General features: G+C 22.1%; 64 protein-coding genes across 64 annotated transcripts; 35 read left to right on the top strand and 29 right to left on the bottom strand.

Moving 5' to 3' along the window:
• Positions 1-533: 533 nt before the first annotated feature.
• Positions 534-1634, bottom strand: PBANKA_1234800 (40S ribosomal protein S9, putative; the record flags this gene model as incomplete). The annotated part of the gene is made up of 3 exons (XM_034566427.1): positions 534-972; positions 1110-1177; positions 1572-1634. The coding sequence occupies 3 exons, from the start codon at positions 1632-1634 to the stop codon at positions 534-536; spliced, it is 570 nt and encodes a 189-aa protein (XP_034423025.1).
• A 1465-nt stretch (positions 1635-3099) lies between these two features.
• PBANKA_1234700 (conserved protein, unknown function) lies at positions 3100-4440 on the top strand (the record flags this gene model as incomplete). The annotated part of the gene is made up of 1 exon (XM_034566426.1): positions 3100-4440. One exon carries the CDS (start codon positions 3100-3102, stop codon positions 4438-4440), a length of 1341 nt encoding a protein of 446 aa, XP_034423024.1.
• A 3353-nt stretch (positions 4441-7793) lies between these two features.
• On the top strand, positions 7794-10304 carry PBANKA_1234600 (EELM2 domain-containing protein, putative; the record flags this gene model as incomplete). The annotated part of the gene is made up of 2 exons (XM_034566425.1): positions 7794-9552; positions 9685-10304. 2 exons carry the CDS (start codon positions 7794-7796, stop codon positions 10302-10304), a joined length of 2379 nt encoding a protein of 792 aa, XP_034423023.1.
• A 1558-nt stretch (positions 10305-11862) lies between these two features.
• On the bottom strand, positions 11863-14173 carry PBANKA_1234500 (FoP domain-containing protein, putative; the record flags this gene model as incomplete). Its single annotated transcript, XM_034566424.1, has 3 exons — positions 11863-11997; positions 12140-12471; positions 14065-14173. 3 exons carry the CDS (start codon positions 14171-14173, stop codon positions 11863-11865), a joined length of 576 nt encoding a protein of 191 aa, XP_034423022.1.
• A 1756-nt stretch (positions 14174-15929) lies between these two features.
• Positions 15930-17819, bottom strand: PBANKA_1234400 (zinc finger protein, putative; the record flags this gene model as incomplete). Its single annotated transcript, XM_034566423.1, has 1 exon — positions 15930-17819. The coding sequence occupies one exon, from the start codon at positions 17817-17819 to the stop codon at positions 15930-15932; it is 1890 nt and encodes a 629-aa protein (XP_034423021.1).
• A 2907-nt stretch (positions 17820-20726) lies between these two features.
• PBANKA_1234300 (CCR4 domain-containing protein 1, putative) lies at positions 20727-26121 on the top strand (the record flags this gene model as incomplete). The annotated part of the gene is made up of 2 exons (XM_034566422.1): positions 20727-24983; positions 25102-26121. The coding sequence occupies 2 exons, from the start codon at positions 20727-20729 to the stop codon at positions 26119-26121; spliced, it is 5277 nt and encodes a 1758-aa protein (XP_034423020.1).
• Positions 26122-28235: 2114 nt separating this feature from the next.
• Positions 28236-28739, top strand: PBANKA_1234200 (40S ribosomal protein S24, putative; the record flags this gene model as incomplete). Its single annotated transcript, XM_034566421.1, has 2 exons — positions 28236-28589; positions 28692-28739. The coding sequence occupies 2 exons, from the start codon at positions 28236-28238 to the stop codon at positions 28737-28739; spliced, it is 402 nt and encodes a 133-aa protein (XP_034423019.1).
• Positions 28740-29522: 783 nt separating this feature from the next.
• PBANKA_1234100 (protoheme IX farnesyltransferase, putative) lies at positions 29523-31184 on the bottom strand (the record flags this gene model as incomplete). The annotated part of the gene is made up of 1 exon (XM_034566420.1): positions 29523-31184. One exon carries the CDS (start codon positions 31182-31184, stop codon positions 29523-29525), a length of 1662 nt encoding a protein of 553 aa, XP_034423018.1.
• Positions 31185-33568: 2384 nt separating this feature from the next.
• On the top strand, positions 33569-34811 carry PBANKA_1234000 (V-type proton ATPase 16 kDa proteolipid subunit, putative; the record flags this gene model as incomplete). Its single annotated transcript, XM_034566418.1, has 5 exons — positions 33569-33638; positions 33930-34088; positions 34302-34381; positions 34499-34619; positions 34744-34811. 5 exons carry the CDS (start codon positions 33569-33571, stop codon positions 34809-34811), a joined length of 498 nt encoding a protein of 165 aa, XP_034423017.1.
• Positions 34812-35315: 504 nt separating this feature from the next.
• On the bottom strand, positions 35316-35690 carry PBANKA_1233900 (50S ribosomal protein L14, mitochondrial, putative; the record flags this gene model as incomplete). The annotated part of the gene is made up of 1 exon (XM_034566417.1): positions 35316-35690. The coding sequence occupies one exon, from the start codon at positions 35688-35690 to the stop codon at positions 35316-35318; it is 375 nt and encodes a 124-aa protein (XP_034423016.1).
• A 944-nt stretch (positions 35691-36634) lies between these two features.
• PBANKA_1233800 (histone RNA hairpin-binding protein, putative) lies at positions 36635-37534 on the bottom strand (the record flags this gene model as incomplete). Its single annotated transcript, XM_034566416.1, has 1 exon — positions 36635-37534. The coding sequence occupies one exon, from the start codon at positions 37532-37534 to the stop codon at positions 36635-36637; it is 900 nt and encodes a 299-aa protein (XP_034423015.1).
• Positions 37535-39656: 2122 nt separating this feature from the next.
• Positions 39657-40751, top strand: PBANKA_1233700 (conserved protein, unknown function; the record flags this gene model as incomplete). The annotated part of the gene is made up of 4 exons (XM_034566415.1): positions 39657-39684; positions 39818-40097; positions 40264-40317; positions 40478-40751. 4 exons carry the CDS (start codon positions 39657-39659, stop codon positions 40749-40751), a joined length of 636 nt encoding a protein of 211 aa, XP_034423014.1.
• Positions 40752-41548: 797 nt separating this feature from the next.
• On the top strand, positions 41549-42766 carry PBANKA_1233600 (secreted ookinete protein, putative; the record flags this gene model as incomplete). The annotated part of the gene is made up of 7 exons (XM_034566414.1): positions 41549-41824; positions 41919-41934; positions 42019-42105; positions 42248-42261; positions 42369-42431; positions 42527-42662; positions 42741-42766. 7 exons carry the CDS (start codon positions 41549-41551, stop codon positions 42764-42766), a joined length of 618 nt encoding a protein of 205 aa, XP_034423013.1.
• A 2062-nt stretch (positions 42767-44828) lies between these two features.
• PBANKA_1233500 (mRNA-binding protein PUF1) lies at positions 44829-48919 on the top strand (the record flags this gene model as incomplete). The annotated part of the gene is made up of 5 exons (XM_034566413.1): positions 44829-46554; positions 46713-46876; positions 46992-47249; positions 47421-47657; positions 47753-48919. The coding sequence occupies 5 exons, from the start codon at positions 44829-44831 to the stop codon at positions 48917-48919; spliced, it is 3552 nt and encodes a 1183-aa protein (XP_034423012.1).
• A 1923-nt stretch (positions 48920-50842) lies between these two features.
• PBANKA_1233400 (WD repeat-containing protein 26, putative) lies at positions 50843-54142 on the bottom strand (the record flags this gene model as incomplete). The annotated part of the gene is made up of 1 exon (XM_034566412.1): positions 50843-54142. One exon carries the CDS (start codon positions 54140-54142, stop codon positions 50843-50845), a length of 3300 nt encoding a protein of 1099 aa, XP_034423011.1.
• A 2834-nt stretch (positions 54143-56976) lies between these two features.
• On the top strand, positions 56977-59793 carry PBANKA_1233300 (ATP-dependent RNA helicase DDX23, putative; the record flags this gene model as incomplete). The annotated part of the gene is made up of 1 exon (XM_034566411.1): positions 56977-59793. The coding sequence occupies one exon, from the start codon at positions 56977-56979 to the stop codon at positions 59791-59793; it is 2817 nt and encodes a 938-aa protein (XP_034423010.1).
• A 1318-nt stretch (positions 59794-61111) lies between these two features.
• On the top strand, positions 61112-61768 carry PBANKA_1233200 (cyclin; the record flags this gene model as incomplete). Its single annotated transcript, XM_034566410.1, has 1 exon — positions 61112-61768. One exon carries the CDS (start codon positions 61112-61114, stop codon positions 61766-61768), a length of 657 nt encoding a protein of 218 aa, XP_034423009.1.
• A 953-nt stretch (positions 61769-62721) lies between these two features.
• Positions 62722-63927, top strand: PBANKA_1233100 (proteasome subunit beta type-1, putative; the record flags this gene model as incomplete). Its single annotated transcript, XM_034566409.1, has 4 exons — positions 62722-62840; positions 63096-63203; positions 63290-63359; positions 63496-63927. 4 exons carry the CDS (start codon positions 62722-62724, stop codon positions 63925-63927), a joined length of 729 nt encoding a protein of 242 aa, XP_034423008.1.
• A 1023-nt stretch (positions 63928-64950) lies between these two features.
• Positions 64951-65346, top strand: PBANKA_1233000 (SWIB/MDM2 domain-containing protein, putative; the record flags this gene model as incomplete). The annotated part of the gene is made up of 1 exon (XM_034566407.1): positions 64951-65346. The coding sequence occupies one exon, from the start codon at positions 64951-64953 to the stop codon at positions 65344-65346; it is 396 nt and encodes a 131-aa protein (XP_034423007.1).
• An 869-nt stretch (positions 65347-66215) lies between these two features.
• PBANKA_1232900 (protein AMR2, putative) lies at positions 66216-69789 on the bottom strand (the record flags this gene model as incomplete). The annotated part of the gene is made up of 2 exons (XM_034566406.1): positions 66216-66431; positions 66538-69789. The coding sequence occupies 2 exons, from the start codon at positions 69787-69789 to the stop codon at positions 66216-66218; spliced, it is 3468 nt and encodes a 1155-aa protein (XP_034423006.1).
• A 946-nt stretch (positions 69790-70735) lies between these two features.
• On the bottom strand, positions 70736-72420 carry PBANKA_1232800 (NOSIP domain-containing protein, putative; the record flags this gene model as incomplete). Its single annotated transcript, XM_034566405.1, has 6 exons — positions 70736-70791; positions 70949-71042; positions 71179-71260; positions 71398-71603; positions 71745-72043; positions 72351-72420. The coding sequence occupies 6 exons, from the start codon at positions 72418-72420 to the stop codon at positions 70736-70738; spliced, it is 807 nt and encodes a 268-aa protein (XP_034423005.1).
• Positions 72421-73393: 973 nt separating this feature from the next.
• Positions 73394-75183, top strand: PBANKA_1232700 (zinc finger protein, putative; the record flags this gene model as incomplete). Its single annotated transcript, XM_034566404.1, has 2 exons — positions 73394-73716; positions 73818-75183. 2 exons carry the CDS (start codon positions 73394-73396, stop codon positions 75181-75183), a joined length of 1689 nt encoding a protein of 562 aa, XP_034423004.1.
• Positions 75184-76358: 1175 nt separating this feature from the next.
• Positions 76359-77123, top strand: PBANKA_1232600 (apicortin, putative; the record flags this gene model as incomplete). The annotated part of the gene is made up of 1 exon (XM_034566403.1): positions 76359-77123. One exon carries the CDS (start codon positions 76359-76361, stop codon positions 77121-77123), a length of 765 nt encoding a protein of 254 aa, XP_034423003.1.
• Positions 77124-77560: 437 nt separating this feature from the next.
• PBANKA_1232500 (eukaryotic translation initiation factor 3 subunit B, putative) lies at positions 77561-79711 on the bottom strand (the record flags this gene model as incomplete). Its single annotated transcript, XM_034566402.1, has 1 exon — positions 77561-79711. One exon carries the CDS (start codon positions 79709-79711, stop codon positions 77561-77563), a length of 2151 nt encoding a protein of 716 aa, XP_034423002.1.
• Positions 79712-82514: 2803 nt separating this feature from the next.
• Positions 82515-83435, top strand: PBANKA_1232400 (F-actin-capping protein subunit beta; the record flags this gene model as incomplete). Its single annotated transcript, XM_034566401.1, has 1 exon — positions 82515-83435. The coding sequence occupies one exon, from the start codon at positions 82515-82517 to the stop codon at positions 83433-83435; it is 921 nt and encodes a 306-aa protein (XP_034423001.1).
• A 922-nt stretch (positions 83436-84357) lies between these two features.
• Positions 84358-86646, top strand: PBANKA_1232300 (UTP--glucose-1-phosphate uridylyltransferase, putative; the record flags this gene model as incomplete). Its single annotated transcript, XM_034566400.1, has 1 exon — positions 84358-86646. One exon carries the CDS (start codon positions 84358-84360, stop codon positions 86644-86646), a length of 2289 nt encoding a protein of 762 aa, XP_034423000.1.
• Positions 86647-87380: 734 nt separating this feature from the next.
• PBANKA_1232200 (FACT complex subunit SPT16) lies at positions 87381-90915 on the bottom strand (the record flags this gene model as incomplete). Its single annotated transcript, XM_034566399.1, has 3 exons — positions 87381-87463; positions 87600-87738; positions 87847-90915. 3 exons carry the CDS (start codon positions 90913-90915, stop codon positions 87381-87383), a joined length of 3291 nt encoding a protein of 1096 aa, XP_034422999.1.
• A 3709-nt stretch (positions 90916-94624) lies between these two features.
• On the top strand, positions 94625-95765 carry PBANKA_1232100 (serine/arginine-rich splicing factor 1, putative; the record flags this gene model as incomplete). Its single annotated transcript, XM_034566398.1, has 2 exons — positions 94625-94960; positions 95154-95765. The coding sequence occupies 2 exons, from the start codon at positions 94625-94627 to the stop codon at positions 95763-95765; spliced, it is 948 nt and encodes a 315-aa protein (XP_034422998.1).
• Positions 95766-97451: 1686 nt separating this feature from the next.
• On the top strand, positions 97452-99365 carry PBANKA_1232000 (conserved Plasmodium protein, unknown function; the record flags this gene model as incomplete). The annotated part of the gene is made up of 1 exon (XM_034566395.1): positions 97452-99365. The coding sequence occupies one exon, from the start codon at positions 97452-97454 to the stop codon at positions 99363-99365; it is 1914 nt and encodes a 637-aa protein (XP_034422997.1).
• A 1046-nt stretch (positions 99366-100411) lies between these two features.
• Positions 100412-101818, top strand: PBANKA_1231900 (conserved protein, unknown function; the record flags this gene model as incomplete). Its single annotated transcript, XM_034566394.1, has 1 exon — positions 100412-101818. One exon carries the CDS (start codon positions 100412-100414, stop codon positions 101816-101818), a length of 1407 nt encoding a protein of 468 aa, XP_034422996.1.
• Positions 101819-103157: 1339 nt separating this feature from the next.
• PBANKA_1231800 (60S ribosomal protein L12, putative) lies at positions 103158-103947 on the top strand (the record flags this gene model as incomplete). Its single annotated transcript, XM_034566393.1, has 2 exons — positions 103158-103194; positions 103487-103947. 2 exons carry the CDS (start codon positions 103158-103160, stop codon positions 103945-103947), a joined length of 498 nt encoding a protein of 165 aa, XP_034422995.1.
• A 1531-nt stretch (positions 103948-105478) lies between these two features.
• On the top strand, positions 105479-106413 carry PBANKA_1231700 (60S ribosomal protein L2, putative; the record flags this gene model as incomplete). Its single annotated transcript, XM_034566392.1, has 2 exons — positions 105479-105497; positions 105650-106413. 2 exons carry the CDS (start codon positions 105479-105481, stop codon positions 106411-106413), a joined length of 783 nt encoding a protein of 260 aa, XP_034422994.1.
• Positions 106414-110821: 4408 nt separating this feature from the next.
• On the top strand, positions 110822-116818 carry PBANKA_1231600 (AP2 domain transcription factor AP2-O2; the record flags this gene model as incomplete). Its single annotated transcript, XM_034566391.1, has 1 exon — positions 110822-116818. The coding sequence occupies one exon, from the start codon at positions 110822-110824 to the stop codon at positions 116816-116818; it is 5997 nt and encodes a 1998-aa protein (XP_034422993.1).
• A 1610-nt stretch (positions 116819-118428) lies between these two features.
• PBANKA_1231500 (ubiquitin carboxyl-terminal hydrolase 2, putative) lies at positions 118429-122331 on the bottom strand (the record flags this gene model as incomplete). The annotated part of the gene is made up of 3 exons (XM_034566390.1): positions 118429-121554; positions 121654-122062; positions 122210-122331. The coding sequence occupies 3 exons, from the start codon at positions 122329-122331 to the stop codon at positions 118429-118431; spliced, it is 3657 nt and encodes a 1218-aa protein (XP_034422992.1).
• Positions 122332-123948: 1617 nt separating this feature from the next.
• Positions 123949-127926, top strand: PBANKA_1231400 (sporozoite surface antigen MB2, putative; the record flags this gene model as incomplete). Its single annotated transcript, XM_034566389.1, has 1 exon — positions 123949-127926. The coding sequence occupies one exon, from the start codon at positions 123949-123951 to the stop codon at positions 127924-127926; it is 3978 nt and encodes a 1325-aa protein (XP_034422991.1).
• Positions 127927-128580: 654 nt separating this feature from the next.
• PBANKA_1231300 (major facilitator superfamily domain-containing protein, putative) lies at positions 128581-130639 on the bottom strand (the record flags this gene model as incomplete). The annotated part of the gene is made up of 6 exons (XM_034566388.1): positions 128581-128713; positions 128797-129656; positions 129824-129884; positions 130021-130124; positions 130355-130425; positions 130540-130639. 6 exons carry the CDS (start codon positions 130637-130639, stop codon positions 128581-128583), a joined length of 1329 nt encoding a protein of 442 aa, XP_034422990.1.
• Positions 130640-132190: 1551 nt separating this feature from the next.
• On the top strand, positions 132191-133126 carry PBANKA_1231200 (phosducin-like protein 1, putative; the record flags this gene model as incomplete). Its single annotated transcript, XM_034566387.1, has 1 exon — positions 132191-133126. One exon carries the CDS (start codon positions 132191-132193, stop codon positions 133124-133126), a length of 936 nt encoding a protein of 311 aa, XP_034422989.1.
• A 238-nt stretch (positions 133127-133364) lies between these two features.
• On the bottom strand, positions 133365-134963 carry PBANKA_1231100 (tRNA pseudouridine synthase, putative; the record flags this gene model as incomplete). Its single annotated transcript, XM_034566386.1, has 1 exon — positions 133365-134963. One exon carries the CDS (start codon positions 134961-134963, stop codon positions 133365-133367), a length of 1599 nt encoding a protein of 532 aa, XP_034422988.1.
• A 1504-nt stretch (positions 134964-136467) lies between these two features.
• On the top strand, positions 136468-137191 carry PBANKA_1231000 (40S ribosomal protein S11, putative; the record flags this gene model as incomplete). The annotated part of the gene is made up of 3 exons (XM_034566384.1): positions 136468-136639; positions 136808-136985; positions 137086-137191. The coding sequence occupies 3 exons, from the start codon at positions 136468-136470 to the stop codon at positions 137189-137191; spliced, it is 456 nt and encodes a 151-aa protein (XP_034422987.1).
• Positions 137192-138037: 846 nt separating this feature from the next.
• On the bottom strand, positions 138038-140888 carry PBANKA_1230900 (RAP protein, putative; the record flags this gene model as incomplete). Its single annotated transcript, XM_034566383.1, has 2 exons — positions 138038-138136; positions 138288-140888. The coding sequence occupies 2 exons, from the start codon at positions 140886-140888 to the stop codon at positions 138038-138040; spliced, it is 2700 nt and encodes an 899-aa protein (XP_034422986.1).
• A 539-nt stretch (positions 140889-141427) lies between these two features.
• On the bottom strand, positions 141428-142597 carry PBANKA_1230800 (pyridoxal kinase, putative; the record flags this gene model as incomplete). The annotated part of the gene is made up of 3 exons (XM_034566382.1): positions 141428-141498; positions 141590-141635; positions 141719-142597. The coding sequence occupies 3 exons, from the start codon at positions 142595-142597 to the stop codon at positions 141428-141430; spliced, it is 996 nt and encodes a 331-aa protein (XP_034422985.1).
• Positions 142598-144341: 1744 nt separating this feature from the next.
• Positions 144342-148496, top strand: PBANKA_1230700 (protein phosphatase, putative; the record flags this gene model as incomplete). Its single annotated transcript, XM_034566381.1, has 1 exon — positions 144342-148496. One exon carries the CDS (start codon positions 144342-144344, stop codon positions 148494-148496), a length of 4155 nt encoding a protein of 1384 aa, XP_034422984.1.
• An 822-nt stretch (positions 148497-149318) lies between these two features.
• Positions 149319-152794, top strand: PBANKA_1230600 (conserved oligomeric Golgi complex subunit 4, putative; the record flags this gene model as incomplete). The annotated part of the gene is made up of 3 exons (XM_034566380.1): positions 149319-150052; positions 150180-152349; positions 152477-152794. The coding sequence occupies 3 exons, from the start codon at positions 149319-149321 to the stop codon at positions 152792-152794; spliced, it is 3222 nt and encodes a 1073-aa protein (XP_034422983.1).
• A 204-nt stretch (positions 152795-152998) lies between these two features.
• On the bottom strand, positions 152999-154311 carry PBANKA_1230500 (RNA and export factor binding protein, putative; the record flags this gene model as incomplete). Its single annotated transcript, XM_034566379.1, has 7 exons — positions 152999-153093; positions 153248-153311; positions 153452-153520; positions 153653-153748; positions 153875-153943; positions 154108-154163; positions 154284-154311. The coding sequence occupies 7 exons, from the start codon at positions 154309-154311 to the stop codon at positions 152999-153001; spliced, it is 477 nt and encodes a 158-aa protein (XP_034422982.1).
• A 558-nt stretch (positions 154312-154869) lies between these two features.
• On the top strand, positions 154870-162304 carry PBANKA_1230300 (zinc finger protein, putative; the record flags this gene model as incomplete). The annotated part of the gene is made up of 8 exons (XM_034566378.1): positions 154870-154927; positions 155049-155197; positions 155339-155453; positions 155596-155708; positions 155813-157780; positions 157877-161852; positions 161934-162153; positions 162247-162304. 8 exons carry the CDS (start codon positions 154870-154872, stop codon positions 162302-162304), a joined length of 6657 nt encoding a protein of 2218 aa, XP_034422981.1.
• A 665-nt stretch (positions 162305-162969) lies between these two features.
• PBANKA_1230200 (cdc2-related protein kinase 5) lies at positions 162970-165108 on the bottom strand (the record flags this gene model as incomplete). Its single annotated transcript, XM_034566377.1, has 1 exon — positions 162970-165108. One exon carries the CDS (start codon positions 165106-165108, stop codon positions 162970-162972), a length of 2139 nt encoding a protein of 712 aa, XP_034422980.1.
• A 3531-nt stretch (positions 165109-168639) lies between these two features.
• Positions 168640-177797, top strand: PBANKA_1230100 (ribonuclease, putative; the record flags this gene model as incomplete). Its single annotated transcript, XM_034566376.1, has 9 exons — positions 168640-172419; positions 172572-176498; positions 176628-176705; positions 176856-176907; positions 177007-177071; positions 177189-177245; positions 177328-177375; positions 177492-177551; positions 177711-177797. The coding sequence occupies 9 exons, from the start codon at positions 168640-168642 to the stop codon at positions 177795-177797; spliced, it is 8154 nt and encodes a 2717-aa protein (XP_034422979.1).
• Positions 177798-178433: 636 nt separating this feature from the next.
• On the top strand, positions 178434-180473 carry PBANKA_1230000 (GPI-anchored wall transfer protein 1, putative; the record flags this gene model as incomplete). The annotated part of the gene is made up of 1 exon (XM_034566375.1): positions 178434-180473. One exon carries the CDS (start codon positions 178434-178436, stop codon positions 180471-180473), a length of 2040 nt encoding a protein of 679 aa, XP_034422978.1.
• A 421-nt stretch (positions 180474-180894) lies between these two features.
• Positions 180895-183190, bottom strand: PBANKA_1229900 (conserved protein, unknown function; the record flags this gene model as incomplete). Its single annotated transcript, XM_034566373.1, has 9 exons — positions 180895-180939; positions 181052-181219; positions 181419-181590; positions 181718-181800; positions 181922-182063; positions 182174-182343; positions 182477-182507; positions 182638-182864; positions 182990-183190. The coding sequence occupies 9 exons, from the start codon at positions 183188-183190 to the stop codon at positions 180895-180897; spliced, it is 1239 nt and encodes a 412-aa protein (XP_034422977.1).
• A 1134-nt stretch (positions 183191-184324) lies between these two features.
• Positions 184325-185515, top strand: PBANKA_1229800 (enoyl-acyl carrier reductase; the record flags this gene model as incomplete). The annotated part of the gene is made up of 1 exon (XM_034566372.1): positions 184325-185515. One exon carries the CDS (start codon positions 184325-184327, stop codon positions 185513-185515), a length of 1191 nt encoding a protein of 396 aa, XP_034422976.1.
• A 354-nt stretch (positions 185516-185869) lies between these two features.
• Positions 185870-186313, bottom strand: PBANKA_1229700 (conserved Plasmodium protein, unknown function; the record flags this gene model as incomplete). The annotated part of the gene is made up of 1 exon (XM_034566371.1): positions 185870-186313. One exon carries the CDS (start codon positions 186311-186313, stop codon positions 185870-185872), a length of 444 nt encoding a protein of 147 aa, XP_034422975.1.
• A 716-nt stretch (positions 186314-187029) lies between these two features.
• PBANKA_1229600 (conserved Plasmodium protein, unknown function) lies at positions 187030-190835 on the bottom strand (the record flags this gene model as incomplete). The annotated part of the gene is made up of 3 exons (XM_034566370.1): positions 187030-189525; positions 189655-190658; positions 190757-190835. The coding sequence occupies 3 exons, from the start codon at positions 190833-190835 to the stop codon at positions 187030-187032; spliced, it is 3579 nt and encodes a 1192-aa protein (XP_034422974.1).
• Positions 190836-192017: 1182 nt separating this feature from the next.
• On the top strand, positions 192018-193145 carry PBANKA_1229500 (endonuclease III-like protein 1, putative; the record flags this gene model as incomplete). The annotated part of the gene is made up of 1 exon (XM_034566369.1): positions 192018-193145. The coding sequence occupies one exon, from the start codon at positions 192018-192020 to the stop codon at positions 193143-193145; it is 1128 nt and encodes a 375-aa protein (XP_034422973.1).
• An 880-nt stretch (positions 193146-194025) lies between these two features.
• On the bottom strand, positions 194026-195615 carry PBANKA_1229400 (conserved Plasmodium protein, unknown function; the record flags this gene model as incomplete). The annotated part of the gene is made up of 2 exons (XM_034566368.1): positions 194026-194083; positions 194174-195615. 2 exons carry the CDS (start codon positions 195613-195615, stop codon positions 194026-194028), a joined length of 1500 nt encoding a protein of 499 aa, XP_034422972.1.
• A 1497-nt stretch (positions 195616-197112) lies between these two features.
• On the top strand, positions 197113-198816 carry PBANKA_1229300 (conserved Plasmodium protein, unknown function; the record flags this gene model as incomplete). Its single annotated transcript, XM_034566367.1, has 1 exon — positions 197113-198816. One exon carries the CDS (start codon positions 197113-197115, stop codon positions 198814-198816), a length of 1704 nt encoding a protein of 567 aa, XP_034422971.1.
• Positions 198817-200557: 1741 nt separating this feature from the next.
• Positions 200558-201604, top strand: PBANKA_1229200 (60S ribosomal protein L19, putative; the record flags this gene model as incomplete). The annotated part of the gene is made up of 3 exons (XM_034566366.1): positions 200558-200560; positions 200932-201037; positions 201171-201604. The coding sequence occupies 3 exons, from the start codon at positions 200558-200560 to the stop codon at positions 201602-201604; spliced, it is 543 nt and encodes a 180-aa protein (XP_034422970.1).
• Positions 201605-202384: 780 nt separating this feature from the next.
• PBANKA_1229100 (pre-mRNA-splicing factor CWF7, putative) lies at positions 202385-203188 on the bottom strand (the record flags this gene model as incomplete). Its single annotated transcript, XM_034566365.1, has 1 exon — positions 202385-203188. One exon carries the CDS (start codon positions 203186-203188, stop codon positions 202385-202387), a length of 804 nt encoding a protein of 267 aa, XP_034422969.1.
• Positions 203189-204761: 1573 nt separating this feature from the next.
• On the bottom strand, positions 204762-208324 carry PBANKA_1229000 (Plasmodium exported protein (PHIST), unknown function; the record flags this gene model as incomplete). Its single annotated transcript, XM_034566364.1, has 2 exons — positions 204762-207977; positions 208121-208324. The coding sequence occupies 2 exons, from the start codon at positions 208322-208324 to the stop codon at positions 204762-204764; spliced, it is 3420 nt and encodes a 1139-aa protein (XP_034422968.1).
• A 2694-nt stretch (positions 208325-211018) lies between these two features.
• PBANKA_1228900 (von Willebrand factor A domain-related protein) lies at positions 211019-211930 on the bottom strand (the record flags this gene model as incomplete). The annotated part of the gene is made up of 1 exon (XM_034566362.1): positions 211019-211930. One exon carries the CDS (start codon positions 211928-211930, stop codon positions 211019-211021), a length of 912 nt encoding a protein of 303 aa, XP_034422967.1.
• A 1596-nt stretch (positions 211931-213526) lies between these two features.
• Positions 213527-215866, bottom strand: PBANKA_1228800 (protein kinase, putative; the record flags this gene model as incomplete). Its single annotated transcript, XM_034566361.1, has 5 exons — positions 213527-213717; positions 213834-213935; positions 214161-214278; positions 214395-214609; positions 214783-215866. The coding sequence occupies 5 exons, from the start codon at positions 215864-215866 to the stop codon at positions 213527-213529; spliced, it is 1710 nt and encodes a 569-aa protein (XP_034422966.1).
• A 2004-nt stretch (positions 215867-217870) lies between these two features.
• On the bottom strand, positions 217871-219574 carry PBANKA_1228700 (nucleolar protein 10, putative; the record flags this gene model as incomplete). Its single annotated transcript, XM_034566360.1, has 1 exon — positions 217871-219574. One exon carries the CDS (start codon positions 219572-219574, stop codon positions 217871-217873), a length of 1704 nt encoding a protein of 567 aa, XP_034422965.1.
• Positions 219575-220740: 1166 nt separating this feature from the next.
• On the bottom strand, positions 220741-221115 carry PBANKA_1228600 (conserved protein, unknown function; the record flags this gene model as incomplete). The annotated part of the gene is made up of 1 exon (XM_034566359.1): positions 220741-221115. The coding sequence occupies one exon, from the start codon at positions 221113-221115 to the stop codon at positions 220741-220743; it is 375 nt and encodes a 124-aa protein (XP_034422964.1).
• A 2385-nt stretch (positions 221116-223500) lies between these two features.
• Positions 223501-228080, top strand: PBANKA_1228500 (sentrin-specific protease 2, putative; the record flags this gene model as incomplete). The annotated part of the gene is made up of 3 exons (XM_034566358.1): positions 223501-224500; positions 224646-227781; positions 227954-228080. The coding sequence occupies 3 exons, from the start codon at positions 223501-223503 to the stop codon at positions 228078-228080; spliced, it is 4263 nt and encodes a 1420-aa protein (XP_034422963.1).
• An 816-nt stretch (positions 228081-228896) lies between these two features.
• Positions 228897-231341, bottom strand: PBANKA_1228400 (mannose-6-phosphate isomerase, putative; the record flags this gene model as incomplete). Its single annotated transcript, XM_034566357.1, has 1 exon — positions 228897-231341. One exon carries the CDS (start codon positions 231339-231341, stop codon positions 228897-228899), a length of 2445 nt encoding a protein of 814 aa, XP_034422962.1.
• Positions 231342-232276: the final 935 nt, after the last annotated feature.

Genomic DNA, 232276 nt, shown 5'->3' with positions numbered 1-232276 from the left:
CCTTTAACATAAATTTAATGATTTGACAAAATTTGTCATAAATATCTACACATGTATATAATATACATCAATATGTGAAACTAAGAATAGTGATTTGTTTTTTTTTTAATATAATTTTTCTCTTATTTATTACTTATAATTAAAAATTTTTTTATTATTCACTGCAAAATTATGTTAATTAAAAAATAAATAAACATGTATACGTATAGGTTTGGATGCACACAAAGTATCGATAAATGTTGTATTTAATATAACAAGCCCAAACGTTGGCAAACTAATGATTATATAGACATATATCTATATATACAAATTACGATCAATTCATTGATTTAAATTTCACTTTTCACATATATGATACTGAAATAGTGCATTATCACAAATACGTGGATAATACATACAAGGAACAGCATAATAACAAAATAATATACACATGATATTTCACACGTTTTTTTCATAATATATATATATATATATATATATATATATATATATATATATATACATATGCGTATGTGTGTGTGCAAATATGCTTATTAATTATCATCTCCATCAGCCTTTTCTTTTTGATTTCTTAATGTTCTTCTCTTAACTCTACCTGGCCTCGATCCACCAAATGGTGAAGCGGTTGCAAAATCGATGTGTTTTTCAGAATCTATACGAACTAAAAATGATGGGATATCGACCATTTGTTTACCAACTCGAATATGTCGTTGTCTTATTAATACCCTAGCATGATGTACAGATTTTGCTAATCCTAATTTAAATACTTTTGTTTGCAATCTTCTTTCTAATAATTTAGGTAATGTTAATCCTAAAACATAATCTAGCTTTTCTTCATTTTCACCAAGTAATCCTTGGCGTACCATTCTTCTTAATAAGGCTTCACCTTGAAATATTCTTTTGGGACTTTTTTCATCTAATGTTAATAAATATCGTGCTGCAGATCTGATTTTTGCTAACAAATATTGTACTCTGCATATTAAAAAACAGGGGAAATAAATTAAAACATTGTGGAAGCAAAATATAGTAATATAATCAAAATTAAAGCAATATAACGTGCACCGAGCGGGTCGACACATATATATTATTGGGGTATGCAAAATTATTACCTCCATATTTCTCTCTTGTTTTTTAAACCATATTCCCCAATTAATTTTAACTCTTGATCTAAACGTTCCTATAAATCGAAAAAAAATAAAATAAAAACAATTTAGAGTTTTAAAATATTAATAAAAATTGTATATTCTCATTTGGCATATATAAACCTATATTTTATTTTTTGTAATTTTATATCGTTAATGTGTTATAGATTTTATAAAAAGTTGATAATAAAATATGTGGGTATCAAAGGGAAACCCAACAATAATTAGGAAAGTATTTATACAACTACATAGCTAGATATATGAATATAACGAGTGTAACGAAAATGGGCAGAATATAACCATCCCTTTCCTTAGTTAGCTCGCTCTTTACTTCATATTTTGTTGTTCGTATTTTTTAGTTTTATTTCAGTTATTTCAACTATTTCAGTTTTATTTTTTTTTCATTTTTTTTCCATTTTTTTTGTTTACCTTTTCAAAGGGACGCTTTGGATTCCTTGCAGTTTTTGAATAGTTTCTATAGCTTTTTGGCATTTTTATTTAATTTCTTAAAATCGTTTAAATATTTTTTTAAATTTTAAATATAAAAAAATATGTTTTTTAAACAGTTATTTTTTCCCTATTTTATTATTATTATTTTTATTTTTATTATTTATTTTTATTTTTTTAATATTGTATATAAATTATTAATGATTTTTTTTTGAATGTTTCTTATTGAAAATTGGAATATAATATGTTCCTTTTTTTTGTGCTTAAAAATATAGCATATAATTTTATAATATTGAAGTGCTAACATAGAATGTATTTTACATATTATATAATACCTATAATAAAAATTGTATTATGTATGTATATATACATATATATAATATCAACATTTGAAATATCTTAATCATAAAAAACAAGTTTTTTTATTATAACGGGAAAAATGGTGCCATATATTTTTATAATAATTGTTTCAAAAATAAGAAAAAAGTTTAATTATTTTTATGCGTATATAAAGAGGAAAAACTAGGAAAAAACATTATAGAGGAATAACCATAATATTATATATATGTTTTATATGCATTATATCATTTGATATCAAAAATGTAATTATATATATAAATATATATGCGTAATAATATGCTCGTTAGGTGAAAAAAATAATCCAGGGGGGAGGGCCATATCCTATAATACCATAGTGCGTAACTCAATGTAGCAAAATGGAAGCAAATAATATATACAAAATAAATAAACAAATAATATAATAAGAAATAAGCACAGATAATTGCCCCCAATAAAACAGGGTTTATTGTATATTTTATTATTTTATAAATATAACTGGAAAATACAAATTTGTTAATTATTTGTGAAAAAAAAATTATTACAAAATAAATTTAATTAAAAAAATAAACAAAAAAAATGTTATAGTTTTCTTATTTTCTTATTTTTTTTCTAAATAAATATTTTTCTGAAATTAAGCCAATTTTTCCTCCCTTTTGCTCACTCTAAATATATGTTGTGTAATTCGCTATAATTTCTTTCTTGCTTATGTCATAAAAAAATGTGAAAAAAATATAAGGTATATTTATGCATATAAAATAATGGCTAAATAAATATTTATATATTTGTTTTTATTTTAATCTATTATTTTTTTTTTTTAAACCAAATGTTCATTCAATCGCATTCACCCCTTAATCCTTTTGCATACGACTAAATTGTGCAATATCATTTTAAAAAGGAATAAAAATACTATGAATAGGAAATGATCTAGGTATATAAATTAAGATAGGGAATGCTCACATAAATAATTCTTTAAAATATATTTGATAATCTTATAAAGTAAAAAAAAATCAATAAGCTTCATAAAATTAGCTAATTGTTGATGGACAATGAACAAATTGTGAAAAGAAAAATTATCTTAAACAAATAAATAAGCAAGCAACATATTTATAATACATATTTGAAACAATATTTTAGACAAAAGTAAATAAAACGAAAAAAAGAGAATGTTGCTATGATTTTATATTTGTATAAAAGTTTTTTTTTTTTTTTTTTTTTTTTTTTTGGGTGTAATATAAAACTAACAAAAAGCTTGTCCCATAATAAGTATAATCAAAAAATACAACCACTCATACAAAATGGAAAAAGAACAAATAATATATATGAAATACCCCGTAAAAGAAATAAATTCACAATACAAAATAAATTATTATTTATAAAAAATGAAAAAATTAAAAGCACATTTCATAAACTTTTAAATAATAAAAATTATGTCATTACAAAATTATTTAATGTATTTTTTTCAAAAAATTATAATTATCAATTTATTGAAAATGAAAATCCTGAATTAGAAGATATTCCATCGACCTGGTTAATAATTCCTAGTAATAAATTCAATACATTTTTAGACAGTTATATATTTAATATAATTCAATCAGAAAAAACATTTTCTATTACAAATAATATTGATAATAACAAACCCAATGTTCATAAATATTCTGAGAATAATGAACATATTAACAATAAGCCAAAAACAAATGTGTTGGCTCCTGAAACACACACAAAAATAGAAAGATATATTACCAGCCAATTAATAAAATTAGCAAGTGAAATTTTAAACATAGAAACTCAGATAAAAAAAATAGAAAAAGAAAAACTTGAAAATAAAAATAATAGTAACAATATTAAGGAATATATTAAGTGGAATTTTTATTTAAGCAAAAAAGATAAACCACTAAAATGTTTTGTTTATGTTGATGTTCCTGATGGTACAGTAATGGTTAAACCGCGGGAAATGAAGGAAAATTATTTCTTAATTTCTATAAATGCATTGAATGATATAAAAAGAAATAATCAAGATATATTAAAAAATATTTTTTTTAAAAAATTTAATATAACCTTTGATCATATTTATAATAATTGTAGCTTTTTAACACTTATTGTAAATAAAATTATTAACAAGCAATATATTATTGATACAATTACATTAACATCATTATTATCATCATTTTATTTAACACGAGATTTTTTTTATCAAGTTTTTTTGCAATTATTGAGTAGTGAAATAATATGGAATCCTTATGTATATAATATATGGTGTAATATATATCATACTACTTTACCACTTAAATTGTTTATGATTAAACAAGCATATTCTTATTCCAACATATTATTTAATTATATAACTCAATATGTTCGATCAAGATTAATTAAATTAGAAACAAAATTAATTAATAATTCTTTAAAAAAAAAAATATTAATGGATACAATCAAAGATAATATTTACGACAAAAAGCTGTATACTATAGCAACAGATAGTTGTGATAGATATGAAAATGAATTTTATTATATTTAACAGGACATGTGTTTGGTCGTTATGTAACTTGCATATATATATATATGTACAACATTATACACTCCTTTATATTTTATTTTTATGGCCTTTTCGATATTTTTTTGCAAATAATATTTTTATAATCTTCTTTTTTTTCGTTTTTTAAATGTCTATTTTTAGTATCTTCCCATTTATTACTACATGGGTCATTATTTTATTATTTTTTTTTATTTTTTTTTTATTATTTTTATTTTTTTATTTTTATTTTTTACTAATTCTTTGAGTACACCTTGTTTATGTACATTATGGTATACATAAGGAAACCTCTTTTTTCTTTTTGGTAAATTTAAAAAATAATTTATTATGTAAATTGAGAATCTAAATAAATATATTAAATAATATGGGTATAGTGGGTATTTTTCCTACACATTTATAAGTTAGGTTATATGAATAAACAACCTAATTGGATTGTCCTATAATATATTATTTAAATAGACAAAAAATATATAAATATTTAAAGGTCTTATTCCATAAATTATTTAATATATATAACTAATAAATTCATATTAATACAAATAAGTTTGTATATTTATACATATTACCAAATGTGTATATTTTTTGGTTGCAGCTATTAAAATTCATATTTTTAAAAAACTTAATAATAATATTACTTTATATCTTAACAGCTTCATGACTCATTAGTTTTTTTATTATTTAGTTTTTATTTCTTAAGCTTCCAAATACAGTGAATTTATTTATAACAACTTATACTATATATATTAGCAAAAGGACAAACTTTATAATTAATATAAAATGTATACACATTTTTAGTTTTTTTTTCAATTGTTACTATAGTACATTATCATGTATTTTAAGAATTATTTTTTCCATTATGCAAATACTTTTTTTTTATAGTTTTCTATTTTTTCATAGTTATATTCTTTTAATGCTTAATCTATTTTCTCGACATATATTTATAATATCGGATTACCTCATCTATTTTTTTTTCTTTCTATCTTTTTTTACATTTCTTATAAATATGAATGTTTATTACATACATGTGTGTAAAAAAAAAAAATTAATCATATTTTTCTTTTTTTTTTCTTTTACTAATATAGCACGACCTTTTCATATTTGTTCATTTAATATGGTTAGTTATTTGCTTGGTTTATATACATGTATTCTCAAAAGGACTTAATATAATATATATATGTAAATAAATAAATAAATAAATAAATAAATAAATATACATATATTTGACATGCTATATGCTCATATTATTATATGCGTGTGTTTTTAATACACCCTATGCATATATTATAGCTTGTGTTCAAATGGTATTTCATATTGGGTATAGTAAATACATATAATATGTATATATGGATTTTCTAAACATTTAAAAATATATCACAATGTGCATATTATTTCTAATGCATATATATCAAGTGCATATAACTCTTATAGAGCTTGTGATTTTCTCCTTTCTTTTTCTTTTCTAAATGTTTAACTTATTTTTTTTTTAACATATTTATTAATTTATTAGTTATTTTCTTTCTATAATGAACAAGTGAATTTTATTCTATTATTTTGTGTTTTTCTTTTATGCTTCTTTGTATTATGGGCAACCGAAATACAAGAACGATAATGCATATTCATGTTAGCATTCATTCACCCAGTTCTCTATTTATTTTATATACAATGTATTATTATTTACTACTTTTTATTATGTAATTAAATGTTTTATCCTCATCAAATTTTTGATGTATATCACGTGTATGTATATATATATTTCCTATGATTTTAACCGATGAATTTGTATATATAATATGCCTATACGTATAACCCTTTATTATATGTATTTATACTATTTTTATGATTCGAAATACTTGCCTAGTTTTTATTTTATTTAAACTTGTGCATGTTATAAAATTTTACATTGATTAAATTTTATAGTAAACCACTAACACTATAAATAGAAAAATATCTTTTAATATTTAGTATATAGATATGGTTATATATATAATATATTTATTTATTAAAATGCTTTCAGTAGGTTCACTATAAAATATATTAATGTATGTCACTCTCTATTTTTTTTTTTTTTTTTTTACGCACCCCTTTCCCCCCAAACAATTTTATCTTTACTATTGCGATAACTATATTATTAGCATAAAAAATATACAAGTATATACAAGGTAATTTTAATTATTCATATTTTATTTTTTGTATATAGTTATTTTCAATTATTTATATAATACCAATTATATAATTCTATATGTCACTTTAATTTTAATATATTATATATATATATATACTATTATATATATACATATTACTATTTTCCTCTATTGGATATAAAAAAAAATATTTCTACATACATATATGTATATAGACAGCTATACACAAAGATAAAAAAATTATATAGCATCAGTATATAGCTAATTTTATATATTTTTATATTGTTTATATATTATTTTAATAAATTTCGTTTACATATTTTTTTAACATTTCAATTATTTTAATAGTTTTAGTTATATTATAGGCACTTTAACTATTTCAACCACACCAATTATTTCAATTATTTCTTTTTATTTTTTTTTATTATACTATATTTTGTATCTATATTTTTTAAATCATTCAATACCATTTTTATGTATATTCAAGTATAATCAATTATTAGAGAATACTACTTTTCAGATTGTTTTTTTTTTTAATATTTACTATTTATTTTTGGGTCTGCATTTTTAGCTTTCTCTCCTTTGTTTTATTTTCCCCTACATTATTTTTATTTTATTACTTATTTTTCCAATTTGTTCAAAAAAAATTATAATGTTTTTTTATGTATCACATAAAAGAAAGGGGATAAAACAATTTATGTTATAATAACATCCGTTATTTTTCCCAAAGGACATATATATATTTTTTTTTGGAACCGAGCATGAATTAAAAGGAGAGAAAAAAAAAAATAGCTAAAAAAAAAAAAAAATCAAGCCAAATTATATCAAAACAAAAAAAGTACAAAAGGAAAACATATAAATAATAATTTTCCAAATTTAAAAATGATAATTCCGTTGATTTGGATATATTCATAAAACTTGAAAGACAGATTTTTTTCAAAAAAAAAAAAAATATATTTTGATGATTTATTAAAAAATAAGTAAATTTATAACGTTAAAAAAAATTACTATATAGTGGCTATCATTCAAACAGGTATTAATAAAATTCGAAAAGTTCGGCTACAAATAATTGAAAATATTTTCTTAAAAAATAAATAGACAAAAAAATTATAAGTAATCAGAACAATTTATGCAAAATAAATAATTCTTATAATAATAATTGAAACGGAAAACAAAAAAAAAAGGAAGAAATAAAAAATGACTGTACATCAAAAACATAAGGGAATGCTTATTTCTGATGAAGAGACAATAAATTCACATTTGTATAATAATTTTTTAAATAAATTTAATAACTCCATTCTTGATACTAATAATAATAACAATAATAATATATTAAATGACTACAAACAAAATAGCCATATAAATAATAACATGGAGGATTATGAAAATCTTGAATATATAAAAAGATTAAAGGAACAAAAAAAAATTAGAGATAATGCATATAAAAAAGTGGCAAATGATATTGAATTGAGAAAATTAATAGAGAGAGCTCAAATGAAGCATTCGAATTTTAATATTTCAAGTATTGGCTCAAATAATCTCAATAATCAATATCACAGGACTGATATGTTTAATCACAATAAACAAAATGGAGATATAAACAATAACATGGATAATGATGGTAATCATGATATTCATTTATTAAAAGGTGGACAAAATAGTAAAATAACTAAAGAATTTTTCAAAAATTATGAAGAAAATATTTCGAAAGGAAAAGAAAATGATCCAAATAATCAAGACATATATAATACAACATATATAAACAATACCAATATAAAAGGTGGAAGATTATTACGCAATATAAATAAAAATAAAAATATAAATAATACTAATCATAATATATCAGAAATTGTAAACCCAATTGTTGATCAACATAGACAATTCATATCATCTCAAGAAAATAAAGGAATGAAAAAAAAAAATTCTGAAAAAATATCTTTAGAAAAAGAAATTTTAAATAGATACACTAATAATAATCGAAATAATAATCACATTCAAACAAATAACATGGGCCGTTATAATACAAGAAATAATAATGAACAAGATCATATATATTATAACAATCAAGATGAAGAAGAAAATGATATACCAAACGAATGTAACATGCATCAAAATGAATCTAATATAAGAAATCGTTTGAAAAACCTTACAAAAAATAATATAAAAATACAACCACGAAATTACCTTAAAACTCAAGGAAAAAATAATGAATATATTAACAATTCAAAAATAAAATATAGCAAAGAAAATAACTATGATGACTATGAAGAAGACTATAATAATAATCCCAATGAAAATAGCCAATGTAATGATATAGTTAGAGATAATAATAATGTAACAAATAAAAATAGTGATATATATAATACTAGAAGATATAATAATACTAGAAGATATAATAATTATCATGAAGAATATATTAATTATGAAAAAAATGAAAATCGAAGAAGACAGATAAACTATGATGCACAATTTATAAATGCAAATATTATTAGAAATAAAAATGGTGAACTAGTCGAAAATGATATACAACAAATGGCTAGTGTACCTGTGAAAAATAGAAACGATAATGAACTTGTTGAAAATTCACAATCTAATCCAAAGACAAAAGAAAATAAAACTAAAAAAACAAAAAAAACCCTTACCAAAAATAATACTAATTCTACAAATATACCTAAAAATAAAAATAATGCAATCAAAAATGTTAATATAATAAATTCGAAAAATTCAAATATTTTACAAAATAATGAAAGAAAAGCTTACATCTCTGATAATAATGAATATTCATCAAACCCAAAACATAAAGTTACGGCTATTTCAAATGCCCAAAATAATACCAATAAAGGTGGAAATTATTCAAATAATGAAAATTATTATTCCAATAATTATGGTGCAAATACCAGAAGTACTAATATTAATCGTTTTAATGAAAGATATCCAGACCAAGATGCTGATACAGGTATGTTCATATGTTTTCTTTACCTTTTTATTATGTTTGTCTATTAACATTTTTGTACTATTATTATCTTTCCTACATCACATCATTATTTTCCCCATTATAATTCTGACTTTTTTTGTTATCATTTTTTAGAACAAAAAAAGCGAAAAAAAAGAGTCACAGAAGAGGGATCGAAAGAGAGCAACAAAATAAATGTAGGAGAGAGCTACCAAGTATCTAAATTGCCAAGTTTTTTTTTGTGTCGGTCAGAATTCATGTACAAAAGTTATGAATCAGTTGAAGAAACAAGTCCAGAACCATGTGTGTCATGTTCAGGATTACCATGCCATTGTAAAGTTGGTGGAGCGATATTAGTATATTCACCCCTTATGTTAGAAAGAATAAAAGAACAATGTATGAAAAATAGAGGCTATCACAAATGTATAAAAAATGAAATTGAATTATCATCTTATATACAAGAATGCGCAAAAAGCTGGAAATCAAATGTTGATGAATGGGTCCCATTTTCACCTGAATATGCATATAAATTATTACATTACGCTAATTATGATCCACATAAAGCTATAAGTATTATGAAGTCTTCAGAATTTTCATTTAAAAAAATTATGGATCCCCCAACTAGGAAATATCAAAATAAATGGAAACCTAAAGATAAAAGAGAAAATATATCCAAAAACCCATTCCCATCTCCCTTAACCATAAGAACATATTTGTCTAAACGACATCACAATAGTGGATATCACCTTCGATGATGATATTTAAAAAAAAAAAAACACACATACTAGTAAATAGCTATACATATAATTCATATGTATATAATATGGCCCAGTAAGTAAATTCATTTCTAGATAAAATACGTGGTATAATTGATACATATTTTTACAAACTTGCAAGTTTTTTCAAAAAATAATTAAATTGCAAAAAAATCAAATTATTAAAAAATTCATGGCAAGAGACGAAGGGAAAAAAAACAAATTTAATTTTATATATTATAAAAAAGTATGAATATGCCAAATTAAGGTAAACTAACATTTACTCTAGTATATAATTTTTCAAAATATATTACATATATATAAGTATATATATGCCCATTCAGTTTTACTCTTTTCATTTTATGCTTATTTATATATTTTTTTTTTTTTTTTTTTTTTTTTTTTCGTCTCCATTTGATTTATAACAACTTTTAAAATTAACATATCCTTGCACTTTTTGCAATGTAAATATCTTGATAAATTAACTTTCTCAATTATATATATTTTTACCACTTTATAATATACTTGTACCTACTATTGCAGAAAAATTAAGCATATCTTTTATACATTAAATATAATCTTAAAAGTTATATTTTAGGCGTTTTTATCATTTCAATGATTCTACACAAAATGAACAGAAAAATTTATGTTAATAAGTTTTTAATCTTTTATACTTTAAAAAAAAAAAGGAAGAAATAATAACATAAAAAACTACAAATAATTTATGTTATATATTACATTTAGCACAATATTTTAACAAAAAATTATGCACCTTTTTAAATGCTTTTTATTTTGAAAAAAGTGAAAAATAACATAAATTAAAGAAAATATTAAAAGATAAAGATAATATATATATATATATATATATATATATATATTATACATATTTACATGTGTGCAAAAACTTATGTATTATGTGGAGAATGTTTCTGTTTTATATTGTCTAAAGCAATATTAATTTATTATTTCTGATTTGTTCATATTTTTTGATCATTTTATTTTTGGCTAGCTATATATTAGCTTGATTTGGCTATAATATATATATATATATATATATATATGTTAATTAATTATTGTATGTTCAAATTGTTATTATCAGAATAAAATAGCTATATAAACATGAAATGATATCAAAATATAGCTGTGAAACCTGAATTTTTTTTAGTGCTTTCCTTTTTTTAGTAACAAGTATATATATTTTTTTCTTTCGGTATTGTTTTAATATATTTTGGAATATTTCATTAATAAACATACTACTCACATTTGAATTAAAATAATAGAATATGTGTATTGTTAGTAACATATTTGACTTTTGTTTATAATGTTTGAAGGTTTGAAATAAAAATTAAAAAATTACTATATATAGTATGGGAAATTTTAAACATATATAATATAGATATTTTTTATGATTTAAAAAAAGTATATATATAAAAAAAAATATACAATATATTTTAATCTTAATTTGCTGTATTAGCAATATATTGTTTATCTACATCTAGTACTACATTTTGTTGTTTTCTTAATCCTTATACTTCTTGATACAGTATTCGTAATTTATTTATTCACCCATTTTATTAAATCCTTCATTCATATTAACTTGTAAAGCTCCATTATTTTTAAAGTATGAATCCAAATCATTATCCAATCTGGTTTTTACATTACTGGATCCCATGTAGTTATCTAATTCATCATCCTGTACAAATTTTTAAAAATAAGAAAATATCATATATATAAGCTCATAAACACTTATATAATAATACTCGCACAAATATCGTTAAATTTTGTATATTCAATTATTAGTATGTATATTTTTTTTGAAGGGATAATATTCTTACCAAATCCTTGGATGTTAACTTTCCAATTTTATCGTGTAAATTTTGTGTTTTTTTAAAAAAGTTATTTCTTTTTTTTCCACCTCTAAAATATCTTCCCTTTCTGAAAGTATTTCCACGTGATTTTTTCAAAAATGTTTCACGACCAGGATTACCATATGGTCTGTCATAAAATTTATTTCCAATTCTTCTTTTATTTTTAAAAAAAAATGGATTATTTCCTCTTTTAAAATTGTTTCTATTCATCATTGATAAATTGCCACGGCCGTATTGTTTATATATATGTTTTCTGACATCTAATATTTTTTTCTGAGGAGTAAATTTAAATGATTTTCCTGTAAATAAAATTTTGATCGATAATATTTAAATCGTTGTTATATATATTATATGTATAATAAATGAAAACGAATTATTAATACAAAAAAATGGTATTTAAAAACAAGTAATTTTCATTGTCATTTAAGATGCTCTGAATATATTTTGGTAGTTAAGTAAAGAATTATATCTTTTAATAATATATATATGTATAATTTTTGTAGGATAAAATAGAAATATTGTCACTATGTAAGTATATTTCATGTTTAAGAATGATAAATTTGCTCCTTAAAAATATGTAGGCTTCTTATTTTTTTTTTTATTGTTCTGAACTGCTTTAATTATTTGTATACATATAATTAATATTTTCCCATTGAAATATCTTATATCAAGCAATTTATTATATATATATATGCAATACGTGTATACTTATGAAAATGTATTTATAATAACACCAAACTTCAAATAACAACAAAAACTGATTTAATATTTTTTAATGATCCTAAATATAATATAACTCTTTTCGAATATCTGCCATTTATTTTATTCATATGTATACCACCAATATGTATTTAAATATATATTAATGTAAAAATAATAATTTACAATTCTCCATTTATCATATTCTTCTTAAGCATCCAAAATACCATATATACATATATACTAGTCATATGTCACTCTTTCGATTTTCATAAAATACATATACAAATATACACAGCGCGAATATGAATAACTATATAAAAACAAAATGAAAACCGCACACTCTTCTATTTTTCTTCACATTTCTTCTGCTTTGTCAAAAACATCACGCTGCTGTTTCAAATTATGAAATAATTATCAAAGTACATAAAAATGACGAAAAAAAATTTTACAAAAAAATACTAAAAAAAATTGTTTTATGTATATACTTCACCCATGATACTTTAACATTTATAAAGCGCGAGGATCCATATTATAAAAGCTTTACATATTTCAGCTTTCTTCATTTTCACAAAATTTACAAATAATTATAAAAAAACGTTTCCTATATATATGTATAAAATCGTATTTTTCTGAGATAAAATATTTGCACCTGAAATTTTCAACTATTCTGGCATTTATATATTTACAATAATATATAAACAGCAATTGTTATTTTATCAGCATACATATATATAGGTACGTGGCAAATAATATATATATGTGTCATTTATGATTACATATTCACATAAGCATATTATTTTTTATATTGTATAATTTATATTACAAACACAAAAAAAACAAATTCTTTATCAAATTTTTAATATAAATTTATGGATTTAAATTATTATATATCTTCATACAAATACAATATTTATAATTATTATAAAATTCTCCATATTCTTAATATATCCTTTTATATATTTATTTCTTTATAAAATAATAGTGTTCTTATTTTTTTTTATACACAAACATATATAAAAGTATAATTAAATTAAGCTCTTTATACACCCCTTATAGGTATATATTTGATGCTATAATTAATTCAATACAAATATTCTACCATTTTTATAATTCAAATTACCATATGTATAATATTAACAAATCATATTTAAAAATTATTTTATATATTTTTTTTTTTTTTTTTCACACACCTCGAGTTGGTTGATAAGAAAATTTTGTAAATCCTGTTTTGCGAGATTTTGATATTCCATCCTTTCTTCCAATTTTATCTTTTCTATCGATTTTTGTAATTTTTGCCATTTTTATTGATTATATATGTTTAAATTAAACTAAATAAATTTGTCCAGTTTATAAGGATAAAAAAAATAATATATATTTACTATATATTTTCTGCTGGAAATCTTGACTTGAAAATATATTTTTTTATTTAATATATAATATTTTTTTTATATTTTTTCGTGTAAATATATTTAATAGTTATTTAAATATCACTATTATGCATACTCCGCATATTCAATACTCAAGTATAACTTGTTCGCGCTTAAGTATATACAATAAGGTTTGATATTTTGAAAATATATTTTTCTTTTTTGTAATATATAAAAATAAAATGATATATAAATTAATTTTGTTATATAAAACTTTATGCTCTCAATTACATATATGTGTGAAGGGATGTATATATATTGGCAAGTATGTTATATATATGTTTGTAAATATTTATTAACATATATTTATATTCAAATAAAATACAACGAAACATTAAACTTGATATGTATAATAAAATAAATATATATTAAAACAGTTTATATTTCGAAGTAACGGTTATAAACATATTTTGCATTCTCGTAAATAAGAAAAAAAAAAAATATATATATATATACAAAGTTATAATTGTATAATATATATAAAAGGTTTGTACTTAAATACTTATATATAAATTATTTGTATAAAATAGCATTATACTTATTTTATAAATTATTATAAATAAAATATAAATAAAATGCAAATAATACAATAAAATAAATTATGAAAATAAAAATATATTTTTAAATATTTGTTTTTATTTTTTGCTGATAAATGTATTTATTTAGCACAATTTACTGCCAAGATATAAAATAATAAAATTTTCTTGTATTATATAAGTTATATGTATTTATATATTATATTATTTATAGATATATATATAAATATTTATTTATTTATAAATTTTGCGTATATATATTAATAATGCATATCTTTATTTTATTAGCTTGAAATTGTTATGATATAATATGCACGCAATTTATAAAAAGCCCAATGAAATGAAAATGCCATAGCAGGAATGTCACCATACCATTACAAAAAAATAAAAAATGAAAAATAAAAAATATAATATAAAAATGTGAAAAATTACGCTAAACTTTTCTCCATTTTAGTATTATTATTTTATAATTTTATTAATTTTCTTTGCCTTTTTTAAAGTCTCATATTTATTTGAAAAAGCATATTATTCAGGCTATGGAATATATATATTATAAAATACAAGCCCATAAATGTACACACAATAATATGCTCTTAATATATTGTTCTTTGTTTTTTAAATAATTATACTAAACGAATTAAGTACCTGTATGGACTGATATTCCCTATATACAATATTGCCAATAAAAAATTTTATTTTTTATTTAACATATGTTATATCATGTCATAATGATGGCGTACAAATATATAAATAAAATGGACGCATTTTTAAATACCTTCAAAAAAGTAAATTTTTCTTTTTTAAAATTATATGTTCTATGCATGCCAATATACATACATATATTTTGACAATAAAATAATGTGAATATTACATTATTTGTATAGAAAAAAAAGTAAAAAATGTACTAAAAAAAATATAAATATATATATATATATATAAACATATACATAGTAATGGCTAAATAAATAGCAAACTAAATGAAGCTACAGTTTGAGTACCAAAAGGAAGAGGTATGCGTATAGTTTTTAAGATTCCATATTTCCAATCCCTTTTTCGTAATTCAATTAAAATGAAATGCATATGTCTGGTATATTATTTAAACATGTACATTCTCTGAAACTCAGAAATAAGTAATTCAAAAAAGAGTTTTGTTATTTTTGAAAATCCATACAAATCTTCCATAACGTATGGACAATATACTCTATGATTTTCTATCAAATTAAATAATCGTATAGCATATATTTTATTTGTAATTTTTTCTCGTTTTTCCTGTTCTTTAGTTATTTTTTGTTTTTTTATTTGATTATCATCTAAGTTTTCCTGAATAAATTCTTTTAATATATAATAATTAGATTTTCCCTTTAAAAAATATTTATCATCATCTGTGTATTTGCATAGCTTTAGCATTGCTTCATTTAAGGAGCTTGCTTGTTCAATTTTATTTTCATTTTTTTCATCATCATTATCTTTTATTTCAATATTATTTTTTCCATTTTCACCTTCTAATCCATTATCATTACTCTTATATTCCTTTAAATTATCATTTGTTTTTTTTGAAAGAAATATTCCTTTCAATGTAGATTTAAAGGAAAATGATTCTTTATGTTTTATTTCATTCTCATTCTTGTTTTCTTTCTCTTCACTGACATTTTCCTTCTCATTAATGGGTTCTATTTTTTCTGCATCTACCACAATTTTATTCTCATTTTTGCTGATATCTATTGACTTATCTTTATCTTCTTTATTAACATTCTTATATAGTTGCTTTTCTATTTCGTCGTATATTATTTCCCCTTCTTCATCAAAATGCCCATTTACTATAGTTAGTATTTTATCCAAAATTATATTTGTCGCTTTTTCATTTTTGTCTTGATTCATTGATTTATTATTTGATGGATCAGATAAAAAATAATCCATATCATTCGAATCAACTTCTATGAATAAATTGTATTTTTTATCATTTAGTGAAAAATATGAATAGTCAGAAATATTTACTTCTCTATAACAGTATTTGCATGAAATAATTTGTTCTTTAGAATTATTTTTAATTTCATCTTTACATGTCCATCCTAATAATGAAATAACTTTAAATAAATTAATATCATCATATTCATATTTTCTTAAATAATGCATAATTTTAATATAAGCATTTATGTCTTCTTTTTCATTTTCTAGTTCTGGAGCTGCGCTTGTATCAGACAATATATTTATAAAATTATTCACATTAAATAAATTGAAATTTAAATTTTTAATATAATCTGAATCTACTATATATTTTTCCATATCTTTATAATTTTTTTTTATATAATCAATAGATTTTTGAATAATATTTTCATTCTTTAAAAAAATTGGAATAAAGTTATTTTTAAAAAAATCCAGATATGAATTAAAAATTGTAAACTTTTTCTTTGTTTTATCATTCTGTACATGCTTTTTAATAACTAGTATTATATCGTTAATTGTTTTTTTTATATTTATCATAGGTATATATAATAAAGATCGTTTAAGAATTTCACAATTATTTTTATATTCGCTAAGTAATTCTACTCGATCTAATGAATTACTGTCAAGTTTAAAAAATGATAAATCTATTAATTTATTTTTCCATAGACAATTATCAGTATGCAATAAACATAAATCATTTATTCTGGTATACATAGAATATGTTCCTTTTTCATATATATATTTACATTGGCATATTTCGCATTCTATAGTAGATTCATTTTTGCATACAAAACCATTTCTAGCTAATATTAGCGAACATAAATGTACAGGCTTATTTATCCATTTATTATATGTATTTAATCTATTTATATATGATTTCTCATTATTTATATATTCTTTAACATCTTTTATATGATCATCTTTTTCATCATTTAAAAATCGATTTTCTACACTGATTAATTCTTCTTTTTCATTTTCACCCTTTATTAATTTTATCTTTTTATCAGCATTTTCAATTTGATCTCCTGAACTGTTCATTTTTCTCTTTACACTATGGCTAGCTTTTTTATCAAGAAAAAAAAAAACATATATATATGTGTGTGTAAAAATGTGAAGGGATTACAAAAAAGGAATGCAAATCATTTTGATTATATTATTTTTTTTATAAAAAATGCAAACTTTCGCATATCTCTATGATAAGAATCTATATATATTATATAAATAAAGAAATTAAAGAATACGTATTTTCGGGAAATATATTAATGTTCATTTTAAGCTCGTTATGTATACCAATATACAATATAGCCAAAATAGCTAACTAAAATTTGGCTAATTGTAACTAAAAATGTGATTGTGCGTATTTTCGTAATTTACCTACAAAGTCAATAAAATCCTTATATATAAAATACTTCTAAAAATGCACATTATTTACTATATGAATTTCTTATTTTTTTCTGTTTTCACCCGTTTAATACACTAAAAATATATCAATATAAAATACGTATAGATATATTTTTTTTTTATTTGCTGGGTGAATATAAAAAAGGTACTCTTTAATATGAAATGGTATGAAACTATGCTATGAAATAAAAAAGTACATAAATTTTTTCATTTTTTTTTGTATATGATAATAAAAAATAAGCCAAAATATGCAGTCCCAAATAAATGCTTAAAAAAAAACCAATTCTATCTGGTTAAAATTATTTCTTTTTTTTTGGAAAATAAAGGGGTGAAAAAAATATGCAATGCTTAGTTAAAAAACGAGGGATTGTCTAACTTTAACAATATAAAAATAAATTTAAGCCATTTGAAAACTACTACTTATACCAATTTTTTTATATATTTATTATTTTTTTATTTATATAATTAGAAATATGTATAGGAAGAGGGAAAGGAAAATTATATGGGAACCTAACCCATCTACGCGATTATTATCCACTTCCTGACGAAATTGAACATATTAAACAATGAATGCATATCAATAGTTTTACTCGAAAAGTGGAAATATGTTGCGTATAATTAAATGCTTATATATACAATTTTGATATTTCCTTTACAATTTGAACCCCAAACACAATTTTACCAAAAAGAAAAACATAATAGTAATAATAATGATGTTTAGATAATACTAAAGTAAATAAGTATAAAACATACAATTTTATCCGGATTATCTATAAGTAAATGTGTATATAATAGTAATAATATGTCTCTTTTCCTTTCTTTCATATATATGAAATCGATGTAAATGATAAGAAAATTATAATTTATAAATAGTTCGATACATATAACATATACCACGAATTTTTCTAAATTACTCTATCTTTTTGGAAACATATTCATGCATATTGGCATGATTGTGTCATTAACATATTTGCGTACATATAAATTTAAAAAAATGGGTATATTTCATGCAAATGTAAGCATTTTCGCCTATAGAAACGTATATATGTATATTATCTATATTATATGTGTAGAGATTGATGATATTGGGAAATATAGAATAAAATAAAATACCATTCTTTGCAATGATCCCACATTTAGTCATATATTAAAAAAATAGCTAACAAAATACTCAAAATTAAAACGAAAAATATTATTATTTCTTCACATTATGCTTATTTTTCCACATAATGCATATATGTATAATATTTATTTATGAACTTCCATTTAAGTAATGTGTAAATATGCTTAAATTCCCACAAAAAACTAAAATAGCACATTAAATATAGTACCTCATATATAAAGATAATTTCTTTCTATTAGAATTGTAATTATGTGCAAAATATATATTGATAATATTTTTTTTTCCGGAAAATTTCTGAATTGTTAATAAAATTATGAACAGTACATGCACTCTTTCCAATTGATATATTATACAAAAATATGCCAAGTTTATTATTCAGATATACATATTTTTTTACGGGATATATACAAAGTATTACAAATATAATTATTCTTATTAGATATACTTTGTATTTAAAATATTTATTTTAATATTATTAATAATATATATGCTAATTTTAATAATAATGGAAAAAATGAATAGCACTAATATTATGAACATTTGGGGAAAAAATGCCTTTTAATTTTATTGATTATTTTTAAAAGCGTATTTTTTGTATTAAATACATATTAGTTATTAATGGTTTTCATTGATCCTTATTAAGAAATAGTATATATTATATATATGTTTGCTCACTTATTTAGTATTATTCGTTTTTCATTTATTCACATTTATATTGTTATCAAGTGTGCATGACAAATTTAATTTCCCTTTTTCTCCTTTTTTTTATATTTTTTTAATCTTCTCTGATAATATTGTTAACCGTGTTTTGATATTTTTAATTTAATTGTGTATTATATATATTTGTATATTATCAAAAATTATTTTTGCATACATATATATAATTCGATTAGCTTTTGCAAATTAACTTTACAATCAATAATAAGTAGTTATATATATGAAAATTTTGTGTTTGCAATTTACTTTATATATGTATGCAGCTTATATTCAGTGTATCCTTATACGCATAGTTGTTTAACCCCATCATCACTAAAAAAAAAGACGAAATATGGGGATAAATACAAAATCGAGGATACATTACATATTTGTTTTTATTTTGCAATAGGGCGACAAATAGACTATTGAGATTTCTTTTACAATAAACAAAAATAGTTTATTGTGTAATAAGATATGCTAATCTAATGGTGGACTTACTTTATGCTACGTTATTCGTGCTTTTGTTGTGATATATTGTTTTTTTTTCAATTTTTTTTAATATAAAGAAATTTAAAAATAAAAATATAATTTTTCATTTTTAAAATAATAGAAAATTTATGTGGAAAACATAAATATGTAAACAGACACATGTTTAGAAATTGTATTTGTTTAGACCTAAACATTTCCATTTAACTATTTTTTTTTTATTCTTTTTCAAAAATATAATGGAGAATTTCTCTAAAAAATTTTTCCCTTCTTTATATAAAAGAAATAAAGGTAATGAAAACCAATTGAATAACAATAATAATAATATATCAAATGATATCGAAGAAAATTATAATACAAATGAAAAATATAATTTGCCACGTCAAGGAATTGGGACAACAGAATTAGTAAGTACAGATGCTTCTGAGTTTCAAAAAAATAATCAAGATGTTAATGAACATAGTTTGATTGATTTGTCGGATAATTGCAAAATGGAAAAACATATGGCTACTTTGGAAAATTTGAAAAGCAAAAATAGAGAAAATAAAGAAAATAACAATAATGGGGATATTAACAAAGATTTATCTAAAAGCGATATAAAAAGTGGTGATCACTTAATTAACGACTCTAAATATCGAAAAGATAAAATTTCCGAAGTAAATTTAAAATATGATGAAAAAGAAGCAGAAGAAAACGATAAACAAAACTTGAATTTTCGTGATAAAAATAAAAAAGATACAGAATCACAACGCAATCAAGAAAACAAAAAAAATAATATCAATGAAGGTAAATATGATGAAGGATATGAACAAATGGAGAATGAAAAAAAAAAAATAAATAAGGAAAAAATAAAAAATATGGATAAAGATACAAATGATGATAATTCAAAAACTTGTATTATGGATGACAGAAATATTAGCATAAATGGGGAATGTATTGAGAATATGAATAATTCAAAAAATAACAATATTAGAAAAACACCCAAAAAAATAAAAATGAAAAAAATTGAAATAAATCAAAATAAAAAAGAAATAGGTTTCACTAAACAAGATGAAATATATCAAATAAAAGAAATCAAAAAAGAAAATGACACAAATACCTATAGCCCAATAAATAACGATATAAACAATAGCATTATTCTAAATGCAAATGATAAAATAATAAGAAATGAAAATAACATAGGAAATAAATCTGTTAATATTTCTATAAATACAAAAAATAAAAACATAATTTTCAACAATAATAATAATGATAATACAAATATTCAATTAATTCAAAATAAACATAATTTGACATATTATTATTCAGGAAATAATAATCAGAACTCCTATATGACGGAAATTAATAATTCTAAAAAACATTTTAGTGAATTTGAAAGTAATACATATAAATTATGTAACGCTACTATTGATACAAATGAATGTAATAATGCCAAAATAAAACTTCAAACTATATATCCATCTAATAATATAAATAAAAATTTAGCGAATGATAATATGCTAAAACATGAAGGAATAAAAGAAACATTTATTAGTAATATAAATTATAATAATTTTCCAAATCACACAAATATAAATATTATAGATACTATTGAAAATACTCCAACCATTTTAACAACAGATAACAATAATCATAATTATAATCAAAACTATTATACAAATATGTTTAATGATTTAAATTATGTATCAAGATTAAATAATAACTATATATCGCAAAATAGTAATGATGAAAATTTATTAAATGAACCAGATTCTTATAATAATTTCCCTTTCATGAATACAAAAATAAGAAGTTTAGGAAATAATGCATTATCAAATGGGCACATAAATAATAATATTAAAAACCGATATAATTGCATTACTGATAATAATAGTAACAATAGCAGCAATAGTAATAGTAAAAATAGTGCGAACATTATGAATGAATTTTTTGTATATAATAATATAAATAATGTATATAAAGAGCCAGTTTCAAATAATAACAATATTTCGAATGCTAATACTTCACATTACTCTGGTCAGAATTTTGAACATTTTTCAATGGGAATGAATTTAGATGAAAACAATATGCATGCATCTGGTGCTTTAGCTAACTCTTATACATATGTGAATCCATTTAATGGTGATAATGTATTTACTTGTAAAAATATGGATAATTTTATTAATTCTAACATCTCGATGTTTAATGGAAATATAACTGATAACATGTCAACAAACATATATATGAATCAAACCAACTTAAATTTTTCCCATTTTAATGAAAAAGAAATAAACTCAAATCAACAAGCAAATGATGATTTTATAAATGATATAAATTATAATGATTATGATATATATTCTGTATCATCAAATTATACTCAAAATAATAATTCTTATTCTATTCATGGAATAAATAATATTTCAAACAATTCAAGGAAATCATTTTTTCCTAACTATAATGGAAATTTTAACAATGATCGAAATTCATTTTTAAATAAAAACACAACTACTAATTTTGTTTTTAATAATATAAAAAGAAATGATAATATAAATGATATTTTTGATGAAAAAAATAAACTTTTAGATGTTTTAAATTCAGCAAAATCAAGTATTATTATAGAAAATGATATAATCAATAATAATGAGTTTACCTCTTCATTTGAAAAATCAAATCATGGCATAGAAATCAATGAAAATAATTCAGAAAAAACAAAATCAGGATTTATATTTGATAAGAAAAAAGATCATTCCAAAAAAAAGACATGTACAGTTAAGATTAAAAAGGTTAATGCGGTAAATTTGGGGGGGCAATATGGGCTTAGTTCAAATGGGGAAACTTCAAAAGATGGAAAAAGTGAAAAAAACGAAAAAGATGGCGAAAGAGATTGCAACAAAACGAATAAAGCTAACATTTTCGACGTTGCTAAAAAGAAAAAATATATTGCTGAAATAATTCGATGTGAATTAATATGGGGCCCATCAAAAAATAAAGAACCCATAACTCCAGTAGAAAATTGTGAGTTACATCCAGTAGTTATTATAAAAGATGAGCTAGGAAATTTATATGATGATGATGAAATTAATGAAAATAATCCAATTGGAAAAACAGTTAATATATTTTACAGATGGAGTAGAGGTCCACCAAGAACAGTATGTTTTTTTCATTCTCAAAAAATAGCGCATATACAATGTACATTAACATTTCGTTGTTTTTGCTCATATAATTGTTTTATGAAAGGATTTGAACATGTACATAAATATTACAAAAGTAATGGTTCTATAAATATACCATCTCATTTTAATTTACACACATATGGGGTGTCATGTTCTTCATTTAATTGGGAAAATTATGATGAAAATATAGAATTTGATGAAATTCATTATAAGGGTCTTATTAATTCAGGTTTAATAAATATATCTGGAAAAGAAACTTGGAAAGTTATTCACAATGAACGGAATTATATTCCTTGTATAAAAGATGTTGGGCATCAAATAATGTTAGAAACGATGATTCTTGACAAAAGGGGTATTACATCTAGTTCTAAAAGTAATTCTTCAGATAGTTGTGAAGATAACGATTTAGAAAATTCTGATCAAGAAAAATCATATACAAAATTCAATATTGATAAACATAAAATACATGAAAATTTTGATACAAAATTTGTTCAAAATCCCAAAACTCAAATATGTACCAATCAAAGTAATGAAATTGAAAATATACAAAATAATGATAACAAAAAATTAAACAATTTTAAAACAAATTTTATAGATAATTTTAACATTATAAAAGAACAAACCAATATAGATAAGGAAAATCAAACTAGCATTTCTCAAAATAATATAACACAAATTAATAAGATATATGAAACAAATAATACTGATCCTAATATTTCAAATGTTGATGATTTTCAAGTTAGTAGTACACTTGATACTATTGAAGCTACTATAGCGGAACCATATTCTTCAACTCGTTTTTCTATTCCTTTGATGTGTATAAATGAATCAAAAAAAAACAAACTAAGAAATATAAATTCAGATGAAATTATAGAACCAAAGTTTAGTGAAAAGGAAGGTATTGAAGAAAAAATATTAGATTCTGATGAAAATAAAACACTAGGTTTAACTACACAAAATGAACTAACCAATAAAAATAAGAAAGATCAAATTATGAACAAAAAAAAAAAAAAAGGAACAAATAAAAAAATTTATGTACTAGATGATAAAGTATGGGATAGTATAAATGATCCAAATATATATCACAAAATAATAACTGGATGTTGCATACCTAATATTCAAATAATGCAAAATAACAATAATGTAACATCTTTTAAAACTTTAAATTCGTCAAACACTTCTGATAATCAGTTTACAGTTATGACTTGGAACATATTAGCTGAAATTTATGGAACTTCTGAAGCATTTGCTCATTGTGATCCATATATGCTTTCATGGTCTTATAGAAAGACAAAAATTATTCAAGAAATTCTTAATTATCGTCCAGACATTATATGCTTGCAGGTAAAAACTTGGCATTGATAAGTTTGTAACGTCTCTGTCGTTTCTGCCATTTTTTCCACTTTTGTTCATTTTTTCCCATTTTCATTATCACTTCCATTTCCCCCACCTTCCTCCTCAGGAAATACAAAACGAGCATTTCCTCGAATTTTTCAAACCGTGTCTGAGTCAGTACGAATATCAAGGTGTTTATAAACAAAAAACAAAAGAAATTTTCACATCCCCTTCTGGGAAACATAAAGGGGGTAAATATACTATAGATGGGTGTGCAATATTTTTTAACAAGAAAAAATTCAAATTTGTTGAAATATATGCATTAGAATTTAGTAAGCTAATAAAAGAAGGATCAGTAATTTCACTTCCAAAAGAAGTTCAAAAAAATCCAGCATTGTCAAAAGGATTATTAAAAGATAATATAGCATTGGTATTATTACTTGAACATGTGGAAAATAACAAAATATATGACTCTGAAAAATGGGAAAAAAATAATAATCCACGTTTTGAAAATAGAAAAAATAAGAAAAAAGTGGTAATAGTAGCAAACACACACATCATTGCCAATCCAGAAGCAACATATGTCAAAATATGGCAAACACAAATATTAGTAAAAGTTATAGAATATTTAAAAATAAATTTTATACAAAAATATGAAATTATTCCAAGTATTATTATATGTGGAGATTTTAATAGTACCCCAAACAGTGCAGTATATCAATTATTATATAAAAAAAAATGTTTTCCAACTCACCACGATATAAACTCAGATGAACATGGATTATTAGAATATCTTCCTATGTCACATAATTTAAATCTTAAATCTGCATATGCTATTTCAAATTTTTTATCACAAACAATAAATACAGAAGAATCTATAAATAATATTATTATTAACAATACAATTGATTTGGATAAATTTGAACCCCCATTTACAAATTATACTTCTAATTTTATAGGATGTTTAGATTATATTTTTTATAATGATGAAGATTTAAATATTATTTCGACTGTAAATATACCAGATGAAAATCAACTAATACAAGAATCTCAAATATATCATTTATCTAGTTCTGCATTACCAAGCCCAATAAGATCATCTGATCATTTCCCATTAATTGCAAAATTTGAATTTAAATTTTTCTAATATTACCCCGAAAGACTTATATCCAGATAGAATAAAATATTTCTTACTTTCTATATCTTTATTATATTTAACGGATGATTTTTTGCATATTACGCAATAAAATTACCATTTTAGTAAAAAAAAACTTTATTAGCTAGCCATTTTTATGATACATACAAAATTATTCATTATACGCACTTCATCATGTTGTTTATTTTCCATCCACCTATTTATATTTATATTCTTTTTCATTTTTTTTGTCGTTATAATTAAATATATATTGTTTATAAATTCGCAGCAATCAGTGGGCTATATCGTGTACATATTGTATGCATGGATATTCAAAGCATGCCAACGTGTTTTTTTAAATGTTTATAATTTTTTTTGCATATATATTTTTAATTGCTTTCCTCTTTGCATGATATACATTTTTTTTTTCTCCTTATTTTTTCTTAAAATTTTTAATAAATTAAGGCACATTTTTTACCCAACAATATTTGCCGTTTCGTAGCATGCTATTTTTATCCTATTTATGCATATACATATGTATGCTAATATACGGTGAAATAAAATGTATTTTTCTTTTTTTTGTTTGTTTTTTTGTTATATATTCATAATTTATTTGTAACATGTGAAATTTTTATTTTATCATGATTTCCCCTTTTAGTTTTCATCACTTATATATATATAACATCTTTTTTTATAAATTATATAAACACAATTTTAAAGATATTATTTTATTTTACTTAAAACTCACTATAAAAATGTCTTTCTTTTTAAAACATTATATACTATCATTTCCTATTCAAATAATTGTATTTTTTTTTTAAGTTGCATATATAAATATAATACAGATTTTTATAAAAAATAGAAATACCATATTTTATCACATCCCAATCAAAACATTACACGTTTATGCATTTGAAAGGCAACACTTCCCAAAGTAAAACATAAACACCTTTAAGAGTTCACTTTTTTTTAATATTTAGTCTAAAAATGTTTACAAATTAAATATTTTTTTGCAAAAATTATATTATACACAAAATTGTTTTATTCTTAGTTACTTATGAAATTAGTATAAAAATGGAAAAATGAATAAATCAACAAATACACGTTTTTTTTTAATAGTTCAAATAATATACAATTATATTTTATATTTTCATAATTTTACAAAACAAAAATATATCTTTTTATCACTTTATTTATTTAATATGCTTTTTACATTTTTTACGTTTTTTGCATTTTATATATATTTTTTTTTAAATCATCCCCCTCCCTTTCTATATACACCTTGCTCACCTTATATATACAACATTCTTGTATGCAATTTTAATCCTTATAATTAATTTTGAAAAAACAACCCCTAAAACATATTTATGAAGTTAATTGATAAATTATGAAAAAGAAACCAAAGATATGAAAGAAAAAGAAAAAAAAAATTCATTTATTTATACAATTGTAAAGATATTTCATATTTCTCAAATTTTAAGTTTAAAAAATTCGGAAAAAAAATAAGTGCATATTTAATAATAAAATAATCTATTCAAATGAACGTAGCAATTTTATGATATTATATAATTCTATAACTATATATGCATATATATATTCTCAAATGGGAATAAAGTATTTTAAATAAATTATTATGCTTATATTCTTAATAAATATGTTTAATATTATAACGTGGAAAAAAAAACGGGGTGAAAGAAAACGTTAATTAAAGTTAGCTTATTTTATTGTTAAATCCATTTTAGTTTGTCATAATTTGTTATTTTTTTTATGTCCCCAAATATATTATACAAATTTACAGGTATTTAAGCAAAAGGCAAGTGGTATTACAAATATAAAATTTTATCTAATATATTTTACCGGCGTAAATAATTTATATATAATAATATATTATATATGCATTTATATTTTTCGGTTTATAATATTTATTTAATATATGTATTAAATTAAAAAAAAATAAAATAGTTAAAAATAATAAAAAATAAGAGAAATTACCAAAATAACGAAACAAAAAAATATATAGTTCCATACTGTGAATTATTATAAAATTATGTAAATATATTTACATTCCATTACTTAAAAAGAAGAAAAAAACTTAACTTTTTAATAAAAGAAATATTTATATAAAAATGGCAGACCAATTTACAGTTCGAGTAAAAAAATATATGAGCAATCCCTTGTTAAGAAGAAAACAATTCGCATTAGAAATTTTACATCCAAATAAAGGGACAATATCAAAAAAAGATGTTAAAGAACGATTGGCAAAAATGTACAAATTAAACAATGTAAATACAATTGTATTATTCGGATTTAAAGCTTTATTTGGAGGCGGAAGAACTAAAGGGTTCGGATTAATTTACAATAGTGTTGACGCTGTTAAAAAGTTTGAAAAGAAATACAGGCAAATACGAGAAGGCTTAATAACAAAGGAAAACAAGCCAGGAAGAAGAGCAGCCAAGGAATTGAAAAACAGAAGAAAAAAGGTATCCCCAACTTATTTGGCTATATCTATATATTTATATATATATCTATCTATATATATAACATGCATTATTAACATTTTTCTTTTATTTTTCTGCTTTTAGGTCCGAGGTACAGCAAAGACAAAAGTTTCTGGAGGAAAGAAAAAATAAACAAATAAATAATATATATTGCTTTTACACCTCTGTTATTTTCGGAAATTTCACAAATTTACAATTTCATATATATATTATTTTTTTTATCAATTACAAAAGTCCATGATTTATATATATGTTTATTTTCTTTTATTCTAATTTAAATATCTCTTTTTTATTACTTAACAATATATTTTAAGCCCTTTGATGGGAACTCTCATAAAGTTTAAACAAAGAAAATATATAGAGAATTAAAATGAGTAAATAAATAAACAAGTAAATATATGCGACCCCATTTTTCATTGTCCGAATGTTATAAAAAATGCTCGCAGCATTTGCAAATGCGATAAATTATTATTATATATTTTCCATTTCTTCATACTAAAATTATACAGGGTATAATATGTATGATATTGTATATATTTATACTTTATTGATATTTACCATCCATGTGGCATTTTGCTTTCAATGGTAAACAATTTTTATGAAAAACAAATTATATTAATATAGAAAAAATAAAAAATAAATAAATAAATAAATAAATAAATAAATAAAATAAACAAAAAAAATAAAATACAAAAACATGGTATATACTTATTTACAAAGTAAAAAATATTATACAAAAAGAAATGCAAAACGAAAAAATAGAGTCAATAGTGATGGTATTATTATTATTCAAACGGAAAGAATGCTTAAATGATATAAACCGTGATAATTATAAGCAAAACACATACTACGCTAAAATATAAAGTTTTAATTAATATGGTTTTATGAGTTCATTTTTCTGTTTGTATTCGCATACTATGAAAAGACTACACAAAATTTTAAAAGTCTTTTCTTAAACTTGGTGATTGGATGTTCTGAATGGTTAATGTTATCTTGGGGAATTTTATCGATTTGTTTTTCATTGGTTAATATATCCCTTTTTGTATCTACACTAGTTTTTTTGTCAGGTATTTGAGTGTGATATGAAGATAAAGCTAATAATAAAATAATATGCCATAACGAATGCTTAAAAAATGATCGAAATCCCTTTTTAGAGGGTTTTTGAAAAATTTGTTGAAATTTGTAATAAATAAATATATTTGGTATTAAGGATGATAAAATATACATATAAGATGTATATCCACAAAAAAAAAATAAAAAGGGAAGACAAGACAATAAAATTAAATAAGGTCTACATAATCGTGCTGTATATAATCCATTTTGATTATCCTTAAGAGGGAACATTTTATATTTCCCTTTTAAATAATCTTCTTTATATAAATATGCTAATGAATAAAAATGTGGAAATTGCCATAAAAGTTGAATTGAAAATAAAATCCAAGCTTCAGGTATAAATAGATTTTGTTCTATTGCTGCACATCCCATTAGCATAGGTATCGACCCAACTATAGATCCAACATGTGTATTATATGGTGTTTTTCGCTTTAATGGTGTATATAAACATGTATATAATAAAATATTAAATAAGCCTAAAAATGATGTCAAAGGATTATTAAAATAATATAATAATGAACACCCAATTGCAGCAGTTGAACATCCAAATATCTTTGCATGCGCTAATGATATATTTTTATTAATGCATGCTAATGGTCTTTTATTTGTTCTATTCATTAATTTGTCAATATCTTTTTCTATAATTTGATTAAATGTATTAGCACTGCTACTACATAAAAATATTCCACATGACAATGACAAAAGTTCAGATATATTATTTCCACCTAGCATGAAATATCCAAATGTGCTATTTATTGTTACCCATAAAGTTAATTTTGATTTTGATAAATCTAAATAATTCTGTATTTTTAATTTCACTAAATCAATGTTAGACTTTTTTTTTCTTTTTTCATCATCTTCTATTTCGTACCATTTTTTGTTCATATTAGAATTTTCTATTAAACTTTGTGACATCATTTTTCCAACAGAATTTATTTTATTCATATTAATTTTCTCATTCATTAGTACATAATTTTGATACGTCTCATTTTTTACTTTATCAGAATGAATAAACGATGTATATGAATTTTTATTTACATTTGGTATTAATTGTATGCTACAATTTAGGGGTATATCCAAACCCCTCTTTTCATTTTCTTCACCACATTTATTTTCATTTTCTATTTTTTTTTTTTTTTTTTCACAAAAAGTGTAATCATTTTGTGTAGCTATATTAATCGAATGGGCTCTCTTTCCATTTAACACAAATTTATTAAAACGCAATAACCCTTCTTCTATAATACTACTATTTATGATATTTTCATTTTGATTGACCTTACATTCTACAAATTTTCTCAGGGTATTTTTGTTTTTAATGTTATTATAAATATAGTATATTGGGTATTGTAAGTTGTAAACCCTTTCACTTCCTTTTGCTTTCACAAAACTATTATGCCATCCTATTTTACTATGCTTATTCCGCACATACATTACAAACTTATTTTTTTTTTCATTTATAGGCATTCTTTTCTCATTTTTATATAATTCTTATCTCGTTAATATATCCTCCTTTTTTTGTATATATAATATATCCATATAAACACATGTTCATATAAATTCGTAATTATATATACATATATTAACGCCAATAGCCTTATATCGTACACTTTTTTCGTTCATTTTTTATACAAACCAATTTTTATGTACATTTCGTAGTATTAGTAAGATAAATAATTGGGAATTTTTTGTAATAATGAAAAAGTCCATAAAATATATAAATATATATATATATATATGTATGGCTAAATTTTTTTGCTATTCCTGTGCAATACTAAAAATGTAAATACACTGCAATAGGCGAATGCCTTAAAGGGATATAACATGTGGGGCGTAATTTTGCATGAAACAATAAAATAATTATATAAATACATATAGTTCACGTTTTTATTTTTTTTCAACACTTGTTATGAATTTAAGAATTAGCAAACGAGAAATATTAATTGCGTATTTTTCCATAAAATATGCCAATTCAGAAAAAAATGCACACATTTCGAAAAAATGAAGTATAATTTTTTAGAGATATTGATATATCACTTTGTAATTATTTCTTTGCAATTTTTCTTGTTTTACAAGACTTGCTATAAAATATTTTTTCTTCCATTTCTCTCCTACAACCTTATATATCCAATAAAACCCACGTTTTACAGGTATATAAATTTTTAAAATAAAAGGAGAAATTTATTTTCCATAAATAAAATAAACGGTTAAGAAATGTTGATAGGGAAATACTTACATACCACACTATGCACAAGCATACAAATTAAATGATGATATGGTAAAGGGGAATGGTGAGTAATGTTTATGAAAAAAATATAAACATAAAGTTTGTATTTATAAGAGCCACATATTGTTCTTTTATAATTATTTGTGTAATTTATATAATGTATTGGGAATTATAGTAAATTTGTTTGACACTGTAAAATTACTATTTCCCATTATTACTTTCAATTGGGTACATAATTGTAATTGGAACTAGCGATAGTTATATATTTTTTTTTAATTGGATATTGTCTATTTTGTATACGAAATAGCTTTATTTTTTTTTTTATTAACAAAATAAAAAATATATTGCATATTTATATACAGCTTGTTGAGTATTCCTTATTTTATGATAATATAGCTTTTGCTTTATCACTGTCATATTAGCGTAAATTAATAAATTATTTTACATAAGAATATTTTTAGTAATACGAATTTAATAATAGTAAAAAATAAGTAATAAATAAATTGGAAATAAATACTCGTAAGAACAAAGAAATTGAGAGCTGTATATATGCGCACTAAAATAATAATTTTTTTGACTTAGCCTATAGCCAGCTAGCGAAAAAGAAAAAAAAAATAATTAAAGTTTTTTTTTTCCATTAAATATTATGCCTCACACAAATGTACATTATACTAAAATATAGATAATATGTATTTATGTGTGTACATGGTAAAGCATTGTAAACAGTTTGACTTTATTTAAATACACACCCCTTTCACTCTTTATTTTCCAAACATGCCAATGCATAAATGATATATCATAATATAGCATATGTAATATGCTACAAGTTCACAATATAAGTAATTCAAAAGTATATGAAATGCTATTACTGTAAATTATAAGCAATATGTCCTTATACCTCTACCGCCAATATAATATATACTACATACATGTAATATAATTATTGTCAAAACATATGATTATCTGTTTATTATCTTTTCCCCTATGCCCTTGACTTTTTGTGTTGCCCATCGTTCATAACATAAAATTTTTATTTATAAATCGCTTTTAAATAAGATTCAAAATAAAAATTAAAACAAAAAATGCTTGAATAGTTTTCCCATGTATATTTCATTTTCCCTTTCCCAATGCAAAGATTTTACATATCCATAATAACTATTAAATGAAAAAAATTTACTTTTTTTTTTTTTATATTCATCTGATAATAATAAAAAATAAAAAAATAAAAAATATATATAAAAAATTAATGCATGCGAACGAATTTTTTTTCCCCCAATCTTTGCTATATAACATACTAATGATATCATAATTTAAATATATATGCATATATAATATTTTTATCTTACTGAATTATATTTAATATTTTCATTTTTTATATTTATATTTTTCATATTTCCATATTTTCATATTTCCGCACTTATATACGCAAGCATATTTTTTAATATATATATTTTTTTTATGTAAAATCTATGCTATATATATTATAAATATTATCAGAAAGTTCTCATATTTTGCAATATATATTTTTAGGAAAATAGTTATAATAGTTATTATAAATTTTAAAATAATACCACGCACAATATATAAAAATAATCTTATTTAATTTGATTTTTTTGTTTTCAAAATGCGAACATGTGATCCAAATTCAGCCTTTTTTGGGTTTATGGGGATTGCAGCATCCTCTATTTTTTCAAGTAATATATTTTCCCAATTACTTTGCATGTGCATATATATTTAAGTTTCATTTCATATATCAATACTTATATTGTTATATTTACTTATGTATATATCATTCATAAATCATTAGTATGCTATTTGTATATGTATATGCAAAAATCTTTATGATAATTTATTTGTGTATTGTTATTATTCCAGTATAAGTGTGCATTCTTAATATCCGCATATGTATGTGTATATTATGCTTCTGTATATATCGTATGTTATTTATTGTCGTTGCTTATTCTTTCTTCTTTTTCTAATCACAGATTTGGGAGCAGCATTTGGTACTGCTAAAAGTGGAGTAGGAGTTTGTAGTGTCGGTGTAATGAGGCCAGATTTAATCATGAAATCAATTTTGCCAGTTGTTATGGCCGGAGTTCTTGGTATTTATGGAATTATTATGTCTATTATTATCTCAGGAAAAAGTTAGTTTAATATATATGAAAAATGAAATGATTAAGCATATTGATAAATATCTTATTATATAAGTTTTTCATTCGACTTAAATATATTTTATATAATTACTGTATTTTATGTTAACATTAAACAACGATGAAAATAAATTAAAACTTATATTTTTATTTCATACTCTCTATACTTTCCTTTCACAATATGCATATTTTCATTTCCCTTTATAGTGTCACCTGCTGCTAGCTATTCAAGTTTTTTAGGATACACACATTTAGCATCTGGTTTAATAGTCGGATTAAGCTCATTGGTACATAAATGACGAAAAATGAAACAAAATCAAGAAGCTTATTTATTTCATATGCCATATATATATATATACATCCATATACATACTTATTCGTCCATTTTTATATTTCAAATATAGGCTGCTGGTTTGGCTATTGGTATTGTTGGTGATGCTGGTGTAAGAGCAAATGCACAACAAAACCGATTATTTATTGGAATGATTTTAATCTTAGTTTTCTCTGAAACTTTGGCATTATATGGTAATTTTTTTTTAACTAAAAACGAATATTATGAGTTTTTCTTATAAAGGTATTAGATAATTTATATAATATTTGTATACAAATAAAACATATATTTCTCTATTTTTTTATCATAATTGTTTAGGTTTAATTATTGGCATTTATATTTCCTTATCAGACGCAAGCAACCTATGTACGTCTTACACCAATTAGTGTAGGTGTATATGCATATATGTGTGTATATATATATATTTACTTATTTTCGTAATTATATTTTTTTTTAAAAACAAAATCGAGAATATAAACTTAACCTAAAGATAATACGCTGATAGAATTACTATATAACTAAAATGAACAAAGAAAGCTAAATAAAAGTATTTACTTCGAATTATATATAATTTTTTAATATTTTTGCAATGCTTTAAATTTATGTTGCTAAAAAAATGCAATAAAAATGACATCCAAATATGTACTATATATCCAGTTTATGCTTACTAAAATGTAACACAAAAAATGAAATAACGACAAAACAATATTAAACGATATTGTTTGTAATCGTCGAAATTAGATATATATATATGTGCATAAGAAAAAAAAAATAATAAAATAAACTATTTTACAAAATAGTGGTAAATATATATGCACACGCCTAAATACTCTTATATGTAAGGATGTAGCACATTAATTTTTTTCGAAACAAAAAATTTTGAGTATACTTTAAAAAATGTATCTCGCCAAATTTCTGCAATTATGCCTCGTTTCCATAGCAACTGGTCCTTTTATTTTTGTGGCTTTTAATTTATTTTTTGATATCATAACAAAAGCATTATCATCAAATTTTATATAACTACCATCTTTTCTTTTCGTTTCTTTTTTTCTTCTAACAATAATTCCTTTGGGCGTTTTTTCTGAAATACCGCATTCAGAAGTTTTATCACGTATTGATACTCTAATTCGATCTCCTATTTTTCCAGTACCCCATTTATTTTTCCCAATTCCAATTATGCATGCCTTTATAACACCGCTGTTATCTGCACACCTAACAATAGATTGCCTCCAAAGGCCACATAAAGCATTTGTCAATTGTATCATTAATCAAGATCTTAATTCACACACACATGAACAAGCATGCGTATATCCAATATATACATATATTACATGTGTTATAACTTTTTATTTTGGAATTCAAAGTAATAATAATCAAAACCCCACTGTTCTCTTATTTATAGCATTAAAAATAATATATACAAAATAAAAATAATATACCTCTTACTTTTTTTTTTTTAATTCTTTAATTAGGTAAAAATGTTTTTACATGATATGTGAAAATACAATAATTATTAAAAGAATATTTTCTTGATTTTATTTTATCAATTAAATTATTCAATTTTTAACAAATATATTACTATATATATATATGCACGAGTAAAAAAATATTTTTTTTAGTAGGTGGCTAATTATACATATTTGATCAAATGTGAATAACTACCACTTTATTATATAGAAGGTAAATAAATAAAATTCTACAAATAATTTTAATATAAAATATACAAGATATAACAAAAAAATTCAAACAGTAAAAACTGTATATTTACACATGAGTATCATTTCTTGTTAATCGAAATAGTATTTATTAGGCTGTTTTACTCAAAAAATTATTACATATTTTTTTCACTTTTTTTTTCTTTTAATTTATAAGCATTTTATATGAAATCATGATCTACAAAATAAGGCCAACCATCACTAAGAAATGAACATATTTATCATAAAAATGTACAAAAAAAAAAAAATAATAATGTATAATAAACTATGCAGTAATACGAATAATCGTTATTACATTTATGTAGAATTAATAAAATTAATTTTTGTGCCCATTTATGGTATGCTTATTTACAAAAGCACAAAAAAAAACATATGTACACCCAATATTATGCCTATGATTATGCATGATTAAGGGTGTACATAAATTTATAATGCACACACACAAAAAAACAAAAAGTGGTAACTCTTCCAGACTGGATATATATATTTAGAGACTAAAAATGTCTTTTCCCCTTTCTATAGTTACTACTTTTTTTTGTATTTGTAGAATGTAAATATTTCAATGCTTGCATTTCTTGCTTATTCATATATTCTTTTAGAATATCTTGACTAGTTTTAATTTCGCCATTTTCATTGCCACCATTTTCATAACTGTCATTGCATTTTTTATTTAGCTTTACGATGATAGTTTGTTGCTCCTTTGTCTCCTTTTTACAATTTAAATTGGGATCCCTTTCCATAAGATATAAACTATTATATGCGTCAAATAAATGTGCGTATTTTGGGGTATATTTTTGTTGTAATGAATATAGACACTTTTCTAAATAATTTTGCTTAATAATTATTAACTGGTCATTTAATATAGTTCCACTAAAATTTTGAGGGAGAAAAAAAAACGGCTTTTCTATTATTTTACTCTTTGGACAAATATGTGTATTGTTATTTTGTTCAGGAATTAATAAAATATTGTTCACTATAATTTCTGAACATTGCTCATTTTTTTTTTTTAAATTATTAATTTCCACCTGACTTAGTTCTAGTAATTTTAATTCTGATAAATATTTATTTCTATCTACAATTGATAAGTTACATATATGTTTATAAACATATTCAGGCATGTTTCCCCATGCGTGTATTTGTTTTCTCCATTTTTTTATTTCTTTATTCCATTGTGATACACTTAATTGTTTATTAATTCGAGGTGTTTCCGGATGCCAATCATTTTTTAGATTTGGGTTTCTCTTATTTTTTGGTATAGCTTTTATGTAGCGTTCATATGATATTAAACGCTTTGTTAAATTTATATTTTTAAGTCTTTGGTTAATTTGGGATTGCTTCAATTCATTGTTTGAAAATTTATTATGGAATTTTTGGAAACTTGATGCATCATTCATTTCATGATATTACAATATAACCATCCCCAAAAATTAAAAAAAAAATTAAAATGAATTTATAAGATAGTATATAAAACCCTTTTGGTGGTTATTCAACTTAATGGGATTATATTTTCTTACGCATGCTTCATCTATATAGATTTGTATGTTATTACAGAGTAACAAAAAATAATAAATAAAACTAACCAAATATTTTATTATTATTTTTGTTTTTCCTTAAAATATCAAAAATTTTATTTTCGATTTTTATGATTTTAAAAACTTTCATTGTGTGAAATAAATATATGCTCATATATCTTGGTCATTTTTTTTTCTTTCACACAAAATTTTATATTTTACCATTTCGATATGTTGAAAAAAATATACTTATAAATTAACCCTTCTTATTTCAAACTCATCGTGAAAGTTGAAAGTGAATTTTTTATAGAGTTTAAGAATAAGTTTTATTTTCAAAATGAAAAATCAACTAATCTTTTAACAAATTAAATATATTTTAAGAGATCGAGAATTGTTTGAGCGATTATGGTTTTTTTCATGATTTTTACAATTTTATCTTTTGTTTTTAAATATATTTTTGAAATTCCTAAAAAAATATCCATATACCATACCGAACAAGTTTATAAAAACAAAAAGAATGCTTTTTTTTTTTTTTTTTAAATATCTACAGCCTATATCGTCAGTGATAACTCTCAATCGTAAATAACTACTCTTTATATTATTTACTTTATGTGTGCATCCTTGGAGTTATTTAATCTTAGGTTTTTATAATTATTTGTTTTAACTTTGATATTATTTCAGTAATATTTCCCGTGTGTATAAAAATTACCGGTTTTGAAAAGTAAAACGGATGAGGAAATAAAAAATAATTTATATCTCTCTCTATTTATCTAGGATTATAATGTTGTTTTTTCTATATAAGCTTTTAATAACAGTATTTGTGACGAGAACCAAAAAGATATATTTGTCGAAATATTTATATATATGTATAATAAATAGACGCATTAGTAGCATATTCCTTTTATATGGATCCTATATAGCTTTTACTAAATGCGTATGAAAAAAAAATTAAATTTCATTATACGATATACTACAAAAAAAGAGGAAATTGTTATATAAATGGATAAATTTATTATTATTTTGGCCATTTATTTGGCATGTAAATATGTATTTATATACTTATATATAATCAGTTATTCCAATCATTTTCAAATTAAATTACGATTTTTAATCATAAACCAATTGTTTCTTTACTTTTGGAAACACATTACGGAAATTATTGCACACATAAATGCATTTTGCGTGTTAATAATATCATTATTAGTATCTACAACATAGTTAGATTGTTGTTATAATTATATATATTTTTTTTATTTCACATTAACAAGCAATAAAATAAAACGACATTATGCTTTATTTGGTTGATTAAAACAGTAAATAGCTTTTTTGAAAAAAAAAAAAAGACAATTTTTTTTTATAACTTACACACCATTTTTATTAGCAGTAATAAATAGCTAAAAATGATAAAATTTTCGAACGTGATAAATATTATAAAAATCGAAAAAAAAATCCTATTTATTATTTTATATTTTCCTTTGTTGATTTTTATTTAATATTTCTGGAAAGGATGAATTTTAAAAACATATTAAGGGTAAATGAAATAACAAAACAAAAAAATCAAATTAAGCACTTTAGAAAAATTTGTTTATTTTTTTTTAATATAATATGTTTCATATTTTTTGAGAAAATCCATTTGTTATCCTTTATTCTTAAAAAGCTTAAAACCATCGCCCCATAGTATATGTATAAGTTTGAAATGTAAAAAAGTTTTTCCACATATTTTTGTTCTAACCAATTAATTTCATTTTTTGTTCTTCATCCTGTCTTTGAGTGGTTCAAAATATCTTATTTTTGTCTATTTTTTATTTAAATAATTTTTTTATCATAAGTTTTATTCTTCAACAATTTGGATATTTTTTTATATTTTATTTTTTACACATTTTTCCCAATTTTCTTTATCCTTTAATTTTTATAAATAATTTCGCATGCTTATTTGGCTTATTTTATTCACATTTCAACCATTAAAATATTAATTCATTTCATCGTCCATTTTTTGCTATTAATAATGGATTCTACAAGTTCTAAACATAGCGGTAAGGACGAATAAAAACAAACATACGAGCGAAGAATATAATATCTCATACTTATCCTCAATGATGCTACATATATATACATATTTTTTTGTATTTTCCTTTTTATGTTCCTATTCCATAATAAATCCTAAAGACGGTTTAATGGAGGATCAAGATATGCTATCTCGTGAATTATCATCAAACGGATCGATAAAGTTTAATTTCAAAAGCCTATCCCATATTTCAAGTAATATAAGCGTCACAAAAAATCCAAATGATACTGAAGATGCCCTTCTTACACAAACAAAAATGCAAACACCAGAAACAAGCCATGGAAGTTTTGATATAAATGAAGACAAGGAAATTAGCTACAAAAGGTTCATACAAAATGCCCGTGATGAATATTCTGTTCAACAAATGGAGAAATTTTTAAAGTAATGCGTAAAAGATACCCAAAAATTAATAAAAAAAAATAAAACAAAATTATTAGCCAATTGTATATACATATATCGTTTCTCTGTTTTCCCTTATACGCGTAAATACAATACTTGTTTTTTTTAATTCTTTAGACACATTTATTTTTTTACCATTTTTTAACAGGCATGGGATTGCAGATAATGGGATGAGAATGATGACAACAAAAACAAGCTCATGGTTGGTTACTTAACAGACTTTATTATTACATATTCATATATTTTTTATATATGAATAAAACATTTATATATCTTAATTTTGTATGAATACATAAAATATGATACGATAGTATATATTTGTAAATATGCTAATAATTTTATTTTCATTTTTAAATTTCTAGGTTATATGATTATTATAAAACAACTAAAACTCCTATTCCTTGTGATATAAAAGAGCTTACTCCCAACACGACAATCGATTATTATTATTATACTACTCCATTTCATACACAAATAGGAGACATTAATTTAACTATGATGCATAGTCAAGTTAACTTTGAGGATGGCACATGCACGCCTGCTGACCGAGTCTTCAAAATGCATAAAGTCACTCCTGAAATGTCTAAACAAGCTTTGATAAAATCTTTAAAGTATAAATATGAATCTATGAGTTAGGTTTGAATTTAAAGACTCCAAATGAAGGAATATTAAAAAAGAAGGGAGTCAATTTAAATAATAACAATACTAATATTGTGGTGATGATCTATAACTTTGATTTTTTTTTTTTTTATCTATTTTTTTGATTTTATATTTACTTTAAATTATTTATGTATTCTTTTACTTTTTCTATTTTTATTTTTCGATATTTTCAATAATTTTGTATTTTGAACTATATGTAAATATAAAATTTTCTATATGAATAACTATCGTTTTTTACAACGCCATTTTCCGCATGGTTTTCCATTTCCTTATTTTAATATAAAGTGATTTTTTCTTTATGTGTAAATCATGGAAAGTTAAGCCAATTTATTAAAAATTTGAAACTGGTTGAATATTATGTGTCTTATTTGGATTTATTTTTTTCAAAAAAATATGTTATGCAGTTAGGAAAATATAGATATATATTATGTCAATTATTTTATTTTCTTTTTTGTGGTAATATTTATAAAATTTTATATTATTTCCATTTTATCAAACTTAGGAGAAATAAATATATATATAATATGGCATAGTTAAGTGTATGTACACCTCCTTTTTCTGCATTTTATTTATTTCATTGTTTTATACTGTAAAAATATATAATAATAAAATAAAGGTATATATATGTCTCTATAATATTTATTATTATTTTGTTTGTTTCTTTGTACAAATGTTCTATTAGTGTATTTTTTTTATTTTGTTTGGAATTTTTAATTATTCTTAATTTCACGTAATATACGTAATATTTAGTATCGCATCAATTATTTTAAAAAATGAACAAATTATTTTTTTTCTTTTGTTTTTTTTTGAACATATTTTTTTATAAAGCATGTTGTGAGAAAACGGCGCTGTTGCCTTTTTCGGATATTCTGTCAACTGTGTCAGATATAGCAGATGCTGTTTCACCGAAAGGGGAGGATGACGTCGAGCCAATTTCAGAACCGATTGCCCGAATTAATTTAAAAATTGTTCCTTCAAAAAAACTAAATATCAGTAAGAATGATATGGTGTTTTTATTATCAGAACTTAAACAAGAGATTAGGAGACAAGTAAAGAAAAATATGCACATATTATGTATATGTTTATGTATAATTGCTGATACCAATTTTCGAACCTACATAATTGTTTACTCTTTTTTTGTAGGTCAATATACTAGAAGGTGGAAGACAAAGAATTCACGAAAATATACTTTTATAATTTTTTTTGAAAAAATACACATATTCATATATTTTTGTTACAACAGAAGAATTAGAAGAAAAGGAAAGAATTCGACGAAGATCTTCATCCTTATGGTCAACTAATAATTCTTCAGTTTATGTTCCCGAAGAAGGTAATACACTATAAAATGTTTTGTAAGATAAATATTTTGTTGCCTTCTGCTTTTTATTATGTATTTTTTTCCTTATATCTATTCATTTATTTTTATCGCCTTTAAACACATATTTTTTTAAATGCTTTCTAAAAAATTTTAGGAGATAATAAACAGGTTTATGAAAATTAAAATGGCAATAAAATATACTTTTTATTTTTTTGATTATAAAGAAAAAATTTACACATATACATTTATATAATAATTTACAATATGTTTTATAGATCGAAAACATTGATGATACAGAAAAGGAGGAAATAGAAAATTTGTTGGACTCTTTAAATAAGGCAAGTTATATATAGATTTCCAAATTATATATTTTTATAAGTTAAATTGAGACAATACATATATGCACATGAATATATGTATTTAACTTGTTTAGATTGGAAATGATGAAAATGAGAAAAACTTGGATAATATTTCTTTTGACATAAAAATTAACAAAGACGAAAAATTAGAGGATAACCAAGAAGACATTATAAATTCTTCGAGACTTAAACAAGCATCTTTCAGGAATGGTATAAAATAAAAAAATTTTATAATTTTTTTTTATTCACTTTTTACTTTTAATTTGTCTTTTATTTTTTTTTAACTAGGCCCTATAACACCTCGATCACCGTAAAAACGGGATGTCCGCTATAGTAAGTTTTTTCTTACACATTTATTCCTCTATTTTATGTTTATTTAAAGAGCTTATAAATATAATAGTACATTTTAATTATATTATTTATAATGTTTTTTTCCTTTTTTTTTCATTTATTCATTCAAGTTGTAGACCATTTTTGAAGGTGTACATATATGTTAACTATAAATAGGACATTATTTATTTCATTTATATTTTTAAATATTTTAATATTCATGCATTTTTTTATTTAATTTTTTTTTATGTGGCATGAATTTTAACATTTTTATTCATTGAATATCATTTAATTTTGTTATTTAAAATGATTATATACCACATAAATGAAAACAAAATTGAATAATAAAATATTTATGGTTTAAATTTTTCCTTTTTTTAAACAACATTTGTATTTTTTTCCTACATGTATTAAATAAATTGGGTATATATAAACACATAACAATACATACACTTATCGTATATTCTTTTAATAATAATAATTTTTCAAAGTGGTAAAATCTTTATCATTAACAGTTTGTCTTTATTTTTTTTTAATTTTCGAATTGGATTAATATAGGAAATTTTATATAACTGTATATATATTTTATATTAAATATTTTGTATACAATTTTTGGAACCATATAAACTTCACTGTTTAGTTATCTATATAATTTTGCACACATATATGTCAACGCATTTATTTGAGAAAGCCATTATATATATATGAAATAATGTTTTTATTTATATATTTTTTTTTCTATTTTAAGCTAATTGTCTATATCATAAATATATATTTTACAAAGTTATGCAAATTGGATATTCAATAAGCACGCATATTATATTTATTATTTTGTTTTCTATATATATATGTGTGTATTAAGATACTATATATTATGACTACAGTAATAAATAAAGCGAACTCGTTTTTTGGAATAAAAAAAAAACTAGCTTTATTTAAAACTGTATAAAAATTCTTAACAGTCATGCTACATATTATTATAATTATGTAAAAATATAATCGATCTATTATTCTATTTAAGCATACATGTGTGTGTGCATACGTGTACAAACTTATTTGTGTATGTATATGCACGTATTGTTTTATGTCCTTAATAATGTAGATATGTATATAAAAATATTTGAATATTTATGTATATTTGGGTAATTATCTGTGTATGTATACTTACACTTTCACGTCGTTTTTTATAAATAATAATTATAGAATAAATGCGATATGGAAAATAGAGTTATTAAATAATTTTTTTAATTTATTTGACGTAAAAAACAAAAAAAAATAGAAAATAAAAATGGGAAAATAAAAAATAATATAAAGCTTAAAATATAGACAATTAAAAAATAATAGAATAGGACAGTAATATATACACACCTGCATAATATATATGAATACATACATACTAGTTTGTTAATTGATATTATTCATATTTTTTGTTTTAAGGCCATTTCGAAATATTTATATTTGTTATTAATACTTTAATTTCACAAAACTTTTTTATTATTCTGCATTTTTTTTAATATTTGATTTTTTACAAAATATATTTTATACTACTTTTTTTTGTGTGTGTGGGTTTTTATATAATATATGTAGATCATATAGAACATATATTATATATATTTTTTTTATATTATTTTTTTGTACCATCATATATCAAAATTATTATTAGAACATATTTTTACTCAAGTCTTTTTAGCTTTTATTTTTTATGTTATATATATAGGATTTTTTTTAATATAATATGAACAAAACACATTGAAAATTCGTAAATATCAATGCTTAGCATTACGCACATATATAGAAGTGTTTGAGTTTTTTATGTGTATTTAAATTTTTAGACAATAAATAATTATACAATCCAATATGTTTTTTTATCTTTATCATTTATAAAAATGTTTTTGCAACAATTTTTTTTATGTAACTAAACTATTTTTTGCTTTTATTTTTTTAATTAATCCGAATATAAAAATATACCTTCCCATTCCCTATTCACCAAAAACCAAAAAAGGAAAAAAAACGAAAGAAATAAAGAAACGAATAAGTTCGGATAAAATGGAAAATAAAAATGAGAAGCGAGAAACATCACCAGAATTGTCATCAGATAATTTAGTTTGTGAAAATGAACTAGAGAATAAAACTGACAAAGATATTAATGATACAATAAATTTCGAAAATACCGAAAAAATGAAAAATATACATGATGTGAATAAGGAAATCTTTAAGAGTAGTAACTTTGAGAGCAATACCGAGAGTTGTAATAGCAGTGAAGATAAATGCAATAATAAAGACACTTCAAATTCAATGAATAAAAATAAGAAAATACCTGATGATGATTCTTTAGCGAAGACAGATGAAATAAGTAATAAAAAAAAAAAAACTAAAAATACACCGATAAATAAAATACCTGATTCAAATATAAATACAAAAATTATGAATCCAATAGATATAATACCACCGAATTATAGAGTAGCATTACCCAACATATCAAATTATACACAACTATATCAAATAAATATTCCATATGTGAATACACATAGCATGAATTACAATCTACAAAATTACATGAGCAGTTCATATAAAAAATATAATAATAAATATATATTAAATAAAGATTTTATAAATAATAATATGACACCAATAGTACATTGCCCACCAAATGGTGTAAATACAATGGACGCAATGAGTACGATAAATTATAGTAAGAATAATTTATCCAATTATTTTGATTCCGCTGATAGAATAAATGATAATAATTCTACACACATGCAAGGAACTTTAAACAATATATATTCAAATTACAACGATCCAAATATGTTTTTAAATAATGAAAATTATATTATACCTTGCAAATACACTAATTATTGTTGTCCCACATATATGCCTCCTTGCACAGTTGTTAACTACATGAATGATTTACAAAATAATAAACCATATCATCAAGATAATACATTATATGATTCCAATAATAGATTAAATAATAATATTAACATTATAAATAGTAATATAATAAATAGTAGAATTGGAAAAGAATCGATGGGAGCAAATTTTGTAAATGTGGAAAATAATCGAAACTGTGATAATGAGACAAATACTATTGCGGTAGAGAACTGTAATAATATTGGATTAATAAATTACGAAGAAAATTGGTTATATCCAAACTTTAACAGATTTATATTTGCTCCAAAATTGCAATTTAATAAAGAGACATATCAATTTCCTGGAATGGGTAACGAACCCAATTGTATAAATATGGGCGATAGTAATATAATATTAGAAAAAAAAAAGGAAATGGAATATAACAACACAAACGTACCAAAACAGATGAATAATAATAGCTCTATGAATTGTGGCACAAATGTTGAAAACAATGAAAACATGATTCGAAATATAGACAATATAAATACGATAAATAAAATGCCAGATAATATATTAAACAAATATAATAATGTGATTAATTATAATGATAATATAAACACTGGTAGTATATATAATATAAGAAGAAGTAACGAAATGTACAATTACTTAAATAATATATGTAATAAAACTTATAATATTAGAATGTATCCAATAAATGATAATAGCCAAAATCCTATAAATAATTATCAACAAAATATGGCTTATTATAATATTATTAATTCGAATTTTTACACATCTCATCAAAAAAATTACTTTTGTAATCAGTTTATGAATAATTACCCTGGTGTCCCATTACCATGCGTTGACATTTATAATGCGGAAAGCATTGGCTATTCTGTTAACCAATCGCATAGCTATTTGGGTATACAGCTATCCAAAAAAAAAAAAAATTAAAATAATAAAAAAAAAACACTAATTTCGCTTGTTTGCAACTAAATCGCACACATTTTTTCTTGTAGACAAATCAATATATGCCCACAATTTTTTCATATAAATTATTTTCTATTTTTTTTCACACAGCTAACGAACCAATGATAGGCGAAAAAATTAGAAAAAAAAAAGAATATAAACATGCACACAAAGATTTTAATGATAAAACTTTGATTAGCAAAAAAAGTAATATTAGTAATGATGACTATCTCGATTTAACTGCTATATCTGGAAACGTATACAAAATAGCCAAGGTACTGTTTGTTCTATTTTTTTGTTTGTGCGTATTTAATGATTTATTTTATTTCAATTCATTTAACAATACCCATCCTTATTCTCCATTTTACTTTATTTTTCAATTTTTTGAAGGATCAATCCAAATGTAGAACACTTCAAAAAATTCTCGATAAAAAAAATCAAAGTTGTATCGATGAAATATATAACGAAGCTTTAGAGCATATAATAGAATTAATGATGGACCCTTTTGGAAATTACCTTTGTCAAAAATTAATAGAAGTTTGCACACCTGAACAAATAGAGAAAATTATTGATAAATCATCTGATGAATTAATAAATGCCTCCATAAGTGTTCATGGAACCCGAACTGTTCAGAAGCTCATAGAGATGGTAAATACTTTTCATTTCTTTTTTATAAAACCTTTTGAATACATGATAAAAAATTCTTCTTTTGTAATTCAGTTAGCATATATTACACTATTTCTTAGTTTATCTATTTTGTATTTTTTCTTTAAATATTTCATTGTTATTTCTCTTTACATTATCTTCACATATTTACAGATAAAAACACCGTCCCAAATAAGAAAAATAACCAATTCACTAAAAAATTCGATAATAATATTAATAAAAGATATAAATGGAAATCATGTTGTCCAAAAATGTTTAGGTACTTTATCCAGCATTCAATGCAATTTTATTTATGACGAGATTTTAAAAAACTTCGTAGAAGTATCAACACATAGGCATGGGTGCTGCGTAATTCAACGATGTATTGATTCTGCGAATGAGGCTCAAAAGGTATGATAATATAAGTTATGCCAATATTAGTATTTCAACTTTTTATCACTTCCAAAATATTTATGTTTAATACTTTATACTTTTTGGCATAACAGGAACTTCTTATAAATAAAATATCAAGTAACAGTCTTGAGTTAGTACAGGATGCATTTGGGAATTATGTAGTACAATATATATTAAATATGGGAAATGAAAAAGTTAATTTTGAAATAATAGAAAAATTATTAAAAGATATTGAAAAGCATGCTGTTCAAAAATTTTCATCAAATGTTATAGAAAAATGTTTAATAATCGGAACTACTAAATGTAGAAAAATTATGATAAATGGACTACTAAAAAAAGGAAAAAATGTTTTAAAAAATGTTATTTTAGACAAATATGGTAATTATGTAATACAAAGAGCTTTATCTGTTGCGCCCGAACCCGAATTAACAAAACTTGTAGAAGGAATCAAGCCATATATAAAAGAGTTGCGTAATATAAACTCAGGTAAAAGAATTGCTTGGAAACTTGCAAAAAAACACCCAGTATTAAATATAGATATTAGTAATAATTATAAATCCGGTAATTCTAGTAAGTATTCAGATTCTAAATATAATATTCACCAAATGAAAAACGACAATAATTTGACACAAAATATTCATGAATATAATAGTGAGTCGATAAGTTGTTCAGAAAATTACCCAAATAATATTAATGAGAATCATATAAATAAGTATTATAATAAAAAAAAATGCAAAAATAAAAATAATTCATTAAATATTAAAAAACAGTATAGCAAACATAAAAAATGTATAATATCAGAACAAAGTGATACATCAAAAGAAATTACCCAAAAAGATGATCTTAATTATTATAAAAAAAATATATTAGAAAGTTATCAAAATAGTGAAAGTACTACAAATAATTGTGGGTATAATTATGAATATATTATTCCTGATGGCCGTGCAAATATTTTTCATGAAACCGAATATGATAAACTTGGAAGAACAAAGGAAAAATATAATAGTACCGAAAATATAAGTGAGTGCAACACTCAAGACATAGATAAACATAGTGAACAATCTATTACACAAATGGAATTGCAAAATGTAAAATATCGAAATAATATTGACATTGACGATATAGACTCAATGGATAAAAATAATTGTGAACAAAATAGAAAAAACACAAAAATGGGAGAGTTTAATTTTCAACATTATGATTACAATGAAGTTAACAAAAAAAAAAAAAAAAAAAAAAAAATGAGCAATTCAGGGTAAAAAATAAAAATTATAATGGAAAAAAAAACAAGCAGAATTTTCGAGGAAAATATGAGATTTAAAATAATAATTTAATGAGCATATGTCAAGATGATGATAATGTTATGGACACACCGAATTTTATAAATGAGTAATAACACAGAAAAGTGAAATAACAGAGAAGTAAATACCAATGGCGATAATAGAAGATATATTTGTAACGACGATGATTTATTAAATAAGATAAAAAAATAATAATAATAATAGTAGCGAAAATGCAGATGATAATAATAGCGTAAACCAATACAAATCTAAAAACAATGGGCAACTTGAAGAAGAGACAACAAATATAGATAAAGAAATCATAAATTAAATAATAAAATTAAGATTAATGTACAAAATAAAAACACGAAATAAACAATAATACGCATGCACAATATCATAGCTATATTCCCAAAGAATTTGAAGCTTTTTATCCAATGAGATATATATACCACGAATGAAAATAAAAAATATAAAGTAATATCGCCAAAATGAGATATAAAAATAGTAGGAGGAAAAATAAGCATAGAAAAATACTTTACCAAAAATATAAAACAATTATGAAAGCTTACTATCGAAAAAAAGTAATAGCTTTAGAAGAATTAATAAAAGCATGCTAATACATTTATTCTGATTTTGTACTGAATGGATAATAGAATAAGATAGATGAATAAATTTCAAAGAATTATTATATTTTGTTACATGGTCAGAACAGAGCAAATAATTTATTTCACGACACTGTGTTTGCTTTTCTTTTTTTTCGTTTCTATTTTATTATTTTTTAAGAATCTTTTAAAGTTTTTTTATGTAAACATGTGTTATGAAACATTCACACCGTTGGACATTTTTTTTATTGTGTCACATTATTTGATTATTTTTGTAGCTACTTTTTTCAGGTATCAAATTTGTTAGAGTAATTATTATGCATTATATATGTTATTTTTTTTGAAAAAATAAAAATATTGCTCTGTATTTCAATCTTTATTATTAAACCAATTTATTTATATGCATTATACTGATATGCGCGTGTATTTTTTGGTGAGGATATGAACAATTTGCTAAAATTGGATAAAATTATGAGCATGGTTATGAATTAACTTTTTTTTTTTTAAAGACAATATTTTGAATCTTAATTTTTTAATACTATGTGCAATAGTTTTCTGTAACATATATGTATATTCATATCACTATGAATAATATAAAAATGTTATGTTATTTTTATCTAAATATTTAGTATTACATTTTCGTAAAATTAGAATAAATATCAAACGGGCTTATTAAAATGTTCCGTATAATGTTGTAATGCTTTTTTGATAATTTATAATATTCATTAAAGTGCATATGCCTATTTTAAGGATAGTTATTTTGCATTTTTTTTTAACTAGCCAAAAACAGCTATCCATAATTTTTTTTGTTTTGGCTAGTTAAAAAAAAAAATATAAATATAACTAATGTAGAAAATTCCAAAATGAAAAAAAACAATACGAATTTTATAATTCATGTATTTATATATATTTTATTAACCATAGGTGTGTGTATATTTTTTTAGTAATTAATCTGATATAATATTTTATTCTATTTTTCTTAAGGACTTAAAGAAAATATGTTATCCTTATTTTGTTTCCCATTATTATAATTCCAAAAATAAGTCTACACAGAAATGTGCAAACGCTCTATTATTTTTAATTATAAAAGCATAGTTTATCCCTAATTTAGGGAAAGTTACCCCAAGATGGTTTAAAAAAAAAAAAATAACAATAATTAATTAAATGAATAAAACGGATTTAATTTATGTGAATTCATGGTTCCATAACCATTCAAATAAAAATAGTGCGAAATTTACGATAGAATGCAACGATAAGAATGGGTATAAATGTATGCTAATTTGAGAAATGCCTAAACTTAAAACATATGAGAGTCATTTGGTGAAAGAATTTGAACATCCATACCACTTAACTTGGCTAGTTCCCTCAAAAACGGATGGTGAAAAATATTTTTTTTTGATTTTTTTTTTTCCTTTTCGGCATTTCTTCTTTTTTCTCGTTCCATATATATATGTTTTTTAGATTTATTAATTTTTGGATGTGTGTTCCAAATCATTATAGTGTGATCATCAGAAGCGGATATCATATATGGAAATTTAGAGAAAGCAATAGGCCATATTGCTATGTTTACATTTGACGCATGCCCATTAATAACGTCTAATAAGTATCCTTTTGTTCTATGCCATATATATATTAGACTATCTTCACTCCCACTAATAACATAAGCTTCATTCTTTCCACCAAAAGTAGAATGAAGAATAAATCGTCCTTGCTTATGCCCTCTATAACTTTGAATAACATATCTATATTTAATATCCCACAATTTGATAATAGGCTTTTGATCTGCTATATTAACTAACACGTGATTATACAAGTTCGAAGCACATAAAGATGTTATAGTATCATTTTCAGGTAAAATATATAATTCCTTTTTCATATTAAAATCGATAATTCTAACATTTTTATCTGCTGGGACAACGATTAAATATTTTTCATTTTTCGTAAAAACAAAATTTTGTATTCTTGTACTAAATGACCAAGCATATAAAATCGAAAAACTTTTTAATTCTATATTTACTTTAGTGCAATATATTTTTTTATCAAATGCAGATGATATAATAGTAGAATTATTTTTTGTCCAACATACAGATGTTATAGGTCCACTATGCATAGTTAGACATAATTTTTTTTTATTACTTTTAGGGCTCCAAATAATTATATTAGAATCGTTAGAACCAGAAGCTAAATATTTGTTATTATAACTCCAACAAATGTAACTAACTCCATCTAAATGCCCATTCCATTCTCTTAATTTATTAAATGGATATGTTCCTTTCCACAAAAATATACTTTTATCCTTACTTGATGATGCAATATATTTCCCATCTGATGATACGCTAACATACCATACTTCATCTGTATGTCCTTGTAAAACTTTAATGCAATAATAAGGAAGTTTTATTTTTTTACATTCATGATTTTTTAGTAAAGATAAATGAGTACAAGCAGTTATATTATTATTTTTATGTATATATTTTTTATTATAATTATTTAGTAAATTCATTTTATTATTTTTTAAATTTCCCTTTTGTTCTAACCCTATGAAACTTGAAATTTCTTTAGTTTCACTATACAAAATTGCATTATTATCATTTTGACATATTTTAACATTATTATCAGCAAATTTTATGCAATCACATTGTATTTTTTTAATTTCACAATTACAATTATATTTTTTATTTAATACAAGTATTTGATTTTCGTTGAAATTTGTTTCTTCTTTTTCTATTTCATCAATATTATTTGATAAAGAATGATTTATTAAATTTTCTGATATTGAATTATTAGCATATTGTGTAGATATTGTATTTTTTTCGATATCTTTGTTTCCATCATCTTTTTCATCTTTTTCTATATTTGCCCCGATTTCATTTTTTAGTTTTAGAATTTCAAGAGTCGGTGCATTACTAGTTATGTTCAAATATCTATCTTGGATTTTTTCTGGGGAATCAGTAATATTAGTGCTCATATAATTAATTGAATTACTTTCTACACCTTGGGAATATTCTATAGAATAATTTATATTATTATGTTGATCATTTTGCATATCCGCATTTGTTTTTAATTTTTCTATATTACTAATATTTAATGTACTTATACATAAAGACGATTCATTATTTGTGTAATTATATTGTGATGGTTTTTTTTCATAAGAATTACTATTTTCATAATATTTATCTCTAAAATTATTATTATATAAATTGTTTTTTTGATTTTCATTATCCTTAAAAATTTTATCGTCTATTCTATTTTCTTGTTCTTTTCCATTTTTATGATGATTAAATCTGGTATTACTTAAACGTGATTTACTCAAAATTCGATTATATTGGATATCTTTAGTTAATTTTAAATCTGAAAAATTATTATGAAATAAACAATTATCAACTTGATATTTAAGAGATTGATGTAATAGAATGGCTAGTCGCCTAGGGGGAATTAATATATGCTCAGGCAATAATCTATTAATTTTTTCAAACAATATTTTTCGTGAATTTCGAAGTTTTATATTATCATTTATAGAATGAATTTGAGTAGTATTAATATCAATTGTGTTATTTGCATTTTCAAAATTTTGAAACATAAAAAATGTTGTACATTCATGTAACCTTTTATATGTATCTTCATCAAAACATGATTTTCTCAATTTATTTCTTAAACATCTTAAAGCAGCAAAATATTTCCCTTGGTATAAATATTCAATAAAGCATTGTTCATATATTAAAAATTTAATTGCTTTCATTAATTTTTTATTTATATTTAATTTTTTTAAATTATTTATACTATTTCCCCAATTGCCTTTTAATATATTTTTGTGTAAATCTTTTATTAATGGTTGTTCTAATTCTATTCCACTTTCTGATTCTAAAATTTTTGCCGATTTTTTATAACCCATATTTTTAATTGCTTGGATTAACAAAAGTACCACATCTTTTTTTAATAACCCTTCCCATAAATATTCAGTATTGTAACTTTGTGTTTCAAATTCTACTTCTTTTTTTTCAATGCTGCTACTATAATTGCTTTCGCAACTTGTATTGTAATTGTTATAATTATTTTTAGAATTTTTTTTTAATTTTTTTTTTCTCTCACTTTTTTTCTCTGATTTTCCCATTTTTGGCAACTTTTTCATTCTATACATATCTTCATTATTGTTAAAATTGTTTTTTGTTGGTTTTGTAGAATTTTTATTTTTAATATATTCGTTTTCAATATTTTTTAAACATTTATGTCCAAAATTTGGTGATTCACAAAGATGGTTAAAATTAAAGTTGTTTTCATTTTTATCACAAATTAAATGATTTTTGTCAATATCCATGTTATCATTTTTTTTTATATTTTCAATGTTTTCTGTTTTGTAACATTTTTTTTGCATTATTTTATTTATACTTAAAAATCTATTGTCTCGATTTTTGGTTTCATTTATTTTTTCATTTTTGCATAAACTCTTCACAAATAGCGAAGATGTAGTAAGTTCATCACTTTGAATACTTACTAATGATTTCAACATATTACACTGTTTTAATTTTTTTGTAATATCATGGCTTATTTCCTCATCGCTTTTCCTTTTATTTCGCTTAAAAGTGCTTGTTAAATTCATAACGTTTTATGGGGATTTGTACTGTATTTTATTGTCGCAATAAAAATAGAAAAAATTGGAAAAAAGTGAACATACAAAACAGTTTCCTCAATTAACATACTGCTATCCATTTTACGTCTTTTGTTTTGATAAATCAAAACTGTGTAAAATGATTGTATATCTAGCCTAATTCAAGGGTTTACATAAAAATAAAATGAAATAAAAAAAAATATAAAGGAACAAAAAAATGATGATAAAATTGAATTAGCATAAGTTAAAGGAATCAGAAAATAAACAAAAGGTATGTAGAAAAAAAAAAAAAGTAAATAATAAAAGTAAAAACAATAGGATAAAAAAATATGTAAAAAATAAAACAATGAAATGAGAACTATGAAAAAAATAAAAACATAAATTATTAGGTTTGTGGAAAAAAGTATATAGAATGAGAAATATCAGGCATATGTGGGTTTATGCTTATATCTACCCAATGAACAAATAAAATTTATTTCTCAATTCGAATCAATTTAATTTATTATAATTTCATATATATTTGTTTTGTTTTTTTTATCTAGCATATAGCATTATTTGACTAATTTATTTTTATATTATTTTGCATGATATTCTATTTTTTTTTTCTTAATATCACTTTCTTATATGCATGTTATATCTTCAATCTTATAACTTGCATATTTTATATATATATTTATTCTAACAAGGTCCCGTATATATACACACACATATTATTATACATAATATATGCTATTTTTTATATACACATGAATAATTATTTGAGGCAAACATGCTGACCATATAAGGAATATATGGCCTTTTACTTTTCATAAGCTCCCATTAAATTAATTGAATTAAAAAAAAAAAAAAAGGACAAAAAAAAATAATATATCACGCAATTTATCTATTCTTCAATAGATATTACATTATCTCCAAATAAAAAAAATATATATATATATATAACAAATATGTGATAAAATAAAGGAATGTAGGTCGTGTGACCAAATGAAATAAAAACATGTGGACGTGGACCAGCATATTCGAATAAAAAACAAAAAATTCAACAATAAAAAATATATTAAATAAATAAAAGCCTTATTAAAATCGAAAATATTGCAAAATTTTTATTTTCTTTTTCCTTGACATGCTATATTTTCATGCATCCTCTAATTAATTTTTTAATGTGCATATACCAATTAAAAAAAAATCTACATATACACATGATGTCTCAATTATAATATTATATTTTTTTACATTTTATTTTCAATTGTGATTTTATAAAATTAAATATTTGATTATTGTTATGAACATATCATTTTTCTCTTAATTTTTCACTTTAAAAGGTATAAAAAAAATTGAAAAACGAGGAAAGATAAATATAAATATACATTTTTTTCTTTATAAGGGAATGGTAAACAAAGGAAAAAGGTGTATATATTACATAAATGAAAATATGTTAATCAAAAAGTTTATTAATATTTACTTTTTTTTTTCAGTTAACAATTTATTTAATTTTTTTATTCGCCCTATTTGTCCATGTCTTTTTATTATCTTAAATAGTTCACATACATGTTTATAAGAGTACATATTTAATTTGTGGGCACATTTTTATATTGGCACTTTCTTGGGAATAAAAACACAACCTTTAAGTAACCTATATATTTTTTTAAAATTCATATTCAACGGATGCTACTTATGGTTTTTACATTCATATTATTATGCAGTTTTTGTTAATTTTGTAACCAAATTTTAAATGATTTGGTGTTATATCTTTCATAGTATATTTTTAATCAGACATAAATGATAGTTAGAAATATATACATAATCTTTCTATCGCATAAAGGCTTGTTCATTTAATCTGAATATTATGTTCAGATAAAATAATAACTTATATGTATGGCCATGTAAAATAACTTATATGTATGGCCAGGTAAAATAATAACTTATATGCATGGTCAGGTAAAATAATAACTTATATGTATGGCCATGTAAAATAACTTATATGTATGACCATGTAAAATAATAACTTATATGTATGACCATGTAAAATAATAACTTATATGTATGACCATGTAAAATAATAACTTATATGTATGACCATTTTTCGAAATTTACAAGATTGAAAGTTCTTACTATTATATAATACAATATACAGTTTTGATTTATTGCTTTGCATTTTTTTCTTCTTTTTTTTTATTTAAAATATTCCTAACGAGCCATTTAGCATTGTTGAAAGCATTCCATACGTTGAAATATATTTAATTTTTCTTTTAATCATGAATAACCATTGGGGTTTTCTATTTATTTTAATAATTTAGCGTTAATTTTGTACATTACGATTGCTCCCCTTTATTTAAAATATACATATATTTAATTTATTTTTCCCTCAATTCATTTTTATTTTAAATTTATTGGAAAATGGCAATACTTTGTTTGGGCAATTTTTTATCGTAGCAATCTTCATATTCAAGTTGAAGTATTTTTTTTTTTATAAAGCAATATAATAAAAAAATTACATCCAAAAGATGAGGAAGTATGCTATGTCATCATATGGATATAAAAAAAAGGATACATATGTATATAATTAAATAATTTTTGTATTGTTATTATATCACTTTAATTTCTTCCTTTTTTTATAGTCAATTTTGATATTTCAGTTTGATAAAGCTTATTTTTTCATTAAAAAATGCCATTTTATTTCCCTTCATTTATACATTCGGAAATAGGCAAATAAACGAGAGTATATGCATACATGTATATACGTGCGAATGTGTATATGTATAATAGCTAGCCATGCTCATATATTATGGTCAATAATACTAATATTAACAAAAATGTAAAAGAAAATGTTCTTCTTTAAAAGGAACAAGAGTAATGTCCCAGAGGAAGAAAACGAAAAAGAAAATGAGAACGAAAATAAAGATAAAACAAATGATGTCGTAGTTAATAACCCTTTTCAAAATATTCAAAAAGGTAGCTTGGAAGAAAAAAAAGAAAGTAACAATGAAATTTTAAGTGATGAAGAAAACCTGAACAATTCAGGTAAAAATGATAACAAGGAAGAAAAAACATCTTTCCCCAATAATGAAAACAATAGTCGTAGTACCGAACAGGAACAAAAAGAGAAACCAACAACACATAAAGAAGAAAATAATAAAGGCTTGGCAAAGGAGCGAATTTATCAAAATTTGCATATAAGCGGTTTGAAAAAAAAAACGATAAATCTGTATAATTCTTCGAGTTCAGACGACGATTCTGAAGATAGTGATAAAAAAATAGTACTTAATAAATCCCAAAATAAAAATAGTAATTTAAATAAAAGAGGTAAATATAATAACAAGAAAGAGAAAGGTAACAAAATAAATGACGACAAAAAAAATAAAAGCGAGAATAAACGGATTTTTGCAAACATATCGTCTAATAAAGAAAAACTTGTGTTTTTAACAAAAAAAGAAAGAAATGAAAATAAAAAAAAATTAGAAAATCAAAATGAAACTATAAAAAACAGCGAAGATATTTATTCAGACGAACATGATGATAATTATAAGCAAAATAAAAAAAGCGATGATATTCGCAATGATAGAAAAAAACAAAAAAAAAGAAATAGAGAGCATTCTCAAAGTAATGAAGATAAAAAAATATCAAGTAATGATAATATACACGAGTTAAATAAACAGGAGTTATCTAAAAAAGAGGAAAATAAAAAATTATATCAAATAACTTATGAAAAAACACAATCATCCTTGGCAGAACTAAATATGCTACATATTGATGACATTGAAAGAGAAAAATTTAGAGAAAGAGAATTAGAAATAATAAAACAACAATATTTAGGATTAAATAAACATAAAAAAAAAATGCAAAAACCATCTGAAAAATTTCGAAATATATTTAATTTTGAATGGGATAAATCTGAAGATACATCGAGAAATGACAGTAACCCATTATATCAAAATAGATTAGAACCTCAATTATTATTTGGGAGAGGATATATAGCAGGTATAGATGTAAGAGAGCAGAGAAAAAAACATAATTTTTATGATAAGCTTGTTCAAAATAGAATCCAATTATGTATGAAGAAAAAGAAAGAATATGAAGAATCTGGAGAAAAAAAATGGGGAAAAAATGAATCGGATAAAGAATATAATGAAAATGAGGATAACATAATTGGAAGTAATCTCACAAATTATGTGTCAAACTTAGAAAACAATGGATTAAATAGAAATCAATTTATTTACGAACCTAAAATTAATAATATAATAAAAGATACAGATAATAAGCATTGGAGTGAAAAAAAAAGAGAAGATATGACAGATAGAGATTGGAGAATATTTAGAGAAGATAATGAAATATATATAAAAGGTGGTGTTGTACCACCCCCTATAAGAAAATGGGAAGAATCAAATTTAAGTTCAGATTTATTAAAGGCAATAAAAAAAGCAAAATATGAAAAACCTACACCTATACAAATGCAAGCAATACCTATTGCATTAGAAATGAGAGACTTAATTGGAATTGCTGAAACAGGATCTGGAAAAACAGCAGCATTTGTTTTACCTATGTTATCATATGTTAAACAATTACCTCCACTAACATATGAAACTTCACAAGATGGACCATATGCTTTAATAATTGCTCCTTCAAGAGAATTAGCTATACAAATATATGAAGAAACTAATAAGTTTGCATCTTATTGCTCATGTAGAACTGTAGCAGTTGTTGGTGGAAGAAATGCTGAGGCACAAGCATTTGAATTGAGGCGAGGAGTAGAAATTGTAATTGGAACACCTGGTAGATTACAAGATTGTTTAGAAAAAGCATATACTGTATTAAATCAATGTAATTATGTTATTATTGATGAAGCAGATAGAATGATGGATATGGGTTTTGAAGATGCTGTTCATTTTATTTTAGATAATATACCAACTAGTAATTTAAAATCAGAAGATGATGCTTTAGCTTTACAAGAAGAAATGATGGCTAAAGCTGGGCATCGATTATACAGATTAACTCAAATGTTTTCAGCTACTATGCCACCATCTGTTGAAAGATTATCAAGAAAGTATTTAAGAGCACCTGCCTATATATCTATAGGAGATCCAGGTGCTGGAAAAAGATCAATTGAACAAAAATTAGAATTTATTACTGAAGGAAAGAAAAAACAAAAATTACAAGAATTATTGGAAATTTATGAACCACCTATTATTGTATTTGTTAATCAAAAAAAAGTTGCAGATATTATTGCTAAATCTATTAGTAAAATGAAATTTAAAGCTATAGCATTACATGGTGGAAAAGTACAAGAAATGCGAGAAGAAGCATTAAATGCTTTTAAAAATGGAGAATTTGATATTTTAGTAGCAACAGATGTAGCTGGTAGAGGTATTGATGTACATGGAGTTAAATTAGTTATTAATTTTGATCTTCCAAAAGATATTGCATCATATACACACAGAATTGGAAGAACAGGAAGAGCTGGAATGAAAGGATTAGCTATTTCATTTGTTACTGAACAAGATACTCATATATTTTACGATTTACGTCAATTTTTGATATCATCAAATAATATTGTACCTCTTGAATTGGCTAACAATCCTGCTTCACAAGTAAAACCTGGAACAGTTATGCAAACTTCAAAGAAGCAAATTTTGTACAAAAATTGATATAATATGACAAAATAAAGGGGGATTACAAATCTAAAAACGAGTATATGGGAAAAAATTCCTAGTTAAACTAATATATTATATTTGTTTTAATCATATAAAGTTTTTCATTTTAATAACATAGTTCATATTTTTATTATCCCGATGAAATTATTACAAATGTTCAAGTAAAAAACATGCACATCCTGTAATTACCATATCTTAGAAAAATGTTCAAACCTATGATTTTGGCTTCTTTCGCTTTTTTTATTTATTTCCTATATAATTTGTTTCCTCCTAATTTAGCTAATAATTAATTCGATTTTTTAATTTAATCAAAGCAAAAATAAAAATACATATATACATGGATATAATTTCCCATTTAAACTTTTAGGTGGGTACAAGTTGTATCCTCCTTTTTTATAATTTTGTTTACCATTTATCGGTTGATTTTTTTTTTCCAAATATGAATTTTATCGTATTATACTCATAAATATTACCAATGATGATGATATTTTATCCTATTGCTCATCGAATTTGTTACTCATTTTACTATCGTTATTTTTTTATATTTTTTTTTCATGTTCAATATTGAACTCACAACTTTTAAGTGTTAATTTATTTATCCTTGTATTTATTTTCTTTCACATTGGATAGACAAACCCCTGTTTGTCTGCGCACACACACATGTATAACCTACACAAGAGTAGCTAAGCAATTGTACAAATCACATATAGGAATATATATGCTAATATATGTATACAATGAAAAAATGAATATATTATAAATATGTTTACTTTTTATTTTTATAGAATCTACAAAATTTATTTCTATTTTATTTAGCTATACAAATAGCCATTTTATTTTTTTTTTTTTTTTATTTATTTATTTTTTATATTTTTTTTATTTATTTTTTTTATATTTTTTTGTAAAAATAATAATATAATCATAATTTTAGTGAAACAAAATATATTAAGAATAACGGTCAGATATTAAAAATATTTATTCGTCTATATATTAAATATGCTCGCTAATTTTATCATGCTTAATTTATTTAGTTGATTATTTTATTTTATTTTATTTTGTTTTTTACCTTACATGATCATGTAAAATTTCATACTAGCTAATTTTTGTGAAAAGCTTTATATTTCAGTTTATAGTGTCTTTCATTTCATTGATATCCATAAAAATATATAGTCACATGCTAAGCGCATGAAATAGACATAAACAAATAAATATATGCATATAGAGACTTAATAATTAAGTGTAGACAATCGACTTTTTCTATATTAATTTGAAAGCGCACATAAATTAATCCACGACATGAAAATTTTGAAAAATGGATTATGATATCGAAATAAATCCTCCAAGGACACATAAAGATTACATAATGTATATACCAATTGTTTTAGGGGAAATGATAAAAATGAGCAAAGGAGATGGAAAAATAACAACTTTTCATGCTTCACAAGTACCAGATATATCAATAAAAAATTATGTTGAACGAATTGGGAAATATATAGGTTGTAGTAATGAATGTTTTGTTTTACTTATGATTTATTTAGATCGAATTATAAAAATACATAAAGATATTACATTGTCATTATTATGTATACATAGATTAATAATAACAGCAGCTATGATATCTGCAAAATTTTTTGACGATTTATATTATTCAAATGCTTTTTATGCAAAAGTTGGAGGAATTACAACAAAAGAATTAAATAAATTAGAAGCTCACTTTTTAAATTTGTTGGATTATAAATTATATGTATCATCCCATGAATATAACTTTTATAGAAAATATATTTCAATAGCTGTTCAAAAATTTTTAAACAGAAAACAAAGCAAACCAATTTCAGTCGTTAAAACTTATAACCTATTTAATTATTCTTCTCCTAACATAAATAATAGCATGTTTCTTAAAAATAAGGATAAAAATACTACAGCATCTACTCATATTATGGAAAAAGATAAAAATAAAAAGGAAAGATAAAACGTTTTTGCAAAAGCAATACTTCATCCCCAAAGCTCTTATCATTTTTTAATATACCTTTTATCATTTTTTATATTATTTTTTTACTTTTTTTATGGTGTTTTGTATATGTGCGCAAAAATATATAAACCAACACCACAAATATGTGTGTAAATAAAAACTAAAGAACTTACAACGCAAATATGTGTATATACCAACAAACAATTTTCTGAAAAAAGCTGTTTATGTTTATAAAAGTAGCAGATGTGATTATTCAAATACAGGAAATGGAATATCCATATAAAAAAAAAAAATTTACCAAATAAAATACAAAATGACCTAAGTTTCCAATATTAAATAGGATGCTATGGTATATTATGCTTATTGCTTCTATATAATTAGGTGTTATAAAAATAAACAATAAAGTATGTGATAAAATATATCAAATAAAAGAATGAATAAATCGTTAAAAATGGGAAAGAAAAAAAAAAAATATAGTACATTTTCTTCAAAAGTTAGGAAAATATAATAATGCTATATTTTATATATTATGTGTGCAATTATATGTTTGTTTTTTTTATTATTATAAACAAGTTAAATGTTTTATTTTTCCTAAAAAGTGAAAGAAAAAAAATGCATAATATATAGTATTATGCATATAGTTTTAGGAGTAATATATGGATGCAGTAAATACGCATAATATATTTGTGCATATAAAACGGGAATTTTCTCAAAAGAAAAAACTAAAAATAAAAAAATGTAAAATTTTAGTATGGTTTATACATATAATTAAATTCATGTAATAATAACATGTATTTTTGATATTACCTATTACTTATTATTTATATATATAACACTTTTTTGTTGTTCTTAACCTTTTTTTATAATTGATTATAAAATAAGAGAAACACAATATTACTGTTTATAAATACGGTATATCCTTCTATAATATTAGTCATTATTTTTGTAAAAAAATGGAAATTTTACAATTAAATAGTAATATAGTTGAAAAAAAAAAAACAGAAGAAAATGAAGCCGCAATAGAGCATGCCCGACCTTCTAAAAGATGGAATCCATACATTGACAATGGGGGGTAAGAAACAAAAAAAAAATGAAATAGTTATAGTAAATATATTTTACAAAAAACACCAAAGGAATGAATATTTTAGGAAATACATACGAAAATCTTTGTGTTACAAACATAATTATTTTTTCAAACTTTTTAAAAGATTTTGTGTATATATTATCCTTATTTGTTCATATTTTATTATTTATCCTCTTCAATTTTATAAATAGTAGTTGAACATATATAGTATATAATGCAAAACACCATTTTTTTTTTTGACAGAACTGTTATTGGGTTAACAGGAAACAATTATGTAATTTTGGCTGGAGATACACGCTTATCATTGTCTTATTCAATATACACAAGAAATTGTCCCAAAATATCAAAAATGTAAAAAAATACATACGTCTATAATACTGTTCATAATATAGCATTTAAAATGTTGTGCAAATATGTATATATTTTTTTTTTTACAGAACTGATAAGTGTATTATTGGATCATCTGGAATGCAATCAGACATAAAAACCCTTCATTCATTATTACAGGTTTGATATTAAAAGAATAAAATAAAAATATTAATGTGTTTGTGGGTATATCAGTATATAGGTTTTACTTAAAATATTTTTATTGTATAATTATTACTGTTGTAATTTAATTATTTTTTTCTCCAAAATTTTACAGAAAAAAATTCAATTATTTTATTTAGAACATTCACATTATCCTAGTATTCATGTAATTGCAAAATTATTATGTGTAACATTATATAGTCGACGATTTTTTCCTTACTATACTTTTAACATATTAGCTGGAATAGATGAAAATGGCAAAGGTGTATTATATAGTTATGATGCCATTGGTTCATATTATCAATCAACACATGCATGTACAGGTAGTGGGTCATCTCTTATCTTACCCATATTAGATAATAGGGTTGAACAAAAAAATCAATTAATTAAAAATATGGATTTTAATTTACGAGATGATATTAATTTTGTTAAAGACGCTATGACATCTGCAACCGAAAGAGACATATATACAGGTGATAAAGCAGAAATTTATATTATTGATAATTTGGGAATAAATACTACATTATTAGACTTAAAACAAGATTAATATTAATTATGTGCATATAAAAAATAGTATATTCCATTTATTTTTATATTTTTATGAACATATATGCAAAAAAGAAAACTTAATTCAGATAACTATAAATCTAGAGATTGGATGGAAATAAGCAAGTAAAGAAATGAGATCCATACTTTCGTGGGCTATATATATTTTCCATCTTTTCCAACTAGTTCATATTAATATAAAATGACATAATATAATTAACAATATTATGGGTATGCTAACTTTAAATTATCAAAACATATTTCTGCCATTTTATATAAATATGTTTATATATTCATATTGTAATATATTTATACTTTACCTTTAAGTTATATATGCAAAAATATATATTCATTTTTTTTTTTTTTAATACCACATAAATATGTTATAAAAATAATAAATCGTAAATGTTTAAATGTATAATAAAACAGACTTAATAATAATGCAAGTTTAAAAGATTTTTTAAAAAAATAAAAGTTGTGGGACAAAACAAACAAATTTTACAAGGGAAGTCACACACTTATTCCATTCCTATTTATTTATATGAATAATGTGAAGATATCACGTATATATAATAATTAAAAGTGTTAGTGTGAAAAAAAAAAAAAGTCAAAAATATATTTAATATATATGTGTGTTAAAATAGTTTACTAATTGATATATATGAAAAAACGGGGTATACCTTTCTAAAAATTTATTTATTTTACTTTTTTCTCATAAGCTTGATATATACATTCAAGTTTTGCGTATACTCAATGGGTAATAAAATTGATATTCCCCTCCAAAAAAATATTATATATGTGTAGGAATATATTACTATTTTTCATTATTATTCATTTATTTATTCATTTTTTAAAGTATTTTTTTCTATTTTTTGTTGACATATAAACAGCAAAACATTTATATATATTATTTGAAAGAATTACGATAAAAATAATATATTCACAAAAAAAAAGTTACTTATATCCCTGCACACACTACGTATATATATATATATTATAGAAAATTATTTAAAAATATACAAAAATGAATACAATTAGAGCAAAATTATTTAATTCAAAAAATAAGATTGTTGGATATGAGTCATTTTCACCATTAAATAAATTTATGACAAAATATAATTATAGTACTATTGATAAAAATAACGAAATTGTAAAAGAAAAAAAACCTAATGGTTTACAAATTGAATGTGAAATTAAAAGTCCTTTAAAAGAGTTTTTAAATACAAACACAGCCTCACGAGTTTTTGTTTTGAAATATGCATGGAAATATATTAAGGACAATAATTTACAAAACCCAGATATGAAAAGAAAAATTATTCCTGATAAAAAATTAAAACAAGTTTTAGAAAAAGATGAAGTTGATATGCTCGAAATTCCAAAGTTGCTTTTCAAACATGTTATATCATATCGAAAGGAATGAAAGACATTTAAAAAATGATAAAATAGAAAAAAATAAAATCATATTATAAAAATTGAAATCTTGACAAATAAAAAAATATTTATATAGGACTAATATTACCGTTACATTTCATTTTTTGTTTATGTTTAAAGAAAATATTATTTTTTTTTATTTTAACATTTATAAAAATAATTTTTTTTAGATCATTTTTGTTTTTTATAATTTTTATGAAAACTATGAGAATAGACAAACACATACATGTTGTTTCAAAATTATAAATACATATATATAATTATTTTTTATAAACAACTATTTTATCGAATAATAAAGAAGACTATGAAGGAATAAATCAATATATATTTCTGTTGGTGTGTTGTATACTTATCCATTTTTTTTGAGTTTATTTTTTTTCGAATATAATAATTTTGTAAATAAATTTAAAACTGCTAAAATTATAAAATAAAAAAAAACGAGCCAAACTCAAATAGCGATTATATTAATTGACATTTTTTTTTATCTGTTTTATTAAAATTATTTATCTTTATTATTTTGAATGCGAACAAATTAGGCAAAGCTACGGTATCCTCGGCAGGATAGCCAGTGTTTACGTTTGTCCTTTAAAACAAAAAAATTAAAAATAAAATAGAAAAATAAAATAACAAATAAAAATAAACATTAAACAGTAGCAAACTGGGAAATGACGATAAATGGGTAAGCGCGACGAGGAATTAATTGTTGTCGACATTGTCAAAGTTGGAAATTTTTTTGCATATATGAAATTTTCATTTTCGGTGTGTATATAATATGTAGATATATACGAAAAGAAATAGGCATTAATATATATTATCCTAAGTTTATATAAAAATAAATTTCCCCCAAAATATTGAAAGTTATATTTTATTATAATTAATTTTTGCTAAAATTCGTTTAACAAAATTAATTGTGGTCAATGCACTAAAAATAAATGTATGTTCAGTAATTGAAATTGAAACAACAACAAATCCAAGAGCTCTCAGCAATCTTTTCTTAAACAGTGTGTTTGGATTATACACGATTGATCCCCCTCTTTGAATGAAATGACTGGGGCCATCGATTTCTATGGCAACCTGTGAAAAAAATAAAAAAAAAAAAAAAAAATAAAAAAATAAAAAAAAATAAAAAAAATAAAAAAATAAAAAAAACAATAATGAGCAAATAAATGATTAATGCTACCATAGTGTGAGGAATGTATGCGTCCACTAAAATCGAATCCAAAATAAAATATTCGTTGTAATGAAAAACATTAAGGTACTTAAGATCGGCTGAAATCTTTTTATGCACAGAAGAAGAAACGTGGTGCTTTTCCTCTTTTCTCTGATTTCTAGCCAATTGTTTTTTCCATATATTGAGAGTATTAATAGATATTTTAAAATATTTTTCAAAAATATTATAAAGGGATTGTTTGATAGTTGTAATTGTTTTCTCATTTTTTACATTTTTTACATTTTTTACATTTTGTATATTTTGTATATTTTGTACATTTTGTATATTTTGTATATTTTGTATATTTTTCTTATTTAACAAATAAATGGCATAGGAAAAAGCTACTTGATATAATTGTGACTGGTGTAATTGTGAAATAAAATATTGGATTTTATTATAATTTTTTCTTTTTCCATATTTGATAAATCTTTTATTACATTCATTCAATCCATCGTCAAATATTTTTTTAGAAAATATATTTAAAATAGATAAACTCCATAATATATTAGCAATAGATTGAATCTCACATCTTGTCCATTTAATTATTTTATTACTTAAATCATATTCAAAGTTTTCTACTAATTTAAGCACAATAGTACTTTTATTAGTTTTGTTATAAATAGCATCATTTTTTTGTAGATTCAATGATTTTAAAAATACAGAATAGTCGATTTCATCTTTATCATTTTTGTGTTCCATATTTTCATTGCTATTTATATAGTTATTTGGATTGGCGTGTTTTTCATTTTCAGTTGGTAAAACATAATTAGTAATAGAGTTCGAAATTTCTTCTTTATCTAACTTAAAAGGTACAATAACATTTTCATTTTGATTAAAAATATCTAAATTTACATTTATTCCATATTGTTTTCCATCCATTTCTGTTTTCAAATAATTTGAATAACGACTTTCTACATCTGATTTTAATGGGAATACATAATTATTTTCAATAATATGAACATAAGGTTTTAAATCTATTTCAATATTTGAATTTTGTAATTTATTTTTTGTTAATATAGTATACATAGAACTTGATTCTTTTTCATATTTTATTTTATTATCTTCTTCAATATAGTAGTTTCTATTATCATTTTGAGAATCTACATTTATTGATATATATTTGTAATGTTTAAGATTATGATTAAAATATGAATCATTATAAATCCCTAATCCTATATTTGCACAGGACCAGAATATATTTGCCCAAATTCTCATATTCATTTTTTCGCTTTCATTTTGTATTTTTTTTAACGAATAAATTAAAAAATTTTCAAAAAGCAAAAAAAAAACATATTTTTTATCATCACTTAATTTGTTATATAAATTTGATGTATCATCATTATCAATTTCTTCAATAATTAAATTGTCTACATAAATATTATCTTGATTTTGAGGTATTTTATTAAAATACGAAAAAGTGAATGTCAAATTATTTTCATTTTTTTTAAAGTCATTATCAAATTGAGTTCCTTCTTTATGTATTGTCAAATAATCTTTCTTTATCCCATATTTTTCAAAATGTCTATTTTTAATAGTGTTAATTATTTTTTGATTTATTGTGTCAGTAGCAAAAATAGACAAACTATATAAAATGGTTGCAATGTCTTTCATAAATAATTTCTCAAATATCTTTAAAGCATAGTTATATAATATAATTAGCAAATCAAAGTTTGCATATTTTGAAACAGCAACTGACCATATAATATTACTAAATTCTTGAGCTTTAAATTTATTTTCATCTATATATTTTTTTATACAATTAAATAATAATATAAATTCCTTTTTATTTTGAATAAGTTTATTTTTGGATGCACTAAAAGACCATACAATAATTGATATTTCTTGTGCTTTGAAATTTTGAATATTTTCATAAAATTGTTTTTTTATATTATTCCATATATATATATCATCATTTAATATAATAGTAGATGCCCATGCAATATTCGCTATATGCTTAGGTACTATAGATTTATTATTAACCAGTTTATTTTTCAATAAGCAATATAAATTTTTATATGTATCTATGTTACATAAAGAAGAATGATTATTATAACTTATATTTGAAAATGTTTTTTCTTTTATAATTGAATTGTTAGTAGCTAGGTTTTCAGTTTTTTCTTTTGTAATTAAATTGTTAGTAGCTAAGTTTTCAGTTTTTTCTTTTGTAATTGAATTGTTAGTAACTAAGTTTTCAGTTTTTTCGTCGCCCTTTTCATCCATTACATTTGAATAATTTTCAAATAAACTGAATGTTATTGGATCAAAAAAACCATCCATTTCATTGTTATCTTTTGTATTTTCTTTGAGCAAATAATTTTTATTTTTAATATGCTTTGCAATTCGATGGTAAGCTGTTACGATGTTTACTTCATTAAGAATTGTGTTTTTTGAATTATTTGATTGTCCATTTAATATATTACTTGTTATTTTATTATCCTCATATTTTGCAAGAACATTTAATAACTCTTCTACAGATAATGTATTTATTAGTTCTTTATTTATTTTGAAATTTAAATAATGTGTATTTTCATTTTTTTCTTTTTTATTTTTAATAGATGTAAAAAATGAGGAATGATATTTATGTGTGTCGTTCCCATTATTTATTATATCATATTTTTCTACATCAAAATTATTTATTTCATTTTTATTATTCCATGATGTAAATTTATAATTTTTTTTTTTATTATTCTTTGTATTATTATTTATTTGTATTGAATTGGTTGTAAATTTATTGTCATTATTTTGTTCTAAATCTTGTTTTTCAGTTTCATTTAATTGATTATTTTCTTTTAATGTGCTTTCTTCTTTTTTTTCATTATTATTAATTTGTTGTGATACAAAAATAGATGAATAAAAACTATCATGACATTTCTTTTTTTTTTCTAATTTTCTCCAACTTTTTTTATTATTATAATAATGGTGTGTTAAAATCGGGATCTCTATAAAAAGCATATTTTTTTTCACCTTGGTTTTTACAAAATGATTTCTTTTCGATTTATTATTCTCATTATATTTATTATATGATATAGAATTTTGTTTATTTTGTAAAAGAATATAATTAGTTTTTTTTGACTTTATTTCTAAACAAGGTTCATAATAATTTTCCCACAATCCACTCCATTTTGTTTTTCTATATGTCTTTACTTTTGAAATAAATAAGCTCAACAACAATAATATTATATATTTGCAATATACCCCTTTGAATTTTATCAATCGAAACATATCCTCTCTTTCTTTTTTTTCACCATGGAAATATTTTATATTTTAAATCATTTCATTTTTATTTACTATTTTTTTTTTGTTTTTTTTTATGAAAGCAGAGGAATGAAGAAACAACAAAAAAAAAAATTATTCATTTATTTATTTCGCTATAAATACTACATTTCAAAATATAAAAAATTATAAAAAGTTTTGAAAAATGTAGTTATAAACTAGGAAAAACTAAACAATTTTATATTTTTTGCATATTTATTATATTTACTATTTTATATATTACATGTATGCATGTTTGTAAAATATTGCTAAAACAATTCAACATATATCAATGGCTTGTCAGGAAAAACTCGTGAAAAAAAAACGATAATTTATTAAACTATACATTATATTAATATATAATTAAAATTTGGCAATCTTGTTATATATTTATTTTATCAGTCTTTATAGAAATAGAAAATTAACAAAATGATAAATACTAAGCTCAGAGAGATTATGCTAAGAAAAATATGAAAATCTCCAAATTACACACAAAGATTAAAAAAATTATAAATATATATCACAATATTTATAGCTAAAAAATGAACTAATAATAAAATGAAATGTGTAACCATATATAAACTTTTTTTTTTTATTTAAAAGAGGATTTGTTGTGATATTGTCACTTTATTATATTCCTTCCTACTATTTATTTCATTTATATATTTTATGAAAAAATTTAAAGAAAATTATTTCGGCTGTTTTTATTTAAAAATATATAATTTTTACAACGAATGCTTGAATATCATTAAAAATATTTAAATTGTAATAATCCCAAAGGTGGAATTTTGTCAAAAATCAAACAAAAAAAATAAAAGTAAAATAAATGGAGAAAAAATAAAAGTAACATCCTATGAAAATAATGAAAACAAATAAAACTGTTTTGTATTTTTTTTCTTTTTTGCATTTTGTTTGGTTAAAGAAGAACTTCACGGTACACACTGTTTTGAACATCATTGTGCATGCAAAAAGCTGAAAAAAAAATAATAAAAGTTTAAATTATGTTGTAGATAGTATGTGCATATTATTGATCATTCATTTTCCCATTTCTAGGGTTCATTCTCGTTGGGTTTTTCAAAAACATACACAAATATATAAATATACAAACTGATAAAACACAATATAATACCTGTTCCTCCTGGTTGTAAGTTTATAAAATCACCATCACCAACTTGTATTTCTAGTGAATTTTTTTTTCCATAAATGAATTTTTCAAAAATAGACTATATAAAAAAAAGGGTAAATACGCAAATTAATTTCAAAGAATATACATATATTAAAATTTTCATTATAGATAGTTTTATTATATTTAATAAAAATATGATATTTGTATATTAGTGCATTTATTTTAATATCTACTTTTAAAATTATTTGCCCTGTTTTTTTTATGAGAACTGCTTTATTATGATCTATATTCTTTTTCGAAAATGAACAAACCCAACTATCAAAATAAAAAAAATTATGATAACATTTTTATATGTACATAAGTAAGACGTGCCAACATTTCGAGATATTCAAATTTATTCAATATTATCTTATTTTATCATATAGAAATAAAAATATAATAAAAAAACTTACTTTCCATTTATGGTGTCATTTTTATCAGCAACCTCAGGATTAATAGTAACTAATTCACTCATTTTTATAGGTTTCCCACTAATTGGGCATATTAATTTACTGGATGGTGGTTTTAATTTTTTATCAATATCTTTTTTTATTTTTGCATTACCAGCTATCCAAAAGTTATTAGATATGTCTACACTTGTTTTCCTTTCATCCGTTTTCTTCAAATAAATAAAAAATTAAAATAAAAACAATAAGTTTATTTATTTATTTAAATACTTCACGTAGAGTTTTTTTTTCTCTAACTATGTTTCCCATAATTTTAACTAGCCATGTGTGTATTATCATATTTTCAATTATACCTTAACATGCTCATGAACATTTTCAAGATCATCCAAAAATTTGATTTTTTCCTTTTCTCTTATATGAAGTGCTTCCTCTCTTTTTTTTCGGTCCATATCTTTAATATAATTTTCATATTCCTTTTTTTTTTTAGAATATTCTTTTTTTTGTGCTAAAAAATTATTAACTATGCACATTTTACAAAATATATGACCGTAAGGGGTACTAACAGGAATTTCGGAATTTCTCAAACAAATCCAACATTGCTCGAACTTTCGCATAGAGTCTTTTCCTAACCTCTCTTTGAGAGTTCCAACATCTTAAAAAAAAGAAATTGTGACAATAAAATAAAGCACCATGGTTAATTATCTTTTCTATTTTGTAGAGCACATACGTCTATAACTATATATGCCACTATGTATATAGTGTCATGTAAAACTACATACATAGTGATATATATAAAACTAAATATATAGTGATATATATATATGTAAGCATTGCTCACATTGTAGATATTATGAACATGTATGAATTATTTTTCTATCCATACTTGTTCTACTATATATATTTCTCTACATTTTTGGAGGAGGGTTTCTATATTCAGTTTCTTTTTAATTTGTTCATACCTTTGACCTTTTTCCTTTCATGATATGTAAATATAGGATTTGCTGTGTTATTTTTGCTATGTCTCGTCATCCTATAATTTCCACGTTTATATGAAAAACTCAATTGTATAGTTTTGAAATGCCTTTGATTAATGGAATAAACAATGCAACATGAAGGAGAAGAATTTATTTATTTTACATTTTATTTATCTGTTTATTATTTATTCATTATTATTATATTTTTTATTTATTTGTTTTATTTATGATTTATTATTTCTATTTTCCATTATTTTTGCGCAAAATAATTATATTCCTATTAAACGTACATATTATAAACGCATGCAATATATGCTATATTTATGTGCATAGATAAAAATTTCAAAGCGAAATTCCATGCAACCCCTAAATAAAGAATTAATATAATTTTTGTATTTTTAAAAATATATTATAAAGAGATCTTCATATATTTTTTCGTTTTTTTAATTTATTCTAAAAATATTATACTTTTACCTATTTAAGACGAATAATATACCTTAAAAAAAAATAGCTATATTGTAAAATGTGGCAATAATAATGTGTTTTTTTTTTTTGTTCAGGCAGATTTTTACTAAAATTTTTAGCTAATTTTAACTAGCTATTTATATCATATAAAAGTATACATAAGACTTGTTCTTTTACTATTACACAATTTCAAGTTATTTTGATATTTGTGAAAATATACACAATATTGTAAAACAATTTTTACGATTATATTTGCATTTAATTACACAGTGAAGAAATAATTTTTTTATATTAATTTATGCGTTTTTTTTTCGTTACTTTTTTTGTATTCTGTTTGCATTTTTAAGTAAAAAAAATATTATCATCACTATGGGCATTTTATTTGTGTATGCTTAGTAACAGAATGTAAATTATTAAGAATAAAAAATGAATCACATAAAATTGTAATGGCACTTTTAAAATAGTCAGAAAAACAAATATATTTACTTAGTATATATATTTATTTAGATTTTTTTACTAACCAAATTTGCCTATTAAATGAAGAATTCAGTTTTATGGTAAAAATGATTTACAATCCGTTAGGAACAGACATAAACATTTTGGACAATAATTTAACACAAATTTTTAGGGATTCAGAAGAATGGCTAACACTAGAATATTTTTTGCAAATGAATGCCAGAACTTCTCGAGTAAAATTAGTGCAAGCATGGCATATTTCCCCAATCGAAGTAATAAACAAATTTAAAAAAAGAAATTTCGAGAGACTTGTTTTAAAAAGTTTTATCGATACCTCATCAATGGATATGAATAATAGCATCCAAGATGTTTGTATACGAGGTTTTTCCATTTCAAAGAAGGGACTAAAATTATCCATTGGAAATTTTAAGTGAGTTTTCCTATGAATAATTTCGTAAATATATATATCCAAACGTATGTGTGTGTATATATGCATGGATAATTTCATGTCTGTTTATTTTATTGATATAGCTTACCCGGATTTCCATTGGTTTCACTTAATAAGGATAATCTTCATAGCAATTCATATGAGCTTACATATGAACATAATGCATCCAATGAAGATAAAAAATCGTTAAAAAAAAAAATTATGGAACACAGTGAAAATATTTTGCTATCAGGAGAAAGAGGAATATTTGAATTTTTTGTGTGTGATGTTGGAGTTGGATTATCACTTTCTGTTAATGAAAATGAAATTAATTCGTATGATAGAGATATATTACCTATAGAATATGATAGTATATTTATCAAGAAAAATGGAAAAAAAAATAATAATAATTGTGGAAATAATGGAAAGAATGGAGGTGTAAATTTAATTGATTCTTTAACTATTCATTATAAAAATAAGGAAAACAATAATAATGAAAAGGAAATAAATTTAGCCTTAGGTGGTGATATAATGCCAACCTATGGTGTTTTACCATATTATACATTTAATCATGAATATATAATTTATGACAGTTCTCAACTTCTTCCTCGTTATTTAATACAATTTGAATGTGACCCTAGTGCTGAAGAACTTTTTTCGATTCCTTTATGTGATTATTGTGGCAATGCACCTTCTTTATATTATTGTGAATCGGATGAAGTAAAATTATGTGAAAAATGCGATGATATTATTCACTCTCAAAATAAACTTGTTAAAAAACACATACGAAAAACATTAAATGAAGCCCAGTCAAATTTTGGAAATTGTAAAATCCATTTACAAAATGAAGTTAATATGTTTTGTACAGTGTGTCATATTCCTATATGTAATTTATGTATGTGTAGTCATGCACACAAAGATTTATCAAATGTAAGTTTTTTCAATTTTAATAATAATAGTGATACTATTATTTCATTAAAAATGGCATATAATGCTATTATGCAACGTAGTAGTAAACCATCTAATTTTATTAAAGAAAGAAAAAAAAATTTAAATAATTTGCTTGAAAAAATTGATAAATTGCATGAACAAGTTAGCTTAAATATGAATGAAACAGAAAAAAATGTATATAATGTTCTTGAAGATTTAGTAAAACAGTTGCATACAACAACTGATAAAAAAATGTCTTCAATATTAAGTGAGGAATACGAATTAAAAAGACAATTTAATGAAATAATGTGGAATGAAAACTTTTTATATTATTTGCAAACAATTTTACCACCAGCTGATTTTATGAACGCTTGGTTAAAACATTGCCAGTACAGGGAAGAAATCGAAAAAAATTCTGAACATTCAGAAAAAATTAATTCATTAATATTTCCAGATATTCGAATAAAAGGAAATATAAATGTCATAACTGAAGAATCTATTAATCACGAAAATATATTTCACTCCTCTGCTAATTTATAAAAGTCATTGTGAACAGTAAAATAGTTGGGAAAAATATAAAAAACAAAAAAATATTTTTATTATTTTTTATTTCAATTATTCCTACGAAACTAATTATCCATTTATGGGGCCATTTTTATATGAAAATCTTAAATATTTTTTCGTCTCTATTTGTTTTATATGTGTGTGATATTATTTAGACATTGTTTTGTTTTAGTTCTGTTTCAAGTTTTTATTTAAAATTTGTTTGCCATTACATGTATGTGCACACAATTGATGAAACTCAAGACTGAAGAGGAATATACTAATATATATGTGCATTTATTTTTTCGTTTTATTATTAATTATTCTCTAATTTAAAACAAAAAATGTTTATAACATCCCATTTTGCTATATTCGAGTATCTTTTCCTTAAAGAATTAAATATAGAACGAATAAATAGTATCATTTAACAAATATAGGTGTTTTAAAATTTTATTTTGTATATATTTATGCAATTATGTACACATTCATATAATAATTTAACAAATGTTATAAAATATCTATGTGCGGTCCTTGTCAAAAAATGTATTTTTTTTTAACTGATAAAAAGAAAAATATATATAAAGAATAAGTATATTTGGAAAAATATACAATTATGTTTTTTTCTTACAATAATAAAATTCCATTAATACATTCACACACTTATTCATTTGTTTAATTATTTTCAATGAGATTTATCTCCACCTTTTGTTCTCACATATTTCCCCTTAAAAATATTCAGCATTTTATTAAGTCTATAAAAATATAGGAAAAATATATATGCATTTATTTTAAACAAAATTTAATTCCAGTACATTATTTTTCCCTATGAAAAAAATACACTATTATATTGTTTATACCTTTTTAACAAAAAAAATAAAAAGAAATAAGCAATTATATTGTTTTTAACAAATAAGGTGTAATAATAATTTTCAGGTTATTTCTTTTCGAAATAAAAGCATTATAAGTGGTAATATATAAAAATGGGGAAATATATATATTTGACTTGTGTTTAATTATTTTTACTGTTTTGTTATTTTACGATTTTATTAATTATTTAATTTGGATTTTAGCAAAAAAAGACAATATAGTGTAAAATACATATAATAGCCTTTATATAAATTTGATATATTCTGTCAAGTTTTTATATTCTCGTCTGAGTTAGACGGTTCAATATGAATAAAATTTTATTCCCTGAAATATTTCCAGATATCGAAGAAAATAAATTTGTTCCAATTCAAAAATATTTTTCAAGCCCAAAAGATATATTCTTAACTGATTTTATAAATAATAATGAAGATAATAGTCTCAAAAGTATTAACAATAATATGCTACATGAAAAAAAAAGAAACAAACAATATAAAAGTGTATTTGAACGTTTAACAGACCAAAACTTTTATACAGGAACTCATAAAAAAAAATTCGAGGCATTGGTAAAATGTAAATTGAATGAACAGGATATGGATAATTATTTGTCTATAAATTTAGAAATGCATACAAATATAAAAAATGAAAACATGATTTCTCAATATTCTTTTTCTTCTATTGGAATAAATCAATTCGAAAATGGAAAGAAAAAAAAAAAAAAAGAAAAAAATTTAGTAGTTACCCCAGGAATACTTGGTATACAAAAATATGGAATTCAAATTGCTCGCCCCAAAAGTATTTGGCTATATCGAAATGGAGATAAACATCATAATGGCTTACTTTTCTTTATTAAGTCCCATATAAATAATTTTAAATTGTTATTGTTCGAAATTACAAAAGTATTAAATCCTATCATTGGGCCCATACGGAAAATATATGATCAAAATTTTAGACTCATAAAAAATATACAACAACTCAACGATGGTTCCAAATATTTATGCACCTCAGGCGACCCACCAGCATCCATAGACCATCTTGGAAAGTTCAAATCCAAGTGGGTTATACAAGGGTAGCATATTATAGTTTAAGGAAAAGTAGTGAAATTGTCAAAATATCCCACAAAATCATTTAGAAAGAGATGATAAATAAATATGAACTCCTTTTTAGATGCATGCCCGATTGTCCATATATTTTGCAACAAAATGAAGTGTATATGGTATTTCCCAATCTGAACCATATTCTACATTCCTTGGGGAACACACTGATATTTATTTTAAAAATTAAAAATATTTCTTGTATTAAAGTTTTTTGTTATGTGCGTAGTAGTTTACATTAGCGTCATTACGTGTAAAGAAATATAAAAAGTTAAAAAAAAAATAAAAAATAAAAAAGGACACTAATAAATGATGCAAAAAAAGAGAAGCAGCATAGAAACTTCTCAAAACTCAGTAAAATGTACATCATTTCTATCCAAACATACACAAATATAAATGAATATATAAGAGAAAATCTATGCGAAGATTTCTTGTTTAACAGAAAGGACATGTTCAATAACAACTGTTTTTTCTTCCCACTCAAATTGGCTTTCAAATGTTTCCCAATTTCTCCTGAACAATTCATACTCTTTAAAGGATTGGAATAATCTTGTGATTTTCTCCAATTTTTCATTAAATGAATTTTCAACATTTTGCCTTTCTGAAATTAATTGGTTCTTTTTAGAATTTCTAATTTTTTCATCTATAACATCGAATTTTTTAGAATAATCTTTTAGATTATTTTTTATATCAATTTTCAATTTATCACTAAATAATGATTTTGGATGAGGTCGAAAGAAAAATTGATAAAATGATGGTTTTTTAACAGTCATTAAACATCTACCTTGAAATGTCCATACATAAAAACCTGTTTCACTATTTTCTTCTTTATAGTTAGAACTTGATATACCAGATAAATTCGAAACAGATGTAACAAGGTATCTACCACAATTGCTCCATGCAACAGAATTTACTAATAAATGTTCATCTTTATGTATAACTTCAACTTGATCGTTTGAATTTAAAAAACAGAAATATAGCATTCCTTCTGATAATAATGATGCTAATATAAAAAAGGTTCCTTGTGGTGACCATTTCATAAAATTCATTTGGTTATTTATATCAAATGTACTAGTCCATTTAACATTTCTAGTAGTACCTTTATTTAATATTTTATAAAATCTTATTTGTTGTCTACTTGTAGCTTCATCTCTTACTATTAATGCAAACCTATTACTATTTGATTCTTCCCAATGAAATTGTTTAGTTTTTACTCCTTCAATTTGTATATTATCTACAGGTATATTTTTTTCTCGCATTCTGAAAATTTCTAATTGTGTGTATTCTTTTTTTCCTTTTTTTCCAATTTTTTTTACAATAGTTGTTTTAAGACATAAATAATCTCCTTTGCTTTGCCAATGAATAGATGCCTGACTAACATCATAAATTTTTCGAGATACTAGTTCTTTTCTAGATGGAATTTCTACTAATATTAAAGTCCCTGGTGTGTTATTTGTTTCAGGTATCCAAATTGCAACTATATTATCTACAGGAGACCAATCAAATTCTTTAACCATCGAATATTTTAATGGGGTTCTTTTTTTCTCATGATCTTCTAATAATAACATAGATGGTAATTCATATATATATACCTCTTTTTGTTTTCCTATACATGCAATATATTTATCATCAGGGCCCCATAAAAAATGAGGAAATATTTTTTCTCGTGGACTATATTCAGGTGTAATAAAAGATCGAAGCAATTTTCCTGTTATTACTCTCCATATACAAATAGATTTTTCATTTCTTAATGAAGCAGGAGTACCATCCCAAGTTAGTACATAATTTTCATTTGGTGAAAAACTTATATCTTTGACACTTTTATGCTGTAATCTTATTAATTTTTCAAAATTATCTCCACCCCATAATGCTATACCTGGGTTATGAAAACTGACTAAGTATGATCCTTGATTACTCCATTGAACGCTTGAAAATGGGGCATTTTTTTTAAAGGTAGTATAAATTAATTGTGGTTCTTTTTCTAAGGGATCTAACCAATGAACTTCAAAATGACTATCGTACCTAACAATAAATTGCTCTCGGCATTTTTCATCATATAACCACCATCTTATTTTTTCTCTTGTGAATCCAACAACATTTATAGGCATTACGCGTTCATCTCTATTTATTATATTTTCTATATCATCCATTTTTGATGCTGTTAATAAATGTTTTGCATCCAATTTTAATTTATTTAATACTTTTACTGCTTCATTTGCTTGAAAACTGTCATGAAATGTAACAAAACATATTCCTTTTGTTTTTTTTTCGTCATCTACAGGCATATAGATTTTTATATTCATTATTGAAGAGTCACTTATTTTAGCACTTAAATGCCTTATAAATAATTTCTTTAAAACTTCTGCTAATCTACTATGTTTTTCTTCTTCTACTTTTGGTATACCCAATATTGTAACTATTTTAGGGAACTTTGTTTCGAGGGTAATCAAGGCTTCTTTTCCTGCATATTTTTTATTTAACAAAGTTTCATTCCCATCATCACTATCATCTGATAAAAAATCGACAAGCTCCTTGTCGCTTAATTCACTTTCTTCAACCTTAACCATTATTCATAAATATTAGGGTATACAGTTGCATACATATACGAATATAAATTTGTGTGTATATTATACTTGTTTGTTCTAAAACTATGCAATTAACTCTTGGATTTTGTTCATGTAAATTTATTTACCAATTTCCTTAGTAACGGCGTATATATCGTTTTGTTTTGGCGTTGTTGTATATTTCACGTGTTTAATTTTAATTCAATTCACTATATTTTTGTTTTTATTCTTTTTATTATATTCTTTCGCTATATGAATAAAGCTATATTTTATTTTCACGAAGATTTTAATTTATCTGAACATGGTAAAAAAAAAAAAATAACCAAAATAAAAACTGATAAGTCATAAAAAATTAGGATAATAGTAGATAAAAAATACTAAAAATTTATGAGCAAAATAGAAAAATAATTAAAAAGAAATAACAAATATATTTATCACACAACATGCATTATTTGTATGATAAAGTTGTATTTATTGGGACTGTTTTTTTTAAATGCTTTATAGCATATGTGATAAGTTTTCCCAAATAATGAATATAAAAATACAATTATAAGTATATAATAATAAAAAATATATTTATATATATTTACAGTTGTTCGCTTTACCTGTTCGTGAAGTTATATATGCTTAATTTTCTTCCTTTGTTTAAATTCCCTAATTCCACACTTGTATTTTTTTTCTATTTTTCCTCGATGTTTCTTTAAGTTATTTGCTTAATTTTATAAATATTATTTGTTACTATTTTTTACTATTTTTTACTATTTTTTACTACGTATATGCATACATTAAAGTTATTGTTTTATCGCTGTTATATTCTATTATTTATTTTTTTGGTTATTTATGATATATTTACTTTTATTTTCAACATACCTACGTATACTTTATCATTATTACTAATATATCAGCAAAGTCATAGCTATTTTTTTTTGTTTTTAGGGTTTATATTGTTTTATATTTTTTTGGGGGAAGGTAGGAAAAAAGTTTGCTTTGTATTTAATATATAACGTATTGTGCACGAATGTATGCATATATTATATTACGCATATATAATACAATATAATATTTTACATATATTTTTATTTATGGTCCCAATTTATGAATAATACTATATTTTCATGCATTTCATGTTTTATTAAATATGTTTCGATAAGCGTTATATATATAATAAATATTAAATAAAATATTTAATTATTTGTTGCCAGCTTAAAATTTATTTTTTCAAGTTTATATATATGAAAATATATAGATATAAAATTTCACTGTTGCCACGTTTTTTTTCATAATGTAGATTGAATATAATATTAAAAAAAATAATTGTAATTAGTATGAAGAATGAGGCTGAGGTTATGCTTTTTAAATGATGCAAGTTTTATGTATTTACATGTATATATTAATATATGTACATTTCTATTATTATTAACCAAAATATATAGTTTACACATGATCATGTTATAAATAAAAAAAAATATTTATAGCAGTCGCAATGGAAATAATTGTAAACGGAATAAAAAGATTATAAGTTTTCTCTAAATTATTTATTTATGTCAGTTTTGTAGGCTTATATTTTGAAATTTTTTATTTTTGCATATAATATACAAAACAGAATAACCATTTATATACCTCTATATATAATACCATGTATGCAACGAATTGTTATATATTTGAATAGGAAATGGCTACATGTAAATATACAAACAACTATAGTTTTTTAAAAATACAAAATATATATTAAAACAATTATATGTGTATAATGTTTATAAAGGTCAGGATTTTCGTTTTCCCCTGGAATTTACAATAAAAAATCCATGTCTTCCCCTTTCTATATGCAAAAAAAATTATATTCTGAATGTTTTTATTTAGTATAACATATATCATAGAGTATATAGTTTTAATAAAAAAAAAATATATGGTCATTGAGCATTTAAAAATTATGTTTTGGGGGATAATTATAATTTTGTCCTTTTGCATTTTACCACATTTAAGAATTAGTATTAACATTATTAAATTTTTTTATACAATTAAAAATATTTTTAATGAGATTAAATGGTCTTATAATAGACATATGATTTGAGGTATTAACTACTTTTTGTATTATAAGTACATGCAATATATACATATATATTCAATGCTCATTATTCCTTACCCTTCAAAATGTTTCAATGTGATAAATAAATATTTTTTTATAATTAACAAAATTAAAAGTTTGCATACATATAACCATGAAATTTCTTGGGGAAATAAATACAAGTAGTATAATCACATAAAACTGATATAAAAATAGTATAAACATATAGAAAAAAAAACATCCAAAATGTATGCTCATATGTGTAACTAACCCATTAATGCGGCATTATAATGTCATTTTCAGAGCATTCCAACTTACCATGCAACAATCAGGAAATTAGATGATTTGTAAGTGTGCATATTTTTGGGGGGAATTAAACTAAATAAATAATTTTATTCTTAATGTTTATATGTTCAATATTTAAAAATTGTGCAAACAAGAAATACTTTCAATAAAAATTGTAAAAAATAAAAAATATAAATGCTCATATATTACGTAATACATACTTTATATGCTTAGTAATAAATGGATAAATTGAGTGATATAATGGTAAAGACAACAAATGTATATTTTGAAAAAAAAAAAAAAAACATATTGATGGCCATATTAAAGTGTATACCTATATTTCTGTATATGAAATAAAAATAATTTATTTAAAAATAGCTATATTTTTTACCACATAAATACTAATTATTAGCGTAAAACTGTAATAAATAAATAACCATATAAAAAAACTAAATTATGGAAGACATAAAAAATAATGAAGATAAAATCGATGCAGTATTAAGCATATGCAATATTTTACCTGCCCGACTCTTTGAAGAAACAATAAAAATATTATCAAAAATAGACAAAAATTTAACAAATAATATATTAATAAATAAGGAAGGGCCAATTAAAATTCAATTTGATAATAAAGAAAAAAAATATTTTTTAGGTAATATGTTTAATAAGGAAAAAGATTCATATAGATCTCCATATACAAATTTATATTACCCAGAAAATTTTCCAAATAGTTATATACCATCTGAACCTTTAAGGGGTTTAGAAATATTATATAATGAAGTATTTGCTAGGTATCGAAAAGCTTATTATATAAATGGTTTATCATCTGTTTATTTGTGGCCTAATCCGATAGAAGATGGATTTGTTGCTTGTTTTATGATAAAAAAAAAAGAAAATTATAGTAATAATACATATATGGATTGGGAAGGTACACATTTAATACAAGTAAATATAACTCACTCAATTATACATTATCAAATATCTACAACTTTAAATATTTCTATAGTTCAAAAAAATGAAACTATATTATCTGCTTCTGTTAATAAAGTTTTAGAAAATCCCAAAAAAATATCAGATATAAATTTAATAAAAGATAAATTTTTTCATATAGAAAATATGGGAAAAATAATTGAGGGTATTGAAAACTCTCTCAGAAAAAGCATCGAATATATATACCTATCTAAAATTAATGAAAATTTAAATTCCCTTAGATATAATGATTTATTATATAATAACAAAAATTATCATAAAATAAAGAACTTAGAAACTATTTCAGATGACATAAAATTTTCAAAAGGTAATATACAAAATGAGTTAAAGTCTAAATTAAAAAAAAAATATATGAATGGTGGAACAGAATATATGCTTAATACTTAGGAATGCGATTTTAGGGGCCAATACAATTAGCTCTTTCGAATTTACCTCAATTTATGTGCTTACATATTCATGCAACATTAAAATTTTTTTTTTCTTTCATAAACTATGCGAACTTAATTATGCATATAATTTGTTTGTAATCTACTAGTTAAAGAAGTCATTTAAAAGCATTCATAAAATCTGGAAATTATTTCATAATAACGAAAAAATATAAATAATAAAATACGAACAAAATTTAATTTAAATATCATCATTATTACACATATATGCATACAAGGGAAAACAATATTAAAATAAATAAATAAATTTCGGTCTAGTAGCCTTAAAAAATCAAAATACTTTTATAAGCATATGTCTATATTATTTTGAATTTTTATGAAAACATGCCTTAGTATCCTTTTTTATACAATTTATTGATATGTCTATTTTTATGGTATTATTTTTTATCTGTTTAAAAAAAAATATGCTACACATTTTGGCTGTTTTTTTTTAATGTATAGATCAAAAAAAAATGTTAATCGTTAAAATGGCTTGTTTGGTGCACTACACAAATATAATATATTTAACATAATTGATATATTTCATTTATAGGCTTTTAGTGTAAGGATCAAACACATATATATAATAAATGATATGTTTTCCAACATAATAAAATATAGGAAATATATATTTTCTAATGTAATAGGTATATACACTTATATATGTACGATGATCTTGTTCGCTTAAATTTTTTTTTTTTCACCACGTATATGCGCTAAACACAACTTAGTATTTCGTTAGTTATATATTATGCACACGCATGCAATCACAAACTATATTTTTATGTTGTTTATTCTTATAATAACAAAAAAAGACAAAAAAATAATATTATAGTACTTTATGCATTTTATTTTTATTCGTATAAAGGGAATATCCTTATGTAATGGGAAAATTTGATGAATTAATAAAAAAAATCGATAATTCCGATGCCAAAAAATATATTGAATATTTAATTAAAGCAGATCAAACTGATCTTATAAACCATGACGGCTTAAATAAAGAAAATATTTTTGATATCATTAAACAAATTAAAGAATTTGAAAAAGAATATCCTGGTGGATTAATTAAATATGTAGAAAAAGCAAAAAATCTTTTTAAACAATTACAAAATGAAGCTGATCAATATGCAAATTATATAATAGAGCATCCAAATAATATAGTAAAAATAAAATTCCATTTGAAAGACTTATTATTTCAAGATAATGCAAGTAATAAATTATTAGGTATATATTCTTCCCAAAAGTGTGAATTAAGTAATTATGAAAAAAATTTAAAGGAATTTGAATTGCCTCATTTTAACAATAATGGACATGTTATTGATATAAAGAATAAATCTAAATATTTGGATAAAAATGTGACTTTACCAATAAATCTATCATTATTAGAAAATAATAATATTTCTGATACAATCTGCGAAAATAAATGGATATTAAATAATACATTTGATTTCAATAGGGATAATTTTAAAAAAGGAAAAAAGCATTATAAAGAGCTTAAAGAAATATGCCCCCCAAAATGCAAGACAAAATATGAAAATAATGAAATAGAGAGGGATAATATAGAATTGAATATTTCATCTATTGAAAATTTTCTTTATTATGAAAAAATAGGATTAGAATATATTGATAAAGTTTGTTTTATTTTATTAGCAGGAGGACTAGGAGAAAGGTTAAATTATAATGATATAAAATTAAAATTATTAACTAGTGTAATATCCGAAAAAAGCTATATTGAATATTATTGTAATTATTTAAAAAGTTTTCAAGATTTTATTAAAAAAAATAAAAATAAAGAAATGGATATACCCTTTATAATTATGTTATCTGACGATACTTATGAAAGTACAATAAATTTTTTAGAAGATAACAATTACTTTTCTTTAAAAAAAAAACAAATATATTTATTAAAACAAAGAAATGTTTTATGCTTTAAAAATAATAAATCCCATTTAGATTATATATATAAAAATAATACTTTTTATTTGTCCAAAAAGCCGCATGGACATGGGGATATACATACATTAATTAAAAAACATATACAATTAGATGATTTTATTCAAAAGGGATATAACTATTTATATTTTTTTCAGGACACAAATGCTTTAGCAATAAAGGTTTTGTTTGCTTGTTTAGGTGTATCTATAGAAAAGCAATTGCATATAAATTTTTTAGCTATATCCCGAAAGCCTGGTGAAGAAATAGGAACAATATGTAAATTAACAAATTGTGGAAAAACTATAGATGTTGTAAATATAGAATACAATATTTTTGAATCAATACTAAAAAACATATCAAAAAAAGATGTTGTTGATGAAGATGGATGTTCATTATACTCAGGTAATACTAATTCCTTAATATTTGAAATACGAAAATATAATGAAATATTAAAAAAAACAAATGGAATAGTACCAGAATATGTCAATCCAAAATATTCTGATGATACTAAACAACATTTTGTAAGTCCAGTACGAATCGAATGTATGATGCAGGATTTTGTATATTTGTATTTTTCTCAAAATTCTAGCCAAACAGAAGGAAAAGAAGAGAAGCATGAAAAGAACAAAAATGACCAAAAAAATAAAAATGAATGTGATAATAGTAATAAAGTGGGTGTAACTGAGTTAAACCGATTTTTGTGTTTTTCAGCAGTAAAAAATAACAGAATTAATGCAAAAAAAAAAATTCAAAATAATATACATCCAGAATGTATATATAGTGCAGAAGCTGATTTATATTATAGCAATTGTGCTTTTATAGAATTAGCATGTATATATAATAAAAAAAATAACAATTTAGAAAAAATAGGAATTCAATTTTTGAATGGAACCCCATATATTATGCCACCCAAAGTATTAATTGAACCACAGTTTGCTTTTACATTAACTCAGCTAATAAGCAAAATAAAAGGGAACATAACTATAAAGAATAATTCTACTTTATGGATAAAATCCGATGCAATTATTACAAATTTATATTTAGATGGTGCGTTAATTATTGAAAACACTAATAAAGAACCAAATAATAGTCCTATTATATTAGAAGAAAATTTGTATATAAAAAATCAAGGATTCCAAATAGTAGAGCACCTTGAAAAATCAAAAAATATTTCTGAAAATTCAGATATAAGGGATTATAAACTAGTGAAAAGGGCTGTTCTTGTGATAAGCAGTTGAATTAGAGATAATCCCCTTTGTACCCTATGATTGTTATATGTATATGCATAATAGCGAAAAAAAAAATATGAATGTGCAGGTAAATAATATCTCATCTTGATGTACATACACTCCTAATTGTTTTTAGCTAGCTGCACATACGTATTTCCATTTGTTTTATATTTTTATTTCATTATAATTTTTAAGTAAAATATTCAATCAGTTGGGTGAGTATATTTATAATATACAAGGAAATATATACATCCCTGCGTTCATTTCATATATAACATCATTTTGCCATTTGAAATATTTGTTCAAAATGAAAATGAAAGAAAAAAAATAAAGAAATAAAAGTAACATGATTAAAAAAAGGAAAAGTAATAAGAAAATGCTCTCTCTGTTTTGAAAAAATGGACATAAATGTGGATGAATTATAGACGTACGTATGTGTACATTTGCAAAAATTTTGTTTGGCATTTGTAAAAAAGGCCAAAAGACGTATAAAATGATATATATATAAATAAATGTACATATATATGTTTATTTTCTTACTCTAATAAAATATAATTAATATGTATGCTAAAAAAAAGCGAGTTGCAAATAATAATAAGATTATTTCTATATTTATATTTGAACTTCAATTGGGTGTGTAATAATATGCTTATTATGATAAACAGAATGAAATAAAAATAAAGTGTTATGAAAATAGCCAAAAATTAATAATTGAAAAAAAAAAATATAAATGATTTGTAAAATTAATTTTTTTTCCTCTTTCTTTTATTGTATCCTTCACTATCATCACCATCGTCACTTTGATATGCAAATCGTTTTTTGTCGTCTAAGAAATAGAAAATAATAAAGAAAAAAAAATACATGATACATGTGGAGATACTATTTATGTTTTCAATAAACAGGAATTAAAATTAGTAGCCAAAGTAAAATCATCTCATTTTACTGTATATATTGGGGTTTACCTTTTTTAGCTCTTTCCTCAAGCTCGTCCCAAGATAATCCTTCATCATCTGAGTCTTCTTCAACTTCTTCATCCCCATCACTTTCTGTGGCTAAACTTTCTTCTTCACTGTCTTCATATTCACTGTCTTCTTCTGCACTCTGAAAAATAAAAAAAGAAGTAAAGGGAATGTAAATATGCAAAAAAATTAGAAAAATAACAAAATTAGAGAACATGATGATAAAGTTAAAAGATAGAGATTGACTTACCATTTCTGATTCATCAACTTCATATTCGTCGTCCTCATCTTCATCTTCAGCAGACTGTTCTTCTTCATCATCATCTTCTCCTAAAAATCCATCAAATCCCTTGGAATTAACAAAAGATTCAATATCTGCAAGAATAGTTTTGAGTATATTTCCCCATTGAAGATTATTTTTTCCTTCATAATATACTATGTCAATAGTAGTTAGCCATTTTTTAATTGTGTCTATATATTCGACAGGTATAACATCAATTCTTTTTACAGGCTTAGTATAATCCTTAAAAACAAAAATCATATCAAAGTTTCTTAAACCATGATGTACTCTTTCTAGAGATGCAATTTCAATATCTTCTACAGATAATATAAAAGGTGGCCATTCAATTAAATGATTAATAGTATTGGCAGTAACAAATATTTCAACATTACTTTTGTTTGGAACACCTGAAAATGTTAATTCTGGATATGGTATTTCGAATTCGATTTTTGATATATCTTGCATTTGTTGTACAAAATTTTTAAAAATAAGATTTAATTTATTTTTTTGCTCTCTTTCTTTCATTTCATCATGCATTTCATCAGGGTCATATACATTTCGAGCTTTAGCTCGATCAAGATCATCTATTTGTGTTCCTACTTCACAATAAAACTGAACATCTAACGTTTTTTTTTTTCCTACCATAATATATCTTTTTAAATGAAAATGAATTAATATAATTAATTGTCCATCACATGGTTGATAGAAAGCATGTTTAATATCATCAAATAAAATATCAATATATTCTGTTGTTCCTCTTGAATTTGCAGAATATCTTAAACCGTTAGTATGTAATTCTAAAGTTCCTAAAATTTTTCTACCAGTAAATATATTAGGTCGTGTCATTAAATCTCGTAACACTATTCTTCTACCAGTTTTATTTAAAGCTAATTTTTCATTTGAAGTTTTAGAATCATTTACATCTGCTTCTACTTCTTTTTGTTTCACTTGCTTGATTAATTCTTTAACTTGCTTAACAAGTATCTGTAAATGTTTCTCATCGCTTGATTTAAATATTAATTCTTTAATATACATTTCTTTTTCATTTAATTTTGGAAAAGAATTAAATTCACCTTTTTGTGATCCCTGATTTCCTGGAACTTGAAAATTTATTCTTAAAACAAATATATCATTATTATCTTCATAATTCGAACTTAAATTTTTAATTGTAGATACATGAAAAGGTATATGGGCACCATTTACGGGTAATAGAATTGATTCATGTTTATTGTCTACATGAATTATGTTAGATCTTAAATCCCGAGGAAGTAAATCTGCATCATTATATGATTTGATATCTTCTAATTTTTTAATATTTTTTTTATTTAGATCTTTATATTCATTAGTACCTTCTGAAAATCTGTTTTTAATTTCTTCGATTTTTTTATTTTTTAATTCATTTTGTCTTTTATTTAATTCTTCAATTTCTTGTTCATTATTATGAGCCAATGAATTTTTATTTCGTCGTCTTAATCTGTCTGATACTATAACACTAGATGCATTGTTTAATATACTTGCAGATATTCCAATTTTTTTTTTATTTTCATTATCTTCGTTTTTCTTTTTTTCTTTTTTTACTTTTTCGGATTTTTTATTTCTATCATCATCATCACTTTCATTATAATCACTACCTTCTCTTTTTACATTTTTTGATTCTTTTATATTTTTTTTTTTATTGTCTTCGCTATTTTCTTCTTCATTTTCACTTCCACTATCTTCTAATTCATATGATATAGTATTTATTTCTTTACTTATTGCATCTGTAAGAATAGTTATTTCATCTTTATCATTAACAAAAACTGTATCACTGATCCATGTTGAGAAAACATTTTTAGAATCTGGCATCTGCACATTTTCGAACCCAACAGAAATGTTATAAGATGTATTTTTTTCAATCGTAGCATTCGAATTATTTACTGTGATTAAAAATTCCTTTTCCATAAATTCAAAGCCTATAACATGACCCAAACATTTTATAAAATAATTTTCTAAATTTATATTTCCAATTGTTTGATAGTTTCGTTTATTATCTTTAATATATTGCATTGCCTTTTTATATACATCTGAAAAAGATGTATTATATTTTAAACAATCGTTAATTATGTATTTTTGTATAGAAAACGTAAAATTATAAAGTTCTTTATGATATTCTTTAGCATTTAATAATAAGGTTCTATTTATATTTGCACACAATTCTTTATATTTGACACCTATACCTATAACTATAGTACCATCATTTTGTGATAAATAATTATTATCATTAGTATTTTTGAAATTTAACAAAAAATTATTACCACTTTGTACACTACTATATATAACATCTATATCATCTATATCTGCTTTTAATTTATCCTTTATCTTAACAACACATTTTTTATTTTCATTAAATTTTAAAACTTTTTCTTTTATTTTATTATGACTTTCATATTCTTCACTATCCAATGAATTTTCAATGGTAGTTATCAAAACATTTTTCATTATAATGCTAGCTATATCGCTAGCTGATTTTTGTAATTTTACATCTGATTTAGATCTAAGATTTAACAAACTTTTTATATTATTATTTACATCTATTTCAGTTTTATTCAAATTTTTAATAAAATCATAGCATGCTTCAAAAAAACTTCCAGTAGAATCTTTATCTTTTAAAATTAATAGTTCTTTATCATTAAACATATTTATTTCATTTTTTATTTTTTCAAAATTTTCACTATTATCATTATTATTTCTTTCTAAAATTGTTATATTATTCATTTTATCTAATAATGGTTGTAAAAATTTTTTTTTTTTATCACTTGTGAGTATTATTAGTTTTTCATTTTTTTTACAAAATAAAAAAAACGTTTCTGTTAGTTGGTATCCTAAAAGCCACATCTGAAATTGTTCTTGAATCGTTGCATTATCATCTTTGCTAGATTTACCCGATAAAATACAGAATGCATTACTATTTTCAAAATCCTTATTATTAATATTTTTCCAATATGTAAACATGAAGTTTATCTTTTCTTTGGCGTTATCTACATCTAATCCTTCACTCATTTTTGCTAGCTTGTTTTTACAAAGTTCAAAAATTATATGCACACTTATGGCTAGTATATATATAAACCCCTTTTATATCCTTATGAGGCTTTATAGCATATATGTAACGTAGTTTTTATATATGTGCATATACTATTATATATTTATATTTTCAGAACACGCATATATTTATACATCAACTCCTTGCCAATATTTCCAATAAATTTTACTAAAAGTTTAGGATGAAAAAAAATATACACACATATTATGCATACTTTCAAATAGCAATTTTTAGCATTATTGGTTGTGTATTTTTTTTTTTTTAAATAAAATAAAATGCTTATTATTATACTGTTTTTTTCTTCTTTTTCAAAAATTGGCATTTATCCTTTGTATCGTCTTTATTTTTATTTTGTTATTTTAATATTTATTATTTTTTAATTTTCAATTTTTTAATTTATATTTGCGAGCTTATGCAAGTAAAGTATTTTCTCTTTTCATTATATGTCTCGATATATATCAAAACATTTTCATAACTTTATAAATATTCGCAAAAATAAGAATAAAAAAAATACACTAATAAGGATTGCATATAAAAAGATAAAATATGATAACGTGGGTTTATTACATTATAATATTTTGTAATTTGGTCAGAGCTTGTTAATAATTATTTTAATTTAGGAAAATAAATGCATTTACCTATTTTTCTCATATATAAAATTTTTAATAAATAAGTATATATAATGCATTTATGTGTGAATAAAATACGAGAGTAAAAAAAAATTATATATAAGATATGATAAAATAAAACACCTTTTATTGTGCAATTTAGTAAGTTTGATGCCTTTATTTTTACCATATTTTTTAATATATAATTTAATGCGTTTATTCACTTTGTTAAGTGTATTTATTTCTTTCTCTGAACCTACTTATAATATATTCTATATGGAGAAAAAATTGAGAAAAAAAGAGGATAAAAACATAGGTGTGAAATATTTAATAGAATAAAAAAAAATAATATAAAGAATTTCCATCAATATATATTGTACATATATGTGTATGCGTATTATTTATATATAAATAAATGGTGCTCTAATATTTTTTTTTACCTATCTTAGAGCCTGGATTTATTTAAAAAAAAAATATATATTTATTTCTTTCTTTCAATTAACACTATTTTTTTTTTATGTCTTTGATGAAATATATATTCTCTTAAATGAGACATTATTTTTGTATAAACATATTATTTTTTATAAGTGTATTTCTTTTTTATTGGCTTATAGGAACAATATATTTAGTTCATGAAAAAATAATATAAATTAATTGAATTTTTTGATACCTCTTTTTAAAAAAAACAAAAACAAAGTATATATAAATATGTTATATAAATTTTTATATAATAAAAAAAATATGGATAGGTTTGTTAATCTTGTAAGTTTTATTGTATTACCATCATTTAAAACTTTTACACGCACATGCGATAATAAAATGGCAAAACCATGTTATAGTAGTGAAATTAAAAAATAATGTTGATGACATTTTTTATTATTAATATTTGAATAAGTTAGTAAAATACTATCATAATATAAAAGACTCTCAATTCAACAAATGGATATTTTTATTTTTATCCATCTATTGGCATTTATATATATACTTAGCTATCCCCCTCACTAAGTTGACTATATACACATTTATTTGTTCATTTTCGAGAAAATAATAATTTGCATATATGCATATTTCAAAAAAATGACTTAATATTCTGTTTAAATGTATTTTAGCATGCGCAAAAAAAGTTAAAAAAAAAAATTCCAAATACATTCATACACGTCATATGTATATCTACAGTCATGGCTCTATATAGATCCACAATAATAATGCCCTTAAAAAATATATAAAAATAGGAATTGTTTAATAGCTATTTTTTTTTTTTTTTATTAAATATTAGTTAAAAATACATGTACGTTCATATAATAAATACAAATTTTTCAAAAAATAAAAAATTGGTATAATAAATATTCATATAGTAAATACAACTATATGCACTTTTTGAGAGTAATGCTAAAATTATTTTAGAATATTAATAATATTGATAAATACGTGGATAAAAAAAATTATAACGATTTATTTCTGTCAATATGCATATAGGATTAAACACGAAAATATGCATTTTTTTCATATTTTTAATAAATATACACTTCCTAAAATTGGGATGTATACAAATCACGCCAACCCCACAAAAAATTCAACCAATAATACTACAAATAATTATAGCTGTTTACATAGTTCTTATTATATCTTTATTTTAATATTTTTAACCTTTTAAATGCTCTGTTTATTTCCTATATATATGTGTTATAAGGAATACCAAAGTATTGGTTGGATAAAAAAAAATATAGCAAAATAATAAAATAATAAAAATAGGTCTTAAATAATATATACACTAAAATAAGTTGACAACAAATATGTATTACATAATTGTTATGTGTGATACAGTATAATTGTATTTACTTTTGTAAGGTATATATTTTTATTGGTATAATTTATCTGTGCATTTATATATAGGGTAATAATTAAGGTATATTTTTGTTTTGAAAAAAATTTTGAGAATCGTATTTTGGGGTATAAAAAATAAGAAAACATTATTATAATTAAAAAAAATATATAAAATATGGAATTAAGTAAAAAAATAAATTATAAAAATTAGCATATATTATACTAATTTTTATATGTAATACAAAAACAAAAAATAAAATTTAATTCTATTTTTTTATTTCTACCATTTTCAGAAATATATAATATGGTATTGATATATTTGTAATTTGTATGGGAATTGTATATACATACAATCTACATATACTTGTAATTCCCAAAACAAATATATTATAAATATATCTTCTATAATACGTATAAAATAAAATTATAAAATGCGTATTGTGATTATATATATAATATATATTATTGTATCCGGCATATGTATATACAATTAAACAATATAATATTACATAATATAATTTTTTCTCTTAATTTTATTTTTTTTAATTACATATTTGTTTAAATATCATAATTATAAAAAAAAATAATATCATACTTTTTATTTGATTAAGAAATATTGCGAGTATATTTTTATAATTAATTTTTTTTATAAATAGTTACAAAAAAAAAATAAGGCTAAAAAAATATTGAAGTTTCAAAATTAGTATGAAATTAAGAATTAGGCATTCATTAAAACATCAGAAAAAAAATAGAGACAATAAATAAAGAATAACGCAAAATATTTAAGTATATATATTTTCGAATAAATAATAAAACATTCAACACGCTAATATAGTTACATATAAATGTATATTATATATTTGATAGTTGTCGGTATTTATTTTTAATGAGATTGCGTTAAAACAATCAGAAAATTTATACCAAATAATAATATAGCACAAATATATATTATTTCTATTTACGTTTGCTAATCTTAAAAACATAATATCAAAACTCAAATGTTATGATATATACTCAACCTAACAAAGAAATATAATTCAAGCAAACTTGTTTCTGCTCATACTAGATATACCATTTAGCTATAATAAGTTAAATAAATTAAAAAAAAAAAAAAAAAAATATATATATATATATATATAATAGAATTAAAAAATTAATGTGACCATACGCTACAGCATTAACAAGACTGTGACGAATAAATAGAACATTAGTTTTACAAATAATTAATAATATTAAAATGGTTATACGTGATAGCGTTTCAAGAATATACGTTGGTAATTTACCATCACATGTTACATCTAGAGATGTAGAAAATGAATTTAGAAAATTTGGTACAATATTAAAATGTGATGTTAAAAAAACAGTATCAGGTGCTGCATTTGCATTTATAGAATTCGAAGATGCACGAGATGCAGCAGATGCAATTAAAGAAAAAGATGGATGTGATTTTGGTGGAAATAAATTACGAGTTGAAGTCCCATTTAATGCTAGAGACAATGGAAAATATAACTCAAGAGGTAGAGGAATGATGGGAAGAGGCTCAAAATCAAGAAGAGGCCGATATGTTGTGGAGGTAATAAATATATCCATATTTATGATAATATTAATTTAAAAATATATTATATATTGTTATTGTTTTATTGTAAATTTCTATAAATCTTAATCAATTATTGTGCTGTATAATTTTACATATAAAATTTAAAAGTGTTATATACATATATTTACTCAATATTATGAATCTAATTTAATTTTTCTTCGTTTTTTAGGTTTCTGGATTACCCCTTTCAGGTAGTTGGCAAGATTTAAAAGATCATCTTAGAGAAGCAGGGGAATGTGGCCATGCAGATGTTTTTAAAAATGGTACAGGTGAAGTTTCCTTTTTTCATAAAGAAGATATGCTTGAAGCTATTGAAAAATTTAACGGATCAACATTTAGATCACATGAAGGAGAAAAAGCAAAAATAACAATACGCCAAAAAAAAACATCATGGCGACGAGATGATGGATATGGTAGATATAATGATAGAAATAGAAGCTATTCAAGCCGAAGTTATTCAAGAAGTGATAAGAGATCCTATTCAAGAAGCAGAAGCTACAGTAGCAGGAGCTATAGTAGAAGCAGAAGTAGAAGTAGAAGCAGAAGCCGAAGCAGAAGTCGTAGCCGAAGTAGAAGCAGAACATCTAGTAGTAGAAGTAGAAGTATGGATAGAAGAAGAGATGCATATGAAAAAAAAAGAAGCTACTCTAGAAGCTCGTCTTATCAAGATAGAAGGAGAAATAATAGATCCATATCAAAATCGGGATCTAGATCTATTTCCAGATCGGGTTCGCGATCTGCTTCAAGATCTTCATCATGGTCTAATAAAAGAAGACATTAGATGCATTGTAAGCATATTTGTACAAACGTAGTACATAAATATATATAGAAATATTTATATATTTACTTATTTGTCTGTGAAGCATATTGAGAAAGGGTATATTATCATTGACAATGCCATATGTAGAGAAATAATAGGCAGATATTTAAAAGTACATCCATACTTATATACATATATATATATATATATATATGTTTACGTGAACCAACCGTTAGAGTATCCATTTATACACAAATTGAGGGAAAATAAATTATATTTCTTTTTCTTTTCATTTATTATTATATATTAAGATAATATAATATCTTTTATTATTTTTTTATTTTCTCCCATATTTCAACATACTTTATCCAGAAAGTAGTTTATACAACGTTATGCATATGGTCCCAAAATTCATCATATTATTTTATCTGCATGATTATATTTATTTTTTAATTCATCTATATATACGTTAAATTATATGACATTGCATTGTTATATATGTATAGATAGACATTATTATTGACATATTGTTATGTATATATATTTATATATAATATATATATTTTATAAAATGTTTTTATAATTTTTTTTTTAAATAAATACTTATAAATAAAAATAATTACCAAATATTTATGTAAATTTTTTAAAATAAATATAATTTTAATTATATGTCAAAACTTTATTTCATGCATATATATAATGACCCATATATTTGTATGTCTTGATAAAAATAATATAACACAATGAAATATAAAAATGAGGGTATTCAATATTTTTCCCTGTACAAATTATTATCGTAATGATAGAAATACAATAAGTAGTAGTTTGTATTTAAAGGTTTTTTTTTTCATATTTACAATAATAGATTTTAAAAAATAAGCATTATATCATGTTTTTCTATTATTTACAAGGGTTACATAACAAATGGTTGGTATTATTTTTTATCAGTGTATATATATAATATGCCAATCATTTCAATATAGTAAGGCTTATATAATATTTTTTTATATTATGTTTAGTCAATAAAGTTGGAGGCATTAATTCCATTTACTTTTGTGTGTAATATATTTTAATTACACATCCTTTTTTTATTTATTTGTTCTAGTTAAATACATGTTTCCATATACTAACAGTATAATATATTTCATTTGATTCACAGCTTGTTAACTTATTTTGAATTTAATGTATGCATCTCATGTTCATTGATATGAAAATATTTATAATATGTAAACAACTTATAGTTTTCCACAACCAATACAATTTACCTTGCCTGTCAATGTAAATATAAGATTTTTTTTCTTTTTTATATGATTGTTCATAAAAAAATAGACATTTTATACTTTATAAAAAAATATAAATAAATCACCATTATTTAGCTAAATTGTTTATTTTTAAAAAGAATAAAAATTGTTTGACAATGTAAAAACAATGTTGAAAATAGCTAATTGTTTATGCAAGTATTAATTTTTATTTTTTTTTTGTGAAATTATTTTTTTTTGTTATGCCGTTATTTTTACTATATATACACTTTAGAGAATATATATATATATTATAATATGTAGATTATTAATTTTCTTAAATAAATAAATTGCAATAATTTATAGTGTGTAATAAAATTAGAAGAGTGTTCATTGTTACATAATCCTCTAATTATATATTATTTACTTAGACATATATATGCGCGTATATATTTTTTTATCTTTTACAATGCAATATTTAAAAGGGAAAACCATCGCTACCTTAAAATATGATGACAATTCCAGTGAAAAAAATAATGAAAAACAAAAAAAGTCAAGTTCATACTTTAAAATGCTACACACAATTGGAGAAAAATCTAGCTTAAATGATTTGTCTTATAATGACAAAAAAAAAGAAAAAAAAAAATTAAAAGCTAAGACATCGAATAATAGCCAAAAAAATATTGTGAACGAAAATTCTTTTAATGAAGCAACCTTGAATAAAATAAAAAATGAATATGATGGCATGAATGATCGCATTTCGAAGAGCAAACTTTCTGGAAAATTATGGAGTCAGGATTCTGATGATGATTCAAATAGTTCGATTTATGAATTAGAAGAAGAAAATAAAAAGAAGAAAAATAATAAGGAAATCATGGAAAATAATTTAGAAGATAATACAGCGAGCGAAGATAACGAGTATGTGGGAAATCAGTCAAACAGTAGTGTGTATAGTAGTGAAAATAGGTCAGACACAAAAAATGATAAGAATAAAAGCAAAGATACCGAAATCAAAGAAGAAAACACAACTGTACTAGGTATAGAAAAAAAAGAAAGCATTAACAAAAAAGGGGGATCAGTTTTTGAAAGACTATATACAAGTAATAAATTCGATTATAACAAGAAAAGATCTTTGAATTCAAAGTTAAAAAAACAGTTTACTGAAAATATATATTCAATAATGGAAAAAGACAAAGGTGGAAATAAACCTAAAAAGTCATTTAGTATACGACTCGATAAAAATGTAACATATTCTTCATTTATGCCATATAATAAAGCAAGAAAGGAAAATTTGGAAAAAAAATTAAATATAATGAGAGCAAAATCGCAAGTTTTAAAAATTGCTGAAATGTATATGGGTAATGATAAATTAAAATCATTGAAAATGATAGAAAAGGGGAATACGCAATCATTTGATAAGAGTAAAAAAAAAATAGGTTTAAAAAAAATGCAAACATCTGATCCGTTTTTTTTATTACATAAAAACTTAGAAGAAAACAACATCCAATTGAAGAAAGTTGCTAGTGATGGTCCAAATGATCCAAAAGCACAATCAATTAAAGATGATAAATTTAATAATATAAAAAGTAAGGTACAAAATAAAGCAAACGTAAACAAATTTAATTACGATAAATATATTAAGTTAAGAAAATATGTAAGTTTCAAAAATAAGACAAAGATGATATTAGCAAAAAAATCACCCAAAGATAATCTTCAAGGATTTAGATTATTTGACAATATGATTGGAATAAATAACTTTGGGAAATTATATTTTTGGAATGGATATAAATGGAAAAATATAAATATATTTTATGAACATTTTATATCAGCATGTACTAATAAGAATGGACAAATAATATGTATAAATAACAATTATAAACCTGGATATTTATTAATGAATAAATCATTTAAAAAAATAGACACATGTATAGAAGAATTTTTTTTTAAAATAGCAATTAGTAATAAAAATAAAATATGGGGTATAAATTTAAGAGGGGATTTACAGAAATGGAATTTATATCAATGGATTGTTATAAAAAAAGCATATGGTATTTCTAAATTAAAATCGTTAGCATTTGATAGAAATAATAAGCTTTGGGTATTAGACCAAAGAAATTATTTTTATATTTATGATACAGAATATAAAAACTGGATGCTTAGAAATGTGAATGGAGCTAATATTAAAGATTTCGATTTTAATGAAGATAATTTATTAATTGCTGTAACAAATGATGGAGTTATTAAAATTTTCAAAAACCATCATTGGATAAAATATGGTATATTGGGTGAAATGAAAATAGCTAGTCTTCATTTTTTACGAAATGCAAAGCGCCCTCAAATAATGGAAGGCATAAAACCTAAGGAAGATGGTGTAACTAAATAGGGGAAATGAAATGGGAGCATAAGTATGATAAAGGATTGTGCATTTAACACAAAGAAGTTTATTGTATATACATATTTGTATATTTATTTTTTGTCTTGGTTGGTATGAGAAATCGAGGAGGAACAAATTTTGTTTCAAACTGAAGCGGTGAATTATTGAAAAAATTTATCTTTTTCTTAACTACTATTAATTTAGCTAGTTTGTATTTTTATAAAATTATATTTTTCTTAAATCGGGAAAAGTACAAATTCATATCCATGTATGTGCCTTTTTCATGTTGATACGTTCATCTTAAAAAAAATGTAAAAAAAAAATTTTTAAATAAAAAAAATAATTGGTAGTATCTACATAGATTCAAGAAGTTTCTGAGTCACCCATTTTTTTTTGCTTTATTATACGTACAAATATATGTATTTTTGTTTTTTCACATTTTTATCAATTTTTCTTATTTCATTTAGCATGTAGATAATTCTATATATTTGCTTATGCATTCATTAGTTTGGTATTTTTCAAAGTACATTGTAAATCATTACTTTTAAACATATTTATAATGTTATATTATTTTGCATGATATGTTTTACATTTTTTTCATTTAAGCAGATTTAAATTAATTCCTGATAACTTTTTGAGGGGGTAGAGATATATGCATAAAATATAGGCTTTAAATTTGTTTGCAATTTAAAATCATTTGAATTGACAATTTTATTTATTTGAATTTCTTTTAAATTGCATCATATCTATCCCCATCCAAGTTAGTGCTTAAATATGATTAAATCGGTTATAGAATGTGATAATATATATCAGTATAAAATTTGACAATTACAACAATAAAATTGACGATGCTGAAAATGGATAAGTCGATAATAAGTGAATGAATAAAGGAGAAGAAGATATAGTTAATAGGTAGTAGGTTTATAAAAAAAAATTAAAAAAAAAATAGTAATAAAGGCATGATATAAAATTGAAGTTTAAGATGCCATTTGGCCGTTTCGTAATTTCCACATTTTCATATTTATTAGTTTGTTCATTTTTTTGTCTAGTGAAAAATGAATACGATTTCATCGATGCTAGTCCAAAAATTAACCCCAAGTGTGAATTTAAAAAGAATAAGTTCTCCACATTTGTTGAAACATTTTGAAAATGTGTGTGAGCATATATTTGATATATGGAAATATAAAATAGTAAAATCAGGGGGTAAAAAAAAGTATCATAACGATTTGATGAAAATAAAAAAAAATGTGAGAGTTAGAATAGAGTTAAGTAAATATAATAGAACAAGAAATAACATTTTTGATAAAATAAGTCAGAATGAAATATTTAAACAAGTATATAAACTTATGGACAAAGCGATGGTTTTACTACCTGAGTTTAGCCCTCAAGATATACTTCGCTTACTATATGGAATGTTAAAAATAAAAATATTTGATAAAAATAAAAAACGACGAAAAAAAGTATTAAAATATCTAGAATATTATATATTAGAACAGAATATATTAAAAAATAAGTGTGATAATGTGGATATTTTTTGGAAAAATATAAATATAAATGATATGGTAATGCTATTTAAGCTTTTTGTTTTGAATGATTGTTATTCTTATAATTTGTTAAAACTTTTAATTGAAAATATTTTAAAAAATATAGATCTTATGATACCATCCGATTTGGTACTTTTTTTAAATTCGTATCATATATATTTAAAAAAAAAAAAAAAAATTAATAGGTATAATTTAAGAGAAATAAAAATACAAAATGACTATTTACAACAAATATATAAAAATATTATAAATAATTTAAACTTAACAAATAAGGAAGTATCACAATTTGTCTTGTTTTCATCAATTGACAAAAATGGTATAATATTAAATAATAAAATTGAAATATATACCAAATTAATGGATCATATAGAAAAAACAATATATATATACTCACCTAAACAAATAAGAAGTTTCCTATTTTATTTTTTTACAATACATAATAGGATGTTGAAAAGAAATAAAATTAACAATAGTGATGAATATAATATGGATAAATTTGTATCTTTTGTGCAATGTCTATTCAAACAATATAACAAAAGAAGTATAGATATAAAAATAGAAGACGAATTACACATTTTAAATACTTCACTAGGAAATTATTATTATGACTATAAAAGTTTAGAGAATATAATATTTAATATAAAAAATAATATTTCCCATTTAAGTAACAATAAAAATATTATAAAATTTATTAATTTAATTTTAAAGTTTAAAAATGTAAATAAAAGTCATTTCATACAAAATGATGAAATACAATTTGTTAATTGTATGCTCAACCAAGTTATAATAGATTGCACAAATTTTATTCAATTTAAATATAAATATATTCCTTGGAAATTTAGACATATTTTTATAAAACATAACATTTATAAGCTTCTTAATGGCGATGCCAAAAGGGGAGCTAAGCAGTTAACTTAGAAAATGGAAATTCATAAAAATGGAGTATATCCCATTCTATATTTTTTTTTATTTTATATTTATATGCTTTTATTTTTCGAAAGTATAAAAGTTGCCTTTACTCATTTGAATGTTACACATATGCATGTATACTATTTTGCATATAACTTTTCAAATAATTTTGTGAATTATATATATGCATATAATTTTTTTTTTTTTGTCTTTCTTTTTTTACAAAAATAAGGTTAATCATTAGACGATTTCAGTGCTTACATTTGACAATATTATTTTATTTTGATTAATTTTGTTTTGATTTGCTTTGCTTTACATTTTGAATGAAGGCAAAACATATCAAATGCTCAAAACTAAGTTTGTTATATTTACAAACACATGCTTCAATTTGAGCGGAAAAAGGAGAAAGTTTAAATGGAGCAGATATTATATATAAATTGTTTTCCTTTTTGATGGTTGCACAAAATGTAAAAAAATATCCATGTTGGATTATCACACATATTTATTGCAATGGTCAATTTGGAAGTAAGAATCAACATATATATATTTGCACTAATTTGAGAATTTCTACATTTTTATATTAAAATTTTATAAAAATAAAAATAATATATTTCCTAATAAATTCTCAAATTAATAAAATAAAAAATGCAAATATAATTAGTTCATGCATAAATCTGTAATACTTTATTTTTTTTTTGCTAATATTATATAAAAAAAAATAAATCATGAAAAAACGATAAAAATTAAGGATTTAAATTTATTCAAAAAAAAAACTTACTATATATATAATTTGTATATATATATATATATATATAATCATCAACATATATTTTAGAGTTAGCCTTGATAAAAATATTATTATTTTATTTTACTTTATTTCTTTCCCTTTTGCACCTTAATTATCATATACAAATATTATATACATTATAAATAATATGCTATGCAAACAAACATACCCTCATAAAATAATAAGTAGCATCTTCTATTAACCTTGAAATGGAATATTATATAAGTGAAAAATATTTTAACATGTAAAAAAATAGGTAATAATATATTTTATGTATAACTATATACGTTAAAACCAAATATGCCTATACAAAAAATAAAATTTTTATTAACCCTTTCGAAATAGTATGCATAATAAGTTTTTTTTTTATTTGGCTTTTAAAAAATTATACTTAAATTTTTAAGCAATTTTCAATTCTTCATAATAATAAAATAGAAAAAAGAAAAATTCAATATTATTATTTTTAACATTTATTTTATTTTTTTGTTATTTTCCACAAAAAATATATAACTTTTTAAAAAATTTCTTTAATTTTTTACAATAATAAAAAAATAAACAAAAATGGCCAAAAGACCAGATCCAAATGAAATAAGATATGGTAATATAAATATACTTATTCATCATTATTTTTGTATCCTTATTATTCATCATTATTTTTATACCATTATTATTCATCATTACTTTTGTATCCTTATTATTCATCATTATTTTTATATTTTATTTAATATTCGAATGCATAAAAAGGGGGGGAGGAAGTATAACATGTCCTCTTGTGTGGAATGAAATATACATGATCAAATATTTTATTTCGAAAATAGCAACGCAAATGCTGTATAAAAATGTTAGTACATTTTCACTAATTTTTTTTTTTTTTTCCTTTTATATAATAGTTTATATCCGACAAGTCGGAGGAGAAGTTGGAGCTTCATCCGTTTTATCTCCCAAATTAGGTCCATTAGGTTTATCTCCAAAAAAGATTGGTGATGATATAGCTAAAGAAACACAATCGTGGAAAGGATTAAAGATATGTGTTAAATTAACTATTCAAAACAGGCAAGCAAAAATAGAAGTTGTGCCAACATCTGCTTCTATGGTTTTAAAAGAATTAAATGAAGCCCCTAGAGATCGAAAAAAAGTCAAAAATATAAAACACAATGGTAATTTAAAAATCGAACAAGTTTATTCTATTGCAAGGGCTATGAAAGAAAAATCAAGAGCAAAAGAATTTAGAGGAACTGTAAAAGAAATATTAGGTACTTGCAATTCAATAGGATGTACTGTAGATGGAAAAAAACCAACCACCATTCAAGAAATGATAGATAATGGAGATATTGATGTCCCTGACAATTAAACTTTCAATAACATCATTTAAAGAAATCCAACATTAATGGGACAAAATTGGAAAAAAAAAAAAAAAAAAAAACATATTTGGATAACTATCCTTTTATCTATATATACAAAATGAAAAGAAAAACTATAGAAACACTAATATGTTATAAATATTCTCTAATATATACACATGCACAATTTCGTCATTTTTGTTCATGAACTTATGTATTTTTTCCCATCTTATAATTAAAAACTTATCCATAATAATTGAACCTTTTTAACTATTAAAAATATTTTTTCACAATAAAAAAAAAATAAACATTTGCCTTTTTTAAATACTGAGGTAAAGTACTACCTACGTCACTAAGTTTGTATTCATGTCGAAAAGAATAACCAACAAATAAAGCCGCAAATAAAGCACAAATGAAACTATTTTTATCTGTTCGTTTTATATTTTTTATAAAGCCTTGTGGCAAACTTAGACTATTATATTATTGTATGGAAAAAAAAAAACAACATAGCTACCCATAAATTGCAATGATTTTCTATTATAATTGAGTTATAAAATAAAGATTTTGAAAAAGCAAAATCATTGGTAATATTTATTTATGCCTTTTCAATTTTTAGTATACAAATATGTTTTAATTAAGGGGTAGTAAAACAACTTGATTTTTTTCTATATTATACACATTCTACATGTATATACGTGCTTTTTATTTTATAAATTGGATACAAATATATGGATTATAATTTTTAGTAAAACTGTCCTCACAAAAATGCCGATAAAATTAACAATAGATTGACGTAGCTTAGAATGGATAATAAATATGGAAATTAAAAAAATATATTAAATAATTTATATATATAATTGAGAATAATTGTGCTAATATTTTTATTATTTTTATTTTTTTTCATTTTAATTGACTAAAGATTTATATATTTAATTTTTTATTCCAATTTTATAGATTAATTATATATACAATATTAAGTTTATTTTATATATTATGCTATTTTTTAAGTAGGTAATATGTAACCTCTTAAATCACTTCATATTAAAAAAAAATGTTAGCAAATAAAAAGATGCAGGTTTCAAATGCTGCGAGCATTTTATATATGTATTAATAGTACCTATATACAAAAATAATATTTATACGAATTATTTATATGGATATATATGAAGTGCTTTTTTAAGCGCGCTTAAAATGGTTATATATTATGTATACCAAACATTATGCATATCAAATATTATGCATAATACACTACTAAAACTGGTATCCCGATTTTTATGGCCCTACTTAAAAAAAAAATAAAAAATATATACGTGGTTAACAATAAATAATAACAAAGCGAAAAATAGGAAAAAACTAATTATAAAAATAAAATTTTTTAATTTAAAATAAAATACAAAATTGATTTTAATAAAATAAACGTTAAGCAGAAAAAGAAGAGAATTTATTTTATTCTCTTTTCGGAAAATAAATGAGTTAAGTCACATTAAATTTTTGCAATTTTGTAAAATTATATTAAAAACATAAAAAAAAAGTTTTATTATAATGGGAAGAGTTATAAGAGGTAATTTAAAAAAAAAAAAAAATAGTGTTAGTTTATTTTTCACTATTTTTTATTTGTACTATGTTTACCTCATTTTATATTATATAAATCGTTGAATGATATTCTACAAATAAATTTTAACATATATTTTTTTTTTAAATTTTTTTTTTCAGGACAAAGAAAAGGAAGAGGCTCGATTTTCAAGTCTCACAGTCACCATAGAAAAGGTGCAGCCAAATTACGTCACTTAGATTTTTGTGAAAAAAAAGGATATATAAAGGGATTAGTAAAAGATATTATTCATGACCCAGGTAGAGGAGCACCTTTAGCAAAAATATTATTTAAAAAAACTGAAAAATATGGAAAAAAAGAAGAATTAATGGTAGCTGCTGAGGGAATGTTTACAGGGCAATATATATCATGTGGAACTAAAGCACCTTTATCTGTAGGGAATGTATTGCCTATTGGTAAAATGCCAGAAGGTACTTTAATATGTAATTTAGAACATATGGCAGGAAATAGAGGAACTTTAGTTAAGGCATCTGGATGTTATGCTACTGTAGTAGGACAATCTGAAGATGGAAAAAAAACAAAAATAAGATTACCATCAGGGGCAAAAAAAACAATTGATTCAAGAGCAAGAGCTATGGTTGGTGTTGTTGGTGCTGGAGGTCGTATTGATAAACCAATCTTAAAAGCAGGTGTTGCTCATCATAAATATAGAGTTAAAAGAAATTGCTGGCCTAAAGTTAGAGGTGTTGCTATGAACCCAGTAGACCATCCTCATGGTGGTGGTAACCATCAACATATTGGTCATCCATCAACTGTTTCTAGAAGTGCTCCTGCTGGACAAAAAGTTGGTTTAATAGCTGCTAGAAGAACTGGTTTATTAAGAGGCGCAAAAAAAACAAAATTAGTTGGTAAATCAGAAAATTAGTATAATATATATATGCATTTTGCTTGCCCATTGACTATAAAGAAATAAAGTGACATGACAAAATAAAAAGAAAAAAAAATTATAAACACATACATGCGTAATGTTATTACCAAGTTTTATGATTTCATAACAGTTTCAATGAACAATTTCCTCCGCATATGAGAATCAAAAATACCATACATATGGGCATATTGTATACATATATTCAAAACATTCGATATATTTCATAGACCCATTTTTGGAATACGTTTTGTTAAAGGAATAAAAAATATATACATGCTATTATTTACATTTATTTTTATTGATGTATATAAAATTTTGGTCGAATCCAGGGGCATATTTATATGCTAATTTTTTCTGATTTATATTATATTAGAGCTAGCTGTATATAGTGCATAATGCACATTTTTTCGACATAAGCATAATAAATAATCATATAATTTTTTTTCTTAATATTCAATTTATGTACATGTATAGTTATAAATAAAGGAATAACAATAAATTTTAAAATAATTCAATATTTTATTTAAATATATATAACTTTGCATATTATGTAGTATGCATATAACTTATAAAAGAATAACTATTTTCTGACTAAAAAGGGAACTACCCAAACTATAGTACTAATAGAATATAATTATTACTATTATATTTCCTTAAAAAAAATATAGAGAAGAAAATTTTATTACAATTTTGACGAGGAAACATACATAAAAATTAAAAACATAAATACTATTTTTTTTTAATTATATTTCCTTTTTGTATCTCTCTAATAACTTTATGAAAAAATGAAAACGTGCAATTGCTTCCTTAAAATAATATTAATTATGATGAACCACAAAATTTTCCAACATTCTCCTGTCCAAAAATATGCATATGAATGGCCATATTTTTTATTTTATTTTATCCTGTATATATATATAGTTAGCTAGCTTGGATATTTTGACGAAATGAATATGAACACTTCACAAGCATATTCAGCAATTGAAGTTTATGTTTATGCAGTAAAATTGTATTACACACACTATTTACGTTTAATTAAATTTCTTTGTTTTTTGAAAATGTTTCATTTTGTATATATAGATTAAAATTTGAAATTATATTGAGCCTTGAAATGCCTTGCTGGCCATATAAATATATGCCCATTTTTTTTTATCATATAGCGACTATACGTTATTTTATTCTAAGAATTTAGATATTTTTGTTTGGTTTATTTATTAGCACGTTTTATCATTTTTTATTTTTTTCGTCCTTTTGTGGAAAATCCCACAAAACGTTAAAAGGGACGATATTTTTGATATTATCCAATAAATGGAAATAATAAAAATATAGGTGTATGTACACGTATTATATGTACATAAGCAATGTGTATGCATATTCTCCTTTTTTTTCTTATATATGCACATCGGTTGAATTATTAAAAATTTTCCAATTTTATAAGCCATTAAAAAAATATCCTGTATCTTTTTTTAAAACGAACAATATCTTATGCACATCTGTGTCCATATAATATATCCATATTGTGAAAAAAAAAAAAAATAAAATAATTCGAATGTTATCTGTTTAATTATGCATCTATTATATATTCCTTAATTGTATACTACAAAGATCTTATTAATAAGTGGCTTTATTCAAAGAAAATTTATTTCTTGTTATTTTCTTATAAAGATAGATTATATATACATAAATATGTGTGAACGTGTTAAAAATATATTTTCCTTTAAAATAAGAACGTCTCAAAAGATTGGTAACACATGTGCAACTTATATATAAGATTTCATATTTTATAATTTTGTTTTTTTTTTCATTCCATTTTAACGCATGCACACGAAAGCAAAGGTGCTTTTTTAAAGTATCAAAGTTTTATATTATTTTTTTTCGTGAATTTCAATATTATAACAAGTGGAACATTATATTGTGTATGTAAACATATGTATATTGCGCTTAAACAAAAAAAATTAACTTTTGTATGTAAGAAATTTATATCATATCTTCTTATTTTATCAATTTTATATAAAAATAAGAAAGAGTGAGTAATTATCCTAATTTCTTTACTTTTTGTGTATGCATTTTTTTCTAGGTTTTGCGTAGTAACAAATGTGTATTATTACATAAATTCTTTTCGTTCTTTATTTTGTGTGTTTTTCTTAACAAGTTTGATAATATATTATAATGTTATAAAATTTATGGAAAGAATATATATGGAAAAAAAAGAAGGAAAAATAAAAAAGGCACGCATGTAATTAAGACAGTAAGATATTAAGAAATTTATGTATATACAAATTTAATTTATATGTATATTTTTATCTTTTCGATTAAAATTTTTTTAATATTTTTTTAGTATAAATTTTTAGAATAATAATATTGCTTGACAATGACAGATGCTATACAATTATAAACTACTCATTGACTAGTAAACATATCCATGACCACATAGTTATATTTCCCCATTTACACAATATTATATATATTATTTTTGCGTGTGTATATATTTATTACATGTTAAAATTATTGTAAAATAGTTAAAAAAATAAATAAAACCCAAAATAGTACAAAAAATATATATAATAAAAATACACACAAAATCGTATGTTCCTTCTTTACACAACATATATTTATTGGATGCATGCATATGCATATGTACCTTTATTTTATAATATTTATATTTTTTTCCAAGATAAATGTGTGAATACATGAAATATATGGAATAAAATTTATGAAGATAATATATATTTTTATTTGTTTCAATGTGGATTATTTTCTAATTACCTACAATAACTCTCTTATCAAATATATCTATATTTACAATTTTCCACATTTGAGATATAAGCTTGATAAATTGCCACATAAAAAAATGTTTATTTATATAGCTAAAATCTTATATATGTATTTTTTTTTCTTAACTGTTCATATAAAAAGCCAAGTTTATAAAAAAAAATTATTTATAATTTATGTGCAGTCATACACCATTTTGTACATAGATATATCTTTTTCTATACAAATATATGCATATTTATATTTCTCAATTTAAAAATAATCATATATAAATATATTTACACAATGTATGCACAAGTATTTATATGTATATAACAGGATATTCTTATATACATAATTTATTTTTATATGTAGTGATAACAAAAGGCTAATTGATGTAAAATAAAGTACTATATTTCATATTTATGCATAAATGAAAACAAAAAATACATTCACAAATCAATGATTAAATTTGCTGTTTATTATTCTATAAATACAAAACGTACATTTGTAATAAATTTTACCAATTCATATGTTTATATTGTATTGATTCACAGACAAGTGGAAACTACTAAAGTATTCTTTGCATTTAATTTACAAAATTATTCCATTTTTTTTTTTTTCATGAGCTACATTAAGTTTCGTGGATCTTTATTCGAATATAAGAAGATTTAGACATCAAATTTAGTGTATATATTATATTATATTATATTAATATATGTATATTATATATATATTGATTTATTTACAAAAGTAATATATATGATTATACATATTTATAACAATGCTGTTATTATATTTTTATTATTTATTGTAATTATACATTGTTCAATAATAACATTTTTTTTGTGATATAAAAATTTAAAAAAATACATAATTAGGGTTTTTCTGGAATGATAGATCAACCAGATGAAAAATTATAAAATGGAGAAAATTATATAAAATTATATAATTTTTTTTTTGTGATAAACTAATTTGTATTTTGGAATAATACTTTATATAAGCATCGTGATCATTTTTTATTTAACGTGAACTGTTCATATGGTTTTAATAAATTCCCATGTGTATGTTATTATATAAGAAGAATGTTATAATTTATGTTTTTTAGTATCCACTTTTTTTTGGGGGTTATTCTTATATTTATCAAATGTGCGTATTTTATTATTAAGAATATATGTACATTAATTAATATATCCTTTGTATTTTAGTTTTCACTAATTTGTATTTATGCATTTCTATGAGAATGAGTTAATATATATATACTACATACATACATACATGTATACATATAATAATGAGATATATAATTAAGAATTTCCTGTTTTAAAATTTTTTATAAAGGTAAAATAAAGATAAAAAAAAAGTCTTTTTACGATATTGCATATATTTGTAAATTTATATTTTGTTTTTTGGATCAATATATTTTTATTGTCCTTACAAAAATAGCAATAAGTAACAATAAAAAAAAAAAGACAATTTAAATATGCATGTTTGCTTAATTATAATAAAAAATTATATTTTTTAAAATTAATTTTATTTCTATATGTTTGAATAAATTTATTACTACTATTGTAATAATACAATTTATATATTTTCTTAGTTTTTTTATTTATCTTTATTATTTATTTTATTGTTTCATAAATTAAAAAATAACATGAAGCCTGAAGATGAAAACTTTGATAATATTGGCGAAGACGCCTATATGCACACAATTAGGCAAATTAATATATTGCCGAATAAATCCATTATGAACAATTCTAATGATAAAGGTATCAAAATTGGAATTAATCAAAAGGATTATGATTTATATATTAGTCAATTAAAGAAAGCAAATCCGAACGAGCTATTCCAGGCACCTATTAATACATATTCATATGATATAGCTAGTGATAAAGGTGATATCGATGGAATGGATACTAGTAATATTAATAATAATACAAATGATATTAACAATAATAAAAATAGAAATGATAGAAGCGACGAAAAGGACAGAGCAAATGAAATGGATAACTCTTTGAGGAAAGCAAAAACAAATGTAGATAATAAAATAAATGATTTTGAATGTTATAATAATATGCGTGTAAATAATGTAGAATATAATGATATTTGCAATAATACAACAAATAATATAAAAAATAGTATAAAATTAAATGTAGATTTTTTAATAAAATGCAATGATAGTAATGATACGGCAATTTCTACTTCTACATCATGTACAAATACAAAGCTTTTAAGGCATAATAGTGATATTAGTAATTTAAATGGTGAAAATAATATTTATAGTAATATAGATGATAATAAATTGGATAGTAACTCTACTAAAATAATTTTGATTAATAATGATAATAAAATAAAAGAAGTTTGTAATGAAAATTATATATGTAATAAAGAAAATTCAATTTCTGAAAGTTTTAATAATACTAATATGGATAATGCATCTAATAGTAGTAGTACTGTAATTTGTTTTAACAATTCAAAATTAAATTATAATTTTGAAAACCCAAAGTGCATTAGTTATAATAAAGATAACTATAAAAATTGTAATATTGATAAAGAATACAATAATAATAGTGTTAATAATTTTTCAAATAAATTAAAAAAATCTAAAAAAAATAATAACTCACTAATAAATAATGGTATTATTAATTATGACAAAAAAGAAAAAAATAAAAATACAAAATTAATAAATGAAAATGTGGGAAATACAAATAATTTAAATAAATTTGAATTTAATGAAAATACATATGATTTATTAAATAATACAGAATTAGCAAATAAATTAAATAAATTTTGTAATAAAGTACAGAAAAAAAAAATAGCTAGGAATCATAATTTTGATGGCGATCAAAGTGACAGCATAATAAATATAGAATGTGATTTAAATAAGGAAAATAAAGAAATAATAAAAAAAAACGGAGTACAATCAATGCTTATGCATATAAAAAATATTAACAAAATATCTTCAAATAATTTAGAGCAACCTAAAGATCAACATTTAGAACAAACAGATACAAATTGTTTAGATAGCAATAATAACCTTTCAGATAATGATGAAAAAAAAAAAAAAAAACGAAAAAGAATCAACGACAATTTATCATTAAATAATATTAAAAAACAAATTAATTCTATAAATGCTTATAAAAATTATATTTATAATAATGAAACAATAGAAGAAGATATAAGTCACAAGCAAATGATAGTACAAAACTTTTTTAATCAAAATGAGGTAGAGATGTTAAATTCGGAAAATATAATTAATAACCCAATCCGAGTGTCAGATAATGAACTAATTCATAAAAAATGTAATGCCAACGATAATGGGGATCTATTATATGGGGTAAAAAAAATGCCCACTTCAGAAAAAAATAGCATTTCAGAAAAAAATAGCATTTCAGAAAAAAATAGCATTTCAGAAAAAAATAACATTTTAGAAAAAAATAACATTTCAGAAAAAAATAACATTTTAGAAAAAAATAACATTTCAGAAAAAAATAACATTTCAGAAAAAAATAACATTTCAGAAAAAAATAATAAAAATGCAATGATTCATAATATGCCTCCTCAAATAATTCAATCTACTATATATCAAAAAAATAACAATATTGATAACTACGAAATTTCAAATCAACATGGCCTTAATAATAGAAATTGTATATATGAAAAAGAATCTGAATATGATAATAATATTGTTGACGAATCTAAAACGGTTATTAATGAGATTGAAAATGACATTAGCGTATCTAAAGATAGTATTAGAACAAATCATGTAAATACAGAAGAACCTACAGCATCTATTTATAATGATAGAACATCTTGTCCCCCTCCCAATATACCTAACGAATCATATTCAAAAAGGCCCCAACGAAATGCAGCAAAAAAATGTATAAATTTATGGTCTGAAGAGTTAAGAAAAAAATCCGAAAAATTTTATGGATTACATGATAAAGGTAAAAATGGGGGAGGAGATTCAAAAAAGGAAGATAAAATATTAAAAAAAAAAGAAAAAGAAAAAAAAGAAGGGGTATATTTAAATAAAATAGTTTGGGAAAATAATGAGGATGAGATTGATGAAGAAAAAGATGATAAACAAAAAAAAAAAAATAAAAAAAATAAAAAATATAACAATAATAATGAAAATGTGTCAGAAATCGAACAAAGGAATGAAGAAATACCTATATTATTTAATAGAAATATGGATGAAAGGGAAATGTTTAAATATTTAGATATTTTAAGACATTTACCTAGTAAAAAAGGTGGTGCCCAATATAAACTACATAAAGCTATATTAACTGAAGAAATGGTTAAAAGAGCTAAGAAATTCCCATTAGTTCAAGGTGTTTATTTTGATAGGTACCAACAAAGATGGAGTGTTAATTGGAATGAAGATGGCAAAAGAGTTGCAAAATATTTTCCTATTAAATTATTTGGATTTGATTATGCTCGTAGATTAGCTATATATTGTAAAAATTATCAGAAAATTCCAGAAGAAGCTTTAATTTTTGAACAAGCATATCGAGCCAAACATCAAAATAATAAATCAAAATTCGAAAATCGAGAAAATTGTAAAATTGGCGAAATTGAAAATAATAAAGGATATAATATTAAAAAAAATAATAAAAGAAATATAAAAAAAAGAAATATTATAGATAAATCAAATTCAGAAGATGAAACGTTGAATAGTCAAAATATTACTAAAAAGAGACATATTACAAATCAAAATGATAAAAACAATGATACAAATTTTATGCATGGAAGTGCAAATATATGGGAAAATTCAATTAATAGTGTTTCAGATAATATTCAAGACGCCTCAAAGAAATTCATGAGTAATAATAGCGAATATTATTATAGTAGTGATAATAATAGTGATATTAGGAAATATAATTCATTTGTTGATCAAAATAATAATTTATTCTCCGATTCTATAAGCGGCTCTATTAGAAGTAATTCACATTCTGAAGAATTAGTTGCTGGAAATATTTTAAGCAATTTGCAAACACGTGACAATATAGATATTTTTAAAATTGACAAAATGAATAGTACAAATGTGAATACCATTAAGAATTATGATTTACAAAATTCTATAGGTGATGGGAATCAAATATTAAATTTATTAAAAAATAAATATTTAAATAATAGTGCAATAAATGAGAAAAATAAAAGAGCGTTTACAATTAGCGAATCAAACGTTGATCATGATAATAATGATAGTAATAGTAAAACGAATATGGTTGAATGGGAAAATGATGGAAATTACCAAGTTAATGTCTTGAGTGAGTTAGATAAAGGAGGAATAGAAAAAATTCAAAAAAAAAAAAAAAAAGATGTTTCTCATAAAACTCAAAATGATATCCCTAAAGATAATTCACGAATTAAAAAGGAATTATATTATTTAGAAAATAAAAATATAAATTTATTAAATGCTATAAATAAAGATAATATTAATACTATTCAAAATAATACTATTAAAGATGCCATTTTCCAAAAGACAAACCAATTAGGGCCTAAACACAGTTTGAGTATCAAATTAAATAGTATTAATAATGATGTAGAACATGAAAAAAATGGAGAAAAAACAAATAACATAAAAAAAAATTTAAAAAAAAATATAACATGTACTTCTACAGGCACATCATTAAAATCATCTGCTTCTTATATATCATCTGCTTCTTCATGCTATAAAAATTTAGAACAATTTTCATCAAATAATGGTTATTCTGATTTTAAAGAAAGTCATATTATACATAATAGTAATGATTATTTAGCAGAGGAAAAGGATTCAGGAATTTCGAACAAATGGATAGAAAAATATGAACTGGGAAATGTATTAGGAAATTCTAGAAATGTAGGAATTCGAAAGGAAAGCTTTTCATCTTCTACTGGAATTAATGAAAATCGATTTTTAATATCAAAAGACAACCAAAATTCGAAACCGATTTTGAAGTCAATTGCAAGCCAAAATAAAGAAGAAACGACAATAGTTAATGACGAAAAAAATATATTGGGAACAATATTTAATCACGATTATGATAAAGGTATAGAGAATATTGAAACTGACCATAATAAAATTGATGATATTAAAAATATAAATAAATATAAAGATATAATTAACAATTTAGGTGGATTTCAAAATATTGATAAAGTAGTAAATATAAATGGTTGTAATAATAGCGTTCATAACACAAATGAAGAAAATGGCGATGATATAAACTCAAGAATTGTTGGTGTACATTACGATAGAAAACAATATCGATGGAAAGCAACTTGGTACACATCAAATGGAAGAAGATGTGCAAAATATTATCCTATAAAACAATATGGATATTTAGAAGCAAAAAAAATGGCTATAGAATGTAGAAAAGTATATAACTTATATAAAAAAATAAAAAAAAATCCTGAAAATAATACGGATACTAATGATATTGATTTTGAAACTACAATATTTCCAAAAGAATATTATATAAGTTTATTTGAAAATGATGAAAAAAAAGATGGTTATTATATGGATAATAAAAAAGGGAAAAAAATAAAAACAAAAAAAGATAATATTAATATCCCAATTCCTAGTAACAATTCACCTCGAAACAATAATAGCTTCAATACTCTTATTTCTAGTAATAATAGTAATAACCATAATAATATTGGACTTTCATTTTCTAATTCTAATAATGAATGTTATTATTTTTGTGAAAATAATTCGAATAATAATTGTAATGATGTTATTAATTCTACCAATTCCACAACCAACAACTATTGCAATAATGTTTTGACTTTTCATGATAATTCAAAACAAAAGAAATACTGTAATGATATGCTTAACAAAATTGGCAATATAAAATCTGGAGAATATACCAATTTATATGACCATATTAATAATGATAATAATAATAATTCACATAAGTTTAATACAATATTAACTGATTTTAATGATTATAATACAAATAAAAAGAAAAACGAAAATGATTTAAACAAAATTACGTGCTTTCCAATCGGAGCTAAAACTAATGGAAATTATTTGTTTAGAAATATTTCAGAAATAAGTAAACTAAAAAAACAAAATAATCAGAATGATAAAAATTTGGGATATATATGTGATAAAGAATCGGACAGTATATGTCATAGTACATTTAAAAATGAAATAGACGAAGAAGAAAGGGAAGAAAAAGAAGAAAAAGAAGAAAAAGAAGAAAACAAAGAAATTGATATAAATGAAAATAATTTGAATAGTTCTTTAAAATACTCATCACCTTCTCTATTATCTTTATATTATTTATCAGAAAATATTTTGAAATTTCAAAAAGGAACAATTAAATATATTTTACAAGATTTACGAGACAATTGTTTATCAAATTTAGCATATGATATACAAAACATAACATTTCAAGAGTATTATATGGCTATTCACTATTTAAATAGATATGTAAACGATTCGACATGTTATGACGACATATTTTTTCTTTTAAAAGTTTTAGCACAAAATTTAGAGATTAAAAAAATACCAAGTTTATATAATGAAGAAAAACAAAAAGAGCTATTAAACTCATTAACAGTTATAACAAAAAAATTGAAAAATAATTATTCTTATTATACACATAATACCTTTAAAAATACAAATGAGCTTGACAAATTTTCATCTTTAATATTTCAATAATTTTAACTTACGTTTTTAATCACTTTTCGTATCCACTTTTGCATGTGCAAAAGCAATAAAAATAAAAAATAATAATAATTAAACAACTATTAGGCACTAAGATATGAGCATATATCACTCCCCATGAAATTTCACAAAATCGTACAAGAGCGTACAACCATGGAATTATACACTAATGCAACTATTTGATAATAATTATACAAAAACTTTCACATAACATTTCCTTCCGTTAATCCACAATGATAATTTTTTCCTTCAATATGTTTTTTAATAATACATTTATAGTTATATATATGATATATTTTATTTATATATGTTCATTTATTATTAAGAAAAATATTAATTGTTAATATAAAAATTGACATAGTAGCTATTTTTTTTTTTTTTGCACACAAATAGCCATTTTTGTAATATTAGCTGTATGTACATTATTCTCATATTCTTTTATTATTATATTACCATTATTATATTGCCATTATTATATTGCCATTATTATATTGCCATTATTATATTGCCATTATTATCATCATTATTATATATGTATGTACATATTGTCAATAATAAAAGATGATATATATGTATTGTTATATGAGCATATTCATTTTTTTCTATTTGTTTTTTTTGTACATAAGCTTATTTATTTATATCTGTCTATATGTGTAATGGTACCATATTTGAGGGCTTTATTTTTTACACTATGCTTTTCATTTATATGCTTCATTTTTACAAATAAATTTCTATATTTTCAGTTTTTATTTTTAATATATATATTTACATGTTTTTTTCTTTTATATTTGATGAAAATGTTTTTAATAGCATAACTAGTTTGAAAATGTTTTAGGACTAATTTCTATGTAGTTATAATAATAAAAAATACCAATAGCAATATCGACATTTAATGACAATGTGTGACAATGAATACAAACAAAATGACAATGGCACGACAAATAAAGGCTTATAAATAAAATTTCTAGTAATAAAAAACGAAATTATGAAATCGAACAAATTCATACATAAATATGAATGGAATAATTTCTATGGTTATTGATTTTTATGAACTAATTGAATAATTATTATAATAGAGGGTGACAAATTCGGAAAATTTGATATATATAAATAATATTATATATATTGTGATAAAATTAATAAGCATAATATATATGTGTTTATTTTTATGGGCATTCAAACATACATATATATCTATGTCTATATATCTTTGATGGGATATGTAGGGTTCCTATGATTATTGCTTTACAACATATGGGTGCATATATAAATTTCGTACACACATATGTTTCTTAAAATATAACGTTTTTTTTATTTGGGTTTCGTGAAAATCATACTAATTAATTAAAATATTAAAAAATTGTAACAAAAATGCAGCAGTATAGGAAAGGCATATAATTCGGTCAATATGCATATAATGGTCTTCAAAATGGAATAAGTGTATGCCCACTCTTGACGAGTAAATATGTGGGTATATATGTCACATTATTAATAATGAAATAAGCTGAAACGGTTTAATCAGGTATATATATATATATATATGTGTTTGCCAATAACCTGATATTTATTTCATTTATTAGAATTATGTCTAAGCTAAAATAAATTTAATTATAGTAACTTGCATTTGCCATTCGAATAGCCTCTTCTTCTGCTATGTTTCTATGCTGAGCTATATCGGTAAACTTTTCATTTTTATATGTATGAAGTTGATAAAATAAAAGGTATGCATTTTTTGTGTTAATTTGAGATTCATCAATTGTTGTAACATATGTATCATTAAAATTATACCATTGTCCATTTAATTTAACATAAGCAAAGTAATGGCCTCCACCCAACCCTCCAGTATGGCAATTAACTCCTATTAATTCATATAAAGGTAAATAAGTTGGATCAAAACTTTTCATATGTTTTAATCCATCTGATAATATATATGGTGTCATATCAAGATATTCATTTTCTTTATGGGGATAATAAACATATGAATCTATTTTAGTTCTTAACCATCGGTTTGAATTATTAAATCTTTTTAGATGTAATATTAATACAATTGGCATGCGAAATAAATCTAACTTTTTATATGCTTGTACATGTAATTTACAATTACTACAATACCATGTATTATCTTCATCTAAATGCTCTTCTTCTGAAAATAATTTTAAACATGTATCGACACTATATTTTTCTTCTAAATCCATTAATGTTAATGTTTTAATATCAAAAGATAGTTCTTCTTTTATTGAATTACTATCTAAATGTATAATAATAAGTTTATTTTTTTCTGAAATTTGAATATAATCTGATAAGTATGTTTCATCACATTTTAAAAAAAATCCTAAATTATCTTTTGCATCCCAATTATTTTTTAAATTATAAGAAGGTATATATAAATGTATCTTATCTAAATAACTTTCATAATAATCATTTGTACCTTCTTCAATATTCATATTTGTACTATTAGTAGAACAATTCAAACTAATATCGGGGCTATTATCTTTTTTATTACTATCAAAATATATATTAGATATATTTTTATTTTTATGATATAATTTATTATTATTTTCATTTTCATTTTCATTTTCATTATAATACCCTATTTCACTATCTCCATTTTTTAATCGTTTTTCTCCATATCCGTTTCCATAAAATCCACTATTAATACTATTACATCTACTTCGGCTCTGATTCATTTTAATATTTTCAAATTTCAAGTTTTTTTTGTATGCAATTTTTACTTTATCATATAACTCCTTTGTTGTAATATTATATGCAGTATTTACTAAAAAAGGTAAATCGTTATTTTTCATTTTATATAATAATTGTTCATCTTTACATAAAGGCACAATTAGCAAGTATATAGATTTATTATCATTATTATTTTCATTATTGAAGGGCTCATTTTTTGTATCTTCAGTTATAGTATCATTTGAATTTTCTAAATCGTCTGGTTTACCTATTTCAGTATCTAAATGTGATTTGTCTCCTTTTCTTAAAGAATTAGAAGGGGAAGATAAACTACCTTTCCTTTTTTTGCCTAACTTATTATTATGTAATTTATTTTGATTATATTTTTTATCATCATTATTTGGCGAATCATTTTTTATATACATATCCTCATCTTTTGAATTGTTATTTCTTGCTTTTCCAACTGAACTTGTTGAAGAAGTTAAACTATCAGATACTCTTATTTTTCCATTTTCATCATTATAATTATTCACATTTTTATTATTATCAATTAGATGTGGCCAATTTTGAGGAACTATAAAAACAAATATATGACTAATACCTTTCCCTGTCCTTGCATGTGGTTCAGCTATAATATCATTATTATTTAATATTTGAAAAAAATTATTGCATGCTAAATTTTTAAATCTCGTATATAAAAAAAATAAATTAGAAATTTCAATATCACCTATTGTGTTAATATTACACATATGACAAATATTTTCATATATATTGTTTATGTCTTCTTCATTTAATGTATTTTTGATTTTTGATTTATTTTTTAAGGCTCTCATATAATTACTTCCATCAATATTATTTTTATTATTCATACTATTCCCAATATTTTCTTCATTATTTGTTTCATAACTTTCACTTGCTTCATCCATAAATTTGGTATGAAAGTTAAAAGCATTCGTATTTTCGTGGGAATATTTGTTATTTTTTATGATATTTTTTGTATGTAAAAGTATAGAGTTTCTTTTTTTTTTTAAATCTTTTATAATGTTTATAAAATTGTATTTTAATTTTAACACTTCTTGGGAACCACTAAAAATAGAGGAAAATCTCAAAGACATTTGAACATTTCTACTTAACATAACATGGAACCATATCCTATGATTCTTTTTAGGTGGCAACGGAATTGATAAATACATAAAAGGATCAAATGTTATACTAAGTTTGTTACATTGTGGGCATTGTAATCTTGATCTATATTGTCCTTGAAATAAATCGACAATTATTGAATTATTAATTTCTTTATGTCTTTTCCATGAAGCTTCTGCAACTTCTATATCTGGCCTATCGAGCCCTCCTTGTAATTTTTCTTCATAATATGGCTTTTTCTGAATTAAATTTAAATCTTCATGAAGACCATCTAATAAAAATGCTAAAAGTTCTTGTGAATCATGTTGTTGATATCCATAAAATTCATCTCTCTTTTCACTTATTGCCTGTTTTAAAGCTTTAGGAGCATATGGTTTTCCTTTTTTATTTATTTTCCACATTTCTAATAATGTTTCATAATATGCTTTAGCTAGTCGTCCATGTTGCCCAACTGGATTACAATAATTTATATGATCCCAGAATGATCCACTTAAAAAATAATTTGTAAATTTTAAAATTTTTGATAAGCATTGTAATGATGAATTTAAAAAACATGTGTTACCTAAATTTATTAATCCTCTATCACCACCATTTTCAAATATATAGCTAATAGATTTGGAATTATTTATTATATCATCATCTACACTTCCTGATATATTATTGCTTGTCATATTATATTCACTATATTCATTACCATATGTTAAGCATTTTATATCAGCCCTTTCATTGGTTATTAATAAACAACTCATTTGGTCTATATCATATTCATAGACTTTTTTATCCAAAGGATAATCATTGCTATTACTTATGTATAAACACTTCCAGTTTGTTTCTTTGTTTTCCCCAGGATCTTCCGCATAAAATAAATGTTTTTTGAATTTTTTGGGATCAAAATCACTGATTATCTATGAAAAAAGAAAGGAAAAAAAAGTAACATGTATATATAGATAACACATATGAATATGTGGAAAAAAAAACAGTTAAACAACAGCATATTAATTTACCTCTTTTAGAACATTTTCTATAGTATCGTTGCGTAAAATAACGATTTTCATTTGAGGGGGGTTTGAGTGCTCATTTGTATCTTTTGAATAAACAACAACTTTAAGTGGTTGGATATCGACTTTAAAAATTACTTTATCTTTTCTTTTCGTTTTATGTTGATAAACTGATCTTGGTATTTTTAGATTAAACTGGAAATGTTTTTCCAATATCTCAATAGCTTTTTCAGGATATAAAATAAAACTTATGCCATTTCCATTTTCATATTCTTTTAAAAGTCGAGTTCTTGTATTGACTTCGTTATCACAATCTTCTATAAATATTTTATTATTTATCAAGCTATCATAGGATGTATTTTTCCCAGATTCATAATTTCGTAAATTGTCTATGAAGTCTTTGTTTACTATATACCTATGGAAGGGGAAAAAATGTGTAAAAAAAAAAAAAAAAAATAAATAAATAAATAAATAAATAAATAGCAAAATTAATAAAAAAAAAATATATATATAATGGCTATTTGCACACACATCATATTAACCTATTTAAAAACAAACATACCATGTTTCATTTTCATTTTTTGGCTCAAAGGGGAAAGTATCAAATATTTTAAAAAGGTTAGAAATTTGTATATTATCCAGTATGACAGTTTTGTTTGAACTTATATCCGATAGGGAGCTCATTTTTTTTGTAAATTATTTATAAGCAAAAAAAAACTCTCCAAATAATATATTCTATGAGTATCTTTGTGTCATGTTCGAAAAACCTTTCTTTTTCTGATTCAGATACGAAAGTATACGCAGTTATATTTCATATATATGTATATTATTAATTCTATTTATATAATTTATACACTGCCGTGTAGTTTATATTTACACAATCATATAACTATAAAAAAGTAATTTTAAAGCGTTAAATATTCCATCATACAATATGATACCAAGCCAATATATTCTATTCAATGAATATTCACAAATGGAAATATATATGGTGTTTAAATATTTCCATAACATTTGATTTTGTTAAAAATTGTAATATCTTTAATAATAAAAAGTATAAAATAAAAATAAAATAATAAAGTACAAAGTAGGGGAAATCAAAAAAAAATTAAAATAAAATATTAAGTAATAAACACAAAAATAGATAACCTATTAAATATAATATGTATAATTTATTTATTTTATTATTATTTTATTTATTCCAATATTGTGATTATACGTATTGGCGATTTTTTTTTCAATTCCTTTTATTCGCTTATTTATTTTGTCGCTATTTATTTGTTCAATTATTTTTTAATTTTATTTATTATTATTTTTTTTAAGCTAAAAATAATATATTTTTTTTATTTTCCTAATGTGTATCATCATTATACTATTATTAATTTTTATAATTAATATTATGTGTAATGTATATAGAGGCACCATATTTGTATCGTATTATTTATTCTATTTTACTATTGCATGATTTATCATATTATCTTTCATTTTAGCATATGCCTATCTATAGAAAATATTTAAATAATATATATATCTTTTTTTTTTAAACATAGAAAAAAAAAAATATTATATGTATGGCCATGTTACACCATGAACATATTAAACATGTCATATATTTAAGAACCAATATTCATCTTTTTTTATGGTTTCATAGTTCATATTATTCTTTGAAATGTTCAAATATAAGACGTTTTCCATTTTTTTCGACACTATGCTACAAAAGTACACAAAAAACGGAAAAATACGAAATAAAAATATATCGCTTTTCGCCTGCACGTTCATACATTTCGGTTTCTCGATTGGAGGATAAGCTGTATATATAGTATTTATTTTTTTTGTTTAATCCGATATTTTTTTCAACTGTAAAAATTGTAAAATTTACTATTGTATATATATTTATTTAAATGGATATTGTAAAGTATATTAATTGGGACCCTATACTCAATGAATTAACAAAAATTTTGTGAATTTATTTGTTATCCATATATTTACATCATTCTACCATTTTGAATTCGCATTATATAACTGATTAAAATATCTGTTCAAAACTTTTCCTGCATTTATTATATTAAGGAGAATTTTAATAAATGTCAAATTTTCGGTAATAGCAGTTATTTGCATATTATATGTGGACATTGTTTTTTTTTTTTTTTATCATACCCATATCGATAAAATGCTTACAGAATAGTTGAAAAAAAAAATATTAAGTTGCCACAAAAAAAGATTTCAATAATATTTCTAGATATTTTTATTTCCGTCAAAATACACATTTTCTTATATCAGATACAAAAATGTAATTTTTTAATGTTTATAATTGTTTATGTAAATAATATTTATTTGTTTTCTTTTTTTTATGATGAAGTAATGTCTTATAAGTTTAGGCTTTTTTTAGCTATATGGCCGCTATTATGGTTTATAATAATATTAACAAAAATAAAACAATGTTTTTGTATAAATTTGAAAAAAGAAAAATTGAATTATATTTCCCATAATAATTATGTTATAACAAAAAGCAGTAAATACAAAATCGGGAAACTTAGAAAAAACAAAAATCATTATTTCACTCGAAATACAATACAGAATAATTTTTTAAAACTTTTTAACAAACTAAATACATTGAATAATAAAAATGTCATATCAAATAATTTCCCACTTTATTATTTTAACCCTTCAAGTATTTTTTTATATCAAAATTATGAAAAAATATTAGAAAATAAAGAATCTTTATACAAATGGAGTCACAAAAATGATAAAAGAAAAACAGATATATATTTATCTGATGACAAAAATAAAAGAAAAATACAAGTAAAGTCAAAAAATGATAATGAAAAATTGGAGAAAAAAAAAACTAATAAAATAGTGGAAAAAGATAAGATTAGTGAAAATAAAAAAAAAAATCCAGAATCGTATAGCATTAATCAAAAAGAAGATAATACAAAAAGTGAAATGAATAATGATCAAATCGAAAGTAATATAAATAATAATACTGATATAAAAAAAAAACGGAATAACCCCAAAAATACAGATGGAACCAAACTAAACTTAGAGGAAATAAATTACACAAAAGAAAGAAAATTAATCGGAAAAAAAAATAAAGAAAATGTGTCTTATACTTTAGAAAAATCGAGTAATGGAATAAAAGAATGTGTTTATACATCCTCGATTAATAACAATAATTTATACAAAAATAATGAAAAAAAAGAAACGAAATATATTTCTAGAAATAACATATCAAACAATAATCAGTATTCTGAGCAAATAAAAGAATCTAATATTGGAAAATGTTTTGAAGGCTATGTATGCTCCGTTAATGAAGAAGCAGCATATATAAAGATTTTTGATTTAAATAGTTTTGGAATATTATTTAAAAACAAATCTAATTTAGGAAATGATGTAGAAAATATGAATAGTTATTTTAAAATAAACCAAAAAGTTACTGTTAAAATATTGGGTGCAAATTTAAAAAAAAATATATATTATTTAGGAAATATAATAAAATATAATAAAGATATAATATTAGAAAAAGGAGATCAATCAAAAGGTTTGATAACAAAAATATGTGAATCTTATTGCTTTATTAAAATATTAAAAAATGGAAGTGTAGGTTATTTGCATAGATCAAAATTAAAATTTCTCGGAAATTATATTTTAAACAAAACAGAAAATATAAATAATAATGTCCAAAAAAATGACTCAAATTTTGAATCACTTTTAGATATGAAAAACTTAGAGATGCAAAGTAAACTAACAAAATCAATACAGTTTCAAAACATATTTAAAATATGGGATATAATAGATGTAGAAATATTATCTAAGTCTGAACATAATTTTAGTTCGAGTTATATTTTAACTATACCAACAGAAACTAACACATTCAAACGGGTTCTAGAATATGTTCAATCTACTTACAAAAAAAGTATAATAAATTCAATGTATTCAGATATTAAACAAGAAAATTTAACAAATACATGCCCAAAGGGAATCCTAAATGAACAGACTCAAAATAATTTAGAAGAATTTACTTGTACTGACAGAAAAGATACAATTTTAAACAATTCACATAATTATATTAATATTCAAAAAAAAAAAAAAAATAATAAAATTATTTACAATTTAGAAGATGATAAAATACAAATGAAAAAAGAAAGAGGAAAAATAAATGGCAACTTTGAAAATTCAGTAAAAAAAAAAAAAAAAAAAAAGGATAAAGGTAAAGAAACATTAACAAGAACATATCAACTGCCTAGTAATAGTAATAATAACAATGTTATCAATTTGTCTATGTTTTCAAAAATGATTAAAATATCACCATCTTCTTTAAAAAAATTTTTCATGATAAATGAAAAAAAAGAATTTAGTTTTAATTCTGAATTAACTTTAGATCAAATAAAAAAGGCTTGTGATTATTTTGAGATTCAGGACAATTTAATATTACCAGTTATAGCCAATAAAAAAACGAATGGACTTAAAAATAGTGAAAATACAAATCGTTTTGATAATATTTCAATAAATACGATTGAAAGTTGTTTTGATAAAAATAATAACTCCAATGTGATAGCATGCTCGAATAATATTAGTTTGAAAAGAAACGGTGGGGAAGACATAGACAATAAATCGATAAAAAATAAAAATATAGAAGAAAAAGAAAAAAAAAGAAATATAGTTGTCACATTTATAGGTCATATTAATCATGGAAAAACATCTTTATTTGATTATATTTGTAAAACAAATGAAAGAAATAAAGAACATGGATTAATAACACAAAATATAAGAGCTTTTAAAGCAAATTTAAACGATAATTCTGTTTGTACATTTATAGATACACCAGGGCATGAAGCTTTTATTCCTATAAGACAAAGAGGCATTCAAATTTCAGATTTAAGTATATTAGTTATATCAGCAGATGAAGGTATTCAAGAACAAACTATAGAATGTATAAAACTGATAAAAGAATTAAATATAAAAATTATAATTGCCATAACAAAAACAGATATTCCAAATGTTGATGTAGATAGAATAATAAACGATTTATTATATTATGATATATCCACTGAAATGAATGGTGGTGAAATTCAAGTAGTTGAATGTTCTATATATAAAGAAGATTCTATAAATAAATTGTTAGATGCAATATATTTAGAATCCGAATTTATTGATTTATCTATAAAATATAATGAAAATGCAGAAGGAGTAGTATTAGATTCATATATTGGTAAAAATGGTATTGTTTCAATTAATTTATTACAAAAAGGAATATTAAAATTAAATGACAATTTCTATACTGGATCATCTTATGGAAAAATAAAAGTTTTAAAAAATTATATGAATAAAAATGTAAAATATGCACATCCTTCTGATCCAGTTGTAATTATAGGATATAATAAAAATTCTATTCCTATTGCTGGAAATAAATTTCATGTAGTAGAATCTGAAACAATTGCAAAAGAAATTTCTGAACATAATAAGGATACAATTCTAAGTTCACAAATTAATGATTTTAATTATTCAATGGCAATACTTGATAAATATAAAGATATGATCATAAATCCTGAGATAAAAAACAAAAATGACATTAATGGTGAAAATAATGTAGAAACTCAATTGGATAATGAAAATGGTAATATAATTGAAAAAAATATTGAAGAAAATGAAAATAAATTAAAGGATATATATATAAATTATTTTATTAAATGTGATAAACAAGGAACTATAGATATTTTAAAAAATTCAATTCTAAAGTTGTCTAAAGAAGATACTATATATAGAATTCGAAATAAAATTATATATGCAAATATTGGAGATATTTCATTAAGTGATATAAATTATGCACTTAGCTTTAATGCTATTATTATAGGATTTAATGTTAAAATAGCTAAAAATATAAAAAATGGAAAAAGTTCGAAAAATAATTTAAGTTCCCAATTTATTTTTTCAAATGTTCTATATGAATTAATAGAACAAATTGAAAATGAAATGATCAAACGATTAAGCAAAAAACCAACTGGAAAATATATAGGAAAAGCTAAAATTTTGAAAATTTTTAATTTATCTAAATTTGGAAAAATATCAGGATGTATTGTTATTAATGGTACTATTAAAAATAATAGTAATGTCAGAATATTGAGAGATGGTAATGTTATATATGTTGGAAAAATTATATCTCTAAAAGTTTTGAAAAATGAAAGAAGTCAAGTAAATCAGAATGAAGAATGTGGAATAGCTTTTGACAATTTTACTGATTTTAATACATGTGATATTATTGAAGCATACGAAGAAAATTAAGCTCTTTATCACTCCTTACAATGTTTGGCTTTTTATATTTGTATGTAATGAAAATACATATTTTATGTTATAATTATATATTGTTTGGAGAAAAATATCACAATTCTATGATTCGTGTATGCAATTATTTACGAACAATTGATTCAGCGCCATCGCGATAATTGAGTAGTGTGCGAATTTTAATTTTTTAAAACCACTATTCACTTTTGCACAATCCTGCTTATGTGCATACTGATTTTTTAATTGTCTTAATATCTAACTTGAAAATCATTTTTTTTATTTTTTATTACATTTTTTATTCTTTTATTTGTTAATTTTGTTTAAGATGTTTGTATGTTCGTTGGCTTTGTTAATACTATTTATTTATCAATCCTTATCCACCTATTTTATTTACACCAAAAAATTCGTGCTAAATGCACATCTTTTCATTTGCTAAAATTTTTTTGTGAAAAAGATCAACTTATTTCAAACCCAATAAGGTGTATTCCTTATATCACGGATTACGATTAAGTAAAAAAATATTAAAAAAAAAGACAATAAAATGCAAAAGAAATAGTACAGCAAAATTATTTATTTTTTCAAATAAATTTTATGGCGCATATTGATACAAAATTTGCGATTAAAAAACGGAAAAAAACAATTGACAAAAATATACTACAATGATAGTTTTATACTAGAAAACATGGTCTCTAAACTATCCGCATCGTTTTCAAAAATTTTCAGCGTCGATTGATCTAATACAAAAATGTATATTGTGATGACAAAACAAATGAAAGCACATAGCAGCCTAAAAAGGGGAAAATGAAATACTTATGTCTAGCTATTCTTAACAATATGAACATGTGTGCGTTTTTTTTTTTTTTTTCGAACCAATATAGCCCCAATCCTAAGGCAATGTAAGACTTAAATGCCAAATAGGGAGCCATTATTGTAACGGCATAAAAAATGGAAGTATTTAAACCTATGATTGATCCAAGTTCTGACTCGTCAACTCGTTTTGTCATTTGGCTAGTTCCACATATATATAATAAAGCACCACCACATAAGGGAATGGTCATAAATAAAAGGACGAAAATTTCATTTGCACCACATAAAGATAATAATAAAAATCCTGACAATGTTAAAGGTATTGCAAATTTACAACAAATCATATCACCTAATAATGAACTTAAATATGGGGCTAATAAACCTTCTGCTATAATTGTAATAATACCTGCATAAGTCATTAAATATGATGTGTGTGCAGGTGTTAACTTGAACATATCTACAACAACTGGAGCAAAAGCAAACTTAGTCATTAATATAGGTAACAAGCCAAATAATATTAATAAACAAATTCCATATGTTTTTTTAAATAATTTGAATAATCTTGTACATTCATTTTGGGCAGTTTTAAATAATTCTTTTAATTTTATTTTTTCGATATTATTATTAATTAATAATTTAGGATCTTCTTCTAAACTTTTTGAAATATATAATGCTAATATTTGAGATAAAAAAGCAACAAATAAATTTCCTTTTGGTCCTAATATATTTACCAACATACCCGCTAAAATACTTCCCATTATTATACCAATCCCATAACTTAAATTTAAATACCCAATAGCTGCTGTCCTTTTATCATTTTCAGTTTTTAAACAAACTAAAAGTGACGAAACTTGAAATGTTTGCATAAAAAAAGATGGAAAAAAACTGATATAATATCCCAAAACAGATCTGCATACAGTTAGCTAACAATGAATAAAACAAATATCCACATGTGTGTGTATCTGTATTTATGTGTTAAAATATGTAGAAGCCAATATGAACAATATACTGGAGAGATATAATGTAACTATTTATATCACCCTTTCTTTATATTTTTTTATTTATTGAAATAAACATCATTTTATTTAACCATTAAATACATCATACTAGAAGATAACAAAGACAAATAAAAGGATTTCTTTACTCCCCATCTGTACAATGAAGAAAGATACACGCATACTTTAATAAAAGGTTATCCATAAATATATATATATACATGCTAATCAGTTTTCATCGTCACTATTTAATAATTTTTGTTTTTATGTTTGTTTCGCTACATATACTAACATATCTGCTATTCGTCCAAAAAATATAGACCCAACAAATTGCAATAGAGAAAATAAAGTTAACAAATATCCATTGTGTTCAATTCCGGCATTGGAATTTATTAGCTGAAAAGGAACCATAACAAAAATAAAAATTCATTTTACTGCTATAAGTAACGTCCATTGTATTTATTTATCCATTGTCTATGTATTTCCATTATTTACACATATATATATTAACGATTAAATGTGATTTATTTTGTTTTAAGGTATTAATTTGGTAATTTTTTGTGAAAAAAAACAGCTAATAAATATTTCGAACCATCATTTTGTGGTATTTACATGATGAAACTTACCAGGTAAGGAAGCATAGCTATCTGTATTGTGTAGCCAATTCCATAAAGTGAATTTATTAAATGAGCCTTTCCTAAAAAGAATGAGGTGGGAAAGACCGATTAAATAAACTTGTAACATATAAGTAAGTTATTGTGAATTAATTTTATTCCTATAATTTTCAAAACAAAATGAAAATATATAATACCGATTGATGAAACAAAAAATTTTTTTGTTGTAGGAAATCCATCAGATGAATCATCTGCAAACATTTGACTTTTTTTTAATAAAGTTGACGTTACTTCCATTTTATTTCAGTGCTACTTTTTATTTTATTTTTTTGATTTATATCCTCAGATATATAGTAACATGAAATAATTAAAAAATTGGTTCGAATTGTAAAAAAAAATTAGTTATTAATAATTTACAAAAAAAAAAAAACTTTTTATATAATTCTTAAATTGACCATTAACAAACAAGATTAGTTTAAATATATATGGACATATCAACATTCATAGATTTAAGTATTTGTATGTTTACCTGTTTTATTACATATTTCCCAATTTGGGCACATATAATATTATATCCCCAAAATTGGAAAATACAATTTTTTATATTATTAACCCATTCACCTAACTAGACAAAAAAAAAGTGTACATACTCTACACATTTTTACATATCCAAATATACTTTTGATTTTCATTCGCTTATTTCCATTTGCTCTTTTTATCATACTCAGCTCACTACTATTTTTATTTTTTTTTCAATTAGCAAAAGAACGAAAAACGTAGAAATACAATTTTAAGGTATCATTTTGGAATACCTTTGGACGTATTTTTTTTTTTTGTACAGTTTTTTTTATTAATATTATGACCTGTTAATAATTATTTCAAATTTATAAATATGGACGAAGAAATAAAAAAAATACACCTAGTTGTGTAATAGAATACATGCATAAACCTTTTCCTTTATTCCTTTTAAATTTAAGTTAATATATTTATTTCATTTGCATGTTTATATTCCCTAGTATTTAATTAATTTTAAAATAACATAATAAAAATATGGAATAATTTGTGCATTCACAAAAATTATGAAAAAAATTACAGTGTGGGAATATTGCGGTGTTAAAAATATGCATAAATAGGAAAATAATCCACTATGTTGTATAGTTTATAGAAATATGTAAAAATAATATTAATAAATGATAGGAGCTAAATAAATATATATATATATAGCATAAAAAATTAATATTTAGATATGTACATAGGTAGTTCAAGCCATAAAAACAAATTAAAAAAAAAAAAAACTGAAATTGCAATTTTGGCTAGTCATAACAATTTTTGTTCATTTGGATTGAAAATAAATGGTAAACAAAATGAAGAATTAATATTTTCAAATTATGAAAAAAAAATTTCTATATATTTTTATCATTATATAAATACTCTTTACACATATATTTATATGTGTATGCTTATGTAAGTATTCGCTCGATTTTTTAGGTATATATATTTTTTTTTTCCGAAATAACAGTTTCATGATTTTCAAACGTGTAAATATGCTGTATATTTTACGAATATATAAATACCTATACATATTTTATATCTCAATTTTGTAAATTTTATGTATTTTTTTTTGGTAAAATATTATTAATTATATTCTTTGTTTGAAAATTTTTAACATAGTATTATGATGTACTATTTATTATCCGGAAACACATTTGATATATAAAATGTTTTTGTGTGTTTTTAATACTATATTTTCACAAACCGATCCAAACTCAATCTGTATTAAAAGCACACAAATATACAGCTATTATTCTATTTATTGAAATAAATACACTTATTAAAAAAAACAAAATAATGTCAACAACGAATCCAACTATCGAAACAACTGAATGGGATGATTTGCAAAGGAAGTTTGGAAATATTCCACCTTTAGAAAAAGAAATAAAAGAAGAAGAAATATATTTAAAAAATATCGATAGAATTGAAAATGAAGATATTTTTGAAAATAAAAATTTGGAGGAATTAAAAATATTAGAAGAAGAAAATCAAGATGATGAGTATTTAAAAATAATTAATAAATATAAAATGGATAGAATAAATGAAATAAATAAAAATAGATTATTAAATATATATGGTGAAGTTTATGAAATATCAAAGGAAACATTCATTACAGAAATTAATGAAGCCAGCAAAAAAAATCCTCTTAATAATACAAATAAAAATGAAGAAATAAATGAAATTAATGAAAAAAAAAAAACTGGAACATTTGTTGTTCTACATCTATATTCTGACAATGTTATTTCATGTAAAATTTTAAATCAGATATTAAAAGAACTAGCAAATAAACATAAATATATAAAATTTACTAAAGGGGTATATAATAAAATTATAGAAAATTATCCTGAAAATAAATTACCAACTATCTTAATATATTATAATGGTAGTTGTATACATCAAATATGTAATTTAATAAATAATATAAAAGGTGGCTTAAATAACTTAAATTTAAAATCTTTTGAAAATTTTTTAAAAAAATATAATATTCTAAAACAACAAAAATGTACAAATAGTACTAGTTCTGACGAAAATACAGACAGTAATGATAGTGATAATTATACAAAAAAACAAAAAAAAAATATAAAAACACAAAAACAATATATGTCATTTAACTTATTTTCAAATAAAAATAAAAATGAAGAATATGATAGTTCATCAAATGAAAGTGAAATGAAATCCAAAGGATATTCTTCTTCCCTTATGGATAGAAAAATTAATTTAAGTCGACTCTAGAAAAATCACATTTTTTTTGAATAATCCAATTGTGTAAAATTGTAAAAAAAAATGAACGTATTTCATCTACATATGCTTTTATTTTTTCGCTTTTTTTATATGCATATGTTTTTATTTTTTCGCTTTTTTCCCAACTTTTGAATCGTTGATTTTTTTTGAAAATAGAATTATGGGATGTATATTTTGGACAAAAAAGTTGTGAAAAATTATTTCCTCTTGTTTAAAATTATGTTTCGGTTTATTCAGAAAAAATTGCTGAATTAACAAGATGTTCAATTTCTGGGGGAAATAATATTTTTTTCAAACATAAACCTTGGGGGGGCGCACATAATTTAACTTTAAGTGGTTTAGAATTATATAAAGCATCTTTAACATCTTGAAAATTTAAAATTCCAACCCCAACTTGTATTAAAACTCCAACAATTATTCTAATCATATGATATAAAAATCTATCTCCTTGGATTATAAATTGATATAAATTATCTTTTAATTTATATATATCTAAAAAGTGTATATTGCAAAATGTGTTAATAATTCTTTGCTTTTCTGTTCCTTTAAGGGCCCCTCTAAAACATTCAAAGTTATGATATCCTATAAATAGTTTTGAACATTCTTTAATTTTGTCTATATCACATAAAATAGAAGATTTAAATTCATTTTTTCTATTTATTATATTTAATGAATGTATTATTTTATTTGGTCCATTATTTTCTTTTTCTTTTTTTATAATATTCTCAATTCTTTCTTTGATAATTAAATCGTTTACACTTTTTTCTGAATCTTCAAAATTGTGTTTTTCTTCATCATTATCACTATTACTATTACTATCGTTATTACTATCGTTATTACTATAATTTTTGCTTACATTACCATTTGCACCAAAAAGGGAAACTATATTTGTCTCATAAACATTTTTATTTGTATTTTTATATTCCTTTGCATCTGTTTCACATTTTGCCGGTTTATTTTTCAAAAGAAATGAAAAGCGCGAATCATCATATAATTGCCATGAAAAATTTCTTTCTAAAGGTTGTGAAGGTTTTCTAAAGTCAATATTATATGTATATATTTTTCCTAAATTATGATGTCTAACATTAAAGTTGTTAAAAGGTGCGTTAAAAATTCCTAAAACTTTTATATCTTTATTTAGTAAACGATTTAAAGATAATTTGATTTTTTCCAAATTACCATTGAAAGGTGGAAATTTTTTATATGAAATATATTGACAAACATATTCTTTAGCATGGACGCCTTTATCTGTTCTACTAACTCCTATAAATTCAAAAGGTTTTAAATTATTTTCTTTATAATTAGTTATATTTGGATTGTCTCCATATCCATGTATTTTTAACAAACAGTTAAGTATACAGTTTTGTACAGTTTCATATTTTTTCTTCAAATTATTACAATTAATATCATTATCGTCTACTTTTTCTAAAACATTGCCATTATAAATATCTGATTTTTTTACATTTTTAAATCCATGAATAGCATTCAAATAAACTGAACTATAATTCTCAATTCCTGTCCATCCTTTATAGTTAGTTCCATCATAATCGATAACTAATATTATATTTGTCAATTTTTCAGAACCTGATAATTTATTTTCATTTAACTTATTTTGAGTATACAATTTTTTTTTTTTTTTTTTCTTATTATTATATAACATATTAGCATTAGTATAATTTACAAAATTATAGTCCCTTTTTATATTTCCTATTTCTAAATTATTTATATAATTTTTTTTTTTTATCTCAAATACCTTTATGTTGTATATATTACTAAATTGTGAAAATATACAAAAAATAACAAAAAAAAAAAAGGAAATGCTAAACATGTAGAAATATAAAAAACTATAACTAAATTAATGAAATATAATTGTGAAGGTTACTAAAGCATACACTTTTTAAATAACGCAACACATAACTATATATGCTAAATATTTTTATCAAATTTTCATTTTTTTTAATTATTATAGAAAGTATGTTTGTTATTAAGATATAATGTATGATATTTTTGAGAATATTGTGAACATACAATTTGTTAAAATAAAAAAAAGATTGAAAAAAAAGCAAACAAATTCAAACACATACCAATTAATTACTTTCCCTTATTCCTTAAAAATGAAAACATAATTATAATTATACTTATATCCATTCACAATAACATTCTATTTAGTAATATGACCTAAATATATACCATTGTAATATAATTTTAAAATGAAAACAAATTGATATCATATTTTCTCTATGCTTTTTTCTATACATTCTATTTTTCAAATGTAAAATTTCAATATATATGTATTATTATAACTTTTAAAAAAAAATTGTTTTATACATTTATTTAATTTTTTGTATATGGATATGGAACTTATATTAATTTTCCTTAAAAAGAAAATAAATATATTTTCACTTATTTTATCCCTATTAAGTGATTAAAGAGGTTTTCATTTTTTTTTACTTTTTTTTTTTTTTGGGGGGGGGGGGAATATACCGGATGCTAACCCATTATCCCTATATAGATATTTAACTATTTTAAACTGATGTATTATTTTAATTAAAATAAAAGAAAAAAAGTCGTAGAAAAAATTATTAAATATATTTCATATTTAGGCAAATTAAATAATTAAAAAGTATGTATGTATGTATGTATGTATATATATATTCAGTGCTTGGATGTTATTTATAAACTTGGGCCGTGACTATTTTTATATAATGCAACTTGCTATGCCGTTTAAATAAGTATGTAATATAATATATATATAATAAAAATGTAATTATTTATACACTATAAAATAAATCGTGCTTAATTCCATACGATTTAGCATTTGTTATAACATTATCAAGTATGCAATTATTAAGCAAGCATATATACATTTATTATTATATTTATAGCATTTTATTATTTATATGCAGTATATGCATTACTAGATTGCTAAGGGGAAACTTGGCAGCGTATTACTTATAGTGGCTATTGTTATGCCCAGGTTTTATACATTTTGAGAAAAATTATATAACTTTGATATATACAGAAAATATAATACGCATAATTAATTTATGAACATATATATAATATGCTTATCTAGTATTATCCATTTTGGTATAAAAATAAAGTGGAATTAAAGAAAATTTTTATTTGCAGTCGTAACATTAAAAAATAATAGAAAAATAAATTTATTTAAAAAATTAAACAAGTGTTTAAAAAAAATATTTGTAAATGGTCAAATATAATTTTTTTTAAATTTCGATTTTACATTAAATAAATATACAAGTATATAATATTATATTATTAATATTATTATTATTGTTATAATTTATTCGTACAATATAAGTAATAAAAACATGGCTTCGAAAAAAGTTAAAGTTCCACAGCCTGAAACAGCAATAGTATCAGGCCCACAGCCCAAAGAAGGGGAATTAGTTTTTGGAGTTGCTCATATTTTTGCTTCATTTAATGATACTTTTATACATGTTACTGACTTAAGTGGAAGGGAAACTCTCGTCAGGATTACAGGTATTTTTTTATGATAAAAAAAAAAAATAAAAAAAAATAATCTAAATGAATTTGAAAAAATTTTTTTAACACGTTAATTGGCCATTAAATTTTTTGAATAATATGATACCGATCTATACATTTTTCTTAAATTTTAAAAATTAATTTTATTTATTTTTTTTTTTTAAGGCGGTATGAAGGTTAAGGCAGACAGAGATGAGTCAAGTCCATACGCAGCTATGATGGCAGCTCAAGATGTTGCTGCTAGATTAAAAGAATTAGGAGTTACAGCTATTCATATTAAATTAAGAGCTTCTGGAGGAACAAAATCAAAAACCCCCGGCCCAGGAGCACAATCCGCTTTAAGGTAAATTATATTCTCATAGCATTATATAAGTGCTCCATAACATTAAGTAAGTATTCACATGTATGTATATGCACTATTTCATTTTATTTTCGACTTATAGAGCTTTGGCCCGTTCAGGCTTAAAAATTGGCAGAATTGAAGATGTCACACCAATTCCAACTGACTCAACTAGAAAAAAGTCAGGAAGAAGAGGAAGACGTTTGTAAATTATTATTATTTTATTTTACTAAATCTGCGTTTAAAGGAATTATATGAAAAAAAAAAAAAAAATTCATAAAGAAAGAAGAACCACATTGTGATATAAAATTTTGTTAATCAATATAAATCCAACGTGTATTAAAACATATTCAATACGCGTATGTATATGTACACATATATAAAGGAAAGGAATGAACAGAAGAATAAAATGGTGAAATAGCAAATATTTTTAACACGTATATAAAAAAATAAAATTTAAACTATTAATAAGTAGTAAAATTTGAACTCTTATTAATAGATTTACTCTTTTTATTTTTACATTATTTTTTTTTTCTTATTCTACATGATACTAACAGAAATTACCATTTTGGTATTTTTAGGAATTAATCAACTTAATATTTTAAAAAAATTAATTTTTTATAAGAAAAAAAAATGCTAATAATGCATACATATTTTTATTTATTATATGTCTATTTTTACAATAATTTCCCAAGTTTAGGTTTTTTTTTTTTTTATCATATCATTATTTGTCTATATATTGCATATTCTTGTTAATAAATTTGTATAGGATTATTATTTCAGGTTAATGCAAAATGGTATTAAAAAAATGATATGATATATATATTTTGTTTGTATCAAATTTACATATATTAATCGTAAAAAAACGAAAAACAAAAAATCAGAAACGCATTCCATTCTTATATTTCTGAGAGTTTATTTATAAATAAGGGTGATTATATGTAACATTGAATTATTTAAGCGAAATGGTTTATTATACAAATAAAAAAAAGTTGAAAAAACAAACATAATAATAGTTTATTTTGTATCCTACTAATATATACAAATAAACGAATTTAAATTTGTATGGAGTATTTTTTAAAGTATTCCTGTAAATATGTCTTTTTTTGTTCCATATTTAATTTTAGCCACTCCCCACCATTAATTGGAATAATCTAAAAAGCGAAAAAAGTTTAAATAATAGTTAATTCAAACTAATGAAATTGAAAAATCGGATTTTAATTTGGGTTACCATCACAAATGGCTTATAAAAATAGAGCTAGCCAAAATGTGTGACTTTTTTTTTTATTTTTTTTTTTTGCATACCTTCCAACCATGGCTAGCCAAAATTCTCATTTGCAAAGAAGTAAATCCAGTATTCATATAATCCCAATGAGAATTAGCCAAAGTTCTCATTAGGTGTTCTTTTCCATAGACACAAATACCAATTTTTTGATTTTGATTTAAAAGTATGTCAACAATATATGGGGAATTATTATATGGCTCATAATGTAATTGATATGATGTAGGTATTTTTTTTAAAATGTGTGCAATTTCATCAATGATTTTATTTTTAATTTTCATAGCATCTTTTTCTTTTTTATATATATTAAAATCATTTCTTAATGTTTTACACTTTTCATGCATACAATATTTATATAAAAGATCTAGCGATTTTAAATTAATTAAGCAATTTGGTATTTCTTTAAAACAGGCATCTGCTATTTGATGTAACCGTTTAAATGCTTGTGAGTCATTTGGATCTCGATTTAAAAATGTAACATTTAAAATTTTATCAAAATCTTTTTCGGTTTTATGATAATTACCAACAATAAAAGCCCATGTTATATTGACAAAACAATTTTTATATATAACATTATCTAAGCCAAAAGATTTGTTATCTATTATATTAATAATAGATTTATATGCGTTGTCAAATAAAGGTTTATAAATAATATTAACATATGCACATGACCATAAAAATGTAGATATATCCACAAGTTTTTTTTTGATAGTATCCCATTCGCTAAACAATTTTTCTACTAAAATTTTATAAATTTCTTCATCATATATATTCATTTTAACAATAGATGATAATAATTTTAATAATTGAAAAATGTTTAATCTGCTTAACACATAGTTATCTTTAATACAATTAAATAAAAAATTAAAATAATTCCCATGAAACCATGATATTTTTGATAAATATAAAATTGGATATATCCATAAAGATATATTTTTTGCATGTAATAGTTCATTACTCCTTTCGCATAATATGTCTAATAAGTTATTATATATTACAATTCTTTTATTATATGAAGTAAAACATACCAATATATATACAATATCTTCTACATATAATAATTTTAAATATTCTGGGTAATCATTTATCAATTCGTAAACTGTATTTACTGCATTTTTTACTTCAGCATCATTATTTTTTCGATATTCAAGATATTTCAAACATTTTATTGTTTCAATAATAGTGTTACAAACATCTTTTTCGTTATTTATTTTTATTTCTATTTCATTATTGTTTTCTAATTTTAATTTGTTTATTTTTTTAGAATCTTGACAAATTAGTTGTTCTTTACACGTTTCACTATTAGGTTCTGAATGCATGCCTTTTTCTGAATTATTGTTGGCAATTTGTTGGCATTGCTCATTCATATTACTTTTATCATTTGTTACCAATTTAGCCCCATTTTCATTATTCCCATTATTTGATTCATAATTAATATTCTTTCGTATCTGATTTATGTACACATTTATTTTGTTTGCTATAGATGCAGTTAAATTGACATATTTTTTATCATTTTTAAAATTATTAGCTATTTTGAGAAGAATATGATCGAAATAAATGTCAAAATGTGTTATATTTTCTAAAATCAAACTTAATGAAATATCGTAAAATTGTGAATAATCTTTTGGAAAACGATGAAAAGAATGATATAAGGATTGTATATTTTTAATATCAAAATTTTTTATTTTTTTTATACATATATCACAAGCTTTATCTAAATAATGTTTTGTTCTTAGACTATGTTTAGAACATTCTTTAGAAAATAAAACAATTTGATCATTATTCATTTTATTAAGTTTTGAAAGTAAATAATCATAATATTCAGAAAAATACAAAGAACAATCATTTAAAATTTCTAAAATATGAATACACAAATTTATTTCTTCATTTTCACTTAATTTTGAATATTCAAAATCGGTATTAATTCTAACACTGTTGTTTTGAAAATTTATATTATTTTCTTTATTTAAAAATTTTATATACTCATAGGAAAAATCACGAATTATTTGTTTCTGTCTTAATTCATAAATTAAGTTTATAAAAATAACAAAATTATTATAAGATATTTTTTCGAAATTTTTATAGAGAATACAAACAAATATATTTATATACTTGTTTCCCATTGAACTTAATATATATTTATTATTTTTTGTTTTTAGGTTATTTAATATTGTTTCTATTATTATTATTTCATCTTTTTTTTCATCATTCATTTCATATTTATCAAGTACATTTTTTATATTTTTGATAGTCTCATTTATTTCACAATTTTTTATTTCGATTTCATTTATGTCCTTATTTTGAGCTTCCTCTAAATTTCTTTCTTGAATAAAATTATTATTATAAAATTTTTCATTTTGAAGATTTTTCAAAAAATTATTATATTCTATTTCTTCTTGTTTTTTCCATTTTTTATCGCTATCAATATTTATATCAAATGTTATAGCTGATGATAGTTGATCTTCAAATTCGACATCATCCAAGTTATTATATGGAATGTTGAATTCGTTTGAATTATTTATGAACGGTTCATATTTTTTATTACAAAAAAAAACTTTTTGTACATGTACATTGTTTATGCGTGGTATTATTGAACTTAATATTCTCAACGAAAGTTTTCTCATTTTATTTTAAAATGGTAAAATGTGTCAATTCTAAACATGAACTGTTTTTATGGTAAAAGTCTGAGAAGAGCATGACACGAAATAAAAAAAAAAAAAACAAGGGAAACGATTAAAAAAAAATCTTAAATAAATATATCACAAATATGCGGAAATATAATATATTTTCTATTCGAATTAAATGGTATTTTTTCAACACCCTTTTCAGTATGCATCCAAAAAAAAATAGCCAATGTAGGCTCAAATTATTCGTTGTTTAACATTAATTTAATTTTTTTTTAATGAAGTTTCAAACCTTTTATGTTTTAAAAGTTGTTGAAAATAAATATACAAAAATAAGGAATATATGAATAAATCATCTAAAAAATTTGTTGAATATATACACTAAGTAAATAGGTAGGATATGCTTAATATCACACTTATATACATATATATAGCATACCTTTTAAAACTGCAAACTCATATTATAATAATTTAATAAATTAATGCGAATAGCATTAACGAATTACTATAAATATTGTGTAAAAAGAATAAAAAAAAAATTATATGCAAGCAGGTTCGGGATTAACCAAAGTTCCATATAATTTATCACTGGCAATGATATCTTGGTTTTCTAAAAAAAAATGGAAATTATAAAATAAATTGGAAAATATCCAAAGTTTATATAAAAAAAATTCAATGCAAACGTATTTTTGTTTAATTACCTATTATGTGCAACTCCGTAGAGCCAATACTATTTTCTATAACATTCTGAAAAAAAAAAAAAATATATATTGTAAATCCAGATATATTCGTATTATATTTGAGGTTTAGCATCCAGTGTGTATACTTACATGCATTATATTTAAAACTTGGGAAACAATTTTTAGAATGCTTCCACCTTGTTTTATTATAAAGGATAATAATAGAGAAGAAAATAAATCACCAGTTCCACAAACAAAAAAATCAAATTTTTTAATTTTATATTTAAAGCAAATCATTTTATTTTGTCTATTAAAAAAACTGACATAAACAAATAAATGTTCGTTATCGAAATTATATTTAACAGATGTTAAAATGACAATTTTAGCTCCTTTATTTAACAAAATTGATAAAGAATCTATTACATCTTTTTCATTCAACAATTTTTTATCACATAATAATTCAAGTTCATATTGGTTTGGTGTTAATATATCAGCATTACTAGCATATCTTTTATATACATCTACAATTTCCTTATCTACATATATTTTTCCATCATCTCCCATTACAGGATCACAAATCCATAAAAAATTAATGTTTATTATATTTTCTATTAAATATTCTTCTTCATTATTAATTTCTGATGTAGCATTACTTGAGGTATTATCATTTATAGTTACATTATTATCGATACATTTGTTTATTCTTTTATTTTTTAATTCTAAAATAGTATTTATAACACATTCGACACATTCCTTTGTTTTAATAAACCCAGTTAAGAAGTGTAAATTATTTTTATCGCCATATAAATTTGACACATCTAATATATATTCATCCAAAATACTTTTCATATCGCATATATTTAATTCCATACCACAATGTTTATACTTTGAATAATATTGAACTGTGTTCAGAATTTTTGGGACATGTCCTCGCCTTCTTAAAACAAATGAAGCAATATTGTTTCCACAAAACCCATCAAACACTTGGGATTGGATAGTTACGATATTATCTTTATTAACATTCACCATTTTTATATTATAAAGGATAAAATATGCAAAAAACAAATTAATATAAAGCAATTGTTGTATATAATATTATAGCATAATAAAGGAATTAAACAATTTTATTTTATGTGTTTCCTAACATTATATATCTATTATTATTTAAAAAAAAATTAATTAATTATATTGCTAGTGATGAATTAAGCAAGCCTATAAAATAATATTTTTCATGTTTTGTGATTTATTTTATTTATAAAAAAATATTTTTTTTTAATATAATTTCTAAATATATATATCCGTCATCCAATGTATTAGGATCTATGTATTTTTTTATGCTCTTGTTATTACGATGGCAAACGAGTAAATAAAAAAAATAAAATAGCAATAATATAAAGTAAGGATATAGTAAAAATATAGTAAGGATAAGCACTCTAAATAAAAAATGAAATTCATTTATCAATATGAAAACGAAGGAAATTAATTTTGTGTATTTCACTATTTATAAAAGCAAGAGGGAGAATATTAGTTACTCGTTTTATATATCATACGAAATTAATAAAAACATTATAATTTGGAAATAATTCAGACAATTTTGAAAAACTTAATGATTTCGTTTCGATTTATTTTCGTGTGAAAAATGCAAATATTATTTTGTATAAAATTGTTTGGAGATAAATAGGAATATATAAAATGATATATTATTTTCGTTACTCTATTTTCTTTTTAACATTTCCATGTTTTGGTTAAACATGTATAATTAAAAGCTAGCTATTTTACATTTCTATAAAAAAATGTCATAAAAAACATGAGCATGCAAGGTAAATAAAAATACAAAGATTGGTGTATATAAAAGACTGCTCATTCTTATATATAACAGCTGTTAATTTGGTTGTAATCTTATACAACATTAAATATATAGGCATATATGTATTACATATTATTTTTGAATAAAATGATGTACCTTTCAATCATACTTTTTAAAATTTTTTTAGAGCAAATATATGCACAAAATATAAGTTATGTACATTGTTATATGTATTTTGTTCAATTAAAATGGCAACCTATTTAAAAAACATATATCATTCTACGCATATCCTAAATTTTGCTTCCAAGTATTCATATTTGTATTTTAAGCTCTGTTTCCTATTTTATTTTTTAAACGGTTTATTTCTTAAATTTATATTTTTTTTTATTACACACACATTTCCATACAATCATGTGTGGTTCTAAAAATGTATGAACATATTTATATAAAAAAAAAATATAATAAAAAATACCAAAGTATATTGCTTAATTCCTAATCATACTATTATTCCTTACATTTTAAAATGAAATTTTATAGTTATTAATAAAGTAAAAACATTTATTAAATATTTAAATGCACACCTATTTAATATCAAGATATATGTAATATTATGCATTCTAATAAAGCTTCTTTATAGTCTTTTTAATTATTATATTGCAGTAGTAACAACAATTTGTATTATTTTTATTTTTTATGATTATTATTCTTACTTTTGTTGTTATTATTATTCAATGATTATATATTATAGATATAATAAAAAAAAATGATAAAAGCTAGTTTCACAGTAATTAACAATAACAACTTTGAATATTTTTATTTTATTATAAGCTAAGGAAAAATGTGTGTCATAAAAAAGGACTATATACATGATTGTAAAATAATCCCACAAATGCATAAATGTGCGATTATTTATATAACTCCAAACTAATACATGCTAATTTTCTAAAAACGTACATTTACTAAAATATGGATCACAAAAAATCCAAAGAAAATAATATGGGGGAACTGCCTTATAAATATGAAATGGTTTCTTCAATTTTACTAAAAAATAATATCATAAATAATTTTAATTGTTGTAGAAATGAATATAAGCCAAACTTAAATATCCAATTTTCTGATAATATAACAATAAAAAAAAATGTAAAAAGTAGGAAAAGAAAACGAGGAAAAACAAAAAGAAGAACAAGAATAATAAAATATGGGGATAGTGATATTTTATATTTTTCAGTTATAAGAATTAAAAAAGGATACCACATTCGAAATATATTTAGCACACTAGAAAAATCAGTAAAGACAAAAGTCCACAAAATGGAAAAAATACAAACTACAATTCAATTATCGACGAAAAATGAGCAACTGAATATTAATAAAGGAGATAAAAACAGAGAAAATAATTTAGGCAAATTTTTGAGACTAAATAATAATTCTAGATTATTATATAATCTAATAAATGATGTATATAGATATATAAATTTTGAATTAGTAATTGATCGTAAAAGATGCTACCAATGTTTTTTATTGAGGCATGATAAAATAAATAAATATTCTATAAAACTTGTTTCTTTATATAAATATTTACAAATAGTGAAAAAAAAAAAAAGCCAGATAGGCATATACGCAAATGATTGTAAAACAAAAAAAAAAAAAAACAATTTCATTTTTAATTATGGTTTTTATAGCAAACAGGGAAGGTATCATGAAAATGAGGATACAAGTTCTCATGTCATGTTTAGTTCGTATAAAATATATAATAAGGTCAGTAATTTTATTAATTCGATAAAAGCAAAAAATAAAAAGCGGAATATTAAATATAACATATTAGAAGATATTTTTAAATTATTAAAATTGAAACCTAATAATAAGCATAATAGTGAATCCAAATTTTCTGGTACGGACAGTGATGAATATTATGAAGAAAGCAACTGGGAAAATAAAGATAGTAAAACTAATAAAAATAGTAGAAATAGTAAAAATATATTTCATAGTAAAACCAGTGAAAACATTTACTTAAAATTTGCATTGCCATCATATTACTTAATCCAAAAGACCTATAACAATACAGAAAAAGAGAACTACGATATGATTTGTAATTACTTTTTTTGTGATCAAAATAATAAGAAGAAATATATAATAAAAAGACAAAATAAAAAAAATAAAGTTTGTGATTTTGCTCCTTATAAATTAAATGTTATAAATTATGGTGTTGAAAAATCACAAATGTTACCAAATGACAAAGAAGAAAACTACTATACATTTAATGAAAACTTAAAGAAATACCCAAATGTTAAATTTGTTTGCAAAGCATGCAAAAAATGGGAATGTATAAAAAGTAACGACAAATATAATTTGTGTTACTTTAATTACCTATTTAATCATTCGAATAATGCAAAAAAAAATATAAAAAACAAAAAAACTAATAATAATAATATTTATAATACACACAATTCAGATGATTTTACCGTTTCAGATGAATTTGAATATTTACATTATTACAGTAAAAACAAAAATAATGAGGGTTTCCTTTCAGATGCTATTTGCGAAAACAACGTGTCTATACCATGTAGTAATAATAAACGTATTACAGGTTATGATAAAATTGAATTATTTTCTGACTCGGTTAGGAATAATATTAATTGTTCATGTAAAATTGAAAATATAGAAGAAAATGAAAAAGGAGAAGATCAAATAATAAATAAACATCATGATAATGTAAAATACGAACTAATGACTGAAGGATTTATATTAAATGATTATATGGTCGAGTGCAAAACTTGCCGGCATTTTAGAATGTATGACAACTTACCAAATAATTATTTCACAGACATATTTTTTAATGAACATGGTAACTTAAAATATCAGAATTTTATGAACAAATCAGGTAAAAGTATATTTTGCAATATTCCAATAATTTGTGATCATAATGATAATGAAATAGGGTATATAAAAAATAGTAAAATTAACAAATATAAAAGCAATTGTTGTTTAAAAAATATAAGAAATAACAATTTCTTCAAATCGATTGTCCCTTATTCATATTCTGACGTGGAATTTTATGAAAAGGAAAAAAAAATATATTTTTTATATAATAAAAATAAAGCTTATACAACAAATAAACATACCAATACACTATCATTTATGGAACAAGAAGATTGCCATAATGATCAATCAAAAAAAGAAATGGATACAACTTTTAGTTCACTAACGAATTTAAAAAAACAAAAGAAAGAATACTTTGATGATAAAAAAAGAAAAATGTTTGTAAACTATTATAAAAGTACTATAAAAAGAAATTCAGGAGATAAAGAGAGTAAAGAAAAAAATGATAAGGATAATAATAGAAATATTTTAAAAAAAACACCTACTCAGTTTGATATGCATTTGTTTACAATATGTGATGGCCACACTGATTCAAATGCTTCCATTTTCTTAATTCAAAACGTTCATAAATTATTTTATTATCTTTTAATTTACACATTTTTTAATATTCACATGTCTTTAAAACTTTTACACCCCATACTTGATATCTTATATTATAAATATAGCTTGGATAACAAATTAAGGAATTATTCTGGGTCATGTATCATTAATGTATTACTTAGGAAAAATCATATATATGTAAATAATACTGGGGACAGCAAATGTGCTATTATGACATTTGATATGGAAAAATTTGCATACGGGGATTCAATGAGTAATAAATTGAAAAAAGAGAAGAATAAAAAAAATGAAATAAAAAAAAATAAAAGTGATATTGAGAAAAATAATATTTTTCCCAAACCCTCAAATACCGGAGTTCCTAACTATAAGAATTATATTATTAATGAGGAATCAATATCATATAATGAATTAAATTCTGAACATAATTGCAATAACTATATGGAATATCTTAGAATGTATAAATTAAATTTTTATGATAATTTAAAAAAGGATTATTTTATCTCAAAAATGGAAAAAAATAAAGAAAACTTAAAAAAAAAAGTTAAAAACATGAGGTGTGATAAAAAGGAATTACATAAAGAAAAATTTACAACAACCGATTATCAAATTAGAATCAAAGGCACAGAAGAAGTATCAAATATTAAGGATTTCAATGACAGTAAAAAGAAGAAAGGAAAAAAAACAAGAGAAATGAAGGAACAGATTTCGATAAGCAATGATTTAAATGATTGGATCATAAAAATAAATAAATATATTTTAAAAGAAGATGGAAAACAAATAAATATAGGCAATGTTCCATTTAATTTAATTAAATTTAACAGATTATATGAATGTTTACACCCATGCAGAGTAATAGGTGATTATGATTTAAAAGGGAAATGTAATGATTCAAATTTTATTTTGTCTAACAATTCTAATATATATAAATATGACATGAATAATATAAATTTGATTAATAATATTCATTATATTTATAAAATACAAAAATGTATAAATTGCAAAATGATATATTTATTGAATAGTTATGGAAAAATAAATTCAATCAAAAATATTGCTTTACTTAATACGAAAAGCGAATTATATCAAAATAGTAACATACTTGTAAATTACATTGAAAAAGAACAAACAAACGATTGTTGTAATAATGTGATAGATAAATATGAAAGTTATAATTCCTTTGAAGAAAAACTTGAAAGTATTATGACCATTTATAAAGACAATGAAAATATTAATGACTCTAAAAAAATGAAAAAAAAAAATACTAACTTATGTTTGAATGAATCATTATCTCCATATTTGCATATTAAAAATAATTCATTAAATAAAAATTATGTATATCGATCAGGAAAAAAAGAAAACAAACATTTTTTTCATTTGCTAATTATCGCATCGGATGGTGTTTTTGAATTTCTTAATCCGATTTATGTTTTAAATATAATAAAAAATAATAAACCTATTTATAAAAAAATCCAAAAAATTTACCATATTTACAACACGCATATCATTAATCGGGATTCAAAAAACATCGATATAAATTATATGTTGCATACATGTATGTTCACTAAAAAAGAATGTACACAGCTCGCTAAAAATATTGTTAAGAGCACTATTAATAGTGGAAATTTTGATGACAGTACATGTTTTTGTATTTTTTTATTTCCTACAATGTTTTTTCAAAATTAAGCATTTTAGGGGATGTTCGTTGATGTACACAATTCATGACGTAGCATTATCTGGAATGAAATACTTCGTCACATAAATAAATTTATTGTGTGTTATTATTTTTGTTTTATAAAAAACACCTTGCATAGTCATATTTTTTCATTATTTCATTTTACCAATTTTTTATGCGTTCATATGTTTATTTATTGTTAATATTTTTTTTAAATAAACTTGCATATATTATTACATGTTAATATTTATTACTCGTATATATATGAGCAAATTAATGATTTAAAAAATTATTTTGGCTATTTATTTAGTTTGCAAATTTTTAGCTGTTCAATATTTTTTTAGGCGTGGGACGCATTAAAAAGCTAATGCCTATTTTTGGTGTTCAGTATGAAAATTACCTAACTATTACCTGATGTTTCATTTACCTTTTTTATATTTTTTGTTCTTATATATATATAATATAATCATTCGTATTGTTATTACTATTTAAATTTGGTTAACAATTTTAAGCGATTATGTATATCTTTTAGATTTTCATAAGGTTAAATATTTTTATTAAGGCATTTACATTATTTTTTTTAATTTTATGTACTATTTTGTCGAATTTATTTCGGCTTTATATTTTTTTTTTCATTTTTGTTGATATCATACTTCTGTAAAGTGACACATTTTTAAGCTCAAACTCAATATCATAAAAATCAAGGATAATTAAAAGTATTACAAAGGAATGAATAAAAGGAATTTTTTTTTGTTAAATGGGCATATCTACACAATACGCATGTATAAGCTTAATGTATGGATATAGAATAGTTATTTTTTTGTAAATGAATAATGAAAATGGAAAACAATTTTTCGAGTACATCCTCAAGCCACCAACATGAATATGGTGATGAGACAGTTGTAAATACAACTAAAAATGTTGATATACATTATACATCCAATATTAATAAAATAAATGAATATATTGAAAAGCTAGATATGTTAGATAATAATTTTGATTTAAAAATAACTTTAAATCAACAAAGGGAAAAAGAAAATTTTATCAACAATATTGACAACATAAATATCTATATAAAAAAACACATGTCATTTAAAAAAAAATTAAGCGAAATAAATAAATCTTTTAAAAAAAACTGTAACTATGATGCCTTTTCTAAAATTGAAAATGTGTATAAAACTATATCAAATATCAATTCATCCTATGAATTTATTATATTAAAAATAAAAATTGAAGATTATATAAATAAAATCGAAGAAAATTTAAAAATAAATAATTACATTGATACTATTCCATTTTTAAAGTTATTTTTAGAAATACGGAAAAACATATTTAAATATAATTCATTATATTTTCTAAACCATAATGAAAAAAAATATGAGCAAAAATTTTCCAACTTTTTAAATGACGAGGATAAAACTATTCAAAATGATATAACGGATTATGTTAATTATAAAAGACCTTTTATTTTTCAAAATAATTTAGATAAAAAAAAAGCGAATGAACATGTTCAGGCATATACACAAATTTACGAAATGAATAAAGACAAAATAGATTTGCTTAATAGGTAATTATCACGAAAATTTTATTTTACAAATATCATAATATATGAAATATTTAACTTTTGAATATTTTGCATACTTGATGTTTTATCTAAATTATATGATCACTTTTCTTATTTTCACCTTTTATAGATATTATAATCGAGTAAAAGAAATGATAGAAAATGAAATAATTGAATTAATTAAAAAAAAAAATATTGAAAATGTAAAGGATAAAATAAACATTTATCTTAGTTTATTCACAACACAAAATAAAAAAAACTTTGAAAATAAGACAGATAGTATAGATTCACCATTGAACAATACTGACAAGAAAAATAATTCTAAAGAAATGTTGTTTAAAGAAAATGTAAATAATAAAAAAAGTGATAATTCGAATTATAGTAGTAATGAAAGTGATAAAAATAATGAAAAACATGAAGAAAAATATGATGATAAAAATAGAAATATTGAAAATAATTTATTAAAAGACAAAAAAGATGAGGAAAGTGACAATAATACATTATATAAATGTAATAAAATAGAAAATAAAAATGATTTAGATAATTATTTAATATATTATGATGAATATTTATTTGTTTGTATAGTTATATATACACTTGTAGAAATAGAAATAGATAAAATAATAGATTTGTTAAAAAAAAAAATAGTTAGTAAAGAAGATAATATTTATATTGAATGCATAAAAAAATGTTATAGTTGTTTATATAAATATAATTTATATTTTGAAAAGTTAGTTAAAGATAATTTAGTATATATAATATATAATAGAAAAATCGAATTAATATATAATAAAATAATTAGTGTAATATTTCGAACATTTTGCTCCCATGTAAAGTTATGTATAAACAGTTTTGATGAATTAAAAGATTATGATAAAAATATAGAAATTTTATCATTGTTATGTTATAATTTTGTTAATATAAAAATATATTTACATGATTTATATAATAATAAATTTCAAAAATTAAACAATATATTTGATATAAAAAATTATATAAATACAAATATATATTCAAATACAAATGGTATATATAAAAATATACCATATATAAATATTATACAAGATTCTATATGTTCTTATATAGATCATGAAATTTTATTTTCTAGACATTGTATAAATAAAGCATTTATATTGACAGACGATATTATGTTATCTCTGATTGATGATGAAAATAATAAAATCATCGAGCCATTTAATAAAAATATTTCGACATATAATGATGAAGTATATAGTATTAATAGTGCAGGTAATAATAATGAATATACTTCCACTTTTTTAGAAGATTCTTTTTTTATTTTTCAAAAATCTGTTTGTAGAAGTATAAATATGAATGATATTAATATTATATGTGTTTTGATAAATAATATTATGATAATAATATCTACTACTTTAAAAGAATATTTAAAAGATAATATAAAAACAAGTAAAAGTATATATTCTTCATTTATTCATGATATAAATAATTTAAAAAAATTTTCTTTTAAAAAATTGTTAAAAAGCATAGATAATAATAATTATACAGAAAATAGTAAGAATAATAAGACTGTGCAAATAGCTCAAAATTTTGTAACATCATTAAGTTATATTAGTTCTGAAAATAATAATGATGATGATAAAAAAAGTAATTTTCATAATTATAATGCTATTGATATTTCAAATAATTCCTATACTACACATTATGGCCAGACAATTGCTTCAGACAATTTATTTACTGGACAATCTACAAATCATACAAAAATAATTGATAATATAAAAATTGATGATATTTATAATTATTTATCTCAAAATAATTATAATAATTTATACAACCCTTTAAATAATAATCAAGATAATAATATAGAAAATCAAATTATTAATTCAAAATTTAGTTATCCTCATTGTATTAATAATATTGAAGCATGTTATCAGTATATACAAAAATATAAAATTTTTATTCATGATTATTTTTCTGAACGATTTTTACAAAATGATGTATCTCAAAAAAAAAAAACTCAAAATTATTTACTAATGTTTAATAATGCATTGACTAATTATGATAATATTTTAAATGATTATGAAAAATTAAATATAGAAAATTGTAAAAATTTATTAAATATTTTAAAAATACATTTTGTCTCTCAATTAGTAGTAATAGAAAATATCAACTTTGACATTTCTAGCGAACAATATTCTTATTACCAATTAAATGACCCATATATACATAATTTAATAGTTAAGATTAAGTTAATTTTACATCACATATCTCTTTATTTTAATCAAAACATTTTCCATATAATTGTAAACATGTTGGCTGAAAAGGTAATAAATTTTGATCTCTATACTACTATATTGTAAACTTTTGTTTATACTTGTTTTACCTTGCTTGTAAATAATTTATGCATAAAAACATGTACATGTGCATGTTTTACATTCCTTTTTCATCTAGATTTGCAAATATATCGAACGGATTATAATGACAAAGAAATTCAGCCTTTATGGATGTGTGCAAATAGATAACGACATAAGAAATCTCATGCTATTTTTTACTTCAGTAACAAGTATTAATATAAAGAAAGAATTCTTAAAATTATTGGAAATTTGTGAATTATTGAATATAAATGATTTACAAGATTTTAAAGACTTTTATGATGAAAATAAAAACAACCTAAGCACAAATGAAATTGAAAATATAATATCACTAAGAAATGACATTCCTGATGATTTTTTAAAATCAATTAAGTTATATATGAATTTGAAGATTTAGTAAAGTTTGTTATTAAGGGGAAAGCCACACAAAGTTTGAGTGTGCTATAGATATTTTTTTTCAAATGTGCAAACAAAAAAATAGTAATAAATAAGTGTAAATAAAATATGAGCAAATTATTAGGTATTTAGACACATTGTTCGAAACAATAATTTAAAAATAAAAAAAAATTATACATTTGCATTCAAACCATACAAAAAAAAATCACCAAGGGCATTTATTTTTATATCTTTTTTTGTAACTATAATTCGATTTGTGTAGTATTTCCATTTTAATGGATTGCCCTTCAATCTCGGAACCTATTAAGGGCGTGATAAAAAAAATTATGAACAGTCAGAATATTTTCACCAATATATGCACTGTATTTCCGAATTAATTTGAGTACATATATTTTATAGTATATCAAAACAATGTGAAAATAAAAGTGTTTCACAATTTTTATCTTCATCTTACCATCATATTTATCAATCGCTTTTTGAGCATCTTCTATACTTTCAAAAATACAAACTGCTGTTCCCTATAAATAAGAATATTCAAAATAAATATTTGCACACAAGAAAGCGAATAAATTCATATGCATATGCATATGCACATACACATTATATTATTTTTTTTTTTTGGTGAACTAGCTGTAATAAATTAAAAAAAAAAAATTACATCCGATCTATCCGTATGATCATAGTTTATCCATGCGTTTACAACTTTGCATACATTAGTAAACAATTCCTACAAAACAAAATTGAAATTAAAAAAAAAAAATTATAAGCTTAGTTTTGTAAAAAATATATTAGACAATAACCACATTATTATCACTCATAACACATATATATATTACATGTGTAAACATTTATTTTATACCATTAAATCATCTTTGGTAATTGTATATTCCAAATTGGATATTTTAACTCGGGCATGTGAAGTTCGTTCCATATCGTTCCTCATGTTATCGCGATTCTTTCGAAGGGGTAATGAAGATATGCATATTATGGGGTTATTATTTATATTATTTTTATTTATTTATTTATTAATCGTGCATGTATATATATACATGCTCATTTATTTCCTTGTATTTGTATTTACTCTATGTTTATTTTTCCCATTTTGTTTATTTATTCGGCTGTAGTGGTTATTCGTTTTATATCCAATATTCTATATGAAAGTAGAAACATAAAAAATAATAGCGGAAGCGAACAAAAAATAGATTAAACGAAATATTCATATATATGCAATGGTTAGAGGTTTCTCAAAGGATCCTCAAATATATGGATATATAAATAAATTGCAATCAGGTTTTTTGTTATTTTATTTTATACATTGGAACGGTCATATTTACCATGCGATCTATTATGTTTTCTATGTTGACGATCGTCTGGAAAAATTAAACATAAAAAAATTGTATATATACGAATGTATAGAGAAATCCCAATATTATATGTACATGAAATAAATTTATAATTTTTAATCTCTTAATTTTTGCAATAAAACAAACCATTATTATATCTCCGAAATTCTCTCATTCTTATTTTATGAGAAATTAAGAATAATAAAAAAAAAATGACAAATATGCATGTAGTATATAATATGGATAATTTGCATAATAAAATGGATAAATTATATTTGCCAAATTTTATAAAACTAAATAAATATAGCCAAAGGATGAAAAACTAATTTAAGAAATTTATTTTATTAAATAATATAAGAATAGATGTTATGCATATTTTTTTTTATAAACATCATGTATGGAATAAAAAAAAAGCATATCGGGGAAAACGTCGTTAAATAATGTATATGAATAAATATATATGTACAATATTGTGATTTCTTAACTATTAAATTTTCAATAAATGGTTAAAAGTATAACAACATTTTAATGGAAAAAATTATATATCAAAAAATAAAAAATTATTCCCCTGAATATATATAACGTTTATATATATATTTATAAATGTTTATAAACGTTTATGTAATGCTTATATATTTGTGCATATGTACTTATTCATTAACTAATACGCTTATTTATATCTATATATGTATGCTCTATTAAACTTTTTAACACACCCAATAGATATGACACTATGAAAAAAAAAAAAGTAGTAAAATTAAAGGATGAATATGTGCCCAAAGGAAGTTATAGTATACTTACAAAAATATATAAAGCTTAAGAATGTTTATAATTATATATATGTTTTCATTGTTTGTTTTATTCTTGTTTTTCATTTCTATTCCAACTTCTATGATTATTTCCCATTTTCAGTAAGTAAGGAAGCTCTATTAACTAACATTTTTTTAGACACAAGCCAAAATGAAATTACAAATTTAGAGTCCCAACATTTTCACATAGTCACTAATTGTATTAGCAAACTTCAAAAAAAAAACCTTCAAACTAAATTGAAAGGTTTAAATGTATGTTCACAAATTAGCTAAAGTTTTGAAATAGTTATCGTATATTTTTATTGGCAATATTTATAAATTTGTTCTTTAATTTTTAACAAGTTTCAAAATGATAAAATATATGACCATTTATTTTTATTTATAAATATATAGGATTTGCTTAATCATTTAAATCAATGCAGTGACGATGAACTTAACAATGTATTCCCAAGTTTTGTGAATATTTACAAAAAATTAATATTTCATCCAAATTGCAATATCAGAGAAAGTAATCATATATTTTTTTTTTTTTTTTTTTTTTTTGACTATATATTGTGTACTTATAAATAAAGTTTTTATATTCATGCAATGTGATATAATATCAATTATATATATATGTATATAATGTGTATTTTTTTAATTTTTTGTAGGTTTAAATGTTTGCCTCCAACTATTTATTAAAAGAATAAATAAGAGAATAAAAAGACATTTACAAACATTGTTTCCTCCTTTGTTTGTTTCAACTTTTGATTACAATAAAAATGTAAATCAATATATTTTATATTTATGTTTGATAAACTTAGGGTTACATATTATATAGAGACACAACTAAAGTCCTATAACTTTTTTTTTTTTTTTTTTTTATAGGTTAAATATATATCAAAAGAAATACTTACTCTAATATTTCCAAAGAAAGAATTAGTAAATGAAGAATTAATAGAGGCAGATAAAAAAAATATTGAAGAAAAAAAAAGAAAAGAAAAAAATGTAAATAAAATAAGAATGCAAAAAGAAAATAAATTATATCAAAATATAAAATCTTTAAATGTAAATATTACTAATTTATATAATTGTTTAAAATATATAAAAAATGATTTAGAGGAAGCTGTAACATGCAATTTAAATAATACAACAAATAATGAAGATTATGATAGTACTGTTTATTTGTTTAATGTTTTATGTTTTTTTCCATCTTTTATTTATATACTTGTAAAGAATATTAAAAATAATATTGAATTTGAGAAAATAGTTGATAATGATAATACTAATGAATTTACTAAAAAAATGAATAGTGTATTAAAAGACAAAATAAAAAATGAATTTTCATATTTTCATAATATGTTTCAAACATTTTTTAGACTTTTAAATAATGTTTACAAAAATACTAAACACAATTTAAAATTAAGAAAAATAATATATTTATCAGTATATAATATAATATATATATTAAAACAAAACAAAATAAATTATTTTGATCTAGATGATAACGAATCAAATTTAAGTATTTACAATTATATATGCTGTATATTAAGTGATAAAGAAGAATATATTTTAAAAAATATTAATCACATTTTGTTAATGTATTTTTATTCTGAAAATAATAAAATGATAAATACACATTTTTTGAGAAGCTATTTATCATTAGTTAAACAAAATAGAGTATACCAAAATGATATATTTAATTTTAACATCCCTTTATTTATTTATATATTTCAAAAAGAATATATCCAACAAAATTTTTTTTTCTTTTTTTTTCTTTTTTATTTTTTATTACTAAATAAAAAAAAATCGTCATTGATAATATATTACGACATCTTCCTCTATTTATGTGATATTTTTAATCCATTTTTACAAAAAAAATCGCAAACGTTGACAAATATACATGACCAGACTGTGGAACATAATGTAGAACCCGATAGAGAACAAAACGAATGCAAATCTACAAAAAGAGAGTTAGAAATATTTGAATGTTGTAATGTCTTAAGAAAAAATATATTTATTTTTCCACTTGAAATAGTTTTAATACAAAAAGGATTTTCAAATTATAGTTACTGCTTTAAAAACATGTGTATATATGATATACTTGAAAATAGTTACTATTGTTTTGATATAAAACATTTAAAGAAAACAGAAAAAAACAAAAATAATGATAATAAAAAAAAAACAAAACTAAAAGACTTAAGAAAAAATATAGAAAAAGAAATTATCGAAGAAAATGATTTTATAGATGTATTCACACATTTTATAAGTTCATTTAAAAGTTTATATGATGTTTTATTAATTGATATTCTTGATATGTTAGATTTTTATATTTCTAAATTATTTGAAATAAAAAATAATGAATTTTTAGAGAATGAAATATTATTAGAAAATAAAAAAGAAAAGACTAGAAATGATGAAAAAGGTTATATATATAATGATGGTATTAGTTTTATTTTAAAATTATTTTTAAAATTAAAAGATTTAACATTTGCAAATAATAATAAACATATTGAAATAAAAAAATCAAACAATACTCAAGAACGTTTCATAAATACATTTAAAAATGTGTTTGATTCTATTTTCAATTTGATTAAACTAAAATATTATGAAATAATTCCAAATTTAGAAAATCATTTTTTTATTCTACAATTTATTTGTAATAATATTAATGGTAAAAATGAATATTTTACAAGTTTGATCAAAATATTAAAAAATTTTGAAAATATAATACTTTCTGAAAATATTGAAAAAAACATATATTTTTCTCTTATTCGAATTTGTTTAAATTTTATATATTTATTTTATGAAGAAAATATTAAAGATCATTATATATTGGCATCTGACTTTATAAAGGTGATAAATTAAATTGTTTATGTTTGTTTTGTTTTTCATATTTTCTTAATCATATATATTTATATTTGTATTATTTTATTTTATTATTTAATGTAGATATTAGTAGATTCCCCATCGAATAAGGAAAATTTAGAAATGAAATTAAAAGTGTGTGTAGAATTAATAAATTTTATGAAAAGTAAGAATAAAAAATTTCTTAATATTGAAAAAACTGTTTTATCAATTTATGATGAATATATTTCTATTCCATCAAATTTAGAAAACCATATAAATATTGACAGCAATATAATTAGATCTTTTTATACAGCATTATATATTGACTTTTCAAAAAATAATATTTTATTTGGAAATAATTTTTACAATAATATATTATATATATATAAAAATAGAATTATAAAAAATAATATATTTTGTGAAGATAATTTTATTGAATTTTTTTTTAAAATTTTTGAGAAAACAAAATTTAATATTTTCAAATATGGAGTAGACAATTTCGGACTTATAGAAAATGAACCTGATTATAATAAATTAAATGATTTATATTTATACTTTCTTTTAAATATTTATTTAAAAATAAATCAAAAAGATGTTGAAATATATTGTAGAAATTTATTTTCACATTTTAAAAAAGAATCTATTTATTCTTGTCTAATTGTGATGAAAAATATTTTTAAATTCTTTTCAACAAATTGTGAACATAATAATATAGTTAACTTTTCTAATACTGAAATAACTGATTCTGAAATAAATAGTGACAAAACATATGAACATTCAGATTTATCAAATATATACGATTTACAGTTGTCTTCTACATATTATAGTGATGATTGTTCTGATAATTGCACAAACAACTACAATATTATTTTAAATCATAAAAAAGTAACCAATGATTCTCAAATTTGCTATTTAATTGGATACGTAAATAATGGGATAGCAACATGCGAATGTTTCAAATTTGAGAAATATGGCGAAAATGAGGAAATGCGAATCCACTTGGAAATGCAACGAAGCGATGTCTTAAGCAATATATATATTAATCGATTTATAGAGTTGTACAAAATATATAATAATATAGAATCATTAACTATATATGATATAAAAAACATTACTTTTTTATTGTATAATGAAGAAATAAAGGAATGTTCTAATTATTCAAATATGGACATTGTAGAAAATATGACAAGTTTAGACATATTTTATCATTTTATTTATCAAAATATTGAACGTGAAGAATTTGTTTTTTTCTTATTATCTTTAAAAGAAGAGTTAGAAAAAGATAAAATAAATAAATGTAGTAAATTTGAGTTTTTTTTTATAATATATTATTATTATATTAAAAAAAAAAAAGGAAAAAAAAAATACATTAAAAATGTAAACACTCAAGATATAACAATTTCAGATATTATTTATAATATGAAAATTGTTAAGAATTATAAAATTTTAAATATATGTAAATTTTTATTGAAAAAACTTAAAGGAAAGACAGAACATATAATAGATCAAACAAATGATACGTTTTTAGAAACATTTTCAAACGAATTAATAAATTTTAAAGTAAATAATTTATACCAATTAAAAATTAAAATATTTTTATTTAAACATTGTGTAATAAATTATATAAACAAATACAACTATTGTATAGAACCAAAAGAAATAAGCAAAAATAAAAATAGCAAACAAAATGAGATAAATAATGTGGAATTTTACAATGATCAAATAAATAAAATAAAAAAAATTATTCCAGAAAAATTGCATACTTATATAAATAAAAATTTTAGTTTAAAATTATGTGAAAAGAATGAAATCGGAAGTTTGAATTTAATATTTCATTTGGTATATATTAGTAAATATGTTAACAATTATAACTTATTTAATTTTCAACTTATTAAAAATTTTACTAAAAATATAAAATATTTATCTCTAAAAAATTATGATATATATTTTTATGCTACATATTTAATTATTAGTAAAGATGAAGAAAAAGACATGAATTTTTCAGAAATTCAGAATTCAAAATTAGAAAATTTATGTGAAAATGCTCAAGAAACAAACGAAACAAATAACAATAGCTTTTTTGAAACAAACAAAATAATGATAAAAAGTTGTCTAAATAATTATCTTTATTTTTTAAATGAACATTACAAAAAAATATGGAATAAACAAATTTATTTTTACAAAAAAAAAATAAAAAGTTTAGACAGTGTGTTAGGAAATAAACTAAAAGGTGATAAAAAATTTAAGACAAATAAATTAGGAAAAATGAAAAAAATAAAAGAAAATGATATTTCAACAAAATTGACAGATACTATTTTTGGTCAAAATAAAATGGGGTTACATTTTCTAAAATTTGTAATATTTTTAATTACGAAAAAGGAAAAATATGAAATAATTCAAGATGAAAATATTATAAAAAATTTAATAAAACTTGTTTATTTTATATTGTCTATAAATCAATGTAGAAATTCATTTGCTCATAAAAAATTAAAATTGATAAGTATAAAAACTTTAAAAGAGTTGTTTAAAAATTTCCCACAATATTTAAATGGGACTAAAAAAATTAATTTCCTATCTTTATATTTAGATATTGATAATTATAAAAACATTTTTAATAAAAATAATAAATCATTATTGTTTTTTGATAAAATAATTGAAAATGATATAACTAATCAAATGCTACAAATAATTAAAGGAAAAATATTTGATATATATCTAAATACATACTATTTATATATATTAGTCTTAAATATAGATAAATATAAAAAAAACACAATATTTATTAATAGAATTCTAAGTATAATATTATTAAATACTATATTGGTAAAAGAGTTACATCAAATTAAGAAGAATAATCCAAAAAATTTTGAAATTTTGAATGCATATTTGTGTATAGACAGAAATTGTCAAAATGAATTTTTGTATTCTTTTTTCGACTCTAATATGGAGAAATATGAAGAATTAATTATAAAAAAAATAAATCATAATAACGAAAGCGACAACAACGAAAGCGACAACAACGAAAGCGACAACAACGAAAGCGAAAAGAATGGCAATCTGTTGTCCACAAAAATCGAAAATATAATATTTGGAACACAATTATATATTCATAAAACTGAAAGTGATTTCTTTAGTGAACACAATTATGTAAATAGTGGAAAATTTTCAAAAATTGAAAAAACAACTCACAAAATTGTTAATCCTTTAAAAAAAAATGAAATATCTGTAGCACATTCTCCAAATGATGAACTCAATATCAATCAAACTCATAGTAGGTTTGTCGATGATGTTGAAAAAAGAGAAATTGAGCATGCGCAAAGTTCGCAAATCTCGAAAAATGGTCAGATTTCGCAAAGTGGCAACACGGGCAATTTTGGTAAAAAAGGGAAAAAGACTAACCCACTATTTTTATTAAAAAGTGGAATTAAAAACCCCTTTTTAATGATAAACCTAGATAAGAGCATTTTAGATTTATATAAATTTTTGTTAAAAAGGAATTATTTGAGCATACTATTATTTTTAGTAAATATATGTCTTTCTTCTGAATATTTTATATATGATTCTGAATTATACAAAAACTTTTTGATATATTTAGAAGAACATGGTGTTGATATTTATAATTTTTTAGAAAAGTTCGAGAGCATTGATAAAAGAAGTTGTATGTATAGTGATTCGGATACAAAATACGATTTAAAACTCATCAAAAAAAATGAAAAAAAAATGTATATATTTTTACTTACTATAAATCTTTTACTTCAATTAATTGCAGTTTATCCAACTGAATCTATAATGGCAATAAATGAAAATAAATTATTAGAAATAAAAAATATTAATGAACTATATTTATCAAATTTAATTATAAACAATCAAATAAATGAATTAGAAAATATTTCAAAAAATTATATTAGCACAACATATTATTATGATAAATTTCACAAAACCCTTACTTTTAAATTTAAGATAACAGAAGATGATGATTCTCAAAACATCGAAGGTGTCACTGCCAAACTTTCTCTAAACTTCATGCCAAACTATCCATTCTCTGTTTTAATTATAAATGACAAGATTGAATCCCTCGGTATGTTAAAAAAAATAAATAAATAAAAAAAAAAATAAAATAAAAAATAACAAAATAAATTTCCACCTTTCCCCCCATCAGACAAACGAGCCCCTATACATAACTCCATAAAGAGCATGTACAAATATGCCAGGATAGGAAACATAAATGAAATATTTATAAAGTTTGATAGCCTTATGAATAGTTATTTCCAAAACAAATCGCAGTGTAATATCTGTTTCATGATATTATATGATAAAAAGACTTGTGATAAAGTATGCTCAAAATGCAACACATCTTATCACAGTCACTGCCTTCATAAGTAAGTTTCTTTCCTTCATATTTCTTTTTTATTTATTCATTTTTCTTGATCAAATATTCATTTATCTTTTATTATTTTGTTTTCCTTTTATAGATGGTTTTTAACATCTCATAACACAAAATGCCCATCATGCCAAATTCAATTTAGCTAATTAATGAACAAGAAATAAGCAAAAAGTGAACATTAATGAAGCATATGTGCACTATTTTTAATGTGTTTATTTTGTTTTTATCATTATTAAATTTGTTAAAAACAGAAAATGAGAGTCACTTTATAATGAAACTTCCATTTCCCAAATTGTTTTCGTGGCATATAAATTTTAGCAAATTTTTCAAAAAAAAATTATATAAATCGCTATAATCGAGACACAAAAAAAAATGGCTAACGTTTTAGCAGAAAAATGATAAAGATCATAAATAAAAAAAATTTGCAAAAAGTAAAAAAGTTAAAAATGCATTATCAAATAAAAGATTCTCAAAATGGAAATGCATATATGTATTACTATATGTCTATATAAATGGGAATAATTTTTTTTTTTTTTCTTTTCCATTTAATATTATATCAAAAAAATTGACAAAAAAATAAGTATGCACCTTTTGCAAACACAAGGTATTTTGATAAGCTAATTTTTATTTCTAAACATGATTGTGTAAATAAAATAACTATTTATATATTAAAATGCAAGCGAATTAAAATATGATTTTGTTTATGTTTCAATATATAGAATGGAAAATATTAAAATAAGGAAAAATTATATTAAATTTGAAAATACACGATTTTTATTTCCTTAACCCCCATATTTTTACATTATTATAATTATGTAAATTCTTTGAATGAACGAATATTTTGAGTATATACTCGATTTGTAGTTGTAACTGAACATGCTTGATTTCTACAATATTTTTTATTATTTGGACTTGAAAAATCGGGTATTGATAAATTACGCTTAACTCTTATTCCTTTAATTAATTCATATGATTGATCAGGAATAATTGTATGAAAACTTGATCTTTTAAATTTATTTATTTTTTTAACTGACTTTGTTGGAGAAGTATAATAAGTAGTACTGTCGTCATAAAATGAAACTTCTTCATTAGTTTCCATTACATTTTTTTCTTTCATATCATTTAATACTTTTATACTAGCTCTTTTAATAAACCCATTGGTATTTTTATGTTCATTTGCATATTTGTCAGCAAAAATAGCAAAAGATCGTCTTCCGCTTTTTTTATACCCACCCAAATTTTTAAATGTATCATTAATTAATTTAAAAATAACTTTAGCATATTTATCATTAGATTTACATAAAAAATGAGAAATCATTGTTGTTGTAAGTAGGTTTTTTTTTCTTTGTTCTATTTCTCTAAATGTTTTAATTCCTATATAATATTTTAAACAATGTACATACCAATTATATACCCCTATACCATCTAAATTATCAAATCTGATATCAGCAAACCAAGGGTGTGATAAAGCATCTGCTGCTGTTATTCTATCATTAGGATTATATTTTAACATTTTAACTAATAAATCGATTCCCAATTCATCTATTTTACCATTTGTTATTACGTTTAATGCATCTTTTCGATTCTTTATTTTAATATTAAAAAAATCATCTTTAAAAGGATAAAAACGAGAATCGCTAAAATATTCTAATTCGTCATTATTGGGCTTTCCCAAAGAATTTACTATTCTGATAATTAAATCGAATTCGGTTACCCCTCGAAATAATGGCTTACCTATTATTAATTCGCAAATTATACAAGCTGCTGACCATATATCTACATTTAATCCATATTGAAAATCTCTATCATTAAAACTTTCGTAATCCTTTTCAAATGCTTCATCCCCCATATATGCATCATCACTCCGTCTCCCTTCGCTACATCGCCCACTTCCATTTTTGATACTTCCATTTTTGATACTTCCATTTTTGATACTTCCATTTTTGATACTTCCATTTTTGACACTTCCATTTTTGACACTTCCATTTTTGACACTTCCATTTTTGACACTTCCATTTTTGACACTTCCATTTTTGACACTTCCATTTTTGACACTTCCATTTTTGACACTTCCATTTTTGGCACTTCCACTTCCACTTCCACTTTTGTTTACCCCGTTTTTTCCGGATCGCGTTTTGGATCTGTCAAATTTCGAGAGAAGAACTTCCAATGGCCTATAGTAAATAGTGCAAACAGTGGGCGTCATATCGCCATCATTTTTAAGCTCCCTACATAACCCAAGATCACCAATTTTTAATAAATATTTATTATTATGTGTATATTGTAGCATAACATTTTCAGGTTTTAAATCGCGATGGCACATTTTATTATTATGTAAATAAGCTAATCCATTTAGTAATTGAAAGGATAACCATTTTGCTTCTTTTAAACATAAACCGGCTTGATTTTCACTAATTTTAGTTTTTTGAATTAATTTTTTTAAATCCCCTCCATCACAATATTCATAAGCAGCAAATATAAACTTCTGATCGAGTGATAATGGAACCATATCTATTTTAACTTGATGATGATAATTCGATGTATAATGTTGTAATATTTGTCTATTAATATATTCACTAATACCTTTTTGTCTATCAATTGTTACATCTATTAATCTTAAAATATTTGGATGCCGTCCTATATTTTTTAAACAACTTAATTCTCTTAATGTTGTACAACTAATACCTTCTTCATTTATTGTCCTTAAATCATCTTTAAAAAATTTAATTGCATATATATTTTTTCGAAAAAAAATAAATTCGTCAGTATAATAATCATATGGTAAATAATTTGTATTTTGATATAGATCACTATTATTATTATTATATTTTACTACTTTCCCTTTATATACATCACCATATGTTCCCCCTCCTAATTTTTCCTCTAATGATACTGTCGAATATATATTGTTAAAATATATTTTACATTTAGTAAGTGTGATTCCATACATTTTGTATACAAATGTGGAATAAATTTTATAGAAATATGAAGCGTTTGCATCTATACAAATACTTATATATACACAATTTTTATTTTTATATTATTCTATATAATTAGTCAAATTTAAATATATATGTTACTACATGTCTTATGGATATATACAATCATTTTATCATTCTAAAATTAAATGTATATTTTTCATGTATATCAAACAATATTGTACAAATTCCATACATGCATATAGTACCCATGATACTAATATATAATGAAATGGATATTTGCTTCTTTTTTTTTTTTTTTATTGATTTGCGTTTCTTTATTTAAGCTTAAAAAAAAAGAATGGTTTGTATTTTGAAGGGCAAGCTCAAATTTGAATCACAGCAGATTTATAATAGTGTAATATGATAAAAAAATGACGGAAAATATTAAATTGATAAAATTAGCAAATAATAAATAAATAAAAAGTGAAAAAGAAAGAATAAAAAATAATATATGTATACATATATATAATCAATGATATACAACTTTTATATGTGCATAACTTTCTCTATCCACTTAATGCAAAAAAATGTCAGAAGAAATTAGCTATTTCACATTAGTATGTGACTTATATTATTCGTTGTGTATCCATAAAAATGTGGATGGAAAAAGAACATGATAGTATTGCCATTTATGCATGCACAGAACATATTTAAGCTTACACCAACAATACATTTATGAACAAAATTGTGATAATAGGGTATACATATTTATATGTACATATGCAATATAAATGGATAAAATATATTCTAAGATCAAACAGAGATATAACTAATAAAACATATGTATTAATTCGTAAATAAATGAAATTAAAATCCAAGAAGAAAACGAAATTAAAAAAAGTGATAAGGTCAATAAAAAATGATATTCAAATGTAAACAAAAAAATGAGTAAGAAAATAATACAAATACTTAAGGGTTTTTGACAAAAAATAAAATGAGAAAAATAAAAGGAAAAAAGGAAAATATTAGACGAAAAAAAATGTTGAAAGGAGAAAAAACGGTCCTTAAAACATTTTTTTCCCATATATAATAATTTATTAATAACATATAATATGCATAATTATGAATTGACATTTCAATAGTTTGTATAAGTAATATTTTAATTTATAAATTACATATTAATACAAAAACAAGTTTTGAAATGTGTATTCTCATATTTTCCATTTTGGAAAATTAGCACCTTTTATATCGTGTGTGTAAATAAAACATATGCTCGTAATATGTGACTTAAGGATGCACTATGTATGAAAATATGCACGAATATATATGATCTAAGATTATATACTATGTGCAAAAATTCTTAATTTTAATATAGTTGAAAAATAAGTCATATTTCTCTCATAGTATTAAATTTGTTTTTTAATTAAAATTTTAATTTTTCTTTAAAAAATATAATAAAAATATTAATAGCTAATAAGTGTGCTTGCTTTAGCAAGGTTGCAAAATCAGTAAAATTGGGAAATAGACATAACATAGTATAATATTCATGAAATATTTTATGAATTAAAGAAAATTAAAAAAAACATTCATAAAGTGAGCAAATTTATTAAAAAAAAAAAGAAAAAATGAATAATAAAAATATAAATGAATTATCAATTATACTAAACACAAATTACGAAAAAAAAGAGAAAAAAATAAATTAGTGAAGTATTAATAAAATGTGTATTTCATACTTAAAATCTTATACATTTTAAGAACTAAAATAAAATATATATGCACACAAATATATGTATATATACCTGATTGGTAATATAACGAGTGTGCTTAATATTACACAATTCTTTTTTAAGTATATACGAAGCCTATTTAAAAATTATAATATTTTAAGTAAAATAAATCGGGTACTTAGCGCGTTTAATTTTTAAAAAAATGCCTTGAATGCAATGAGGAAATCATATAAATATATTATATACGCCTTTGAAAATTAATTAAGGATGCTAAGATATATTATTTTAGAGAAATATCAAAAGTGTAAACTACATAGCATACAACTATAGTTATGACTTGTAGTATTTTTATTTACACAAAAAAAGTAGAAATATAGAAAAAAAATTATTATCGTTACACATATCCACATTATAAAATATTGATAATTCTTTGAAATATTCCACTTTTCACCTCGCAAACAAATGCAGTATCATTTTGTTTTTTTTATTTTTTTACGAAATTGTATAAATAGCATTATTCGTATAATTAATTATTTGTTGAATTTTTTTTTGTATATGAAGATCCACAAACTACATATTTCCAGGCACCTTCAATTATTTATATTTAAAATGTAGGAATATTTTTCATAAAAAAAAAAATAATATATTTTTTCTTAAGGTTTACTATTTTTTTCTCGCATATAGAGATATACCTTTCTTTTATTTTGTAATGAATTAAATTTCATAAAATACAGCTTGTTAATTATTTTTTATATTTAATAAATATTGAAGGGCATACATGTAATATGGATTATAGGAGTAGTGTATATAGGAGAATATTTTAGTGAAAAAAAAAATATATAAATGTCTATAAAGAGGGAGATAAAAAAAAAAGGGATAAGAATAGTTTGATAGTAAGGTTAATAATTTTTTCTACAGATAAATTATGTTTACACTTTTTATAACATTGTTTAAGAAAAGAAAAATGAAAAAAAATATATACAATATAAATTATATAACATTTTTTTTATGAATATATTGCTTAAAAAAATGTATGATTATTATTGTGAATATTAAAAACCCGTTATAATTTCATTTAATATAATATAGCTATATATTTTTTTTTATGGATAAATATGTATGAACGTATATAGCTATTGTTTGTCCGCATCTTGCCGTTCAAAATATTTATTCTTGTATTCTTATATAAATTTATTAACAATATTTGTATGCCCCCAAATACTTTGTGAAATTGTCTGAACCGACATAAAATATTATACATATTGTATATTTTTAAGCATAAACAGCCAAAATACAAAAAAAAAAAAAACATATATATATAATAAAATAAGGGGGACACACAAATAACAAAGTACCAAAATAATTAAATATTATTATGAGGGTTGCCAAATCAAGTTATACAGAACTCGCTGTATTTTTCAATGTCATATTAAAAATATTTTACTATAATACAAAAATAATAATAGTTAGCTATGTGAAATACTGAAAAATATGAGAATATGAAAGTTGTGAGCATATGAACTGTAATTTGTACACCGGAAATACAAAAAAATATATTATAATAAAAATAATAATAAAATCAATATTGAAATTTTTTAAATAAAAAAATATTAATAAAATAATAATAATTTTTTTTAAATAAAAAATAATAATAATATCATAAAAAAGTAATACATACATAACACAAAGTAGATACTTTATAAAAAACAGAAAATAAAAATAAATCAACCATTCAATTGTTTTTGTTTTACTATTTTTTTGTTTATTTATTTTCGCTCATTTTCATTTTGTTTTTTTATCTTATAAGTTAAAGAAACATAATGATTATATAGTATGAAATCAAAAAAAAAAGGTATGTTACATAAAAAGTTAAAAAACCAAAAGGGTGTTAAAGAATTTTCTTATGGCTCTTTTAAATATAAAATCGCTAAAATTTACGCGAAAGAAAAACAAATTTTAAAGAAAATTCAAGATGAAAAGCTATCACCAGAAGGTTTTTTGGAAGAAAAAGGAAACACCCTAAAAAAAGATAAGCAATTGTGTTCAGTTATCAATAATGATATTTCTAACGATTTTAAGAATGCGAAGGAATTAATTTTACAAAATGGAGGAAAAGGTCTTGGAAATCATGATAATGACGAATCTGAGCAAACAATGGACGAAAAATTACATCAGCCAGACTTGAAAAAAAGTACTAAAGTAAAGCGAAAAAATAGTCCCCTCGATGAAGAGATACACAATGATTCAAAACTTTTACATAATGAATATGAGATAAAAAAAAAAAAAAAAAAAAAAAAAAAAAAAGCTAAATTACTACCTTTTGTAAAAGATGAAACAAAAAGCAGCGATGAAAGTGCAGAAAGTTATGAAACATACGAAGAAAATGAAAAAGGTGAAATTATAAAACACGGAAATGATAAGAAACACAAAGAAAATGAGGAAACAGAAGTTCTCGTTAAAATTTTGAACATTATCATAACAAAAAATAAAATTAAGAATATTATAAGGAAATATTTTGAAAATGGATTTGTAAATTTTGTCAGTTCAAGTATGATAAGATATATTATAAGAAAAGCAAAAAAAAAAATAAACATTCTTACTGTAGAATCATTTCTAGTTAAAAATGTTGATATTAACAATTTAGAAAGCACTATTATTACTAATAAAAAGGTTGAATCATTCAGGGATTATGTTTTTTCTCGACAAAAAATAAAAACCATTGAAAACGCTTTAGTGCAAATATGTAAAATATTACCTGAAGATTTTAATAAAGAAAATTTTCATAAAGAGTTTGAAATAACTCAATTTGAATACCTAAGATGTATAGAAGTATTATGTACATATTTGCTAAAGAAAAATGATGAAAATACAAATGCTTATAAAAAATATAAAACTATGGATGTATTTGTTAAGCAAATTTTGTACAAATATATGAATCAATCTTCTGATGATGAAAATGTAATGAAGAAAGAGGATAATAAAGGCAAAAAAAATAAAAAAAAAATAAAAAAAGACAAAGGAGATGAAAATAAAGATACCATTAGCTTTATAAATAATACCAAAGAAAACACAAAAGAAGACGAAACATACGAATTCAAAGAAAACAAAAATGAGAATGAAGATACTATTTTATATAATCTAAAAACATTGAATACTAAGAAAGAAAAAACAAATATATGTTCAAATATAAGAAATTCACCACTCGATGAAAAAGCGGAAATAAAAAATAATTATAGTAGTTTAGAAATTTTGAAAATTATAGATAATAAATTTAAGAAGAGAGATTTAGAAATTAGTAGCTTAAAAAAATCTATTGAATCAATTGGAAGTAATATTAAGTTATTGTTGCAATTTAATGAAAATTCGAATGTAAATATAAACATGTTGAAATCCGTAAGTCTAGATAAAAATAATATTCACAAAAATTTAGAAGGCATTTCAAATGAAATGTATAAAACAGAAGATAGTCATGTTTGGTCCCAAAATTCGATTGAAGGAATTTCAACATATCAAAATAATACTCAATTAGAAGAAAAGACAAAATCGTTGAAAATAAATAAAAATCATACCTCTAAAAATATTAAAGATGGGAATAATAGTAATATTATGATGAATGACAAAAAGGAAATGAATGAATATAATAATTTTTCTCAAACCAATATATTAATAGGAAATGAAAATAAGGATACAAATCGCAAAATCGAAAAGCTTTTAATTCCCAATTTTACAGAAGAAATTTCCAATGTAAAAGGAAAAAGTGAATTAGAAAAATTTAAAGAAAATGCATATAAATTTATTAAATTAATAAATTCTAATACTGATTTTGAAAAAAATATGAATGAAAATGATAAAGGGAAATTAAATATTATTTTAAATACTATAAACATAGAATTTGAAAAACTTTTTATAATGATGACTGATAAAAAGTTTAGTGTAAAACAAAATGATAAATCTATATATACATTAAATAATGATAATAGAAAATTAAAAGATCAAGGAGTTGATAATAATGTATCGGGAATAAATATATCTGTATCCCAACCTGATTTGGTTGAATTTAACGAGTTAAAAGATATAATAAAAAAGAAAAAGAAAAAAAAATCAAAGAAGGGAAATAAAGAAATAAAAGACGTGGAAATTCTTAATAATGATTCAAACAAAAAATCTATAACTCCTAATGAATTATTATGCTTACAGGATGGTCAAATTAACTTCCAAAAAAAAAAGAAAAATGATGATTCTAAGAAATTATTAGAAACTAATAATTTAATAGAGCATGATACAAAGATCGAATTATATAAAAATCAAATGGGAAATAAAAAGGGAGGTGGCATTTTAGATAGCTTAAATTTTTATATGAAAACAGAAACTATGCATAGTTTAGATGACAGTATTAAAAGAGAAGATATCGAATTGAGCAAAAGTGAAGATAACGACTTATTATTTAAAAATGAAAATGATAAAAAAAAAAAAAAAAATTATTTTCAAGAATATATGAACCATTGCAATAAAAATGTAAAAGGAAAAAAAACGAATTCTGATAATTGTAACAAACCCAACTCTGATGAAAGTATAAAAAAAGATAAAAAAGGAAATTTATACAATTATTATGAAAATTATAACAAAGCCGATTTATGTAGCCAACTTACAAATGAAATAATAAATTTAGCAAAAGAAAAAACAAACTTAGAAATAAGTCAAACATTAGAAATGTTTAATGATAGCAAAAAATTAGAACCAATATTATTTACTAACAAAGTAAGTAGTGATAATACTACTGCGGCGAGTGTTAAGATTAGCGAAATGAAATATGATAAAGTTAATCAGGATGAAGATTTAAGTTTGAAAAAAAATATAGAGATAGAAAAGGAAAAGGGAAAAGAAAAAAAAAGTAAAAATAAAACAAAAAATAAAAAAGAATCCAAAGAAACAAAGGAAAAACATGTTTATAATAATAATGAATATATTTTAAATGACGAAAATGACAAAATAAGTGGAAGCTCAACAGAAAGTGGTGATAGCGTAGTTTACAATTATAATATATATGATGCGATTTATGATATGAACGAGCAATTTTCAAATGTAGTTAAAAGTATACACATGGATCAAAATATTACCAAAGTTGAAGTAATAAATGAGAATGAAAATGAAAAAAGAAAAGATGTTATTATCGAAAAAAAATATAAAAAGAAGAAAGAAAAAGGGAAAAAAAAGAAAAAGGAACGGAAAAGGAAAAGAAAAGATGATATAAAAAAGAAGAAAAAAGAATCACGTGAAGAAAAAAAAAGACTTAAAAGGGAACAAATGAAAAAAGAAAAGAAAAAGGAAAAGAAAAAAGAAGAAACCGCTAAAGAAAAAAAAGGAACCGATAAAGAAAAAGAAGAAACCATTAAAAAAAAAGTAGATAATACTCAAAGCGATGCATTATTAAAAAAGAAAAAAAAAAAAAAAAAAAATTCTAAAGACAAACTAAAAAATAGTGACTACAATTTTATTGACATTGGATCAAATGAAGAGAAAAAGAAATTGTTGAATAGGAAAATGTGTATATATGATGAGTATATAACTCAAGAAAAAGCTATCAAGGGTATCATCAGCAAGAAATATATTCGGGTATGTGTTTTTAAGTTTATTTTTTTTTTGTGAGCCATATATTTTATTCTAAGGTGTCAATCACACAAATTTTACAATTTTGTTAAACTTGATATTTTTTTTGTAATTTTTCATTACATTTATACTATTTCCTTTTTTTTAACATCGTGCAGGGCATAATAAACATTCGAAAATTAGAATACGGGTATATCATTCACGAAGAAGAAAAAATTCACATAGAATCAAAAGAAGATTTGAACAGAGCAATTGATGGAGATGCTGTTGTTGTAAAATTAAAAAATATAAATGATAATAAAGATATAGTTAAATCTAATAAAATTACTGGAAAAGTTGTATATATTGAAGAACACTATGGATCAACTATACAATATGTATGCATATTTCGAGATAAAGTAAAAGATAGAAAATATAATGTGGCTATTCCATTTAAAAAAAACATTCCATTAATTCAAGTTCGAAATAACCATATTAAGGAATTTATGAAAAAATATAATATTGATGATATAAGTAATCAATTGATATATATAAAAATTTTTCAATGGAGTCCTACTGAAAAATTTCCAGAAGGAAAAATTATTGAAATTTTAGGGCAAAATGATATTTTCCATAATATGCAAAATGCAATATTATTAAATCATAGTTTAAATTTTAATTTAAAAGATGCATTAGAGGATCAGTATTTAAAAGATTTAAAAAATAAAGATAATTATATAAATATAATAACAGACGAATTAAAAAAAAGAATGGATCTAAGACAAGAATGTGTATTTACCATTGATCCAGAAACAGCTAAAGATTTAGATGATGCTATTAATATTTGTAAAATTAACAAAAAAATTATTATGAATTCAAATTATTATATTAAAATTATGCATAATTTAATGTGCCATAATGGAGAAATTGATGAAACACTTTTAGAACAAAATTTATCCCTTTTTGTAAACAACGATAAAGAATTTTTTTCGAAATTAAAACAAAATGAATATATTAAAGAAATTGAAAATATTAAACATGAAAATTTTATGAAAGAAAAAATAACAAATGCTAATGAGAATCAAAAGGTATTCGAAATAGACAACTATGTAGATGATAAAGTAACCAGGCAAATAGAAGGAATAGAGAAAAATTTAACAAGAAAACAACAAATTGAAAAATATAAAAAAATGGTCATAGAGAGAAAAGGCTTTACTAATGATGAAGATTATTATGCTAGTATAAAAAATGAAAAAATGTTAAAAAGAAAAAATGGAGAAGATTCTCATAAGAAAAAAAAACTAAAGAAAACAGAAAAAAAAAAAATCCAAAATAATACGGGTATAGCATCCAATACTGATATAGAAACAATCATATATGATAATTGTAAAACAAATAAGAAATTTGTTAATTTTAATACCAACAAATTTGATAAAACAATGATGAATAATGATTTCAAACAAGTTAGAAACATAAAAAACCTTAATAACAATTCTAGAAGCAACAGTAATAATGAAGAAAATCTCGATGAGTACAGTCAGTTTACTAAAAAAAACAAATCTATTACTATACAAGAAGAAAAAAATAAAAATTTAAATAATATGGATGACAATTTTAATATTCAAAAATTGAAGAAATATAATAATAAAGAAAAAAATATTTACAAAGAAAAATTTGAAAAATCATTTTTGGACATTTCGTCTAATCAGGGAAATAATAGTAACGAAAGTGAAAATGGTGAATTTTTTGATAAAAAAAATGATTTTAATTTGTTTGTTAAAGATGGAAATAATGATTTTTCTTATTTAAATAATACTGTAAATAAAGATTGGAATACGAATAAAATTAGCACTCAAATTATTGGTGTTAAGAAAATCTCAAATAATGAATTTTTTTCCAATGCAACAAGTCGATGGAATGATGATACTAGCCAAAGTAGTATTAATGATATCGGAATGAATGAAGAAAATTTTGAAATAGGAAAAGTAAATACAGTTGGGAAAGGTTTGAAATTTTATAACACATCTATGCATAGTAAAAACATTGAATGTTTATCTAATATCTCAAATAACGATGGGAATAATAATGATAGTAAAAAAGGAAAAGGAAAAAATAAATATGCCTACATTTTCAAACAAAATCGAAATAAAGATATTGGATCAGAATTATATAAAGATACTGACAATTATTGTGCAAAATGTAAAAAATATATAACAATAGATGATATAATTAAAAGTATGAATTCTGAAAAATGGAGAAAATATAATTTATATGAAGTAGGTGTGCATATAACTGATGTATCATTCTTTGTTAAAGAAAGCACATCCCTTGATATAGATGCTCGTAACAGAGCCATGACGATATATTTAACACATACATGCTTTCCAATGTTATCAAGAATATTGAGTGAAAATTTATGTAGTTTAGATCCTATAAACAATCGTTTATGTTTATCAGTATTTTTTTATATGGATAATTCTGGAAAAATCGACCACAACACTTTTTTTATTAAAGAAACTGTAATAGAAAGCAAAGTAAAATTTACTTATGAAGAAGTTCATTCAATTGTTAGTGGTTATGTGCAATTAAAAAAAATAATAAATAAATTGAAAAAAGACGAAAAAGATGCATTTTTTTCGAGAAATACAAATCGTGAACAATCTGATAAAATTTCTCAAGATCCCGTAGAAGTTAGAAAAGTTGGTAGTATTGTAAGTAATTTTTCTAAAATGGAAAATGATAATAGACTTGTAAAAAATGAGCATAATGAGGAATTTATTAAAAATAGTAGTAGTAATGATGATATTAATTTGTTCGATTTTAATGAAAAAAAAAAAAATTATTTGGATAAAACATCTACAAACTGTGATAATAATGAAAAACAAACAACGAAAAAAAAAGATACCAATAATAATGAGAAAAAAAGTAATAGCCTTTATAAAAGGTTTTTAAATCTCCATTTTTATTCCAAAAAAAAGAATCAAAGTGTTGTAGATGTAGATTCAGATAGCGAAAAAGATTTACCCTTTTCTCCTTCCTCAATTACAAATATGATAATTGACAAGAATCATAATACTACTACTACTACTACTACTACTACTACTACTACTACTACTAATAATAATAATAATAATAATAATAATAATAATAATAATAATAATAATAAACAAAAGGATTTAGAAACACCTTTTGAAAGCGATATTATCATCGAAAATAAAGGAAAGGAAATGTATAGCTCGAGTTTTAACTTTGAAGAAGAAACAAATGTCAAGAAAAAAAATGGGGGTATCGTCATGAGAAAATCAGACCGAAATAGAATAAATGAAAAAGTTTTAGAAAATGAACAAGTAAGAAAAGGAATAGAAGGAATTATAAAAATATTCAAAAATCTAAACAATAAAAAACATAAATTATCACAAAAAGAGATAATTAATATTACAAAAATGTTATATGATATGTATAAAATAACTAAAGGTGCACGAAGTATTAGAAGAAAAAATGGATCATTGTTATTTAATAATGATAAAATAAATTTTGTATTATCAAATTCTTGTAGTCCATTAGGAATAGTAAAAAAAAAAAATACATTTGCAAATTATATGATTGAAGAATTAATGTTAAGTGCTAATAAATTAGTAGCAATACGTCAATATTTTAGTAAGTATCGAGATGTATCTATTTTTCGGTCCCATAATTCAAGTGATTCTCTTAATGTTTCTGATATAATTGAATTATTAAAAAAACATGGAATATATTTTAAAGTTAATAGTTTAGCACATATATTACAATTTTTAGATGAAAAAAAAAATAATTTTAAAAAAAATAAAGAAAAAACAAGTATTTTTGAAACTGTTTGTGCATTTGTTAAAAAAAAAATGGTTCGAGCCGAATATCATACATATAAATATATAAAAGATAATGATATGAGTACATACCATTATGCTTTGTCTTTTCTTTTATATACTCATTTTACATCTCCTATTAGAAGATATCCAGATATTCTTGTCCATCGTATTATTAAAAGAATTATTAATGATGAAAATCAATTAAAAGAAAAATTATGTACAAGTCAGGAAATTCTGAGTATTGTCGAAACACCTAATGTGGTGAGTTTGCATAATAATATGAATTTTTATGAATTTTTTTATTTTTGTACCATTTGTTGAATTGCTTATTCTCCCTTGTTTATATTGGGTCACTTATTTTATTATAATTTTTTTTTTATTATTTCTTAGGGTATAATTGAAAACATTTGTGAAAATTGTAACAAATGTAAGGCAAGGTCAAAGAAAGCACAAATGGATTGCGAAATTGTAAAAAAAATTTAATTAATTCATTATTCAATGCATGTGTATATCTGTTTGATGGTTTATAATAATATTTCATAGAAATTGTATGAGTTTTTGAAAAGCGTTTTAGATATATTGTTCGCGTTTTCCATTTTTTTTCATCTTTTTGTCTAGGCATTTCTTTGTTTGTACTTACAAAAACACGAAACCCCTGGATATAATCGAGGTACAAATATTATCTCATAGTAATAATTATAGGTATATTGCATGTGTATATAAAACTTGAATAATATTTATAATAAAACTATAATTCCTTTTTTTGTAGGAATAATTATGGATATACAAAAAGACCGAGCCTCGATATTTTTCAAATCCTTTTCTTTTGAAAATGTAAAATAAAAACTAGAATCACAATTTTAATAAATGCGAATGATCAAATTGAAAACAAAAAAATTACAATCCTCTTATTCTCAATTTTGAAATTATATCCCAACTTTTTTTTTTTAGACTTTATTTTTTACGGGAACTGACAAACATCATCACAAAATAAACAAGGCGCATTTGGTAGATTAAATTAAAATTTTTTATTTTTTTAAAACTGTATGTGCATGTGGATGTTAAAATATTTTTGCATTTTTTTTTCCAGAAATATTTGTGCAACTATACTATTCAAGCAAATGTAAACAAAGAAGAGGTAAGTACAAATAAGAAAATCAAGGAGTTAAAATCGTCTAATTACTGCGTATTTGCATATATTTTATAATAATAATATATAATTACCTTGTCACATTTTTTCCCTTTCTTTTTTAGTTCACACTTATAGTTTATAAGCAAGATGCAAAAACAGTAAAAGTGCGAAAAGTGTATAAGGTATTAAAAAAACGATATTTCATTTTATAATTACATCAGTAAACTGTTACATTGTAAAATACTACATTTTTTTATTTATGACTTATGGATTTTGAGATGCACTCGTGTGTATACTATAATACTTTGCTACATTTTTTTTTGCTATTTTATTTTTTATAGCGATTCGATTATATCCCCTTATATCTTTTCCCGTTGAATTCAATGCCACCTTCGTTTTTCTTGGCCGTTGCTTTTTCAAATAAATAAAAAAAAAATATACGAATAGTCAAAATGAGCATATAAGAATGAATGCACCTATATATAAAGTTTATAAAATATAGGGATGGGGAAATAGCGAAAATTGTATGAAAATTATACGAAAATTATACGAAAATTTTTTATTTTTTTTATTTTATTTCTTTATTTCGCTTGCTTTATTTGTTTATTATCATTTCCGAAATATAATTACAAAAATATTCACATTTACTTAGTGTACCCAAGATGAATAAAAGTTCCATTTTGTTTTTAATAAAATCATTTTTTTTCATAAAATTTGTTTTTTAACTAGTTTGCACACAAGTATTTGTTTGGTTACTATTTATTTTATTTTTACACCGTTTTTGGAGCTTTCATTTAGTTTTAAGTTCCATATCTCGTTGTTCGTACATTTTTTATTTTTCATTTTTTATTTTTCATTTTTCATTTTTTATTTTTCATTTTTCATTTTTTATTTTTGAAGATATACACATTCTGTGAAACTCATTACCATTTTAAATGTGATAATAGAGCATGCTTGTAAAAACAAAATCGTTTTGAATAGCAAAATATAAAACCTATAGTTCTGTATCGTCGTGGTCTAAAGGACAAAATACAGCGAGATGATTAAGCAAAATAAGAGAGACAATGAAAAAAATTAATTTAATTAGTTATCTTTTTAGTTGCCCTTTGAATGTAACACATATATTAGATCCAGTGTTTTACATGCATGAAATAAATAAAAATGCAAACAACAATAACTATTTATTTACATATTATAATAAAAATATGAATAATGAAATAGAAGCATTGTATAATGACAAGCATTTACATGAAGTTTCTCAAATATTTTTTCAATTATCTCAAAAATATAAATCATATTTTGAAAAAAAAGGAAAAGGAGAGTTAAATATAGTAGACATTTCTAAAAATAATAATGATGATAGATATAAATTTAAGGGTATAAATATTAATGAAAAAGAAATATATTTTTTATATGAAATTGTAAAAACTAAAGAAATTGAGAAAATACGAATTAATGAATCAAATAAAGTTAGTAACTATTTAAATTTATTAAAAAATGATAGTTGTGTATATAAATTAAATACAATTGAATATAACAAAATAAAAAATATGGTAAATCATAGTAATGATATTGTATTAAATACTTATTATATATATTTATTATTATTATTTTTTTCATTATGTATATATATAGAAAAAAGTTTATTTATAATTTTCCCTATATTAAGAAAATGGGAAATTATCATGACATTGTTCATAATATTAATACCTTCAATTATATACTTATTTTTATTTTTTTATTTTACCATAACTAATGTGATATCACTGTATATATTTTTTTATTTCCTATTTTATGCATTTACACACAAATGGAAAAATAAAAATAAGTTAAAAGCAGATGATAAAGTACACCCTTCAAAAGTTGATTTTATGGAAAATAAGCGAAAATCAGATAATACATACAACTGTTTAATACATACACGAGTTATAAACATGTGTATTACATGTTTGTGTATATTTGCTGTTGATTTTTTTTTTTTTCCAAAACATTTTAAAAAATCAGCTTACTATGGAAACACTTTGATGGATTTAGGAATAGGCGCATGTATAACGACCAGCGCATATAGCTACAAAAAAAAAGATAAAAAAGTAGATATAAATAGTGGGAGTAAACAATATGATGAAGATAATATAACAAATGAAAGGGCAGTTAAATACATACAAAAAAATAATGATATTCTTAAATTTATCATAAAATATTTTACTTTGTTTATTTTGGGGATTGGTCGATTTTTCGCTATAACATTTTTTAATTATAACTATAGCATAACAGAATATGGAATACACTGGAATTTTTTCTTAACCTTATTTTTTTTACTAATTATAACAAATATAATATTTAATATATTAAAAAACAAAAAAAAACGAATTTTTATTTTTAGCTGTATTTCAATTGCTATATATGAGTTATTTATACACATATTTGATATACATAGTTATATATTATTAAAAGAGGAGAGAAACACATTTTTCGAAGCAAATAAAGAAGGAATATTTAATCTTATAGGATCAATTAATTTGTATACATTTTCTTATTCGTTTTGGAACATATTTATTGTTGATTATAGTGAAGAACAAGAAAAAAAAGCGATGCAAAATATTGTAAAAAATTGTGAAATTGAAAAAAAAAATAAAGAAAATTTGCATGAAAAATCGGTCTTTAATAATAAAATTTGCAACGATTTAAGATTTTCAAAAGACAAGTATTATAGTATATACTTAAATATAAAACTATTTTTTTTTGCTTTTATTTTTTATATATTACATTGGACGCTAAACAAGTATGAAAAATATAGTGTTCGAGTTTTATGTAATGCTAACTACATATTTATAATATCATCTATTAGTATGTTTATGGCTAGTTTGAGTTATATCATAGAGCAAATAATAACAGAACAAATAAATATAAATATTTTAGATAAAATTAATTCTAATACTTTAACAATATTTTTATTTTGTAATATTACTTTAGGAATATTTAACATTTTATTTCAGTCTTTATTATATCCTCTTGTTTTAGCCATATTTATTTTAATCTTATATTCTTTATTTTTTTTAATTTTTGCAAATTTTTTGCCAATATATTCACGAAGAAAAACTTAAAACAAAAAGTTTATTAAATTTGAAAACAATATTATATCAAACAATAGAACTATTACACATATTCTAGTCTTATTGCATTTGACAATATTATCAAATAGCCATGGGTAATAGACAATAAAAAAATATATACGTAATAAGGCAAATAATTATCATAAAATAAAAATAAATTAATATAATAAATATTTCAATGACAATATAGACAATATATGAGATGACAATGGCTTGTGAAAATTCCTATTTATAACTGATATTCAAATTAACAAAATAAAATTACACACATATATATATATATTATCATGTTTAGTCTTTTTTATAATGTTCCATATGTGAAAAATTCGAAAAAAGCTATAACCAATTTCATTTTTTTTAATTAACAAAACAAACAATAACATAATGTGTTATTTTCCCTTTTAAGTTATTATTATGACGGGGCGAAGGAATATTTTCCATTTGTCTGGTCATGTTCCTGGGAAAAAAAAAAAAAAATCGTGCTAATTTATTTATTGAAGTGTAAAACAAAATAACAATTTTCATTTCAAAAAGCATATCAGAAAACCTAATGAATAAATAATTTTTACCTCGGTGATAATGTAATTGTTTGCGTTTCCATTTTTGTAACGCACATCCATGGCTTTATTTATATTTTCAGACAATGTAGAAATGTCAATATTAATATTATATTCAAGTAGTATATCATGAAATATTTTTATAATATTTTCTTCATAGTTTTTTATTTGAGAATCAACCTAAATTAGGAACAACAAATTGAGCAAATAAAAAAATGAACATATTTATATATCGTGAAAAAAATGCAAAATTTTCACAATTGGAATAAATAACAGTCACTCTTAATCTATAATATATTAAGTATAATTAAATATATAATTTTTTTAGTATTATTTATTTAGTTTATTATATAATATTTTATTTATTTTTTATTTTTACACTAGAATATAAATTTTTCATAAAATCATTTTGTTGGATCTTTTCGAACAAAATTTGATTTCTAAGTTCTTCATTAATTTCACGTTCATCATTTATTTGATTTTGAAATATTTCAAGGTTTTTTTTTTGATTTATATTTATCTCCTCTTCATTTTTTTTTTTCAAGGAAATTCTAAAAATATGAAAGAGCGTAGTATATTTGCATTAATATTTGCATACCATTTAAAAAAAAAACAAATACATAAATTAATATTACTATGCCTATATATATACTAAATATTTAAATATATCAAAGTTACATTTTTTTTTGTAAATTATCATTCTCCTTATTAATATTGTTTATTGATTTGCTGATTTGGGATGTGTGTATTTCAACAAAGTCCTAAAAATTCAGACAAAGAAATATTACATTAGCTACAATGTAATTTTTAGTATTCTACAATTATGTATTTCTATATTTCACATATTTATATCTGTGCTTTTCAAAAAATTAAAATTTTAACCTTGGCTTTTTTATTTACATCCTCCTCGAATCTTTTACACGCATTAACACATATTTCAGTAATTTTATTTTTTTCACGAACTTTTTCATTTTCCTTATCTTTACTAATTTGTAACAATTCAAATGATACATTTCTGTATTTTCTATTAAAATAGAGAAATGTGAAAAAAAATTATTTGTATTATGTGATTTGTTTCAATACAACTAGCCATAATAAAAAAAATAGCCAAATATAATTTTTTTTTTTTCTTACTGTATTAAAAAATCAACATCCATAAGTATATAATTTTTTATTTCATTGATCTCTTTTATGTGTCTTTTTTTAATATTCCTTAACATATTTTCATATTTTTCAATAATACATGTTTTACTTCTTTGTTCTTCTATATTTTTGTTTTTATAAATTTCGATTGCCTTTATTAGCTACAACAGAGTTAAGATACATAAATGAGTATTAAGTCGAAAAATATAAACATACATTAGGTTTATACACACATGTTTTATATATGTATATATATTTTATGGAGCTTATTTATTAATTTTTTTTTATAATTACTTGCGGAATTACATTTTTAACTGATTCCCCACTGAAATTGGAAAATTGTGAAAAAACATATTTATGATATAGCGCATTCATAATATATATATATATATATATATGTGGATTTGTGCATAACTATGCAGGCTTTAGTTTTAAGTTATTTCAATTGTTTTTACTTTATGTACTGTTCATATAATTTATTATTTGGAGTAACATTCCCAGCGATTTTTAGACCATCATTTTTTATGGGACGCTTTTTTTTATGACTGTTAATATTTATTTGTTCGTCCTTTTGGATATTTATTTCATTGAGTAAAATATTTTTTTTGTTTCCTTTTTGTATTTTTTTTTCATGTTCCAATTTGGATTTTAGATTATATAAATGCTTGATAAGTGTTTTTAACTTGGAAGGGATAAACCAATATATAAATATAATTAGTATATAAAAGATATTATTACAAATAATAAAAAAAAATATATGTATTTTATATTTATAAAATAATGTGAAATAAATTATTAAACACCTACTTTTAAATCTATAGCATTATCATAAGCTTGGTTATGCTCTAAATTATTTTGGGGGCCTTGTAAATTTAAATTTTGGGCATACTCCTCTGATAAGGTCTTTGGATATTTTTCGCCATATTTTGTCTTTAACAAAATATTTGATATTTTATTTGTAGGAGCGCAAATGCCTTTGTTTATAATTTTTTTTTTTTTAGCTTCCATATTTTTTTTTTATTTCTGTACTGTTCAGAAGAAAAATACAAATAAGGTGGTGTATTATTATTTTTATATTATTTTTTTTATTATTATATTAATAAGACAAAATATATACTTACATTTTGTGTATATACTAATGATAATTAGAACAAAAGACATACACGAAATTTATCATTGTCATATAAAAGCCAAATAAAATATGTTTTTTAAAAATTTAACATACCCTGATATATTTAAAACAAATAAAATAACAATGTGCGTCAATTTTTATTAGTGCAATTATGTATAATAAAATAATAAGTATATATTTTTCGCTTTCATATTATTGTAAATAAAATAAATATGTGTATATACTTCAGATTGTTACATTATTTTTGTTTATACATATGTATATATATCACAACATTTTTTCTTTTATTTCCTTTTTTCCAGTTAAGTTTTTTGCATATGCTGCATGTTTTATTATAGGTTAATGCAAAAAATATTAATAATTTTTTATGTTAATATTTTGAATATTTCCTTATATATATTTATATTCGTCAAATAATAATTTGTAGAGACCAACATGTGATGTCCATATATTAATGTGTATAATGCTTACAATTACTAAATGGTTAAATTAAAATATAAAAAAAATTATAAACATATAACAAAATAAAATGGAGATTTATCTAAAAATAATTGCGATAAAAAATCATGATGGAAACATAAATCATTGTAGTAGCTTCATATTTGATTGTAGAACATATTTCATTTGAATAATATAAAGAAATGGTTATTGATTCGCATTTTTATTTTGCATAAATAATATAATATTCGGTAATTAGTGGAAATAATGTGAGATCATGGGTATATCCAAAAGATAAGGAAAAAAAAGAAAAAATAAATGTTCGTAACACACATGTATACATATATATATTTTCTATAAATACACATAATTACCAAACTGCAAAAATATACATTTTTTTCATAAAAATATTTTTTTTTTTGAATTTTCCTAATTTTTTATAGTTGTATTGCATTTTGTTCTGCAAGATATGTTATACTTTTTTTATTATTACAACACATTTTTGTTAAACTCGAAAATAGTAAACAATATTATTGTTAATAGAATTTTTATTGAATATATTCATTTAAAAAATGTATAAAAAGCTAATAGTTTTCTTAACTATCTTAATATTTAACTATTTGAAGATAACATGTTTCACTAACAATGGATATGAGAAAAAAACATTCTCGTCCTTACGAATGAATAAAGAAAATTATTGGAAAAATAAAATTTTAAGAAAAAAGAAAAATGAAAATAATTTAAGAATAAATGTTGAAAGCAATCAAAATGATAAAATCGATAATATAAAAAATAAAAATGAAAATGAAAATGAAATTTGTTTTATTGCAGGGGTAGGAGATTCAAATGGGTATGGTTGGGGTATAGCCAAAGAGCTTAGTAAAAGAAATGTAAAAGTAATTTTTGGAGTATGGCCCCCTGTTTATAACATATTTATAAAAAATTTAGAATCTGGAAAATTCGACAAAGATATGATAATTAATAATGATAATTCCAAACGAATGCAAATACTCGATGTTTTACCACTTGATGCTGGATTTGATAATTATGATGATATAGATGAAGATACAAAAAATAATAAGAGATATAATAATTTAAAAAATTATAGTATTGAAGAAGTAGCTAATTTAATTTATAATAAATATGGAAAAATATCAATGCTTGTGCATTCATTAGCTAATGGAAGAGAAGTACAAAAAAGTTTATTAGACACAAGTCGAGATGGATATTTAGATGCTATTAGTAAAAGTTCTTATTCTTTAATATCTTTATGTAAACATTTTTGTAAATTTATGAATTCAGGAGGAAGTGTTGTTTCATTAACATATCAAGCTAGCCAAAAAGTTGTACCTGGATATGGTGGTGGTATGTCAAGTGCAAAAGCTGCATTAGAATCTGATACAAGAGTGTTAGCTTATTATTTAGGTAGAAAATATAACATAAGAATTAATACTATTAGTGCAGGACCACTTAAATCTCGAGCAGCTACTGCTATTAATAAATTTAATAATAATCAAAAAAATAATATGAACAGTTCAGGTGAAACTGATAAACAAAATTACTCATTTATTGATTATGCAATTGATTATTCAGAAAAATATGCACCCTTAAAAAAAAAATTACTATCTACTGATGTTGGATCTGTTGCTTCATTTCTTTTATCAAAAGAAAGTAGTGCAGTTACTGGTCAAACAATATATGTGGATAACGGATTGAATATTATGTTTGGGCCTGATGATTTATTTCAATCTTCGGACTCATAATAATCCTTTCATTCTCTTTCTCACTCTATTCATATATCCACATGCACATGTACATGTCATAAGATAGTGTGGCTAAATGTTATAGTAACAGGGTTATAGACAATTTTATTGTTAAGCGAATTTAAAGCTATTTTATTATTAACAATGCAAATGTTGCATATACATTTTTTATATTTTAAAAAAAATTTTAATATACATATTTACATGAATATGAATGCACAAATGCCATTTTTTCATATATTTTATACAAAAATAAAATAAATAAAAATAAGGAAACAGAAGAAAATACTCTACTCATTTCCGAGCATAGCGAAATTGTGAATACAAAAACATGAACACATATATGTGTGTATTTCAATTTAACCGGTTTTGCTTTATAAATTTGTGCAACTCCTTTTTCTCAATAAAATAATTAGGGTCTTCTTCTGTTTTAAAAAAAGGATATATATTTTTAAAAATATTATCTGAGTTTATAATAATATTTTCATCATATTCTGATTCATATGAATTTTCACTAGGATTTTGTTGATCAGTCTTTTTTATTAAATTATTAAACCATGTTTGTTCATCAATCATATCTAAATTATTTACATTTGTAAAATTGTTTTTGGTAGTTTTATTAACATTTTCTTCCTTTTCCTTTTCTTTTTTTTTTGCATATTCGACTTCATTTTCTTCTTTTTTCTTTTCTACCACTTTTGTAAAATCATTTTCATTAAATTCGCCATCAGGAATATAACGAGAAACAGTAAACAGGGAATTGTCAATTTCGTCATTTTTTTTTTGTTTTCCCTTCATATTGTTCTGTATCTTTCTTTTGAACTTCCTTCCCCTTGATTATATTTAATTTTTTTTTTTTTTTAAAACTTCTTTTCTGTTATGTCTCACTTTGCTGCTAAAAATGAGCAACATTGCCATTTAATTGTTTATAAGAAAAATAAAAAGAGAAACAAAAAAATGCAGTTAATTGGAAATGAGAAAGTTTAAAATAGTAAAATTGCAAAAAATATGGCGATAATAAATTTATATATATACTATGCATATATATGTATGTATGAAATATTTATTTTTATGCAAAAGCCAAAAATCGAAAGTATATATTATACGGCATAATGGTAAATTATGCTAGTAAAAAAGTGGAAATTTAAAAATAGCGGCATTTCAATATTTTTTTTTTTTTTTTTTTTTGTTCTTTTTAATGAAAAAAATTATCAATATTAAAACAAAAACAAATTAGAAAGTAAATCAAAAAAATTGCAATCATATCATCAAAATGAAAAACACATATACATAATAATTTAGATATGGCAAAATAATAAAAACGCAATCGACGTTTTATTTACTAATTCAATTCTTGATGTTGTACGAAATAAGAAAGCAAATTATAAATTACGTAAATTTTGACTAAAAAAAGCGAAATATATAATATAAAAAAAATACATATAAAATAAATAGTTGCTATAATATTTTTCTCCTATTTGATTTCCACAATCACATAAATACATGAAAAAATATCATGTATCATTTGTTATGTAAGAAAAAAAATGCTGTAAATTATTTTGAAACTTGCTATAAATATTTACTAAATCTTTTGTTTTTTGCAAAGAATTTTTCGTGATTATTTTATGTTTATTAATTTTTTTTGATACTAAATGAAGATTATTTTTTGTCTCTTTTTTATTATTCTTATTATTTTTTGTTTTTTTTTTTTGTTTATCACGTTTGTAAATGTAAAGAGCTAACTTATTATTTTCATCATCATTGTTGACTATATTTTCGTATGAACAATGTTCATAACTTTTGTGTATAACACTTTTTTTTTTATGTATAGAATTTGAGTTTATTTTTTTGCATAGATTTTGTTCTGTATTTCCTTGTAAAAAATTATTATATGCATTATTATTTATTTCAATAATTTTATACAATTTATGTAATTTATTTTTCCACAAAAATGCTTTTTTCGGTCTTTTTTTTTTATTATCTACAAATAAAGATACAATACTATCTTTGTATTCTTCTAATGCTTCTCTATGGAAAACTTTATTACCATAGTTAAATTTCATAAAATGGTTATTTTTACTTCCATTTCTAAATAATAAAGAATTATCAATGCTTAATCCTTTATCTATTCGCGCTTTGATAGGCACATTACTTTTATATTGACGTCGATAATTTTGAGAAAATTTGTTTGAAATTTTAAATATTTCTGAAGGAATTTTATAATTTTTTTTAGTTTCGTAATAGTTTCCTCTTTTATCCATTTTGTTATTAACAGTGCTTTGTTGGTTTTTTTTTTGTTTATATTTTTCTTTGAGCTTTCGTATTTGTTTTTGTTTCAATTTTTGTTTTTTCATTTCTTTGCTTCGAATATTTCGAATATTTGCTGCATTATTTTGGTTTATTGCAATTTGATGTAAAATAAGAGGAATAGACGCAATGAATGGCCCTAATATAACACCCTTTGATCCAAAAGTTGTAATTGAAAGAAATAGAGATAATGAAACAAGCCATGCATGTATGTATGGTATTTCAGTATATATAGTAGTAGTGAAATATAAATAAATAAAAAAATTGACAATAAATAATATAATAGATATAATTTTTTGCTTTTGTATAATCCATAAATGTAAAACTATTATTAATATAAGTATTTCTGGCGATATAATTGGGATAAGGGATAAAATCATACACATTAAAGTCGGAACATAAATAATTGGAAACTGGAAAAATGAAAATATTAACCATATATACATTGTATAAAAATATATTCTTTTTAATGTACATATAATTATAGCTTTTAAACTTTTTGTTATATTATAAAAAAAAATACTTGATGGGTCAACTACTAATAATAAATCTTTTAAATAATTTAATACTGATTTTTTTGATAATATTAAATAATATAAAGCTGTAAAAAATATCATTGCTTGGATAATTGCATCAAAAGTAAACATAAAAAAATTTAAAAAAATCAGTACAAAAAATATCATAATTTTTAATAAACCATAGCTATTATTAAATATAATATATTTTGTTAATTTTCCAATATCTTCTATTTTTTTTAACGAAAAAAATATATTATTTATATAATTTATAAAATCTTTAAACTTAAAGTTGTTTTCCTTGTTTGACTCATAATCATATTTTTTTGTTACAGTTTGAATACTCCTATTATTATTTAAATCATTTTCATCCTTATCCATATTTATTTTATCACGCTTATTTGTGTGTGTAGTTTTATCTACACTTTCTTCTAAATATATGCTACTTTTTTTTGTATCAATTTCCACAGGAATTTCTTTACTTTCTTTTTCTAATATTTCATTTGTTGTATTTTCTTCTTTTATTTTTGCGTCTTTATTCAGTTCATTTGATTGCTCTAAAAATGTTTTTTCTTCTGAAATGTTTATTTCCCTTTCTAATTTTTTCTGAACGTTTATATTTTCTTCAACCATTACACTTTCAAAAACAGTCTTAAAAATACTATGCCCACTATAATTTTCATCACCCAATTGGGCATTTTTTGATTGATGTTCTATTTCATTATGTGAGATTTTATTATTATTTGAAAAAAATAGTATTTTAGATAAACCTTGAATCAATTTTTTGAATTTATAAAAAAAGTTATTATTTTTTTGTTCATTAATTAAACATTTTTTTAAATACAAATATGTACTGTCACGTTCATATATTTTTTTTTTAATATTTTCTTTTAAAAAAATTACATATTTCTTAAAACTTAAAAGATTGTTTTCCCTGATGTTAATAAACCTTTCGAGAATAAGTAGCAAACAAGAGCTCTTTAATGTTATCCCCTTATGTTTGATAAAATTATAAGAATAAACATTTTCATATATCTCTATAGCTCTTTTTAAATGTGAAGATATAACAGATATTGTGCTGTTATTTAAAAATGGTAATTTGGTGATATTGGCTAGTTCGTACAAACTTTCGATATCATTTTTTCCACGTTTTTTATAAAATTCTCTAAAGGTTTGAATTATGGATGACTAAAAAAGGAAAAAACATACATATTATTAATTAATAAAAGAAGGAAACTATACATGTTTTGTTTTTAAAAACATTTCATTTCAACAATTGTGTGTAAATTGGCTAGTTATTTTTTTTTTTTTTCTTACACTCTTAAAATTTGAAGATATATAATTATTAATTGAATTGATTATAAACACAGATTCTCGATATAAATTGAAAACAAAAAAGCATGATATCGAAGAAAACATGAATATTGAAAATATTATGATCAATATTGTCAATATACTATTCATATAATGTTTGTATATATATGTGTAATTCAGAGATAATTTATTAGCGAATTTATCATACTGTCTTTTATATATATTATAAAAATACTTAAGCCATATGTTTTTTATAATTTTATAAATAATAAAAAAGATGATAATAAAAAAGGCAATTGAAAATAAAAATTCTTTATATTTCTGAAGTATTCTTTTTAAAATATAAAAAAATGTAAGTCTGTGTAAAATTAAAAAATATATTTCACTACCATTCCTATTTTCATAATTTTCAAAACTACTATTAATATTATCATTTTTTTTTTCTTTCCATATAGGTTTAATAATCAAAAAAAATACATAATGATATATATCTAACTCTTTTCTTATATTATTTGTGATATTATAAAAAAAATGTTTTATTCTACTAATTAATTTGTTTTTTTTCCCTTGTTCTTCATATTGAGAAATTGAATCTTTTTTTATGCCATTGTTTAATGTATTTTTATCACTTAAATTGTCATATTTGTTTATTTCTTTAATTTCATAACTATCACTATCATATAATGTGTCTATATGTTGTTTATCATTTTCCTTTGAAAAAAATATATCACCCCAATTAGTAGTATTCTTCGCATTGCTTAAGTTTATATTTATTTTTTTAAATTTTTTATCATTATCATTTAGAGTGGATTCCCAATAATATGTATTCCTTGAGCTCAATGTCTTTGTTTTATTTTTTTTTTTTATAATTTGTTCTTTAAAGAATTCTGACAATTTCACTTTAATATGGTGTAATGGAATAGAAACAATAAATGCCCAAAATAAGGAATAAAAGTAATATTTTAAAATTATATAATTATAATAAATACATAATATCAGTAATATGCCTATAAAATGTTAAAATGTGGTTATAATGTATGTTTTATATTTTTGTATTGTCTTTTTTGTATACAATTTTCATTTTTATTTCTGTTTTTTTTTTTACCTATAAGATATACAATAAAATGGACAATAGCCTTTTCAGTTTCATCTTTGAACAAAATTGCTTTATGCATTTTCTCCATTCATTTTTATTAAAGGATATAAAAAATTTGAGAAGGAAAAGAAGAAAAAAAATAATACATAAAATGATTTTAATTATTTTTTTATGCTTTTTAAATAGCATGATGATAAGTTTCCCCTTAATTGTTATTTTGTTTTTAATAATCAAATAATAAAAAGTATTAATTACCATAAAATTTAAATATAATATTGCATTGGGAAAAGGGGAAAGAGAAAAAAACATAAAATTAAAGATAAAAGAAATATAATAAAAAAAATATAAAATAAATGTAAAAATAAAAAGAAAATATATATGGGAAATTAATAATGCATAATTCTTCTTTAATAACAGTTGAGGGAAAAAATGAAAAGGGAACGAAAAAAAAAATCAACATGAAAATCATTATATTTATTGCACTTAAAATACGTTGTAAACACAGAAAATAAATAAAAATAATAGAAAGTATAAAATAACAAAATTCCAAAGTTATAGTAAATTTTCCATAACATTATAAAAATTGAAATATTCACATGCTATGTATTTCAATAATATACATTTATGAACATATTATAGTAATGAGCATATGATTATATATATATATAATTGTTTGGTTCTGTATAATAACATTTTCAAGTCTGTACTAAGAAACATTCCTTAAAATATAATATGCAGAAAATAATAAAAAAGTGGAAATTAACGTAATTAATATGCATTGAACTAAAAATTAAAAGTTATATCATTCGTGCTATCACATTATTTAAAATATATACATATTTATTTATAATTTTTACCTGCACATGTCATAATAAAATGGAATTATATTATTCAATATAGAATATAAATATAAATGATATTATTACATATAGATAGAAACGAACAGTTATAGAAGGAAATAAATATACATAATAAATTGAATAATGTTGAGCGAGTAGTATGCTTGCTTTGGATTACTATACATATATATGTATATTTTTTGGAACTTTTTTTTATTTTGCAAAATCAAAATATTCCCAAGTTGTGTGCAAATGAGATCAAGCATATTTTTAAGTTATATATAATTGCCAAAAAATATAATTTTCTGGAATATTAAGAACTTTTAGAACGCCTGAATAATGTGAAATATTTGGAAAAATTCGAATATTCTTTGGAATATTACACAAAGATATATTATTTAATTTTTATTTTATCCGATTTGCAATATTTTATGAAATTTCACAAAAATCTTAAAAACATTATCATCATTAACTTATATTTTCTTGGAATGGACAAATCGTCAAAATACTTCACCCCAAATAGAGTAAAGAAGATACAAATAAAATATGAACACTCATCAAATAGCCAACATAATAATATAAAAAAAAACATTGTAAAAAATGACAATGATATACTAAATCATCAATGTAAAACATATTTTGTGAACAATGTAATTAAAAAAGAGAAATATGCCAATATAGAAGAAGAGGAAATAACACATAAAATAAATGAAGCAAATGAATTGAATTCCATTCATAAAATCAACCAAAATAACCCATCAAAATATGGTAGAACAAAAAGGAAAGCAATAAAAAGTGAAAAAAATGATGAAATAATTAAAAACTTAAAAAATGAAAATGATATAAAAACGAAAAAAAAAATATTCATGCTAACATACAATAAAATAAAAGAAATGAGAAAAAATATAAATGCTCCAGTTGATAAATATGGATGTCATATGCTAAGCGAACAAACTGATGATTTAAAAATTTTTAGATTTCAAACTTTAATTTCGTGTTTATTATCATCTCGAACAAAAGATGAGGTAACAGCTATGGTAATGGATAGATTAAAAAAACATGGACTAAATGTTGAAAACATATTAAAGACCCCTGAAGAAGAATTAAAAAAATTGATATTTGGAGTAGGATTTTATAACGTTAAATCAAAACAAATTATTAAAATTTGCCAAATTTTAAAAGAAAAATATAACTCGGATATACCACATAATTATGAAGAATTAATAAAACTACCAGGTATTGGGGAAAAAGTTTCACAACTTATTTTACAAACAGCTTTAAATAAACATGAAGGTATAGCTGTTGATATACACGTGCATAGAATATCTAATCGTTTAAATTGGGTTTATACGAAAAATGAATTGGATACACAAATAAAATTAAAAAGTTTTGTGGATAAAGAACTATGGTCAGAACTAAATCATTTATTAGTTGGCTTTGGGCAAGTAATTTGCAAAGGAAAAAAACCATTGTGTGGAAAATGTACACTTACAGATTATTGCCAATATTACAATGATAACTTTGTCAAGAAAAAAAAAAAAAAAGATCACAGTGAATAGAAATGAGATCATCCAGAGAAATATGTATATTTATTTATAGATGTGCGAATGGCCTCACTTTTTATGAACATGTCAGAAATTTTGTATTTTTTTTTTGAGGAGCTAGCTAATTTTCCATATTTTTTAAGGATTTATTTTTTATTAATTTTTAATTAAGTTTCAACTAATTCATTTTTTTTCTTATCACATAAAACATAGCGATTTGTTAAATATGCGTATGTTTATTTTTTTATTCTGTCTGCAATTATTTGCTTCCTGTGAATATATTTTTTTGTTTTAAATTAATGTGATTACTTTATTTTTAATTGATTGATATGTTTTTAAATTTGTTTGATGTCACATGTTTATTAATACAAATTATTGGGGCGTAAGCATGTCCATTTTTAAGAACAAAAAATAATAAATATATTAACACTGAATAAATACTAAAAAATATTAAAAACTAAGAAATACAATACAAGAAAAAAAAATAATAGATATAGGAATCATGTAAAATGCATCAAACTTGATAAATTTACTCAAATTAAGGACGAAATATCACAAAAGTATTTTGTTCTTGGAAAAACCAAATTATAGACAATGTAAAAAAAAAAAAAAAGGGAAATAAATATATACACATATATTTGTGCATGTACATTTCTTAATAATATTGAAACTAGTTCAAATACTAGAATATCAATATATTAGATAAATGTAATATGATAAATTATCGGAATTGATTTAAAATATTATAAAGCATTTTATCATTACACAAAAAAGTAAATCAAATAGGAAATCAGAAAATGTATAGTTGTGGAATAAAACAAATACAAGCATGAAAATAATTATACAATCCTTTTTATTTTTTTATAAAAAATTAAAAAAATATATTATTATAATTTTATAGTTTGGCAAAAGACAAGGCACTCCATCCTGGAAGAGTCCATATCTTTAAATTTCTAAAAATAAAAAAAAGTGAGAAATAAAATGAATATGTTAATAAAATTGGATAGGAAAAATAAAAATTTTTGAAATTTTTCTAAATATACCTAAATTTTTTGATACTCTCATACATTTCATAGGATATAAATAAATCATTACTCCACAAACAATATAATGATTCTGAATGTTTTTTATACAAAATAGATATTAATTCATCCCCTTCTTCATTATTAATATCATAAAAAGAATTAGTATGTTCATTTAAAAGTTTTCTAAATGTTTCGTTATTTAAATAATTTGTTTTTTTGTGTTCATGTCTAAAATATAAGCCAAGTTGTATAATTCGAATATTATTTTGTTTAATTTTATCAACAAAACAAGTAAATATTGTTACAATTTGAGATCTATTTAAATTATCAGAATATAATAATTTACTAATTATTATATCTTTTAAATTTTTGAATTTTCCAACAAAACATAAAAGATCATTTCCTTTAATTTCCACATCCAATACTAATCTTTCTAAATTATGAAAATCGATTTTCATTTCTAAATTTTTACACACATTATTTTTTTTTAAAATATTCATATATTTTTGTATTGTATCATTTTTTATATTATTATTCTCAGAATTTTTTGGGGAATTTTTGGATCGTGAAAGATGAAATGTATTACAATTAGTGAAAAATGATTCAGAAAAGTCGGGATCATAATCAATAGAATAATATGGAAATGTGCTAAAATAATAATTAATATTATTATATTCATGAAATTGTTTATTGTCTATTTCTGATTCATTATTATTAGAATTATATGTATGATAAGATTCTGTTTCATTTTCTGTAAATTTCAATATATCTTCTAATTGATTAGGCGCATAACAAGTATTATTAAAAGTGTATTTTTCGTTTTTTTTTTTTTTTTTTTTTTTTTCATTTAAAAATTTATTGTTTAATAAATTTGCAACAGTTGGGTGTATACCTTCATATATATAATTTGTATTTTTTTTTCGAAAATATAATCTAAGATCTTTAATATTTTTAAAATTATTTATAGAAAAATTAATTATTTCTTCTACATTCTCATTTTCATGAACTGATAAAAATAATCCATTTGTGTTAAAAAGAAGTTTTTTATATTTATCCAAAAAATTCATATTTAATAAATCTATATTAAAAAAACGAAAATCAACACTATTCCATCCATATTTTGTATTAAATGCATTATAAAAAGACATACTTATTATTTTATATTTCCACCTTTCAGCAAATGTTAAAAATGATAATATATTGCATACTATATCAGAATTATTTAAAACATGTGTATTCTCTTTTTTTATTTGAACAATTCTTTGAGTTAATATATTTTCATTCTTCCTTTTTTTATTTATAAATGTTTCTTTCTTATTATTTTTGTTCGATTTAAATTCAATGTCTTTGATATTTGAAAATTTGTTTTCCAACTTTATTTCATTTAACACACATCGATTATTATCATAGTATTTTTTTTCACATTCGTCTTTTTTTTTATCCAATTTAATGCTTGTCATTTTAAGGTATAATTTTACTGTGTTCAAAATGTGTGTAAATTTAAACTATATATACAAAACATAAAATGTAAATACAAATAATAATTGTTTTGAAGAATATATGCTAAAACATATTAAAAATATAATCATATATTAATAATATCAGTAATATATTAAAAATCAATGTATATAAATTAAAAAATAAATAAACTATTCATGTAGCCATCTTATAGGCCCATACATTAATATCTATATAATGTGTTATTTTCGATTTTATTAATTTTTAAAATATATGCTGCTATAAAAAAAAAAATAATAAATAAATAAATAAATAACGACGAAATTATTTAACAAAGTTGTCTTTTGTAGAAAAAAAATTATATAGACATTATGTTTGATTTTACTTTCCTAATTTTGTAAAAATTTATAATCAGCATTCAAAAAATAGAGAAATATAAAAATCATGTTTTTTATTATATGTGTGCATAAAATAATACATTTTAAAATGTAGTATGCATAAAAAAATATATAAAATAAAAATGGCAATATATTGCAGATATACTAAATGTAGTTGATGTTATTTTACATTCTTTATCTCTGTTTTATAAATAAAATGTTAAAAGAAAGAGTGGAAAAGAAAGAAAAATTATTTTTTTTAGAAAATAACAGATTTAACTCATTTTAGTGCCAATTTATGCAATAATTAAATACATAGAATATATATCATTTCTACATATTTACAATTAAAAAAAAATAAAACTAAAAATATGGTAATATAAATATAAAAAATATTTTATATTTGCATCTTATAATATATAAAGTTTCTAAAATTAAGTTGCACCAAATATCATGAATGTTTAACACACTGTTTATATATATAAAAAATGCTGCATATTTTTAATTCATTTTTTCCTAAGAACAAAAAACATCATATTATTGTAAACAGATCTATGTATGCATATTTGTAGACGATTTTTATTAACATATCCTATATTGTTATTTTTGTTTTATTCCATTACGCTAAACAACAACATATATATATATATATGCATACCCATATGCATTTCTATATATAAGTTTGCATCATTGATATTTTCCAATTTTATCTTATGCTTTTTCTATCCCAAAACAAATGAAATCATGTGATATTTATTGCAGAGACATATAGAAACAAAACATGATAATTTACAGAATCCATGATACATGCACGTATTCACCCCCTATACCCACAGACATATATTTTGTAGGAAAAAAATGTAGTATATGCTAATAGTTTGAAAAATATAATATGTGCACATTTCTATATATTGTCATATATATTATAAATATTTATTGAATTAGTAATATCCTGAAATACATAAATATGTGTGGTAGATCTAATTCTCATAATTTGTCTATGTTTTATAAATGTATGCTATATTGATATAAGCAAAATATTGTGTTCATATTATAATCATTACACACACATATATATATATATATATTCCCACCCCCACAAAAAAAAATATTATTTCGAGAATGAAAAGATATAGTGAAGGAAATGAAAAGATATTTAATTGTGTTAAAAATAAAAAGAGTAAAAAAAATAATTCATCATTTGATTTGTTGTATGATTGCAAAGAAGGATATTCCTTTTGCAAAAAAAACAATTTCAATAATTTAAATGGGTTATTAATTGAAAAAAATATATTTTTATTTAATTTTATTTTAAGTATAAAATATAATAAAGAGAAAAAAAAAACTAAAAATAGCGAAAAGGATAATGAACAACATGAAGACAATAAATTAAACTTATATTATTTTTTTCAAGATAAAAAAATTTTCATTAATCATGATAATTTGGAAAATATAAAAACAGAGCAAACTAGTATTATCACGGAAAATTTTCAAGAAAAGACTAAGGAAAATTCAGATTTTGATGACAAAAAAATGGATATATTTTATGAAAAAAAATTCAAATTTTTGTTAAAACATAATTATTTTTTTTATATGAAAAGATATATCCATAATATTTTAACTAATGTTGATATATGCACACATGATAAACCAAATGAAACATTCTTTGAATTTTTTAGTATATTTAAAAATAAAAAAAAAAAAATATGTTTCGAAAATTCAAACGAGTTATTAAGTGATGTATATTTCGATGTATCTGAAGTAACGAACGATAGTGATTATAATTATTTTTATGAAAAAGCTAATCAAATAATTGAATTTGAAGATGAACATATGGAAATAAATAATGAAGAAGAATTATTTAAAACGAAAATAGAGAAAAGTAACAGTCTTCCAAATAATTTAGAATTTAATAAAAATGATAATTTTATTAAGTTTGAAAAAAAAAAATTTGTTATTTCAGGGGATAATGAAAAAAAAAATAAGGAAAAAAAATTTGAAAAATATATATGTCGATGTTGCTTAAAACAAAAAAAAGATATGCATAATTTTTATAATAATAATGGCGATAGGGAAAATATATTATGTACAAAATTTTCAAATGTATGCTTATTACAAATATTTATGTCAAATTTAACAAAAAATGAATTAAGTTTTTGGGGAAAAATAAAAGATTACATTGAAAATATGTTGGGTAACATAAAATCAAATATATTTTATAAAGGGATGTCTAATTATGTTGAAATGCCTTATGTCGAAATAATAGATAAAATAAAAAATAGGAATAGTTTTCAAAAAAATTTTAAATTTATAAAAAAAAAAAAAAAAATTATTATTTTAAAAAAAAAAAGTAAAATAATAAAATTTTTATTTGAAAAAACATTTAATTCAATTAGAATTTCTGTTAAATATAAAGTAATTTCTGGAAATCAAAAATTTTATTATTTTTGCAAAGACGCAATGCAAAAATATCAAAAAATAATGAAAACAAATATATTTACAAATAATTCAACCAATTATTTTAAAACATATCATAATATTAATACCAAAGAAATTAAAATTACTAATACTGCAAATGGTGAATTACATAATTATCTAAATCCTATTGTCTTTAAAAATAAAGTGGAAAAGGGTTATGATTTTTCTATTTTAATTCATAATAAACACATAGAAATATATGGTTATATTTATATTAGAAATTATGTTTTTTTTTTATTAATTATGATAGAAGTTTATATGTTTATGCATTTTAATCAAATTAGTTATACTTATTCTACTAATACCGAGATATTTTTAGATCAAATTTTAAAAAATCTTTTTACATAATTACACTGATTTATACATATAGAAGACACATATATGTAGAACTGGTCTTATAATTCAGTTTTTTTTTTAAAATACTAAATAGTTGATCGATTATTGATCAAGTATATGTATATGCATTTGTTATAAATGGTTTTATTCCAATTTGTGGCCATATATATATACTTATAACAAAAAGAGCCCTTTATATAGACAAAAGAAAAACAAACATATATTTAATATATTTTTTATATGCAAATAAAAGGTCTTTTCTTTTTTCATTTATAATTTATTTCTTCGTAGAGTTTAAAAAAAAATAAATATATCATTTTAACTTTTTTTTTTTATTATATATGCATAATATGATGAAGGCAATAAATTAGAGTTGTTGTATCGAAGTATATATATAAGGTTGTATACAAATTAAAAAGGGTATATTATTCTTGCCCTTTTTTTAATGTGTTCATAATATAGAAAATAGCTACATATATATATATATATATACATATTTATAGGTCGAACATTATATATGCACACATTTGAGAAAATTAAAAACGAATTAATTGATAACTCGCATAATAAAACTACAAATTTTTATATGTTAATTATAGGCAGCATATGCTGCTCTTATTTCTTTTATTTTTGAATTTTTCATTTGAATATTTTTTATTTTCCTATTTTTCCCATTATTTTTTATTGTTATTTTTTCCGACTTTATTAATTATAAATATAATAAAAAAAAAAAAATATACTATTTTTCATTGTAGTATTGTTTTAGTCCATTTTAAAATGTTGTTCATTCCAAAAAACTACAAAGGGAGCCAGGGGGGTGTTTAAGTCCCCAGGTGCTATATTTATAATTAATCAAATATTATTTAAATATTTAACGCGGGAATGTAAAATGAATTAAAAAAATGAAGAAAAAATCAAATAAACACCAAGTAAAAAAAAAAAGGCAAAATTTATTTAAGACCTTTAAATTATATTCATCATAAGCATAACTGTATGCTACTAAGTTTATAGATAAGTAAAATTAATGCATACGTATTTATAATTAATTGCATGTCATGTTGAAAATTACTACTATATAAAAATAAAATTGTTAAGTTTGTCATGTACTTTAATTAATTAATTAATATATAGTGTATTTACTTATTAACCGATATTTTTTTGGCAATATAAATATTTTTAATTTACATATAAAAATAGGCATTAAATATATACTTACATTTTATCAGTATATATATAAATAATATATATATGCTATTTATTTTATAAGGCCAAAATTGTATAGGGCATAACAAATTATATTTTTAAGAACTTATAAAAAAAACAATTATATATTAAGGGGAAATATTATATGCATACAAATCCGTATACTGTTTTAGGTGCTTTTTATACCCATTAATTTATTTTATTCTTCTATTTATTATTGTTTTTTAATTTTATTAAGTTTTCCATACATAATTATTATATATATATATAAAATATAGCGTAGTCAGCATCGTAAGTATGTTTTATAGTAAGAATAATAATTAATATATATCCATATACATTATTATTATTATATGCAATAAATGGGTATTTAATAATTTTTTTCCAGTTTTGGAATTTTTTTAAATAACTTTGAAAATTAATTAAAAAAATTATGTAAAGAAAAATAAAAATAGAAAGAAAAAAAGTTATTCTTTTAATTAAAATAATAATTTAATAAAATTATTAAAACACAGAGAAAAGCATTAATACAAAAATATATATCTTTAAAATGGTAATAACAAAAAAATACAAAAATAGTTACATTTTTATATAAATATATATGTATTTTACATGTTTTAAAAATGAAAGTAATGTAAAAATTTGCAACGAATTTCCAGAAATAAGGAGATTCAAATATTTATTCTATGATATATAATATTAAATATTTCCATGATATATATATATAGATCTCAACTTTTGTGTTTCAAGCATTTTGTGCTTACTCCCCTATACACTCTTATTCTATTCTATTAATTTTTAATCATCTCTCTTTTTTTATAAAGAAACAATTAAATACATAAATAGATCTCATATTGTAGAATAAGCAAACATGTCATAATTATTTCGATTATATATATATATATACATTTTTTTTTCCTTTAGTCGCTTAAGTTGCAAAAAAGATTAGCAGCTTCCGTTTTAAAATGCGGAAAAAATAAAATATGGATGGACCCAAATGAAATTAACGAAATATCGCTAGCTAATTCAAGTAAGATAGAAAAAGAAAAAAAAAACTCTCATTACATATAAAATTTTAATAATACTTTGATGGTACAAATTTTAAGTTGTATAATATGTTTTCCATGTGCATATGCATATAATTTTTTTTTTTTTTTTTACAGGATTTAGCATAAGAAAATTATACAAAGAAGGATTAATCCTAAAAAAACCACCTAAGGTATATAGTAGAGCAAGAGTTCGATTATATAAATTAGCCAAAAGAAAGGGACGACATATGGGAATAGGTAAAAGAAGAGGTACAAAAAATGCTAGAACAAATACAAAAACATTATGGATTAAACGCCAACGTGTATTAAGAAGATTATTAAAAAGATTTAGAGATTCAAAAAAAATAGATAGACATTTATATCACTCATTTTATTTAAGATGCAAAGGTAACCAATTTAAAAACAAAAGAACTTTAATTGAAGCTATACAAAGAGAAAAAGCTGAAATATTGAAAAAGAAAACTATAGCTGATCAATTAGAAGCTAAAAGATTAAAAGCACAAATTTTAAGAAATAAAAGAAAAATGAAAAAAGATAAAGAACAATAAATAACAAAAAAAATGTGTTCTGTATAATATATGTAGATATTTATTTAAGCCCCAACCGGTATAACATTCTATTAATATAATAATATTACTAATTACAAAGAATATATATTGTTTATAAATTTTTGAATTAAAAGAACCTAATTCGAACGATATTTTTTGAAACAAAAGAATGAAGAAATGGAAAAACAAATATATATAATGTATATCAATATATATGTTTGTGTATTTGTGCGTATATTAGAAATTTCAAAATATATAGTCCTTATGGTAAAATGGGCTTGTACATAATATATATGTACAATTTTCAATATTAATACATTTATATATGTATATATTCGTGGTTCTAAATAAATATGCATATTATATAAAACTCATTTATATTTTACTTTGTTACGTGCGCTAATTTTATTTCATTCGAAAAAAAAAGTAAAACTTATTATTTTATACATCACTTTTTAAACGGACTAAAATTAACTATTAAAAAATTATTATATATTTTTATATATTATTGTACATTTTTTTTTTAATTTTCACTAAACAAATAAGTTCCCTTTTTCTTCTGTTAATTTCCTTAACCACTGGAAGAAAACAATCAAAAAGATGAAAAATGTTAATAACATTATTATGCGGAATGTGCATTGATTATACACAAAAAAAAATAAAGTAAAACGATTTGAGAAGACAATTAAATATATAGGGGTGAAATAGATGGATAATCGAATTAATTTTTTCCGTCTACTATTTAAAGGGAAGAAAAGTTTGTTTGACAAAAAATAATAGCTATATTAAATTTTGCTTGTACTTCATTAACATATTTTCTGATATTAACTTTTTAATTTCTTTGAGAACTAGCGAATTTTTTCTTTTGAAATCCTTTCGTTCATTTTGTAGAGTTGTTAAATCGTTAACATAACTTAAGTGGTGTAGTTTTCTTTTTTTATTTATATTATCAATATTTTCTTTTAATGATTTAATTGAATTTTGTAAATTAATATCAACTTGAGTAAATGTTTTCATATGTTCACTCCATATAACTTCTTTGTATTTATTCATAAGTTCTATATTAATTAAAGCATTATGTAAATTTTCTAAAACTAGCTGATGATTTTCAAATGTTTTTTTAGCTTGATTAACAGTACTATTATTATTTATATTACTTGTTGAATTATTTTCAATATTATAGTGATCAAAATTTAGTAGGGTCATTTTATTATTTTGTTCACATCGTTTTAATTCGTTCTGTATAATTGAATTTTTATTATTTAAATATAATAAATCAGGAATCGGGAAATTTTCTAAATATTGTTTTACTTGATTTGTTTCTTTCATTATATGCATTTCTTCTTCGATTAACTTTTTAGCATTTTGCCCCAATTCATTATCATACGAATCAATATATGGTAATGCATTTACTAAATAGTGTAATTCAATTGATTTATATAGCTTTTCAGTTTTTTTTTTTTTTTTTTTTTCTTCAGTATTTTCATTTAAAGTATAATCATTATTTCTATTCTCAATATTTTCCATTGGACCATTTATTGTATCCCCATTTTCTTCATTACTTTCATTCGCATTGGTCTCCATATTTACAATTGTATTTTACAAGTTTGTAAGAAAAAACACTAAGAAATGTACTACTACATATATATATATATATATACCTATTTATGTGTGCATTTTTTAATATTACGTTATTACTATCTTTGCTATACGGATTATGTAAAATGAGCCCAATTCACCATTCGATAACGTTCTATACAAACTTTATAAGAACTTTCAATTATCATAAAAAATTAATGTATTAAAATATTTTAAAAAGTTGAACAAATTTTCATAATTTTGTTTGGCTGTTTTTTTGGCTGTATTTTTTTTTTTTTTATGCTATTTTTCATTAATATAAAATTCATGCAAATTATTGTTTACTGCTTTATTTTTTGGTATTCAAATAAAAAAAAGGACAAAAAGAAAACAAATTATTTGAGAATATATGCATATTTGTTTTTTTTTTTAATGTTCAAAATTGCAATAACATTTTATTTGTTTTTAATGATATTATATTAAATACTAATTTGCCCCTTTAACAGTAAGCAAGGGAATGAACAAAATTTTATGGAATATTTTAAAAATCGTTAAATCGACAAAAATGCAGCCTATTATACATAAAAGGGTTTCTCCCCATTTTTCAATTAATTTTCATTCAACGTATGCTGACTATATGCATGTATATTTTTTTTTTTTTTAATTTTGACTTAACATTTATTTTTTTTTTGTTCAATATATATTAGGGGAAAAGTGAAATAACGCTTTGTGAGTTTTAGTTTTTTTATGTCAATTCGGTATGTATACATATTTTTATAAATATGATAATACTAAGAATAACGGCGAATGTCACATTTTCACCTTAAGCATACGCTATATTCAAAATATTTCAAACACATTGTATATATAATATTATATATATTCTTTATCCAAATTTTGCATACAAAGTTGTTAATACTAAGACATTGTTTCAAACGGAGAATAAAAAAAATTAATTTTGTTCTATATATGTAATAATTATAATAGGTGTACAAAATCATGACATTTCTATAGATATACTATATATATAACATATTATCAGATATTTTAAGTAAGCTATGTTTACATAAATATCGGTTAATTCAAATTAACAAATAGGAATAATATCAAAATTTATGCATTATCATAAGAAATTGCAACAGTGCAAATAATTTTCTTTTTTGAAATAAAACATTTTAGAGAAATACATATATTTCTCATAAAAATATAAATTTATAGCCTACGTAAAATAATAAAAATATTTGAATTAAACAAAAATTATTGTACAAACATTTGTAAGTCTCTTTACTCACATAATAATAACTTCTAAATCTTACATGGGAAAGATAAACACTTATAATAATCATCAATTTTGTTCATTTATTTTGTAGTATTTTTATTTATATTAGAAGCAAAAAAAAACCTTGGCTCTTTTAAATAAGCCTTTATGTGGCTGAAAGCAAAAATATTTTTCCAAAAAAAAAGGGATAGCTGCATGTGTTCAAATAATTGTAATTATATATTACTGTATATAAAGCGAAGTATATTAAGCAGTGGTATTAAAGTAGGATTTATTCTCAATTTATTTCAACAGCAACTTTTAATAATTGTCTTGAGAACTGTATTTATTAATTTTGTATGTTAAAGTTGCCAACCATGTATCTTTAATTTCTTTCTGGAATTCTTTCCAAGACTCCATTTTATTTCTAATAAACGTGACGAAATTAGAATATGTATTAGTAGATGATTTTAATAATTCTTTTAATTCAGAAACCTCTTCTTTTTCACGCTTTATAAATTTATTAATCATAGAATAATGTACTTTCCACCATGCCGCCGTGCGCATTTCTGGATATAATTTATTTCGTTTTTGTAGATATATAGAATATTGTAATACATATTCTTGAGTCATCATCAATTTTTTAGTTTCAGCAGAAATGAAAATTGTCCAAATATTACGAAATACATCTGGAGTTGCATTTTCATCTAACATGTCAATTTTTTCATTTATATGATCATTCATTTCTTTGATTTGAGCATCTGGTGACTTTCTTGGACTAAAATTAGTTTCACTTACTTCTTTACTATCTATAACTGCATCTGTATCTGAATTATAATTACTAGCTTTATTCTGTTGATCAAGACCCTTATAATCATTTGATTTAGATTTGAATGATGTACTTATAGTTTCTTGAGTATTTTTACTTCCAAAATATAATTTATGGTTTCCCATGGATGTTGTAGATATTGGTTCACTCATATAATTTTGTCCATTATCTAGTCTATGAGAATCATTTCCTCGTAAACTTTTCATTGAATTTAATATACTTCCTGAGTTTGAAGTGCCCCTAGAATTATATCTATTCATTGGATTATGAAATTCTGAAGATGTGCGTGTAGGGTATTTAGTACTATGACCTCTTGGCATATTGTGTGAATCGAATCTATCAAATGCCTCATGTTTATTTCTTGAATAATTTTCTCGTGGGAATGTTTCCATATCAGAAAAGTTTGATGCATATGGTTTTCTTGGAGTAGGTTTATATGAGCTTTTCAAACCTAACCACATTGGTTCTTCTATTTTACGCTCATCAATATTATACATCTCTCCAATTAATTGATTTCTGGTCATTCCTTGGGTTCCACTTGTTGATGGATATTGATTTCTGGTCATTCCTTGGGTTCCACTTGTTGATGGATATTGATTTCTGGTCATTCCTTGGGTTCCACTTGTTGATGGATATTGATTTCTGGTCATTCCTTGGGTTCCACTTGTTGATGGATATTGATTTCTGGTCATTCCTTGGGTTCCACTTGTTGATGGATATTGATTTCTGGTCATTCCTTGGGTTCCACTTGTTGATGGATATTGATTTATGGTTATTCCTTGGGTTCCACTTGTTGATGGATATTGATTTATGGTCATTCCTTGACTTCTGCTCATTGAAGAAGGTTTCAAACCATCCCATATTCCCATACTCACTTCTTCATTACCACGAACATTGGGATTGGAACCTTTTGAATTACCACTTGTTTTATTTTTATATAAACCACTAGGCTCGTCCCGCATACTTAGAGGTTCTTTTTCGCTATAATGTGAACCATTATTAGTTGTTTTTTGGATATCACTATATGATTTGGAATCTTCAAACAACAAATTCATTTCAGTTTCATCGATTATATCTAGATTATAGTCATAACTTGAATCGAAATGTCCTAATTGTTTTTTTTGATTATTTTTAGATTCCATAATAAATTTATTATTTAATGGTGCATACTCAACTTCTTGTTCAGGTTTTAAAGGCTTAATATTTTCTTCTTGTTCAGGTTTTAAAGGCTTAATATTTTCTTCTTGTTCAGGTTTTAAAGGCTTAATATTTTCGTCTTGTTCAGGTTTTAAAGGATCAACATTTTCTTCTTGTTCAGGTTTTAAAGGCTTAATATTTTCTTTTTGTTCAGGTTTTAAAGGCTTAATATTTTCTTCTTGTTCAGGTTTTAAAGGATCAACATTTTCTTCTTGTTCAGGTTTTAAAGGATCAACATTTTCTTCTTGTTCAGGTTTTAAAGGCTTAATATTTTCTTTTTGTTCAGGTTTTAAAGGCTTAATATTTTCTTCTTGTTCAGGTTTTAAAGGATCAACATTTTCTTCTTGTTCAGGTTTTAAAGGATCAACATTTTCTTCTTGTTCAGGTTTTAAAGGATCAACATTTTCTTCTTGTTCAGGTTTTAAAGGATCAACATTTTCTTCTTGTTCAGGTTTTAAAGGCTTAATATTTTCTTCTTGTTCAGGTTTTAAAGGCTTAATATTTTCTTTTTGTTCAGGTTTTAAAGGCTTAATATTTTCTTCTTGTTCAGGTTTTAAAGGATCAACATTTTCTTCTTGTTCAGGTTTTAAAGGATCAACATTTTCTTCTTGTTCAGGTTTTAAAGGCTTAATATTTTCTTCTTGTTCAGGTTTTAAAGGCTTAATATTTTCTTTTTGTTCAGGTTTTAAAGGCTTAATATTTTCTTCTTGTTCAGGTTTTAAAGGATCAACATTTTCTTCTTGTTCAGGTTTTAAAGGCTCAATATTTTCTTCTTGTTCAGGTTTTGAAGGCTCAATATAATATTTTTGTTCAGGTTTTAAAGGTTCAGTATCAGGCAATTGTTTAGATGTTCCTTGTTCATGATCTTGATCTACTTCTTGAACTGCATATTTCATATAATCAACCCATTGGGTAAAATGCATTGAATCTATATCATGTTGTGTTTTCTCTCTATAAGGATTATCTATTTCATCATCTTCAGGTGATATTGTTAAAGAAGTATGCAAAAATGATTTTATTATAGAATCAGAGGGGATCATGCTTAATGCATGCTGAATATCGGGATTATGTAAAATATTTTGATCATAAGATTCCTGCTTGTATTTTTTTTCAGCATAATAATGCTCATCACCATTTTGTTCATATTCCTTATCATAATTGTCTGTTTCAGTAAGTTTAACATCATCAGTGCATTCAACTTGATTACTAGAAATGTTACTTTTTTGAAAATTCTGAGCAACATTGCCCTTAGAGTCATTATTTTCTTCATTTTCTTTCTCTTTAGTGGTATCTAAATATGTATGACTACTTTCTGATTTGTTAGAATCTTCAAAGCTAGTAGCATGTGTTGAATCATTATCGTTTTTTTCACCATGATTTTCATCATTTTCTGATACCCCAGTTTCCACAAATCCAGTACTTGGAGTTTCATCAGGAACAATTGCTTCGCTTAAATTTCTACCTTCTTTTGTGATTCTAGAAAATCCAGAGTTAGAGTATATACTATCATTCTATAATAAGAAAAAAAAAAAAATGAAATAATGAAGGTATTATATGAGATGAATATATATATATATCTAAAAGGAAGATAAGCATATTATAATTTTGAGTAAAAATAATAGGATGGAAAATAAATTTTTTATTTTTTTCATACATCTAGAAATACAACAATAATGATTCCAAAAGCTAAAATAACTTTATAAAATGCAGAAGCCAAGTTGAATCTTTCAAAACTATTTTTTCTATAGCCCCTTCTATTTCCTTTTTTTAACTTTCTATCATTGACATTTTTGTTAATAAGTGAAACGGATGGACCCGAAGATGGAAGAATTATAATAGGCAATTTACCTGAATCCATATCATTAAAATTTTTATTATTACATAAAAACTAAAACATAAATAGAAGATGTAATTTTCCAAAAAACATTAATATTAAATTAATGATTCTAAGATACGTAGCATAAATATATTATTAAAATGTATATATTATTAAAAAATACATGTTATTAATTCGAAAAATAAAAACATTATATATTTATTTATTTATTTGCAATTTTTCTGATCTATTTTTCAAGCCTTAGATACATTTTTTATATTTTTTCTAAAAAATAATAATAAAAATATATGTATTATATTTATTTTGGGGGCAATACAAAAATATTTAAAAATATTATAATATTACGACTTTATCTCTATTTTTTAAGTATGAAATATTGATCATACATATATTGCAAATATGCGGTTCTAATAATAATAAACCAAAGTACTAATTATTTCTTTTTTATATAAAAAAAATATTATTTTCATAATATAAAATGTAATATTTTAAGCCTATGCTTCCTACAATAAAATAATAATTTATAACGAGATAATAAAACCTTAGAAATAAAAAAAAATAAAGTATCAAATAATATATAGAAATATAGTCGAAGCTTCTTCTTTCAATATAGAATATATTTCTGATAAAATAACAAAATAAAAAAAATATAACAAATAAAAAATTTATTATTATTTTGTTATTTTTCTTAATAATAAAAATTTTTATAATTACCTTTTTTACACTTATAAATTATTTGCTCTTAATAAAATGTTAACAATTTTATGATCATATAATAAATTTTTATATATTATTAAAAAGTTAGATTTAATAAATATTTTTTATAATACAACTGTATTATATATACTATATGTGAAACTACAACTATGATCCTATTATCATGATATTTATTAAATTACTTTATGTAAAAAAAGAAATCAAACAATGAAAGCACAAAGTAAAGCACGATTAAAATAAAACCATATATTTTTAATCAATTTTAGATGGTAGTACTGATCATTTAGTAATGCCAAAGCTTTTATTATAAAAAAGTCTAACTTTTTAAAAAAAAAAATTTCAAAATTTTATATATTTAATATAGTTGTGTAGTAATACAGAATTTAGTCAATAAAATCAGAAGACAAAGCATAGCAATAATATAAGTTACTAATTTTATAGCAACTTTTTTTGAATTTTATTATGTCAATATAATAACATTATGCTTTTTTCTCCTGTATATATACATATAATATTTTCTACTTGTAAAATATATATTATTATGGATTTATGGTCATATCTTTCTAATTACAAATATAATAAAAAAAATTATTACATATAATATCATGTATCTACCAATATAACTGTATTAAATAAAAGTACGAATGGTATATGATAATGTGTAAATATATACCTTAATATAATATTAATTTTACTATATATAGTACCCCCAAGTTTATCAAAATATAATCCAAATATTTTTTCACCAAAAATTTATAATTTTTCCATAACTACAGGGATAATATAATTGCATTATATGTAATATATTAAAAATACTTTTATTCTTATATGAATATTCCCTCATTTATAAGCATGTATTCTTTTAATCATTATTCTTTTATATTTATGAAAAAAAATTTAATAAAAATTCCCAGAAAGCAATTAGCGGTTTCATAATTCAAAAATTTATTTTTAATTAAATTTTAGGGAACATTATTTGGTTACCGTTACTTTCCTAACTTAGTATTCACATCACAACCATTACCCTACTTACAAAAAAAAATAAACCTTTATTCACATACATCACTATAATATCATTGTATATTTTTTTTAATTATAATAAAATATTAATTATTTTTTATTAATTTTTATAATATTACAAATATATTCTTTATGCATTGAATATAGGAGAATCGTACTCTCTACCCAGAACAAAAAATGTGTGCATATATGTCAATTTTTAATTAAATTACTAGAATCGGTAACTTGTAATATTTTCTTTTTTTATTGTAGTAAAATTCCCAATATTATTTTTGCGTATTCATCCCTATATTTTAAGGGCGTGATGTATTAAAAAAATGCATTTGAGTTTTGTGTTTATAATTCGTATTTCTAAGAGTACATTTACCCCCTTTGCTTAAATATAATTTTTTATAATATTAATATATATAGTAACTTTTTATTATACTTTTTCATTTTTTACAAGCGCATTTAACCATTTTAACAAAAAGTGTAGTATAAATCTGTGTATACATATGTCTATATATGCAGAAATATATATTATCTATATAAGCTCATTTTTTTATTATATAACATGTTTTTTAGTTTTCGGGCATTTAAAGTACTTATTTTTATGTTTTTCGATTTTTAAAATACTTATTTATAACATTACAAATAAAAAATGGTGATTAGTGGTTAATCATTTAATGGGAATAGATACTTAATAATATTATGCATTGTTAGTGTCAATTAAAAACAAAAATAAATGAAAATTTGGTAAAATATTTCCACAAAAAAAAATTTTAAAAACGAGAAAAAAACAAAAAAAAGAAAAAAGATATACTATTGGCTGATTGTCCATCTGATAATATTTTAATGGGATTATGACTATGTATTCCCAAGAATGATATGATAAAATAACGTTAATTTCCATTTGAATTGAGCATTTATTATTTCACAACTAACCATAAAGCCCCTATGTTTATATGTTTCGGTTTCTAATAAGGCATTATAATAATTTTAATTTTTTATCGTCGTTTTTCTTTCAGACGTCAGTGAAGAAGGATTATTTTTGTTACATATTTTTTCTTTTACTTGTTCTGCTGCAGGTATTACAAAATCCCAAGGTTGGAATATGGCATTTTGACAATCACCTTCGCTTTTACAATCAGCAAGTAATAACGCATTTTCCCTAAGAGTTAGACCAATACCAACAATTATCAGTTTTATGTTACTTTGTTTATAATCTTCAACTACATCGGGTATTAAGCTTTTGTTTGCTCCATAGTCAAATCCATAATAAAATAGCACTGCAATTTTCGGGGCATCACTTCTTGTACCCTCTCCGAATATAACTTTTTCGAATGCATATTCCAAAGCATAAACATATAATGTATTAGAATCTGTTCCCGCGTCATCAAGTGTTCTAATTTTTTCAATTAATTTCTCTTTATCTTGGCTTATTTCATCGGTAAATGGAACTATCAAATTTTGTGTTCCCGCGAAAAGTATAATAGACATATGTGCTTTATCTTTACTAACTCTTGCATTTCTTGCCATTGACTCTAAAAATGGGATTGTTCCCTTCATCCAATAATCTTTTTGAACAAAACTTGAATTTTCTACAACTAAGGTGATGTCATAATAATTATCACAGTAATTCCCTGGCGTTGGTCCTTCAGGTTTCTCTGATCCTCCATTATTACATGATTCAGTTGGAGGTAATGAGTTTATACTACTATCACAAAACCCCCCATCATCAATGCCCAAATCTCCTTTAATTATATACTCAGTTACACAAGTAATAAGTTTTTCATCTGAATCAACTCTAGGGGTAACGTTATGTGAAACAACATTAACCTTTTGACACATACAAATGCTAATAAAGGCTAATGAAAAAAATATATATGTTATTCCTTTAACACTCTTCATTATATATTTTTATTTTATTATATATATTTTTTGTGGGTGAGGAAAGCTTTAAATATCTCTTATTATAAAAATAATAAAATAAAATAAAATAAAAGTTTACAAAATAATAAATCAAAGGAATTGGAAATATAATATAGAGTGCATATAATTAAGCATATATCCAAGCTTAAAATTGTTTACATGTATATAAAAAATATAGACAAAAACAAATTAATGAAAACAAACGCAAACAAGTACAATCTTATTCAAAAATTAAAATAATCATTAAAAATGTTTTTATAATATATAAAATTATAAAAAAAAATTAATATAGTGTTTTTAATATAGAATATACTAACAAAAAAAATTTACATGAAAAATATATCGAAATAAAATATAGTTCAAATAATAAAAATAGTAATAAACAAATTAAATATATTAAGACAATCAATTAAAAAATATATTATTTTTTATATATTTGTTTTGTTAATTATTTAAGAGAGTGTAGCTAATTACAAATAATTATAAAAATAGCTAGATGTTTTTTTACTTTCCGTATGAACAATCAGGAAATTATAGTATAAAAATCTAGATATAAGTAGCTATATTTTTAGTTTTATTTTTTTTTTTTATATCATTGTATTTTAGCTGTCTACTATCGTTTTTTTTAATATCGTTTGTCTAATGATTATATATTATAGGGTTTTACAAAATATTTTATAATTTATATATGTTAAATATCATAAATGCAATCACGATTGATAAAAACGTTAGTATATATAGTTATGATTAATTTTTAACACATTATAACAAACTTGCTCTCTTAAATGGTATATATATATGAATATATTAATTTATCCCTGTATGCGTGCATTTAAATTATAATATATCCCGTTCGTTGCTTGTATATTAATACCCATATATAGGCTTTTTCTATGGAAAATAAATGGAATGAATATATCCGTTATACGCATTTTATATATAAGTTTTCCATATTGGTATTTAAGAATAGTTTTCACAATTTTATAATTAGCTTTTGAAATAATTAATGGAGTAACATATATAATTATGTAACATGATTATGCGGGGATTTAAAAGAATTTATAAAATTTTCTATAAATTTTTAATGTTCATCCGCATATTGTTATATTATTGTTATTCGGTTTTGTACAATTAAAATATTTATATGCGTATTACGCGAGCCAATTTATTTTATTTATTGTTGATATTTTTGTGTTTTTTTTAAATTATAAATATTAATATTTCCATAGTTAATAAACAAAAAAGTTTTAATTATAAAATGCCCTATTTTTATATATAAATTGGCATTTAAAAAAGTTAGTTACAACATTAATGCGAATTAAAGATAATTTAATAAAAAAAATGAAAATATATTAAAAAATGTGCTTATAATTATGCAATTTATTGATCTATATATTGCGCATTTTAATGAGTAAATTTTAAGTCGCCTTATTTTTAATAAGACAAATTTGTAATTAGACAAAACAATGTTAATTAAAAAAATTATATTTAAATATATATAAGAAAAATATATATTCCTTTATGGATAAATTAATCGTTTAATTATTTGCTGGTAGAAATACAAATACGAATTTTCTATGATATTTCAGGGTGTTCTGCATTAGTTTTTGGTGAGTATTTTAGCAGCAAGTTTAAATACTCTTTGCATGATGGTCGTTTCGATGGGTTAGTGCTAAAACTGCGTTTGATTATTTCAGTGAACTCTGGGTTGAACCATTTTGGAATGTTTGGTTTTTTTTTATTTACTAAAATTTCTACAACTATATCTGAAAAAAATTACGAAAAGAAAAACGAAATATCGTATTACGTTCTGCATTTTTACACATATTATTCATACATATTGCGGCAAAGATTATGTAAAAAATAATTCAATATTTTTTACCTTCTTTTTCTTTTATATTTTGAAATGGGACTTGATTAAAAAATATTTCGATAAAACAGCAAGAAAGGCCCCATATGTCGGATTTTTCAGTTATTGTATTTCCTATGAAACATGGGCACATATAAAAGGTCATATATGGTTAAGATACAAATTAAAGTATGGCACATTGATATAAATGTTCATATATATATTAGATGGAATTAAACGAGTTAAAATGGTATATAAACATATATATGTGTATGTCGAATGCAATCATAACTTATTTTGAATTGTTAAGAGAAACAAATAAAATATAAAAATACATACACATATGAACTATGCTAGTACCTTCAATAAAACATTCCGGAGCCATGTATCCTATGGATCCTCCATTGTCTTCTAATATAACCGTTCCGTTATCTGATAACTTCATAGTTTTCCCAAAGTCGCATACCTTTATATTATACTATTGACAAAATAAAATAATGTGAGGGGGGATAAATGGAAGTAATATATAGTGATAATAAAGATAAATGTTTTATGCGAAAATATATATTCATTTATATATATATTTCTTATTACCTCATCATCAAACAAAATATTGCTAGTTTTTAAATCACGATGCACCAATTTCTTATCCTCATGAAGATAATTCATTACTTCTGCCAATTGAGTACACATTCTTAGACGCAATTCATAAGTTAAATTAAACTCTCCTTTGTGTAAAGTATCAAATATTTTCCCTTTACTAAAATATTCTAAAATTATTCCAATAAAATCGCTGTCTATACAGACTCCTATAAATAAAAAATAAAAGGAGAAAAAACATTAAAAAAAATTAATTTAAAATATCGGACAGAATAAGAAAGGTAATTTCGAACAACGTATATTTGTCTAAGGGAAAGAAAATATTTACATTTCAAGAGTATATATTGATAATAAGAATATATAGTATTTATAAATACCGTACCATAATACTTAACAATATATTTATGTGAAATCGATCTGTAGGCATTAATCTCCCTGGCTATCGACCTCATTCCCTCTAAAGTCATGGATGAGTTAAATTTTTTTAAAGCAATTATTTGATTATTCCACATAGCTTTGTAAATAGCTCCAAAACTTCCTTCACTTATAAATTCCATAATTTCAAGATCTTTTTTTTCGATCATTTCATTCTGTGGTATATTAAAATTAAAAAATCGTCTATCACCTTTAAAAAATATCGTTACTCCATTACATATTGGCTTATTTACTTCTGCCACTGGTTTATCATATGGTTTTATAATTTTCTTAAGATTTGGCTCATTAGATTCATCATTTCGGGATTCAGATTCATTTTGTATGTCACTTATCGATTCGGTTAAAGAATTCAAATCATTGAAGATTTTCATTTTTTTAATATGGTCATTTTTATTTTTGAGGGGTATTTTCTCATAATAATTTTGATCAGTTCGAATGCGCATTTTATTACATTTTGATTCTTTATTGGTTAATATAGGATTTTTATTTTTATTTATTAAATTTAAATTATTTTGGGTAGCTTTCACATTATTGCATGTACGCATGGTTCTCTTTTCTATTTCATCATTTGTTAATGTTTGATCGTCATTGATATTTGTATTTAAATAAATTTCACTTTTTTTTTTATCAAAAAATTGTGTATTATAAACATTAGTATCGTGTTTATTATATGAACCATAGTCAATATTATTATTCAAACTGTTATCTTCAATGCTATTATTTAAAAATTGAGTGGTTGGCAGCCTTTCATATGAATTCCATATATCATCATTATAAGTTGTTTTTTTTTCTAAGCCATAACTTGTTCTATGAATAGAAGGATCTTCATCTTCATTATTCCATATTTTTTTATTTGTTTGGATTTTATTATTTTCATTATTTGAATCATATGCTATAGTTTCTGTACGTTCATATGGGAGGCTCTTCACGTGTTCAATTTGATTTGCTACATTATCTTTGGTCTTTTCTTTATTTTTCTTTTTTTCTTTTATTATGTTATTATTACTTTTTTTATAGTGTCTTACATTCATTTTATTGTTTTTTTCTTCTTTTTTATATTTTTTGATTGTTAATTTAATATTTTATTTTTATAAAATATATTTATAATAGTTGTCTTAATTTATTTTTTTCTATTACCCATATATATGCATATAGTGTTACATAAACAAAGTAAATGCACATATATTACATAATCACTTTTGCATAATTTTTTTTTTTTTTAATAATTTGATTTTACCTTTTCCCTAATAAAAAAATATAGCAGTTCTTTAGTTAAATCTCGAATATGAAAATGGCAGGAAGTACATATATGCATGTGGATACACATATGTATTACATGTATGTTTAAAAGTTGTACTCGTGTTTTTTTTTAAAGTTTGCCATTTGTGTTTTTTCAAAAGATCGTTGATATCAAGTTGGTATATTTACAAGTTTATTGCATTTCTTTAAAGTATGAGAACCATACATAATCAGATAGTTATGCATTATAATAACAATTGACAATGTCTCTAAACTATTTAGTTCACAATATATTTAGAATAGGAAAACTGTATGCATTTACTACAACATGGTTATATTTTCCTAAAAAAATGTGTGCTTTTCATATTTTATTCATAAATCTCTAAAAATTTGTGTAAATATATAGTATAAATAAACTATTGATAAAAAAAATGAATTAAGAAATGTTAGAACGATATCCAATCTAAACAAATTGATAACTTTGACCACTGAAAAAAGAAAGAGAAATATAAAAAAAGTAATAAATGAAAGGAAAATAAATTATCTAAATCGAACAAGGAATAAAACAAAAAAAAAATAACATAAAATAATTTACACAGATTCATTATTTTAGAAAAAAGAAAAAACACTAAATCAACTTAAAAATATATTTTATTCTTCAATTAGAAAAAAATTGACATTGTAAATTTTTAGATTCTACACACATCACTATATGAAAAAAAAAACACACACTAATAAATTATATTATAAATTTTCCATAAATAAATCTTGATATATATATACATATTGTGACGTTTATTTATTTAAATTTTTTTTTATTTTGTTTCTCAAATTTTATACTAAATGATATGGTGTAACATCTAAGTGTCGTTTTCTATGTTTTTTTTTGATTATTTTTTTTTTTTTGAATTGTTACAATTTATACTACTGTTATAAAAACACATAATGTGGATAGAAATTTATTCAAAAAAATATATTACAACAGTGGAAAATATATTTAGATTGAAAGGATTAAATTGAATAACCAAAGAAAATAGTATAAGAGGGATAGGCGTGTAAAAAAAACCCAAAATGAAATAAATGAAAAAAATAATGCTTACTATGAAAATGTAAGAAATATATACAACTATTTCGAATTACTAAGAGGCAATATTCATATTATAAATAATTTTAAATGTTTACAAAATTATAAAAAATATTATATATTTTTAATAAAATAAAATTGGTACACACTGAAAATATAATATTTTTATCCCTCTTTTATGGACATGAAATATAGTAATTATTCATTTCTTTCTTAACTTGTTTATTTTTTTTGTTGTTCTTTTAATTTATATTATACAACAAAAATAACAATTTTATATGGATATATTTTACTATACGAAAGTAATGATGTTATTTTCCCTACTTAAAAGGAGTATTATTAAATAGCACCAAAAATAAAATTATATGATTAAAAAATAATGAACTCATTTGTATATAAGTCCATTTAACTATAGTATAGACTTAATGAGTAATTATAAAAATACATATTTTTTGAAAGTTTTAATTTGAAAACAGATAAAAAATGGATGCAAAACAATATAATAAATGGAACAAAAAAAGGGGAAATTAAACAAATTAAACTTAATAGAAACAACAAAAACACAACATGTGGGGATTACAAAAAAGAGGAGTGCCACGCAGATAATATTGAAATTAACTATGCAAGTGTGGGAACAAAAATATGAATATATAGAGAATATACACTAAATTTTTTTGAAAAGAAAATCATAAAAATTGTATTTGATTTATTTTTATTTATCTAAATCCACTGTTTCAACCATATATTCAGGATCATAAAATAATTTATTAAATCTGTCATCTTGTAATAATTCTTGTGCATTTACTATCGCTTTTTGTTTTTTGTCTATTCTCTTTTGCACTTTATTTAATAAGTTATCAACATAATTTTTATCTACTAATATATTTGATTTATCCGATATTCTCATTTGTTGTTTTTGTTGTAATTTCTTTTGTATTAAATTATTTTTATAAGAATCTAAATCATTTTCTTGCATAACACTTTTAATGTCTACATAAATGTTGCTAGGAATATAATATCCATGTAAATAAGGAATTAAATTTTTTGTTCCTTTCATATGACTTATATTTAATTGTTCGATTTGTTGATTTGTTAAAAATACATAATCATCAAATGCATCATTGGAATTGTTATTATTATTTATGTCATATATATCATCCTTTTTATATTTTTCTTTTTCTTCTAATTCCTCAGTTATATTATCAAGGAAATTACACCATTTTGGTGCTATTCCAATATATGGTATAAAGTATACAAAAACCTTTTTGTTATCACATGGAATAAAACATAATCCAGAATTTTTATAAAAAGTAAAAGAATTTATATTTACACATTCATTATTTAACAATTTTATTTTCTTATTATTTCTTTTTTTACCATCATCAAAGTTTATTACTTGTAATGATAATATATTTTTTTGAACCTCTGAATAAATTTTTATACAATTTTCATCACATGAAGCTATTAACTCATTACAAGAAAAGCTATTTCCACTATTGCACATTCCATCATCATCATTATTATTATTATATGTGTTTCTATAAAATCCGGTAGTATCCATATATGAAGGTTTAGTATTATCAATTTTAAGAAACTCAATTTTTTTAATCGGGACATCGTTACAATGGTCTTTAATTAAAAGAGGTTTACTATGTCTTATATCAAAAAGTTTTACAATTCCTTTGCTTGATCCTACTGCTAATTTTAATCCGTTATCTGAAAAACAGCTACTTGTTAACTCTTCATATTCATTTACATTTATAAAATTTAAACTTTTTTTTTCTCTTTCGTCCCATATTTCTAAATATCCATCAGACCCTCCTGTACAAAATATAGGTAATTGCATGTTTTTACAAATAAAATTATTTTGTTCATTTTTGGTTTTAATTGAAGTTTCATAACATCCCTTTTGTAAATTTAATATATATATATCTTCATAGGAAGCACTAATATATAAATTAGTTGATTCCTTATTATACATTAAACTTCTTCCCTCTTTTGGTATTCGCATTTTATGGTATTTTCCAGCAGCATTATGAAATTCAAGATATCTATTTTTACATAAAAAAGCTAGCTTTTCATAATTGTTTGTTAAAAATACAAAATTTAATACTTCTTCATCAAAATGCCTTCTATGTTTTATTGATAATTCACTAGTATCATATAGTCCAACTTGTGGGGGGTACATACCACTTACACATAAATATCTTCCATCATCACTAATTTTTATATCATCACTTTTTTGTGAAAACTCTAAATCATGTAATACTTCGATTGAATTATCACCATTATCATTTACTGAATTTTTTTTTTTTTTTTTCGCATCAAAATTTGTATTACCATAGCTATCTGGACTTAGCTTTCCAGAGGTCAGCGAATATATTTTTATTCCATTATTTATAAACGATTTAATCATTTTGGTGTTTCGTTTGTTTCATTTCTATTAGTTCTAATCCCATTCAAACTTAACAAATCAAAGCAATTTCACTATAAGTTAAAAATTTATTTTTTATTACCCTATTTTTTTTTAAAGGATGAAATAAGTTTTCTTTCCAATCCTATACGTAAAATGGAAAAAAGCAATCAAAATTATTATTCCAAAAATATTTGTTGCAATTTTTATTTCCTGATTATAATAACGACATAACTCTATGTTTTGTTTTCTTCTTGAACAATATAAATTAATACTCAGGAATATATTATTTTGTCATTTCATCTAATTTCATTAATTTTTAAATAAAAAAGTATAAATTATTTAGCAAATTTCTTTGGTATTTTTCGAAATTTTGTATGCAATTAATTTTTTTTTTTTTTGCAACATCAAAATAAAATTTCAATTTTGGCCATATGGTTATATATGCATGACATAATTTACATAATGATATATTTTATTTTTTATACTTCAAAAATATTCAATATAAATATAAAAAGGAATTTACTATTTTTATGAAAAAAAATTATATGATTTATCAATTTTATTTTATATATGATGAAATATATATTTTTTTTTCATGATTTTCAAAGGGTGTGATTTATTTTATTATATATATTTTTCCGAATTATAGTTACATAAATAAATGATGGGAAAAAAAAGAATAATGCTGTTCTATGGAATATATTTTATTCACTCCATAAATGAATAAGCATATATTATTTTCATCCAATTGCATATCAATATACCATTTTATATAATGTATATTTTCATAACCATTGACTTATAAAATGCCATTCCATTCATTTATTCAAACGACAATATATATACCAAATAAACTGTGTAGAATATAAAACATAGTGTTATATTTTGTAATTAAATAAATTAGATGGATTTGGTAAACGCCCCTTAACACTTTAATTTTGTATATGCGTATTTGGGACAACATATTAAAATATAATATGAATATTGGATTAGCAATAAACCTTAATATAATGCATTAGGAAGATTTTAATAAAAGAAAAATAGTTTAATTCTAAGTATGTAGTAAACTAAAAACATGAAAAAAAAGGGGGGGGAAAAGGTTCACTGTTTCATCTTATATGTATATCCACATGCATGCGGAGAGCAAATTGTGAATTCTTATAATTTTATTTTGGGGCAAAGAAAAACCAATGCTTTGTATATAAGGTTAAATTTGGTAACATGACAAATATAGGTATAGTAAAAAATAAAAAGGTTGAAAATTTGGGTAAAAACAAAATATCTGTTGAAGTCATGTTGTTACTATTATAACTTGAAAATAAAGATAATGGTAACATATTTATTATATTTAAAGAATTTAAATTCGACATATACTTATTATTACTGGCATTGCTTATTGGTAGACTGCCTAATCTAATACTGAAGGGTATAAAATCATTACTTTTTGTTTCACCATTTTTTTTATTTATCATATTATGATGCCTGTATATATAGCGCATCATAGGCGACGTATATGCTCTCTCTTCTAAATTTATATCCATTTTCCTGACAAAAAAAATATTTATAAAATATGCATACTTGTAAATGTGTGTATGAAAATATTTACTTGTATTGATGAATATATTTGTTCTTATATGTATACACACGCATAAATATATATATTATATACATTAGAGCGTATGTTATATCTCGATTTTTGAATTATATTGCACACATATGAATTTATAAGGCTTTATTTATGGTACTATTCTATAAATACTCAAAACATAGGTAAACATGGAGGAAACAAAAAAATATAGGTTTCAGCACAAATTTATATTATTACTTTAATACTTCAAAAAATAATAAGAAATGTTTATTTTATATTTTTTAATTCTTTATATAATTATTCTTTGTTATAGTGATTTGTTCTCTCTGAGTGCTTCTGTTTATTCCTTTACATATGTATGTATGCTCGCACTTTTTTTATTCCCTTTATCATTTATCTTTTCTTTATTTATCATAAAACTTTTGAATATTCCAACTTCCTTAATGTTCCTATATTTCTAAAGTTATAATGCTTTATAATTCAAAAATAATTACTTTAATTATTTTTGTTTAATTTAGGTGGGAAGCATATACTATTATTTACGCATATAACGTATACAAATATATTTTTGAATGTGTATATTTCATTATGAATATATAAAATAATATTATTTAATTAAATTATAAAAAAATTTATACTTTTATTAAAAAATATATGTTAAAGATAATATACTTTGGGATTAAAATAAACATGATTTTTGTTTGTTTTCTTAGTTGTTTTTTTTAGTATATATACTGATTTTGTTAAATATTATGAATAATAATATGACATTTTGAAAGCTAATGGTGTATGCCTCATTAGTTTGCTTTTTTTTTATTTCATTTATTTTGTCATATTCTTTATTTTTTATTAATTTATTTAAAGTTTATGAGATTATTTAAAAAATTCCACTTTATGCTATAATTTACTTTTTTTGTTCTTATATTTGGCGAAAAAAATGCAATACATTTTTATGTTTATTTCAAGTGCGAATTAAAAAAAAATGTGTATAAGCACCAAATAAGCTAAAAAATATATATTATTATAATGTGTTATTACATTATGGGTAAATATATTTGTATCTATAAATTCATGAGCTTATAATACTTTCATTTCAAAAACCAGTAGTATATTTTTACATTATCTGTGGATTTTTTTTTCAAATAATTTGATAGACATTTCATTTTTTTTTGCTTTTTTTTTTTTTTAATTATGACCAAATTAAAACTAATTAATTAAAAATAGGGAAAATGTAATTTTAACAAATAAAAAGTAATTGATTTTGCTATATATTAGATCGCTGTGTAAATACTTAAATAAAAATATAAACATATAGTATATTAATAATATACTTGTGTATACAGTTATATATATATATTCATTATACCAGTTACCCACATATTTATATGCACGTTTGCTTACATATTTATATATTACACTTATATGCCGCAAATTTTTAATCAATATGCTTTAAGCATATTTTGGTGTCTTTAATTACACTATTTTTCCCGTTAAATAAAAATAAAAATTACACATATATATGTATATATATTTGTTTTTATATTTTTAAAAGGCATTTGGCATATGCCTATATATATTCTCATAGATTGCGGCAAACATTAAATGCTTGTATAAAAAATATATACATACATACATACATACATGCATACATACATACATGTTATAGAATTAAATATCTTTAATTTAATCATATTTAAGAGAGTCAAATATTTTATGCCACTTTTTACAATATGACAATTATTTTATATATAGTATAAATTTATTCTTTAACTTTAATTTAATTATATACATATATATATCACCACACCATTTATTTTATCAAATTTCGTTGAAATATATTATATACATATAATTAATGTGGGTGTTGTACATATTAAGACAACACTAATTGTTACATTTTTATAAGGCTATTTAATGATATACTACGAATAAAATGTCATTTGAAAGTACTTAAATTGTTTTGTGTATGCCTATTATTATTAGTATAATAATTTGGTTTGTTCTTTTTTTATTATATTTTTAGAATAACTTTGTAATTTATTCCATATATTATATAACACATGATTACAAATATATAATTGAAAAAAAAACTATGTAGCAAATTCTAATGATACATCTAATCCTCCTTAAAAGTTTAAATAATAGTATCCAAACAATAGGAAGGTTGTATAATTTTTTTAAAGAATAAAGTTAAATAAAATAATAATATTTTCAACAGTTACAATGATATATGTATCATGTGCTTTATTTGTAACACCATTTGTGTTTTAAAAGTGTGTGATATAAACAGTAAAAATATTTAAAAAAATATATAATAAATAAAAAAATCATGGAAAGCATGAAAAACAAAAAAAAATTATATAAATATAAAAGTGAAATAAATAATAAAAATATGGTGAATTCTTTTGAAAAAAAAAACACATATAAAATGACTACAAATGAAAAAGAAGAAAACAAAACGACCAACATTTGTGATAACGAATTGTGCGAAATATTATCTTCGGATGAAAGTAATGAATTCATATATGAAAAAAATGATGATTTTATAATTGTAGAACTTATTTCTTATATTTGTGGTAATTCCAAAATATTGTCTTTTTATCCATGCACAAATAATAATTCAGGAAAAAATAAATATTTATATCATTTTTATAAAAAAAAAAAAATTAAGTTATACTTATGCTTAAACACAAAAAATAATGAAGTATATATATATCAAGTTCAAAGAAAATATGTAGAAAATAAAAATACGGATAACAAAAATTATACTATTAATAAAATACCTTTATATTCACAAAAATCTAATGAGAGTGTCAAAATTGTTGGGGAAATTAAAATAGGCAACACTCTACAAAATAATAAAAATTATAACATTTCTTCATTAAATAATATAGAAATAAAAAAGGAAAATAAAAAAAACTTAATTAATTTGGAAAAAAAAATATGCATCACGAAATTGTTTGATAGTGTAAATTGCAGTTATGATATATCCACTGTTGAATATTCAAAATTAGAAAATACCGATACTCAAATTTTAGATAGTTTAAAGAGTATATTAGAAAAAAAACTTAATAAAAATCAAAAAGTGGTAGAATATAATATTGATTCACAAAAACAAAACAAAAATTTAATAGCAGAAGAGTTAGATTATCAAAATAACAATGACCATATTTTGTATGTGAAAAAAAACGATATGATTCATAAAAATAGTATAAATTTGAAATCAGAGAATAAACAAGACAAAACTAATGTAAATAATAAAGAAATAAAATTGTTATATCTCAATTTCCATGAACCGGCTCACATATTTATGAACCATTTCTTCAGAATTAACCAAGGTGTGTATGTGCACGTTTTTTTTTTATAATTATTTCCATTTTATTCGTTTCTGTAGTATACTTATATTTTTGAGTGATATGACAAAATCGTTATACATTTTTATAATCACATTATTTTGAAAATTTCGTTTTCTTTTGTTTATAGATAATGAGGAAAATTCTGTAAAAGAAATAACAGGATTTCTCAAAGACGAAAAATATGAATATATAGAAAAGGAACATTTAAAAAAATCAAAAAGAAAAAAATATTCACCTATATTTGGAAAAATTAAAAGCGAAGCATTACCATGTAATATATTAGAAAATTATCAAAGTGATATAAGTATATGCAGCACTAATTTATTTTTTAGTGACACCGAAGTTATAACTAAAGAGAATGGTGGGAATGGTAAAGTGAAAGAAGAAAATGGAGGAAAAGAGGAAGATAAATATAAAAAAAACAATAAAAAAAATAATATTATGCCACTTAAAAGAAATAATTTAAAAATAAAATGGTTATTATTAAATTTAAATTTAAAAAAAGAAGAAGAAGTTTTAATACAAAAATATGTAATGTTTAAAAAAATAAGCCTACAAAAAATGTCAAAAGAGTTACATGATCATGATATTTCGAATATTTGGACTTATCAAAATAAGAGAAAATCTCCTTTTCGAAAAAAAAAAAAAAAAAAAAAAAAAAATGTCCCAGAAAATAGTTGTAATATAAAATTTCCTGATAAAACACAAGATAAAGAAAATGAAAATGAGTCAACTGTTACATTCAAGAATAACACACAACAATACACAAATAATATAACCTCGAGTTTTTCATATAAGCATCTGCTAGAAGATAAAGAAAATGGAATAAACAAAACGAAAGGCATCAATATTTATAATACTGATAATAAAATAGATTTCGACAATGCATGCTATATTCAAAATTATCATAATAATGATGATAACATTTATATTTTGAAAGAGCAAACTAATAAAAATGAAATGGCGGATTACGAAAAAACAAACATAATACAAAACATTGAGAGTAATTCTGTTGGGCTTGAAAAAGAAACAAATATAAAAATGAGTATAAAACATCAATTAGAAGAATGCCCAAATAATTATCATGGTAAATCTGTTTGTTATTCGGAAATGAATGTGTTAGAAACAAATAACTTTGAAAAAAAAATTTCAAAAAAAAGAAAAATTGAAAAAGATCAACTATATTGTGATAATAAAAATAATAATACTTGTCTTAATTTTGAAAATTTAGTAAAAAATGGAAAAAGTGATTTAACAATTTCAGAAAGTACAAAACATATAACATATAAAGAATGCAATGATGCACATAATCCAAATACCCGATCTAACAATAGCACTGATTCTTCTTATGATAATAAAAACAATGAATCCATCGAAGAAATAATTCCAGACCAATTCAATTTGATACAATTTAATAATTCTGAACAAAATATTTTGGAAAATTGTAGTGAGAAACAGATAACAAATGTGGATGTGATAAACAGGAGCATGGATTATCGAAATAGAGCAAATATAATGGAAAATGACGAAAATGGCGAAAATGATGAAAATGACGAGCATGACGAAAATGAGAAAAGCTTCTTTTTAAAACAGAAAGTAAATAATATTCTAGATATCATAAAAATAATATATACGAATAGTATACGTATAAAATATTTTGAAAATCTTAAGTTGTATATAGGATTATATAAAAATTATACTAATATTGAAAAAACGAAATTAGAATTCTTAGAAACAGAAAAAAGTATCGATATAAAAATATTAAATTGGTATATAAATGAGAAAATGGTAGAAAAAAAAAATGTATGGCAATTAAATAATTATAAAATTGATGATTGTAGTCTATTTCGTTTAAATAAATTTAAATATATAGATGATTCAATTATAGATTTTTTTAATAACTATATTTATTTTTATATACTGAACAGAAACAATAATAATGATGGGTGTAAAATTGAAAATGATAAAAAAAATGATATATATATTTTTAATACATTTTTTTATAAGAAAATTGAATTATATGATGATACATCAAAAGCATATCTTAATACAAATAGATGGATTAAAAAATTAAATAAAAAAATTTATGAATATAAATACGTGTTTGTTCCAATAAACATTAATAACAAACATTGGTCTTTAGTTCTGATTTATTTCCCTTTCAGTGATTCAAATCAAGATAAAAATACAGAATATTCATCTAATATTATTAAAAATGAAGAGAAATATAAAAAATATTATCCCCTTTATACCAAAAAAATTTATGATAAAGATGTCATAGACAATGTTCAGGAAAATATATCTTCTGCTGTTTTTAGAAACACTTTAGACGATTCTGATCGAATTATAAACATCGACATAAATTTAAATTCTCAATATAATAAGGAAAGAAACATATTTTCTAAATATAGAAGTAAATCTCTTGATTCTTATTTTTTAAATGACCAGAAATATTGTATACAAGGGTATAACAAAAACAATGTTATAAAACATTCATTTAAAACAATTGGAAAAAAACATAAAGATTTGACTGATTTATTCGAAAAGTGTATTGCTAAACATGATGAAAAAAAATTGGGAAGGAAAAAGATGATTTCAGGATATTTAAGCGATAGAAATGATCATGAATTGAGTTACATTTCTATAAGTGATAGTAGCGAAAATTGTAAAAATAAAAAAACAAATTTAAGCATCAATACGAATGAACAAAATTCTAAAGAATGGAAAAATGAAAATAATATAGAAGAGGAAAAGTTGGTATATATGATATATCTTGATTCATTATTCCCATCAACTAAAGGAAATACAATTTTAGAAAAATTAAAAAAATATATAGAACATTTATTTCATCGAGATTATATAAAAAAAGAAAAACGAAAAAAAAAAAAAAATAATAATATTTTATCTAATTCTGGAGGAAATAGCGATTCTTCCTCTCATACCTATCATAATAATAGAAGTGGGAATGAAAGTAATGAACCTAAAATATTTTTTAAATTTGTATATCCAAATATAATACCCAAACAAAATAACACCTATGATTGTGGTATATATATTATTTATTTTATTTTACATTTGTGTTTAAACATACATTTAATTGAGACCGATTTAATCAACCCTTTTAATAAATATATTCAAACTAAATACTCCGATGCTAAATATACTTTCAATTGCTCCCCTCAAAATTCTAGTAAAAATTCGTATGCACAGATTTATCCAAATAATGCATCTCCTTGGTTTGACCATAAAGACATATGCACAAAGTGAGAGAAAAAAAACTTCACCATGCAAATAATGACATGTTCATTTGTTAATATTAGGAGTTGTTTTTGTTTTAGACTAGCCTCTAACCTGTTTGGCATTTTTAACGCTTTTCGACGTTTTACACCATTATTTCATTTTATTTTTTTTTTCATTTTTTTTATTTGTTCATAGGAGAAAGCAAATGAAAAAGATGCTTCTATACATGAAAGATGTCATAAATTGGAAATCAGAAAAACATATAGAAAATTTAAATTTGTTATTTTTAATGAATTGCAATGACAAAAATCAAAGGAATTAATTTCAGGATTCGGCACATGGTATATTATTATTTATCCAATTAAATACTTGTTATTCGTTTTGCATACATTTAGTATTTTATATTTATTTTTTTTGTCAACTTACAAGTGTTTTACACACATTTTATCCTTTATTTCACAATTTTTATCGTAAAATTATAAGCGGTTTATATATCTTTAAAATAATTAATCATTTAAAGGGTTAAAAACGAAAGAATAATGAAATAAAACATAAAGTATAAGCAAAGGTATAAAAAATAAACAGGGATTAGGATTGTCACCAGTATTATCTCTTAGTCTGTTCTGTGTAAAGAATAAAACAATTAAAAATAAAAAATTAATTTGTTTTACTCCGATAAAAGAACATGCTTGAAAATAAATTAAAAAGGTATTTTGCCATGCAGACTGGTGAAAAAAGGAAACAATATATCGTGCTAAGAAATAGTATGCTATTCCCCCAAAAAAAATGGATATAAAATAAATAATACATAAGCCATAAAACGTTTTTTTATAAAAATTTAAAATTCATCATATAGCGAAACTTGGTATATATATATATGTGTACGTTCCAAAACGATATAAAATTTAAAAGGAAAAAAAGAAAATTGTTGAAAGTATTGTACACAATTAAAATAACAAAGAGTAGCACACTAGTGTTAATTGAAAAAAGTATATGATTAAGCAAATATGCTATTAAATATTTGAAACAAATTTTACGATTTCAGATAATATCCCCAGTATATATAATATAGTTAACCCAAGAAAATAAAAAATTACCCTATACTTCTATACTAATATGTTTTATAATATATAGTAAATTATGCTGTAGCACAATATAAAACAAAATCTTTATCTCCATCTTCTTTATTTTCATATAGATTTGACATAGTAACCATAATATTAGGGGCAATTACAAAAATTGTTCCTTTTTTTATTGATTTGATACTTGCTTTTTTTTTTTCTTTTTTTCTTCCTTTTAATTGTGTTTTTGTATTTGAGGAAAGGATAATACAAGATGTAAAAGATGTTTCTGAAAACATATAATTGACAATTTCTCCTGGTCTAATTTTAACAAATAGAATTTTGAAATATTTCATGTTTTTATAACTACATGATATAATATTATAATTAATAAATTCTTTTTCTAAAATTACAGGATGGTTATTTTTATAATTAACATATTTTATAAAATTTACTTTATCAACTGCTTTACTTGTTAGGCCACCTCTTATAACTAAATCGGAATTGGTCATACATTCTAAGCAATTGCCTGAAATATATGAATGCATAACTCCAGGTTTGATATATATAACATCACCATCTTTTAAATTAATTAGTTGTAATATGAAAACAAATATTCTTCCATTATCATTTGGATAAAATTTAGAAACATTAGTTAATATTTCAAAGATATTATTTATAATATAATTTTCTGCTTCTTTAGATAAGTTTTCTGAATTTTTTTTTTTACAAGCATCTATATATAATTCGTCAACATTTTTTTTTAATTTTTCTCTAATTTTTATATAGGAAGAATATTTTGGATTTTTTGTAATAATAGAAATCATATATTTGTTTAACACTTCGTTTTCTGCTAAGAATATTCTATATGTTAAATATTTGTAAAAATGTTCATAAAGTGATTTTATTTTTTTCATACTTGTAAAGAAATTCTCGTTATTTATACTCATTGTAGAGTTATTTTCATTACTTTCAGGAGTTTCATTTTGTGCTTCACTTTCATCTATATTATTTATATATTTTTCTACATCTGAGTCGATCATATCAGGAATATTTTTATTTTGTTTAAAAAATTCGATCAACTTTTCCTTTTCGGTTTTTATAATATTACCTATATTTATATTATCTTTCGGCAAATTTTCATTTTTATAAAAACTACGAAAGAAATCTTCATAAAAAACATATTTTTGTATACACTCTGCATAATTATCAATTATAGATATAATATCACAATTAGCTTCATTATATCTTTTTATAGAATAATTAATTATATATTTATAAATTCTAGAAAAACAATTTACAACTTTTTCTATATGTTCGTTTTTATTCGTATCAAATAAATCGAATAAAGTAAATAAGTCTCTGCTGCTATCTTCGTTGTTATTGTTGTTATTTTTTTTTCGTGCATATTCATCTGGTTCGTGATTTTTCGATTTTCCTTCTGACTCTTCATTTAATAATATTTTTTTATTATCCCTTTTATAACTTTCATTACTATTTTCTCTTTTGTCCATTTTTATATCATTTTCATTATCACATGCATCAGGGCTATTATTGTCTTTCCTCATAAAAAAATCATAGAGCTCCTTTATATTTTTTATCAAAAACGAGATTTTAAATATATTAATATATCCACATAATAAACTCATAGAATTAATACATACACACATTTCAGTTTTAAAAATTTTATCTTTATAAACATTTGGATTCACAGTATTCAAATATAATGTTTGAGCCTCATTTGGATGAATTTGAATACTAAGTGGTTTATTTATTGAAAGCATTTTAAAAAGATATGGAAATAAATCATTATTTTCTTGAAATCCTTCTTTTAATAAATGACCATTCTTATTACTAATACTGTTATATGATTCGTTAGTATTATTATATGATATATCTTTACAATCTCCGTCAGAATATCTCTTAAAATTATCTTCTCTTTTATTATTATTTCCAGCTATATCTGAAGCTATAGAATTTCTTTTATTTTCACTATTCGATTCATTATTTACACTATTATTAACGTTTGAGTTATTTCCATTTAAATTAGAATTGTCATCATTGGTACTATCTTCCTTATTTTTTCCTTCTTGGTTTCTATAAAAATATTTTGATATTTTATTATTTTTAATTTTTTTATTTTTATATATATCTATAAATTCTCCGATTTTTACAAAGCCATTTTTGTAGCGAATTAAGTTGGGACCATTTTCATGGTTCCCAATCCATAGTTCAGCATATCGAGGTGTGTTATCAATTGTCTCTTTTTTTAATTTATTCTCATTCTTCTCTATTTCATCATTATTATTATTATTACTATTATTATTGTTATTATCTTTTTCTATATCTTCAGCATATTCTTTTAAATATTCAAAATTATTTATATTCTTTTTAATTATTTCATAATTATCACTTACTATATTTTTCATAACATCATAAACCATTCCTTCCTTTCCTTCACCCCAATCATATTTTTGTACATATGGAATACATTCATTTATGCACAATTTTCTTGTTTTCATTTTATTTTTTTTGTTGTATAAACTCACGAAAATATTTATCTTGATTTATATACACTTTCAATATTTAATTTTTTTTTACAAATAATGGATGTATATGCATGTTACATATATTTTTTGTTCGCCACAAACTGTTAAATCCTCTTACAAATAAAATGCCAATTATTTCATAAAAATATACACATACAATTTATATATATTCCCAACAAATTCAGAGATTGAATTAATTAAAAAAAATATATAAATTGTATAAATATAAAAAGGAAAAAAAATCCTTATTATTTTTGAATTATGAAAAAATATAAAGTTCAATTATTTCATCATTCCAACTTCTTTTGCGAAAAAAATATTTTTTACACAAAACGAATTAATATAAATATGTGATTTAAAAGTTCTCTAAATTGGTTATATATATCACTCGATTTTTCTCTTCATTCAAAAGTGTGTTTCAAATATTTATAAAAAAAATAGTTAACTTGAGTTATACTCAAAATTAAATAATATTAAATTGTTATAATACTCTCGAATAATTGAAGTGCCCCATTTTAAAATTTTTAAAAAATACATAGTAATTCATAAACTATATTTTTTTCGATTTGTATCTTTAATATTATATCAACGTTTATTTTTCTTGGTTTAATTCAAATATTAAAAAAACCTACTTAAATATTTAAACACTTGACAAATTAATTCAAATATATTTGTAAAAAATTATAATATACCATACACAAAAATATGCTTATGTATATAAATAAATCTACATAATAACCCTTGATATGTGAGTCAATAAGTGTGAATTAAGCAATATATTCATGTATATATATATAAAATTATCTTCATAATATACATGCCTATATATAACATATTTTACGTTTCCAAAAATTTCGAAACTATTAAAATATAATTATAGAAACTGCTTATTTTTTTTATGAAGTTAT

The sequence above is a fragment of the Plasmodium berghei genome (genome assembly GCF_900002375.2).
Source record: "Plasmodium berghei ANKA genome assembly, chromosome: 12".
Taxonomy (NCBI): domain Eukaryota; phylum Apicomplexa; class Aconoidasida; order Haemosporida; family Plasmodiidae; genus Plasmodium; species Plasmodium berghei.
The sequence above is the reverse complement of the archived record's forward strand: the minus strand, read 5'-3'. Positions and strand labels throughout refer to the sequence as shown.